The 286,831-nt window shown below is 44.3% G+C and overlaps 3 protein-coding genes across 8 annotated transcripts in view; 1 reads left to right on the forward strand and 2 right to left on the reverse strand.

Moving 5' to 3' along the window:
* Positions 1–10,820: 10,820 nt before the first annotated feature.
* On the reverse strand, positions 10,821–96,318 carry USP46 (ubiquitin specific peptidase 46). 4 transcript variants are annotated; one of them, XM_068113941.2, is made up of 9 exons: positions 96,179–96,318; positions 91,779–91,859; positions 89,363–89,576; positions 67,148–67,374; positions 34,251–34,327; positions 31,668–31,751; positions 26,874–27,071; positions 16,257–16,335; positions 10,821–15,633 (listed from the first exon to the last, which is right to left on the reverse strand). In XM_068113941.2, exons 1-9 carry the CDS (start codon positions 96,212–96,214, stop codon positions 15,532–15,534), a joined length of 1,098 nt encoding a protein of 365 aa, XP_067970042.1. In that variant the 5' UTR covers positions 96,215–96,318; the 3' UTR covers positions 10,821–15,531. The 4 variants fall into 4 exon arrangements, with proteins under 4 accessions (XP_067970042.1, XP_067970044.1, XP_067970043.1 ...); XM_068113943.2 differs by having other exon boundaries at positions 67,148–67,305; positions 96,179–96,263; XM_068113942.2 differs by having other exon boundaries at positions 95,840–96,259.
* Positions 96,319–118,368: 22,050 nt separating this feature from the next.
* Positions 118,369–145,271, forward strand: RPL21 (ribosomal protein L21). Of its 3 annotated transcripts, none has more exons than XM_068113944.2 (6): positions 118,369–118,704; positions 122,769–122,840; positions 132,603–132,664; positions 135,521–135,633; positions 137,642–137,792; positions 145,144–145,271. In XM_068113944.2, the coding sequence occupies exons 2-6, from the start codon at positions 122,774–122,776 to the stop codon at positions 145,231–145,233; spliced, it is 483 nt and encodes a 160-aa protein (XP_067970045.1). In that variant the 5' UTR covers positions 118,369–118,704; positions 122,769–122,773; the 3' UTR covers positions 145,234–145,271. The 3 variants fall into 3 exon arrangements, with proteins under 3 accessions (XP_067970045.1, XP_078632811.1, XP_078632813.1); XM_078776685.1 differs by lacking the exon at positions 118,369–118,704 and adding an exon at positions 122,152–122,513; XM_078776687.1 differs by lacking the exon at positions 118,369–118,704 and adding an exon at positions 122,157–122,233.
* A 6,860-nt stretch (positions 145,272–152,131) lies between these two features.
* SCFD2 (sec1 family domain containing 2) overlaps positions 152,132–286,831 on the reverse strand; it is a 211,041-nt gene continuing 76,341 nt past the window's right edge. The window contains exons 6-10 of the mRNA XM_068113940.2: positions 265,308–265,557; positions 177,229–177,359; positions 160,248–160,382; positions 157,429–157,548; positions 152,132–152,692 (exon numbers count right to left, since the gene is read on the reverse strand). Of these exons, the coding sequence (XP_067970041.1) occupies positions 152,600–152,692; positions 157,429–157,548; positions 160,248–160,382; positions 177,229–177,359; positions 265,308–265,557 (729 nt within the window). The 3' untranslated portion in view covers positions 152,132–152,599. The remainder of the gene's footprint in view (positions 152,693–157,428; positions 157,549–160,247; positions 160,383–177,228; positions 177,360–265,307; positions 265,558–286,831) is intronic.

Here is a 286,831-nt window from a genome sequence, read left to right on the forward strand (position 1 = left end):
AGGCCCTCAGAGATAGCTTCATCGCGGGAGATTCCAATGATTCTGAAAGCTTTGGATTCAACAGCGTGAAGCCGAGCCAGGTGTGAGGCAGGAGCACCAGCCCATAGGGGAGAACAGTATTCCATTGAGCTGCGGATGAAAGCCTTGTATGTGGTGAGGAGCTCAGGTGTGCCTAGGAAGGACTTCGCACGACGGAGGATGCCCAGTCGGCGACTGGCTTTGGAGGCCAGATTTGAAATGTGGTTTTCCCAGGAAAGATCATGGCAGATAGTGAGACCCAAAAGCTTGAGCGACAGAACTTTTTGGAGAGGATTGTTGAGAAAGTAGATGGGAGGGTTGTCCAGTCGATCTTTTCGGAGAGACATAGTAAGAGTGTGAGATTTGTCAGGATTGAAAGACATGTTCCACATGTTTGACCAGTCTGTGATTTTGTCCAGGTCTTCAGAGAGTGAGGAGGCTGCAGACTGCCGATCTGAGGGAAGAGGAATGGAGCGGCAGAGAGTGGAGTCATCAGCAAAGAGATACAGAGGATTTTCCAGAGAGTCGGAGAGATCATTGATAAAGACCAGAAAAAGCACAGGGCCCAGCACACTGCCTTGGGGAACTCCAGCCTGAACGGGAAGGGGAGATGAGAGAAATCCATTCAGGGCCACACGTTGACTACGACCAGAGAGGAAGTCCGCAAGCCATGCATGGAGATTTCCATGGATACCATAGGAGGAGAGTTTGGTGAGCAGAGCTGGGTGCCAGACCGTATCGAAGGCACGTGATATGTCAAGGGAGACAGCTCTGATTTCCTGTTTGGCATTGAGGACCTCCATCCATTGTTGAGACAGCAGAAGCAGCATGTCCAGAGTAGAGTGACCTGGTCTGAAACCAAATTGATGATCAGAGATCAAGCCATTGGAGAAGAGGAAAGATTTCATATCCGAAGCAATGATGGATTCCATGACTTTGCTGATAATTGGGAGCAGGCTGATTGGTCTGTAGTTGCAAGGATCTGTTTTTGCACCTTTTTTGTGTAAAGCGGTAATGTTTGCTGATTTCCAGGATGCTGGCAGATGACCTTGAGCAAATGATAGGGTGAAAAGAACAGAGAGAGGGTGAGATAGAGCAGCAGAGCAGGATTTTAGGACCCGTGGGCTGATGCCATCTGGTCCAGTTGCAGAATCAGAGTCGAGGTTTGACAAAAACTCCTCCACCTTGTCAGGAGAGAAGGTCACAGAGTCCAGGAGCAGTTTGGTTCGACTGGGAAAGGTGGGAACAGAGAGAGATGGGTTTGGGACTAAGGAATTTGAGGCAAACACAGAGTTGAGGCATTCAGCTTTGTCACGTGCGATGTCAACTGTGTGGCCATTTGAGGTAAGGGAGGGGATGGAGGGGGAACAAACACCAGAAACGGATTTGACCAGACGCCACCAGGATTTGGAGGAAGGAGACAGGTTTGAGAGTTCATTCTTGAGTGAGGAGAGATAGTGCTTCCTGGCACTCATGAGGGTAGATACACACTTGTTCTGAGCTTGGTGGAAGGAACTGAGATTTCCTTCAGTTGGATTAGCCTTCCAAGAGGCAAAGGCAAGTTGTTTCAGGGCAACTGCCTCACCACAAGATTCAGTGTACCATGGACGGGAGGAAGGGTAAGACAACTGAAGGCGAGATGGGATAAATCTGTGCATGAGAGAGATCAGTTTGCTTTGGAAGAATTCCCAGGAAGAATTGATGTCAGAGGCAGTGGAGATGGGAGACCAATCCAGACGATTGATGGCTGCTTGAAGACCGTCCCAGTCGGCCTGAGTGAAATGCCAGACTCGTCGACGCTGAGGAGGCTCTCTGAGAATGGCCAGAGAGATGTCCACTTTGACAAGCACATGATCAGAAGAACCGATTGGAGCAGAAGAAGAGCAGCAGACATTAGCAGGGAAGTTAGTCATAACCAAGTCTAGAAGAGAAGATACTCCATTGGCTGAGATCCGGGTCGGGAAATTGACAGATTGTGTCAATCCCAGTGAGTCACAGAAGTCCTTTGCTGAGGTGCCATGACTGGTGAGAGAGGAACCCACACCCAACCAGGTGGCATGATGACAATTGAAGTCACCACATATGAGGAAGAGAGAGTTGGGATGAGTGGATAGAAGTTGGTCCATGTTGTCAGACAGTGAAATGTAGATGGAGTCATCACTGTTTGGGGGACGGTACAGAACACATATGAACAAAAGGTGGGAGCGGAGAGGAAGCCGTAGCCAGAGGTACTCCTGGGGGTGAGGAGGAGAGAGGGCAGTGCAAGGAGAGTGAGGAAGAGAGTTTTTGATAAAGATAGCCACCCCACCACCAGGCCGAGGCTCAGGTCTATCATACCGGAGGAGGGAGTAACCAGGAAGAGATAGTAAGGAATCAGAGACATCTTGAAGGAGGAAAGTCTCTGTTAAGCAGATCAAGTCTGGATTGTCAGAAGCAACCTGTATGGAGAGATCAGTCAGGTTTGAGCGAAGGCCCCGGATGTTTGAGGTCCATACCGTTAATGAAGAGAGAGGGGGAGCATCGGGTACAGGACAGGGGAGGGGAGGAGTAGGGTAAGATGAAGGATGAGAGGGGGAGGTACGGAGAGCAGTTGTTAGTGTGTCAGCGATTGCAGAAGAGTTCCAAGAAAGGGAAGGATGAGGAGGATGAAAGGTTTGAAGGTGAAGGGATGAGGCACAGTGAGGGGTTGTTTGAGGGGGGGCAGAGGAAAGAAGAAGGTTGGGGGGGGGGGGTGGAGGTATGAGATAGAAGGGAGACGAAGTGGGGAGGAGGCAGCTTTGAGGAGGAGGGGGGAGGAGGGAGAATTGGAGAGGAATGGTATGGGGGAAGATTTGAATGGGAGGGGTTGGGGGGGAGTTTTGAAGGGGAGGAGTGAGGGGGGAGTTTAGGAGGGGAAGGGCAAGGGGGGGAGTTCAGGAGTGGAAGGGCAAGGGGGGAGTTCAGGAGTGGAGGGGTAGGGGGGGAGTTTAAGAGTGGCGGGGCAAGGGGGGAGTTTAGGAGTGTAGGTGCAAGGGGAGGGATTTGGATGGGAGGGGCAAGAGGGGAGTTTAGAAATTATATATTGAAGTTGTTGTTTCTCGTATGCAGCCTTCGGCTGCTTGTTGCGTCATTTCTCTGGAAGCACGTTTTTGTGCCGCTGATGCAGTGCCCTAATTACCAGTGAGCTGGTGCTCAATTTGCCGAGGTCGGAAGGATGACAGGCTGAGTCGACCCCCCTTGCGTTCATTCAACGATCGACCTCGATTCAAACTTAGGATCCCAAGGCAGCACCCCAACTGCTAAGTCACCACCAGGCTCGATATTGCAGTGAAATTCCCGTTTACAATGCAGGTGCTCAGCCAGTGGTTCATCGGTGTTTTTGTTGGGCATGTGGTGACGTAGTTACCCTGCGCTCGCGAAGCAAAAAGCGGAGTTAAGCATTAGGGTGCATACGTGTGCTGTATCTACATTTTAAAAATTCATTTTCTCTGCAACCGTTGGTCCGAATGACACGAAATTTTACCGCAGGAGCGCCTCTGCCTGTAGATTTTTTGCTGATAATTATGACGTCATAGGTCACGTGGTACAGGCGCCATCTTGGAAAAACTTCGCACCTCCATATCTCTGAAACCACTCAATGGAAAAAATTGAGACCTGGCTCATTGTCAACTACTCCCCATGGGGAATAAGATATGTTTGATGTCATCGGTGCCTTCGTTATGACATCATAATTCGACAAATACAACACTTATCCATCCGATCATTATTTTAAAAATTTCAGCACCTGTTGGTTTGATGGACACGAAATTTTCACCAAAGGAGTACCTCCTCCTTAAGAATATTTGAATGATAATCATGACGTCATAGGTCATGTGTTACAGGCGCCATCTTGGAAAAACCGAAAAAGGTTGCACTTCTACATCTCCAAAACCACTATGGAAAAAAATTGAAACGTGGCTCATTGTAAATAACTCCATATGGGGAATAGGTGTTGTTAATGATGGCATCGCTGCTGTCTTAATTATGACGTCATAATTCGACAGGGACAACGCTTAGTCTGATCAGTTTGAAATTTATTGAGCATGATCTATGCAACAATTATTTAGAGAATATAACTTTATGATGTCATCGCTCACGTGGTCTGGCAGCCATATTGGATGAAAGAAAAAAAAATCGTTCAAAAACAGAAGACTTGACCCACACCAAGTTGACTGCGCAGGGTAAGTATTCTATAAATACCACCTAGTTCACTATACTTTTCAGCCTTTGAACTTTATTTTGGCCAGAGGTGTTAGGATAACATATTACACAAGTGTCTGCCTTTGTTTTTTTGTCCCCCGTCGCACCGCGGAGCGAAAGGGGGACTATGGTTTTCCCCTCCGTGCGTGTGTGCGTCCGTCCATCCGTCCGTGCGTGTGTGCGTCCGTGCGTACGTAAGCAAAGGACCGAATTCTAATTTGGTGTGTGGGTGCAACCCACGTCAAAATCCAAGATGGCCACCGCCATGTAGGTCTGAACCTTGAGCGGAATATCTTGAAAAATAAGCGAAGTACCAACTTCTAATCTGGTGTGTGGGTGTATCTAGGCATAGGGAAGAACGCTATTGAAAATTGGGTCGCCACGTCAAAATCCAAGATGGCCGCCGCCATGTATGTGTGAACCTTGTGAGATGCATATCTTGAAAAATAAGCGAAGTACCAACTTCTAATCTGGTGTGTGGGTGTATCTCGGCATAAGGAAGAACGCTATTGAAAATTGGGTCGCCACGTCAAAATCCAACATGGCCGCCGCCATGTATGTCTGAACCTTGTGAGATGAATATCTTGAAAAATAAGCGAAGTACCAACTTCTAATCTGGTGTGTGGGTGTATCTAGGCATAAGGAAGAACGCTATTGAAAATTGGGTCGCCACGTCAAAATCCAACATGGCCGCCGCCATGTATGTCTGAACCTTGTGAGATGAATATCTTGAAAAATAAGCGAAGTACCAACTTCTAATCTGGTGTGTGGGTGTATCTCGGCATAAGGGAAAACGCTATTGAAAATTGGGTCGCCACGTCAAAATCCAAGATGGCCGCCACCATATATATGTCTGAACCTTGTGAGATGAATATCTTGAAAAATAAGCGAAGTACCAACTTCTAATCTGGTGTGTGGGTGTATCTCGGCATAAGGACGAACGCTATTGAAAATTGGGTCGCCAAGTCAAAATCCAACATGGCCGCCGCCATGTATGTCTGAACCTTGTGAGATGAATATCTTGAAAAATAAGCGAAGTACCAACTTCTAATCTGGTGTGTGGGTGTATCTCGGCATAAGGGAAAACGCTATTGAAAATTGGGTCGCCACGTCAAAATCCAAGATGGCCGCCACCATATATATGTCTGAACCTTGTGAGATGAATATCTTGAAAAATAAGCGAAGTACCAACTTCTAATCTGGTGTGTGGGTGTATCTCGGCATAAGGGAAAACGCTATTGAAAATTGGGTCGCCACGTCAAAATCCAAGATGGCCGCCTTGCGTCTTCCACTTTGTCAACTCGCATCACTTCACCGACGGGGGACCTCGGAAGGCGTCACGCTTGTTTTTTCTGTGTGGCATGCATCCGCGTCGACACAATATTACCCAAATTGTTCAATTGGTGTTAACGGTGTTTCACATGGGATAAATCAGGATTTTATTACCCTCGCCAGAGGAAAGGGTTGCATTTGGGTCCGTTTGTTTGTTAGTTGCAAAGTCGAAGATTTTTCAAGTATATTGGTTCGTCTTGTACGTTATTCTGTCTGTTTGTCTGTCAATCACCTAAAGGTCACAATTTTAAACCGATCTTCACGACCTCACCAGATGGTACAGTTGATCATAAGGAAGAAGCCTATTTATTTTGAGATCAAAGGTCATCTTGAGGTCACATTTCTAAAATTGTCCATTTTTCATCCAATTGACTTGAAAATTAAACAATTGCATCGTACCTCACTGAATTGGGAAACCAACTATTTTTAATATCAAAGGTCACCTCAAGGTCAAACATCTCATGAATTTTCATCTGAACAATCGCCAATTTTCATCCGGTTAACCTGAAAATTCAAGAGCAATTGCATTGTACATCGCAGAATAGGAAAACCAACTATTTTAGGGCCAAAAGGTCAACCGTAGGTCAAACTTCTAAAATCAATTTTCATCTGAAAAAATCGTCACTTTTCATCCTATTAACTTGAACGTTAAACATCAATTGCATAGTGTATCAGTCAATTGGGAAACCAACTATATCTGAGGTCAAAGGTCACCTCAAGGTCAAACTTCTAATATCAATTTTCATCTGAAAAATCATCAATTTTAATCCGATTGACCCGAGCTTTGATTAAGATCGACAATTTCATGTATCCATGGCAACTTTTTTTATTTTGGAAGGGGTGGATTTTGCAGGTGTCGTGCTCTGCATGACGTCGTCTTGTTTGTCTGTCTTTGTCCGCACAGAACGTGAGTACGCTTTTCTCTGCAACCGTTGGTCCGATTGACAATTTTCATTGGAGGAGCGCCTCCTGTAAAATTTTAAAAATAAGTATAATGTCATCTTGAAAAACCAAAAAACTTCACCTCTCTATCTCTGAAACAACTCCATGGAAAAAATTGAAACATGGCACATTGTCAAGTACTCCCCATGGGGAACAACATGTATGCATGATGTCATCGGTACCTTCTTATGATGTCATGGAACGGATCAGTTTGAAATTTATTGAGCATGATCGACACAGATTGTACAGGAGACTTAAATTGACGATGTCATCGGTCACGTGGTTCGGCAGCCATATTGGATTGAACATAAATCGACATCGTCAATAAACCACACAAACACGTCCTGGCGAGGGTCGGCAATGAAAACTCAAATGTTAGCCGTAGGTTGTAAACATGTTGTCTTCCACCCATTCGTTCCTCTTTTTTCACACCTGTTGAATCAACTTCACCTCTTCTTCAATCGAATTCTTCCCTGCAGGTCTTAAAGACAGCTGCTCACCTCCATCTCAGCTCAACCTCATTCCCAAATCATGATCTTTTCATGATCACACGTCAGAGGTCCATCAGAAGGTGGCAAGGCTTGGTAAGACATAAACACCTGACAACTCGCCAACAGCTGCAGTTGTTGGAACCTTCCATTATGGCTGCTGGGAGATTTTGGCAGTTTCTTGGTTGTGACACCCACCCATCAGTGTTATAACAGCTTTGGTGTCCAACAAGCAACTACCTTCTGTGATGAGCCTCAAGTTTAACACCAACTATCAGCAGCTTGATTTTACAATGTGTCATAGTAGGTTTGAGCAAACAAGGTGGAAGGATTTTCGTTTCCAAAGTCCAAAGTAACATCCTCGGTATCACCACCACCTGTGTCTGTCACTACATCCCCACATCATATTACCTGGGAATCTGTGATATGAACAGCCTGTTATCCCACACCGGAGGGGGCTGTTGTTGACCATCCCAATGCACGTTGTTTTCCATGCCTGTTGTTGTTGTTGTTGTTGTTGTTGTTCTCATCCATTTTTACCCCACATGCGCAAAGTGAAAAGTGGGGTTAACCAATTGGTTAATTTTATCTATCTGCCCACAATCGTCAGTTTATGATCGAGGAACAACTTAATTTAAATTGAATCGCGAAAAAACCTGTAGTTTAGCGGTACTTCCAGATTCGTTCCGATCGCACATGCGCAGAGAGGAGTGACATCATTTTGTCATCTGTCTTCCCATTTCCATTTTGGGAGGACAGATGTCTTCCCATTTTGTCATTCAAACATCATTTTGTCATCTGTCTTCCCGTCTGGCAGTCAAACAAAATTGAAAATCATTCCCAACAGGAAACTTACTGCTTTCAGCCACATCATAAAGGACACAAACAACAAGCACGAAGAACTGATGCAACGTGTTCAATAAGCTGGTGCAAAAGACGCTGCATCAACAGCGGCAAACTTCTGAATTTTTATTCAAAAAACTTTACTATCTATATTTTATTTAAATTTAATTATATACGTTAACACTGAAGAACACAAATCGCCTTTTTGGCACTTTCAAAACTATTCCGTTTAGCAGTACTTGAACAAAATATTAAGGCATTTTGCATCATCTCAACCAATCAAATTTGCCACTCGCAAACCCCGCCCATCAATGTGCTTTTTCTCAAGGCTGCGCTGGGTAAGGTGTTCTGTGACCACTCCATTTTTAGGCCTCCGCCGACGAAGTCGCTCGCGGAATTATGTTTTCAGGTTGTCCGTCCGGCTGTCCGTGCGTCCATGATAGGTTTTCATTACCGCGATAACTTGAACGGCGAAAGGGATCTTCGTCAAACTTGGTGCAGGTATGTATAATGAGGTAAAGATTAACTGATTAGATTTTGGGATCACAAGGTCAGAGGTCATGTTTGATAAAAATCCTGTTACCGCAATAACTTGTGAACCAGTGATGGGATTCAGACTGTTTGTTATTCTAATGAAGAATGATGTAAAGATGAACTGATTCGATTTTGGGGTCAAGAGGTCAAAGTCTCCAATGGTCTATAACTTGAGAACGGCTGAAGTGATCTAATTCAAACTTGGTACAGGTATGTATAATATCAAGATTAATTTATTCGATTTTGGGGTCAAAGGTCAAATCTCTAATCGGTCTATAACTTGAGAACGGCTGAAGTGATCCAATTCAAACTTGGTACAGGTATGTATAATATTGTAAAGATTAAGTGATTAGATTTTGGGGTCATGAGGTCAAAGTCTCCAATGGTCTATAACTTGAGAACGGCTGAAGTGATCCAATTCAAACTTGGTACAGGTATGTATAATATTGTAAAGATTAAGTGATTAGATTTTGGGGTCATGAGGTCAAAGTCTCCAATGGTCTATAACTTGAGAACGGCTGAAGTGATCTAATTCAAACTTGGTACAGGTATGTATAATATTGTAAAGATTAAGTGATTAGATTTTGGGGTCATGAGGTCAAAGTCTCCAATGGTCTATAACTTGAGAACGGCTGAAGTGATCCAATTCAAACTTGGTACAGGTATGTATAATATTGTAAAGATTAAGTGATTAGATTTTGGGGTCATGAGGTCAAAGTCTCCAATGGTCTATAACTTGAGAACGGCTGAAGTGATCTAATTCAAACTTGGTACAGGTATGTATAATATTGTAAAGATTAAGTGATTAGATTTTGGGGTCATGAGGTCAAAGTCTCCAATGGTCTATAACTTGAGAACGGCTGAAGTGATCTAATTCAAACTTGGTACAGCTATGTATAATATCAAGATTAATTTATTAGATTTTGGGGTCAAAGGTGAAATCTCTAATCGGTCTATAACTTGAGAACGGCTGAAGTGATCCAATTCAAACTTGGTACAGGTATGTATAATGATATCAAGATTAATTTATTCGATTTTGGGGTCAAAGGTCAAATCTGTAATAGGTCTAAAACTTGAGAACGGCTGAAGTGATCCAATTCAAACTTGATACAGGTATGTATAATTTTGTAAAGATTAACTGATTAGATTTTGGGTTCAAGAGGTCAAAGGTCAAAGTCTGTAATAGATCTATAACTTGAGAATGGCTAAAGGGATCTAATTCAAACTTGGTACAGATATGTATAATGATGTAAACATTAACTGATTAGATTTTGGGGGTCCCGAGGTTAGGTCAAGTGAATATGTGAGAACTTGTGACCAGCTGAAGGGATTTAAATTAAAACTTGGTACAGGTATGTATAATGATGTAAACATTAACTGATTAAATGTTGAGGTCAATAGGTCAGAGGTTATTTCAGGTAAAAATGTGCTAACGGGTACAGCTGAATGGATTTAAATCAAACTTAGTACAAGTATTATAATTATGTAATAATGTGGGCAGAGGCATATCAGGTGACGTCGAGGAGTGCCGTTCTAGTTTTAGTGAGACTTCCTCGGAACAGGGAGTCAAAGTTGGACTTGCTACTAAATTGCTGTTTTCAAAGGTCAACGAATGACTATCAAACGGGTGCTCAACTCGCCCAGCACAAAAAGGCAACTTCTACCATGTATTGGAAACCACAATGTTTTAGGCCTCATTTATATCGATTACTCAATGAATCAAGACCGTCCTGCATATAAAACTTCAGGTGGATGAACGGAAGAAATTGTTCAAGGTTTACATCCTCCAGTGAGGATGATAGGCCTTACAAACGGATACTGACATGGGATTAGAATGGAAAAGATGAAAAATTATTTGAGATTGGCAGAGAGGGATGTTGCTACAATCTGATTGGCGGAGGGGTGCAGAACTACTCTATACTGGACGGAGTCATGTGCAAAGTGATACGTTCGATTTTCTGTGGTCGATGACAGGTCATTGGTGTATCAAGAACAGGATTGGTTCTAGAAGACTTCCTTGAGAGACACTGGCTTCAATACAGCTGTTCAAACCATGTCAGATCATCCCCCATCCAAAACCATGATCTTTTCTACCCCAGCTAACCCTCCCCAAGCCCACCTCTTTCCAAATTTCCAGTTTTTGCTTCTCGAGTTTGTTATTGTATTGTCCATTTTGTCCACCCATGTGTCCTCCCCTACCACTCATTCTTCTCCAAATCCTTTATTTATCTAAGTCTCACTCTATTTTGTCGCACAACCCTGCTGTTGGCGTGCTTCCTTTTGTTTTATTATGTTCTCATCCATTCCATGTTCTCGCTCCCGCACGAGCTTCGACTTTGTATTAAAAAACAAATGAAAGGTACTTTTCCAACAAAGGTCACTCAGACGCGCTTCCATCAACATTTACGCATTCTCGAATGCAAAGCACACACGCAAAACTGTGCATAGGACGTTTGCCGATTTTATTGAAAAAAGTGCATTTCTTTTTATAATTTACAATATTTGTATACTTCTAAATACCATTTAATCCCAAATCAATCCCCTTTTAAAACAAACAATCAAAAGGTATAAAATTTATTCGGTAAGAGGTCACGTCCGCCAAATTCATCACGCAAGCGCGAAGCATCTTGGACAGAAACATCCTCAACGTAGCTGAGACGCATCCACACCGCCTGGATGTACGTGCAGGCCAACCCTCAGAAAAGACACACAAAGGGACAAATATCGGCTTAGGGGGCACAAGCTGCACTCTCCACCTCTCGGATCTCAAGACGGGGATTTGCGTGAATGCAAGAATGCACTTCAGAAAAGCGCACAAGCGGCCAGATGTTGCTGTTGCGACAAATGGCAAGACTGGAGCAATGTTGTCAAACACCGGCAACCGGAGCAGGCTACGCTGCGATGTTAACCAACCTCCTACACGGGGAAAGCAACGACTCAAAGCACTGCAATCAAAAACATGCCAGATACTTCCAGCGGATTCGAAATAGAACAAAGAACTTACTATTCACAATGAAATATAAAAAAATTAAGGGAAAAACAAAACAAAACCTTTTTGCTTTTCACACGTTCAACAGTTTGGTCCCCCCCCCCCTTGCAAATGCCGTTCTGAAAACCTGACGATACCCTCGAGATTATTTTCAGTCCTTGAAGCCCAAGGTGAAACCGCTATAGGACGTGTACAAGAGATGCACAAACTCTGTGGGTCTGAAAAACACAGCTCAACTGATCAATCAATATTTAAAAAGATTCCAAAAACCCGAGGTGCCAATAAAGGTGCCACCTCTTCCCCTACGCAAATGTTTTTGTCACACCTCAGAATTCTTCAAAACTCGAGGAGGTAACCACCAATAGGATGTAATATCGAACTGGAAATCCAATGGGAATGCTTTTTCTTGTACTTGCATGGTCTATGTTATGGAAAGTCTCGCAAACACCAAATGGTGCGTGATCGCCTAATCAGCTACAAGTGTCCCAGTAAGTAATCTAATAGCATGCACAACACCCAGTGATCAAATATGTATCCGTGCTCGTAATAATAAGCCAACACTAGACCTGGTGGTGTAATAGTTAGAGCGTCCACTCCGAGTCTGGGAGATTGGGAGTGCAGAGTCATATTAAAGATTTAAAAAAAGGGTACGTGCTGCTTCCTTGCTCAATGCTCAGCATTTCAAAGGTTAAGAGCACGTACAATCCCCATAGGTTGGCATCCATTGGGAGGAGGAAATTCCTCCTTAGGAAATGCCCTGCTGAGTGGGATGAGAAAGGCAGCACCATTGTTGTGGTGTCACTGGTACCCAGAGTGCCTCAGGAAGTGACAGCACTTCCTCAAAGCTTAGTGGTCATGTTTGTCTTGTCTGACAGTCCTGTATTTTGTGTTGTGTCCGTGTGTGTGCGGGAGAGGGGGGATTCTGGTGGAGGGGCAGTTCCACTGTGGCCTTAGATCCTATTTGAAAGAAGAAGACATTTCAACGAAGCTCTGCTCGAAATTTCCAAGTGAATGCATAGGCCTATTATATACGAATATTTTGTCTACCATTCTCCAAGATGCGACAACGTGCTCTGTTTCCTTAAGCTTCAACTGCCATCTCCTCCTTTCCACACCTGGCAAAGCCCTTGCAAGATCAAGACCCCACAGGAACATTGATAGCACACAGGTACAGCTGTGAACGACGTGGACTCGGCTACTAAAAGGGCAGCGCCTGTTGCGTCGCATAATCCCTTATTTTGCTGGCCTTTGAATAAAATTTGGCTCAAAGTTTGTTTTTCGACAGATCATGCAGCTCGATTCTGAATCGATTCCTACCATGAATGAACAAGCTATTTTCTATAGCAGTTACAGGAACAATACGTAGGCATCTCGTTCCGTTATCAGATGGATGCAATCTTGTACGTAGTCATCATATGCAAGAAACTCCACATTTGCAGAAACAAGCAGTTCCTGGTTCGGATCATAATGCATCCACCACTTCCTTTGGCTTATGCGTTGCTTCTAGTAAAACAAGAAATTCTAAAATCAGTATCATAGAAGTGGATTCTTCATAAGCATCTAGGGATTTTTTTAAAGTTCGTGTCAGGAGAATTACCATGTCTGTACACGATAGTCAGGGAAAAAAAACAGCCGACTCAATAACGACCTTCACGGAAGAGAAAATCGTCTGATCTTTTACGTGACGCCAATCCACATCTGTGGTCGACTCTTGGTTTCAGGGCAAATAGGGATGGGCACGAATGTAGTGCTGCCCAAAACCCCTCAAAATGGAGAGAGATGTGTCAAAACAACGGTGAGCTCCATCCAATTCAGACGTACAGGTGAACTGGTTTGGCAAGCTACAGTCGCAAAGGTTTACGTTTTGGACATCAGCGGCATGTTGAACTCCGACAGTCACATTTCACCTGCAGCGTTCTCCGAAAATAAGGCCACACATGAATATCATCAATGCTGTTTCTGATAAGTCCTTGCTTAATAAAAAAAAAATAGGAGGTTTCATAAGTTAAACAACACCTTTTCAAGAGTTCTGACAAGGTGACCAAAAAAAACAAGCGTTACGCCTAGGTCCCCCGTCGGTGAAGTGATGCGAGTTGACAAAGTGGAAGACGCAAGGCGGCCATCTTGGATTTTGACGTGGTGACCCAATTTTCTATAGCGTTCTCCCTTATGCATAGATACACCCACACACCAGATTAGAAGTTGGTACTTCGCTTATTTTTCAAGATATTCCGCTCAAGGGTCAGACATACATGGCGGCGGCCATCTTGGATTTTGACGTGGCGACCCAATGTTCAATAGCGTTCTTCCTTATGCCTGGATACATCCACAGACCAGATTAGAAGTTGGTACTTCGCTTATTTTTCAAGATATTCCACTCAAGGGTCAGACATACATGGCGGCGGCCATCTTGGATTTTGACGTGGGTTGCATCCACACACCAAATTAGAATTCGGTGCTTCGCTTACGCATGCACGCACGCACGGACGCACACACGGACGGAGGGGGAAACCATAGTCCCCCTATCGCTCCGCGGTGCGACGGGGGACAAAAAATCCACTTGGTCAAATAGTGCTTGAACATGTAAGATACATGTATGTGATCAAGGGGGTTCGTGCATGTTAGGCAAAGCTAGGCTATTGGATTACTTCCTAGATCAATCGCATCAGGAATTTGAACAATGCAATTCACATTTATATGGAACCAAGAAACGAGGATCTATGAGTATAAGGAAAAGCATTCAAACTCATTGGAAAATTTGATGTTGGAACACAAGTCAATGCTTACTTCCGAATTCCCGACAGGATTGGTTTTTTGCCTCATTGGTCGACAGCCAATTCCCTTTACCACTAATAAAGGGATGTTATTTCCTCCCCCATCGAGAGCACAATTGAGGGAGAGCAGCTCAAGGTGGTGGGGCCTATGCAAAATTTCTGGAAAATCTGAACGTCACCACCGCATCGACGATCTACGAATCCCAATTATTCGCCAGAAACTCCAGGGATATCGAGAACACATTGTTAAAAGAAAGGTTTATAAAGGCGTTTTCAGGCACAGGAATAAACATCCACAATTCTCGCAAACATACACAACGGCTTGCATACGTCAGACATCAGTATATTCACACGCTTTCCTTTTCTCCTCAAATGCAATGTGCGAGGAACCTTGTACGCAGCATTTTATAGACTTTTCCCTCCAACACGAATCGTTTTTCCCTCGGACATGATTTTCTCTTCTAACATGATTGGTTGGTAAAAGGTAAATTGGTAAAAGGTAAATTACCACCTGACAACATATTAGCCATTAGAATTGGAGAATACAGTAGCAGTGGGGACTATCAAAGGTGAAATGATGAGGCCGGAGTATAAATAAACAAGCAAAGGACTGCACCGGTGGCAGGTGCGTCTCCAAGAGAGGTTTTTTGCAGTTCGACAAATTAAAGGAAGGCAATGCAAAAGCCACCTCGGCTCAACCTTCCTGCCATTAACAAGTAAACTATGAGGGGTATCACAGGGAACATGTGTTACCTGATGGGCACCTTTTCAACACAAGGTAGGAAATGACGGTCGGCACGATAGATATTCTCCACATTGTCATCGTGGCAATTTGCAAATACGGAACACGGTTTGGACGAAGAGCCGTTTTTAACAACTGGGCCCGCTTTTTCTTCTTAAAGGAAAGACCGGCCTCACACGAGACCACCTTGCCCTGAAGACCAAAGTGGCTGAAAAATAGGGATATAAACCCTCCCCGCAACCCCCTCCCCCCAAAAAAACCCCTCAAAACAACAACAATAATGACAACACAACAACAGACTGTTAGCAGTTATCATTTTCTTCATTTGTACTTGGCTCCGTGCGGGATCTGTTGTTCTGTATTAACCGCCCTTTAGAAGGGCTTTTTAAACTGCCATTGTTAGTGGCTCGAGCTGCGCAACTCAAACTTGCCAATGCTCCCGAATCGTAAAAACGAAAATACCCCAAAAACTGGAAAATGGGATAAATGTAATAAACGGGGAGACTAAAGGAGCAGGCAGCTTGTAGTCTCGACTGAAGAACATCTTCATTGTGCAACACCCTGCAAAAGCCATTCATGGACACATGGAAGAACGTGTTTATCGACCTTTCTGAGGGATTCGCATGACGATACTTTTTGCTGCGACACTTCTCACTCCCTGGACTGGTAAAAGAGGATGTAGCCAGACTCAGAGTTCTTTGAGACATCCGTTGTCAGGCCATAGAACTCTTCAATAGCTTGAGGGTCTATTTTCTGTCAACAAAGAGGATGAGAGAAAAAGGAAGGAAAATAACTTGTGGCAAAAGAGAATGAAAGGCTAAAATGATCAGCAATAAAGTTCAGCAATGGGGTCGAGAAAAGTTACAGCAACACAAGGAGACATTCGACCACAGAGACATCTGCCATATTGTATGAACTGACAAAATGTATCGCTCCAAGGTGTCAACATTTTGCAGGGAGTTTTGCATTTGGACAAAGCGATGAAAGCAACGCTGTTACGGAATTGTGGATGTGCATGAAAAATCCAAGAAGTACAGTGTGCATGCTCTGCGATGCAGGCAGGAAGTGATGAATGATGTGCGATGCAGGCAGAAAGTGATGAATGATGCGAAGGCGATGTTATAGTTTAGGTTTGTATTGTACACTGTGAGGAAGACTAAATGAGATTTAAAGATCGAAAAGGCTCAAGGAGAACATGGCAGCCTCCTTGTTTCCTTGCCTGCTGTTCGGTGGTTAAACGAGGCCTGCATATGCTGCAAGTTCAGAGTAGATAACACCAGCCGAGCGAAAGTGCATTTTCATGTTAGAGGGTGTGGGTGCATGAAAAAACATATAATTGTGCTGTCATGACGTGCACACATCTCAAAGGTACTCACCTCAACAATGTCATCGTCAAACAGGAGCCAAAACCCATGGCTTTTCACTATTGTGATGTAATGCCCTCTGTTGGGACCACTGTGTGTTTGGAGGAAAATGGGGGAGGGTGTTAGTGAAGGGAAAGAGGGAACAAAAATAGGTTAAATAACCTTTCAGCAAAATTAACTACGGTAAGTAATAAGTGCCTTGATATCTCGAAGAATCTAAAAATGCAAACCCGTCAGTGAATGAATGAATAAATGATCGTTTTAAGGCCATTTTCCCCGCTAGAGCAGGGGTTAGCCTTGCGGGCCCCATGACAATCATGGTTCCCTGTTTGAGGCAATGTTTTTTTATGGCCGGATGCCCTTCCTGGCACCAACCCTTAGTCGCCTCTTACGATGCGCGCAGGGATACGGTGTACCTATTCTAAACCGGGGTACACACCGGGATACACCCGTCGGGGCGCATCCATTTTCTACTCAAACGAAACTTTTTTTTTGGTATTTTTTTTTTTGTATACAGGATCGAGACTCATGTAAAAGCTAACATTAATCACAAAAAAACATAAACAGACACATAAAACATACAATAAAGGGAGCGGGAGACAAGATGGAGAGAGAGAGAGGGAAGCATACAAGTACAACAGTAGAGAACAGGGACATCGGGAGATCTGTGGGAGGGAGAAGGTTTGGGGAGGGGGCAGGAGAAGGGGGTTAGGGGGGGGGGGGGGGATTCGAGGTATAAAACAAATGGACACTGCTAGAACTTCCAGGAAAGAAGTCGGTATTTCAAAAAAGTGGATCTGGGGTGAATTAACAGGGGTAGAAAAGATCAAGGTTTTGGATGGGGTAAGATAACAGATGGTGGTGAACAGCGGTTTTAAAGACCTGGAGGGAGGAGTGGGATTGAAGAGAGTGAGGGAGTTTGTTCCAGAGGTGGGAGAAAAGAGGAATGAAAGCGTGAAGGTGAGCAGAGAGTCTTGATTTTGGCAATTTCACCAGTTCAAGAGGATTGCTGGCAGATCTTGTGCGCCCTGTGGGAATATTTGGCGGACACAGCACAGACAAAACTGGTGTAGCTAGGCCAGAGAGGAGTCGGTAGAAGACAGAAAGACCACCAACCTGCCTGCGGTGAGTGAGTGAGTGAGTGAAAGGCCCTCGGAGTTAGCTTCATCGCGGGAGATTCCAATGATTCTGAAAGCTTTGGTTTCAACAGCGTGAAGCCGAGCTAGGTGTGAGGCAGGAGCACCAGCCCAGAGGGGAGAGCAGTATTCCACTGAGCTGTGGATGAAAGCCTTGTATGTGGTGAGGAGCTCAGGTGTGCAAAGGAAGGACTTCGCACGACGGAGGATGCCCAGTCGGCGACTGGCTTTGGAGGCCAGCTTGGAAATGTGGTTTTCCCAGGAAAGGCCATGGCAGATAGTGAAACCCAAAAGCTTGAACGACAGAACTTCTTCAAGAGGATTATTCAGACAGTAGATGGGAGGGTTGTCCAGTCGGTCTTTTCGGAGAGACACAGTAAGAGTGTGAGATTCGTCAGGATAGAAAGACATGTTCCACTTCTTTGACCAGTCTGTGATTTTGTCCAGGTCTGCAGAGAGTAAGGAGGCTGCTGCCTGCCGATCTGAGGGATGAGGTATGGAGCGGCAGAGAGTGGATTCATCAGCAAAGAGATAGAGAGGATTTTCCAGAGAGTTGGAGAGATCATTGATGAAGACCAGAAAAAGCACAGGGCCCAGAACACTGCCTTGGGGAACTCCAGCCTGAACAGGAAGAGGAGATGAGAGAAATCCATTCAGAGCCACATGTTAACTGCGACCGGTGAGGAAGTCCACAAGCCATGCGTGGAGGGATCCATGCATACCATAAGAGGAGAGTTTGGTGAGCAGGGCAGGGTGCCAGACCGTATCGAAGGCACGCGATATGTCAAGGGAGACAGCAGAAGCAGCATGTCCAGAGTAGAATGACCTCGTCTGAATCCAAAAGACGAAAACAGCAGCTAAAAAATAAATAAATACATTTTATTAATTAGTGTTACTCCATATCCTCACACTAAAGGTTTGTTGGAAATTTGATGACAAAAGTTCAAATGGTAAAAATGTTATGGTCTGGACACATGGGCACAAAAACGATTGCAAAACCCCGTCTCATGCTGCGCGGTTGACAGGCTCGTAAATGTAAGATAAATTAATAAATTTAATGTAATGACAGAGAAAAGGAGACGTTGCCTTTTCACCACAGGGTGAGCTGAATAATTCCAGCAAGAGCATAACATACAGAATATACCAAAAACGTTTTTTATTTATTAGTGTTGTCTTGTGTTTATGTCTGACAGACTCCGACGCGACCGTTAAAGCAAAATCTGATACTATTTAAACAAAACCAAGAAGCTTTTTATTGTGTACAAAATCAAGGCTCATGGAAGAGCAAGGTGACAAAAGGGTTAAAAGGCAATGTACGAACAAGCGTTACGCCTAGGTCCCCCGTCGGTGAAGTGATGTGAGTTGACAAAGTGGAAGATGCAGAAAACATGCTATGATATGATATTTCGCTCACAAGGTTCAGACATACATGGAGGCGGCCATCTTGGATTTTGACGTGGCGACCCAATTTTCAATAGCGTTCTTCCTTATGCCTAGATACACCCACACACCAGATTAGAAGTTGGTACTTGGCTTATTTTTCAAGATATTCCGCTCACAAGGTTCAGACATACATGGCGGCGGCCATCTTGGATTTTGACGTGGCGACCCAATTTTCAATAGCATTCTTCCTTGTGCCTAGATACACCCAAACACCAGATTAGAAGTTGGTACTTTGCTTATTTTCCAAGATATTTCACTCACAAGGTTCAGACATATATATGGTGGCGGCCATCTTGGAGTTTGACGTGGCGACCCAATTTTAAACAGCCTTCTTGCTTGTGGCTAGATACACCCACACACCAGATTAGAAGTTGGTACTTCGCTTATTTTTCAAGGGACACACACACACACACACACACACACACACACACACACACACACACACACACACACACACACACACACACACACACACACACACACACACACACACACACACACACGTCTTTTGGGTGGTGTATAAGAACATCACATAACACCTATCTCTCCCAGGAAAACCAATGTTACTCTTTTCGTTACAGAATACAAAATGATGTTTTTAAAATCAAAGATTTCAACTGATCTTCTTTAAGGTGTACGTGAACCTTTACTTCCGGATAATAATGTTGAATGAAATAAGAACGAAGAAATATATGTCGGCATCATTGTTGACGTTTTTGTGCCGACTGTCATCTAAAGTAAAAGTAACATATCTTAACGGAAAAGAAAAAGGGAATTTTTAATATATGCCGACATTTTCCCAGTCTGTTATTTCAGGTAGTGTATGATACATCGTGGCGCGATTTTTTAAATATATATCTTTGCATTTTCCCATGTGTGCGTGAATGTTTTCAATTATTGCTGACACCGAGTCTAAAACCATCGATACAAATGAAATCAGATGGTGAGTTAGATTGGAGATAAAGTCGTGAGAGAGACTCGATGGCCTTTGAGAATTCATTTCGTTCTATAAACGGAAACTTTCATCGGATTTTATTCCCGCTTTTTTTCCACAGAGTCTAAAACTATGTTAGCGACTGTGAAAAATGAAACGAGATATCGAATTAGAGTTGAAATAAAACTGAGAGAGAGCAAGACAGCACGGGCCAAACTAAACAGGCCTCAAAGCTAGGCGAGTTAATAAAATGGTGGATATTTGTTTATGAAGCCTCTCCCAGAATGGGTGGAGCTTCTCTCTAAACGGAGTAGGCCACACCCCCGGACAGACACAGACAGAATCACCGACGGCAAATATAATATACAGTCACGTGAAAAAGTAAGTACACCCCATGTAAAGTTTTGACTATTTCAACATACAGCTATTTGATCTTCATTTCAACAATATTGATAGATAAAGTTGATATAATATAACAAATATCATGAAACATTTACATTTTGTAGTCCATTGTATAATTTAAATAAACATAAATGCAAATTTCACATGTAGCTGGGTGGCTTAGCTAAAAAATTCGGATCGATTGTGCCTTTTCCCTTAAAAGCATGAAACTTGGCACATGGCTAGAATACCCGAAAAGAAAGATTTTTAGTCCAGGGGGCATCCCCAATTTCACCCCATATGGCGGCCATCTTGAAATCCAAGATGGCCATCATACAAGACCTATTTTGATGAATATCTCCATAATTTTTCTGTCATGAAAATCAATCTTTCCCTCCATCTCTGTCCAAGGATGGGAAGCTTCGACCTGGTACAAAGAGCGACCTTTTGGACTGCTTAGAGGAACTTTCACCATCAAGCACACAGATGCCAGAGGTGACATGTGTCATACTTGACGGGGCAGTAATTGTTCAAAAGCTAAAGCCCGATGTTGGCACAGTCAAAACATTTGGCGAATATGCCGAAAAGGTCTTCATCCCATTTGTTTTCTCACAGTACAAATCTGCAACCCGACTTGATCTGGTGTGGGACCGTTACCTACCCGACAGCCTTAAGAGCATGACCCGTGAAAAGCGTGGCAAGGGGGTTCGCCGACGAGTAGATACCTCAGTTGCAATTCCTGGACAGTGGCAGAACTTTCTTCGAGTTGATGAAAACAAGCGTGAACTCTTCAGCTTCCTTTCCAATGAAACAATTAAATCATTTGAAGACCAGTGCAAGGAGCTAGTTGTCACACTTGATACAGAGGTTCTTACTGCTCCACCACGCATTGATCTAGAATCACTCTCCCCGTGCACTCAGGAAGAGGCAGATGGTCGGATGTTCCTACATGCTGCTGATGCAACACAGAGAGGGCATAGTAAGGTCCTCATACAAACTGTGGACACAGATGTTGTCGTGCTTGCAGTTACAGCATCCCATAAGCTTTCAGTGATGATATGGTTACAATTTGGGACAGGCAAGAACATGCGATTTATCTCTGCACATGATATAGCCACAGCTCTTGGCCCTGAGAAATCTAAAGCCCTCCCCATGTTTCATGAACTAACAGGGTGTGACACTTCTTCAGCGTTTAATGGGCGTGGAAAGGTAACTGCATGGAATGTGTGGGAATCATTCCCTGAGCTCACAGAGGTACTAGCAGAAATTTGCCACCAGAGCACAGAGATAACTGAAACCTGCATGAACGTCATTGAGAGATTTGTTATTCTGTTGTATGATCGCACAAGTACTGCTACTGACATTACCATTGTACGAAAGAAACTGTTTGCAAAGAAGGACAGACCTGTGGAATCAATTCCACCAACACATGATGCCCTTGTGCAGCACGTAAAGCGGGCAGTATACCAAGGCGCACTATGCTGGGGACAAGCATTGCATGTTAAGCCTGATCTACCAAGCCCCACTGAATGGGGTTGGCAAAAAACGTCTGCTGGCCAGTTCAAACCAATATGGACAACACTTCCAGAGGCTGCAAAGATCTGCAATGAACTTGTTAAGTGTGGGTGCAAAAAAGGATGTACTGGTCGTTGCCGGTGTAAGAAAGCTGCACTTCCCTCTGCGCATGTGATGGAGAATGCAGCAAAGACTAGAAAAACCACAAGATGGCACAGTTACAGTCTGCGATGTCATAGACACTTTTAATCACTGAAGAATGCCAACCTGTTAAGAGTATTTATATGCATTCCCAGTATGCATGATACTATGCAAAATTAATATTTTCATATGACTGCTTAATATTTTATGTTACCATCAGTGGCGTGGCTAGGGTTTACGGCGCCCGGGGCAAGGATACAGAATGGCGCCCCTTCCCAAACCCCTAAAATAATTGCGGTCGGAAGGTGCAAAAAGTTGCACAAATATCACTAATTTAGGTCTAGTTATAATGAAGTTGACTTCCGGTCTAGGAACGGTCTTTTGGTCTTGGAACGGTCTTTCAAATGACTATACATGTTTAAATTTTGACTTTCACCGCCTGGAAGAGCACATGCAAAGTCGATATAGCGGGCGATGAAGTGGGCGATTCGGCGCTCCCTATAAGGCGTTGCCCAGGGCACGTGCCCCCCTTGCCCCCCGTAGCCACGCCACTGGTTACCATTGAATTCCTAGACCCTAAAATACAGGAACGGGAACTTTAACCAGTTCGATATACTAGTATGTTGTAGTTTTGGAGATATTCAGCCAAACAGGCCCCGTATGGCGGCCATCTTGGATTTCAAGATACGTTTGAACATTTTATGTTGCTATTGGATTCATAGACCGTAAATATGTAGGTATGGGTACTTCAACCATTTCGATATCTGTTCTAATTATGGAAATATCCATCAAAACAGGTCTTGTATGATGGCCATCTTGAATTTCAAGATGGCCGCCATATGGGGTGAAATTGGAGATGCCCCCTGGACTAAAAATCTTTCTTTTGGGGTATTCTAGCCATGTGCCAAGTTTCATGCTTTTAAGGGAAAAGGCACAATTCATCAGTTAAGCAGCCCCACTAATATGGAAAAAGTAAGTACACCCTTCCATTTATCACTACTTCAAATACCTAAAATTAGAATCAGGTGCACCAGCTCAGGTGCAAATGCTTAGAACATCGTCAGAGAGGATCTTGGAGGAACCAGTCTTATTTAAACCTCAGATATTTAGTTTGGTTTGCTCTTTGTTGTTGAAGTGTGCGGCGTCACCATGCCTAGATCAAAAGAGCTCTCTGCGGCCTTCAGAAAGAAGGTTATAGATGCCTACGAGTCTGGGAAGGGATTTAAAAAGATCTCCAAACAATTTGAAATCAATCATTTGACTGTCCGGAAGATCATCTACAAGTGGAGAAGATTCCAAACAACTGCCAACTTGTTCAGGCCAGGCCACTCCAGCAAGTTCAGCCCGACAGCAGACCGCAATATGCTGAAAGAAGTCTTTAAGAACCCCAGAATGTCATCACGGGACCTACAGGTAGCTCTTGCCACTGTTGATGTCAAAGTGCACGAGTCTACCATTAGAAAGAGGCTGCACACATTTAATCTACATGGGAGGTGTGCCAGGAGGAAGCCTTTGCTGTCCAGAAAGAACATCAGGGCAAGATTAAAGTTTGCCAATGACCACCTAGGCAAAGACCAGCACTTCTGGAACATTGTGCTCTGGACAGATGAGTCAAAGGTAGAGCTATTTGGCCACAGTACCAGAAGACATGTTTGGCGAAAACCAAAGACAGCATTTGACCACAATAACCTGATACCAACTGTAAAGCATGGTGGTGGAAATATTATGGTTTGGGGCAGCTTTGCTGCATCAGAACCAGGGCAGCTCACCATCATAGAATCCACTATGAATTCTTCATTGTACCAGAGGGTGCTTGAGGATAATGTGAGGCCATCTGTCAGAAAGTTGAAGCTCAAACGAAGGTGGACCTTGCAACATGACAATGACCCTAAACATACCAGTGAATCCACCAAGGAATGGCTGAAAAGAAAGAAATGGAGGGTTCTGGAATGGCCAAGTCAAAGCCCGGATCTAAATCCCATCGAGATGTTGTGGGGGGATTTGAAACGAGCTGTGCATGCAAGAAACCCCTCAAACATCACACAGCTGAAAGAATTCTGCATGGAGGAATTGAGCAAAAATTTCTCCCAGTCGATGTCAGAGACTGGTAGACAGTTATAAGAAACACCTACTTCAGGTTGTTTTTGCCAAAGGGGGCAATACCACCTATTCGAGCCAAGGGTGTACTTACTTTTTCCACATGCGAAATTTGCATTTATGTTTATTTAAATTATACAATGGACTACAAAATGTAAATGTTTCATGATATTTGTTATATTATATCACCTTTATCTATCAATATTGTTGAAATGAGGATCAAATAGCTGTATGTTGAAATATGTTGAAAAAGTCAAAACTTTACATGGGGTGTACTTACTTTTTCACGTGACTGTAGATATATAAATGTATATAAATGTATATAAGACTGTATATAAATGGGAAGCGAAGTAGATGATGGGGGAGAAGAAGAACAGCCAGCCAAGAGTTGCTTTGTTGGGTACCATTTGACATCGGCGTTTTGATATTTTGATTTGACTTTGGAATAAGTTCAGAGTTCACACACCTGCAAGTTTCAGATCGACCGAGTGAAGAACCTTACGGTTTTGTGTCATCTAACTCAGAGCTGTAAATTCCACGGAATCTAGGAGAGACATCTATCTATAATTCCAGTAATCTCTGTGTGTATGTGTGTGTGTATGTGTGTATGTGTGTGTGTCGTGTGTCTGTGACCGCTGTTTCTCGACAACCACGGGTCCGATATACTTGAAACTTGCCAGGTATATTGCTGGGGACCCGAGGATGTGCCTTTTCAAGGTTTCATATTAATCGGAGAAGTAGTTACCGAGCTATGGCGATTTATTTACCAAACTCCGCAAGCCGTTCGCTTTGGACCAAACCATTTCATGTAAATAGAGGGGGGGGGATTGTCACCGTACTCGCAAGCCGTTCGCTTTGGCTTTGCGAATGGACCAAACCATTTCATGTAAATAGAGGGGGGGGATTGTCACCGTACTCGCAAGCCGTTCGCTTTGGCTTTGCGAATGGACCAAACCATTTCATGTAAATAGAGGGGGGGGGGATATAATTTTAGATATATATATAGTACGGGCATGCCCTAGTCTATCTATAATTCCAGTAATCTCTGTGTGTATGTGTGTGTGTCGTTTGTCTGTGACCGCTGTTTCTCGACAACCACGGGTCCGATATACTTGAAACTTGCCAGGTATATTGCTGGGGACCCGAGGATGTGCCTTTTCAAGGTTTGAAATTAATCGGACAAGTGGTTCCCAAGGTATGGTCACCGTACTCGCAAGCCGTTCGCTTTGGCTTTGCGAATGGACCAAACCATTTCATGTAAATAGAGGGGGGGGTTCTACCGTACTCGCAAGCCGTTCGCTTTGGCTTTGCAAATGGACCAAACCATTTCATGTAAATAGAGGGGGGGGGGGGGGGTTCTGTGGTCGTTACTGCCACGTGGTTTCAAAGTTTTTTTTTGTTGTTGTTGTTTGCACGCATGTTTTTTTGCACCCACGTACGGGCACGCCCTAGTGTATAAAATGCGGGGACGCTAGCAATATTTGATTCAGCCACGAGTATTTCTGATTTTACAAGGAATGACTTGGAATGACACAGAATGACCAGTCTGCTGCTGGCCTTGGATATCAGTCAGCTTTGCTATGTGGTCAGCCCAGGAAAGTTCATGGCTAATGGTAAGGCCTAGAGATTCAACAGAAAGTCTTAACGGGGCTGACCCTGGAAACATATGTGAGTCAGTTTGACAAGAATCAAAAGGCTGGAAGTGTGGTCCGAGTATGAACCAGAGCTCAAGAGAGAGATGGGTCCCATATCCTCAGAGCACAGAGTGGCAGAGGCCCACATATGAGCATGAGGAGCTAATAATTGTGTGAGAATCCCTGGAGCGCGAAGCAAGTGCAACCATGCACGCAGGCACGTGCACACACACCTTTTGGCCCCATAATCTAATCTGTTCATATTTGCATATTATACATATATGTACCAAGTTTGATTTAGATCCCTTCAGCTGTTCTCAAGGTACCACGGTAACGAAAACCTATCATGGACGGCCGGATGGACAACCCGAAAACATAACGCCTCCGGTGAATTCGTCGGTGGAGGCATTAAAACACTGATTGAAATGATAGCCCCGAGACCCTGCCAAAAGCCCAACCTCCCCAAAAACAAACAAACAAGAAGACGACATGCAGAGCACGATACTTGCAAAATCCATCCCCCCCCACCCCCCTCCCCGGAAAAAAGGTTTGCAATTGATCCAGCAAATTGTCCATTTCATCAAGATCAAAATTGACGATCTTCATCAAAACTCGGGTCAATATGATGAAAAGTGGTTTTGATAAAAATTTATGATTTTGGACGTTTGATGTAGAGTTGACCTTTGACCTTAAAAATAGTTGGTTTCCCAATTTAGTGACTCAATGTGCAAATGCGGTTCAATTGTCAAGTCAATCGAATTTAAAATGGCGATTTTAGAAATTTGACAACCAGATGACCTTTGACCTCAAAATCAATAGGCTTCTCAATTGTGACAACCTCTACAACTTGATGAACTTTCGTGAAGATCGATTGAAAATTGTGACCTGTAGGTGACTGACATACAGACAGACAAAGACAGATAGACAGACTAACACACAAGACCAACCAATACACTTGAAAAATCTTCAATTTTGCAAGTAATAATGGATCAGATGCCCTCTACAAGAACCAACCCAATTTACCTCAGATTATCTTCTGATTTACTGCTGTTTTATAAGTTCTGGAGTATTCCATATGGTTAATGAGTTTTATAAGAAGGTGAATGAAACTAATGCCAATCAATTTTAGTACGCATTGTAAAAAAGAACAACCTCCAAACATTTCATGAATCCAATTTCATCATTCATTTAAAAATCATTGATGTCAAATCTAATCGAACCTGAATACACAGGAGTCATATCTCATGACACAATTGTCAATGGCAATGATTAGTCGTTAATTAAAAGTATTTTGTAACTTAACTGGCGAAGAAACAACACACCAAGTTATGGAGGCAACTGAGCTCACCTGCCGCAGTGTACAACAACCGCGACAAGGTCGTACATCCGGTCGGGATTGGTGGCATCACCAGACGTGTTGAAGAGGCGCAGCTCCAGTGGGAACACAACGCGGTACGACAGCTTGGTGTAACGGTGCAATTGTTCCATGTACTTGAAGCGCTTCAGGTGGAGGGCGAGGATCATTGGCAACTTCTTTACACGCATCCTACAAGAGATACGCACGATTACATCGATTCCACAACATGACACGAGAGATTCACAGACGATATTGTATTCTGTTAGGCGGACATCTTTGAGGGGTTGCAAAATGAAAATCGACACAAGAATATAAACAACGGAAGCAATGCTACTGCAATTTATTGGCTGCCAGTGTTTCTGTTCTTCAGATAGAACATGCAAACACGTGTGCAAATGCAGGCCGACAGACAGACAAACAAACAAGCACACACACCAGCTAGCATTCATTCCTCAAGCAAACAAAAAAGGCACCACCAATCAATAATTCCATCCAGTACTACTTCACCGATTCTGGACCAAACACGATAGAGCAGACCAATTTCAATTCCAGCTGAAGGAAACAGTGGTTAGGATTTGCATTCTCAGCTTCCAGAGACTAAGCTCATCTGAGAAATACCGTGCCACGATTGGATTGTCAGTTATAAAACTAGAGCGACACTCTTCGACGTCACGACGTCGACCGAAATGCCTCCGCCCACATTATTACATCATTATACATACTTGTACCAAAAGTTTGATTTAAATCCATTCAGCTGTTCTCAAGTATCACATTGTTACCTGACATAAGGCCAAAAAATATATATTGGTGGTCTCTGGTCAGACCAAAGTTCCAGAATTGATGCGGCGATGCGGTTTTTTTTTTTGGTTTTTTTTTGAAAAGCATGGATTGCACATATAAAGGTGTTGTTTTTTGTGTCCTCATGCCTTGCGGTCCTCCTCATCTGCCATGGCGCCATCCAGAGAAATTAAAGACAGCCAATGGGACTGGTAGGCCTTTTTGTAAATAATGAACACAAGCTTAATAAGTTATTTTAAAATGTATTTATTCTGAAAATCATTAAGTTCTTCAAGCATATTATAGACTGCCATTTCGTTCTCGAGATTGCCTCGCCGTACCGTCAAACATTCTAATGCGTCGATCGCGTCAACACTGCACATGTGCAAGTGGTCTGAATGACTTCAACACTGAAAAAACCGTACATGCGCAAATGACTATAACCACCTTTAGAGGCCATTTTTCCCCGCAAGCAGGGGTTGGCCTTTTTCGGGAAACGTGGTTGTTGTTGTTTTTTTTGGTCCCCTTTTTGAAGCAATGTTTTACGGCCGGATGCCCTTCCTGACGCCAACCCTTTTTGCCGCCTTTAACGACAAACAGGGAATTACCAGTGAACTGGTACTCAATTAGCCGACCTCGGAAGGATGACAGGCTGAGTCAACCCCCCTGGCGTTAATTCAGCGATCGACCGGGATTCGAACCCAGGATCCTAGGATCCTAAGCTGGCACCCTAGCCGCTAAGCCAACACCAGGGATATGAAATGAAATGACTATACCCGCTGCAAAGCTGTTCGTGCACGGGATGACACGATGCACGTGGTGACGTCATAACGTCATAACGGATCACATTTCTTCATTTATCTCCCAAAACACCAGTCGGATTTTGACGCCGTAAAGGTCTTCGTGTAGTGTGAATAAATACACAAATTTTAAGACCATTCCTGACTTTGTGGGCCTTGTGGTTGTAGAGATATCTTGGACGAACCGCGAGACGATGTTTATTTTCGAAAAAATGGATTCGTATTTACGCAGGACACGTATTTCAGAATCACGTGGTGACGTCACAGCGTAAACGGATCACATTTATTCATTTATCTGCCAAACCGCTGAATCGATTTTGACGCTGTATACGTCATCCTGTAGCCCGCAGCTCTCTAGGCCCTCTGGTTGCTTCACACGAACCCGACAAAGAACGTCTTCGTTTCAATAAATGACAATATCCAGCCGATTGAATTCATGACGGCACGGCACACAAAACTACTCATATCTTTGGAACGGCTAGTTGGATTTGGACAAACTAAACGTAGTTTTGTAGGGAAGAATCGTGCGCGATAGCCACGTCGATACCAATGGCAACCCTCACAGACCCTTTCCCGAGATAGCGCACTGGCCCGGCAACATGCATACATTATATGGCTCCTCACGCTCGAAATCACGTTTTCGGCGAGAACGTGACGTCACGGCTCACTAAATTTGAAAAAAAATAAAAATTGTTGACGCGCAGGGTCAAAATCGATGCGCGCGCTGACCAGAGACCGGAAATATATTTTTCTCGGCCTAACCTCTGACCTCACCAAAATCATAAAATCAACTCAATCCTCAACTTTGATGCTAAAATATAATTAATTCATCTTTAATAATAATAATAATAATTCATTTATTTTGTATAGCGCTTTTCCAGAAGCCCAAAGGCGCTTTGACAGAGTGGCAAACATAATGCATAACAATACATGAAAACAACAATTGCAAAAAGACAAGAATCAATAGGGAAATATTTCAAGCAAAAGGAGGGAGAAGGAGAAGTGATAGTCAGGGGTTAAATGCTGTAGGTTGAATGTTGAATGCAGTGTTGAACAGGTGGGTCTTTAGTGATGTTTTGAATGTGGTGAGTGAGGAGGAGTCTCTGATGGTGTGAGGTAGTGAATTCCAGAGGGTGGGAGCAGCGATGGAGAAGGCCCTGTCCCCCCAGGATCTGAATTTGGTCCGGATGGAGGGGGTCAGGAGGTTGGTACCAGCAGAGCGGAGGTTGCGGGTGGGAGTGTGTCTGGAGAGGAGGTCAGCCAGGTAGGATGGGGCCAGGTTATGGAGGGCTTTGTATGTCAAGAGGAGGATTTTGTACTGGATTCTCTGGGGGATGGGGAGCCAGTGAAGCTTGTAAAGGACGGGGGTGATGTGGTCACGGGTCCGGGAATGGGTGAGTAGACGGGCAGCACATAATATTTACATCATAATATACACTTATACCAAGTTTGGGCAAATCCCATCACTGGTTCACAAATTAGAACAGTAACAGGATTTTTAACGAACATGATCTTTGACCTCTTAACACAAAAATGTAATCAGTTCAATGTTTGCATCATTATACATACTCATACCAAATTTGATTTAATTCCCTTCAGCTGTCCTCAATTTATCACATTTTTACCTGACACGACCTTGTACCTTTGACCTCTTGATGCCATAATCCAATCAGTTCATCTTTGCATCATATATACTCAAACCAAGTTTGTTCAAAATCCCATCACTTTTTTTTTTTACAAGTACGCAGGTAGGCAGTAGGCAGGTTGAGAAGAGTGATAGAAATGAATGTAGAAGTAGAGGATGGGGAAGACCGAGAAAGACTTGGCTAAAGGTGGTCGAAGAAGAAATGTGGGCAAGGGGGTTAACAAGGGGAGATGCAGAAAATAGGGCAAAATGGAGAAGATTGTCATGGGGACCGCAAGGCTAGCCCCCGCTCCTGCAGGGAAAATGGCCTTAAAATGCCTGTTTTTGTATACAGCAGAAATACCGAGAGAAAGACCAACAACATAAAGACATGACAAATCCGGTTCGGAAACCTCAGCTTTAGTGAGGTGGAAATGAGCTAAGATTTTCACCAGCACGTGCAAAAAAAAACCAAGCCGGAAGTTGAATGCTAATGAAATGAATGTTAATCCAATTCATTGACATATGTGGGAAAATTATACGGCCAGACCAGGAATCGAACCCAGGGGTCCTCTGGTGAACTGTGTCAGTACGGGCCAAGTGATTAATTGGTCTGATAAGACCACAGGATGCGGCACGTAACGCTGGTTCGCTCAGCCAATTAATATTCGTTACGCAACCGCCAGCAAGGTTCCCCATTTGCTTCAATCAATCATGTCACAGGTATGGTAAACCGACCCTGGGCATGAAGATCAGGCGTGGCCGGATTGGATTCCAAAGCTGTACAACAAATAATCTCTTGCGAATGGAAAGACACTGTAGTTGACTCATTGTTTTCAGGTAACTTGTGATGGATACCAAAATGGTACTTCTGCCATCCCAAGACCCCCCTAACATGAAAAGGTAGTGGTGGTGGTGGTGGTGGTCGTGGTAGTAATCGCAATAACAGTAGATAATAGTAGTATACCCATACTCTTATAGAGTGTCTGGGTACTCAAGCTGTGAACCGTGCTGGCCAAAAAGAAATGCTGGACGGGTCACTCCATCACAGAGTTCTGTACGTTACAGCAGGAAATTTAAACGTAGCCAAGGTGCCAGCACGCAATGGTATGAACTTGCGAAAGGCGTCGTGACATATTCAGCCTTCACCAAAAAATGCCTGATACACAGGACACCAAGGTTAACAATGCACTGAATGACGGACCATTCACCAACGCAACACCCTGCCTATGGAGCACCAGGATGAGTTTATCAGGTCGGGAATCAAATACAGACTCGATACCTCAAGGGGGGAGAGAGGGTCAAAAGAGAAAAACATAACTACTTCGTAATAATGACTATGATTTCAATAAACACTACCTCCCATAAACTGCCCCATCTTTCTCTCCCATCTTATCATGCATACATAGTATGTCAGTAAATAACCCAGAATTGCTTTCCAGGCAATTATCTCATTGACAGCTCGCATGAAGGAGTTAAATTGGATAAATAAACATTAACTATTGTTTACTACTCGGGCTTGTATGGTTAGGCCTTTCACTTGTCAGCAGCCCCATCCCTGGAAAGGTTTGTGGGTGTGCACACCTTTTCTGGGCCTCCTGCTTGCTACAGCACTGCTCGCAGTAGTACTTGTATTCACTACAAAGCGTCTCGGTGTTACTGAAACCTCTGTGGGGAAGGACGACAGGTTGTAGAAAAGGTCAGGTTACCCAGCTTCAGGAATAAAAAATGGAACTGATCATTTGCACGTCGAGGACAATTCAAGATAGAAGAGCAAAACGATACATGTTTAATCAAATCCACATTTAACATTAAATGTAAGGGAACATACCTGCCCATGGAAAGAACATGAAATAATCATTAAAGAAAATCGCTAATAAAAAAAAAAAGTTTTTTTTTTTTTTTACTTCGACATTTTAAACAAGCTGAAACACACACAGCTTGTTCTTTTGGTGAAACTCGATTGGCAGGTAAATGGGACACGAGAGGTAAATGGGAACCGCAGAGAAAATGCGGTAAAACCGTGGATTTTGGATATTCAGGGAACGATATTCAAATCGGAAAACATGCAATGCTGCAATTCTTGTAACCGGAAGTGAACGTTCCTGTAAATTTGCATGCAAATCACGTCGCTCACAGAACTTGTGTACATGTCAACGCATGACCCATGTCAATACCCTCTATGAATTGGCCACACATGAGGTCCAAGTGAGTTTAGAAACGGCGAGGCATCATTAAACACGAAAAGAGATGGCTCATGCCATTGGAAAGGTTCGAGTTGGGGGTTGACTCAGTCTGCCATGCTTCCCAGTACAACGTTCATCACGTCATTTATACGGCATCGACAACGTACCATAGGACTGGACAGTTCACCGAACAACCTTGTTTAAATCACCCAAAGGAAAAACAATCCGTCAAAAGAATCGTTATCTTGTCACTTTTGCCAAAGGAACTCCATTTTAACAGCACGTTACAACAACAACAACAACAACAACAACAACGACCAGAAACATCTGCAAAGAGCAATCGGCCAATATAATTTCGACCCAGACAGTTCAGAAAAGGCGTTACGTCCGTGGAATGAGGTTCAGAAGACCAGACCACTGCTCCATCAACAGCAGCACACACAATGAGCGACAACACCACGCCTGGAGCGTGAACCGTCAGCACAGTTTGTTTTTCACCGAGGAGTCGAGATTGTGCCTCGACTTCAACAATTGACGTACACCAGCCGGGAAGTGGGGTGGTGAGCGATTTGCTAAATGTACTATTAGGCTGCATGATTAGGTTGGTGTGGGCTGCCCGATGTGATGGCCTAGCATTGAAAATGGCGAAACAACGGATCCTGCCACCATTTGGAAGAGTGCTATAATTGTTGCCAAATACAAGGATGAGATCATAATCCCCGTTATCGTCCATTTGGGCCAAAAGCGAGGTCCCAACTTCTTTATCGGTGTTCATCCACATGTTGTCAACGATGAACTTGGAGACCACGCAATAATTTGCATGGAATAACATGTATGACCTCCAAACAGATTGAGCATGCATGGGACATCCGGGGGAGGAATGTTTGTGGTTGCCAAGTCCACCCTTAGACTCTTGATCAAACTCAAGTGGCCCTGGTCGAATAATTCTGCCAAATCCCACAGCAAGAGCTCGATCATCCGATTTGGTTGATAACATGACATGCACATGATTGGATTGGGGTCAGTGATGGTTTCACACGTTAAAGCCATTTCTGCCAATGTAAACACATCTGGGATCATTTGTGGAGTGCCGTCGTTGCAATTTGTATGCTCATTACAGACAGCCATGTTGTTTTCACAAAACTTAACTTTGGCTACTAGTGACATCACGTTCGTTTATGGATTGTGCAGATCAATTCTGGTGAAACTCCCAAAATCCAGGATCACTGCTCACCTCCACTCATTCGTTCTTCTTTTTCCCCACCTGTGGAACAAACTTCCATGTTCTTTTCAATCACATTCTTCCATCCAAGTTTTCAAGACAGCAGTTGACCATAATCTCAGATCATCCCCTATCCAAAACCATGATCCTTTTTTACTCCCGTTAACCCTGACCCCACCTCCTTCCCCAATTTCCAGTTTTCCCTTCTGACTCCATCTCGTCCACCCCATGCGTCTTCTCGTACCCCACATTCCTCACCACATCCCTCATTTATCCAAGTCTCCCTCTATTTTGTCCTTCAACGCTGCTGTTTGTGTTTTCCCCCTCTCCCTCTCTACTGTTGCTTTTGTTCTGTTGCATCCTGATCCGTTCAGAATGTGAACACTTGGGTTTGAAAAACAATACAAGCCTCAAAATGTTGTTGCATTTCACAAAAATAGACGCAAATTTCCGGGTTGCTCCGTTGTCAGATTGTTCCGAAAATGGAACAGACTGATGTTGTCCTTGTACGTGTCTCACACTTTTCACCCTCCATGATTTTTCACTTTTACCATGGTAGAAACCATGGTGTTCCACAAAGTGTACCTTCTAACAGGTAACTTCCTCTCTCTGGCACATCTGAAGCTACATGAGCTCATTTACCCCCAAAGCAAGGCTTTGGTCAGAAATTTTAAAATAAATTAACTTGTGAGCCAAGTTTAGTTCAGACATTCCCGTTAACTTCAAAATGTGAGTATAAGCAATACTTAGCAGGCACACCTGAGGCAGTGAGTGATGGATGTGTTCTGTTCGACATCAACAGACAGATCCAAAAAGTCTTCATCTTTACTGCTGACCTGTGGAGTGCAAGTAGGAACTCAGTAGGAGGGTCAACAGAGGGAACAGGCCAGAAAGTTATCTCCAAAGAGCAGTTTGACAAGCTATGCGACGGTGAAAGTTGTATAACGGATCAAATCATAGACAAACAAGCACGTTAAAACCAGGGTCAAAGTACTGCTAAACTAAAGCTTCATTTTCCGATAAATGTTCCGATTGGTGTTCAAAATGATCTGGGCCCAGTCCTATTCCTCATCTTCATCAATGATCTACTTGACTGTGAAACATCCTCTATCTATTTGCTGATGGTCCTCTTCGTTCAGTCTATTTGATTTTGACTATTCATAAATTGTCGATTTGTGACCTACATTATTTCAATAGTGTTCTGTATTGTTGGGCCCTGTGCTTTTTCTGGTCTTCATCAATGATGTCTCTGACTCTGGAAAATCCTCTCTATCTCTTGGCTGATGACTCTACTCTCTGCAGACCTGGACAAAATCACAGACTGGTCAAACAAGTGGGACATGTCTTTCAATCCTGACAAATCTCACACTCTTACTATGTCTCTCCGAAAAGACCGACTGGACAACCCTCCCATCTACTTTCTGAACAATCTTCTCCAAGAAGTTCTGTCATTCAAGCTTTTGGTCTCACTATCTGCCATGATCTTTCCTGGGAAAACCACATTTCCAAGCTGGCTTCCAAAGCCAGTCGCCGACTGGGCATCCTCCGTCGTGCGAAGTCCTTCCTTGGCACACCTGAGCTCTTCAACACATACAAGGCTTTCATCTGCAACTCAATGGAATACTGCTCTCCCCTCTGGGCTGGTGCTCCTGCCTCACACCTAGCTCGACTTCACGCTGTTGAAACCAAAGCTTTCAGCTATCCTCATTAACCCCAACCCAATCCCTCCTTCAAAATTTCCAATTTTCCCTCCTTAGAGTTTCCTTCTGTATCCATCTTGTCCACCCCATGCATCCTCTCCTGCCCCTCATTCCTCCACACACCCATTGTTTGTCCAAGTCTGCCTCTATCTTGGCCTTCAACTCTGCTGTTGGCGTTTCCCCCACTCTCTCTATTGTTCATTTTGTCCTGATCTATGCAGTGTACGAGTACTAGCTCTTCCACGGACCTCGACTATGCCTTCAAAATATATCTATATTTAAAACATTAATTTAAATTCAAGTTGTTCCTCAATCATAAACTGTCGGTTGTTGACACACAGAGAAACAGAGAAAGTGAATCAATTGTTTAACCCCACTTTTCCCTTGGTGCGTGTTCGGCAAAAAAAAAAAAAGAAGGTATGTCCATTGGTTGTAGGATATATGCAGAGGGTCCACAGATTCCCATCTGCAGGTTTGTCTTCCAGATGGAAGATAGCTGCTCAATAGACTGCCTCGGCAAACAAAATGACAAAAAATGGAAAAGTTGAAAATGATGGATGGACATGAAGAAATGAAATGGTAAAGATAGCATTTTGTGAAAGAAAGTGCTTTAGGCACTGTTAACTTCCGTATGCTAAACATGCAGCCTCAATGATGTTGAAAAAACAGAAATGTGGTCACACACTGCTTAAATATGATAAAAAGAAGAAGTTTTAAAAAGAACTAGAACTGCCACTTTAAAACTGCTGGCAGTGATGACCGGTTTACTTGCACCCACTTTTGATACAACCCCACTTTCATTGGACATGCTTTGACACAACCCCCTTGGATACACACACACACCCCCTACCCCCACCCCTCCCCCCAAACACACACACACACACACCAACCCCCCCCCCCACCCCTGCCTACACACCAACCCCCCCCCACCCCTGCCTACACACCAACCCCCCCCCACCCCTGCCTACACACCAACCCCCCCCCCCCCCCACCCCTGCCTACACACACACATCCCTACACACACACACACACACACACACACACACACACACACACACACACACACACACACACACACACACACACACACACACACACACACACACACACAATCAATTGTACAGTATCGGTTGTTCCTAAACTTAAATAATTTAAAGGATTGTTGTAAATGATGTTAATTTTACAACATCCCATATTCAACTTTATTTAAATTGTAAACATCAAACATAGTTTCTCCACCTAAAGCAAGAACTTTAACCCGTAAGCAATCGACTAGTTTCCCGACTGCATGGATCATCAGCTGGGCACCGTTCTTCCTCGAGGTTTCGATCCTTTCAGCCCAGGACCTCTCCAAACGGCGGATCCACAACCTCGATCATGGATCCACATCAATTTATGGTAAATCAGTGGATCCACAACCTCAGTTGCGTCCAGGCAGTCAGTCAACCCATCAATGCAACATCACTTATCCCAACTTTACTTGCAATAGGATTTAATGTGTTATCATATATTTATAACTTTCCTTACACACTCTATAATATGATATCATTAAATCATTCACATCTTACCCTGAAACACATCAATCGACCAAACAGCATGACCACACCACCTACCTACCTCTCGATCAAACTCTATTTCGAATGTTAAAACTGTCATTTATAACGATTTTTGGCATGCTGCAGTATCCTAGCAACCACTGATTCCTAGCAACATTAATTTGTAGTACATTTAATTATTATATTGTACTGTATTTACATAAAGATCTCATGAATAATATTATATTGTACACTTAGAATGTTCAAATTGTCATTTATAACGGTTTTTGGCATGCTGCCGTATCCTAGCAACCACTGATTCTTAGCAACATTGATTTGTAGTACATTTAATTATTATATTGTACTGTATTTACATAAAGATCTCATGAATAATATTTTTACTATTCGTATTGTATTTCACTATTACTATTCACTATTACACTATTACATTAATATTACATTACATTAATATTACATATATTACACTATTACATATTACATTATTACACTATTACTATTACATTATATTTATTTTCACTATTACATTACTATTCGTATTGTTGGTGTCCTGTTTTCTGAGGAGTTTGTAGACAGTGTGGTGAGTGTGACTAGAGTGAGTGATAGGTTGATGATAGTGAAAATGATGATTGGAAAGCTCTTGGTGAACGTCATCTTTTGCTCCGCTCTTTTGTTCCGCTTTTGCTCCGCTCCGCTCATCTTTTTGCTATGCTCCGCAGGTTGGTCGGAGCGATGAAGAGAAGGACAAGTTCTGGTGTGCGATAGAGAAGCTGATGGAAAACGTGAAAGATGAGGAAGTTGTTGTGGTAGGAGGAGACCTAAATGGACATGTGGGAAGGAGTATGGATGGTTTTGACGGAGTTCATGGGGTTACGGATATGGTGTGAGAAATGGAGAAGGTGAAAGGATTTTGGAGTTTGCTGATGGAGCTGATTTGTTGATTTGTAATACTCAGTTCCAGAAAGAGGATAATAAGCTTGTTACATACACGTCAGGTGGGTCGACGACAACCGTTGACTACCTGATGGTGCGTAGGCGAGATAGGGGGCACCTCCGAGACACAAAGGTAATCCCGGGGGAGGAGGCTGTTTCACAGCACCACTTGGTTGTCTGCGACGTAAGGGTGAAAGCTGCGAGGAGAGCTCGGCGGGTGAAGTACCAACCGAGAATGAAGGTGTGGAGGTTGAAAGAGGTGACAGTAAGGGAGGCATTAAAAGAGAGGCTGAGTAGGGTCGAGGATGATATGGTTGAGCTTGAAAGCGGTTGGATGTCAATGAAAGCTAGTCTGTTGGGAGCCGTTGGTGAGGTATGTGGATGGTCAAAAGGACCACCGAGGCACTCGGAAACATGGTGGTGGGATGATGAAGTTGGAAAGAGGATTGACGAGAAGAGGAAGAAGTTCAAGGAGTGGCAGAAGGCGAAGGGTACGGGAGCAGAAACAGCAGAGCATGAAAGTTATAAGGCAGCCAGGAAGGCTGCAAATAAAGAGGTAGCAAAGGCGCAGGAGGCATGTAGGAAAATGTTCGGAGAACGCTTGGATTCGGAAGAGGGTCAGAGAGCGGTATTCAGGATTGCAAAGCAGATAGCGAAAGAGAGGTGTGATGTGATGGGGGTGAGCTGCTTGAAGGATGAAGTGGGACAAATCGTTGTCGACCCAGATGGAATTAAAGGAAGATGGAAAAGATATATGGAAATGCTGTTGAATACAGAGAATGAATGGGATGGCAACATAGATAGTAACCCAGTTTTAGGACCGGCAGAGAAGATAACTGAGAAGGAAGTTGAGGAAGCGATAAAAGCAATGAAGGGTAGAAAAGCGGGAGGGCCGACGGGAGTTGTGGGAGATATGTTGAAGGCAGCAGGAAGTTGGGGTGTGAAGAGAATGACAGAGATCTGTAATCTGGTGGTGAAAGAAGGCCGCATTCCAGTGGCTTGGGAACTGAGTACCCTCGTCCCTCTATACAAGGGGAAAGGTGACCCTCTGGAGTGTGGCTCGTACCGAGCGATAAAGTTATTGGAGCATGGAATGAAGGTATTGGAAAGGGTGTTGGAGAGGAGGATAAGGAAGAAAGTGAAGATCGACGAAATGCAGTTTGGATTTATGCCAGGAAGAGGAACGACAGACGCGCTTTTCATTGTGAGGCAGTTGCAGGAGAAGTACATGGAGAAGAGGAAGAAGTTGTTTCTTGGGTTTGTTGATCTGGAGAAAGCATTCGATCGGGTTCCACGCAAAGTATTGACATGGGCATTGAGGAAGTTAGGAGTGGAGGAATGGTTGATCAGAGTAGTGATGGCAATGTACAAAAGAGCGCGCACAGCTGTAAGGACGAAGGACGGGAACAGTGGTGAGTTTGAGGTGAAGGTGGAAGTGCATCAGGGGTCGGTACTAAGTCCACTACTATTTGTAGCTGTGATGGAGGTGCTGGCTCAGAACGTAAAGGAGGGTTTACCGTGGGAGTTGTTGTATGCAGATGATCTGGTGTTGATTGCGGAAAGTATGGATGGACTGAAGGAAAAGATGAACACGTGGAAGGAATGTATGGAGACAAAAGGTCTGAAGGTGAATATCGGAAAGACGAAGGTGATGGCAAGTGGTAAAGCATGTGGTGAGGTGGAAAGAACTGGGAAGTGGCCCTGTGCTGTGTGTAGGAAGGGTGTCGGAGTGAACTCCATTCAGTGTACAATGTGCGCTGAGTGGGTTCATCAAAAATGTAGTGGTCTGAGAGGGTCATTAACCAGTGTGGCAGCTACATTCAAATGTAAGGTGTGCACAGAGGGAGCTGCAGATGGAGGAAATGTTGAGTTGGATCTTGGAGACGGTGTGAAGCTGGAAGGTGTGAAAACATTTTGCTACCTCGGAGACATGCTGAATGGAGAAGGTGGATCAGACTCGGCAACGGTTGCTCGAGTGAGATGTGCATGGAAGAAGTTTCGGGAATTGAGTGGCGTGCTGATGACGAGGGGAGTGTCGTTGAAGCTGAAGGGAAAGGTGTATGCTGCATGTGTGAGAAGTGTTATGATTTATGGGAGCGAGACATGGGTAATGAACGTAGAGCAGCAACGAAGGTTGGAAAGGGTGGAAATGCGAATGGTTCGACGGATGTGCGGAGTATCGTTGAGAGAGAGGAAGACAAATGATGAATTGCGAAAGATGATGGGAATAGAGCCTGTGATTGATGCTGTGAAGAGGAACAGGTTGAGATGGTTTGGTCATGTGTTGAGGAAGGATGAAAGTGACTGGTTGAGAAGAGTGATGGAAATGAATGTAGAAGGAAGTAGAAGACGGGGAAGACCGAGAAAGACTTGGCTAAAGATGGTGGAAGAAGAAATGCGGGCAAGGGGGTTAACAAGGAGAGATGCAGAAAATAGGGCAAAATGGAGAAGATTGTCATGGGGACCGCAAGGGTAACACCCGCTCTAGCAGGGAAAATGGCCTTTAAAATGCATGTTGTTGTTGTTGTTGTTGTATTGTATTTCACTAATTCGATTTGGTGTCGTTTTGTGATTTTAAAGAAAACTTGTTTTAATCGACCGACTGTAGCTCCCTGCGCTAACATACGTCTGACTAGTTGTTGTAATTTATTGACCAGTTCAGAGCTGTGTGTGGTTGCTCTCACAGTCCTAATTATTTCACCTGCAACCGTAGGTGAAACTACCATAAAATAGTTTTTTGGGAATGTTGCTGTCTAAGAAAGGCATTCGGACAATGTGGAATGGAAATGTATCTCGTTTATCAAATAATTTGGTGTGAAATTTATTATTATGGATGTCAATTTGTAATTCTAAAAAGGAAACTGAAGTGGAAGTTTGGTTTTCCTTTTTCAATTCAAGTTCTTTTGGATAACTATCATCATGAAGCTGCTCAAATATAAATCCATCATTAATTGCCAACAAATCATCAATGAATCTGAAGATGTTTCCGCATCTTCGTGCAGTTGTTAATTTATTCCTGCACATGTTCTGGACCCAATCAAACTCGTACATGTGCAGAAACAAATTTGCAAAGAAAGGGGCCGGATCTGAACCCATGGGTATGCCCAATGTCTGCTGGAGTATCTTGTTGCCAAATGTAAAGAAACTGTTGTTTAGCAGAAATCGAATACTTTCTTTGAGTTTACTTTTTGAAAAACTACATGAATATTGATTATCCTTTACAGACCAGTGTGCTCTGTTTTGATATACATTAATGTATACTCTATTACCTCCTGCAAATGCTTTATCTATTGCTCTGTCCAATGCGGTTACTAGCTTGTCATGTGGAATGTTTGTGCACAATGTGGAAAAATCAAAGGTTGAAAGACATTTTGCTTTACCCTTGTTATTAATGTTGTGGACACTGTCGATTACCGGTTTGGAATTGTCTATGATCCAGAATTTCTTAATACCAGAATAAAACTTCACTTTTTCATGGTAGTTTTTTAAGCATTTATAGATTAGTTTCATTGCCGCTGTTACACTGCCCGACAAAGGTTTCAAACTACATTCTCTACTTGCGATGATGAACCTCATCTTACAAGGGTGTTTGTGCATTTTTGGGATCCAGTAAATGAACGGTAATTTATGGTGTTTATCCGGAATTAACAGTCTTCTTACCGTTGAGTGATTTGTATGGTGTTGTATCAAGTCTGTTTTGTTATCGTTACTTATTTTGTAGGTCTTTGAAATTCCCGTGTCTAAGCCCAATTCTTCCAAAAGTGTTTGAATGTAGAATGTTTTACATACAAATGCAATATTATTATTTGCTTTGTCAATTGGAACAATAATATATTGTGTTTGAAGCTGCCTTAAGCAATCACATGTCTCTGGATTGTTTAAAATTGCCTTCGGATTATTGATTCGAACTTTTCTTTTCAAATCAACAACTCTCCTTTTCACATGTTTCTCTACCTCCTCCAACCATAAAGCCATTTGTGTGTTTGGTACTTTATGTTTATCAATTTGTTCTTTCATCCATTCGCCCAGTCTCATCATTGTAAATTCCATTGCTTGATTCCAGTTTATTCTTTTATTTTCTCTATAATTTGGTCCCTTTGTAAGTAATGCACGTAATATTTTATCTTTCACTATTCTGAGATCACCTGTGATGACGTGTTTATGATGTGGATCTTTGAATGCGGAATGTTCACAATTACAATGATGTGTGTTATTTAACCATTCCTCCACATCTATACATTGTACAGTGTCCTTGTAGTTGAAGATCTTTCCCCGAATTGAATTTCCCAAAGTGTACACAACTCTTGGTCGCTCTCTCTGTCGTATTGTTTCTGGAAGTTTACTCCACACTTCCTTATGTTGAAGTATTTTCTCGATATTTATCATTTCCACCCCTTTATCAAACATAATTTTGATGATATCATTGTCTTTTCTACGATTCACCTTTTTAGGTTTCTCTTTGTACATTTTATGATCAATCATGTCCAGAATTGCTTCCATGTGTTGGATTGGGAGTTCCTCTTGATCGTCCTCTTCCATTAATCTGTTCACGATTTGCCAAACTTCTTTCAGTTTTTATTTTTTTAAGGTATTGATCTTAATTCTGCTGCTGTTAAGTAATGTGCAGATATTGGATTTGTTAAGATCTAACCATTCATTTACAATTTGTGGTGGTGTGTCTATAATTGGACATTTACGTCCATAGTTATGTACTCTGTCTCTGAGAGTCTCGTGGTAAGGTGTTAAAAACAGAAGCGATGATGTTTTGTCCATTTTGCTGTGTATATGTGTCATTAATTCTTTCATTTAATCCATAAGGGTAAGCAGTTCGTAATTCTTTAATCCAGAAAAGTTCTCTACGCTTACGCAATTGTGCGATTGTTTTATCTTCCATCCCATTCTTTTTACGGCCATTTCCGCTTATCTTTTCGATAACCTGTACACTGAAGCTCGCATTTTCACAATATCCAGAAGTAAAATGATGGGTAAGTAGTGGACAACCAGTAGTTCTATCTGGGGTTTTCATGCCGCTCCTGTGTGCATTCATTCTCACATTACATCTCTGCATTGTTTCACCAACATATTGCATTGCACATTTCCTACAGGTCAATAGGTAAACTATATTTGAGGTTTTACATGTAATTAATTCTTTAGTTTCTTTTAACTTGTAACATCTAGCCGTTACTGTACAATTAATTATATTGTTTGTGGTAAATATGACAAGTTTTGCAATTGCAAATCCCACATTTACGCACTTTGACTTCGGACAAGTGTTCCCCATTGGCTAACCCAGAATGGCCACCTCCTACAGCCTGGATATCTGAATTAACTACAGCATTACCTTGTCGAGGAACACAAATCCTCTGAGGAGGGTTAGTCCCCAGGGAGGCTAGTTCAGCTGGGGGCTGCCATGCTTTACCTTTCATTTTGTATAATTTCATCATTTTCATGTTTTGAAATGTCGTTGAACAAACATAAAATATCATATAAATGTAGTTTAACAAACACATTAAAATCACATCAACATAGAAGAAACATATAAACATATGAGAAACAGTATAGTGGATTTTCCAAAAAAAGATAATGACAAATCAGCGGGAGAAGCCTCACCAAAAGAAATGTCAATCATCACATGAAATGTCAAATGTCATCGTTTCAATCATCACACACACACACACACACACACACACACACACACACACACACACACACACACACACACACACACACACACACACACACACACACACACACCCAAACCCCCCCTTCTCCACACACACACACACCCCAACCCCCCCGCCCCCCAACATACACACATATCTCCCCCCCCCCCCCCACATCCATACACACGCACATCCCTACACCCACACACAAACACATGCACACATACCCCCAAACCCCACCCCTAACACACACACACATGCACACACCAACCCCCCCCACCCCCACACACACTCCCCCTACCCCCCACCCACATACACACAGATACGCACATCCCCCTAACACACACGCACACACCAACCCACACCCACACCCACACACACACACACATTCCCCCTACCCCACACACACATGCACACATACCCCCAACCCCCACCCCTAACACACACACAAACACATGCACACATCCCCCCTCCCCCCACACACACACACACATCCAACCCCCCCCTCCTCCACACGCACACCCAACCCCCCCCCCCACCCCAACATGCACACATATCCACCCCCCCCCCCACCCCAACATGCACACATATCCACCCCCCCCCCCCCCCCCCACACACACCCACAAACACATCCACACACATGCACATCCCCACACACACAAACACATCCCCACATGCATACACACACAAACACAAACACATCCACACATCCACAGACCCCCCCCCCCCCCCCACACACACACACACCCTCCCCCCAACACACACACACACACACACCAAACCCCCCCCCCCCCCCACACCCACACACATCCACATATGTCAATCCATGCACTGATTGCAGAAAAAGCCATTTTAAAAAGAAAATTAACCTGAAATTGCAGAGACAGAATTATTTATTTTATCCGAGAAGCCAAAAGATTCTTCTTCTTCTTTAGTGGTCCAAAACTTTGTGTGAAATGCGACCGAGTTTAAAAAAAGTCAGAATTTGACCAAATCTGTTTCATTCGTTTGTTAATGTGCCTCACCTATTGACAAATCTGCAATTGGAATTTCATTTGAGGTTGAAATGACCGCGGGAGATCGCGTTATCGTGATCACATTCTGGAAGGACGAAAGGATGTGTTTCTTCTTCTTTCAACAATAAAGACTTACAGCTTCGAGACCGTACATCCAATCATCTTGAAATTTTGCATACTTGTTCCACTTGATGAGAGCTACATTGCATTGAAAATTCAAGTCGATCCATGCAGTGGTTCAAGAGTTACAAGCTTTTTAAAATTTAACTTCCATTGCGGCCAAACCATGTGACTTATCAAAACGTCTCAAGTAACATTGAAACATCCCCCCATGAGGAACATTTGTGTAAGGTTTCCACTCGATATCTCCACAAATTATGGAGGTGATACCATTTCTAGTTTGAGCTTTAAAACGTCATAACTCTGAAACCATGTGTCGGATGACGTCGTGCTCACTGACGTTTTTGTTCGTCATGGGTATGCGAATACGCATGCCAAGTTTGGGCTCGATCCGTTCAGCCGTTGGAGAAAAAGGGGTTTTTGTGTTTTTTTCACGAAGAACAAGATGGCGGCCGAACCATGTGACGTATGACTTCGAAATTTTTTGCAATCTGAGTTTTTTTAACTAAGCATCTGGGGAAAAAATCCCATTTTCAGGGGAGAACATTTTTTGTTTGACGAATTCTAACCTCTTAACGTTAGCATTTTTAATATACTTGATACACATGTCTTTTGTTCCCATTGAAGAGTTCTTTAGAATGAGCCATTCCTCAAATTTTTCCATTGAGCCGTTTCGGAGATACAGATGGGAAAAGTTGAATTTGTTTTACAAGATGGCGCCCATACCACGTGACCTCTGACGTCATACTTAGCATTAAAAAATTCTAGGGGCCGAGGCGATCATTTGTTGAAAATTTCCTGTCAATCCGACCAGCGGTTGCTGAGAACATTAATTATGAAGTTTTCGGGGGTGCAAAATAGGGCGGAAGAATAATAATAAGAAAAACTCCAACAGTAATAATAGGTTACTCTCCATTTCATCTATCTATAATTCCAGTAATCTCTGTGTGTGTGTGTGTCTGTGTGTGTGTGTGTTTGTCTGTGACCGCTGTTTCTCGACAACCACGGGTCCGATATACTTGAAACTTGCCAGATATATATATTGCTGGGGACCTGAGGATGTGCCTTTTCAAGGTTTCATATTAATCGGAGAAGTAGTTACCGAGCTATGTCCAAAAAACGATTCAACCAATCAGAGAGCAGCGAGCTATCACGTGTGCCGAACGTGGCGAACAGACTCTGCCTCGGACGGCACATTTGAGAGCGTATTCATTTATTTCACGTTGGCAAACTATGTTGGCGCTATGTTGGCGTTAAACTATTAAACATGTTTTAAAACTAATTAAAACTAATTTGCGATTCATCGTAACTGCGATATGCGACCTTCCGGACAGTCAAATGAGGACGTCACTTCCGGACTTACGGATAGTCATAGTGACGACGTACTGATGCTGAACGTGGCGAGCAGACGCTGCCTCGGACGGCACATTCGAGAGCGTATTCATTTATTTGACGTTGCAATCTGTGTTGATTGTTGTAAGGTACGATCGATTGTAGTACACGTTTATAATAACTCTGCCGATACAGGCCCGATTAACTGCAGCGCCATCCGAGCTGCGGCGTCGGGACGATACATTCATTGTACGGTCACATCACGCACTTACGGGCACGCCCATGCATGCATGGGCGAAGACATTTTTTTTTTTTTTTTTGGCAAGGAACGGGCACCCACGTACGGGCACGTCCTAGTGGAGAATAAACCTAGTAAAGGAATGGATTGCGAAAAAGGATGGACAAAGGAAAAGGGGTGGGGTGGGGATGATTTTAAGAGCAAACCCTCTTAAAAATAACTAGAGCTTCCAGGGAAGCAGAACTCAACTGAACTGACTGGACAACTTTAAAGTAGGTCAGTTGTCTGTACTTGATTTGACTGAAATGAAAAGCCATGCCGGCCTATGGCGGCCATTTTGTGACAGATCGGGTTGACATGCGATAGCAACCTACCTTGTGTGGTAAGAGTCTCACACACCAAGTTTGATCAAACTCCATAAATATTTGTGGACGTTACAGTCTTAACCTCGTTTCAGAGCTGAAAACAATATGGCGGCCTATTGCGGCCATTTTGTGACGGATCGGGTTGGAATGCAATAGCAACCTACCTTGTGTGGTAAGGGTTACACATTCTAAGTTTGATCAAAATCTGTTAATATTTGTGGACGCTCGAGTGTTAACGTCGTTTTCATGACCAAAAACAACATGGTCGCCTAAGTCCGCCATTTTTCAACGGATCAGGCTGAAATGTAATACCAACCTGGTCTTTGGGGTAAGGATACTGCATGTCAAGTTTGATCAGAATCGGTTGATATTTGTGGACGCTGGAGTGTTAACGTCGAAAAGTTAACGGACAACAGACGACGACGACGACGACGACAGACGCCGGAGGGTTCAGTATGTGATGAACTCGTCCAGTTGAGTTAAAAACAATCAACATAACTCAACATGCTATTAAATCGTGTATTCCGAACAAATTATTTACATAATCGAGTCATTGAGATGAAAGGTTTTTGAATCAAAAACAATATTTATGCCGAGAGTGACGAGCCAGGATGGAGTTGACAAATACAACCTAACTGCACTTTACCCAAGGTTACTCGAGTCAGCCAATAATATGGCGTCACAAGGTTGGGTTGTGCGAAACCTGATGAACCAAAAAAAACCCTGTGGCCCCATACACGTGGGGCACGACCCTGCACATGCAAACGGTAATTGGCCAATTAAAAAGCCGCCCACGGGAAATGCGAGGCCTCACTTTTTCAACGGCTCCATACTGTACTAATTAGCCCATGGCAGAAAGAGGAAACGCCTCTACGCAGCAGATTTAGCATGAATCATTTTAATGATGATAGTTTAAAAAATAAAATGGCACAGGGATGATCACTAGATTAATACACAAATCTATATTTCATGATAAAGGCACAAATCCCACACGAAGCTCTGACAAGACAAACATAAAACAGTTTATTTCAATTTAAACCTCTACTGCCGCAAGCATGGTGACAACAGACGACGGGTAGGGATGTTAGGATTTGCAAATTATGACAGACTCAAACAAGCAGTGATGGACAAAAACAACGGAGTATAATTGAGGGAGTGGTGGCACATCCACCGCAGGTGCAGACATGCTGGCATGGAGGTGCAAGGTGGGCTGGTGCAGAGTGCGGTAAGCACCTCGTCGCTCTGGTGAACCTCCAGCACTTGTTATCTATCTATAATTCCAGCAATCTCTGTGTGTCTGTGTGTCTGTGTGTCTGTGTGTCTGTGTGTCTGTGACCGCTGTTTCTCGACAACCACGGGTCCGATATACTTTAAACTTGCCAGGTATATTGCTGGGGACCCGAGGATGTGCCTTTTCAAGGTTTGTAATTAATCGGACAAGTACTTACCGAGCTATGTCCAAAAAACGCTTCAACCAATCAGAGAGCAGCGAGCTATCACGTGTGCCGAACCGTTAATGCAATGCAAGCGTTAATGCGTTAATGCAAGGCTTTTCTTTTTTTCCCTCTTCTCTTTCTACTTTTCCTTGCGATTAAATTGCAAACAGCCAAAATACGTTGGCGCTAATTGAATAATTGGCCATTAACACTAAAATAATCGTAACTGCGATATGCCAACTTCCGGACAGTGAAGCCTTCCCTGTTGTTGTTGTTTGCAGCAGCTGTTTGCAGCAAGGCAAGGCTTTTCTTTTTTTCCCTCTTCTCTTTCTACTTTGCCTTGCGATTAAATTGCAAAAAGCCAAAATACGTTGGCGCTAATTGAATAATTGGGCATTAACACTAAAATAATCGTAACTGCGATATGCCAACTTCCGGACAGTGAAGCCTTCCCTGTTGTTGTTGTTTGCAGCAGCTGTTTGCAGCAAGGCAAGGCTTTTCTTTTTTTCCCTCTTCTCTTTCTACTTTTCCTTGCGATTAAATTGCAAAAAGCCAAAATACGTTGGCGATAATTGAATAATTGGGCATTAATAGATAGATAGATAGATATGCGATATGCGAACTTCCGGACAGTGTAGACTTCACTTCCGGCCTTACGAAAGTGCTCTATACTTACCGGCTATATACTTATTACTTACTGTCTATCTTATAGATAGATTGTAGATAAAGACAATGCCCCAATCGAGTCGTCGTTTACGAGAACGAAGGAACGAAGCTGCACGTAGTGCACGCGCAATGGAATCTGACGAGGAACGAGCTGCTCGCCTGGCACGCGACGTTACGCGCGTGACACGGCGTCGTGCAGCTGAAAGGGATGAAGAACGGACTGCTCGCTTGGCAGACAACACTGGACGCATGTCAAGGCGTCGTACAGAAGAAACTGCTGAAGAACGCGCTGCTCGCTTGACACGCGACGTTACGCGCGTGACTAGGCGTCGTGCAGAAGAACCGGATGAAGAACGGACTGCTCGCTTGGCAGACAACACTGGACGCATGTCAAGGCGTCGTACAGAAGAAACTGCTGAAGAACGCGCTGCTCGCTTGACACGCGACGTTACGCGCGTGACTAGGCGTCGTGCAGAAGAACCGGATGAAGAACGGACTGCTCGCTTGGCAGACAACACTGGACGCATGTCAAGGCGTCGTACAGAAGAAACTGCTGAAGAACGCGCTGCTCGCTTGACACGCGACGTTACGCGCGTGACTAGGCGTCGTGCAGAAGAACCGGATGAAGAACGGACTGCTCGCTTGGCAGACAACACTGGACGCATGTCAAGGCGTCGTACAGAAGAAACTGCTGAAGAACGCGCTGCTCGCTTGACACGCGACGTTACGCGCGTGACTAGGCGTCGTGCAGAAGAACCGGATGAAGAACGGACTGCTCGCTTGGCAGACAACACTGGCCGCATGTCAAGGCGTCGTACAGAAGAAACTGCTGAAGAACGCGCTGCTCGCTTGACACGCGACGTTACGCGCGTGACAAGGCGTCGTGCAGCTGAAACGGATGAAGAACAGACTGCTCGCTTGGCAGACAACACTGGACGCATGACAAGGCGTCGTACAGAAGAAACTGATGATGAACGCGCTGCTCGCTTGACACGCGACGTTACGCGCGTGACAAGGCTTCGTGCAGCTGAAACGGATGAAGAACAGACTGCTCGCTTGGCAGACAACACTGGACGCATGACAAGGCGTCGTACAGAAGAAACTGATGATGAACGCGCTGCTCGCTTGACACGCGACGTTACGCGCGTGACCAGGCGTCGTGCAGCTGAAACGGATGAAGATCGGACTGCTCGCTTGGCAGACAACACTGGACGCATGACAAGGCGTCGTGCAGAAGAAATCCCTCACCAGCGAGAAGACCGGCAAGTAAGGGATGCCCTGCGCCATGAGGATGTACCGTGTGAGACTGGAGCAGGCTCACCATGACAATCGCAACCTTGCTCGATTCGATGATACCGATTTCTTCCGAGAGGTCCTTCATGGTGAGTACAGGCACGCGTTGAGCAGGACCTCAATATTTCAATGCCCTAAATGCTCGCATTGTGCTGCTTTGGTGTGGCATGAGGAGAGAAGAGGATTTTGCTGCAACCACGGCAAGGTCGTTCTTATGCATGATCCTACGAATCCAAAACCCGGTTCAATTCCATCACAACCTCCAGATGCTATTAAAAACCTTTTCCTTAACCAGGACTTTGTGAAGCACGCGAAACAGTACAACAACGCGCTGGCAATGGCAAGTATCGGTGTCCGAGAGATACATATGCCTGGCTTCAATCCTGGAGTGCGCATACAAGGTAAGGTTTACCATTACATTGGTGCTCCTCTTGCCGATCTGGGTTGTACCCCACGCTTTGCTCAGATCTACTTTCACGATCCAGCCCATGAGCTGGATTATCGTCGTGCCCACACCTCGAACAGTGGCCTGAATGAACAGTTTTTGCTAAGAGCACAACAGGCCATTCATGAGTGCAACCCATACGTCCAGCAATTCAAATCAGCCATTGAGTATGTGGTTCATAATGATAGCGCCAATGAACTGAATATTGTGTTAACAGGTCGCACGCGGCGCCGAGACCTTCATCTTGGTACCGTCAACCTTCCCTCAGCAGACAGCGATGTGGCTGTCATTGCTCCAGGGGCTATGACAACTGAGCAGTTTGGAAGGCTGGCAGTCGCTGTTCACCTCAGGGGAGGAGGTTTACAGACAATAGACGCCATGCATCCAGCGTATGACCCACTATCATACATACTTCTGCTACCCTGCGGCTCTCAGGGGTACCACACTGAGTTGGCAGGGACAACGCCAACAACTTTCTACCGCTACCATCTACAAGTACGTGATCCTACTCATCACTTCAATCTACTGCTTCGTGGTGGAAGGTTGACACAGCAGTACGTATGCGACATGATGGCAAAAATTGAGTCACACCGTCTCACTTGGATTCGCTGCAACCAGAAGTCAATTAAGGCAGAAAAGTATAAGATCATCGTTGATGCGTTAAACAGTGATGCTGAGGTGCTACCTGGACGCCTCACCATTCTGCCACCGTCAATTTATGGGTCGCCACGTTGGTATGCCAAAGAGTTTCAGGATGCAATGGCTTTAGTCCGAGTCAAGGGAAAGCCAGACTTTTTCCTAACTTTCACCTGCAACCCAAAGTGGCCAGAAATTAAAGCATCGGTTTTTGAGGGTCAGCCACCCAATGCAAGACCTGATATCATCGCCCGGGTGTTTCATATGAAGGTGGAAGCACTCCTCGCAGACCTCCTCAAGCATGACATCTTGGGGCATGTGGACGCTTACGTGATGGTGAAGGAAACGCAAAAGCGTCACCTTCCCCATATACACATGCTCCTGACCGTGGTACCTCGCGACAAGCCCAGAACACCTGCAGATGTCGATCGCGTGGTCTCTGCTGAGATTCCTGACAGACTCACAAATCCGGAACTACACCGTATTGTGACATCACACATGATTCACGGCCCCTGTGGGGAATGAAACATCTTGAGCCCTTGCATGGCAGACCGGAAGTGCACAAAGGACTATCCCAAAGCCCTACGTCAAACGACAAGCTTCTCTGATGACTCCTATCCCCTGTACAGAAGACGGGCAGAAGCAGCACCTGGTGATCCCATCATGAAGACAATACGAGGCGGTGCTAACGTATTAGTTAACAATGCATGGGTTGTGCCTTACAATCCATATATTGTCCTCAGGTACGATGCTCACATCAACCTTGAGATCGTCTGTGCTGTCACCTGTGTCAAGTACCTGTACAAATACCTTGAAAAGGGCCCGGACCAGTGCCTGGTCAGACTAGAGCCTCATGAGAGGATGCGAGAGGCATTACGACATGATGAAGTGGCACGCTACGAACTAGGGCGTTACATCACCGCATCTGAGGGATACTGGCGCATATACGATTTCCCCATTCAACGCAAGTACCCACCAGTCGAGATGCTGGCACTCCATCTACAGGATGAGCAGGTGATCACGTTCAATGACGAAGGTGCCGTACAGAACGTGGCAGAGTCAGGACCCCCTGCAACAACCCTCACCGCCTTTTTCGAAGCCATGAATCTCCATCCACACATGCGTCATGTTCTATATCCAGATGTATTCCAGCACTTCACCTACTTGAGGAAAAGGTTTCAATTGCGGAAGAGAAGGCTGAGTTTCCAGGATAACCGTAAGGCTGATACGGTTGGGCGGCTCCCCATTATTCCCGTCAACTCCCATACTGCCGAGTTGTACTATCTCCGCATGCTACTGTACCGCGTGCCTGGCCCCACATGCTTTCTGGATCTCCGTCGTGTTGGTGGTAGGGTCATGGAGACCTATCTGGCAGCCTGCATTGCATATGGCATCGTTGACAATGACCAGGAGGTGGATTCTGTTATGGAAGAGGCTGCAAATATTGCTTTTGGCCCTGCAGTCCGCGAAGTATTTGCCAACATGCTCATATTCGTTCTCAGAGGCAACCACGTGCAGTTCTGGGAAAGGCACAAGTATGTGCTGTGCGAGGACTTCATGCGTGCTGCAGGTGTGAATGATCCAAATGGACGCATTGTGAGTGCAGTGCTACTAGAGCTGAGGAACAAAGTTGAGTGCCACGGCTTTTCGCTCAGTAGGACCTTTGGCCTTCCTGAGCCTGACCCAGTTCATTTCCAGTCTCGCATTCCGCGCGTCATCGAGCACGAAACAGTGCACAATATAGGAGAACTTGAGGCTCACATCGCTCAAACAGAGTGCCTTCTTAATGACGAGCAGCGCGTTGTTGTCGATACAGTGATGCGGAGTGTGGAACACGGACATGGCTGCATGCTTGCAGTTGATGCAAGTGGTGGGACTGGGAAAACATTCACATTGTCTCATATACTCAACAAAGTGCGCACAATGGGCAAAGTGGCTCTTGCAACTGCTGCAAGTGGTATTGCAGCTACGCTGCTGCCTAAAGGGGCCACCTTCCATAGTAGGACCAAGTGTCCTCTCATTCTCACTGATGAGTCCACTTGCAACATCAGTGAAAATGACACCACTGCAGCACTCATACGCATGACTAATCTGATGGTGGTGGATGAGGTTTCAATGATGGATCGTCGCGCATTGGAGGCAGCAGATCGAACATTCCAGTGGCTTCGGGGCTCCGAGGAACCATTTGGCGGCATCGCAATGGTTTTCAGTGGTGACTGGAGGCAGATCCTTACTGTTGTGCCACACGGTAGCCGTATTGACATAGTTGGAAGGTGCTTCAAGAGCTCATACCTGTGGAGAAAAGTGCAGATACTTCGTCTCAGAGTAAACATGAGGATCATGCAGGGTGCTGGAGAACAACAGGACGAATCTGCTTTTGCAAAATTCCTGCTGGATCTGGGTGAAGGGAAGATTCCTGTCAATCCAGAAGAGGGTGAATTTGCTATTGAGCTCAGGGAACCGCTCATTCTTCCTGGTGAAAAACTTCAGGATATTGTCACTTGGGTGTACGAAGACTTGCATAACAACATTAGCAACCCCAAGTGGCTTTGCGAGCGTGTTATACTATGTCCGACCAATTCTGAAGTCGATCAGGTAAATGCCTACATGACGACCATATTTCCAGGGGAGGAACATGTTTGCTGTAGCGTCGATACAGCGGAATCTGAGGGTGATCATTTGTATCCGCCTGAGTTCCTGAACACCCTCTGTCCATCTGGTATGCCGCCACATCGAATCTCTCTCAAGGTGGGTATGGTCATCATGCTGCTGCGAAACTTCGACCAGCAGAGCGGGCACTGCAATGGCTCAAGGTACATCATACTTCAGATCCTTCCAAATCTGTTGGTTGCACAATCTGTGATGGGTGTCAATTCTGGACGCACATTGCTCATTCCACGCATAACCTTGAGTCCATCTGACAACATGTTCCCGTTCACTCTGCGGCGTCGGCAGTTTCCGGTACGACCCTGCTTTGCCATGACTGTGAATAAATCCCAAGGACAGTCGCTACACCATGTTGGGATCTTCTGCTCACGAGACTTCTTCAGCCATGGTCAGTTCTACGTGGCGGCCAGTAGGGTTGGCAGATCCAGCAGCCTCCGCATTCTTGCCCTGGACGAGGAAACAAAGAAGAAGCGCCGTTTCCTCAGCAACGTTGTTTATGAAGAGGTGCTAACGAGATAAAGGTGTGTACAATGGACATGTAGACAATTTTTATTATTATTTATTTATTGAAGAACAATTGTTTCGAAACGAATTCTTCAAAAATAGTGCACAACTTCTTTTGGCAGTCGTACACCATGTTGGGATCTCCTGGAGAGGTGCCGTTTCCTCAGCAATGTTGTTTATGAAGAGCTGCTAACGACATACAGGTGTGTACATGTGGACAATTCTTATTATTTATTTATTGATTGAAGAAAAATTGTTTCGCAAAGAATTCATCAAAATAAGTGCACAACTTCTTTTGGCAGTTGTACACCATGTGAGGATCTCCTGGAGAAGTGCCGTTTCCTCAGCAATGTTGTTTATGAAGAGCTGCTAACGACATACAGGTGTGTACATGTGGACAATTCTTATTATTTATTTATTGCTTGAGGAAAAATTGTTACGAAAAGATTTCATCAAAATAAGTGCACTACTTCTTTTGCCAGTTGTACACCATGTGAGGATCTCCTGGAGAAGTGCCGTTTCCTCAGCAATGTTGTTTATGAAGAGCTGCTAACGACATACAGGTGTGTACATGTGGACAATTCTTATTATTTATTTATTGCTTGAAGAAAAATTGTTACGAAAAGATTTCATCAAAATACATGCACAACTTCTTTTGGCAGTCGCTACACCATGTTGGGATCTTCTGCCCAAGAGCCTTCTTCAGCCATTGCCAGTTCTACGTGGCGACCTCTAGGGTTGGCAGTTCCAGCAGCCTCCGCATTCTTGCCCAGGACGAGGAAACAAAGAAGAAGCCCGTACGTGGTGCCTTATGAAGTGGTGCTAACGACATAAAGGTGTGTACAATGTACATGTAGACAATTTTTATTATTCTTTGTTTGGGAGGGAGATGGGAGGGTGATGGGGCAGGGTGATGGGAGGATGATGGCAGGGTGATGGGAGGGTGATGGCAGGGTGATGGGAGGGTGATGGCAGAGGGTGATGGCAGAGGGTGATGGGAGAGTGATGGGAGGGTGATGGGGGGGAGATGGGAGGGTGATGGGGCAGGGTGCTGGGGCAGGGTGATGGCAGGGTGATGGCAGGGTGATGGGAGGGTGATGGCTGGGTGATGGGACGGTGATGGCAGAGGGTGATAGCAGAGGGTGATTGCAGAGGGTGATGGCAGAGGGTGATGGCAGAGGGTGGTGGCAGAGGGTGGTGGGAGGGAGATGGCAGGGTGATGGGAGGGTGATGGCAGGGTGATGGGAGGGTGATGGCTGGGTGATGGGACGGTGATGGCAGAGGGTGATAGCAGAGGGTGATTGCAGAGGGTGATGGCAGAGGGTGATGGCAGAGGGTGGTGGCAGAGGGTGGTGGGAGGGAGATGGCAGGGTGATGGGAGGGTGATGGGAGGGTGATGGGGGGGAGATGGGAGGGTGATGGGGCAGGGTGATGGGGCAGGGTGATGGGGCTGGGTGATGGCAGGGTGATGGCAGGGTGATGGGAGGGTGATGGAAGGGTGATGGCAGAGGGTGATGGCAGAGGGTGATGGCAGAGGGTGATGGCAGAGGGTGATGGCAGAGGGTGATGGCAGGGAATTAACATTAACGAATAACATTTGTAATGTAATAATTTGTAATAATTTGTAGTAATAGATATAATAATAATAACGAATTCTGCTCTGTTTCAATTCTGTTTCAATTTGCTGATATGCTTTGCAAACCTTTTTTTTTTTTAACTATTTTAAAACTAATACAATTCGAACATGGAATACATACTGACACTGCACTTTCAGGTCTCCTACAAATCCTACCCTGTCGCCTCACCGTGGCGTAGGAGTGGCAATGGTCAATGGCATCGAATGTCATGGCTAGCAAAGACAGGGAGGTACACTTGATTTAAATTTGGAAATTTTTTTTTTTTTTTTTTGGCCACGGAACGGGCACCCACGTACGGGCACGTCCTAGTTCTTTCAAAGTCAATAAAAACCACCTTGCAGTCTGCAAGAAACCCTGAGATGACTCTTTTCTGTCCTTCAACACTTCACATCCCAAATTATCCCTTTACTTCCTCTCAAACATGGACTTTAAGTCTGTCTTTTAACAGTGACCTACAATGCTCGTAGGCATTTTCCTTTATCACCAGCTCATGGGGCAGAGACACATACTCCCTGCACTGGAATGTCCTTGCACATGTGCAAACAATCCCCACCAATCTAGTCCAAGGCAAATGAATCCAAGCGACTTGGTAGGGATGAAGAGCAGGGCTCGAATTTGTGTGTGTGGGGGTTACAGAAGAAATTGCAGCTCTTAAAAATGATTGGCAATCAACTCCACGTGCGTGGTTACAAGGCAAGGCCCCACCCTGCCAACGTGGAGTCGGCAGCATGAAGACGAACAGTAATGATTTGCATTATACTTACAGTCACGTGAAAAAGTAAGTACACCCCATGTAAAGTTTTGACTTTTTCAACATATTTCAACATACAGCTATTTGATCTTCATTTCAACAATATTGATAGATAAAGGTGATATAATATAACAAATATCATGAAACATTTACATTTTGTAGTCCATTGTATAATTTAAATAAACATAAATGCAAATTTCGCATGTGGAAAAAGTAAGTACACCCTTGGCTCTAATAGGTGGTATTGCCCCCTTTGGCAGAAACAACCTCAAGTAGGCGTTTCTTATAACTGTCGAACAGTCTCTGACATCGACTGGGAGAAATTTTTGCCCACTCCTCCATGCAGAATTCTTTCAGCTCTGCGGTTTGAGGGGTTTCTTGCATGCACAGCTCATTTCAAATCCCCCCTCAACATCTCGATGGGATTTAGATCCGGGCTTTGACTTGGCCATTCCAGAACCCTCCATTTCTTTCTTTTCAGCCATTCCTTGGTGGATTTACTAGTATGTTTAGGGTCAATGTCATGTTGCAAGGTCCACCTTCGGTTGAGCTTCAACTTTCCGACAGATGGCATCACATTATCCTCAAGCACCCTCTGGTACAATGAAGAATTCATCGTGGATTCTATGATGGTGAGCTGCCCAGGCCCTGATGCAGCAAAGCTGCCCCAAACCGTAATATTTCCACCACCATGCTTTACAGTTGGTATCAGGTTCTTGTGGTCAAATGCTGTCTTTGGTTTTTGCCAAACATGTCTTCTGGTACTGTGGCCAAATAACTCTACCTTTGACTCATCTGTCCAGAGCACATTGTTCCAGAAGTGCTGGTCTTTGCCTAGGTGTTCATTAGCAAACTTCAGTCTTGCCCTGATGTTCTTTCTGGACAGCAAAGGTTTCCTCCTGGCACACCTCCCATGTCGATCAAATTTGTGCAGCCTCTTTCTAATGGTAGAAGCGTGCACTTTGACATCAACAGTGGCACGAGCTACCTGTAGGTCCCGTGATGACATTCTGGGGTTCTTAGTGACTTCTTTCAGCATCTTGCGGTCTGCTCTCGGGCTGAACTTGCTGGGGCGGCCTGGCCTGAACAAGTTGGCAGATGTTTAGAATCTTCTCCACTTGTAGATGATCTTCCGGACAGTCGAATGATTGATGTCAAATTGTTTGGAGATCTTTTTAAATCCCTTCCCAGACTCCTAGGCATCTATAACCTTCTTTCTGAAGGCCACAGAGAGCTCTTTTGATCTAGGCAAGGTGACGCCGCACACTTCAACAACAAAGAGCAAACCAAACTAAATGTCTGAGGTTTAAATAAGACAGGTTTCTCCAAGATCCTCTCTAACGATGTTCTAATCATTTGCACCTGGTGCACCTGATTCTAATTTTAGGTATTTGAAGTAATGATAAATGTAGGCCTGTAGTGGTGTACTTGGGTTCCTCGGGCGAGTGAGGCGTGCTTCGAGCTCTCCACGGCATCGAAGTTTAAGTGTTTTCCCATTCTTGTCTTTGTCAAATTTCCACTGGTTATTTTGCTGTGTACGTGTTATTGTGTGTTTCTAGTTGGTGTTGGTTTGTGGTTCGTGCAAACTTGTGTGTAGTTAATCGTTTTCTGAGTCGTACCTCGTGCGCGGCCTGGTGACTTGGGGCTTCCCTCCCCCCTTCGGTGTTTTGTCGGTTTGGGTTATTTCCTCCGCTGCATTGCTTGTTTCTTTTATTTTGTTTTCTCCCCCTCACATCACCTCCTGAGACAAAGAATTATATATTGATTCTTTCTCTCCTCCCGGACACGTTGCTTGTTCGCTCTCCTCCTCGTCTCGGCTTGTGCCCCGCCCCCTGTATCTCGTTTTCTTCCACCTCTGCTCCTTCTTTCTCAAATCCACGTTCTCGCTTGGAGACTTTTCCCGGATTGTTTTTTCATGGTTCTGTTTGGAATATGTTTAAACCGCAGCCGTAATGCTGACGCCCCCCCCCCCCCCCCGCCAGAATTTACATGTTTTAAACGTTTCCCAGTGTATACCCTGGTCAGAATAGGTACACCGTATCCCTGCATGTCGTAAGAGACGACCAAGATGGTTGGCGTCAGGAAGGGCATCCGGCCATAAAAACATTGCCTCAAAAAAGAGAACCATGACAATCACAAGTACATATGGGCAGGGTGCAGCCCGAAGTGGAGATCGGTTTCTGAGGTTTGGGACATGGAATGTGGGGACAATGACAGGGAGATCAGGAGAAGTGGTGGAAGTATTGGTCAGAAGAAGAGTGGACATATGTTGTGTGCAAGAGACGAGATGGAAGGGAAGTGGTGTGAGAATGGTGAAGGGTAGGCAGGGACAGAAATACAAGTTTGTGTGGCAAGGGTGCCCGGAGGGCGTGAATGGTGTTGGTGTCCTGTTTTCTGAGGAGTTTGTAGACAGTGTGGTGAGTGTGACTAGAGTGAGTGATAGGTTGATGATGGTAAAAATGATGATTGGAAAGCTCTTGGTGAACGTCATCTCGGGATATGCTCCGCAGGTTGGTCGAAGCGATGAAGAGAAGGACAAGTTCTGGTGTGCGATAGAGAAGCTGATGGAAAACGTGAAAGATGAGGAAGTTGTTGTGGTGGGAGGAGACCTGAATGGACATGTGGGAAGGAGTATGGATGGTTTTGAGGGAGTTCATGGGGGTTACGGATATGGTGTGAGAAATGGAGAAGGTGAAAGGATTTTGGAGTTTGCTGATGGAGCTGATTTGTTGATTTGTAATACTCAGTTCCAGAAAGAGGACAATAAGCTTGTTACATACACGTCAGGTGGGTCGACGACAACCGTTGACTACCTGATGGTGCGTCGGCGAGATAGGGGGCACCTCCGGGACACAAAGGTGATCCCGGGGGAGGAGGCTGTTTCACAGCACCACTTGGTTGTCTGCGACATAAGGGTGAAAGGTGCGAGGAGAGCTCGGCGGGTGAAGTACCAACCGAGAATGAAGGTGTGGAGGTTGAAAGAGGTGACAGTAAGGGAGGCATTAAAAGAGAGGCTGAGTAGGGTAGAGGATGATGTGGTTGAGCTTGAAAGTGGTTGGATGTCAATGAAAGCTAGTCTGTTGGGAGCCGTTGGTGAGGTATGTGGATGGACAAAAGGACCACCGAGGCACTCGGAAACATGGTGGTGGGATGTTGAGGTTGGAAAGAGGATTGACGAGAAGAGGAAGAAGTTCAAAGAGTGGCAGAAGGCGAAGGGTACGGGAGCAGAAACAGCAGAGCATGAAAGTTATAAGGCAGCCAGGAAGGCTGCAAAGAAAGAGGTAGCAAAGGCGCAGGAGGCATGTAGGAAAATGTTCGGAGAACGCTTGGATTCGGAAGAGGGTCAGAAAGCAGTATTCAGGATTGCAAAGCACATAGCGAAAGAGAGGTGTGATGTGATGGGGGTGAGTTGCTTGAAGGATGAAGTGGGACAAATCGTTGTCGACCCAGATGGAATTAAAGGAAGATGGAAAAGATATATGGAAATGCTGTTGAATACAGAGAATGAATGGGATGGCAACATAGAGAGTAACCCAGTTTTAGGACCGGCAGAGAAGCTAACTGAGAAGGAAGTTGAGGAAGCGATAAAAGCAATGAAGAGTGGAAAAGCGGGAGGGCCGACGGGAGTTGTGGGAGATATGTTGAAGGCAGCAGGAAGTTGGGGTGTGAAGAGAATGACAGAGATCTGTAATCTGGTGGTGAAAGAAGGCCGCATTCCAGTGGATTGGGAACTGAGTACCCTCGTCCCTCTATACAAGGGGAAAGGTGACCCTCTGGAGTGTGGCTCGTACCGAGCGATAAAGTTATTGGAGCATGGAATGAAGGTATTGGAAAGGGTGTTGGAGAGGAGGATAAGGAAGAAAGTGAAGATCGACGAAATGCAGTTTGGATTTATGCCAGGAAGAGGAACGACAGATGCGCTTTTCATTGTGAGGCAGTTGCAGGAGAAGTACATGGATAAGAGGAAGAAGTTGTTTTTTGGGTTTGTTGATCTGGAGAAAGCATTCGATAGGGTTCCACGCAAAGTATTGACATGGGCATTGAGGAAGTTAGGAGTGGAGGAATGGTTGATCAGAGTAGTGATGGCAATGTACAAAAGAGCACGCACAGCTGTAAGGACGATGGACGGGAACAGTGGTGAGTTTGAGGTGAAGGTGGGAGTGCATCAGGGGTCGGTACTAAGTCCACTACTATTTGTAGCTGTGATGGAGGTGCTGGCTGAGACCGTAAAGGAGGGTTTACCGTGGGAGTTGTTGTATGCAGATGATCTGGTGTTGATTGCGGAAAGTATGGATGGACTGAAGGAAAAGATGAACAAGTGGAAGGAATGTATGGAGACAAAAGGTCTGAAGGTGAATATCGGAAAGACAAAGGTGATGGCAAGTGGTAAAGCATGTGGTGAGGTGGAAAGAACTGGGAAGTGGCCGTGTGCTGTGTGCAGGAAGGGTGTCGGAGTGAACTCCATTCAATGTACAATGTGTGCTGAGTGGGTTCATCAAAAATGTAGTGGTCTGAGAGGGTCATTAACCAGTGTGGCAGCTACATTCAAATGTAAGGTGTGCACAGAGGGAGCTGCAGATGGAGGAAATGTTGAGTTGGATCTTGGAGACGGCGTGAAGCTGGAAGGTGTGAAAACATTTTGCTACCTCGGAGACATGCTGAATGGAGAAGGTGGATCAGACTCGGCAACGGTTGCTCGAGTGAGATGTGCATGGAAGAAGTTTCGGGAACTGAGTGGCATGCTGATGAGGAGGAGAGTGTCGCTGAAGCTGAAGGGAAAGGTGTATGCTGCATGTGTGAGAAGTGTTATGATTTATGGGAGCGAGACATGGGTAATGAATGTAGAGCAGCAACGAAGGCTGGAAAGGGTGGAAATGCGAATGGTTCGATGGATGTGCGGAGTATCGTTGAGAGAGAGGAAGACAAATGATAAATTGCGAAAGATGATGGGAATATTGCCTGTGATTGATGCTGTGAAGAGGAACAGGTTGAGATGGTTTGGTCATGTATTGAGGAAGGATGAAAGTGACTGGTTGAGAAGAGTGATGGAAGTTAATGTAGAAGGAAGTAGAGGACGGGGAAGACCGAGAAAGACTTGGCTAAAGATGGTGGAAGAAGAAATGCGGGCAAGGGGGTTAACAAGGAGAGATGCAGAAAATAGGGCAAAATGGAGAAGATTGTCATGGGGACCGCAAGGCTAACCCCCGCTCTAGCAGGGAACATGGCCTTAAAATGCATGTTATTGTTGTTGTTGTTGTAGTGGTGTACTTACTTTTTCCACATGCGAAATTTGCATTTATGTTTATTTAAATTATACAATGGACTACAAAATGTAAATGTTTCATGATATTTGTTATATTATATCACCTTTATCTATCAATATTGTTGAAATGAAGATCAAATAGCTGTATGTTGAAATATGTTGAAAAAGTCAAAACTTTACATGGGGTGTACTTACTTTTTCACGTGACTGTGTACACCACCTGCAGCTCCCACCCTCTCCCATGCACATATTATTGTACGAGTAGGTCAAGGATTATGCGGACTTCAAATTATAGAACGAGAACCACACTTTTCGACATTGTGATGTCGACTGATATGCCTCCACCCACATTATCACATCATTATATGCACTTGTAGCAAATTTGATTCAAATCCATTCAGCTGTTCTCAAGTATCCCATTTTTATGTGACATGACCTCTGACGCCAAAATGTAATCGGTTCAACTTTTCATCACAAGTATTATATACTTGTACCAAGTTTGGTCAAAACCTCATCCCTGGTTCACAAGTTAGCGCAGCAAAATAATCTTTACCTAATGGGACTTTTGACCTGAAAATCTAATCAGTTCATCTTTACATCATTATACATACTTGATCTAAATTTGATTTACTTGATGTAATGGTGAGAACGACTACTTAGAACTTCCAAACACATCTCCGCTAAAGTAGCAGTGTCACATTTTCTGGGTGACGGTGACCATTATCATGTGGTAAAGTCACGTCTAAAGACAGTATCCTGGGGTGGTGTCATCTGTGCATTGCTTGCCTCACTTAACTGCGTAATGTCACCGTCTCACTGTGCATTGATGGTTTTCCCATGTTAAAGAAATTCCATATGAATGAGACTGTTAAGATACCCATGTACCATGCTTGCGTCAGATGTTCCTAATCGTCAACATCAGGCATTCCCCTCGACACATCTATAAAGCTAAAAACACACTTTTCATACTGCAGAATACAGATCTATCAGGATTAAGAATACAGAATTTGGCTTAAAACAAAATGGCTAAAACTTCAGTGAGAACATCACCAAATACAGACATGGCATTTAATATGGAATATTTTTTTGTGGGGGTGAACTTACTTTTCAAGATGACTTAGAACCAAAAGTTCATTGGAATTATGTTGAAATTATTCGAGATTTTGTCAATGTGAGCTATAAAAAAACAAAAACCACATTTGACATTTCGAAGCAAATAAATTGATCCTTGAAAGTGATGTAAACTGATATCGAACTCAATTCACGGACAGTACTGTGTTAAACTTCTGTACGTTTTCCAGAAGTATCTCTTTATTTTGCACATTAGCGAAAAAACATTTCAACAAAAACAAAAGCTAAATTATGACTGGGATTACGGACAGTAAAATTACAGTTCAGTACTTCGTCTAACCCGCACGAGCATTCAGGAGAGCACGTACACGTCGAGGCATGCTGTTCACGAGATTTGCCAAGGTTTGGACAGGAATCGCTTGCCATGCAGTGACAATAGCCTGCTGCAATTCACGCACAGATGTCGGCTGCTGTTCCAAGTTGTTTATTTGACGCGTTAATTCTGCCCAAAAGTTCTCTATCGGATTCATATCCGGGGACATGGCAGGCCACTCCATATGCTCTACACCACGGTCAGCAAGAAAGTGTTGGATCATGCGAGCACGATGAGGCCGTGCATTGGCATCTTGGAAGACAAAGTTTCCTCGAAAGGCTGCACGAGCAAATGGAAGCAATGTTTCTTCCAGAATGACCCTGTACTTGAACTGGTTCAGGTTTCCATTCAGAACAACCAGGTCGGTTTTCCCCCCTGCATGAAAAGCAGCCCAAACGGTCACCCCACCACCTCCAGCTTGGACTCTTGGCACTATACAATCATCGTTGTGGGCTTCATGCACTTGGCTGCGCACTCGGACGCGGCCATCTTGACGATAGACCAGAAATCTAGACTCGTCACTGAAGGTCACGTGATTCCAGTGTCCTGGCTGCCATCGACGGTGCTCTCTGGCCCCCTGCAATCGGCGCTGGCTGTGTTGTCTGGTCAGGCGTGGCGCTCTCAGGGGACGCCTGGCACGATAGCCTGCTTGAACCAGTCGTTGGATGACTAGCCTTCTGGATTCAGGCACATTTGTCAGTTGCTGCCACTCAGCCCTAAGCCGATTAGCTGACTTGGTACGGCCATTGCAGACCAGCCGGTGCAGCTGGCGATCATCTCTCCTTGTGGTTCTGCGTGGACATCCTGGCCTTGGTATTGGAGTAGTGACACCCCTCTGAGCATTTCGTTTCAGGATCTTTGACACCTGACCTTGCGTGATGCCATACTGCCGAGCAATAGCACGCTGTTTCATGCCAGAATTTCGTAAAGCCACCACTCCATGACAAACAGCATTGTCAAGTTGCCGGACTATCTCCAGAGGAAGCGGCAATAACTTTTGTAGACGTGCAGCAGTTGTTTTCCACTAATACAGAACGCGACAACCCTTATATACCCGATTGTGAAGCCAATCGTCAAATGTACCTGTCCTTACATTTTGTCACGCCACCTGTGATATAATCCTGTTATTGACTTCTTGCTGCGAAAGACAATCAGTGACATGGTTCTTTCAACAAAGACATCACCGAAGGGTAAAAGAAACTCACCAGATTGATATACTGAGTTCATAAAGTAAACCCAAGTCAAGGAAAAAAAAATATTCCATATTAAATGCCAAGTCTGTAATTGTGTTTCTTCCCAAAGAAGGAAAACCATCGAGTGAAATAGCTCGCTTCACTTGATTTTCAAGGTGTGGCATCCGAAGGTTTGGGGAGCAAGTTGTTGGGAGTAAGTCGCCGATTTATGTCGAGTCTATTCGTGTTGTTTCAATGAAACGTATTTGAGACGTTATCGAACAATAGTCGATTTAAGTCGCGCTAGTCCGATATAACGTCGTTCTAAATTTTTAAGTACAGTGCACTTCCGTTCGTCTGATACCAAGGGTGCGCATCTTTGTGAACAAGCATTACGCCTAGGTCCCCCGTCGGGGAAGTGATGTGAGTTGACAAAGTGGAAGACGCAGAAAACATGCTATGATATGATATTTCGCTCACAAGGTTCAGACATACTTGGAGGCGGCCATCTTGGATTTTGACGTGGCGACCCAATTTTCAATAACGTTCTTCCTTATGCCTAGATACACCCACACATCAGATTAGAAGTCGGTACTTCGCTTATTTTTCAAGATATTAATCTCACAAGGTTCAGACATACATGGCGGCGGCCATCTTGGATGTTGACGTGGCGACCCAATTTTCAATACCCTTCTTCCTTCTGCCTAGATACACCCACACACCAAATTAGAAGTTGGTACTTCGCTTATTTTTCAAGATATTAATCTCACAAGGTTCAGACATACATGGCGGCGGCCATCTTGGATGTTGACGTGGCGACCCAATTTTCAATACCCTTCTTCCTTCTGCCTAGATACACCCGCACACCAAATTAGAAGTTGGTACTTCGCTTATTTTTCAAGATATTCATCTCACAATGTTCAGACATACATGGCGGCGGCCATCTTGGATTTTGACGTGGCGACCCAATTTTCAATGGCCTTCTTCCTTCTGCCTAGATACACCCACACACCAGATTAGAAGTTGGTACTTCGCTTATTTTTCAAGATATTTCGCTCACAAAGTTCAGACATATATATGGTGGCGACCATCTTGGATTTTGACGTGGCGACCCAATTTACAACAGCGTTCTTCCTTATGCCGAGATACACCCACACACCAAATTAGAAGTTGGTACTTCGCTTATTTTTCAAGATATTCATCTCACAAGGTTCAGACATATATGGCGGCGGCCATCTTGGATTTTGACGTGGTGACCCAATTTTCAACAGCGTTCTTCCTTGTGCCCAGATACACACACACACCAAATTAGAAGTTGGTACTTCGCTTATTTTTCAAGATATTCATCTCACAATGTTCAGACATATATGGCGGCGGCCATCCTCGATTTTGACGTGGCGACCCAATTTTCAATAGCGTTCTTCCTTATGCCTAGATACACCCACACACCAGATTAGAAGTTGGTACTTCGCTTATTTTTCAAGATATTCAGCTCACAAGGTTCAGACATATATGGCATCAGACATACATGGCGGCGGCCATCTTGGATTTTGACGTGGGTTGCACCTACACACCAAATTCGAAGGTGGTCCTTCTCTTACGCATGCATGCACGGACGGACGGACACACGGACGGAGGGGAAAACCATAGTCCCCCTTTCGCTCCGTGGTGCGACGGGGGACAATAAACGCTTTTGTATCCTTTGTTCTCCCTCTCTGTATATTTATTAAATGCACACGTGAAGCCACTTGGTCTCCGAGTGATTCGACTTGCCCTGATCGCAAGCGGCTTTAGTTATTAATTGTCTGTTTAAGAGTAGTTTGGGTTCGGGACGATTAGCGTCCACATGGAAGGCACCCCACATCTGCGGAGGTGACCGCTTGAACCACCATTTTGGTGCTTGGTGTAAGGGAGTACCAGCACGTCGCTTAGACAGCTCAGTCGCCACGCCGAAGCGCAGTAGCACCTGCCTCACCCTCCCTGTAGTCCTACCACTCTCAACCAGCACCATTAAATCGTCTATTTGTGTCCATATATTATTTAAATAGTGTTCTGTATTGATTTGTTTAACTTTTACGTTATTTCTCCGAAATAACCTGAGAGTGGGTACCGGTGTCTGGCTGCACGTACATACGTCCGCTAACATTTGACAAAAACATCTTCTCACAAACTACATGACCAATATGGACCAAATTTGGTACGATACATCAGAACATTGAGGTCCCACGGGGTTGCGCTCCCCATCCAGATGCGCCCCTTATAAGAAGCTGAAACTGGGTGTTTCACCTCAAATTCAGGTAATTTGTTTTTAAATCTTCTCAAAAACCACGGGGAAATAGCCACCAATCCCCCACGGGGATATTTTTGTTTCTAATGTGTACTCAAGTGAAGGTTAAGTTAAGTTAAATTATAATGACTTTTATATATATACATACACCCACACATACATACATACATACATACATACATACATACATACATACATACATACATACATAGTATAAATTTCTTAATTTTGCATGTTTGCTCTCAATATTTTACATAAAAATTCCCCATTTACTGCATTATATTTTGAGTTTGTTTTATTTGTACCAGATAGATAGAACATGTGAATGAAAGAGGAACCAAGTCAGTTTTAGTTTGGTGTCGGACGATGTCTAAAACATGCTCAACCCAACAAAAATATTTTTAAAATGCTCACAGGACATGTACGGAAGATTCGTGCGATTTGGCCCGATCTACCAAGTACGGTGATCTGACTGTTTGCTCGTGTTGAGTAATACAAGTTAACGCGAGCAGAAGCAATTACTGCAAAATGTTACCGTTTCACAGTTGAGGCAGCGTGTTTCGTTCGTGAGTGTGCCCTGGAAAATGTCATGCACCCAGGTGGCCTCTGCTTTGCATGGCTCTTCACCCTCCAGAACACCATTCTTTAGTTTGCCATTCTGCCGTTCTTGCTTTTTCTCCTCCTGCAGGATGTCTGCGATGGTATTCAACAGATAGTTGAGGAACTCGTGTGCATCCTGTTGCATGTAGTTATCAAAAAGCTCTGCAAAAAAAAAAAAAAAAAATGCACAACTGCTCTTACCATAATTTAGTATTTTGTCATGTCAAAATAATTAAATGGTGCAAAATAATCTTTATTACAAATGCAAATATGATGAAGTCTATTCCCCTGACACCCATCCCCAAAGAAAAATAATTATATCTAAATAAATATTTTCAAGCGTTTGTGCGTTTGTACATTATTCTTTCACAGCCAAAACATAGCACCGAAAGCCCCCAAATTTTGGATGTATGAACCTCAGAATGTGTGCAAGGCTTTAGGTTACATACCTGCCCCTCCCACCTGTTCCCCCCCCATGCAAAAATCCACTCCCCCAAGGAAATTCTCTATATTTGTGTCGTTCTGAAAATCAGAGAAAGAAAATGGTTGGGTCAATCTCCACCAAATTTACCAAACGTGCTGGCTGCTGGGGTGAGTAAATTAAGCAGCGGTTTTTTGGCACGGGGAAATTAGTGCTGTATACAGTTGTGTAAATACGTGCTTTCTCGCCTTCCATCTTCCCTTCCCCTATTTATTAAATCCTTTTCAGAACTACCATTCTGTAAGCAGGTACACGGTTCGTCATTGGGATATTAACCGCAACCTAGTTAAAAAGCACGGCCATGGGAAGATTGGCGTCAAAAGTGGTAGAGGGCTTATTAAAAAGTGATAGTGCCTTCAGAAAGTATTCACACCCCTTGACTTTTTCCACATTTTATTGTGTTACAGCCTGAATTTAAAATGGATTTAATTGAGATTTTTTGTCACTGATCAACACATAATACCCCATAATGTCAAAGTGGATTTTCTTTTAGACATTTTTTCACAAATCAATGAAGCTTTTTACACAGTGAAAATGATATGTTTAATACAGTGACAGTTTCACTAATACAGTGAAAAATTTAATACAGTGACAGATACAGTGATAATACAGAAATATCTAAATTACATACGTAATCAAGAACCTGAGTCAATACTTAGTATAAGAGCCTTTTGCAGTGATTACCGCTTTGAGTCTTCTTGAGTATGTCTGCATCAGCTTTACACATCTGGATTTGGGGAGTTACTCCCATTATTCCTTGCAGATTTGCTCAAGCTCTGTCAAGTTGGATGGGGAGCGTCAGTGAACAGCAATCTTCAAGTTTTTCCACAGATTCTTGATAGGATTCAAGTCTGGGCTGTGGCTGGGCCGCTCAAGGACTTTCACGTTCTTGTTCTGAAGCCATTCCAGAGTTGCTTTGGCTGTATGCTTGGGGTCATCGTCTTGTTGGAATGTAAATCTTCACCGCAGTCTGAGATCATTTGCACTCTGAAGCAGGTTCTCCTCAAGGATTTGCCTGTATTTGGCTCCATTCATTGTTCCCTCTATCCTTACAAATCGCCCAGTCCCTGTCAATGAAAAGCATCACTATAGCATGATGCTGCCACCACCATACTTCAGGGTAGGGATGGTGTTAAATGGGCGATGATCTGTGCTCAGTTTCCGCCAGACTTAGCGCTTTACATTCAGGCCAAAGAGTTCAATTTTCATCTCATCAGACCTGTTATGGATTCGTCACTTCCGTTGTTGGGGTTTTCCTCCACTTGACATATTTCTGATATTATGTACTATTATTATCTTCAAAAGGTTTAGTATTCACGAACAGTTATCAAAAGTTAAAAAGTGTCCTTTTTCGCTCACTTGGAGCGCAGTGAGTTATCTGACTTTAGTTGATGGTACCATCATAAGATATATAGAGTGCACTCTGGATTGCTATTGGTTGTACCGTTATTCTTGTGTGTGATTTTTAATACAACAATTGTTCGTTTAAAATCATTGGTGTGGTTTCACTGTTGATTTCTAACACAGAATAACATATTTTTCTGCCGTGGCTCCTCTTGGGATTCGGAGGTACACCGTGACCAGGGGGTCGGGGAGGAACACGTAACAGACCATATAATATTTTGCCTCATGCTTTCAGAATCTTTTGCCTCATGCTTTCAGAATCTTTTGCCTCATGCTTTCAGAATCTTTTGCCTCATGCTTTCAGAATCTTTTGCCTCATGCTTTCAGAATCTTTTGCCTCATGCTTTCAGAATCTTTTGCCTCATGCTTTCAGAATATTTTGCCTCATGCTTTCAGAATATTTTGCCTCATGCTTTCAGAATATTTTGCCTCATGCTTTCAGAATATTTTGCCTCATGCTTTCAGAATCTTTTGACACATGCTATCTGAATCTTTTGCCACATGCTTTCAGTCTTTCACATGCCTTTTTGCAAGCTCTAGGCACGCTGTCATGTGCCCTTTTCTTCCATCTGGTTTCTTCCATCTTTTCTTCATGAGTAGCTTCCATCTGGTCACTCTCCCATAAAGCGGAGATTTGTGAAGTGCTGCAGAGACTGTTGTCCTCCCAGCAGGTTCTCCCATCTCAGCCAAGGAACTCTGTAGTTTTGTCAGCGTGGTCATTGGGTTCCTGGTCATCTCTCTGACCAAGGTCCTTCTTTCCCGGTTGCTCAGATTGGTCGGACAGGCAGCTCTAGAAAGAGTCTGGGTAGTTCCATCCTCTATCCATTTCCTAATGATGGAGCTGACTGTGCTTTTGGGAACTTTCAACACGAGAAATTGTTTTATACCCTTCCCCATATATATTCCTCGATCATATGCATATCATATCTATGCCATATCTATCTATGCCTCAAGCCTGGTGTTGGCTTAGCAGTTGGGTTGCTGGCTTGGGATCCTAGGATCCTGCGTTTGAATCCCGGTCGATCGCTGAATCAACACCATGGGGGTTGACTCAGCCCGTCATCCTTCCAAGGTCGGCAAATTGAGTACCAGTTCACTGGTAATTCCCTGCGTGTCGCAAGAGGTGACTAACGAGGTTGGCGACATGAAGGGAATCCGGTCGTAAAACATTGCTTCAAAAAGGGGACCATGGTGAGTAGTGTAATAATGTTGCTTCTGGGACACCTCCGTTTAACATGGGAAATCCCTATCTAATGTCATTTACCCCCTTGTCTTTTTCAAAAATCATAAACACCTCTATTTCTCCCACCCTCATCTTTATGAACCTTTTGTCTGTAGTACCTATCCTTAATGTTGTTCATTAGACCACTCAAACACTACAAATATTTGTTTTCTCTTATAGACCTATCATCCTTCTTCTACATATCATCTGGCAGATTAATCTTTGACCCATTCACTTCCATATTAATTCTTTCCCTCCCTCATTGACCCTAAACACCTATATTTCTCTCACCCTGTTCTTTACGAACCTTCTAACCTTTTGACATGCTATCCTTATTCATTAGACCACTTAAACACCTGTGATCCTTCTGACCTTATGGACCTTTTAACCTTTTACTCTTAATATCATCTGGTGAATATAACCCACTCAAACAACGACCCTACAAATATTTGTTTATGCGTGGGAAATAATTTAATTCTCTTGCCACTCTCTTCACCATCTAATATATTAACAAAAAAGATGATTGAGTTTGGTTCTTTATTAAGATATTTTAACTGAGCTAAGATAAAATGGTAAACCTCCCTCAATGTTCTTGTTTGAGCACCTCCAGTGCCACATACCATTTTTAAATTAAAGTATATATTTTCCTGACAACCATCAAAGTTTTCCGTCCACTCAAAAATATTTCCATCTTTTTTACCCAATTCACCGGTATTTAAATTAATTCTCTTATTTGTTTTGTGAATTTTTTTACCAGTTGCCTTTTCAATTATACCTATTTGATATTTTTCACATTCATTATGTTTTCCATTTATATACCAAGGTTGATTACACCTCCACTCTTTAGTCTGGTTGATACTTGGTTCTATCATTTATATAATAGTAAAAAAGGCGGCGGTAGCCCGTTAAAATCCCCAACCCCCCCTTTTTAACTTATCACTTATATATATCTTATCACTTATGTATATCTTATCACTTATATATATCTTATCACTTATATATATCTTATCACTTATATATATCTTATCACTTATATACTTATATAACCATAAGGGAGACTATCAATTCCATTTTCTAAAATAAACCTCTTATCATCAAAAGCCCCCAATGCTTTCTTATTCACCTCTTCTGAATATAATTGATGTTTATAACTTCTTATTCCATTAATCTTTCTAAACTCTTCTTTCTTTGTTGTTAAACAGTTATAATAATCCTTAAAGTTTATTGTTTCTTTAATGACATTTTTCTTTACACCTTTTAATTTCTTATCAGTTTTTTCAACGTTATTCACAATGTATTTATAAGCATAAGCCTTAGACCTCAATCCCACAAATTCACTCATGACATTTCCTCCTAATTCATCCTTGAACTTTCCAATCACCTTTTTATTTTTAGAAGAGAACAACTCACTCTCTGGACTGTAATTACTCGTGTCATAGATATTAATGTCTCTTTTCATGTCTGAATAAACATCGTTGGTATTAATTTTCAAAATAAAACTATCTGTATCCATATAAAGTAGATTAACATCATTTTGATATTTCTTCCTCAAGTTATTATAAAAGTAATCATACATTAATGACTTTGATAAATCAAGAATTGTTGTCCCAATATAAATAGGTTTGTTCATTTCAATACTCTCTTTAATCAAATGGATCGCACAAAAGTTCTCAGTAAAGACCTCAGCTCGAGTAAAACTCGGTCTATTAATTAATTTTGATGCTTGTTCCCAAGATGTTGATAATCTGATATTTTGTCTTTTCCTCACATTCTCCATAGTCTTACCAAAGACCGCATTATTCATCAATTTATAAAAGTCTTTCTCAAAATCTGTTTTTGACTCTGTTCTTCTTTGTGTATTAAAATCAATGTACCCCTTTAACCAATGACTTTGATTGAACTTTAGAACCCTATGGATCTTCTCTACTCTTAGACCTTTTGATAAATATTGTCGCAAATTTCTTTGGTGTAGAACATAATTTTTCTTGTTATATAATGTAGTAAGTAATTTTTCTGTTGATTCACCTATATCAAACGATCGTTGATAATCACTCAACCATTCTTTCTTTGGACTTTCTTTCTCACAAGCAAATGGGAGATCTTTGTGTAGGTTATGGAGTTCCTCTGGATATTTTAAATCAATTTCAAAATAATAACCAACTTTTTCTTCATCCAATTCTTTTTGTGTAGAGATACATACATCTTGTAAAACGTTTTTGTAGTCTTTTTCCTTTACCCATCTAAGTTTTCCATAAGGAAGAGCCTGAGACATTGCCCAGCCATACAGGTTGTTTGCGTCATAGTACATCAAGTAAGAACTCTCTTTCGTTGGATCATAATTTGGAAGATATTTGTTATTTGCTTTTGCGTATCTACTCGAGCAGACTTGTGAAATTCCACCTCTTTTTGCCTTTTCAATCATCAAAAGCATATCAACATCGGTTATCAAATCCAAATCTTGTTTTGTCATTTTCAACATCGCACTCCAGGCCAATCCAGGTGCTGTGTAGTAGTGAGCAGGATCCAATCCATATCCAGTGCGACAAACAGATCTAAAGGCTTCAAATACATCGGCCAATAAAAGCACATCAGTTTTGAGATACAAATCGTGATACTCGCCAAGATTCCTGATGTTATATTTTTCCCAAACATTTTGTGCGTGTACATAATCTTTATCAGATATATTACTGTTGTTTAATTTGTTATAGAAATTTTCTTTTGAAGGAAGTTGTGTTTCATTGAATCTCTCAAATGAGTCCATATAGTCATAGGGGTAAATTCCCTTTTGTGTTAGAAAATCTTTATCTAAAAAATACTCTGAAAGACATGGAAACTCTTTTAGATTTTGAACCAAGTTAACCAATGGACTTGCCATGAATTTAAATGTATCAAGAAATCTGATATGAGTAATAGGAGATGTGTGAATTGTTTTTGTGAATGAAATGTATTTCTGATCCGTGTTTGGAATTGCTGAGATACTTCCAGAAGTCTTTGAGAGTTCCTTGATAAATAGATGTGTATCATAATGAGCGTTGTTATGAAGAAAGACAGGAATGAAAGAGGGGAGTTGATAATTAATATTACAACTTTGATGAGCCAGACCTCTATATTTACCAGTGAGATGACAATGGTCTCTAACCTTTAGACCTTTACCAATTTTCTCCTCACAAATATGACAGACATTGTTTTTTATAAATTCCCTTTTTTCTTTACTTGTTAAGGACATTGGTTTATTGGTTTCTCTCATTATCTTGGTTAATCGAACACAGTCTTTTTCTAGTCGTTTCACAAACTCCTCTGGGGTATTTGAGCCTCTATACATCTCTAACTTGTTATATTTATCACCAACGGATGATTTGATATAATAACAAAAACCACAAGGAGTATGTTTTTGATATTTATTTGTGTATGATTCTTTTGGATCTGGAGAAGCAGTATCAATTTTTTCTAAAATACTTTCAAAATCAGCATATATAACAAATGGATGTTTGATCTTTTTATTTTCATCTTTGAATGTGATCTTTGAGCCTTCTTTAGGCATATTGATTACCGTTGATTTATGTTCGCCACAATAATTTGAATGTTTATCTAATCTTTCTTGTGAATTGAAGAAGTTAAGACAACGCAAACAAATATATATTTTATTTGTTCTCTTACAGACTTGTGGTTTTATTAATTTAGCAATATCTTTGATGTATGTATAATGTGAATTTTCGTCTGAATTAAAATATAGAAGATTAATATGAGTTTGTTTACAATTGTCAGAAAGCTTTAAAACCTGAATGTTGTTTGTTTCTGTTAGACCATAAACATTAACTGATAAATTATTCATCTTTTCAAATTTAGGAATATCATTTAAAGTCATCGGAAACTTTAGATCTTTCGTATTTAATGTATTCTCATATTTTTTATAATGAGATACTCTTTCATCATGAAAATGTGGAGGATGTAAGTGTGCTAAAATAGACCAGAGAAAACATTTATTGTCTTTATTTTTGATATTGATAACTGCTTTTCTATTTTTGATAACACTGGGTAAATCAATGTAAGAAGAAGCTTTTAGAGGATCTGATTTAAGAATATGAATGTCTATGTAAATAATTTTTCCTATATTGAATCCACTTCCTACGATTGAATTATCCACATCTTGCTCTTGTTTAATAAGTTCATCATAGACTCCTGATGTTTTAAAATCTTGATATGAAGATATAAAGTGTGGCTCAGTTCTCATGTATGGTGCATCTATAACTCCTTCATCCTTTGTCATTTCTAATTTTACTCCCATATAAAATTTAAGTGGTTTCATTTCCTTTAGTGTTTTTTCAATCAACGTTTGAACAGCAGGTTTAACTATTTCTACAGCATCAACTATAGACTCTGGTTCAGGAGGTTTGAAGTTAAAGACTCTTATTTTAATATGTCCTTTGAATGCTCCATCAGAGTTTTTAGTTGTGATAAAATTTGATAAATGTAGATTTGTTTTAAGATGTATTTTGAAGCCTTTCTTGAGGATATTTTTATTACATGTAGAACAGTGTTTTGTTTCAGGTGGAAGAGGGGAAAGTTTGTTTAAAATGTTGTATGTATGTTTTGCGGTGAGAATATGTTGTTTATAATATTTTACTTCCTTCTCGCAAGTATCACAATAAACCATATTTATAGCGTGAGAAAACGTGGTGTTTTATATATATCACTGTGCTTAAAATAAAACACTTTTGAGCTTTACAGCTCCGTTTTATATATATCGCTGTGCTTAAACTAAAACACTTTTTCACTCAGAATCATCTAAGTCATAACTATCACATGAATACTCAGAATCATACTCAGAGTCATCAATAAAGCTACTCTCATAACTATCATTTGAGCACAAACTATTAGTATCATAACTATCATCTGTGTTCAATGAAATACTATCATCACCATCGTCCGAGTTCAATGAAATACTATCATCACTATCGTCCGAGTTCAATGAAATAGTAAAATCTTCACTGCTGTAATGACTCATATTTAATTAGCAGAAAAAACCTTTCCATCTATACCAATATACTTTCTTTCATTAACGGATTCAATCTCTACATTTTTAATATCAAAAGTTATCTTTAAATAATCTCTAACTATCATAGAACGAAATGACATTTCACCAGAAATATTAACATCATTCATTTTACTTAGATCTACACCCTTTGGATTATTAAAGAAAATACAAATGTCTCCTCTAGAATTATTAATGGTCTTATCATTCTTTTTCAAAGTATCGTGGTCAATCACTTTTTCAAGCTTTGAATAAATTGCCAGGAGTAGAGGAGAAACTTTTGTTAGATTTACTTTAATGGATGTCTTTCCAGGTATAGTTAGAGCTCTTCCTTTAAATGAAATAGAGGGGCTCATGTTATTTTCCATAACTGGTTTTACCCAAAAATTTCCATATTTATCTTTGTTCAATTTAACATCTTTGACATATTTTTCTATATCTTCCACCGAAGTAGAGATTGATTGAAATTTGTCTTTTGTGCTTTGAAACATTGTATTTATTAATGAATAAACTTGCGTTTAGTTTAAGTAAAAATTTACTATATAAATATGATAAGTTCTGAAGGATATTTAGAATTTCCAGACTCTCCATATGATAAATTAGAGAATTGTCCAGCTTGTGATAGAATAGGGCTTAATAATGAGGGTTCATATAAACAATGTTTATTCTGTGATTATATTCTAATTAATGATAATAAGAAATATAAAAAAACATATAACTCTTTTAAATTAGAACCAAAAATGAATTACTTTACAAGATTAATAAGAGAGATGAATGTTAAGCATTATGGTGATAATACACCATTTCTTACAAGGAAAGAGACTCTTTGTATTGAGGAAATGTATAAGGGTTTAATGATATTTATTATTCAAAATAATTTTAATGGAAATGTTAATACAAGATACTATATAAATAAAATAATGAATTATTTTGAAATTAAACCCGAACTCAGGATAAAATATAGAGTTTCTAAAATAGCTCAAAAAAAGTTAGATGACTTGTTTTCCAAATATATAAATGAATGATTTTTTACCCGTTTGGGAAAATAAGATAAAGTTTAATAACCATAAAAACATTCCAAATTCATTGAGATGTCTAATAGTTGGTTCAAGCGGATGTGGGAAAACCTGTTTACTTTTAAAGATGCTCCTTGGTCCTAATTTTTTAGATTATGATAATTTAATAATTTTTACAAAGTCAAGTTTTCAACCCGAGTATCAACTACTCTCACAGGGTTTTAATGCAGGTCTTAAAAAGGAAGACATTATCGGTTTATTTAAACTTCAAAACAAACTGAATGATTATAATATTGAAGATATAATACAATTATTTTGTGATACACAGAAATCAAAATCGAAACCCATAACTTGTATTCTCAGTGATAATACGGATGATATACCTTCACCTCAAGATTTAGATAAATCAAAAAAGAACCTCGTCATCTTTGATGATTGTGTTAATGAGAGAAACCAAACAGTAATGGATAGCTACTATACAAGAGGGAGACATTCTTCTTGTAATTGTATATATCTTAGTCAATCATATTTTCAACTCCCTCGACGCTCAATAAGAAACAATGCCAATACTTTTATTTTATTTAAGTTAAATTCAATAGATGTAAATAATTTTTGGAGAGATAATTGCTCTACGTTATGTAGTAAAAAAGAATTTGAAAATTATATGAAACACACGATTGGAAAATATAAATATATTGTTGTGAAACAAGATGAGATACTAAATGATATTTTTCAATAAATAAATACAGAAAATGAATACCGAAGAAAGAGAAAGAAAGTTTAAGGAACATCAACAATTAGTTTCAAAAGTTGTTAAACAACAGGAAGAGATAAAGAAGAAACGGAGACAGAAACTAACTGGTGAAGAAGCCTTTGAAAGAAAACAAGAGAAATTCTTTAAACCACTTTTGAAAACTCAACACTCACCTACAGTTCCCACGGTAGAATTTACTCCGAAAAAACTTCAAATGCTCAAAGATTTTAGTCAGATAACAAAACAAGAACTTGGTGAATTAGAATATGATGACGAGGGATTATTTCGGAAACTTGAGCAGGTAAATCAACCCCCTAATTATGTTGTGGAAGCTCTTCAAAACAATGAATATTCGGCGGGTTCAAAAACCAGAGCAGGTCTAATTCCAACAGAAGAACCAGCAGTGTTTCATCTTGTGGAAGAAAAGGTATTGATATTTAATGATGAATTGATGTTCTTGAGTTCTACTCAACCAAATGTTAAATTAACTCCAAGATTAATGTTTCTTCTAACAAACCCCGGATTCAGCGGTTCAAAATATTTTGAGGAACCACTTGATATGGAAAGAGAGGAAGATAGGGTATATATTGAGTTGTTAAATACACTTGATTATGGAGTTTCTGTTGCTGGTAAAAGTAAGAAGAATGAGAAGGAGAAACATATTATTGATGCTTTAAGTAAGCTTGGTTCGGGTGTTAGTTTTCTTCCAAATGACCCATCACAATTAGTTAATAGGCTATTATTGTTGTTAGGTAGTAAGAAGGCTGGAAACAACAATTGTTTTAATGAATCCTCAGCCATTTTAGATCAGTTGATGAATATGAAAATAATTAATAAATGTCAATACAAAGATATTTTATTAGATATTAAATAAGATGAGAAGCACAATTCTTAGTTTTAATTTCACAACGAGCGATTACACAGCTTCATTCCCTTACCCACTACAACTTGACCCCCTTACCTCATATGAGGCATCTTTATTGTCGATGGAAACTTATAATACCTTGTTTAATATCACAGAGAAAAACAGCAAGTTTAGTTATAATCCAGGAAGTGGATATAAAACTATAACTGTTTCACCTGGAGCTTACGAGATTTCTCAAATATCTTCAGAAGTCTCTCGCCTTATGAAAGAAAAAGGTGATGAACCAAAAAATATTGTAATAGATATTCAAAAACACACTTCAAAATCAACTATTAAACTTAAAAATAATTATAAAGTTGATTTCACGATTGAAAATTCGTTTAGAGAGCTATTGGGTTTCTCTTCAAAAAAGATTGAAAATAACGGGACGTTTTACAGTGATAATGTTATCCAAATATCCTCCGGTATAAATTCAGTATTAATTCATTGTGATTTGATTGATGGTGCTTATAACGATGGAATAAGAACAAATACAATATTTTCATTCAGTGCATACTCAACCCCGATTGGTTATAAATTTAATATGGAACCAAAAAATCTTGTCTATTTACCTGTGTCAGGAAAAACCATATACAGAGTAAATTTTAGGATAACCGACCAAGATAATCGTATGATATCCTTTAATGATGAAATTATATCCATCAGAATTCACCTACGTGAAGTTTTTCAATAAATAAATAATGGTTATTGTGAGAAAACACGAGTTGGGAAAATATAAAATAATTACAGGGGAGGGCATGTTCCTTTCACCAGACTATACAAGGTATGTGGGTAGAGGATACTATAAACCTAAGAGACAACGAGGTGTAGGTCATCAATTTCGAAATAAAGGAGATGGGATAATTGATACTCTAATGGGTATTGGTTCAACCATCCTTAAACATAAAGACCTAATTGGTTCAACTGCTTCTGCCGTGGGCTCCGTTGCGGGTGCTATAAAGAGTATAAAAGATGCTCAAAAGGAGTCTCATAAATTACAAGCAATCAAAGAAATAAAAAAAGGTAAAACTCAACTATCTTCACAAGAACGACAAAAAATCATTAAAATACTTGGGTCAGGGTTTCAACAATTTTAATGCTATATAAATACAAGTATGGAAGCGATTGATAGTATCTATGATTTGGATGATACGATTATCATTTCAAACTCCACTAAAAAGGAAGACTATTTTAAGGTAAATGCTATAACAGGAACAGACTGGAATTCAAACGGAACAAAAAGTTTTGAAATAAATAATCAACAAACTTACTTGAATATAGCTGATAGTTTCTTGCTGTGTAAATTTAAATTCACTAAGGCTGCGAATAATACTAATGCTACACTCGTAAATGATTTCTTCTGGAAAATGTTTGACAGTGTCCGCCTGTATATTGGAACACAAGAGGTTGAAGCGGTTGATTATGTCTCTGCTACATCTGAAATGATGAAATTTACACTATATTCGTTTAGTGATAGAATGGGTAAGGGAGCTGTTGAAGGTTTTATTCCTGATATGTCAACGGGTACAAACGCAGACCCTGGTTATAGTCAAAGGAAGTCAATGTATAATGATGAAACAAAAGCAGTGAATAGTTTTACCGTAGCAGTACCTCTTAAAGGTATATTTGGATTTTGCGATTATGATAAAGTTTTGTATGGTCTTAAAATTAGATTTCAACTACAAAGGAATGATAATGTAAATAGGTTGCTTTTTGGGGATGAAAATGCTTTTGGAGACAACAATAAATTTGTTATTAATGATTTGTGTTGGTATATCAGTGAATATACTCCTAATCTTAAAACGGAAGAGATGTTAAATAGAAGACTTAACTCAAAGAAACCGCTAAATGTATCATACCTTAAAAGAAGATGTCAACACGTTAAACTGGAACACACTACCTACACTTGGAATTTGGGTGTTCTTCAAGGAAAGCCACGATACCTCTGGCTCATTTTTAAAAAACCAGATGGAGAGGACGGTACTAATAAGAATAATGCGCTGAGTGATAATGCTAAGGTGAAACAACTTCGGGTTTCTCTTGATGGCACATTTTATCCGCGAGATAGATTGGAAATTGATTGGGAAAAAAATGATTATGCGGAAGCCTACAAGTCCTACCAAAAGGTGTGTGAAAGTAATGGTAATAATGATCCTATTTTGGATATGGTTGCGTTTCAAAAACTTTATACAATCTACGCAATTGACCTGAGTTCTCAAAAGGAAACTATAAAGTCTAATCGAGTGGATACTTCTCTATACATTGAAAGAGGGGAGAGTGAAGAGGTTAATGCATATTGTTTGCTTTTGGAGGAAACAGAATTACAGATTAATACAGATAATGGTGTTATGATTAATATCACATAGGTTTTTTCTCATAAATAAATGGTTGGGGTATATGTTAATCAAATCAATCTTAATAAATTAACATCTTGTATTCAAAATCAAAAGCCTTGTATTATTAATGTTAATACAATTCAAAGAAAAGGAGCTGTAAGAATTGATGTTTTACTCACACACACACAAGTAAAAACACTAAATGATGTTGGATCACTTAAAATTAAAATGACGAAACCTATGTTAAAGAAATATTCAATAGATGAGTCAAGAGGAGGATTTCTCCCGTTTCTAATTCCTTTATTTGCTGGTTTAAGTGCGGCGGGAGCATTGACTGGTGGTATTTCAGCAGCGGTAAAAACTGCTAACGAAAGGAAGGCACAACTAAAAGCTCAAAAAGAATTGGAAAGACATAACAAGGAGTTGGAGAAACAAATTAGTGGAAGTGGTGTAATTGTAGATTTTGCTCAAAAACTTGAAAGTCTACCTGATAAAGCTAGATTGTTGGTTGGAGATATGCTTTCCTCTATCGCTCAAGCGGGTGTTAAACTAACTAAACGGGGTAATGGATTGTATCTTTCTCATAAATAAATGGATAAATGGTTTAAACAATTTGGAAAGAATACAACGTCAAATATAGAACTAGCTAAGTATTGTAAAACACTAAAAATTGATAATGTGGTTATTTGTATGAGAGATGAATTAACACATATAAATAAGAATACAAAGAATATTATTATGAATTTAGACACACAGAATGGTTCTCATTGGGTTTGTATTCATAATAGTCAGGATAAATATTATTTTGATAGTTATGGTATGCCACCACCTGTTGAAGTAATACAATTCTTACAGAATGGTGTTTATCAAACATTCCAAGTTCAAGAAATTAATTCTAAATGTTGTGGCCAATTATGTTTATATGTATTATTTCAACTCAACAATAATGAAAATTTTTATGATATCATTTTTTATCTAATATAAATGACCTATGTTGGAAAAGATGGTTCTATCTTTGGAAAATCCTCTCAGGATATTGATTTATCAAATTATTATACAAAGGCACAGGCTGAACGACAAAAATATAGTGTAAGTAAAAATATTAATATGAAGAATACTTATAAATTAATCAATTATCCAAACCCTACAGATGCGAATGACTTGATTAGATTCAGTGATTTATCACAATATATATCTTTAAAGAAAACAGCACGTTTTGTGAAACAAGTAAAATTTACAACCACAACACCTGGTTATACTGACCATACACCTTTCCTCATTGAATTTAACTACCTGCTTACAATTAAATTTTATAAAGAAGGACATTTAGTTAATATGCGAATTAATAAATGGGGGTATGATATGCCTGATTTAGGGTATAATTGGTCTTTTTCAATAAACATAGAAGACCTACATGATTTAAATCAGTCTCGTAAAGAAGAATATTATCCACTTGGTGAAGATAAGGATTTATGTGGAAGTACAATTAGTAAACAACAAATACGTGATTTTAAGAAAATAAAAATATATGATAGTATAGCGATGGTTCGCATGACAAAGAAGGAAGGTAATGAGATAAGGATAGAAAGCCGAGGAATACAAACCGATTTGGTAGTGGGAAGATGGGGTGGTATTACCTGTCATAATATTAATCTCACATATATTTCTGATACATAAATGGCAGGAAGAAGACTACAAGAGAATTATAATTTTTGTATTCAAGGATACCTACAAGAAAAGGGTGCTCGGTATTACATACCTTATGATTTGGAGCATATACATGGGAATTTTGTCATAAAAAACTGGCCTTATACTGATATTGTTAAACCCACAAATAGAGACTTGTTTAAAATATTAAATAAAAATGAACTTCTCAAAGTTATGAAATATAAAACTCTTTTAGAAATCGTCAACAAATCTTATTGGTATCCTATTATGAGAAAAATAATTATAGATACAAGAATATCTCAAAATCCAGATGAGTATATGTATAATATTCTTTGGGGTTCAAACTCAAGGGTAGCAAGGGATGAGGAAGGAGTTGAAGAAGAGAAGGAGGAAAGAGAGAAAAAGGAGAAGGAGGAAAGGGAGAGGGAGGAGAAGGAGGAGAGGGAGAAAAAGGAGGAGAAGGAGGAGAGGGAGAAAAAGGAGAAGGAGGAAAGGGAGAAAAGGGAGAAGGAGGAAAGGGAGAAAAGGGAGAAAAAGGAGAAGGAGGAGAGGGAGAAAATGGAGGAGGAGGAGAGGGAGCAAAGAGAGAGGGAGGAAAAATATAAAAAGATGGAAATCACTGAGATTCATAAAAGATTGAGTGTATTAAAGCAAATAAATCAATCTCAACGCACCGAAGAGGAAATTAAAGAATTAACAACTCTTATGAAGATAATGGTTTCAAAAATAAGAACGTCAATGTCTTCAATTTCAGAGATTTAAACGAGAAAGTGGTGAAGAAGAAGAAGAAGAAGAAGGAAAAGATTATGTGATTGATGATGTTGGTGTCATTGACTTTAGTTAGTTTTTATTTGTAAATAAATGGAGGAGAGAGTGAAGGCATTCCTTAGGATTCTTTATGTTTTAAAAATAAAGATTGAAATGTATATGTTGAAAACCAAAAAGGTTTTGATACTCTGTCGGAATTTTTCTGATAAATAAATATGAGTTATTGTCTCAAATGTAAAAAGAAAACTAAATCTAAAAATATCTCTTATGTTAAAGCTAAAAATAATAGAGTTTATCAAAAAGGAATATGTCAAGTATGTGGCTCTAAAAAGTGCCAATTCATCTCTCCTAAAAGAGGAGGAGACATACAAAAGTTTCTGTCAGGAAGTAAATTTACAACAACTGGAATTCCAGGGGAATTACACCTTCCAGGGTATTCTTTCTGTGGTCCAGGAACAAACTTGGATAAAAGATTAGATGAGGCTGACAATCCTAAACCTTGGTCTAAACCTACAAATAGGGTTGACGAAGTGTGTATGAAGCATGATATTGCTTATGGGAAAACCACTACGTTGACTGAAAAACATAAAGCCGACAGCGAAATGTTGTATAATTTGTCTTTGATACAAAATCCAACGTTGAGAGAGAAAGTTGATAGGTTTATTGTGAGAAATTTGATAAATGCTAAATTGAAACTTGGTCTTGGTTATTCCTCAAAAAACTATTAGGCTCTAATGATGCCATCAAGACTGAGGAGCTTTTGGCTGAAGAATTACACAAACCTATAATCACAAAGTTTAAAAGAAGGAAGGTTTATTCTAAATACACTGACCACATATGGTCCGCTGATTTAATTGAATTGAATAATGACAGGGGATACAGGTATGCTTTAACCGTTATTGATTTGAGGAGTAGATTTGCCTGGGTTGTCCCTTTAAAAAATAAAAGGGGTGATACTTTAATGTTAGCCTTTAAGCTAATATTTGATCGGGATAAAAGGAAACCAAAGAAGTTATGGACTGATGAGGGAACAGAGTTCTATAACAAAATATTCATGAAATTTCTTAAGGGGAAGGGTATTAAATTATACAGCACCTTTAATGAAGGAAAGGCAGTTGTTATTGAGCGTTTTAATCGTACTTTAAAAGAGAAATTATATAAAAAATTCACACAACTCGGTTCTCAAAAATGGGTGTATTTAATTCAGGATATTGTAGATAATTACAATAATACAGTTCATTCATCAACACAATCAAAACCATCAGAAACATTTACAAAATTAGAATATGAAAAGGAGATTAATTTGAGAAAGCCCAAGTTTAAAGTTGGTGATATTGTAAGAATATACAAATGGAAAAGTCATTTTGAGAAAGGTTATACACAAAAATGGACTCGTGAATTATTTAAAATCATTGATGTAATGGATACAGTCCCTTGGACCTACAAATTATATGATTTAAATGGAGAAGAAATCTTGGGTTCATTTTACTCACAAGAATTACAAAAAACACAAGTAAGCAGATAATACCCTTGAAAATAATAAATAAATAAATAAAATGTAATGGGGATACGTTTTTAAATCTGTGAACCCCAAACACAGAATCCCACAACTTTTTAGTTGGGGCTTAACTTTTGTGTGTGTATAATGGGGATACGTTTTTAAATCTGTGAACCCCAAACACAGAATCCCACAACTTTTTAGTTGGGGCTTAACTTTTGTGTGTGTATAATGGGGATACGTTTTTAAATCTGTGAACCCCAAACACAGAATCCCACAACTTTTTAGTTGGGGCTTAACTTTTGTGTGTGTATAATGGGGATACGTTTTTAAATCTGTGAACCCCAAACACAGAATCCCACAACTTTTTAGTTGGGGCTTAACTTTTGTGTGTGTATAATGGGGATACGTTTTTAAATCTGTGAACCCCAAACACAGAATCCCACAACTTTTTAGTTGGGGCTTAACTTTTGTGTGTGTATAATGGGGATACGTTTTTAAATCTGTGAACCCCAAACACAGAATCCCACAACTTTTTAGTTGGGGCTTAACTTTTGTGTGTGTGTGTATGTGCGAGTGAGTCATAATAATATACAAACCCTAACCCAACCCCATCCCTAACCCAAACCCATCCCTAACCCAACCCATCCCTAACCCAACCCCATCCCTAACCCAACCCCATCCCCAACCCAACCCCATCCCTAACCCAACCCCATCCCTAACCCAACCCCATCCCTAACCCAACCCCATCCCCAACCCAACCCCATCCCTAACCCAACCCCATCCCTAACCCAACCCCATCCCTAACCCAACCCCATCCCTAACCCAACCCCAACCCTAACCCTCACATTCAAAATCCCAACCCTAACCCAACCCCATCCCTAACCCAATCCCAACCCTAACCCTCACATTCAAAATCCCAACCCTAACCCAACCCCATCCCTAACCCAACTCCATCCCTAACCCAACCTAATCCCTAACCCTCACATTCAAAATCCCACCCTAACCCTAACATAATCTTTTTTTTTCTTCTTTTTTAAAAATACGTATTTCTTTTTTTTTCTTCTTTTTTTAAATACGTATTTCATTTTTATTTTTTTTCCTCTTCCTCCAATTCTGTCTTTCAAGGCTTTCAAGTTTGAAGAAGTAGAAATGGGAAGAAAGAATTTTCCAGCATTTTCTTCCTCGAACTTTCTTGATATTGCTTAAATCAAGCGTCATTAAACAAAGAACATTGTTCATTGCTTTAGAATGCAAAGAGTCTCCAAGATGTACCCCACAGGTAGAGTCTCCAAAATAAAACCAACTTTCCAAGTTCCCAAGGTATAACCACAATCCTGTTGAGTCTCCAAGATAGGTATCACATTCCGAGTTATCAAAACAAAACCCCCATTCAGAGTCTCCAAAACGAAACCAGTTTTCAAAGTCTCCAAGGTAAAACTCTTTTCCTAATTTTATGAAATTTAGTGAGTCTCCAAGGTAGGCTCCACAGTTAGAACCATCTAGGCAGACCTCATAATTAGTTTTTCCCAAATTTAGTGAGTCTCCAAGGTAGGCTCCACAGTTAGAACCATCTAGGCAAACCTCATAATTTGTTTTTCCCAAATTTAGTGAGTCTCCAAGGTAGGCTCCACAGTTAGAACCATCTAGGCAGACCTCATAATTTGTTTTTCCCAAATTTAGTGAGTCTCCAAGGTAGGCTCCACAGTTAGAACCATCTAGGCAAACCTCATAATTTGTTTTTCCCAAATTTAGTGAGTCTCCAAGGTAGGCTCCACAGTTAGAACCATCTAGGCAGACCTCATAATTTGTTTTTCCCAAATTTAGTGAGTCTCCAAGGTAGGCTCCACAGTTAGAACCATCTAGGCAAACCTCATAATTTGTTTTTCCCAAATTTAGTGAGTCTCCAAGGTAGGCTCCACAGTTAGAACCATCTAGGCAGACCTCATAATTTGTTTTTCCCAAATTTAGTGAGTCTCCAAGGTAGGCTCCACAGTTAGAACCATCTAGGCAGACCTCATAATTTGTTTTTCCCAAATTTAGTGAGTCTCCAAGGTAGGCTCCACAGTTAGAACCATCTAGGCAGACCTCATAATTTGTTTTTCCCAAATTTAGTGAGTCTCCAAGGTAGGCTCCACAGTTAGAACCATCTAGGCAGACCTCATAATTAGTTTTTCCCAAATTTAGTGAGTCTCCAAGGTAGGCTCCACAGTTAGAACCATCTAGGCAGACCTCATAATTTGTTTTTCCCAAATTTAGTGAGTCTCCAAGGTAGGCTCCACAGTTAGAACCATCTAGGCAAACCTCATAATTTGTTTTTCCCAAATTTAGTGAGTCTCCAAGGTATAACTCTTTGGCTGGGTCATCAAGGTAGAACTCGTTCAGTGGGTTTTGTTTTGATAACTCACAATAAGTATCATCATGGTAGAACTCTTTTTCAGGATTTTGTGGATCTCCAAGGTATAACTCTTTGGCTGGGTCATCAAGGTAGAACTCGTTCTGTGGGTCTTGGTTGTTCAAAAGATCTTCAAACAAAAAAATAACTTTATCCCAAGTTGTGTTAAAAGTAGAATTTTCATTTCGTAGCTCAGATACAATTTCCTCCATCGACAAGAGGTTCGAGTCCAGTTCATCAATCTGAAGGTTGAGCGCTACACAGGTAGTAGGACTCCATGGAATAGCAAAGTTATCCCATTCCATTTCGGCATAGTAGTCCATTCTCAAGTGAAGCAGAAAGCGTGTTTGAAAAAGCCTGTGTGGTCGGTGCCTTTTATAAGGACTGGGTGTGTCTTCCTGTGGAAATTCCCTGGGCGTGTCTTAACTGGAAATGATGTGATGGAAATTCCCTGAAAATGATGTAATGTATTACCTGGAAATGATACAATGCTGAAGAGTTTATAAAGTGGGTGGGACTTAGCAAAAGTGGGAGGAGCTTAGCAAAAGTGGGCGGGGCTTAGTAAAAAGTGGGCGTGGCTTAACAAAACGTGGGCGGGGCTTAGTAAAAAATGGGCGTGGTTTACCAAAAAGTGGGTGGAGCTTACCAAAAATGGTATGTGGCACTGGAGGCGCTCAAACAAGAACATTGAGGGAGGTTTACCATTTTATCTTAGCTCAGTTAAAATATCTTAATAAAGAACCAAACTCAAACATATTTTTTGTTAATATATTAGATGGTGAAGAGAGTTGTAGGAGAATTAAATTATTTCCCACGCATAAACAAATATTTGTAGGGTCGTTGTTTGAGTGGGTTATATTCACCAGATGATATTAAGAGTAAAAGGTTAAAAGGTCCATGAGGTCAGAAGGATCACAGGTGTTTAAGTGGTCTAATGAATAAGGATAACATGTCAAAAGGTTAGAAGGTTCGTAAAGAACAGGGTGAGAGAAATATAGGTGTTTAGGGGCAATGAGGGAGGGAAAGAATTAATATGGAAGTGAATGGGTCAATGTTTGAGTGGGTCAAAGATTAATCTGCCAGATGATATGTAGAAGAAGGATGATAGGTCTATAAGAGAAAACAAATATTTGTAGTGTTTGAGTGGTCTAATGAACAACATTAAGGATAGGTACTACAGACAAAAGGTTCATAAAGATGAGGGTGGGAGAAATAGAGGTGTTTATGATTTTTGAAAAAGACAAGGGGGTAAATGACATTAGATAGGGATTTCCCATGTTAAACGGAGGTGTCCCAGAAGCAACATTATTACACTACTATGGTGCCCAAAAAAAGGCCAACCCCCACTCTGCGGGGAAAAATGGCCTCTAAAGGCCTTTCTTTCTTTCTTTTCTTTCTTTTTTCCCATATCTATGCCTCCTCACAATTCTATCTCAGAGTTCTACGGACAGTTCCTTGGACTTTGTGGACTTTCTGCTCTGTCATGCACTGTCAACTGTGGGTCCTTACATAGAAAGGTTTGTTTCTTTCTAAATAATGTCTAACCAATTGAATTGGCTGCAGATGGACTCCAATCAAGTTGTAGAGACATCACAAGGATGATCAAAGGAAATTGGATGCACCTGAGTTCAATTTGAAGTGCCAGAGCAAAGGGGTTGAATACTTATTGACTCAAGACATTTGTGCTTTTCATTTTTTAAATCCACTTAAAAAAAAAAATTCCACTTCGACAGGATGGGGTACTACATGTAGATCAATGACAAAAACATCTGTTTAATCCATATCAAATTCAGGCTGTAACACAACAAAATGTGAAAAAAGGCATGGGGTGTGAATACTCTCTGAAGGCACTGTATGATTCCTTGGGCTACTCAGCCTGGATAACGTCTTGCAAGGAACGTATCGTCAGAGCAAAGGGGTTGAATACTGATTGACTCAAGACATTTCAGCTTTAAATTTTAAATTATTTTGTAAAAATTTCTAAAATAAATATTCCACTTTGACATGATGGGGCATTATGTGTTGATCAGCGGCAAAACAAAATCTCAATTTAATCCATTTTTAATTCAGGCTGTAACAAGAAAATGTGAAAAGTCAAGGGGTGTGAATACTTTCTGAAGGAAATGTAAGTGACAAGAACAAGCCGATTAGATTTTGGTTCAGGTCTGGATCCAGTTCTGACCTATCAGTGGAATACAAAACGTAAACTGCAGAACCCGGTGGAGGTATGCACTCTACCGAATGCCGTTCTAGTTGATGTAATGGTTTTATCTCCATTCCATCAAGACAATAGTTCATCGTCACTTCGTTTTGTCCTCCTAGATGCCACCCATGATATTTTATGTAATCCTTGCTAACCCTAATCCATTTTTATCAACCTGCACCTTATGTATATTTGTACATTTCCTCAGTTCACCTGTACTCTCCATCGGTTAATTTTTCAACCAGTCACTTTCTGTCACTAAAGCTCCTCCATTAGCTTTGACTTCTGTAGAAATCTTTTTTTTTATTTTAAATAAGGGTCTGTGGAAATCTACATTAGCCAATGACCAGAAATACAAAAATCAGAATTTGGCTCAAGAAATTGGCAGGGCCGCAAAGTAAAGAAAACCAAGTAGACAAGAGACTGCACATGCAATGCTAGCACAATGACGCAAGTAAAATCGACTCACCATTCTCCTTGCGAAGACGGGAGATAAACTTCTTGGGTGGGATAACGCCAACCTTTTTCTTCTGGGTTGCAATGCTGTGGAAGAGGTCAGCAAGGCACGTAAGCAAGTTCTCTTTCTTTTTGGGCTGTGTCTTGTAATCTAGGACCTTTTCCCGGAATGGCTTGCAGAAGTAAAGCGCTTGCAGTACAGAGTTGCAGTAGCAAGTGTTTCCAAACTAGAGAAGAAAAACAGAGCTCAACATCAGAAAAACATGATGACAGAAAAGCAAAAAAAAAGATTTTAGCAAAAATTCAGAAATATCCTAAAAAATACAAATTCAATGCGGGACAGAAATCAAGAATGGCACACATAAAAGATTGAGTTACAATGAAGGCCTTTAAAATGTACAAATTACACCCTCAAATAATGAATGAGAAGTTTAAGGTCATAAACAAATGGCCAAACATTTATTGACTTTGGAGTTGAATGTGAGCTCTGAGAGAGTAAAGTTTACTCGTGCCAGTGTGCATCAGGGAACAATGGACTTTATCAACCAAATGTTGATAAGAGTGTGTTTATCACATTGGGAAGCAAGGCGACGTCTGCACCGGACATCGAGCGCGAGCTTTTCATCAGAGAAAAAGAGACTCCGTTATAAGGAGAAATGGCATCCCTACCACTTCCTTGTTCCATCACCCTTCCCGCAGACAACCCCCTCTCACAGGTTCCTGCAGGATGCAGAAGGTCTGCGATTTAACCACTTCTGGTGAAACTCCAGAAATCCACGTTCGCTGCTCAGTTCCTCTTTTCTCTTGTCTGTGGATTCAACTTCCTGAGACTGTTCAATGTCTTTCTTCCCTGCAGGGATTAAAGATGGCTGCTCACCCCAGGTCATCCTCTATCTATACTCACAACTTTTTTTTTCTTTTTTTTTTGTATACTGAATCGAGGCTCGTGAAAGAGCTGACAACCGCGAAGGAAAGACAGCACAGGGGGACCACGAGGGAAAGACAGCACAGGGGGACCACGAGGGAAAGACAGCACAGGGGGACCACGAGGGAAAGACAGCACAGGGGGACCACGAGGGAAAGACAGCACAGGGGGACCACGAGGGAAAGACAGCACAGGGGGACCACGAGGGAAAGACAGCACAGGGGGACCACGAGGGAAAGACAGCACAGGGGGACCACGAGGGAAAGACAGCACAGGGGGACCGCGAGGGAAAGACAGCACAGGGGGACCGCGAGGGAAAGACAGCACAGGGGGACCGCGAGGGAAAGACAGCACAGGGGGACCGCGAGGGAAAGACAGCACAGGGGGACCGCGAGGGAAAGACAGCACAGGGGGACCGCGAGGGAAAGACAGCACAGGGGGACCGCGAGGGAAAGACAGCACAGGGGGACCGCGAGGGAAAGACAGCACAGGGGGACCACGAGGGAAAGACAGCACAGGGGGACCGCGAGGGAAAGACAGCACAGGGGGACCGCGAGGGAAAGACAGCACAGGGGGACCGTGAGGGAAAGACAGCACAGGGGGACCACGAGGGAAAGACAGCACAGGGGGACCACGAGGGAAAGACAGTACAGGGGGACCACGAGGGAAAGACAGCACAGGGGGACCGCGAGGGAAAGACAGTACAGGGGGACCGCGAGGGAAAGACAGTACAGGGGGACCGCGAGGGAAAGACAGCACGTCTCTGTCGTGCTGCCCCCTCGTCGTGCTGCCCTTTTCTGCCCTCGTTAACCCTCCTCAAGCTCGCCCCTTACTTTTCAAGTTTGTTGGGTTTTTTCTCTCTCCTTCTATTTCTTTCCCATTTTTTGTTCCACAACTATTTCATCTCCAGTTTTCCCTTCCCATTCTTTTTCACTTCCTTCTTGCTGTTTGACTTTGTATCAAGGCTTCTTCACCCCGTATTCTCGTTCTCCTTACCCTCCCCTCAGCCATTCTTCCTCCAAGGGTCCCTTTGTTGTCCCTCTACTCTGCTCTTGGTGTGTTTCCCCCTTTCCACTATGTTCTTTCAGTTCTGTTCTGTGGTCCAGCTCTTCCATGAGCTTTGACTTTGCATACAAAAAACCCATCAGCCTCACCTTGCTTCTTCTCAAACATATAAGACTATTTAGTTGATAAAATTTCATTCAGATCCTTCTGTGGAGCTTCCTTGTAATATGTATGAAAATAATAATTAATCAAACACCACATTGTGAAGCGTACGAATATCCAGTGAACACAACATGAACAAAGAAAACCTCACAAAGCATGAATCTGATCATGATCCGATTATAGACGCCCTTAAACATTTCACCTGCAACATCATTTTCCAACAAATTTCACCTGTGGATAATTAGCCTGCAATTAAAAGCAATTACTGCATGCATATGACTTCGTCTTTTGTTTTGTTTTTTCCATGAGACGAGGCAGTAGAAAGCAATGTACTTACATTAACCAACCCAAAATAATGTTCATTGATAGGGAATTGCTCAGGACCAATCTCTTTCTCCAAAGCAGAGGCATTGGCGCCCTTGAAAAAGACAAAAAACAACAACGTATTAATGAAGAAAACATCACACAAACCGTGGCAAATATTTTGATTGGATGCTCAGTTTGATACCTAAGGAATTATCCACCTCCTGTCATGGAAGCAAGTGCATTGTTTGTTTTTCAAAAGCTAAATAAATAAATGAAATAGAGGTTAATGAAAAAACCCACAAAAGGCAAAGCAACCGAGTATAGAAGGTTACCGTATTGATAACAACGCAGTGGGAAGCAGGTGGGCAGGAGACACCACATTGTTTAACTACGGCGTCATGCAACGGGACAAAAACTGTCCACAAGAGGAAATAATGAAGATGAAATAACAGGTCATGTGCTACATGAGCATACATCTTCAGAAAGAAGGGGCCTGCGGAGGAGAGCCCCCCCACCCCCAGAATAGATTGGTTATTTTCATGGCATCAATGATATTTAGTCAGCAAGGCAACTTATCTCCATGTGTGACAAAAGGAATGAAAACCTATGGTGTGAATTTCGATGAACGAGGCAATCCTGTTTATGCAGACCACAACGAACCACAAAAACATAGTAGAGGGGCCGCGTCAGCTACCAAGTTCACGACCTGGTTTGCACGTGGTCTTTGTAAATGAACGAGTGGTTTTCGTTGACCGTCGTGATTAAACCGAGTACAACAAAACAGTTGGACGACTGCGATTCGAAGTCTATTAATAATTTTACCAACAATGCAGCACGGCCGCAGCTTTAGCTTTCAGAGCAAGACAATTCCATGACATCCTGACATCGAGCAGATTCACAGTAAAATGACAGAACATTCGACGTTAATGATGTCGTGAATTGGAGTTGGAAAATTCACCAAAATCACGTCCTCCCACTCCTGAAGGAATGACCTTGGAGGCTAAAAGCCGCAAATATCCACGAGAGCACTTGCTCTGACACCGATACTTGCACCTGTATTAGGTATGGTGATAGGGAATTACCACCTCTCCTCCCAGTCCCTCCCCCTCCAATATTTGCGTATTATATTGAGAGTACAGCCACATCAGGTCTTGGACTTAACACGCCCTTAAAGCTCATCTACACCACCAGTCACCACCATCCTAAGTTGACAACAGAGCACAAATCCATAATGCAATACCACTCCAGCTCATTCTCCCTCTGTTGCCTCTCTATGCGGCGGTGGAATCTGAGGCTTAGAGCCATTGGCATCCAAGTGGAAGGCCGAGTCTCAAAGTGTGCTTCTTGTTCATGCAGAAAAGTTTGAAGGCCTCCAGCCGTTCTTTGTTCTACAGCAACCCAAGCCTCGTGGAGGACCACGCACGTATAGTTCAGGGCATGTGCATGTTAACGTGAATATAACAATCTGGACATACTATTATAAATAGAACACAACAAATCATAAGGGATTTGAACCTGAAATCCGCTCATCATGAGCGATGTACTCTGATGGGATGAGCAAAGAAACCAATTATCCGCCAGACTCTTTATGCACATAACAACCTCCACCCACGCCATGCAACTCTGTCACATGCATTCTTCCAGAAATCCAAATCTTGTTACCTTTGCAAAGTCAAAATTCAATGTTCATCTCCGTACTTTCATTTCTCTGTTCACGTTAACCACTTTAAGTGAGACCACATAATACCCTACTCAACGCAACGAGACGGTGCCCCAGTGGGGCTCGATTCACTCCAAGTAGTTAATGATCGAACCTTCTCCCAAAGTCCTGTTCTCCCACATGGTTTCTCCTTACAGTACCTACCCATGAGCTTTTTATACAATTTGCTGACACCAACAACCACCTCTCCTCCACCCCCAACAACCACCCTCCCCCCACCAACTTATTCTGCAGTGCTTCCCCCCTTTAATTTCTGTGCATTCTGGGCCACCTCTTTCACAAACTGAAACGTGTGTGTGTGTGTGTGTGGACACACGCACACGATAATACACACACACACAATACATGCACACACACAAACAATACAAACACGACAATACACACACACACACAGACACGACAATACACACAGACACGACAATACACACACACAATACATACACACACACACACGCCATATACACACACACACACACACACACACACACACACACACACACACACACACACCATACACACACACACACGCCATATACACACACGCCATATACACACACGCCATATACACACACGCCATACACTCACACACGCCATACACACACACATGCCATATACACACACACGCCATACACACACACGCGCCATACACACACACACGCCATACGCACACACACGCCATATACTCACACACACACACACGCCATATACTCACACACACACACACGCCATATACTCACACACACACACGCCATATACTCACACACACACACGCCATATACTCACACACACACACGCCATATACTCACACACACACACACACGCCATATACTCACACACACACACGCCATATACTCACACACACACACGCCATATACTCACACACACACACGCCATATACTCACACACACACACACACCATATACTCATACACACACACACGCCATATACTCACACACACACACACGCCATATACTCACACACACACGCCATATACTCATACACACACACACGCCATATACTCATACACACACACACGCCATATACTCATACACACACACACGCCATATACTCTTACACACCACACACACACACACACGCCATATACTCACACGCCATATACTCACACACACACACACGCCATATACTCACACACACACACACGCCATATACTCACACACACACACACACGCCATATACTCACACACACACACGCCATATACTCACACACACACACACACGCCATATACTCACACACACACACACACGCCATATACTCACACACCACACACACACACGCCATATACTCACACACACACACACGCCATATACTCACACACACACACACGCCATATACTCACACACCACACACACACGCCATATACTCACACACCACACACACACACGCCATATACTCACACACACACACACACGCCATATACTCACACACACACCATATACTCACACACACACGCCATATACTCACACACACACACGCCATATACTCACACACACACACGCCATATACTCACACACACACGCCATATACTCACACACACACGCCATATACTCACACACACACGCCATATACTCACACACCACACACAAACACGCCATATACTCACACACACACACGCCATATACTCACACACGCCATATACTCACACACCACACACACACGCCATATACTCACACACACACACACACACGCCACACACTCACACACGCCATATACACACACACACACGCCATATACTCACACACACACACACACACACACACACACACACACACACACACACACACACACACACACACACACACTCACACACCTGGTGCTGTTCTGCCACTTCGTTTCTCGCACGATTGACAGTTCAATGTTCAATGTAATAATCTTCGCCTGTAGATCGAATATAACTGTCTTTTCCCCCTTAACACACAAACTACACCAATCTGAGCAAACAACGAACTTACGAATCACTATCGATTACAAATCATTCACAACGACCAGCAAACAAAATACGAAGCCGCCAACTTATTGCTTTTCCCCATAAATGATGAAACCAAACACGATTTAACCGGCTGCACCGAAGACTCCATGATGGACTTGAGGAAAACTTCAGTTTAGCTTCGGCGAACCATCTTCGAGAGAGAGAGAGATGGAGCGTATGAGCATCAGCTCAGACCTCAGACGGCGAGTCGGACGGACATCGTGCCCGATGGGTTCGCTACGCTTAGTACAAATCAAGCTCGAGTGGAGGACGGCCTGCTTATTGTTAGAGCACAGCAGCAAACCACGTCGGACAGGCCGTTTATTTATTTTTGATGCGTCAACCGTCAACTTGACCTCGAACGGAACACACTGCTCTCTCTACCTTATGCACAGAAAAACAGGCCGGCACGATGCTCATGGTCTCTCCGGCAGCCGATCCGATCGCCGGAATGGCAAGTTCACCCAGGAGTTGGGGAAGGAGAGGGGAGGAGAGAAAATGGGGTAAAGCTGAGGCCAGGGCGCTTGCGCCCAAAAGCGCTTCCGGAGCCCGCAGAGCCGCTAGTCGAGCCCGTGGTCCCACCGCGGCCTAGTCGCGCCGCCGCGAAGTCAGAGCGGACGTCACACTGTAAGCTGTCCGCCTTGATGGGGATGCGGCCGTGAATGTCGGCGACAGGATTGGGGCTGCTGGAAAGGGCGCGCGTGTGAGACGCGGAAGGCGTACCATTGTACAGATGGAGGCGAGGTTGCGGACGGTCATTTAGCACTTCCGTCTGGTGTCAGCCATCTTGAAACGGCGGGAAGGAGCGGAGCGAGGAGCCGAGGACTCACGTGAGGTGTCCGCGGCGGCGCCGCTCCCGGCTCGTTCCGCTCAGGCAGGCGCTGAACACCCCGTGGAAACGCATGGACCTTGCGCACCACGTTCACAGCACTTTCTCTTTGCCCAATTACGTGACGCCATTGTTTTTAATTTGAGTTTAAATGGCGTTGTCAGAGCCACGAGGATCTATATATGCCACACAGGTAAACACGCTGGCAGGAAAGGGAGCTATCATCTTCCAACAGGCATTAACAGGCTTTAATGGAGTTTAACGGTTAACGTGGCTGGGTTTACCTAGAACGGCACTCGGTTGAGCACATACCTCCAGCCTCCACCAGGTTGAACAGTCTATGTTTTGTATCCCACTGATAGGCAGAATCTGGATTTGGACCTGAACCAAAATCGAATCGGGTTCTTCTTATCACCCACCCAAATCATTCACCAAGTTTTGTAATGCCATCCACAACTTTTTGAAATATCACGCTGTATATCATTTTTGACTTTATCACTCAATGGTGAAGAATCACTTGGATATTCAAAAAATTGTCTGATCCGGATTCGGATCTTCACCAAAATCTAATCAGTTCATTCTTGTCACACACACAACATCTCCACCAAGTTTCGTCCGAATCCGTCCATAACTTTTAGACATATCGTGTTCACAAACAGTCAAACAGGTGTGAAAACATGACCTCTGTTCACCCTCGGTGGTGGAGGTAATAAAGAAGATAATTCAACAACAAAAACCACTTATATGTATTTTCTGGCAAGCAGGACGAGTCGTTTACAAAATTGTTTATTAAAGTCACAAAAAGTATTTTATATAAAAACTAGAGCAATGCGACTGTCACCAATATGCCTCCGCATAGGCCCACAACGGGTGGATGCCCTCGTTCACGGTCCTAAAAATAAACAAGTTTGAATTTCAATCCCTTCAGCTGTTTTCAAGCATCACATTTTCACCAGCCATGACAGGTTTCACATCGATCGGTGAAGCAGTTTCAGAGAAGGGATTTTTTAAAATATCGGCTTTCAAGCTAACATGGCTGCCATACCACGTGACATGTGACCTTAAAAAATGTACACTCTGCATATGTATGGGTAGGGAGGGAATCACATTTGTGAAGTTTTGTGTTGATCGGATAAGGTTCGTTTTTCTATCCAAGATGGCTGCCAAACCACATGACCTACGACATCATCATTTTCAAACTAAATGCAACAATGGTGTTAGATGACATTTGTAAAATTTTGCATCAATAAAGTAAGTGGTTTCAGAGATATAATTATTTAATATTTTAGTTCAATCCAATATGGCTGCCATACCATGTGACCAATGATGTTATTAGTCCCCTACCGGTGTACACCGGAGGGGACTATAGGTTTGCACTCCATCCCCCCGTCTGTATGTCTGTCAGTCTGTCAGTCTGTCCGTCCGTCACGCAAAGAACAGTTTTCCGGACTTTTTTTTTCTAAACTCTTAATGCTTTTGGTCCCCCCCCCCCCCCCCCCAAAAAAAATAATTAATTTTTAATAATTTAATTTTAATAATTAATTTATTAATAATTTTTTGGGGATTTTTGTGTGAAGGTTAACAGGTGTTAGCAGTAGTCACCATGGAGTTTGATGCAGGGAAATTTACAGTGACCCCTAGTGAAGCACGGGTCAGAGCGTTAGTAAAATCGGACCTCTTGAAGTTGCCCAAACATTTTAACATGGAGGTCCGAACTAATATGAAGAAGGCAGAGTTGCAGACAGTGGTGATACAATCTTTGGTGGGATTAGGAACATGGGAAGAGGTAGCCTGGGAGTGGTTACCAGAGGAGCAAGAAAATTGGGAGCTCCGGAAACTGGAGATGCAATTAGAGCCAGGAAAGGGAAAAAGCAGACGAAAGGAAAGCAGAAGAGAGAAGAGAAGAGAAGCAAGCAGAGGAAAGGAGAGTGGAGAGAGAACTCCAAGAAAGGTTAGAAGAGAAAAAAGCAGAGGAAAGGAGATAGGAAAGAGAACTCCAAGAAAGGTTAGAAGACAAAAAAGCAGAGGAAAGGAGAGTGGAAAGAGAACTCCAGGAAAGGTTGGAAGAGAAAAAAGCAGAGGAAAGGAGAGCTGCAAGAGAACTCGAAGCAGAGGAGAGAAGAGCCGAAAGGGATTTAAAGGACCGTGAAGTGGCGCGTCAGCAGGAAATTAAAGTCAAGGAGCTGGAGTTAATGAGAGAACGGGGAGAGGTACCATCCCTGCTGACTGGTTCGACACCCAGTCAGAACACCTGGGATGTTGGCAGACATGTGAGGCTGGTCCCACCCTTCAATGAAAAGGAGGTAGCCAAGTTTTTTCCACACTTTGAGAAAGTGGCTCGACAGTTAAACTGGCCTGAGGAGTATTGGTCCATACTAGTGCAAAGTGTTCTGGTGGGTAAAGCTCAAGAGATTTATTCGGCTTTTCCGATCGACCAATGTGCAGATTACGAGGTATTGAAGAAACACATTCTCAAAGCTTATGAATTGGTCCCGGAAGCTTACCGGCAAAAATTCCAGAATGCCAGGAGGAGGGAGGGTGAGACCCATGTGGAATTTGCCAGAGTGAAGGAAACCATGTTTGATAGTTGGTGTGATTCAAAAGGAGTTGGGAAAGACTTCGAACTATTGCGACAATTTATCCTGGTGGAGGAATTCCAACAGTGTGTCCACGAGGACATTAAAGTTCATCTGGAGGAAAGGAAAGTACCAAAGTTGTATGAGGCAGCCACCATGGCAGATGACTATGCCTTAACACACAGGATGGGGTTCCGCAACCCGAACTTCTCGCCCAGGCCTGGCCAGGGGAGCTATGGTACATCAGGGGCGGAGAATGAGAATCCATGGGGGCGGCCTCGGGATGAAAATGAGGTCCACTTTGACACCCCGACTTCTAGAAATCAGAAGACTGCGGTTCCAAGACAGACCTGTCGTCTGGGGGACTCGAGGCGGACCGCCGCCCCCATGCCTTGGCAGACCACGAGATTCTCCTCCGGGCCGACTTGCACATTTTGCCATAAACCTGGACACTGGAGGTCCAACTGTCATGCTCTGGGAGAGGAAAATCAGGAGTGGAGTTCGACTAGTACGACTCCAAATGCAATGGCCATTGTGAGAAATCGCCCTCAAAAGGGTTACCGACCATTTATTTCCGAGGGGTTTGTGTCACTGGATGGAGCCTCGACTAACCGGAGACCGGTTCGGATATTGAGGGACACAGAAGCACATCAATCTTTAATGCTTGAAGGCATCTTGCCATGGTCCGAGGAGACGGCAACGGGGGATAGTGTTCGTTTACAGGGGATTGGTGGCTGTGTTAGTGCTCCACTTCATGTCATCCATTTGGAGTCCGATTTGGTGTCAGGACCGGTCACCGTCGGTTTAAAAGCCACGCTTCCTGTAGAGGGAGTATCTGTGGTTATCGGGAATGATTTGGCCGGTGGTCAAGTTTATGGTAACCCGAGGGTTGGTAAAGAGCCCAGCAGGGAAAATAACACCACACCAGTTGGGGATGGCGACAAAAGTACCACGTTATTTGTAGGGGGACTGAACTTCAAAACAGAGGAAGAAGTTCTGACCTCTGTCTTCAACAGATATGGGCCGCTTGTGGAAGTGCGGTTGGTAAAAGACAGGGAAACGCAACAGTCAAGAGGGTTCGGCTTTGTCACGTTTGCAAGCACAAAAGACGCCAGAGAGGCAGAGAAGAATTGGAATGGCAAGGATTTGGAGGGTCGGACCATAACAGTAGGGAAGGCATTTCGTCGGCGTCGAGAGGTCTACAGAAGAGGACAACTTGGCGGTAGTTTTGGTGGTGGCCGCAGCCGATATTACTATGGAGGCTCCCAGAGTTACGGCATCTCCCGAAAGAATGTCTATCAGGGTAGCGGCCGAGAAGGAGACCGCTATTCCCGTGACTACTGTGACAAGTGGTCCCACCGTAAGTATTAGGAGTCCGGAGAAGTTGAAGCACGGAATGCGGCGGAGCCGCCGAGCCCAGATTCCTACACGGACTAACCGTGAACGCCACGTTCCTAAAGGCGTCCAGGTAGTGAACTTTCCTGCATGGACGAACCGTGAATTCCACGTTCCTGAAGGCGTCCATGTAGTGAACTTTCCTCCCCGGACTAACCGTGAACTCCACCTTCCTAAAGGCGTCCATGTAGTGAATACTCGGCTTGGCCTCCCAGAAAAAGTGCTATCGAGTTATTTAACTTTGGATTTTTTGATCAACCCCTTAACCTTCATTCAAAAAAAAAAAACAAATGAAAAAAAAAAATCAGAGGTTGAGGAGATGGAGTTTGGCTTTGCAGGGGTCCAACTTGGAAATTGAAAACGCGAAGGTCTGGGACAATGTCATGGCGGACGCGTTGTCCAGAGAGTTAACTTTTGGGAATTCTGTGGGGGGTGTGGTGTCTCCTATTACCTGTTTGTCACTTTATTTTTTGAGAACTATGGATGGTTGTTGCTCACAGGAATTGATGATTTGGGGGTGAGCTTACTCTTGTTGGTGTAAAGAATTTTGCCTACAACGAAAGTTTTCCTCATGTTCAAACGTTCTTTCTTGAGGGGGGGAAGTGTTACGGATACCGGCCCTAATAATGTGGGTTCTTGTTATGATGATGCTGATGTTGATGATGCTTATTGTGGTTAAAAGGGTTAAAAGGCTCCGGGTAAAATGTGGCCGGAAATTGGATCGTGACCCGGAAGAGATAGGGAGAGAGAGGGGAGAAGCGGGGAAGATCGGAAGGAGACATGTTCTGATGGCAGCTCCGGACCGGGCAGTCAAACGTGCAGGACAAGGGAACTTTGCCTCCTTGAAAAGAAGTCCGCGCGATAGGAGATCGCCGGATTGCTGCGGAGCCTGCGTAGTCGGGTATCCTCATTGAGGTTGCCGAGTATCCTCACCTCCAAACCCGGGGCGAGAGAAAGCCGACCGCCATCTTCGCCACGCGCACCACCGGCAGTGACCAGGTTTTTGCGGCACGTCGACCGGGCGTTACTCCCCGGCGGGCTGCCGGGGACGGCTGTACAATACAGTGGCTGTGGGAGGGTTATTGAGGAGACTCGTGGATTGAACTGCAACCGGGTACGTACCCAAAATCGTCTTTGGGGAGGTTTCCCATTCTAACGCCATCGAGCTGGGGATTGGATCACGTGGCCTGTGGGTTGGTTCGATCGACGCCGCTTCCCCTGATTGGAATCGGAAATTGGTTCCACGATCGCTGGAGCGAATCGACGTCGCCTTGGAGGAGTCCAGAGACATTGGGGCAAGGGCCGTGAGTTTGGGGGTTAAGGGGCTCGGTAAGGTGGCGCCACCTGTAGATAAGAATTATATTGTGAAGTGCTGTACTAATTGGGTCGTGATTCCTGTGTGGGATTTATAATATATTGTGGTTTGTTCGTAACCCTTGGTGTGGACTCGTTATTGATTGGCTTGTTTTCAACCAAGGACAACACATTTTTCTGCCGGGGACTTCCTCGGGGTTCGGAGGTTTACCGAGACCAGAGGATAGGGGAGGACCCCGTAACAATATTCAAAAAATTGTCTGATTCGGATCTTCACCAAAATCTAATCAGTTCATTCTTGTCACACACACAACATCTCCACCAAATTTCGTCCGAATCCGTCCATAACTTTTTGACATATCGTGTTCACAAACAGTCAAACAGGTGTGAAAACATGACCTCTGTTCACCCTCGGTGGTGGAGGTAATAAAGAAGACAATTCAACAACAAAAACCACTTATGTGTATTTTCTGGCAAGCAGGACGAGTCGTTTACAAAATTGTTTATTAAAGTCACAAAAAGTATTTTATATAAAAACTAGAGCAATGCGACTGTCAGCAATATGCCTCCGCATAGGCCCACAACGGGTGGATGCCCTCGTTCACTGTCCAAAAAATAAACAAGTTTGAATTTCAATCCCTTCAGCTGTTTTCAAGCATCACATTTTCACCAGCCATGACAGGTTTCACATCGATCGGTGAAGCAGTTTCAGAGAAAGGATTTTTTTAAATATCGGCTTTCAAGCTAACATGGCTGCCATACCACGTGACATGTGACCTTAAAAAATGTACACTCTGCATATGTATGGGTAGGGAGGGAATCAGGTTTGTGAAGTTTTGTGTTGATCGGATAAGGTTCGTTTTTCTATCCAAGATGGCTGCCAAACCACATGACGTACGACATCATCATTTTCAAACTAAATGCAACAATGGTGTTAGATGACATTTGTAAAATTTTGCATCAATAAAGTAAGCGGTTTCAGAGATATAATTATTTAATATTTTCGTTCAATCCAATATCGCTGCCACACCATGTGACCAATGATGTTATTAGTCCCCTACCGGTGTACACCGGAGGGGGCTATAGGTTTGCACTCCATCCCCCCCGTCTGTATGTCTGTTTGTCTGTCAGTCTGTCCGTCCGTCACGCAAAGAACAGTTTTCCGGACTTTTTTTCTAAACTCTTAATGCTAATGATTTCAAACTTGGCACATGGTTTCGTCATGATAAGTTACAGATCAAGTTCGAACTTCACGACGTTTCGATCATTTTTGATAAAGTTATGGCACTTTGAACGTTGGCAATTTCCCCAACAGTTTTCCGGACGACAGAATGCCGGTAGGGGACATGTATTGCAGCACAATACTCAGAATGCTTGTCTTTATCATCTTTTAATCGCCATGCCTAGTCAATGACACACGTAAAGTTTCGAGTCAATTGATTTTGTGGTTTTGTAGAAGGTGTTTTTTTTTTAAAGTTTTGGGTTACATCAAATATGGCTGCCAAACCATGTGACCTATGATGTCATAAATTTAATATTTCAATACAAATGGGTCATAAATCATGTGTATGCATTTCAGATTTTTAGGATAAGGAATTTGATTTTAAAAAAATTGGAGTTTTTATGAAGTGGTATCACTTCACCTATGATGTCATCATTAACATGCTTTTGTTCCCCATTGGGAGTATTTGACAATGTGGCAAGTTTAAAATTTTTCCATTCAGCGGTTTCCAATAAATATATTGTTGCGGTTTTGCCATAAAGGCAAACCCCCTTTAGTTAATTGCATGACATGACAATATGTAGCCTGCAGTAGTTAGTTATTTCTTATTGAATGTAAAGATTAGCCGTTTCCCATTGTGTAGTAATCAAGACCAATATGCATTGAGAGTAGGCAGGATTTCAAACCTTCATGTGGTTGAAAGAAGACATTACTAATGAGCAGGGAGGCATGGCCAAAAGAACAGGTCCACGTGACCAATGACGGGTCGGGGACACATCACCAGAGCAAGCGGGGTGTGAAACCTTCCCAAATGAAAGAGGGAAGGAGGACTGAAACCTTCATTGGGGGAGGAGGGATTGAAGGCCAGCACGTGACCAAGCTCAGCCAATGGGAGGCTGTGGAACATTCGAGAAGCTTTTCGCGTGTGATAAAACCCCCCGCCGATCGCATTTCCAGCCTCTTGCTCTGGACTCTTGCTCTTTGATTTTGCTGTGGCACGACATCCCTCTTGCATTTTGCGAGGACACTCCTCTGGCTTTGTGCGTTGCGGACGCCCTTCATCAGTTCTTGCCCCGATACTCTTGCTCTTGCCGGCGGTTCGTCCTTCGGACCTGACCTCATCCAGGCCGCATGTCCGGATCGAGGATCGAGCTGCGCGCTGCGCACACCAGACCACGTGGCCACCTTCGGAGTCAATCCCAGCACGTACATCGGTACAATAATAACCAGTGTGTTATTCCCTGGGTGTGTGTGTGTGTGTGTGTGAGACGGTGAGAGTCTGAAGGCGCCAGTGGGGTTTATTATTAGGTAAGGATTGAAAAGGTGCATCTTCGTCTCTGTTTCTCTGTGCCTCCAAAATAAAAGGTTGTATATTTTTGTTGTTACTTTCAAACCTGTTCGGGTACGTCTTTTCTCCATTGGCCTAGCATCATCCGAGACCGAATTTGGCTTGAATCAGGTCCGTAAATCACGTGGGGGTAACGCCGCTTTCCACACCGTGCTAATCCATTGTGCTCTGCACGGGCGCGTGCATTTTGAAGGTATCCGTGATTTTTCGGTATTAACCGAGGGGAATCACGCAACAAAATTGTTGTCAAGGAGTGGGATTTTTGAACCCTCGCAAACAAAATTGGTGTCAGGAGTTTGGGATATTTGGACCTGGAGTACGCTTCACGTACTGCGAAATTACGAGCGTGTGGAAATTGTTTCAAACAAATTCAAAAAATAAAAAAATAAATGAAGATTAAATTCGGATGATGGCGGGCCAAAACGAGCAGGTTCCAATGGGTATAGAGAATGTAGAGAATGAGGATGAATTAATGGCCGAGGACACAAACGAACAGATTGACCTTGGAGTTAATCACGGGATGGCAGGGAGTGGAGATAATGGCGGCGCTTCGCACGCAGGGCCGGCGGCGGAGGCTGAACCCATTGTACAAACTCGGTTTAACAGGGATGTTTTCAGGACTCAACTCAGCGCCGCTGTGCAAGCTGGGTTTAACATGAATGTCTTCATGACTGAATTCAAAGCATGTCTGGAGGTAGAAATGAATAAAATGGGTGATCGAATGGCTAATATGGGTGCTAAAATGAGTGATCGGATGGACACCATGGGGGCGGAGATTGGGCGTAAGATGGGCGAGGACGTCGCGGTGGTACGTGACGAGGAAAAGCGGCGTGAGATGTGCGTCCAGCGAGAGCTGAAGAAGAGCACGTCCAAACTGACTGGGGGAATAGAAGGATTGATGCGGGAGGTAGAGGGAGGTAGCGAAACCGACGGTGGGTCAACAGGAATTGCGTGAACGTGTGCAAGAGTGGTGCTCACAGCATGATGACGTACCTGCTGACCAAATAAAAAGATTACAGGTTCTTGAAGAGAGCCTGGAGAAGGTGGGTCCCGAGGTGAGTGGCGATGATTTCGGGAATGGTGCGATCGGGTGTTCCACTAGTTTGGGAGAAAGGATGGCATCTCAGGCATCGACACTGACCGTTATAGGGGTCAGTGGGATGAATAGGGGGCATGAGCCCCAAATAAGTTGTGCACCGTGGGGACCGGAGGGGGTCTGTGCGGCGTCGGTCCCACAAGGACCGGCGTGTGGGAGTCGTACCTCCGGCACCCGCACGGTGTTGCTGGCACCGTACCACGGCAAGAGCGATCGGCGGGATTCGAGGGGAAATTTGGAGTTTCGGAGGCATGCACCTTACCAGGTGAGTTTTTATAACAGTGGCCGGTTGGGTCATCGTGCCTGGGACCGCAGCGCTCCATGCCGAGATGGACCCTGGCACCTGGTACCACCAACTCCGCCCCCCTCGGATCGTCCATGCCGACCGAATAAGACCGTACACAGGCGAGCAGGCACCCTCGTGGATCGCTCTGGCCTTAGAGGCCGAGATGCGACCGATTACCCCCATAGATGGGGGCTCATCGCATAGAGGACTGGGGGAGTATTGTACCCCCCCCCCCCACGTGGGGGTATGGTGGTGTGACCATTCCCCACGATGGGGGGGGGGGGGGGTCCATGAGCACTAGTTTAGGGGGATAGCATTGTTAGGCCCATGGAGGGGCCAGCAATGGTTGCTCCATGGGGGGGCACAGAAGCACCAGCTGAGGGAGGGCTCGGATAATGATTAGGGATCTAGAGAGACCATATGGACAAGATTAAAGTAGTGACCATGAACTATAGTGGGGAGATAGAGAGTTTCGTGGTTGTTAACAAAGGGTGTGCATAGTGTAAATGGACGACGAGGGAAGCACGAGTTATCGGGGAAATCAGTTAGATAAATGATGCTGTGTGTAAGTGTAAATGGAATTGTGTTGTGGTGTGCAAATAAATGGTGTGGAATGCATGGTGCGAAGGATTGAATGGGGGGGGAGTGGAACCCCATTCATGGAGGCCCGGGTGGGTAGTTTAAAGTTAGATAGAGGGTGTAGGTAAATTACCATGGATATTGACACCTGTGGTGCTGATTGCAGAAATGTAGTGTTTTGTGAGGTGCAGGAGGCAGTAGAATGGCTGGGCGTGTGGTTTGTTGGTAGAAAGTTAGCTGAGGCACCCCGCCGGTCATTGGGAGCTTGTCGGCCAGGTAAGGCCATAGGTGGGCTCAGGGAGCCAGTTAGGTTAGTGTATGAGTGGGGCCCGAGGATCCACGGAAAGGACTTGGGCTACCCAAATGCCAAGGTGGGCGTCAGTTGGGAAGAGCCAAGGAGGGCCTTCCCCAGATAGGTTAGAGTGAGGAGTAGGCGAGCTCGGGAGACGGCACCGGTGGACGAGGGGGTGCAGGCCGGTAGACCTGCTGGTGAAGCCACACGGCCCAGCCCCGAAATTGTGCAAGGGCACAAATAGAAAAATCGTGGGGAGAGACCCAAATTCGGAGGGCACCACAGTGTGGACAATGGAAATTCGGGTTCTTAGAACCACATAGTTTACAGAAGGCCAATTGGCAGGGTACAACCCTGGGGAGATTAAATGTGTAATGATGTTAGTGTAGTTAGGATTTTGTGAAGACCCCTTCGCACCATCCACGACCATCCACAAGGGGGATGGATTTCGCACCACGGGACTCAATGTTTGATTAGTGAGATGTATCACAACGTGAGTATAAAACATTGTGTTCATTCAGCCTTTCCTTCCTGGGCGAACCTGGGGGGAGTTGGGGACGAATTTGGCATAAAGAGGGGACGTGGGAGACAAGACGTAGAGACGAATTGTGAATACAAGAGGGGCTAGGGTAGTGTAGTTAACGGTGGGGGTACGTATGGGTAGGGCGAGGCTCGAGTTCACTCTGCCGGCGTTCCTCTCACCCGCTTGTCGTACCTTTGTTTTGCATGTGCCACCGTGGCCTTTCCTTTTGCTCATTGCATTTTCTCCTCCTCCCCGATCCAGGACCATCAAGAAGACTCACCTTGCCATCACAGCATCTTGCTGCCATCCAACACTCACTCTCATCATCCCATCACTCACCCATTATGGACCACAAGCTCTGTGGCCACACCCATTTCCACTGTTTCACCTCTTGGCTGCCCCATCATCTTGCTACATGGACCACCTGTTGGGTGGCATTGGCACCACACATATGGATCACCTGTTGGGTGGCATTGACGCCACACATTTGGACCACTTGTCAAGTGGCCCCGCTCACGAAATAAAAAGTGATCCATGTGCGCAAGTGTGAAGAATTAGATGGCCCTGATCTTGAAATGGCCTGTATACCGGTCAGGGCCAGCCGGTTTTGTTAGCCAGCCGACTAAGGCAAGAAGCCAGAAGATGACGCCAGCAACAAATTCTCCAAGTTTTATTCCTTGAGTGCAGGTCCTGGGTCATAGTTTTTGTAAATAAATTGTGTTTTAGTGTAAAATGTAAAAATGTTGCCCACCGGTTATGTGTTTCGTTTCAAAATTCCGGCAATACGTGAACAGTATAAGGTTGTGGGTGTGAATCTGTTAGGTCGTTTCTCAATGCATTAGGAGGGACATATTTAATTGAAAAATGTAAATTTAAATGATAAAAAAAAAAAAAAATGTCGCACACATTGGGATTAGAGTTAAAAATGTTAGGGGAATCACATATACGTGTCACACTAATAGTAATGTTAAAAGAATGCCAGCTCACCCTAGCCGCTCCATGTGGACGACTTGGGTCGAGTCTCGGTGAGAGGAGGGGGGTAATGTTGCGGTTTTGCCATAAAGGCAAACCCACTTTAATTAATTGCATGACAACATGTAGCCTGCAGTGTGCAGTAGTTAGTTATTTCTTATTGAATGTAAAGATTATCCCTTTCCCATTGTGTAGTAATCAAGACCAATATGCGTTGAGAGTAGGCAGGATTTCAAACCTTCGTGTGGATGAAAGAGGACATTACTAATGAGCAGGAGGGCATGGTCAAAAGAACAGGCCCACGTGACCAATGACGGGTCGGGAACACGTCACCAGCAAGCGACCAATGGGGTGTGAAACCTCCCCGAATGAAAGGGGGAAGGAGGACTGAAACCTTCATTGGGGGAGGAGGGATTGAAGGCCAGCACATGACCAACCTCAGCCAATGGGAGGCTGTGGAACATTCGAGAAGCTTTTCGAGGGTGATAAAAACCCCAGCCGATCGCATTTCCAGCCTCTTGCTCTGGACTCTTGCTCTGGACTCTTGCTCTGGACTCTTGCTCTGGACTCTTGCTCTGGACTCTTGCTCTGGACTCTTGCTCTGGACTCTTGCTCTGGATTCTTGCTCTGGACTCTTGCTCTGGACTCTTGCTCTGGACTGTTGCTCTGGCTCTGGACTCTTGCTCTGGACTCTTGCTCTTGGATTTTGCTGCGCCACTACAACCCTCTTGCATTTTGCGAGGACACTCCTCTGGCTTTGTGCTTCGCCGACGCCCTTCATCAGTTCTTGCCCCGACGCTCTTGCTCTTGCCGGCGGTTCGTCCTTCGGACCTGACCTCGTCCAGGCCGCATGTCCGGATCGAGCTGCGCGCTGCGCACACCAGACCACGTGGCCACCTTCAGAGTCAATCCCAGCACGTACATCGGTACAATAATAACCAGTGTGTTATTCCCTGTGTGTGAGAGTTTGAAGGCGCCAGTGGGGTTTATTATTAGGTAAGGATTGATAAGGTGCATCTTCGTCTGTTTCTCTGTGCCTTCAAAATAAAAGGCTGTACATTTTTGTTGTTACTTTCAAACCTGTTCGGGTACGTCTTTTCTCCATTGGCCTTGCATCATCCGAGACCGCATTTGGCCTGAATCAGGTCCGTAAATCACGTGAGGTAACGCCGCTTTCCACACCGTGCAAATCCGCTCGGCACGCAATAAGGTGTGTGAAAGCGAGGGTTCGATTCCCGGTTTCTTCGGTCGCGTGTCTTGAAGGTATTTGGGATTAATTGACCAGCAAACTCTTCGGCGCGTGGCTGGGAGGTTGGCGATGGGAATTGCTTAGGCAAACCGGTGGGCAACATTTCATCAAAATCACGAGCTTAGTCATGGTCAGCGGCCTCAGTAGACCCGGAGTTTGAGGGGGAACGGGGCATAAACCCCCCTTTTGTACGTCGACGAACCCGGGATCCACAACAATATATTTTAATTATTTGCGTTTAATGCAAGATGGCTGCCATACCATGTGTCCGATGACGTCACAATTATCAAAAAACATTCTGCATGGGTGTCACTCCTACCCTGAAAGTTTCGTCTGGAATGGACATGTGGTTGCTGAAAAAAAACCAGGTTTAACCCGGACGGACGTACGGACAGATGGACAACCAGAAAACATAATGCCTCCGGCCACCTTTGGGGGAGGAGGCGTAAAAAAAACCTTTTGTTAAATAATATTGTTACAGATACGACTTTGATGGTATGGTGGGCCGAGCGGGATGGCCGCCGTATCCGTACAAGTTACCCGATTGTGCCCGAATGTTGACTAATCGCGCTACGCTGGCTCAATAGGAAAGAAAAAGAAGACACCCGGCTGGGTTATAATGACACAATACGACACCAGGGGTTCAGTTCTCAAGTATATTCGTACGGAAAAAGGTTAGATTACAAGGACAAGAGGGAAACATAGGAAGGTGGGCACTTAAACACACTCTTATATTAACCCTAGACAGACCACGGATAAACGGGACAAGGCTCACTCACACGGGGTTTGATGGCCAGGAAAGCGGCAGTCGATGGCTCAGGTGCACCTGGCTCAGGGACAGAATCACGTACGGTGGTGTCCAGCAGATGCGGGGAGGTCGCTCAGCGCTCGTGGGTCGCGACTTTGGTGGAGATGCCGGGGAGGTCGCTCAGCGCTCGGGAGGGTGGCGTCTTGTCCTTCCAAGCTCGGGGCGCATCTTACGTCACGTCCGGCGCGGGGCCGCGTATATCCGGCGGGGAGTCACGCCCTCGCTCGTTAGCTCCGCCCCATATGGCATCGGCCCATGGCTTCTCATTGGGTGCGGGGGTTACCGGCTCCGCCCTTGACGAGGGGCCGACAGGGAGCCCCCTTCTGGGTAACCCCGTCGAGCACATGTTCAATGGCGGCCAACCGAGCCGGAGTGAGGACGCAAAGCCGCTGTTGTTGTGGTTGTTGTTGGAGCTTGAGATGATGGGAAGAGATGCGGGGAGGTATGGGAAGGTCCTAAACTCCTACTGGTGCCATATCATCACATTCTGGTGCAACGAAGAGTCATAATTAATGGAAACAAGTCCTTAACTGACATAGATTAAGAATAACTAGCAAGATGTCCTATAATTGTCTACGTGTGGTGCGGGGGACCTGGGCACGACATTTAATGGGGGAATGAAGGGGAAGATCGGCTCTAATGGGTGTTGTTTACAGACAATGGGACTAGGGAATGGGGTAAGGGGAGAGTTGGGGAGTATCGGAGAAAATAGGGGAATATTTACAAGCGGATATGGAGGCCAAATTCCATATTCGCAACATTGCACCCTTCTCTACCCTCGGGGCGTCCCGACCCGATAAATTTTTACCTACTTTAGTGTGGCACGCAATGTAGTTCCCTCTACTATTAACTCTACCCTGAGTGCGACAGTTTTACAGATATTCACAAATGAGTAAATATGTCCCCCTGCGACGTTGCACCCTTCTCCTCACAGAAACACACCCACAGGATAACCGAATCCGGAAAGAATTCTCAAACTAAACATACAGCCGGTAGGGAGCATTATTTACAAGACTACGCTGATATTTACACTACGATCCAGGACCTGTCTTTGGAGGAACACATGCAGATGTTATGCATAGAGAGAGCGCGCTTGCCAACATCGATACACCAACCCACGAGTGCTCTGTGGCCGACGGCCTTTAATAACGTGCAGAGCACCCTGTCCCAGCATCAAAAGCACCACCCCACCACCAATCGGTGCAGTCACCATTGTTCATTGGAATAAAAATAACTTCAACAACCCCTAACCCTGCAGGTGTCTCTTGCTCTTCTTGTGGTGCACTTGGTGGTTAACTAAAAGTGGTTCACCTGTATGGCATAGGTGCCACGTTGACCCATAGGTCCATCCCCGGGTGGTGCTTGGCCGCAAACGAACTGCGGTCCATTGTGGGTGGCCACAAACATTGCGGTCCATATGGTGTACCGATCCAGGCAGCGAACAGCGAAAGTGCAGGCCCACAACTGCGTCGCCAGCACCTCTCTCTCCTCTCTCTCTACCCCAAAGCCAGATCCTCGGAGGTGGGAGACAAAAACAAGACAAGTGAGCAAGGTGGTAAGGGCGCAAAAGTGCACGCAATGCAAGGTGATGCACACTGGGGGCACATGGGAACCAGGTGAGACAGGTACGTTCCTACCGTACGCCCCCCCCACCAGGTAACCTACATGGCCCCTCCCTTACCCCTTACTGTATCAACAAAACACAACACTACCCATAAACATCTACTTTACAAATCCACAACCATCCCTACTGTCTTCCCCGTTCCTCCCATATACCAAATTCGTCTTCTCTCCCTCCTAACCAATCAAATTTGCCATTTTCAACTCTCATCAAAATTTGCCATCTCCAACTCAACATCATAATTTGCCATCTCCAACTCATCATCAGTCCCTCCTAAGGAGGGAGAGATGGAATCACCCCAATGTCTCATCCACGTCGTGATGCGTCTCACAAATCCACACAGCGATTCATCTCCTGCAACAAAACAAAGAAAACACAGGTGTGGAGTCATCATCATCACCACAGGTAAGTGGCTGCGTATGGTGCGACAGGTTCATCAATCCTAACTATTTCCTAAATGACTTTAACAACTTTACACTACCCGGGGTCTTTCTCCGGCCAACCCATTGGCCCTCTTACACTATGGGTTCTAAAAACCAATTCCCATTGGCCAAACTGTGGTGCTCTTCAATTTGGGGTCTCACTCCCCCGATTCATCTCCCGGTGCCCTCGCACAATTTCTGGGCTGCGGCGTGTACCTCTCCCAGTGGGTCTACCCACCTGCACACCTCCACCACTGCAGTTGCCTCCGAGCTTACCTGCTCCTCACCCTAACCTAACTACCTGGGGAAGGCCCTCTGGCTCTCTCCCCACTCCGTGCCCTCTCTGGCACTGGGCTGCCCGATCCACACCCGGGATCCTCAGGCACCCACTCACAACTACCGGCTCCCAGAGCCCACCTGCGGCCTCACCTGGCCGACATCCTCACAGTGGTGGAGTGCCCAACCAACTACACACACTAACAGGCTACACGCCCAGCCATTTCCACAACACTAATGCACCCATTCACAACACCATTCTGCAACCGCACCACAAATGCCAATATTCAACCACAATTTACCTGCACCCTCTACCTAACACTTACACTACCCGCCCCGGGTGCTCGTGAAAGGGGTCCACTCTTCCCCCCTCCACACCTTCGCACCATGCACACCACTCCGTACCACTCACTCCAACTCTCTCCACACACCTGTACCTGCACACCTGTGCTCTCACACCTGGTGCCACCTGCACCCTTCTCTCCCCAAGCGCATTCGCGCTGATCCACACACTCACTACTCATACACTGCTCCACACACCTGTCCAGTTGCACACCTGTGCAATCACACCTGTTCAATTCTCAACCAGCATCATCTCATCTAACTACCCCTCTCTGAAACTTGCGCTTCCCAGTCGTCCCTTTAAACTATTGCGCTCCCACGTCATTATCATCCCTACTAATCTACCTGCGTCCCCACTACAGGTATCAGTCACTAACTAACCTTAACGTTACCTACTGTCATCTTCGCTAGATCCCTACACACCATATCCTAACCCACCCGGGCTAGTTTTCACTGCCATACACCCCATAAACTATTGCTCCTTTGCCCCCCCATGGGAAGGGTGGCAGGGATGCCATCCCACCACATCGGGGGTCTCTCACTACCAATTTCGCACATCAAATTTCAACAAATTAAAAATTTGCCAATCACTACCCATCATCTGCCAATCACTACTGCCAATCCCTTGCCAATCATCAAATTTTGTTTTTCTCTAATTTGGGGTCCAAAACACTAACCTCATCACCCCGTCTACTCACTAATACCTCTCGGTGCGCCAATCCCTGTCCAAAGCCCGGCTTCGTAAAGCCAAGCAATGGATGCTGGTTGTTTTGTGCCGGCGGCTGGATGCGTCCGGCATTCGGGGCAGGGACGGGGGCTTACCCGTGCCGAGATCCCACGCACCATCTCGGCACGGAGCCATCCAATGTCCCGCTCTCGACCTGCCGGCACGTCTCACCAAAAAGTGGTCGCCATGACGACCCTTTCTATCGGGCTGCCCGCTCCGCCTAGTGGAGCACGGACGCGGCCGTTCAAAGCGAGGCCCAGCACGCACCGAGGGCCTGCTTCGGCTAAAAGTCGCTCTAACCTCTAACCCGGTTAATGTCGATGCTTCACCTGCATGCTTACACCCCGCAGCCCGTTCCTTGCTCACACATCCAGCCGTTTCCATGCCCCTCGTACCTTTCCTTACACACCTCGGTACACCCATTCCACTCACAGCCTTGGTCACACACCTGACCACCGAACACTTTGGCACACACTCGTTGGTAGCACACCTCACCAATACACCTCTTCGCGCCCCCTCCTCAGTCACCTCCTCTGTGACAATCACAGGTGTGCTCTCATTCGCACACCCAACCACGTGCCTCACCACCAACTCCAGCGTGCATTCCCACTCACGCTCTACCATTCCAGGTGTGCATCCTTCCATCCCAGGTGTACATCCTCGCTCACCTGTCACAACTAACTCACGCTCCATGTCACTCTCACTACTTTCACCTCCATTCCTGACAGCGCACTCACCCTTACTCTTGACAGCGCACTCTTTCCTCATGCACCTGTCCGTCACACACCTTTCTCGCGCACACTCTCCCGTTACACCCTCTGTAACACTCACCACAGGTGGACACTCTTCCTTACTTCTGACAGCGCACTCTTTCCCCATGCACCTGTCCGTCACACACCTTTCTCGCGCACACTCTCCCGTTACACCCTCTGTAACACTCACCACAGGTGTGCATTCTTCCTTACTTCTGACAGCGCACTCTTTCCTCATGCACCTGTCCGTTACACACCTCTCTCGCGCACACCCTTGCGCACACTCTCCCGTCACACCCTCTGTAACACTTACCACACCGCGCTTCCATGTGCTCCCTCGCACACTCGCTACGACCGACTCACTCTCGCCAGCACCCTCGCTCCTTGGCGTGCACTTTTTCCTCACACACCCCAGAGTCGGACTTTCTCGCACACCTCCTTTTTCGCACACCAGACCTGTCGCACACTTCACCAGTGGCCTCTCACGAACACCCGGGTCCATCTCGACCCCCAAGCTTATTAAATCCCCTGGCGCATCATACGCACGACCATATTGGTCACCACTTACACCGGGTCCTCTTCCTCTTCGCTTCTCCTCCATCACCTGCGAATCCCTCATCCGGTTAATGAGCACATCATCACGATCCAAACACAGACTTTGGACCAATTCTTTTATCTCCTCTTTTATCTCTTTCTTATCCTCTCTCCGTCGCTTTTTAATTTCGCTCACCCCTTCTTCCACTTCTTCTAATTTTTGCTTCATCTCCTTCATCTCTTCGTGCGCCCCTTTAAGTTCTTCCTCTAACTCCACTTTATTTTTTTCTATTTGCTCCCGCACCTCCCGCTCTTTAACCTCCATTACCTCTACCACCTTGTCCATTTTCCTCGTCAGGTCCTCATGTACCGTCTGACACTCTTTTTTAATTACCCCTACGTCCTTTTTCATCTCCTTCTGTGTCGATTTTAAACCCTCTATTACCGCTGTGTTCTTCTTTACCTGGTCCCCCAACTCCTTTTGTCCCACTGTCAGTTGTTCTACTCCCAGCGTCAACTCCTCTATACCACCTTGCAATTTTACAGTCCCCTTTCTCACCTCTTTCTCCATGCGCTCCTTACAGTGCCTCACCTCCTCGCGCACTCCTCCGACCTCCTCACTCACTCCTCTTCTGATCTCCTCTCCCATCACTTGCATCTCCTGCCCAGATGCCACCCTCATCTGCTCCATTTCCTCCCTGTGAGCATCCAGTTTGGTTTCTACCCCCATTCTGACCCCCTCTATCTGCTGCCCCATTTGGTTAACTTCCCTTTCCGCTTGGTCCCTCATGTCCCTCAATTTGCCTTCCATGGTGTTTTCTAACCCCTCTAACCCTTTTTGCATCCCTTCCATTTGATTCTCTTGAGCGGCCATTCTGTTTTCTACCCCCGTTAACCCCTCCTGTATTTCCCCTAATCTATCGTCTAATTTCCCAAATTTCATGTCTAATCCCTTAAAATTATTGTCTAATCCCTTAAAATTATTGTCTAATCCCTCACTGGTACCCCTCGCTTCGTCCCTCATTACCCCCATTTGCTCACTCTGAGCCCTCGCTTCGTCCCTCATTACCCCCATTTGGTTTCCCATTACCCCCATTTGGCCCTCCAATCGCTCACCCTGAGCATCCATCCGGTTCCCCATTACCCCCAATTGGTTACTCTGCAGTTTGAGGGACGCCTGCATTTGCGCCATAAATTGCTCCATGAGGACCTGCATCTGGGCCATCCCTCCCACTTGTGCAGCGGGTGCGGCCCACGTAGCTATGTGCGAGGCGCCATTTCGCGCGTCTGCTACCCCCGCTGTTTCGCTCTCCTCACGTGTCTCAATTTGGTCCTGGACCGACCCTGCTTCACTCTCCCCTACCGGACCCCAGCCGTCTTGATCCGCCATAGCGCGACTTTCAAAATTCGAGTTTCGTAAAACAAATTCGAAATTTCGCCGTTATACTTTCGTCGAGCGCAGTACCCGCGCTCCGGATCGATTTTGTCGAGCGCCGTACGCGCTCCGGATCGATTTTGTCGAGCGCAGTACGCGCTCCGGATCGATTTTGTCGAGCGCAGTACGCGCTCCGGATCGATTTTCCCTCCCAAAATTTGGGCCTAACTAATTTAGTCCCGGGTCCGAATCTCACTCCTCGACACCAATTGTTACAGATACGACTTTGATGGTATGGTGGGCCGAGCGGGATGGCCGCCGTATCCGTACAAGTTACCCGATTGTGCCCGAATGTTGACTAATCGCGCTACGCTGGCTCAATAGGAAAGAAAAAGAAGACACCCGGCTGGGTTATAATGACACAATACGACACCAGGGGTTCAGTTCTCAAGTATATTCGTACGGAAAAAGGTTAGATTACAAGGACAAGAGGGAAACATAGGAAGGTGGGCACTTAAACACACTCTTATATTAACCCTAGACAGACCACGGATAAACGGGACAAGGCTCACTCACACGGGGTTTGATGGCCAGGAAAGCGGCAGTCGATGGCTCAGGTGCACCTGGCTCAGGGACAGAATCACGTACGGTGGTGTCCAGCAGATGCGGGGAGGTCGCTCAGCGCTCGTGGGTCGCGACTTTGGTGGAGATGCCGGGGAGGTCGCTCAGCGCTCGGGAGGGTGGCGTCTTGTCCTTCCAAGCTCGGGGCGCATCTTACGTCACGTCCGGCGCGGGGCCGCGTATATCCGGCGGGGAGTCACGCCCTCGCTCGTTAGCTCCGCCCCATATGGCATCGGCCCATGGCTTCTCATTGGGTGCGGGGGTTACCGGCTCCGCCCTTGACGAGGGGCCGACAGGGAGCCCCCTTCTGGGTAACCCCGTCGAGCACATGTTCAATGGCGGCCAACCGAGCCGGAGTGAGGACGCAAAGCCGCTGTTGTTGTGGTTGTTGTTGGAGCTTGAGATGATGGGAAGAGATGCGGGGAGGTATGGGAAGGTCCTAAACTCCTACTGGTGCCATATCATCACATTCTGGTGCAACGAAGAGTCATAATTAATGGAAACAAGTCCTTAACTGACATAGATTAAGAATAACTAGCAAGATGTCCTATAATTGTCTACGTGTGGTGCGGGGGACCTGGGCACGACATTTAATGGGGGAATGAAGGGGAAGATCGGCTCTAATGGGTGTTGTTTACAGACAATGGGACTAGGGAATGGGGTAAGGGGAGAGTTGGGGAGTATCGGAGAAAATAGGGGAATATTTACAAGCGGATATGGAGGCCAAATTCCATATTCGCAACAATATTTCCAAATACTTTCAACCTCATATTCCTTTTTAGCAAGTTTTATAATCCCGAGTAATGGATACTAGCAAAAGTACCCGGAGTTGATGGGCAACGCAGAGTCGCTTTGTGTCAGGAATATGAAGAGAGGAGGGGAGGGGAGAGGCAGGAAGGGAGGAGGCAAGTGGGAGGTGGGAGGACGGGGAGGCAAGTACAAAGGAGAATGGAGAGACAGAGGGTGAGAGGGAGAAAGAGAGAGAAAGGGGAGGCGAGGGAGCTGAGGAAGGGGAGGCGAGGGAGGGGAGGAGAGGAAGGGGAGGAGAGGAAGGGGAGGAGAGAAGGGAAAATAAAGGGGAGGAGGGAAAGGTAACGGGGATGAGAGGAAAGAAGGTGAGAGGGGGGATGAGAGGAGTGAGGCTTGGAGAGGAGTGAGGGGTGCAGAGGAGAGTGAGGTTTTTAGCCATTTTGTAAAACTCTTCGTGCAACATCTAACTCAAGATGTCCAAATGCCATACACGTCTATCCCGTGGGTTTCCCGCGTGTCGAATAAATAAAATTCATCAGATGTCTGTCTGTCTGTTCGCGTTTTTTGCAAAGACCGCTGGGGCGACAACCACCAAATTTGGCACACAGGCCAAGTCCGACCCGGGTATTTTCATCAAATATCTCAGTTTTTGAAGACCCCTAATACCCCACCCTCCAACACGCTTGAGAAAAGACTTTTTACATGCTTGGGAGTTTAGACCCCTTAAGACCCCAAATACCCATAACACCATTAAGACCATTGAAGCCCCGAACACCCTTAAGACCCTTTAAAACCCCAAATACCCCACAGATACTTTGGACCCCAAAGATCCCTAAGACCCCTCATTCCATCCCAACTTACCTGTCATGAAAACGGATCAACCTGCACAAGGTAAAAAAATTGAAAAGTCTTTGCAAATTCATTCACATATTACATCCGCAGGAACAAAAAAGGTACGGTGCAGGATGTGCGTCACGCTATGGCATCCTGTTTCACAAGGAGCATTTGTTTTCGGCAGTGTAGTAGGTGTAACGTTGGTGTTTGGTCTCGGCTTTGTAGTAGGTGCAGCGTTGGTGTTTGTTTTCGGCGGTGTAGTAGGTGCAGCGTTGGTGTTTGTTTTCGGCGATGTTGTCGGTGTAACGTTGGTTACCCGGATTATTTTTGGTCTAAAAAATACAGATAGTGTTGAGCGTGAGGTGTTGGATTGAGGTAATGTAAAGGGTTATAATTTGTTTGATTATATAGTTAATTTTATTATCACCGTTGAACCAATAGGAAAACTTATGACGGCAGTAAACTCCGCCCTTCCTTTTGTGAGGTTCTTTCTCCATTTTGTTGAGGTGAGTGTTGTTTGCTGTATTGTTTGCTCTTGTCCTTCAAGTTACGACTGTTTTGCGGTTCCAACAAGAGGCAGTATTTGAATGATTTTTATTTATGTAATTAAAACCGTCGTGGCTTTGGATGTCTCTCCATCTCTAGCGACGACGAGTTCAATGGGGGCCTTCGGCCTACACCCGTAGAACCACGTGTTCGGACTTTGGGAAGTCTTTAACCGCGAATAATAAGGGTCTTCACGCTGTCCCTGAATATTTAACGTGAAAAATATACTTTGATCACATCGGGAGGTCTTTTGGCCCATTAAGCTTGCTATACAGAACAATCTCCAGCTGTCCTGCTTTGCTTACAATTGTATTGACTATTGTATATTATATGTCGATATGACTATGAGGGAAACGTTCACGTACAAGGTACACATAGCAAGCCAGGTAATGGCTTGACAGAATTTGCATCGACATCCCATTATATTATATTATATTATATTGTATCCATGTCTCGATCTGCTGGTGCTGCGAAGTAGGTAAATGGACATCAGGGCGGTTAAAAAAAAATTGGAGGGGTTGGGGGTTGCGTGAGGGTTCACCTTTTGCCGATACCTTCTCCCAGTGGTCACAATTGCAACACGTGTGTCGTGTAGGCCTATACAATCGGCCATCCATCCCTAAACTACTTGCCAGTTCTGACAATGCATATGCACTCCCCTGTCTCCCACACTCCCCTGTCTCCAATGGCTAATTTTGAGTTTAAATCTACGTACTGTTTCTGCTGCCACTACTGCTGCCATAGACTGCTGCCACTACCTTTCCAGGGAGACCATTCAATGCAGTAGCTAGAACGGCACTCAATGGAGAGCATACCTCCACCTGGTTGGCCATATCAATTGTGAAGAATCACTTTTAAAAAATTAAACTAGCTGGATCCGGATCTGGATCTTCACTAAAATCGAATCGATTCTTCCTTCTCACACACACAACTGGTCCACCAAGTTTCGTCAAAATCCATCCATAACCTTTTGAGATATCCTGATATGTTTAGTTTTTGGCCCCGTCTCCCAAGGCCAATGGTGAACAATCACTTAAAAAAAATTAAATAATTCTCCGAATCCATATTCAGATCGTCACCAAAATCGAATCGATTCTTCCTTGTCACACACACAACTGGTCCACCAAGTTTCGTCCAAATCCATCCATAACTTTTTGAGATATCCTGATATGTTTAGTTTTTGGCCCCGTCTTCCAAGGCCAATGGTGAACAATCACTTTTAAAAAATTAAATAATTCTCCGAATCCATATTCAGATCGTCACCAAAATCGAATCGATTCTTCCTTGTCACACACACAACTGGTCCACCAAGTTTCGTCCAAATCCATCCATAACTTTTTGAGATATCCTGATATGTTTAGTTTTTGGCCCCGTCTTCCAAGGCCAATGGTGAACAATCACTTTTAAAAAATTAAATAATTCTCCGAATCCATATTCAGATCGTCACCAAAATCGAATCGATTCTTCCTTGTCTCACACACAACCTGTCGACCAAGTTTCGTCCAAATCCTTCCATAACGTTTTGAGATATCCTGCTTGGTGTAGTTTTTGGCCCGATCTCCCAATGGTGAAGAATCGCTTAAAAAATTCTACCAGCCGGATCCGAATCCGGATCTTTACCAAAATCTAATCATTTCGTCCTGGTCACATACGCTACATCTCTGCCAAATTTCTTCCGAATCCGTCCACAACTTGAGATATTTTGTTCACAAACGGACAGACAGGGGTCAAAACATAAGGCCCCATAAAAAATTTTTTACGAGTTTATCACCCGATCCAGGCTGGAGAAGTGATGAGGGAGGGCGGCTTATTTTTTTTTTTTTTTTTTTTTTTTTGGCCAAAGCCAAATATCACCCGGTGTTGTTTGCTGGCGCGTTGATCAAATACCTAGCAAAGTCAAATAGGCCTACATAACATTAATTAACATAAAAAACCATACACACTAAACTTTTAAAACAACCAGGTTTTTATTTTACACACAGTAAACAGTTTGCATCTAAAACTACAGTATCAACAGTGAGAACCTGGATATGTAGTATCTCTTATAGCACAGAATATTGCATTGATTTGGGACGGCGAACTTTGCTGCAATGAAAGACATGCCATTGGAGAAAAAAATGAAATCATTGACCGTCGCTTTGTGGTCCTCTTTGAGTGGTCCTCTTTGTCGGCCAACACCATCATCTCATGTGTTGGCATCACAAATGCATAACTTTGGTATAGATTATTGCAATACATGTACTTATTTAAGAAAAGTCAATGGCAAGTTGAACAATAATACATACATACTTCTTTACCAAAGATTGGCAAGGTGAACTTTGCTGCATGGAAAGATACTTTTTTAAGACTGGCAATGTGAACTATATTTGAAAGCCATAAACAATTCATTCACAGGAGTATTTCCAGGGAAATTTTTTTAGTGAACCAGTCTTTCAAAACATTCACTCCCCTCGTTATTTGCATGACAATTGGAGGCACTGTGCTGAAGAAGTTCAATATAGTTCACAGGAAAAAGCAAACAATGCAACAAACGGAGCGTCACGTGCCTCGCTGAGCACCTCGCACAAAGGATCAAACAGTCATTGTGGTAACTGCGCATGCGCCTGAAGTAAAAACTATCGATCCGATGACTTCCGGAGCGCGAAAGGAATCGTTCGTTGTTCTTCGGAAGGAATCGTCCGCTTTTCGAGCAAGAAAAGACGATCGAAAAAAATTAATAAAACAAGCGCTACGCCTAGGTCCCCCGTCGGTGAAGTGATGTGAGTTGACAAAGTGGGAGACGCAGGAAACATGGAAGAGTCGATAATATTTGCGAGTGGGTTGGAGACACACCCACACACCAGATTAGAAGTTAGTAGTTCGTTTATTTTTCAAGATATTCCGCTCACACGGTTCAGACATATGGTGGTGGCCATCTTGGATTTTGACGTGGCAACCCAATTTTCAATAGCGTTCTTCCTTATGCCGAGATACACCCACACACCAGATTAGAAGTTGGTACTTCGCTTATTTTTCAAGATATTCCGCTCAAGGTTCAGACATACATGGCGGCGGCCATCTTGGATTTTGACGTGGCGACCCAATTTTCAATAGCGTTCTTCCTTATGCCCAGATACACCCACACACCAGATTAGAAGTTGGTACTTCGCTTATTTTTCAAGATATTCCGCTCACAAGGTTCAGACATACATGGCGGCGGCCATCTTGGATTTTGACGTGGGGACCCAATTTTCAATAGCGTTTCAATAACCCACAACTTCCAAGTGAAAAACAAATTCTACAAATTTCAGAAAATTAATTAAAAATACAAAACTAGATTATCTTAGTTGGTTGACCCCCTCCAGAATTTTATTTGTAATTCATTATTTTGTGAATTAACCCTAAAATCCTATTGGCTTTACCTATAGATGCTATGGGGTCTTCACAGTCATCCTTGCACAACTCCTCCATTTTCCACAAACTCCTGCTGCTTTTGTACAAGTAAATGAAGTACGTGCAGGTCGGTGTAGATACGTCCCATCCCTCTTCCACGTGTTGCACATGACCCGTAACATCCTGGTCTGGGGTCTGGGGTCTGGGGCATTACAACGGAGGGTAAAGCACATCCTTTCAAAACACAGTGAGGATTATTTGACTCCAAGCTGAACCTGTCAAAGGAAACATTGCATTCGGTCAGAGTAATCTCATCGTCCCATGGAGTGTCACGTGAGCACTGTTTGCGTCTGGTTGGTCGTAATTGACGAACGCACGACGCAAACTGTGAGAAAAAGTATTTTGATGACAAACATTTTAATTTATCAAAATGTGATCATAAGGTTATTAAATAAATTTATAACGGCAATATGCAAAATGGTTTGGTGTCCTATCTCAAAAATACTTTCGCTGTATCTTGCAAATCGATGATTATTGTTAATACTTTATTCTTTTGCTTTAACCTTCTGTATTTTTGTTAACATGACGCATGTCTGAGATGGATTTGGTTGATCAATCTGCTTCCCCTCTGTGTTCGTTTTCTCCTGTGCAGTCAAGATGGGTCACACTCATGGAAAGCGTCGTGGGACGCGGTACATGTTTGCGCGACCATTCCGCAAGCGTGGTAAGTCGAGCGATTGACAATTGTAGTTTTCAGGCATACATGAATCGAATGTGCTGGTAATTTTGATGTAGTTCTACCATTAACCTGGTCGGTTAAAGGTCCTGATTACAAGGCCCAGCTGTGGCAAAATAACGCCAGGTGGGTTGACTCAGCCCATCATCTTTCCGAGTTCCGATGTCGGCAAAATGAATACCAGCTTGCTGGGAAAAGGGAGCCAGTCGAGTAACCTGCGCCAGGAGTGGCAACCCATCCGGGATTATGCCCCCGAGCCAATGGAACTGCATCGCCAGCCTTATGTGCGTGACGACACTTGGAGGGTCTTTCACTCATAATTTGGGAATTCTAGTACACACTCCCTACTGGAGCAACAGGAGGGGTCATGTTATTATACTGTCTGGGGTATATAGATTACAGTAGATCTCCGCTAATATCTCGAATCCTCGATAATGTCGGGATTCCTCCTTTTTAGTTTAGTGTTAAACAGCAGTAGCTATTGTTTATTAAAAAGGTAATCGTGTGTGTTTGTGGTTTATAATTTTTGTAACTTCCGGTAGGGTGTCACACGAAATGCCACGATAAGGTATTTATGCACGTTAACATGGTGTTTGTCCACAAAGGAAACCACTTGGGGAAGGGGGCAAATGAAGTCGCTAAAATCTATATTGTGTGACTCAGTTCTCCTGTCACGTATGGTTGTGATTGGATAAGTCCGCCCGTTTAACGTCCGTCCGAGGGACGTCTCTCACTTTGACAATTCACCCTGCCTGTGAGACACCGGTTTATAAATGGGTCTTGATTCAAACCCAGGATAGACATCTTAGGTTGGAGAGATTTGAACCAGGAGGCTCGAGATTATGTAATCATTTCTTTTCACGAAATTACTTCCCATGTGCTGGATTGAATGAAATGAATGAATGATCGTTTTAAGGCCATTTTCCCCACTAGAGTGGGGGTTAGCCTTGCGGGCCCCATGATAATCATGGTTCCCTTTTTGAGGCAATCTTTTTATGGCCGGATGCTCTTCCTGACGCCAACCCTTAGTCGCCTCTTACAATGCGCAGGGAAACGGTGTACCTATTCTAAACCGGGGTACACACCGGGATGGATTACAAAACAAATATTGTCCGATGGTTTTAACGGCTTTAAAAACCATTTATCGTTGTAATTTTGTGCCGTCATTCCGAATCAATGTGATCCATCGTTATTAAAGGGATCTGGTGAGTGAATTGCTTTACCCCGGGTATTTCAATAATGTTCTATTGTGGTGGGTTAAGTATGGAGACTTGGTCATTAGAGGGTTTCACAAAATCAGGATAAAATGGAATAATATTTTAGACAAGCTATCTCACCGTCATTTCCCACCCAACAAATGTGATCCAACAACAATCCAGACACATTTGTGCCACTTGTCAGTTATTAGTCCCCTACCGGTGTACACTGGAAGATAGGTTTGCACACCGTCTGTCAGTCTGTCAGTCCGTCACGCAAAGAACCGTTTTCCGGACTTTTTTTTTCTAAACTCTTAATGCTAATGATTTCAAACTTGGCACATGGTTTCCTCATGATAAATTACAGATCAAGTTCGAACTTCACGACGTTTCGATCATTTTTGACAAAGTTATGGCACTTTGAACTTTGGGAATTCTGATAATTCCGATGATCCTTAACTCGGTGCCATTTTAAGTTTTAATATCTTTTTTAAAAGATTGTCTCTGCAATAATAGGACCGATTGAGATCAAATTTTCACCGTAGGGGGGACTCGGTCTGTAGAATATTTTAATGGTAATTATGACGTCACAGGTCACGTGGTTTGGCCGCCATATTGTTTTTCTTGAAAACACGGAAACCCCTTTTTCTCTGCAACAGCTGAACAGATCGAGGCCAAACTGTGCAGGCAAAATCGCATACCCACGACGAACAAAAAAGTCAGCGAGCATGACATCATGCGTCACATGGTTTCAGAGTTCTGACGTTTTTAAGCATGAACCTTTAAAACCAGCTCCTCCGTCATTTTTGATCCAATCGAGGGGAAACTTCACAGATCTGTTCAGCATGTCAGTCTACTAAAATGTCCTTTTGGAATTTGCGATAGGGCACGTGGTTTGGCAGATATCGTTAATTAACCGAAAATATTTTAAAAATGGATATCTCTTGTTTATTCTAGAGTTCTCAGCTCAGCCTTGTCTCACGAACGTCAAAAGCGCGACACAGCGTGCGTTTTCAGGAGGGGCGGAGCCAAGCCGAGCAACATATATATATATATATATATATATATATATATATATATATATATATATATATATATATATATATATATATATATATATATATATATATATATATATATATATATATATATATATATATATATATGTAACTGTGAGAAATAGTAGAAACTCCACAGTACGAGCAGGGCGTCTCATTTGCATTGAATAAATAATCGGGAGATTGAATAAGACGCGGACGTAGCTTCAGGGCTTCGATCTTTAATTCGACAAGCTTTCGACCAACAAAGGTCTTCTTCTGAGTCTACAAAAACAGCAGGCATGTATATCAGTCAAGTGTGTATGGTGATGTGTGTGAGATGTGTGATGTGAGTAAAAAATTGCATACAGAAGGGAGAGCCACGCCAAAGTTCACTCACCGGCCCCAAGTTCAACGGAAGTGAAGCGCAGCTTACAGTTACGGTTTGCGTTACATTTCCGGTGCACGTGTATATACAAATATAGGGATACATACATACATAAACATACAAGCATATATTCATATGCCATTTATATTCATATAATATATTTATATATTTATATAAATGACATACAAAGGTAGAATGAATGAATGGGTGAATGAATGAATGAATGAATGAATGAATGAATGGGTTACGGTTAACAATTTGATTGGGTTGATGTAGGAACATGCTTTAATCATCAAAATTTATGCCATGAGGGATTTTTGTCCGAAGTTTATGTATCCAAAAGGACTCACGTTTGAGAATCGTGGTGTGTGATCGATTTGTAATTGATTCAATGGCAGAGATCTGAATGTCATTTATAGAGTGGTCCGGTTGATTGAAGTGTATCGTGTAAGGTAGAGATTTGCCCTGACTGGTGTGGAAGTTATTGATTTCTGACCGGGTGTTATTAAATCGTGTGTAGAGTGTATTCTCAGTTTTTCCAACATATTGTTTGTTGCACTTTTGGCAAGTGATTAGGTATATGACCCATGTAGATTTGCAGTTCATATAGGAGGTGATGGGGAATTTTTGTCCAGTGCTAGAACTACAAAATTTGTTTCCTTCTAGTAAATGCTTGTGAATAATACATTTTTTTGCTGTGCATTTATAGAAGCCAGGGATCCTAGTTTCTTTGTTGTGGGGCTGTGGGTGCTTTGCTTTTACCAAGAGGTCCCTGAGTGTCCGACCATGTCAAAATGATGTCAGTGGAGGTTGAGGAAATGTGGTGCCGAGTGTTTCTGATTGATGGAGGAGAGGAAGGGCCTTATTCAGAATACTTGGCAATTGGGATGAGGTAGCAGAGTAGGTGGTTACCAGTGGGACACGGTTAGTTGCAGGTTTGGGTTTGTAAGTCAGAAGGTCTGCTCTCGGTATGCGTTTTGCTCGGGTTATTGCTTCTTTCACAGAGTGAGGGTCATAGTTTCTTGCAATGAAGTGTGTTTCTAATTGGCAGAGAGAAGTTTCTTCTGCCATTTTTGTTGAGCAAATGCGTCTTACTCTGAGTGCTTGACTGTATGGTATGCTTGCAATTGTATGTTTAGGATGAGATGAAGAAGGGAGAAGGTAAGAGTGAGTGTCTGTTGGTTTGGTGTATAGTTCTGTTTCGAGTCTGTTATTTTGAAGCGTGTCTGGAAAGTTCTACTATTTCTCACAGTTATATATATATATTACTGTAGAAACTCAGAATTCCAACAGAACTCCAAGCCCTGTTGGGATCCGTGTAGGGTTGGACGGCTTCAGGATTTCTACATTACCATCACAGCAGACATGTCACGAAATGGCGACCGCGCTAACAACAACAACAACAACAACGATGTATACCTGACCACCACGATCAATGAACTTCAACGATTGATGCAAAAAAGACAAAGACATGAACTACACTTCACTTACCTAAACGAATATAAACAACGAGGGATCGTACCTAAAGGTCTCCTCATTAAAAAACGATCTTGCTTCGCAACGCAAACCAATGATGACGTCATCACTGCACGTTGGAATCTACTGCTATGGAACACTGCTCAACAACTACTGGAGATTGTAATAACACAAGTAAAAATAAAATTAATCAAATTGAATGAGAACATCAGCCAAAAGAAGGAGAAGATGTGGAAGAATGTGAATCCTGAACAATACCACCACATAATGTGCTCATTCAATGATAAGCTAATGGCTGCTAAACACGACATTGTTAAAGTTAAGGAAGGGAAACTTAAACGTGATGAAATGTTATGCAAGCATATAAAACCATCTCAAGAGAATACACCCATTGCAAACAATAACCAGGTAACTCCAACCACCACTCCCAACCACTTCTCTCCAACCACTTCTGACCAACCACTACAACCACTTCCAACCACCTCTCCACCACTTCAACCACTCCATCTCCAACCACTCCAACCACTTCCAACCACTTCTCAAACCACTTCTGACCAACTTCAGCATAAACACAAAAATCGACATTATCGTAAAAAACAATACACAAACCGCAGACATCATTACATTCAGAACCGTTCCTCCATGGAAATGAACACAGCTGAGGTTGAAAATAGTCAAACCAACAACAATATAACTTCTACTGCAACCAAACTTGTAGATCTACCTAAACTCGGGATCATCAATCTTTCCAATCATTCCCTCAGTGAGGCGGAAATAAACCTGCTCTCTAAGGGTTTAAAATTTTGCCCAATCGCTCCACAAATAGACCAATTACAATTGAAAGAAGATTTAAAAGATTTCTGTAGGCGAATGACATTAAAGGCACACTTTGCTAAAGTACACCCAGCACCATCAACGCCACAACAAACACCAACAACCACGCATACAATCACATACACCGATACTAATACACCACAACTCACTTTACCTAAACCAAAAAGCACCTGGACACCACGTGTTGACAATCCATATCTACATGTCTATATGGAACAAGTGAGCAATGAAATTGAAAAGGTGGCACAAAAATATAATTCTTCCAGACATAAGGACAATCTTACAAAGGCAGAGCGACGAGCACTTCACAATCTCCAAAATAATGAAAAGATAGTCATAAAGCCAGCAGATAAAGGTACTGCCATTGTCATTATGTCGACTGCCGATTACGTTGCAGAAGGTAATCGTCAACTACATAGTGATACTTACAAAGGGCTCCCATCCGACCCTACCCTTCTACATCTTGAAGAGGTTAAACAGGTAGTAGATTCTATTCAGGTGGATAAAACCATCAAATCTCGCTTGGTTCCGAAAGATCCTCATTGCCCTAACCTTTATTTTCTCCCTAAAGTACACAAGGTAAACAATCCAGGTAGACCAATCATATCTGGCTGCACATGTCCAACTGTTCTAATATCAAAATTTGTTGACTGTCATTTACGTCCTCTCGTGTTGAAGCTCTCCTCATACCTCAAGGACACAACCAGTTTTCTGACCCACATCCAAGGATTGAACAGAATATACTCACCTTTCAACTCCCAAACCATTTTGGTCACAGCAGATGTTACATCCCTCTACACTAATATTCCACATTCAGAAGGCCTGTCTGCATGCCGCAAAGCCCTCGATACACGACAAGTCCCAATACCACCTACTCAAGACCTTATGCGCCTATTAGAACTGACACTCAAACTGAATAATTTCCAATTCAACGGACAACATTACATTCAAACTCAAGGTACCGCTATGGGTACCCCTGTTGCACCATCGTACGCTAACATCTTCATGGGAATGATAGAGGCCAAGATCAATGCACAACCTCATCATGGAATCTTGGAAAAATCCTGGGTACGTTATATTGATGACATCCAGTTCATCTGGTCAAAATCCCCCCGTAGTCTCACCCAATTCCAAAATGAATTAAATTTGATTCATCCGACCATCAAGTTCACATTCGACAGCTCACAGTCCGAAGTTCACTTTCTAGACACATCACTCACGCTTCAAAATAACAGACTCGAAACAGAACTATACACCAAACCAACAGACACTCACTCTTACCTTCTCCCTTCTTCATCTCATCCTAAACATACAATTGCAAGCATACTATACAGTCAAGCACTCAGAGTAAGACGCATTTGCTCAACAAAAATGGCAGAAGAAACTTCTCTCTGCCAATTAGAAACACACTTCATTGCAAGAAACTATGACCCTCACTCTGTGAAAGAAGCAATAACCCGAGCAAAACGCATACCGAGAGCAGACCTTCTGACTTACAAACCCAAACCTGCAACTAACCGTGTCCCACTGGTAACCACCTACTCTGCTACCTCATCCCAATTGCCAAGTATTCTGAATAAGGCCCTTCCTCTCCTCCATCAATCAGAAACACTCGGCACCACATTTCCTCAACCTCCACTGACATCATTTCGACGTGGTCGGACACTGAGGGACCTCTTGGTAAAAGCAAAGCACCCACAGCCCCACAACAAAGAAACTAGGATCCCTGGCTTCTATAAATGCACAGCAAAAAAATGCATTATTCACAAGCATTTACTAGAAGGAAACAAATTTTGTAGTTCTAGCACTGGACAAAAATTCCCCATCACCTCCTATATGAACTGCAAATCTACATGGGTCATATACCTAATCACTTGCCAAAAGTGCACCAAACAATATGTTGGAAAAACTGAGAATACACTCTACACACGATTTAATAACACCCGGTCAGAAATCAATAACTTCCACACCAGTCAGGGCAAATCTCTACCTTACACGATACACTTCAATCAACCGGATCACTCTATAAATGACATTCAGATCTCTGCCATTGAATCAATTACAAATCGATCACACACCACGATTCTCAAACGTGAGTCCTTTTGGATACATAAACTTCGGACAAAAATCCCTCATGGCATAAATTTTGATGATTAAAGCATGTTCCAACATCAACCCAATCAAATTGTTAACCGTAACCCATTCATTCATTCATTCATTCATTCATTCATTCATTCATTCATTCACCCATTCATTCATTCTACCTTTGTATGTCATTTATATAAATATATAAATATATTATATGAATATAAATGGCATATGAATATATGCTTGTATGTTTATGTATGTATGTATCCCTATATTTGTATATACACGTGCACCGGAAATGTAACGCAAACCGTAACTGTAAGCTGCGCTTCACTTCCGTTGAACTTGGGGCCGGTGAGTGAACTTTGGCGTGGCTCTCCCTTCTGTATGCAATTTTTTACTCACATCACACATCTCACACACATCACCATACACACTTGACTGATATACATGCCTGCTGTTTTTGTAGACTCAGAAGAAGACCTTTGTTGGTCGAAAGCTTGTCGAATTAAAGATCGAAGCCCTGAAGCTACGTCCGCGTCTTATTCAATCTCCCGATTATATATATATACATACATACATACATACATACATACATACATACATACATACATACATACATACATACATACATACATACATACATACATACATACATACATACATACACACACATACATACATACATACACATCGATCATTGATCGTGAACCGGAAAATATAATAAATTGCTGATATTTAGCGACTCGAAAGGTTCTTTATCAACAACTTATTTTCTCGTACTTCTGCTGACCTGTCTGCAAGGTGTATAAATCGAAGTCCCGAGTGCGAATCACAGGTGAGCCCGTCCTGAGGTAATTAGCGATTGGGAACGATTCAGAACCTGTGGGTAAGTAACCCTTGGTAATTTCCCCAACAGTTTTCCGGCCGACAGACTGCCGGTCGGGACATGTATTGCACCGCAATACTCAGAATGCTTGTTCTTTATGCCTCCCACGGCGAAGTTGCCGGAGGCATTATGTTTTCAGGTTGTCTGTCCGGCCATCCGTGATAGGTTTTTGTTGCCACGATAACTTGAGAACGGCTGAAGGGATCTTACCCAAACTTGGTACATGTATGTATAATGAGATAAACATGAACTGATTAAATTTTGTGGTCACGAGGTGAAAGGTCAGAGTCTAATAGGTTTATAACTTGATAATGGCTGAAGGGATCTAATTCAAACTTGGTACAGGTATGCATAATGATGTAAAGATTAACTGATTAGATTTGGGGGTTAAAAGAGGTCAAAGAACAAATGTCAGACGCCCCGTCAGGTAAAATTTTTGTTACTGAGCGAACTTGTGAACCATTCACGGGATTTTCATCAAATTTGGTAGAATTTTGTATTGTGATGCAAAGATAAACAGATTCGATCTTGGGGTGAAGAGGTCAGAGGTCATGTTAAGTAAAATATATCTTGCCGTGCCAACTTGTGAACAAGTGATGGGATTTTGACCAAACTTGGTGTAGGTATATATTATTAGCTAAAGCTGAACTGATTATATTTTGGCATCAAAGGTGAGGAGTGAGGTGATTTTGGTGACGTCAGAGGTCATTTCAGGTAAAAATGTGATACTCGAGAGAACAGCTGAATGGATTTGAATCAAACTTGGTCAAAGTATGTATAATAATGTAATTGGGCAGAGGCATATATGTCAAAGACGTGACGTCGAAGAGTGTCGTTCTTGTTTGGTATTTAATTGCTTGGGTTGGATGGGAAATGGCGAGAGGCTTGCGGGTATGCAATCCTTATCGACGAGTTGGGCAGATCATTATAATTGTATGAACTAAGTCACAGATGGGGCAATGGGATAGGTGAGATATACAGTACATGAGTATATATCTTTTCAGGATGGCCTAGAGTGACACAAACTAACATCTAAGCTCTCCAGCCGAGCTTTGAATCTCGTCCCAGCTATAAACTTATCCTGGATGGACGTTAAATGGGCATCCTATCTTCCGGCATAAGTTGGTAGACTAAACATCCCATGGTGTCCTTCCTGACAAGTAGGAAAGCTATTGCTGACACCCTGAACAAATTCCAAATTCCTGACAACTTCTTAGTCAAACATCAGGCCTGGCCAGCCGGTTCGTGAAAGTCTTGGGCCAAAAACTTACCAAAAAAAAAAAAAAAAAACTTTGTGAAATCCCACCCCACAAAAACGTGGGAATAATCGTGGCCGTTAAAGAAGTCGTGTACATATTTGTTTCAGTGGTTATGTAATTAACTTTTTTTCCGCCACTCTTAGGAACTGCTCAGTATCCTTTTACCATGGTCTGAGCATGTCGACAGAGGGGTAAAGCAATATCCTTTCAAAAACCCAGTGAGGAATGATGTTTTTATCCCGAGCTGGATCCTGTGTGAGGAAACATTTTATCAGAGGTTATTACTTACGTGTTGTATAATCGAACACAAACGCAACTTCGGGGCAGCATTGATGAACGGTGCTTCTTTCGTCTTCGTCTTTGTGACTTGATACGGTAAATTTGGAAATGATCCACCTGTGATGTGCAGTGAAAATTCAAAATTTGTTTCTGAGAGAGAGAGAACTATTTCCGGTGGAGTAATGTGAGTGAAATAACTGATTTGATTAAAAGAAAATAAAGTTTATTAATTTAATCAATCGTTAAATAATCGAGTACGTTTTTAGCGGTGCCTTACGTTGCTCTGTTCACTGTGTTTTTGCAGGATTAATTCCACTTTCGGTGTACATGCGAATTTACAAGAAAGGTGACATCGTGGACATCAAGGTAAACGATTGGTCACGATGCTTGTATTCTGTGCATTGTGTGCGTACGAATGGCTCTGCGGTGTACAGGAGGTCGGGCCTCTGTCCGTGACGGCCCTAATCTTGATGGAGCAGTATAGTTTTTGACGTGTGCGATATACATCTCCAGAAGTTTGGATTTCTTGGTGGTTCCGAGGCCAACTACAACAAAATTTAACGACTCGAGGAGCCATCCGTTCTGCATGGATGGAGTCCGCGTGCATATTTTGCCACATATTTTGCCACATGTCGCTAAATATGCACGCGGACTCCATCCATGCAGAAAGGATGACTCCGAGTCGTTAAGTTTTGTTGTAGTTGGCCTCAGAACCACCAAGGAATCCAAACGCATTACATTATTAGGTCATCTTGTATTGATTCTCAAGATGACATAAAATGGGTCGTGATGTCCAAATATCTGTCTGTCCGTTAACATTTTGCTATTTTTTTCTACTCCTCCCTCATCACCTGGCTGATTGTTGTGAAACTCGACACGTGATTAAAGGACACTAGCCCGCACAATCGCGTGGGCTTCGATTTTTCAATTTAGTATCATGTGGGCCCCCCAAGTAAACTTTGGATCCCTATTCGTCCCTTATTTACAAGCAGATTGCTCTTCGACCAGACACAGCCCTCCCACGCCATGGCCTGCACAATCACTGACTTTGATTTTTCGATTTCAGATCATGGGGTTTCCCCCTGAAACTTCGGATCCCTACTAGTCCATTATTTACCAAACGATTGCTCTGAAATTGCATGGTCTTAGATTTTTGGTGGGGGGATGGGGGAGGGGGGCCATAAATCAATAGATGTCTGAAATACAACTTCAGGAAATGACCGTTAGCCCACACGGGGCTACTTGGTAAATTTTGCACTGGCTGTATGTATGTATGTATGTATGTATGTATGTATGTATGTGTTGTTTCAAAGTGGTTGTTTAACTTTTTTCCGCCCCTCTTAGGAACTACTCAGTTACCTTTTACCATGGTCTGAGCATGTCGACAGAGGGGTAAAGCAATATCCTTTCAAAAACCCAGTGAGGAATGATGTTTTTATCCCGAGCTGGATCCTGTGTGAGGAAACATTTTATCAGTTGTGTGTCGTGTAGGTTGTCATCAGAGGTTGTTGGTTCGTGTTGTACAGGTTGTCATCCGAGGCGGTTACGTGTTGTATAGATTTTCATCCGAGGTGGTTACATGTTGTACAGGTCGTCATCCGAGGTGGTTACATGTTGTATAGATTTTCATCCGAGGTGGTTACATGTTGTATAGATTTTCATCCGAGGTGGTTACATGTTGTATAGATTTTCATCCGAGGTGCTTACATGTTGTATAGATTTTCATCCGAGGCGGTTACGTGTTGTATCGGTTGTCATCCAAGGTTGTGTGTTGCAGCGAATTACCATGCACTTGTAATATGTGCAGACCCCCCCCCCCCCCCCCCCCGGGATATATCCTCATGTAATATGTTTCCCTTCTGCTGGTGATTACCTTCCTCACCTGAGAATAATACGTTGGAGTCTGCATGGAAACATAATCTCGAGATATGGATGGTTTAAAGCTGCATTTTTGTCTGAGACCACTGTCGCTCCACCAGCGTGACAATTTTTAAAGTGATTCTTCACCATTGAGTGATGGGGCCAAAAACGATATGCAGCACAATGTTTCAAAATGTCGTGGATGACTTGTGACTAAACTTGGTGGACGAGTTGGGCAAGTGACAAGAACAAGCCGATTAGATTTCTGGTTCATGTCGGATCCAGGTCTGAGCTCTCGGTGGGATACAAAACGTAAACTCTTCAGCCTGGCGGAGGTTTGCGCTTTATGGAGTGTCGTTCTCGTTGATATATTGTTCATTCACATTTTCATTAAGCATCCCTGTTTAACATCTAGTGCGCACGTCATTCTTTAATTTATAATTGTCCAGAGCTTGTCGATGTGTTGGTTGGCATTGATCACGGGAAGCACATGCACATCATATTGATCACAGGAAGCGCATACACGTCATATTGTTCACCAAAAGTGCGCACACGTCATATTGGTCACCGGAAGCGCGTACATGTCACGTCCATTTGCCAATTGGCAGATTTGTATTTTTCATGTCTGCCTTTTTTTTTTTTTTTTTGGATACACGATCGAGGCTCGTCTAAGAGCTAACATTAATCACACAAAAAGTCAGACGCATAAAACATATAATGAGGGGAGCGGTAGACAAGATGGGGAAGCACACAAACATTTGAGAGCAGGGACATCGGGAGATCTGTGGGAGGGAGAGGGCTTGGGGAGAGGAGGCGTGGGAAGGGGGGGGGGGGGTGGGGGGTGGGAGAAGTATAAAACAAATGGACACTGCAAGCACTTCCATGAAGAAGTCGGTATTAATTGGAGAAGGAATTGGTTTAATTTTGAGCTTTAATTGGAGAAGGAAGCAAAGACTGATGGGGATCCTTTGCTTCGTTACAATTTAATATGAATGATCAATGAACAAACATGACGTTTTATACATTTGAATTGTTTTAATTTCTCTTTGCTGGGTAAACACGTACAAGGAAGGTAATGTTCTCCTTGCTTGTGAAACCATTATTTTGTTTTTTTTATTGTCTTTTATTATTTTTATTTTCTTTAATTCCCACCGTCATTTCTGTTGTGGACTGCAAACTGACAATTGTGAAAATGTACGTTTCGCATGGATTTTGGCACGTTTTGTGGATATGAATCCAAAAAGTGACGTTCCAATCACTATAATCCTTCTTTGGGTTGACATCAAAAGAAAAGGTTGCTCATTTACCTGTGTCAATGTAATCAGGTGTGTAAACAGGCTGAAAATTGTGCATTTCCTGTAGGGTACAGGTACCATACAGAAGGGAATGCCCCACAAGTGCTACCACGGCAAGACTGGTCGCGTGTACAACGTCACGCAGCACGCTGTCGGTGTAATTGTGAACAAGCAGGTGAAGTAAGTGATTCATGCATGTGCAAGTGCTTGTTTCGTTTCACAACGTTGCTCGTGAAGTCGCTACCCCTTTCACTTTGCCATGCAGATATCCGCTGTCCGCAATGGTCATTAAAAGGGGGAAAATTGATTTCCTTTTGAAATGCAGAGTTTGCTTCCATTTGGCAATGCTCTTTTTCTATTTTTATTAATGAGGATACATTTGTATTTGAGGCTTTGGATTCTGAACAATTTCAGAATCTATTCCTATTTTGATTTTCGACCTTTAACTGAGAGATTAATGAATAATTAATGGACTTCCCTTCAGTGGGAAATGTATATTCTGATGTACCATGCTCTGTTGAAGAGCGTTGATGCTGCCGAAGCAGTTTCGTGGAAAGAGTTGCACTGGATGGTTTGTCGTTGCCTTCCCAGCGGTGGTTAGGGCAGGAATTTGTAATTTCTTCAAAGTGCCGGCGATAGCTCACCGACTCTGCAAAGGACACCGTGGGATCTTTAACATCCATTAACTAATGCTGGCAGACTGGGATGCCTGTTTAATGTTCGCCCGAGAGACATCACACACACACATGGATGTATCGCCCTGCCTGTGAAACACCGGGATGACGGTTTATAGCTGGGTCAGGATTCGAGCTGCCAACTTGGGTATGGGTGTGTGGTATGTATGTATATATAAAATATGTTATGGATTCTGGAAATTATGATGTTTACTATTTGTCCATTTCCAGATTTAATTTCTCTGCAAAATGGTTTAATTTTTTTTTGTAATATTTATGGGAAAATAAATTGTACAGGATGGCCTGAAAATCACTTTACCCTGCCAAATTTGTCGCATCTCTTTCCATCCCACACTTGGTGTGCGGCAACACTGACTCACTGATTCAGGAGTCGGTAGGAATTTAGATGGCATGGCCGACAAGTTTAGTTTTGAAGAGTAGTTGGTTGGTTGCTTGTGTTTGTGTGCATGAAAGGGCACACAGGCCAAACAATTGCTCAAGTGCGGACAGCTTTCTCAGAACACTGGAAATTTTTTGTTGGAAGTTGTAAAGGAGAAGCGCAGAAAACAAGAAAAAATATGTACGCTTCTGTGTTTGCATTTATGTTTGTTGGAAGTTGTAAAGGAGAACCAGGTAGAAAACAAGAAAAAATACGTACGCTTCTGTGTTTGCATTTATGTTTGATGGACGAGTAAACGGCGTAGCCGACGAGCGCTGGTACCACAACTTGTTACTGCGGGAATTTCAGGCCATCCTGTACATGTGGCAGACTTTATCTAAGCATCTACAATAGTCCCTTGAAGATGACCCAAATTCAGGATGGTTCGCAGGTGTAACTCATCCACAAACTGTTACCCAGGTTGAGGCATTGTTCTTGAATGATAACCATGTCAAGGTTGTCAAAATGTCTCCAGAATTTGGAATTTTTGCCAATGTCCATGGTCCTACAATGGGCATACCCAAGGTCTCAGCAGCATGAATCTCTTGGAAAAATCCTGAGCTGTGCACAACCACAGATAAAAGTGGCAACAATAGATGGGGGGAGAGGAAGAGCTAAAAATGTGGAATTGGTTCCTTTGGGGTGGAGTAAAATAACAAAATATCTTCTGTGTGCATCAGATGTAGTATGGATGGCACCGTTGATGCTGTGGCCTAAAAAGTGCATGTGTGCTTCCCATTCATGCGGTCCATCCCCTCTCCCATTAGCTTTGGAAGTAGTTGAGCGTCATCCCTGATCAGTACTCATTCTCACTGACACAATTGTCTTTCATGATGGTGGAATACTGCTAAAACCTATGTCCCTGAGGGTAATTTTAACCAATCATAATTTTGTGAAAGCAGAAAATCCTTTAGAGTTCAGTGGAGCCTGCATATCACCAATAATCTTTTCTTGTTGTAGTGATTTTGCTTATGCTCCGGGGATTGTTGCAAAGGAGGAGTTCTCAGTAAAAATTGGAATGTGATAGGACTCGAATTTTCCTCATGCTTCCACTGTCTGTCGGTCCATCATATAGGGGAAGGATCCTGGCAAAGCGCATCAACGTACGCATTGAACACATAAAGCATTCAAAGAGCCGGGACAGCTTCCTGCAACGTGTGAAAATGAACGAGCAGAGGAGGAGTGAGGCAAAGGCCAAAGGCATTCGCGTGAGCCTCAAACGCCAGGTCAGTGGGATTGTTCACATTCACTTTTTATTTATTTGATTGTTCACATTCAATTTGAGATGTATTTTCCAAATTGATTACTGATGTTCAATTTGAGATGATTACAGTAAAATCATGATCCATCTACATGGCAAATTAAATCTAACTAGAAACATCGGGAACTTTGTTGTGTTATACTATCGTATGATATTGTCTGTTACGGTCCGGGCTTTGGGGTCTACGACGAGGGGGAGCCGTGGCTCATCCCAGACTTCCGGATCTGAGGCCACTGAGCACCGATAAGTCCGCGCCCCAGCGGGTTGCCAACCGACCATGAACCCCAATTGGTCTACCAGATCCCACAATATCCGCCGCCATCTGATTACTGGTAACCTGGGGATAACTTGGCTTTCTAACCGGGATTTGCGCCCTCGATGTTAATCATATATGCAGCTGAGAGGAACTGCCAGTGCACCCGGGATATAGACTGGAGCGGACTTGTGGGTACTGAAATGTCCTGGCTAATCACTAATACGAGCTATACTCAACCATTGAAGGACATGATGTGCACAGACAGATCGGAAGCACAAAAGTATGGGGTTTATTTACAAAATGGGGAAGGAGGTTTGATGTGGGGGGGTGGGGGGGGAGTATGTGGACATTCAAAGCAATGGGTTTTATTGAATGTGCAGCAGGAAAGGACATACGACATGCAATAGGGAGGAATCATGTATGCGCAGCAATGTATAAGAGCAAAAGGACACAGTGCAGCGTGAACCCGTCTCGTTATCCCCTCAGTACAATCTTATTAACTAACACAACCTTGCCGCCAATTCAGAATCATACCGTCGGAGTTTGGGGGAGAGAGATGTATCGAGCTTGGTTCGTTCATCCTCTACCTCATCGTGTGAGGACTGTCATGTCCTTTGCTAAATGGGAAAAATAACTGGCTGAGCTCTTGATTATGGTAATTATGGACTCCATTATTGCTGATCCGCTGCTCCTGACTCCCGTTGTCAGCTCGTCCAGAACTCAGCTCTCTACCAGACTTGTGAACCGTCGATCAGACCCAGACTTGTCAGACTTGTGGACTCCAGACCATAGACCAATGGACTAATCACCACCTTTTATTTGTCGAGAGGGGAGGGGCTAGGTGGGGGTTGGAGGTCATGCTCGCCTCTTCTAAGTGTGGCGACCAGGGGGGCAATGTTAATGTGCACCTCCCTGTTTGGCCCTGTCACGATGCATTCATTGGCCCAGGTGGGCCTCTTGCTGACGTCATCCATGCCGCCAGTTTGTTGTGCTCACGTCATCTTCAGTGGTTTTTGGGCTTGGCCACGACTCGGAGCTCCTCACTTAACATGGGGCGGATGTATTTTGCTGGACGTTTGTGGCACGAACGTGCGCTCGGAACCCAAATGGTATGACAGGCAAGCAGAGGGTCGTGGCCGTCTATAGCAAGTTACATAGAAGTTAGCGCACCTTTGCGCTTCCTGGTAGTGGGGTTTGGAGATGGAAGTGCAGTATGCGTCAACATCCGTAACTCCCTCGTACTGTGCAGATGTTGTCAACAGTTTTGAAAATATAGGCAGGGTCTTGGCCATGCACAGTGGTTGTGTGGTGAAGGTCTTGAATCTGTATAATGGTGCAAGGAAGATGCGCTTGGCCATAAGGTTGCATGTGGACGATGCGTTTGGCCATAAGGTTGCATGTGGAAGATGCGTTTGGCCATAAGGTTGCATGTGGAAGATGCGTTTGGCCATAAGGTTGTATGTGGAAGATACGTTTGGCCATAAGGTTGCATGTGGAAGATGCGTTTGGCCATAAGGTTGTATGTGGAAGATGCGTTTGGCCATAAGGTTGTATGTGGAAGATGCGCTTGGCCATAAGGTTGCATGTGGAAGATGCGTTCGGCCATAAGGTTGTATGTGGAAGATGCGTTTGGCCATAAGGTTGCATGTGGAAGATGCGTTTGTCCATAAGGTTGTATGTGGAAGATGCGTTTGGCCATAAGGTTATATGTGGATGATGCGTTTGGCCATAAGGTTGCATGTGGAAGATGCGTTTGGCCATAAGGTTGTATGTGGAAGATGCGTTTGGCCATAAGGTTGTATGTGGATGATGCGTTTGGCCATAAGGTTGCATGTGGAAGATGCGCTTGGCCATAAGGTTGTATGTGGAAGATGCGTTTGGCCATAAGGTTGCATGTGGAAGATGCGTTTGGCCATAAGGTTGCATGAGGAAGATGCGCTTGGCTTGTGGGGCAGCAAAATAATGCTAAATAAGCACCGCGGAGTGAAAGGGGGACTATGGTTTTCCCCTCCGTGCGTGCGTGCGAACGTGCGTGCGTAAGCGAAGGACCGAATTCTAATTTGGTGTGTGGGTGCAACCCACTTCAAAATCCAAGATGGCCACCGCCATGTATGTCTGAACCTTGAGTGGAATATCTTGAAAAATAAGCGAAGTACCAATAGTCTAGTAGGAAGACTAGGTCCCCCTGCACCCCCCGGAGATATACTTCTAATCAGTGTTTCTAGATTGGAAAAAATGTGTAGAAAATGACTAGCTATGGCCCCAAGCTGAAAAAATGTCCCACATACCATTTTTATGCAAATTACTGCTGCCATTATCAAAAAAACGATTTTTGACATATCTCAGCCAATATTGCAGATAATTGAAAAATGAAGGTGTCTAGACCCATGTTTTGAAGGGCATAGATCATGATAGAACTATTCATAACATGATTACATGTGTCTATGGTATACTAGTATGCTAATTAGTGCTTTATTTACAAAATAATCACAGTTTTACGAAATAATAGACTCATATTAAGGTCCGTCTACACAGACGTTAACACAAAGTTTTATTTTTCTAAATATTACAACTGTCAAAATAGTCCTAGCACTCAATGTGACCACTCTTCTCTTGCTTGTTTTAGATAAACATCATTAGCATTAGTGATTCTACACTGAGTCAGTCATCATCATTTTCATCGAAATCGTCAGAGTCAAACTCTTCTTCTCCTTCCTCTTCCTCCTCCTCTTCGTGCTCTCCTGTGTTCAGAAGATCCACCAGTGAGGTTGGTAGGATGGGACCACTGGACCACATTGGTTTCAACAGTCCTTCATCAGTCCTTATCCATCCTTGCTCCTCATAAGGTTTTGGCTTTTCGATGATAGGTTGATCGGCTCTTTTGTACAATGCTACGCGGTGGTTCACACGCTGGATGTGCGGCTTCAGGGCAGACTGGCATGGAGGAAGGCGAGCCAGATCAACCTTGGACTTGGATGTGAGGGTCTTGTCCTCTCCCACCATTTTTCGTAGCAGCTTGGCACGGACAATGTCCACTGATGACTCGCGACTCTGGCCGTACATCACACAGGTGAATTTTTCTAACTGCCTCTCCACCTCAGGGTTGGCATCCCAGTTGTCACCCAGTTCACCGAATGCCCTGTGAAACCTGGGATTCTTCTCCAGCTTTTTCAAGGGCCCGACTTTTCCCTTCCCTTTGAAGGCACTGGTGCAGTCTTCTCCGCTGAACACATGGTACCCCAGGAGAGTGGCACAGTAGTCCTCTCCCAGGGATTCTGCCAGCTCAGAGACGTTGACAAGTTGGCGATGCTTCCCTGACCCTGTATCCAGGTACACCGTCAGCTTGATGTTGTGGGCATGGTGGAGCAGGATCAGGAGGATGTCTGTGTCCGGTGTTCTGACTACAGCGTTCTTGTATCCGATGCCCTCCTTGCCAGTCATTAGCACGCTGAGAAAGCGGACAAGGTCTGGAGGTAGGATGTCTTCAGGATTGAGCTCCATGTCTTCAGCTGTTGGTGGCCATGGTTGGTCTTTACACTCTCTGAAAGCCTGTAGAATACCCTGGCGAAGTTGGAGGGCAACATTTTGGTTCTTGTTTGTGCTTCCGAGTGTGAATGCTCGTGCGAGAGCATTGGAAACTGTTATGTTTGAGCTGTGCACAAGCCAGAAAGAAATGACATCACATTTGTCATGATCAACCTTCGTGAAGTGGATATGCTCCTTGATTGGGTCATTCTGTAGGCGTTTCAGTAGTTTCTCTGACCGATAATTTGAGTTCTCATATCCATTCAGTTTCAGTTCCTCGACATAGAGCAAGCGCAAGGAAGAAAGCTGTAGAACTTTATTCTGCTGGATGACCTGGGTTTGAATGTGTTCCAGTACTGAGTTGAATGCCTTTTCATGGGCGGCTGACATGCAAGCCTGCTCCTTTGGTGCTTCGGCTCTGTGAATCGCACGCTCATAGTTGTAGAATGCTGTGCGGAAAGCTTTAAAACATGACGGATGGTGTTTGGCCTCACATGCAAAGAGGTCTTTGTTTTTCACCTTTCGATGGAGTCGATAGAGACCCATTTTCTCAGCCCGTGTTTCGATTTGCTCCCATGCATTTTCTTTGTTTTTAAAGGATGGGAAGGTTGTAGGCCTCTCAGTATTGCGATGAGCATCTTTGGTCTCAACTTTCTCACAAAATATACACTCTGGCGGGAAGATGGGTTCAGCAGAACCTCCTGGTTTACGAGGAGAGTGATGCCATGATGAGGTTGATGGCCCTGGTTCTGTATCATCTCCCAGACGATGAAAGTGGCGGACAAAGTGCTTATAACACTTGCTGTGATATCCTACTCTTTCTAGGTCATCAGGAAGAGTTGCCGGGATCTGATCACATACTGATTGCATACGACATGGGGAGTCATGCGGTTGGTTGAGACGTCTATCCCGGATCTTTTGAAGCAGTTGCAGTTTTTCTGAAGCAGATCCTTTAATTTTACGGAGGGGCGTGAAATCCCCATGATCAGACATGGATGGTACATGAAGGATGCATGTAGGAGGAGAGCTTTGGGCTGCAGGTTCTACACTCCGTTTTCTTTTGGGCATGCTTGCTGTCGATGTCTACCATCACTGTTAAATGACAAATAAGAAATCACGAATGATGTTAAAAGTGCCTGTGAAAGGAGGCTCTGAGTTTTCAGTGAGGTAACAGAGGTTCTGAGTCATGTTCTACACTAGGGTACTTTTTAGCTGACTAAACCATGTTTAGTGGCATCAAAAGTGCTAATAGCTAAAACATCTAAATTCTTCCACACTAACGTTAGCTATCTAGGCCAATGAAACATTGTGCTAAGTTACTGTAGCTAGCTCAGCTGTCGTGCCTCTTTCTGGTTCAATTCATATACAGAAGTCAACAGATATGTCTCATGTTTGGCATTAACAAAAGTTTAAGTTACACCGACATTAGGAACATACTGTACATAGATGAGGCTAGCTTTAACGTTAGCTAACATGGTGCTAGCTGGCTCAGCTGTTATTCTGCCTGTTTATGATTTCATGCAGAAACTGAAGTCAAGAGTGTGAGTAACATTATAGTTAGCATCTTACCTGGCTAGATTGGAGGATGAATACCAAGAACAACACACAGATGGAATGGAAGACTGAACTTTCAACTGAGGTATTCAATAACATCAACGTTACCAATTGATACGAGCGCGCGACATTACCAATTGATACGAGCGCGCGAGCGCGCATGTTACATGGATGGAAATGTAAAATGGCAGCTATAGCAGCACTAATTTGGATCTCTAGTCTGTCATTTCTGCACTGTGATTGGATAACATAAAAAAATATGTTTGGGAGTTAACAGCAGGAGTTGGTAGATTTTACGTGGGCTGGGTGAGAAACCTTTAAATAAGCAAGTGAAAATCTCTCGCAATACAAAGTCAATGGTGGGAAGAAAAGTTGAGTGGTACCAATGTTACTGCCAATGTCCCGCCCCTATGCAAGACTCAGGAGCATCTTGTTGACATTTAACCTTGAAAATACCTGGGTTTAGACCCCTTATGTACCATGTTAAGTTATCTGCAGTATTAACGTATCCTTATCATTTGTAAAACTGATTATTTTGTAATTACAGCATTAATATGCATACTAGTATACCATAGACACATGTAATCATGTTATGAATAGTTCTATCATGATCTATGCCCTTCAAAACATGGGTCTAGACACCTTCATTTTTCAATTATCTGCAATATTGGCTGAGATATGTCAAAAATCGTTTTTTTGATAATGGCAGCAGTAATTTGCATAAAAATGGTATGTGGGACATTTTCTCAGCTTGGGGCCATAGCTAGTCATTTTCTACACATTTTTTCCAATCTAGAAACACTGATTAGAAGTATATCTCCGGGGGGTGCAGGGGGACCTAGTCTTCCTACTAGACTACAACCTCTAATTTGGTGTGTGGGTGTATCTCGGCATAAGGAAGAACGCTATTGAAAATTGGGTCGCCACGTCAAAATCCAAGATGGCCGCCTTGCGTCTTCCACTTTGTCAACTCAAATCACTTCAACGACGGGGGACCTAGGCGTAACGCTTGTATTCTGCTGGTGTTGAAGGACTACTTGGGAGGAAGCGGCGGGCATTACACATTTGTTCAACCATTCTTCCAACTGCCGCCTCCCTCCTTTCTCTCACGCTGTGTCTCTCTGTCTGTGTCTCTTTGTCTGTGTCTCTTTGTCTGTGTCTCTTTGTCTGTGTCTCTTTGTCTGTGTCTCTTTGTCTGTGTCTCTTTGTCTGTGTCTCTTTGTCTGTGTCTCTTTGTCTGTGTCTCTTTGTCTGTCTCTCTCGGTGTCTGTGGCTGTCTCTCTCGGTGGCTGTCTCTCTCGGTGGCTGTCTCTCTCTCGGTGGCTGTGGCTGTCTCTCTCGGTGGCTGTCTCTCTCTCGGTGGCTGTCTGTCTCTCTCGGTGGCTGTCTGTCTCTCTCGGTGGCTGTCTGTCTCTCTCGGTGGCTGTCTGTCTCTCTCGGTGGCTGTCTGTCTCTCTCGGTGGCTGTCTGTCTCTCTCGGTGGCTGTCTGTCTCTCTCGGTGGCTGTCTGTCTCTCTCGGTGGCTGTCTGTCTCTCTCGGTGGCTGTCTGTCTCTCTCGGTGGCTGTCTGTCTCTCTCGGTGGCTGTCTGTCTCTCTCGGTGGCTGTCTGTCTCTCTCGGTGGCTGTCTGTTTCTCTCGGTGGCTGTCTGTCTCTCTCGGTGGCTGTCTGTCTCTCTCGGTGGCTGTCTGTCTCTCTCGGTGGCGGTCTGTCTCTGTTTGTCGGTCTGTCTCTGTTTGTCTCTTTGTCTGTCTCTGTCTGTGTCTGTGTGTCTGTCTGTCCCTCCTTTTGGTTTTATGAACTTGTGTACGGACCACGCTGTAGTCAAAATATCAGGATTATTAAGCAATTGTCCATGTTGAACATTTGATTGGTTGTGCCATCTGTTTACTTGATAACTTTTCCCAGATTGGTCCAAAGTGCTTTTTCATTCTATAATGCATCACTTGTTTTTTTGTTTTTTTTTGTCCTGTCACTTTCAGCCAGAACAGCCGAGAGCAGGACATTTTGTTTCCACAAAGGACAACAAACCTGAGCTTCTGGAACCCATTCCATACGAGTTCATGGCATGAGCTTCAAATGCGTTTACAATAAAGACCATCAAAATGTTCCGTGTCATTGATCACACATTTATTTGTCCGACAGTCGAATAAGGTATTTTGGATCTAATTATTTTTTTTTATCACCATACGCCAAAGCATCAGGGAAATGCTCATGTTCTTGGGACAGATAGATCTCCAAGCATAAGGAAAGAGGCAAAAATATTCCTTTGGAACCCAAATTGTAACTATTACTGGTTAGGCCCATTCGGTGTTCCCATTTTAAAGCACCTGGCTCTTTATTGTTGGGATCCCACGTTCAAATACCTTGCACATGTTGAGTTATTTATTTGATCTGCTCATACCCTTGGAGTTCCTGTTAAGGTATACCGGTGACTCCTTCGGTATATTCACACTGAAGGATTTGTGAAGTGAATTTGAAGTTTTCAAAGCTGAGGTCTTTGTGAACTTAAGTCGGTTCTTCTAAATTATGGAAGAGTGAATCTGTCCAGGACTGGGTAGTAATCGTACAGAGCGAGTCTGCGAACATGGTGCAAGCATTTCCTTTGGCATATTTTGCCAGGAAGATGATTCACCGAAATTCTCCACAGGTACTGCTACATCACCGAGTTTGCCATTTCCTATTCTCGTGATCCACCGACACCACCTCGTGTCGCCAACTGCATCTTTACCTGCAACCCGGCTCATGTATTCAATATTTTGATGCCAATGACAAAGCTTGACTTTGGAGAAACATTCTATCAATTAGTCGACTCGTTCTGACATTTGCCAAATCTGCTGAGTTTTTAAACGGTAACGAACATCCTGTGCCAAATTCAGTTGACATCTCTTGCAATGTCTGAAGGCCCGTGGAGGGACTCGGGCACAAATTATGTGCAGACAAATGCACGACGCCACACCAGACTTGACTTCAGATAAACATTTGCTGAGTTTGGGGGAAGTGATGTAACTTCCCAGGGAACTCTGGGTACTGGGGACAACATCTTGGTGACGTTGCATCCTCACCCCCTAGCGGGGCAATTTAGGGGTTTCCTCTTCCTGGATGCTAACCCATGGGATTTGTCTATTCTCTATCCTTTAAATGCTGAGCAGCAAGTGAGGAAACAGCACGTATCATTTTGTTGGTCAGAGTCGAACCACTGTCCTGCACGGAGCAGATGCTCTTTGCCATTTTGCCACCCAATTATTGGTCAAGTCCACTTTTCTTTTGATTTAAAAAACTATAACCATCAAAGTTTGTCACACATTGCTGAGCATTATAATTAAATGGTGTAAATTTGACTGCAGGAAATACAAAAACCACAAGTTGGACACGGTGTTTAAGTCAATTTAAAGATCTTGTCCCTGCTTCCAAATCACATCCAATTGGCAGTTCCTGTCAGTTGTGCTTGGGGTTGGTGGCCTTGTTTTGAGTAAAGATCAATTACTGTAGACAGTATTCCTATTGGAAAACCCAGCACTGAATGTTATAATCACCCAATATCTAAATATAACGAATGGATTTTTTTAAACACATCGATGTGAACATTTTTTTTTTTCCCAAATAGTTTTTGGAGCTTCCTTGTTTTTCTTTCTCTTGGTCAGCATGCATGTTGCAAACGTGGAAAGAAGGCCAGACTGTCGGGCAGAGTAGCCAAGGAGCAGGAGACGTTTGGCTGTTTCCAAGAATCAATAATCCAAGACGTAGTCATGCAGTATTTTGCTGTTAGGAAAAGGCCCCATTTGATAGCAGCCTTACCCAGGGATGTTGCTTCACAACTGTCTGGAGCATTGGAATGATGATATTTACCATGTTCTTTGGTGTTGGTGCTGCTGACGTCGGTTCTTGGCAAGGGTTATGCTGGGTGGTTTGCCATTGCCTTCCCAGGAGTCAGTCTGCAGAGGATTTGTGCCTTGCTCAAGCTGCTGATGGTAGTTCGCTTACCTTTTAAAGGATACCATTACTAATGGACGCCAGCAATGGAATAGTGCTGCTGTCACTCATTACTCGGTTCATGCAAAATGGTGCTTCGTTGCATAAAGCAAAATATAGTTGTTGAGTGTTTGGAATTTTGTATACGATACATAGTATCGTATGTATCGGTTCATTCCTGCTTCCATTCCTGTGGGTTGTCAGTGACCGTTTCGGAATCTCCCTTATCGGATCTGCGTCTGAATACTAAGGTTACCGTACAGATTGGGAACCCAAAACGGTCCAGCATCACGTGATTCGAATTGGGCCGAGCAACCCAAGTCATGATGTGCTGCAGAGACCGCAACCAAATCTTCTCTTGTCTTCTAAACCAAATTAAGCAAATACCATAGCCATAACTATCGGGGACGCCTCTTTGGGGTGGTTGCACCCTCCAATGCAAGTCGGGGGCCAAATCTTCCCCATTCTTCCATGCTATCCAGATTCGTCAGGGCAACGCTGTCACGATCAAAGTTCCGATCAGTCCACATGGACCGGTGGCCCTTTCACTCTCGTCTCTCACTCTGTTGTGGCCCTGACTTTGTGAAGTCGGGCGTGCACCATCCTGGATGTGGGGGATCTCGGGGTTGCTCCTGTGAGATCAATTGGCTGTCTCAGTGACACGGGCTTGTTCGAGAGAAATGTCTGGGGCTACAGAACAACAACAGCTACCGCAGCCAGAATTCACAAGAGACCAGGTATATTTAATGAAGTGAAAATGACAATGAAACGCAAAAAACAATAAATAAATAAAAACCACCTTTAGAGGCCATTTCTCCCCGCAAAGCGGGGGCTGGCCTTTTTCGGGGACCGTGGTTGTTGTTTTTTGGTCCCCTTTTTGAAGCAATGTTTTACGGCCGGATGCCCTTCCAGCCGCCAACCCTGCTTGTCGCCTTTTACGACAAGCAGGGAATTACCAGTGAACTGGTACTCAATTTGCCGACCTCGGAAGGATGACAGGCTGAGTCAACCCCCCTGGCGTTAATTCAGCGATCGACCGGGATTCGAACCCAGGATCCTCGGATCCTAAGCTGGCACCCTAGCCGCTAGCCCAACACAACGCAAAAAACAATGCAGAACAATAATGATGCTGACGGAGTTCTTAATTACCTCTGCCACTGAAGGTGGATGGAAGTTATGTTTTCACCCTTGTCTGCTTGTGAATAAGATATCTCAAAGTTGTGCACGTATTCGGAAGAAATTTGGCGGGGAGGTAGTGTTGCGACAAGGACAAAATGATTAGATTTTGGTGAAGATTCGGCTCGTAGAATTTAAGTGATTCTTCACCATTGGGAGATGGGGCCAAAAACGATACATAGGATATCTAAAAACGTTGACGGATTTGGACAAAACTTGGTAGACAGGTTGCGTGTCTGACAAGGACAAATTGATTAGATTTTGGTGAAGATCTGAATATGGATTCGGCTTCAATAATTATTTAATTTTTAAGTGATTCTTCACCATTGAGGGATCGGGTGAAAAGCGGTATATAACATGATATTTAAAAAAAGTTATGGACGGGTTATGAATAAACTTGGTGGACGAGTTGGTTTGGTGACGAGGCGATTAGATTTTGGTTCAGGTCCAGATGCAGATCCAGCCTATCAGTGGGATACAAAATATAAACTGTTCAGCCTGGCGGAGGTTTACGCTCTACCGAGTGCCATTCTCGTTATTTAAGTCGTACCTGGGCCCTCAGACACACCAAGTGAGATAGACAACAGATCGAGGCAGATAAAATTTGCGGGCAAACCCAATGCAGAGTTTGTGTGGAAGGCCGAAGCCAGGTTCGGCTGTCACCACGTCTGGCCACCGTGGGAAGGGGCCCCACATCCCACAGATCATCATGTGGGGAAAGAAGAGGGCGTGCAACTGCTGGTACCACAGCCACTTGTCACCCAGGCAGTTCCTCCCACTCTGGTCTTGAGCTCTCTGAGGCATTGTTTTCCCACCAATATAGCACCTTAAGGCCTAGTAAAGTGCTTTAAAGACACAAAAATGACAGATTCCAAAGGGCAAGACCTCAAATGGGGTCACATGGGTTGATAATAGACAGATATAGGAGTAGGTAGGTATAGATCTAACTCTTACTTAAACAATGCATATCGAGTATCACAATTAATTACTTTATGCCGATGCTAGACATTCACTTTAGGGAAATAGTCCGGCAGCTAAACTAAATATAGCATAACAATTGTGCATTTTGTGAGGAAAGCACCAAATTTGGCACACTAGTAGACTATCATATTATGAAAAGATCTGGATGTTGGGCCATCTCAGATTCAGAGATTTGATTTTTGCAAGATTTACAGATTTGCAAGCTGCGATTGCAACGCCAGGGACGGCCGACTCCTTCCTGCGAGCTGCCCACGTCACCCGCACAAGAAGAGCTCATCAAATCACTGCAGCGGCACTGCACATCCTGCAACACCGTGCGTATGAACGTCACTGTATGACATATGCTGATGATGCAGAAGACCTGCCTGAGTTCGAAGACTGGTGTCACCAGAGAGGAGAAGACATTCCCAACTTTCAGTACTGGGCAACTGTGCTGGAACTAGAGATGTTGGTACTGGTCTACGTGCGTTCTCTGCGGCAGGCTTCATTCACGATGTACCTTGATGCCCTGACGGAACTGGTCCCATGGTTCCATGCCTTAGACCACACACACTATGCCAGGTGGGTCCCTGTTCACCTGAGGGACATGGTTGCACTCCCATTGAAGCACCCAGATGTAGCCAGATAATTCAGGGCTGGCAACTTCACTGTACAGAAGACAAAGAAGGTGTTCTCTTCGATTCCAATCGACCAGGCGCATGAACGGAATAACGCCTGCATCAAAGGAGATGGTGGAGCAGTCGGCCTCACTGACAACCCAAGTGCGCTGCGGCGTTGGATGATTGCCGGGCCAGAAGTTGCCAGGGCCATAGAAGAGTTCCAAGATGGCCATCAACACTGGGGGAGGCGAGAGGACACACGTCATCACGACCAGACACCAAGTGTGCGGACCTCTTTCGCCAAGGATGTCCGCGCCCTTGTCAGCGTCATAGAAGAGCTTAGCAACCCCTTTGAGGAAGAGAGCATGGATCTGGTTGTCCTTGACAAAGGAAATTGCAGGTCCTGCTGCAGTTGAGACTGTCAGGAATGTGAAGAAGATTGGCCAAGAGCAGTTCCAGGCTTTCACCAGAGAATGCCTGGTGGAAAAGACCAAGCCAATTGATGATGCAATTTGTCGGAACAAGCTGAAGGTGTCATTTTGGAAAATGGCTGCCACAGCCATCAGGGGCTGAATTTGAGATGGCCCAATATCCAAATCTGTTCATAATATGATAGTCTACTAGTGTGCCAAATTTGGTGCTTTCCTCACAAAATGCACAATTGTTATGCTAAGTTGCCCCACTGAAACAACTACACTATATTGAGCATCTTGCACACGGAGTAATTTTCCCAACACTACCCCGACCTTCCTACCCCGACCTTCCTCCTTTGGAGTCTCCTGAGTCTGCTCTCATGACCCCATTTAATTTTAAGCAATGTTGGGTATTTACCATTCATTTACCATTCACTACAAAACAACTCCCCACTGGTCTCAAACCCACATATACAACAAAATTCCAAAACGGTGATCACCCTAATCGAATGTGTCGCTCCGCTAATTCTACACATTCATCCACTAATGTAACTTGGCACGAAATCCGGATGCAAAGGTCAACGAAAACGTGGTCGAGGTGAGGGTGGATGTACCAGGAGGGCCTCTTCTTCTTGCTCGGAGAGTTTATGTTTCTGTTCTGCACGTGATGCTCCCCACAGCCCAGATGGCATCTCCACAACTGGAGTTATTTGTGGTCTATGTGGAAAAAATTGTACAAAGGGCCCATGGGGCTTCTCCCACAAATGGTGTCTTCTTGGCCCACAGCGATCAAAAGACACTTGGTCCATTTGGCTTTCACACGGGTGAGTTATTCTGGCTTTTATGGCCCACAATGACACAGCAGATAGCATGGTTGCCAAAACAAAAATGGCAAAGGCTGGCTAGCTATGCTGACTGGCGAACTGGATGGGCAGGTGAGAGGCCAGCAGATGTCATCTCAGCAGGAACGTGTGGTAGCAGCAGGTAAGATGGCCGTCTTTGGCCCTTAATCCCTCATTTCAAATTCCCAGCTCCTGCCCCTCTAAATCCCTCCAATCTAATCTCTCCCTCCCGTGTCCATTAATTCCATCAAACTACACCATTTCCCCAGAAGAGATCAAGGCATGTGCTGACTAATAAAATGAGGTGGCACGGCTCGCTGACGGAGTATCCCCATGGGGGCCTGTCTACCCCTGCACTAACAAATTGGGACCCAATGGGTGCATGAATATGCACCATCTACTGCATCACCCCAGTGACCTCAGACATCCACATTGGTACAACAATCCCTATTCCCTAACTGCCAAAACATTGTGAAAAACGTTTTTCCCTCCATCATTAACCCCCCTCTACAGTGGTTCTATGTAACCAATTTACCTGCCGCTCTGCGTGCTGGTGCATTAACAATTTTGGGCCTTGCCCACAAATCGTCAACCTGTACTGTCGCACAATATTGTGGCTGGTGGTGTGACTCCCTCTGCAGACTCAAATGTGGCACACCTGGGATGCTGGGGCCACTGTCGAGCTTACCAGCTCCATTTCCAAATTCTGGGGAGCCCATCCTGGCTTCCCTTCAATTACCTTTGCTGGCACATGGCACCTTGGCTCCATTCTCAGGGTACCTGGACACACTGCTCCGGGCCAGCGTGCTCCTAGCGCCCAGGATGCCCTTCTCTCAAAAACGTGCTCCTCATGAGCCACACCTCCAGCCCATCAATTGACTTTTGCACCTTTTAAAATGAACTGTACCTCGACCAACACCGGATCCTCATGGGCCCCACGGAGACTCCCACTTGGGCCATGTGCGTTTCACAAAGTCAAGCAAGCAATTGTGGACATCACGATCACGTGCTTGTTTAATGCGTTTCGAGTTACCTGATCCGACACATTGATGGCGGTATGATACACTGTACTCTGATCGCCATCTTGCAGCTTCAATCTTAGACTGGCTTCCTTGCCCATTTACACATGGTTGTTTGTACATTGTATTATATTAATTTACCACCTCGGAGTGGTACAATATCCAATTAACAACAAACTCAAATGTCAGCTTTCAATTGGAAATTAATAATTATTTCAGATATTCTTTCAGAACAACTTAATTTTTCGAGCAACACAAAAGTGCACAACTTGCATAATATACAGAAGTACATTCCCCCCAATTGGATACAAAATAACGTTTTGGAGGGATGTGAAATGTACTTGATGATGAACGTACCAAAAATTGAATTAGGCACAGAAAGGTACAAGTGAGCGATGCCTTGATTGATGATTTGAACGATGATGTCTTGCCAAAGTTAGAAATCAAAGATGGGTTCCAATCTGTCGTCGGAGAATATCAGCGGAGGAACATCTGAGGGCCGTAGAAGTCGTGTTGATAGCAAGATAACCTGCACAACAAGAAAGCAAAGTGGTGGAAAAGTTAAATCTCAAAAGTAGAATAAAACATTTGCAGACGTGTCCTTGAAGTAAAACGAGTCATGTAAAATTAGTCAAAACTGAGTGAAGTGAAAGTAGTTCCAGTCGAACATCAGACCTGGCCCACTGGTTTGTGAAAGATTTGAGCTAAACTTCCCTCTCGTCTTAATCCTACAATGTTCAATTGGGGCCATTGAAGAAGTATCAGTAGTGGTGTGGACCAGCACGAGTCATGTGCCGGTTGCCTTCTCGCGGTGGACCCCAAGACACTCAGTAGCGGTATTGGCAATTTACTGGAATGGGATAAGTATCTGATGGTTCCACTGTCATCCTTCAATAGACTAACGTCTGTCCATTACAGGAGGACGTCAATAAATTACTGGTCCATTACAGGAGGACGTCAATAAATTACTGGTCATTACAGGAGGACGTCAATAAATTACTGGTCCATTACAGGAGGACGTCAATGGTGATGGCCTCTAAACTAAACCTCTAAAAATGGCCTCTAAACGGTGGTTTTTTTTTTTACAGGAGGACGTCAATAAATTACTGGTCATTACAGGAGGACGTCAATAAATTACTGGTCCATTACAGGAGGATGTCAATAAATTACTGGTCATTACAGGAGGATGTCAATAAATTACTGGTCATTACAGGAGGATGTCAATAAATTACTGGTCATTACAGGAGGATGTCAATAAATTACTGGTCCATTACAGGAGGACGTCAATAAATTACTGGTCCATTACAGGAGGATGTCAATAAATAACTGGTCCATTACAGGAGGACGTCAATAAATTACTGGTCCATTACAGGAGCATGTCAATAAATTACTGGTCCATTACAGGAGGATGTCAATAAATTACTGGTCCATTACAGGAGGATGTCAATAAATTACTGGTCCATTACAGGAGGATGTCAATAAATAACTGGTCCATTACAGGAGGACGTCAATAAATTACTGGTCCATTACAGGAGCATATCAATAAATTACTGGTCCATTACAGGAGGATGTCAATAAATTACTGGTCCATTACAGGAGGATGTCAATAAATTACTGGTCCATTACAGGAGGACGTCAATAAATTACTGGTCCATTACAGGAGCATGTCAATAAATTACTGGTCCACTACAGGAGGACGTCAATAAATTACTGGTCATTACAGGAGGACGTCAATAAATTACTGGTTCATTACAGGAGGACGTCAATAAATTACTGGTCCATTACAGGAGGACGTCAATAAATTACTGGTCATTACAGGAGGACGTCAATAAATTACTGGTTCATTACAGGAGGACGTCAATAAATTACTGGTCCATTACAGGAGGACGTCAATAAATTACTGGTCCATTACAGGAGGACGTCAATAAATTACTGGTCATTACAGGAGGACGTCAATCAATTACTGGTCCATTACAGGAGGACGTCAATAAATTACTGGTCCATTACAGGAGGACGTCAATAAATTACTGGTCCATTACAGGAGGACGTCAATAAATTACTGGTCCATTACAGGAGGACGTCAATAAATTACTGGTCCATTACAGGAGGACGTCAATAAATTACTGGTCCATTACAGGAGGACGTCAATAAATTACTGGTCCATTACAGGATGACGTCAATAAATTACTGGTCCATTACAGGAGGACGTCAATAAATTACTGGTCCATTACAGGAGGATGTCAATAAATAACTGGTCCATTACAGGAGGACGTCAATAAATTACTGGTCCATTACAGGAGCATGTCAATAAATTACTGGTCCATTACAGGAGGATGTCAATAAATTACTGGTCCATTACAGGAGGATGTCAATAAATTACTGGTCCATTACAGGAGGACGTCAATAAATTACTGGTCCATTACAGGAGCATGTCAATAAATTACTGGTCCATTACAGGAGGATGTCAATAAATTACTGGTCCATTACAGGAGGATGTCAATAAATTACTGGTCCATTACAGGAGGACGTCAATAAATTACTGGTCCATTACAGGAGCATGTCAATAAATTACTGGTCCACTACAGGAGGACGTCAATAAATTACTGGTCATTACAGGAGGACGTCAATAAATTACTGGTTCATTACAGGAGGACGTCAATAAATTACTGGTCCATTACAGGAGGATGTCAATAAATTACTGGTCCATTACAGGAGGACGTCAATAAATTACTGGTCATTACAGGAGGACGTCAATAAATTACTGGTCATTACAGGAGGACGTCAATAAATTACTGGTCATTACAGGACGTCAATAAATTACTGGTCATTACAGGAGGACGTCAATAAATTACTGGTCCATTACAGGAGGACATCAATAAATTACTGGTCCATTACAGGAGGATGTCATTAAATTACTGGTCATTACAGGAGGATGTCAATAAATTACTGGTCCATTACAGGAGGATGTCAATAAATTACTGGTCCATTACAGGAGGACGTCAATAAATTACTGGTCATTACAGGAGGACGTCAATAAATTACTGGTCATTACAGGAGGACGTCAATAAATTACTGGTCCATTACAGGAGGACGTCAATAAATTACTGGTCCATTACAGGAGGACATCAATAAATTACTGGTCCATTACAGGAGGACATCAATAAATTACTGGTCCATTACAGGAGGACGTCAATAAATTACTGGTCCATTACAGGAGGACGTCAATAAATTACTGGTCCATTACAGGAGGATGACAATAAATTACTGGTCCATTACAGGAGGACGTCAATAAATTACTGGTCCATTACAGGAGGATGACAATAAATTACTGGTCCATTACAGGAGGATGTCAATAAATTACTGGTCCATTACAGGAGGATGTCAATAAATTACTGGTCCATTACAGGAGGATGTCAATAAATTACTGGTCCATTACAGGAGGATGACAATAAATTACTGGTCCATTACAGGAGGATGTCAATAAATTACGCCACTTTGCTCTTTATCGGGCCCATAGGGATGATGATCTGATCATCACTGATGATCATTTTTCAACAATCTCTGAAGAGTGAGATGCATTTGTCCGAAGTGAATATCAGCTTCTTGATGCCTGCTATGTATAACTCAGGGCCGATGTGTAGCCACACTCTCTCGGCCTTCTTGACAGCTTTGTGCTGCACAAATTGTTTGCCATGTAGGGTGTCCTTCAAGGGCCTAAACAGGTGGATGGTATATTTATACCTGGCTACAACCTAGAGATCTTACCAACTGTATAACGAGTACCTAAATAGGATACGTGTGTGACAGGCACCCCCTGATGGTGAAGATGATTGCAGAAATTGCTGGCGTGGCATATATGTTCATTCATAGTCATAAATACAGCTCAGAGGTGCTATTTGTATGTACTCCCTCATAGGACAGCGTGCTAGGTCATCCCCTGGGGGGAATCCACTGTGTGCTATTGACAGTCAGTGGGTCTCAAACAGAAAATGTTGATTGTATGACCATGCATTTTGGCCCTGAGGGCTGTGATACATGTGTTTATTGTATGACTATAAGCCTGATGTTGGCATAATGGTTAGGGTGCTGGCCTGGGATTCTCGGGTCCTGAGTTCAAATCCCAGTCAGTCGTCGAATTAACACCAGGTGGGGTTGACTCGGCCTGTCATCCTTCCAAGGTCGGCCAAATGAATACTAGCTTACTGGGATTCAAGTGTCCTACGTAGAAGTGACGCCCTGACCAGGATTGTGCCCATTAGTCAAGAAACTGTTTCGGCAGCCATGTGCATCTGAAGATGCAGGAGTGGACATCATCGTTATTGTATGACTATGTACCTTGTTCGTGGGGCAAAAGTATGTGCTTCACTTTGTTATATAGTTTGAATGTTTTAAAATCTGATTTTCTTTTTAAATAAAAAGGCATCTCTCAACAGTGATGAGTGATGACAGAGTCAGCCAGTAACGTGTTCGTGGATTGATTCATTTCCCCAGAGGGACAGGCGTGATTTGCCAATAACCTCTAAAAAAGCCTATGTAAGTAGACTGATGCTATGGTTAGCATGTGTTACATGTGACACTATTTTATGCAGCCCTTCTGTTTTTCACAATGCAACTGAGCTGCAGATGTATAAATATATTGTTATGGATGGGACTTAGTTTGGAATAGTTATTGCATCGTGCATATTGGCATAAGTGTGATGTGATTAAAGAGGCAGTGTCAAGTCACGTTTAGCGAGCTCTTGTTTTTCCCACCCTAATGTCTGTTTCTAAGGGCCCAATCTTCCCACACTCCGCTCAAATATGTCCATTTGGATTTTTTCACTCTACCGCACCAGGGACATGGCAAGGTTGGTAGATTCCATCACGTGGCGGAAGCAAAGCCGACACATGATTGGAAAATCACCAGGCCCCCTCGAATCATCGCAGGTGCGCGATCCAGCGCAGATTCATTCTGTGGACCATTTGAAGAAACATATTTGTGCTCACAGAACTCATTCATTACTTTGTCTGCTTGTTCGTTGCCCTTTTTCTCCGTTGCTGGCGTATTGATCTTCCACCCCCTTGATGTTTGGCTCTCTCACGAGCCTTGATTTCTGCAATAATTCAAACTCTTTTCATGATCTGCTCTATTTGAGCAAATGAGCATCTTATGTTTTTGAATATCAAATCAAAACTTCATTGTTGCGATAATCTAAATCGAAAAATCAGGTTTGTATTGAGAGAAAAGGAAAAGTCATGCATTATTGACATCTCTCATTCACTCACCTGGTGTGATGGTTTACGAGTCATTAATGTGTCATGTACAAGCTTAACTTCGCCTGGTGTCACGCCACCAACCACAAAGATGATTATGAGAGGATGATCGCTGGGTTTGGGCCGGGTTACCTGCAAGATTAAAATTTGTCACACACTTGTAGTCATGTTGAGGACAAATACCACAACCAAAATGAGTCATGTGACAAAGCACTAAATACATCGATTTGCATTTAGTAACACCATGATTCTTTCCAGATATATTGCAACGAATGGTATTTCGCATTAGAAACGATGTGTAAGAAATATCCCGTAAAATTTATAACATCAAGTCTATTACATAATCTGTTTTATAATTATCGGCCTGCTGGCCTTCATGCCATGAGCAAGTTGGCCCCAAAAAATTGGTACCATACAAGATTTGCAACAAAATGGCTGTTTGTCGTTATTTATATACAGTTGAGTTGATTTTCCCCTTAGAATGCCTCCACCAATTTTTTAAAAACTAGACCGACGTGAATCTCAGAAATGATTCCAGACATCTTACTATAATTCACCAAATGTCCATCCGTCCGTTCGAACGTACCGCAAAAAGGGCTCAACCGATCGCAACGATATTTTGGGTGTGTATTCCTGGGACCACTGGGAGTAAAATAGGCTATATTGTTTTTCCAATTTTTCCAAGTTTTCCAATTTTCCAGTTTTTCCAAACATGATGGAATAATATTTACCAATATGAACAGTGATGTGGCTTTTGTTGAAATTCTACGTAACAGGAGAGAGTAGATCGACTCCTGACGAACACTTCCTATATAAACGTGCGGCTCCGAAGTAACACGGCAGCGTGTGCAAAGCGACTGAGAAACAGGTGTAGCGGCCGCTTCCGTGTTACAGATTCGGCGCGCACTCTTCACACAAACGTGCGACTGAGAAAGACGTGTAGCGGCCGCTTCCGTTTTGCAGAATTAAATCTTTTTTCAAAATGGGCGCCATGTACTGTTTAGATTTTGATGATTTGCGTGTGATATGATTCAACGGATGTATATATGAATCGTTTAAAATATAAAAGCCTTCAATTTCTGATATTTTGCCTTTTAATTTGGGCCTCCCAATTGAAGCACCGCCCGTAGGGCAGGTACCGTTGCTCGTGTAGAAAATGGAGAAATGCGCAGAAGTGCGGGATTGATCATGCCTGATAGAAGAGCCAAAGTTGCTAAAGGAAGGAAAAAAGAAAAGGTAAAATGAAAAGCAATTGGCAAAAAAGATAATCGATGGGAGGAAATGGTAATAAAGCTAGGCCCGAAAACAGGGGTTCGGAACCTTTTCCTCAGTAACTCAATTTAAAACAGCTGCATATTCTGGCCACCTGAACCATGCACAGACAAGATTCACCTGTTGAAAGCATGGTATTGTATTCAATGCTTAAACCATAAAAATTAAATTTCCTCTGCATTTCCTGACTTGAGTGAGTGTGCCACCTGGGCTTGAGCAATGTGACACAAGCACTGGAAGTTTGGTGGAGATGGCACACGTATCTCAGAAGAAGTTAGCATAATGGTGTTAAGGGATGTGGTCAGTGGAGCACAGGGAAGACTTGAACACCTGTTGAGCAAATTGCCCCCAAAAAATTGGTAACATACAAGACTTGCAACAAAATCTACTCCACATCGGGCAAAATCTGGACCAGACCGTCTTACATAATATCATCAATTTGATGTCTTCACGGGTTCAAGCAAGGGACATGCAACCAGATTCCAGTTTAAATGATTTTTGATTGTCCATTTGATTGTCCAATGTCCATTTGATTGTGTTCATATCACAGCTCGTTGAAATAAAGTTTGTTCACCATCAGGAGTTGTTCATTTTATTCTGGCAGGACAATGTAATCACAATGAGACCAATCTATAAAAGAGTCAAAAAGAGGACTTTTCAAACCATTTGAGCCAAAAAACATGATTACCTCTGCCAGCAAAGGTGTGGTAATGGTGTTTCACCCCTGTTGGTCTGTCTGTGAGCAGGATATCTCAAAACGTTGTGGACGGATTCCGACGAACCTTGGTGAACAGGTTGGGTTTCTGCCAAGGCCGAATTGATTTGATTTTGGTGAAGATCTGGATACTAGGATTTAAAAAGTGATTCTTCACCATTGAGAGATCGGGCCAAAAACGATTTATGGCACAATATCTCAAAACAGTTATGGACAGATTCGGACAAAACTTGGTGGGCAGGTTGGGTGTTTGACAACAACAATCTGATTAGATTTTGGTTGAGGTCCGAATCCAGATCTGGTCTATCAGCAGGATACAAAACGTGAACCGTTTAGCCTGGCGGAGGTATGTGCTCTCCAAAGCGCCGTTGCAGTTTATATTGCGCTCTCCAAAGCGCCGTTGCAGTTTATATTGCGCTCTCCAATGCGCCGTTGCAGTTTATATTGCAAACAGCACCCACTTCTGGGAGAAATGTGTGTGATCTCTTGGAAACTGAACAAAATTCTGAACTAAGTTTCACTGTTACAGCATCATGCCATCATGGTTGGGAAAACGTTATAAAAATCCGCACACCCCACCCGAGTCAATTCCAAGCGATGTGGCTGATAAAGAGTATCACATAGCTCTGATATCTGTTTATTTAACACAGAACTATGGAGAAAAGTACTTTTGTTTCTACAAATTATTGATTTTATATGCGAGATAACATATATGAACATGATGTTTCAATTGATCATGGCACCTCTCAACAACAGCTGACAGCACAACCAATGACAAATACAAATGGTGCAAACACTGCAAGACCAATGAAGCAAGACTCGATATCATCACAGCAGCACTCACCTTCATAAACATCCCGAATCCTGTTTTGAGGAGGTCCGTAAGGCCGCTCGTCATGTGCTCCAGGTCCGATCTTTCTGCCTGCTCTGGACTCAGTGCTTCATTGAGCACTTGTTTGATCAGAGGATGGTATAAAGCCTGGGGGGGGGGGGGGAAGGAAAGCGGCACAAGATGGTGCTGTTCACATGGCTGGGAAATTGAAGAAAAACGAAAACATTTTGCTTACCATCGAAAAAGGAGAAAACAAACTTGCTATTTTGTGTACATGATCGAGGCTCATGGAAGAGCTGGAGAAGAATGTAAGGGAACAAAATGGAAATGGGGAAACATCAATTGCAGAGTGGAAGTGAGAGTGAGATCGAGCGGGTGGGGAGTGAACAAGCAACACACATATGCTGAATGAAACACAGCAAGAAGAGGAAGGGGAAAGTGGGAATGAAACAGAAAGGGAACAAACGAAGCAACGGCTAACAAAAATAATTTGCAATTTGTGGAGGAAACTTTATTATCACACCTGTAAAATGCAGTCTCAGTCAAGGAGTATTTAACATAGAATTAGTGAGTCTCAGGTGGTGGAAGAGGTCTGCTCCCTCACCCGAAAAAACAATTAAAAGTCAAACAGTCCATCAACTGGGGTGTGAAAATTGGCCTCTAGTTTGCAATCAGAGACCGTCTCGAATTGATATAAAAGTTTTCTATAGGTTCCAGGAATCATGGTTTAGTATGATGGATACATGTGCCAGCTTTTAACCTCAACAAGATGGTATAATTACCCCTGTTGGGCAGTAATGGTTGGCATTTCAGGCAGGTTGGCACGCATACAATCAGACACATGTAGAGTCCCTGCAATGTCACACAATAGTCATGTGACGTCATACACATGCTGCCAAACATAGAGGTACAGCAGAGATATGCAGACGAGTTTCTTGGTGTGCAACTTCATCTTACTTGTTTGCTATATTTACCCTGCGCTCGCGAAGCGAAAAGCGGGGTTAAGCATTCAGTTACGTACGTACGTGTGTGTGCCGTGTGCCGTACGCCGTACGTGTCTGCATTTTAAAAATTCATTTTCTCGGCAACCGTTGGCCCGATTGACATGAAATTTTCACCATAGGAGCGCCTCCCCCTTTAGAATATTTTAATGATCATCATGACGTCATATGTCACGTGGGCAGGCGCCATCTTGGAAAAACTTCGCACCTCCATATCTCTGAAACCACTCCATGGAAAAAATGTAGACCTGGCTCATTGTCAAGTACTCCCCATGGGGAATAAGATATGTTAATGATGATGTCATCGGTGCCTTCGTTATGACGTCATTATTCGACAAGTACAATACTTATCCGATCATTATTTTAAAAATTTCAGCAACTGTTGATCTGATGGACACAAAATTGTCACCATAGGAGAGCCTCCTCCTGTAGAATATTTTAATGATAATCATGACGTCATGGGTCATGTGGTACAGGCGCCATCTTGGAAAAACCGAAAAATGTTGCACCTCTGTATCTCCAAAACCGCTGCATGGAAAAAATTGAAACATGGCTCATTGTAAGTAACTATATATGGGGATTAGGTGTTGTTAACGATGACGTCATTGGTGCCATAATTATGACGTCATAATTCGACAGGGGGCAACGCTTCGTCTGATCAGTTTGAAATGTATTGAACGTGATCTATGCAACAATTATATTAGAGAATATAAATTTATGATGTCATCGCTCACGTGGTCCGGCAGCCATATTGGATCAAAGAAAAAAAACGTTCAAAAATAGAAGAGTTGGCTCACAACAAGTTCACTGCACAGGGTAAGTATTCTATGAATACCATCTAGTTTGTGTGTGCTTTCAGATGACTATCAACATTGAAAGGATATGTTTGACAGGAGCATGTATGTATCACATGCTCTAAAGAAGATGACATACCAAATCTCAGTGAGCGGAGGGATGAGTGATCCTGGACCACAGTTCGAAACGTCAAGCCAATACTGGATACAGTGTTCAGCCCTTGAGAGACCAAGCATCTGTACTGCATCACTGCCGTCAGAAGTTTACACCCTCAAAAATGATCTGGAGAAGCTCCAAGATAAACCACCCGACAACGATGACACACCGACATGATGCAGTTCTCACGATGGAAGTGCTGCTACGACAGTTCATCTGATTAATTTTAAAAGGGAAGCCGAACAAGAGAATTGAAAAGACTGTTTGGAGTTGAGGCCCGATGAAAAGGTGAGAAACTGAAAATTGGGCCACACATACAGGAAAGTAGAGAGAAAGCAGAGGTTGCAAGTCGAGTACTTGGTATATGGTCAAAGGATCTTATATACAGTGAGGAAAAGTTCATTGTTCGAACAATGTAGAAAAGTACCAGAAGAAATATGGATCAGGTTCCTGTTATAGCGGCGTGAGGGAAGAGAAAGAACAGAACCAAAGACAGAACGCAGCTTTTGAAATCATTTGGAGAAACGTATCCCTGTGTTGGAAACGTAACCACAGCTCATGCCGGAAGCATATTCGATGGCCTGGCTGTTTGGCAGAAATCCAAGCCTCCAGCAGGTGCAGCAATCTGCGTCCTCGCATTGAATGTCTTTGAAATTGTGAGCAATTCCCGCAAAAAGAGTCGATGTGGGATTTCATGTCCACCAGGAAATATCCATCAAAAACGTGGAAAGAGGGAAGAGATCTCGTAAGCACAAACCCAACATCCGAAACAATGGACAGGAACATCATCCCAGGATATTTGATAAAATAATGGAAGAACTTCCTGCTTCACTCATCCAACACAATCAGTCGTCGTGAAGTATCTTGTGAGCGAATGGCAGATACGGGAATCCCTAAAAAAGCTTGTTGACAAAGTTATTTTCGTAATATCGGGAACCGAATGTTGAAGACTCCACTCAACCAAAGCATAATCCCCTCCAGAGTTTTCATCTACACACGAAGAAGCTGATACCAGAATGATTCTTTACGCAAAGTATTCCTCTGAGCCATAGCCTACCAGCCTTAGCCTCCCAGCCGTATTCTCCCAGCCACAGCCTCCCAGCCACATCCTCCCAGCCACAGCCTCCCAGCCACAGCCTCCCAGCCATAGCCTCCCAGCCATAGCCTCCCAGCCATAGCCTCCCAGCCACAGCCTCCCAGCCATAGCCTCCCAGCCATAGCCTCTGAGCCATAGCGTCCCAGCCATAGCGTCCCAGCCATAGCGTCCCAGCCATAGCCTCCCAGCCATAGCCTCCCAGCCATAGCCTCCGAGCCTCCTAGCCATAGCCTCTGAGCCATAGCCTCCTAGCCATAGCCTCATAGACATAACCTCCTAGCCATAGCCTCCAAGCCATAGCCTCCTAGCCATAGCCTCCAAGCCATAGCCTCCTCACCTCCTAGCCATAGCCTCCTAGCTATAACCTCCGAGCCTCCTAGCCATAGCCTCTGAGCCATAGCCTCCTAGCCATAGCCTCATAGACATAACCTCCTAGCCATAGCCTCCAAGCCATAGCCTCCAAGCCATAGCCTCCTAGCCATAGCCTCCAAGCCATAGCCTCCTCACCTCCTAGCCTTAGCCTCCTAGCCATAGCCTCCGAGCCTCCCAGCCATAGCCTCCGAGCCATAGCCTCCCAGCCATAGCCTCCCAGCCATAGAATAACAATGTCGTTATTCAGGCAGATGACACAGATATGTCTGTCCTATTAAATGGGCCATAATATCAGCATTTAAGGGAAAATGTTCATAAAGGTTGGGAATGGACGAAGAATACACGTTGTCTGACTCGACTCCCGAAGAACATCATGGGATCTTTAACAGCCACCAACTAATGCTGGCAGGCAGGACGCCCAGTTTAACGTCCATCAGGGGGTCGACACACACATTGATGAATCGCCCTGCCTGTGAAACACCAAGATGACAGTTTATAGCTGGTTCGGGATTCAAATCCAGGCGAGACAGCTTCGAGGCGAGTGTGTGTAACTCTAGGCCTTCCTGTATGCCTAAACTTTACATCAGGGCTACAAATACCAAATAAGTAGATAAAGCAAAAACCAACAGTAAATCATTGAAAAACAGTAAAATGTTTTAAAGATTTTTTTATTACGTTTGATGACGTAGTACATACAGACTTGGCATCTAATATGGAATTTTTTTTTTCTTGACTTGGGTTTACTTTCTTAACTCAGTATATCAATCTGGTGAGTTTCTTTTACACTTTGATGATTTATTTGTTAAGAGAACCATGTCACTGATTGTCTGTCGCAGCAAGAAGTCAACAACAGGATTATATCACAGGTGGCGTGGCAAAATGTACGGACAGGTGCATTTGATGATTGGCTTCACAGTCGGGTATACAAGGGTTGTTGCGTTCTGTATTAGTGGAAAACAACTGCTGCATGTCTCCAAAAGTTATTGCCGCTTCCTCTGGAGATGGTCCGTCAACTCGACAATGCTGTTTGTCATGGAGTGGTGGCTTTACGAAATTACGGCATGAAACAGCGTGCTGTTGCTCGGCAGTATGGCATCACTCAAGGTCAGGTGTCAAAGATCCTGAAACGAAATGCTCAGAGGGGTGTCCCTACTCCAATACCGAGGCCAGGACGTCCCCGCAGAACCACAAGGAGGGATGATCGCCAGCTGCACCGGTTAGTCCGCAATGGCCGTACTGAGTCAGCTAATCGGCTTAGGGCTGAGTGGCAGCAACTGACAAATGTGCCTGTATCCAGAAGGCTAGTCAACCAACGACTGGTTCAAGCAGGCTATTGTGCCAGGCATCCCCTGAGAAAGCCACACCTGACCAGACAACACCGCCAGCGCCGATTGCAGTGGGCCAGAGAGCACCGTCAATGGCAGCCAGGACACTGGAATCACGTGATCTTCAGTGACGAGTCTAGATTTCTGGTCTATCGTCAAGATGGCCGCGTCCGAGTGTGCAGACAAGTGCATGAAGCCTACAACAAAGATTGTATAGTGCCAAGAGTCCAAGCTGGAGGTGGTGGGGTGACCGTTTGGGCTGTTTTTCATGCAGGGGGCAAAACTGACCTGGTTGTTCTGAATGGAAACCTGAACCAGTTCAAGTACAGGGCCATTCTGGAAGAAACATTGCTTCCATTTGCTCGTGCAGCCTTTCGAGGAAACTTTGTCTTCCAAGATGACAATGCACGGCCTCATCGTGCTCGCATGATCCAACACTTTCTTGCTGACCGTGGTGTAGAGCATATGGAGTGGCCTGCCATGTCCCCGGATATGAATCCGATAGAGAACTTGTGGGCAGAATTAACGCGTCAAATCGACTACTTGGACCAGCAGCCGACCTCTGTGCGTGAATTGCAGCAGGCTATTGTCACTGCATGGCAAGCGATTCCTGTCCAAACCATGGTAAATCTCGTGAACAGCATGCCTCAACGTGTACGTGCTCTCCTGAATGCTCGTGGGGGTTACACGAAGTACTGAACTGTAATTTTACTGTCCGTAATCCCAGTCGTAATTTAACTTTTGTTTTTGTTGAAATTTTTTTGGGCTAATGTGCAAAATAAAGAGATACTTATGGAAAACGTACAGAAGTTCAACACAGTACTGTCCATGAATTGAGTTCGATATCAGTTTACATCACTTTCAAGGATCAATTTATTTGTTTCGAAATGTCAAATGTGGTTTTTGTTTCTTTTAAAGGTCACATGAACAAAATCTAGAATAATTTCAACATAATTCCAATGAACTTTTGGTTCGAAGACATCTTGAAAAGTAAGTTCACCCCCACAAAAAAAATATTCCATATTAAATGCCAAGTCTGTATATTTCAATTCAACCCTACAAATGGCCTGGACCACTCTAGGTCTAGTATTTCCAGGGTGGGGGTTTGTGGGGGCGTTTATCGGGGGATCGGTCATTCCCATGTTGGTCTTTGGCTTAGACGGCATAAAGGTTTTCACTATATTAGTGGGGGAGGAAAAAAAACTCTCCGTTGACTATTCTCATATATATATATTGTAACGAATTTGAGAAAGTGTAACGAATTATGGTTTTGTTGTGTGTAAATGTCACCCTCCGTAATGTAAAGAAAGGTCGAAGCTCGTCCTCTTAGTTAATTCCATAAACCTACACGCAGGGCACCATATATCCTTTTAAATAGTTATTCCCTTATTCTATGTAGTTTAAGGCTCTGTTTCCCAATAGTTTGACTCTTCATTGCACCGAATTAAATAAGAGTAGGTCCCATCTGCAAAGTGTCAGGTTTGGATGGTTTTCGCCGCAAATGGACTCCATTGAGCACGCAGTCGGTTGGAAGAAGAAAGGCGTGTCTCCACCTCGTCATAGAGGGGAGGAGTGAGCCAGCCCCGAACAACCAACCAAGTATAAGGGGTTTGGCTTGAGAGGGCGGAGAGAGAACAATCTGGGAGGTTCGCAAAGGTTCAAGGGTGGGGGCTTATATAACCCGCAGGAGACGCCCCCCACCTCAGATGCGCTGGAGATGAGCAGATGAGTCCAAGCAGCCATGATACGTGCCGCGCTGCAGGAAATACGGACCGAGGCAACGCAAGGAGCACGTGACGCAGCAGTGCGTAAAGAGGAACTTCGCCCGCACAGTTTGAAACCACGACCGCGGCTCGGCTTTTTGACGGCGGCTGTCCGCTTCCAGCCCGACCGATCCCCGCTGAACCTTCCTTGCCTCTCAAAGCCATCCACCCCAAGCCATTCGTTCCTGCCATCATTTCCCCGTGTAAGTGTGAATGTTCGTCTGTCGTACACGTTGTCCTGGGGTTTATTAATTAAGACTGTTAATAGGTAAGCTAATGATTTCACTGTGTCTTCTGCTCCTTCCATTTCCCTGTATATAACCTTGACTGCTCTTTTTGCTTTGGCTTGTGTAAATAATTAATAAATCCTGTTATTCCTCCGTACTTCTTCTTCTTCTTCACATTCGGTCGCTTTAGAGGTTTCCCAATTGGATGTACGCGGCGCGATTCGGCCAACGAATAAATCGGGTCTAGTCATTGGTAACCGGCTCACGGTGCAGTCCGCTTCGCTCGGCGCAACTAATCCATTAGGCTGCGACCGTGAGCGGGGGAGTATTTCCTCACGTGTTGGGGAGCGCTGGTATTTTAATAGGTAATAGGACGGTTTAGGCCTAATACCCTACCCAGCGTCGACGGGCCGTGGCGACATACCCCCCAGGACCACGTCGGTCAGTCATATAAGCGAGGGGACTAATCCCCCCTTGGTAAGTGGGGAAGGCCGACGTTGGATTCCGCAACAATTGGTGTCTGGGAGTGAGATTCGAGGCCCGAACCAAATTTTTAAACAAACAAAAAAAAATTGGTCAAAATTACGAGCGGCCGAAATTTTGTTTGACATCCCAAATTGAGTCGTGCCATGGACAATCAAGGCGATCGGATGCAGGTGGGTGAGTTAGAAGGGGGGGTAGAATCGACCCAGGACCCCGGGAAAATGTATGTGGGGGAAATGGAGGAGAGCAATGGTGAAGTGGTTGAGGGGGTGTCAGGTACACAAAATGGCGCCCTCGCGCACGTGGTATCAGACGCACAAAATGGCGGCTCGCACGAGTGCGCGGTAGCCGCGCCCGCTGCGCAAATAGGGGGAATTGATGTGCGGGACCTCATGGCGCAGATTAATGCAGCCATAGTAATGGGGAATATAGGATTGGAAAACAGAATGGGGGAGCGACTAGGAAATCAAATCGGGGGGCTAGAAGCTAAATTTGAGGGTTTAGACAATAAATTTGAAGGGTTAGACAACGGGATAAAAGAGGTGAAGGATGGGTTAACGGGGTTGGAAAATAGAATGGCTGCCCAGGAGAACCAGATGGAAGGAATGAAGAATGGGTTAGGGGGGTTAGAAAACACAATGGACGACAAATTGCGGGAAGTAGGGGAGCAATACGCCCGGGAAATCAAACGGATGGGGAACCAGATAGAGGAGGTGAAAATCGGGTTGGAAGGTAAACTGGATGCTCAGAGGGATGAATTGGAACAGATGAGGGCGGCATCTACTAAAGAGATGGGAGAAATGGGGGAGGAGATAAGACGAGGTGTGGGCGAGGATGTCTCGGGGGTACGTGAGGAGGGTAAAGCGAGGTGAGAAGCATATGGAGAAAGAGATGAGAAATAGTACGGCTAGGTTACAGGGGGGCATAGAAGATCTAACAAGGGGAGTAGAACAGCTGACGGTGGGACAAAAGGAACTAGTGGATCAAGTAGAAAAGAACAATGCGGTACTAGGAGGGCTGAAAGCGACACAAAACGAAATCAAAAATGACTTAATAGCGACGAAGAGGGAATGTCAGACGGTACGTGAGGGGTTGACAAAGAGGTTGGACGAGGTGACAGAGGCAGTGGAGACGAAGGACCGGGAGGTGAGGACGCATATAGAAATGGTTAAGGTGGCGTTAGAGGAAGAGATAGAGGGGGCGCACCGGGAAATTAAGGAGGTAAAGGAAAAATTAGAGGAAGTGGAAGAGGGGGTGAGTGAAATTAAGAAGAGACGGAGGGAAACTAAGAAAGAGATAAAGGAGGAGGTGATGGAATATGTACAAGGTCGGTGCTCAAATCGTGATGGTGTGCTTGCTAACCAAATAAAGAGTTTGCAGGTGGCAGAGGAGGTGCGACGATGAGGTACCGAGGTGAGTGGTGATATACTCGGAAATGTATATGGTGTGAGGGGAGATTCAGTTGGTTTGGACCCGGGTGTTCGTGAGAGGCCGCTGGTGAAGTGTGCGACAGGTACGGAGTGCGAAAGAGGAGGTGTGCGAGAATGTCCGACTATGGGGTGTGTGAGGAAAAAGTGCGCGCCGAGGAGTGAGTGTGCTGTCGAGAGTGAGTTGGTCGTAGCGCGCGTGCGGGGGGGCACATGGAAGCGCGGGATGGGGAGTGTTACAGAGGATGTAACGAAAGGGTGCACACCTGTGGTGAGTGTTACGGAGGGTGTAACGGGAGAGTGTGCGCAAGAGGATGCGCGAGAAAGGTGTGTAACGGACGGGTGCATGAGGAAAGAGTGCGCTGTCAAGAGTAAGGGTGAATGTGCGACCGAGTGTGGTGGTGAGAGTAGTGCGAGTGACACGGAGCGTGAGTTGGTAGTGGCAGGTGAGAGAGAATGTACACCTGGAATGGAAGGATGCACACCTGGAATGGTAGAGCGCATATGGGAATGCACGCTGAAGTTAGTTGTAAAGCACGTGATTGGGTGTGCAAGTGAGTGCACACCCGTGGTTGTCACAGAGGAGGTGACCGAGGAGGGGGCGCGAAGAGGTGTGTTGGTGAGGTGTACGAACGACGAGTGTGTGCCAAGGTGTGCGGTGGTCAGGTGCGTGACAAAGTCTGTGAGCGGAATGAGTGTACCTGGGTGTGGAAGAGAAGGTGCAATGACAAAGAGCATGGAGACAGCTGGATGTGTGAGTAAGGAACGGGCTGCGGGGTGTAAGCATGCAAGTGGAGCATCGACGCTAACCGGGTTAGCGGTTAGACCGACGTTTAGCCGAAGCGGGCCCTCGGTGCGTGCCGGGCTTCGCGTGCCGCGAGAACCAGCGGGGATCCGAGCCACGGCGGGTTCGAAAGGACCGCCGTACGCGATCCACGCCGGGCCTCGCTCTGAACGGCCGCGTCCGTGCTCCACTAAGCGGAGCGGGCGGCCCGTTAGGAAGGGTCGTCACGGTAACCCTTTGTGGTTGAGGCGTTCCGGCAGGGCGAGATCGGGCCATTGGACGGCTCCGTGCCGAGATGGTGCGTGGGATCTCGGCCCGGGTAAGCCCCCTTCCCTGCACCGAATGCCGGACGGATCCAACCGCCGGCACCAAACAACCCGCATTCATTGCTCGGCTTTGCGAAGCCGAGCTTTGGAAATGAATTGGCGCACCGAGAGGCTCAAGTGAGTAGACGTGTGATGATGATAGTGTTTTGGACCTGAAATGGAAAAGCAAAATTTGATGATTGGCAGATTGATGATTGGTAGAGTGATTGGCAGATGATTGGCAAATTTTTGATTGGCTGGAATTTGGTGTGCAAAAATTTGTAGTGAGAGATACCCGATGTGGTGGGATGGCAACTCTGCCATCCTTCACAACGGGGGCAAAGGAGCAGTAGGTTTATGGGGTTGGCAGTGAAAACTAGCCCGGGAGGGTTAGGATATCGTGTGTATGGATCTAGAGAAGATGACCATAGGTAACGGTAAGGTTAGGTAGTGACAATGATAACTGTAGTGGGGACGCAGGTAGATTAGTTGGACAATAATGACGAGGGAGCGCAATAGTTTAAAGGGGCGACTGGGAAGCGCAAGTTCCAGAGGGGAGTAGTTAGATCAGATGATGCCGTGTGAGTGAGTGTTGATATCGAGCAAATGAGGAATTGAGGGGCAATGCTCGGGAGAGATGTGTGTGTGAGCGTGGGAAAATCTGGGTGCCTGAGGCAATGGTTTTAAGGATCGAAAGTGTATTGAGCGTGGAAGTGTATGGAGCAGTGAGTAAGGAATGATTGAGATTGCACAGGTGTGCAACTGAACAGGTGTATGGAGCAGTGTATGAGTGAGTGATGGTGATGTGTGCTGTGTTGACCAAATGGTCCAGGAAGGAAGGAGGGTGCAGGTGGCACCAGGTGAGATTGCACAGGTGTGCAACTGCAGGTGTATGGAGAATGGTTGTGTGGCATACATGGAGTGTGGAATATATGAAGTATGGAATGGATGGTCGTGGAGTGAGTATGGTGGAAACTGTGGAGTGGAGTGGATGGTGCGAAGGTGTGGATGGGGGAAAGGAGGATGGACCCCCATCACGAATACCCGGGGAGGGTAGTGTAAGTGTTAGGTAGATGGTACAGGTAAATTGTGGTTGGATATTGGCATCTGTGGTGAGTGGTGGAAGAATGATGGTTGAATGGGTGCATTAGTGTCGTGGAAATGGCTGGGCGTGTAGCCTGTTAGTGCGTGTAGTTGGGTGAGCACTCCGCCACTGTTAGGATGTCGGCCAGGTGAGGCCGCAGGTGGGCTCTGGGAGCCGGTAGAGTTGTTGTGGATGGGGCCCGAGGATCCGGAGGACGGACCCGGGTAGCCCAGTGCCAGAGAGGGCACCGAGTGGGGTAAGCGCCAAGGAGGGCCTTCCCCAGTTAGATAGATTAGGGTGAGGAGCAGGTAAACTCGGAGGCAACTGCAGTGGTGGAGGTGTGCAGGTGGGTAGACCTGCTGGGAGAGCTACACGACTCAGCCCGGAAATTGTGCAAGGGCACCGGGAGATGAATCGGGGGAGTGAGACCCCAAATTGATAAGCACCACGGTTTGGTCAATGGGAATTGGTTTTTAGAACCCATAGTGTAAGTTGGCCAATGGATTGGCAGGGAAAGACCCCGGGTAGTGTAAAGTGTGTTAATGTCAGTTAGAGGATAGTTAGGATGGAAATCTCCTCGCAACATCTGCATCCACTCGCCTGAGATGACGTACCTCCACACCATGCCAGGTTTGATTAATTATTTTTATTGTGCAAATGTTTTGGATTGTGAGACGCATCATGACGTGGGTGTGACATTGTGCTGTTGTTCCATCTCTCCCCCCTTATGAGGATTGATGATGAATTGGTGATGGCACATTTTGGTTAGAGGGATTGTGGTGACGAATTTGGTATAGGGGAAATATGGGGAAGACGCGACAGTAGCGAAGAAATGGTAATGTGTTAGATTTGTTTTTTTTGTGTACATATGGGGTAAGGGCAAGGGTAGAGTAGGTAACGGGGGGTGACGTACGGTAGGGACGAGCTTTCTCACTTCGCTCTCCGTACGCACCTCGTCTTGCATTGCCTTGTTGATGTGTACCCTTGTGACCTTACCCCTCACTCACCTGTCTTCTTCCCCCACCCCCCCCTTGTCTCCCAACCGAGGACTGTGCACGCTGGGCACCGAGGGGAGCGTGCGGGAGTCCGCCTTGTGTGCCAGGACCCTGCCATCTGCTTGGAAATCAGCCAACATCACCGCTTTGCACAAAAAAGGTGCAAAAACAGATCCTAGCAACTACAGACCAATCAGCCTTCTCCCAATTATCAGCAAAGTCATGGAATCCATCATTGCTTCGGATATGAAATCTTTCCTCTTCTCCAATGGCTTGATCTCTGATCATCAATTTGGTTTCAGACCAGGTCACTCTACTCTGGACATGCTGCTTCTGCTGTCTCAACAATGGATGGAGGTCCTCAATGCCAAACAGGAAATTAGAGCTGTCTCCCTCGACATATCACGTGCCTTCGATACGGTCTGGCACCCCGCTCTGCTCACCAAACTCTCCTGCTTTGGTATCCATGGAAATCTCCATGCATGGTTGGCGGACTTCCTCTCTAGTCGTAGTCAACGTGTGGCCCTGAATGGGTTTCTCTCATCTCCTCTTCCTGTTCAGGCTGGAGTTCCCCAAGGCAGTGTTCTGGGTCCTGTGCTTTTTCTGGTGTTCATCAATGATCTCTCTGACTCTCTTGAAAATCTTCTCTATCTCTTTGCTGATGACTCCACTCTCTGCCGCTCCATTCCTCATCCCTCAGATCGGCAGTCTGCAGCCTCCTCACTCTCTGCAGACCTGGACAAAATCACAGACTGGGCAAACAAGTGGAACATGTCTTTCAATCCTGACAAATCTCACACTCTTACGATGTCTCTCCGAAAAGACCGACTGGACAACCCTCCCATCTACTTTCTGAATAATCCTCTCCAAGAAGTTCTGTCACTCAAGCTTTTGGGTCTCACTATCTGCCATGATCTTTCCTGGGAAAACCACATTTCCAAGCTGGCCTCCAAAGCCAGTCGCCGACTGGGCATCCTCCGTCGTGCGAAGTCCTTCCTTGGCACACCTGAGCTCCTCACCACATACAAGGCTTTCATCCGCAGCTCAATGGAGTACTGCTCTCCCCTTTGAGCTGGTGCTCCTGCCTCACACCTAGCTCGTCTTCACGCTGTTGAAACCAAAGCGTTCAGAATCATTGGAATCTCCCGCGATGACGCTATCTCCGAGGGCCTTTCACTTAATCACCGCAGGCAGGTTGGTGGTCTTTCCGTCTTCTACCGACTCCTCTCCGGCCTTGCTCCCCCAGCTCTCTCTGGGCTCTGTCCCCCAAATATTCCTGCAGGTCGCACAAGATCTGCCTGCAACCCTCTTATGGTTAAACTGCCAAAATCAAGACTCTCTGCTCACCTTCACTCCTTCATTCCTCTTTTCTCCCGCCTCTGGAACAAACTCCCTCACTCTCTTCAATCCCACTCCTCCCTCCAGGTCTTTAAAACGGCTGTTCACCACCATCTCTTATCTTCCCCAATCCAAAACCTTGATCTTTTCTACCCCCGCTAATTTCACCCCAAATCCACTTTTTTGAGGTGACTTTTGACTTCTTTCCTGGAAGTCCTTGGTGTCCTTGCGTTTTATACCTATCCTGCCCCCCCCCCCCAGGCCCTCTCCCTCCAAAAACATCTCCCGATGTCCCTGCTCTCAAATGTTGTGTTTGTGTGCTTCCTCCCCTTCTCTCCCCATCTTGTCGTCCGCTCCACCTTTTATATGCTTTGTTTGCTTGTTTGTTTGATAAATGTTAGCTCTTTCACGAGCCTCGGCTCTGTATACCAAAAAAAAAAAAAAAAAAAATTCCTCCTCCACGAAATTTTGCAGTTGGCATTATGCATTCGGGCAGGTAGCGTTCTCCTGGCATCCGCACAAACCCAGATTTGTCCATTGGACTGCCGGATGGTTAAGCGTGATTCATAACTCCAGAGAACGCGTTTCCACTGCTCCAGAGTCCAATGGCGGCGAGCTTTACACCACTCCAGCAGATGCTTGGCATCGCACATGGTGATCTTAGGCTTGTGTGCGGCTGCTCGGCAATGGAAACCATTTCATGAAGCTCCCGATGAACAGTTGTTGTGCTGACGTTGCTTACAGAGGCAGTTTCAAACTCGGTAGTGAGTGTTGCAACTGAGGACAGACGATTTTTACGCGCAAAGTGCTTCAGCACTCGGCAGTCCCGTTCTGTGAGCTTGTGTGGCCTACCACTTCGCGGCTGAGCTGTTGTTGCTCCTCGACATTTCCACTTCACAAGAACAGCACTTACAGTTGACTGGGGCAGCTCTAGCAGGGCAGAAATTTGACTGACTTGTTGGAAAGGTGGCATCCTATGACCGTGCCACTTTGAAAGTCACTGAGCTCTTCAGTACAGCCCATTCCACTGCCAATGTTTGTCCATGGAGATTGCATGGCTGTGTGCTTGATTATATATACCTGTCAGCAATAGGTGTGGTTGGAACAGCCGAATCCACGAATTAGAAGGAGTGTCCGCATTCCGCATACTTTTGGCCATGTAGTATATATACTGTGTGTGTGTGTGTGTGTGTGTGTGTGTGTGTGTGTGTGTGTGTGTGTGTGTGTGTGTGTATATATATATATATATGGATGGAAGACATTTTTTGATATAATTTTTTGCGAAAAATAAATATATATATATATATATATATATATATATATATATATATATATATATATATATATATATATATATGGATGGAAGACATTTTTTGATATAATTTTTTGCGATTTTCTTTGTTTTTTTTCACATTTATTAGCATGAAAGGTGATCAGAATGTTTCATGATTACTGCAGCTCTCTGCATATTTAGGTAACAAAAATGCATAACGTGGGAACAAAAAGAGATTTTTAAGAACCCTGACATGTCCACCATTATAAATTTATCCATAATTCCTTTCTATATAACCATGGAAATTGGAAGTAGAATCCAAATGTACCCCATTTCATAGGCCATAAGGTAGAGAATCTTCAGCTTATTTATTTGTTTAACAAATGTAAAGCATAATACCAACTGCCTTGCAAGGAACTTTGATGCAGGAGGAAGCCATTAGGCCTGTGCTCGTATTGCCACTTATGGTTGTTTGTTGATGCTCTATCCTTTTAAATGATGACCTTTAAGGAAGGAAGCAGTATGTTCCACTTTTAAAACCATAGTGTAGCCGCTCTAACCATTACGCCATAAAGTTTGGTGAACGAGTTATGGCAAATGGATTATGAGGGGATGTCATTTTGACCCATATTGCACTCTGCTATGAAAAATAAAATCAAGATTCAGTAGAAAGCTATTACTTTCTAGTGCCCATCACATATTTTCATGCTGGTACAAGCTATACGAATACTATAAGTGTTTCTAGCCGGTCCCTCGAGATGAGAACTAAATACGAGTCAGTTGATGGGCTAAAAAACAACTTCTACAAGTATACCCTTCACATTGTCTTAATAAATATGCACCAATTGCAAATGTAACCTAAAGTCAATGAGAAGGTCGAATTTTCTCGAAAGATCAGGATAATTTATCACAGCTTTTTTTTTGGACTAGGATGATGAAATGACACTGCTCAACCAATGCATGGCGAGGATCCTCTTCGTGTCATTTGTCAATGCAAGGGCCGGCATAATGGGCTAGGCTAGAGGTACGCACACTCATTTCTGAGCCGTCTAGCCTGGGTTTGAATATACACTACTCACAATAAGTTAGGGATATTGTGGGAGTAATTTTATTTTTTTATAGGGGTGTTTCACTTTACTGATTTTTGGGATAGGCAGACCATTGTATGTGGGTTGTTAGGGTTAGAACCCAACAGGTTAGTTGTTAGGGTTAGAAATACGCAAAATCAACCACACCGAAGAACCTGCCAATATCCCTAACTTATTGTGAGTAGTGTATATTAGCCCAGCTCCAAACTGAAATTCTAGTGTCTCGCAGGCAGGCCCGGGCATCAGTGTGTGTGTGTGTGCCATCCATCACTCAGATGGATGTTAAACTGAGCGTCACGTCTGCCAGAATTAGTTTGGTGGATGTGAAAGATCCCACGTTGTCCTTCATCACGAAGAGCCAGAGACCTATCGCCGCCACACTGGCCAAATTCTAAACTCATGCTCTAACCTACTGGGGGTGTTGCACCAGTGGATATTTGACTTCTTCACTCCATAATGTAATCCATTCATCTTTTCATCATTATACATACTTGTACCAAGTTTGACTTAATTCACTTCAGCCGTTCTTAAGTTATCACGGTTATGAAAACCTATTACAGACTCTGACCTTTGACCTTTTGACCCAAAAATCGAATGAGTTCATATTTACATCATTATACATACCTGTACCAAGTTTCACTTGGATCTCTACAGCTGTTCTCAAGTTATAAACTTATTGCAGACTCTGACCTTTGACCTCTTCACCCCAAAATCTAATCATTTCATCTCCGCATCATTATACATACTTGTTCCAACTTTGGTCAAAATCCCATCACTGGTTCACAAGTTGTCATGGCAACAGAATTATTTTCAACCTTTCTTTTTTTTCACCTTTTTTACCGTCACCCCAAAATCTAATCAGTTAATCTTTACGTCATTATACATACCTGCACCAAGTTTGACTTAGATCCCCACAGCCGTTCTTAAGTTATCGCGGTAACGAAAACCCATCACGGACGGACGGACAGACGGGACAGCAGGACGGACAACTCGCAAACATAATGCCTCCGGCGACTTTGTCGGCAGAGGCATAAAAACACTGTTTGCACAACATCATTAAAAAGAAAGACAAGAAGAACATTCCAAGGTGTTGAATTCATCCTGAAATTACATCTGAATAAAACTGCATCTTTGTGCCATATGCAAGAGCTAGTGGTTGCAGAAAATACTGCAGCCTGGAAAACAAGTCTAACATGTACGAGTACTTCAGGGAAACAGTACAAGATGGCTATCTGGAATGCTATAACTTTCTTGTAGATTGTAAAGGCCACTTTGTGCATTTTACAAACATATGGTGGAGGCACACTGGCCACACTTTCGAATAAGGTGTCCATTTTGCCTTCCTACTCCATAACCATTGAGGCGTCTTTCTCAAGCATCCAAGAATGGAGGGTTTTTAATGGAAATCAAATCAGTTTCGATACATAAAGGCCTGGACGTTCACCTTTTTGCAGCCCGAACCATTTTCGCTCATTTCTTACCTGATGCGTAGAGTCGCCGTGTTCGTAAATGCGAAAGTGGTGCAGGCTAGAGGGGGCCTGTGCTACTCCCCGGAGCTTCACAAATAGTCCACGAAGCCATGTAGCCTTCTCTTCTGCTCCTGGCATCTCACCTACAAAGCACAATCAAAATCAGTTTTAGTATAGAGTTGCATAACTAAAGATGGATGTGAAGCTGCTCTGATGGATGCAAGGACAAAATGTGTCCTAATGTGACATTTCACAGTTAAGTCTGGATTATTAAAGGCTATAGAAGAATACCCGGAGCTGCCCGGCCAGGTGAGCTTTTCCTGCTGATTTGGGGATGTGTTGGACATTGAAAAGCTATATGGGCAATTCCACGGTTACTCACATTACATATACATACAGTCACGTGTAAAAGTAAGTACACCCCATGTAAAGTTTTGACTTTTTCAACATATTTAAACATACAACTATTTGATCTTCATTTCAACAATATTGATAGATAAAGGTGATATAATATAACAAATATCATGAAACATTTACATTTTGTAGTCCATTGTATAATTTTAATAAACATAAATGCAAATTTCGCATGTGGAAAAAGTAAGCACACCCTTGGCTCTAATAGGTGGTATTGCCCCATTTGGCAGAAACAACCTCAAGTAGGCGTTTCTTCTAACTGTCTACCAGTCTCTGACATCGACTGGGAGAATTTTTTGCCCACTCCTCCATGCAGAATTCCTTCAGCTGTGCGATGTTTGAGGGGTTTCTTGCGTGCACAGCTCGTTTCAAATCTCCCCATAACATCTCGATGGGATTTAGATCCGGGCTTTGACTTGGCCATTCCAGAACCCTCCATTTCTTTCTTTTCAGCCATTCCTTGGTGGATTTACTGGTATGTTTAGGGTCATTGTCATGTTGCAAGGTCCACCTTCGGTTGAGCTTCAACTTTCCGACAGATGGCCTCACATTATTCTCAAGCACCCTCTGGTACAATGAAGAATTCATAGAGGATTCTATGATGGTGAGCTGCCCAGGCCCTGATGCAGCAAAGCTGCCCCAAACCATAATATTTCCACCACCATGCTTTACAGTTGGTATCAGGTTATTTTGGTCAAATGCTGTCTTTGGTTTTCACCAAACATGTCTTCTGGTACTGTGGCCAAATAGCTCTACCTTTGACTCATCTGTCCAGAGCACATTGTTCCAGAAGTGCTGGTCTTTGCCTTGGTGCTCATTCGCAAACTTTAGTCTTGCCCTGATGTTCTTTCTGGACAGAAAAGGTTTCCTCCTGGCACACTTCCCATGTAGATCAAATTTGTGCAGCCTCTTTCTAATGGTAGACTCGTGCACTTTGACATCAACAGTGGCAAGAGCTACCTGTAGGTCCCGTTATGACATTCTGGGGTTCTTCGAGACTTCTTCCAGCATCTTGTGGTCTGCTCTCGGGCTGAACTTGCTGGGGCGGCCTGGCCTGAACAAGTTGGCAGTTGTTTGGAATCTTCTCCACTTGTCGATGATCTTCCAGACAGTCGAATGATTGATTTCAAATTGTTTGGAGATCTTTTAAAATCCCTTCCCAGACTCGTAGGCATCTATAACCTTCTTTCTGAAGGTCTCAGAGAGCTCTTTTGATCTAGGCATGGTGACGCCGCACACTTCAACAACAAAGAGCAAACCAAACTAAATGTCTGAGGTTTAAATAAGACAGGTTCCTCCAAGATCCTCTCCAACAATGTTCTAATCATTTGCACCTGAGCTGGTGCACCTGATTCTAATTTTAGGTATTTGAAGTAGTGATAAATGTCGGGGTGTACTTACTTTTTCCACATGCGAAAATTGCATTTATGTTTATTTAAATTATACAATGGACTACAAAATGTAAATGTTTCATGATATTTGTTATATTATATCACCTTTATCTATCAATATTGTTGAAATGAAGATCAAATAGCTGTATGTTGAAATATGTTGAAAAAGTCAAAACTTTACATGGGGTGTACTTACTTTTTCACGTGACTATATAGATGCATTAATGTAATGTATTGTAATGTGAGCAACCGTGGAATTGCCCATATGGAGTTATTGGCCTCATGGTGGTTACCTTTTACCTGTGGCTGCACTGCCAGACCCACATCCCAATATTCACTCAAAATGGCCTTGTTGAATATTCTGAAGATTCTTGTTGTTGATCATTTCTTACCTTGCCCAGATTCTGAAGTACCTACACCCAAAATTGGGGGACTCTAGCTGCTATGTACGGTTCTGCCGTGAAAGAATAACAAATATCGCACAAACACTTGAATCATTGATAAGATGTTTGGAATGAAATTATAACAAATTTCAAGAGTATGGAAAACAGAAGCAGGACGATCTCATGCACAGATGCAAATTAATAGGACAGTGCACACACCTTTACGCAGTCTATCTCTGGGTTTTATTATCGACCCGAATATAAGTGGTCACCTTGGTTTTTGCAGGTGGGGCGTCGTGTCATGGAGCCTTCCCTTGGATGGACACAAATCTGGGGACCCGTCTGCTAGCATTAACTTATGAACGTTAAAGATCCCATGGTGTCAGGAAGAGCAGATGAGTTATCAACGGCACCCTGAACAAATTCCAAATTCCTGGCCCTCCATCAGAGACATAGCTCCGTCCACATTAATTGATGCAACCAGCAGTCAAATAATGGACTTGTATGTAAATGGAATTGTGGAAAGCAACTATGAATGTTAACCCTTTTGATAATATCTCTGATATTGTCTGTCTGTCTGTCTGTCTGTCTTTCTCTTTCTTTCTTTTTTTCTTTCTTTCTTTCTTTCTTTCTCTTTCTCTTTCTCTTTCTCTTTCTCTCTCTCTCTCTCTCTCTCTCTCTGTTATGCTAGCAGAGAGAGACAGCTAGTAGATTTACTTTGTGGTCGCAAGCAATGTGAAACCCTTGATGGTGTTCTAGTATCACCAGCCCTTTATTGTTCAATGAGGAGACAACTACTTTGAATGGGACAAAAATGATTAACCGTGTTGTCCTTTAGTTTTGTAAGAATACATTTAGTCCCAGAACCTTTTACCTTTTGATTCGACCTTGTATGTCCCTACGAATTCTGCTGCCTGTGTGCTCATCCCTTCATCTCTCCTCCTTCCCTTGTATGCTAAGTCTGCTCTGCTCCATTGATGTGTCAGCGTCATGCCTCTGTCATTCAACTATTCTTCAAGCAAAAGCAAAAAAACAAAAAATTATCTATTAAAATGTCTTAATTAAAAATTCCAAAAGAAAATGTAAGATTGGCTTTGTTTGTTGCTTACAATATGATGCAGTTACCAAACGTAGCTATGGCAGGTAAGGTGACAATATACACAAAATATAAACACCTGTATGACTGCTTACATCATCATCATCATTCAACTTGGAGCTTTTGTGACTATCCTCCACACATCTTCGTTCACCCTGCAAGATGAAAAGTCTTCGTTATTCTTCTTTCATAATGCTGCAGGTATAGCTGTGAGTAGCATCATTGGGTGAGGGTGGGGTTGTGCCGCTGATGGAATACGTTAGGGTAGGGATTTGCAATTTTTGTCAGCGTGCTGGCGATAGCTCATCTACTCTTCATGAAGGACACAATGGGATCTTAAACATCATCAGGATGACAGTTTGTAGCTGGGCTGAGATTCAATCCCAGACGAGACAGCTCAGAGGTACGTCAAGGTCATCCTGCCAGCCCTGTAAATATTCGAAGGGAATTTCTGTGTCCCAGACAAGTTGGATGTAATTAATTCTGCACTGACCTCTCTTTTAGTCTCCATGTTTTTGTGCTCAGAATAATAGTTCTGCCACTGGTTTCTCTTTTTCTCTGAGGGAATGACGAGCTTGTCAGACTTCTATGCTGTTACATTTTTGGGAGATGGGGCAATACCTATATTAAGGTCCTTTACTCCATGTGTAAAGTATAATTATTTGGTGGATAAATAGGTATAACAAAAAAAATGTAAAATCGTTTTAAAAAGAACATTTGAGTCTGGTAAATCGACAGTATAACAATTGCTTATTTTTTTTTGATCATCATATTTTAATTTTTTTTTTGTATACAAGATCGAGACTCATGTAAGAGCAAGCACATTCAACACAAAAACATAAACGGACACATAAAACAATAGAGGGAGGGGGAGACAAGATGGGGAGAAAGAGGGAAGCACACAAGCACAAAAGTAGAGAACAGGGAGATCTGTGGAAGGGAGACGGCTGGGGTGGGGGGTGGGGTGGTGGGGGGAGGAAGGGGTACACGGTATAAAACAAATTGACACTGCTAGGACTTCCAGGAAAGAACTCGGTATTTCAAAAAGGTGGATCTGGGGTAAATTAACGGGGGTAGAAAAGATCGAGGTTTTGGATGGGGGAAGATAAGAGATGGTGGTGAACAGCTGTTTTAAAGACCTGGAGGGAGGAGTGGGATTGAAGAGAGTGAGGGAGTTTGTTCCAGAGGCGAGAGAAAAGAGGAATGAAAGAGTTAAGGTGAATAGAGAGTCTTGATTTTGGCAATTTCACCAGAAGAGGGTTGTTGGCAGATCTTGTGCGACCTGAAGGAATATTTGGGGGAAGAGCACAGACAAAGCAGGAGGTGCAAGGCCAGAGAGGAGTCGGTAGAAGACAGAAAGACCACCAACCTGCCTGCGGTGAGTGAGTGAAAGGCCCTCGGAGTTAGCTTCATCGCAGGCGAGTCCAATGATTCTGAAAGCTTTGGTTTTGACAGCGTGTCGCCGAGCTAGGTGTGAGGCAGGAGCACCTGCCCAGAGGGGGGGTGGGGGGGGGGACGGACAGTATTCCATTGAGCTGCGGATGAAAGCCTTGTATGTGGTGAGGAGCTCAGGTGTGCCAAGGAAGGACTTCGCACGACGGAGGATGCCCAGTCGGCAACTGGCTTTGGAGGCCAGCTTGGAAATGTGGTTTTCCCAAGAAAGATCATGGCAGATAGTGAGACCCAAAAGCTTGAGCAACAGAACCTCTTGGAGAGGATTGTTGAGAAAGTAGATGGGAGGGTTTTCCAGTCGGTCTTTTCGGAGAGACATAGTAAGAGTATGGGATTTGTCATGATTTAAAGACATGTTCCACTTGTTTGAACAGTCTGTGATTTTTTTCCAGGTCTGCAGCGAGTGAGGAGGCTGCAGACTGCCGATCTGAGGGATGAATCCCTCAGATCCAGTTGCCGAATCAGAGTCGACCTTGTCAGGAGAGTAGGACACAAGGAGGAGTTGGGTTCGACTGGGTAAGGTGGGTACAGAGACAGATGGGTTTGGGACACAAGATTTTGAGGCAAACACAGAGTTGAGGCATTCAGCTTTTTCATGTGCGGAGTCAGCTGCGTAGCCATTTGAGGTAAGGGAGGGGATTGGAGGGGGAACAAACACCAGAAACGGATTTGACCAGACGCCACCAGGATTTGGAAGAGGGAGACAGGTTTGAGAGTTCAGTCTTGAGAGTAGAGAAATATTGTTTCCTGGCTCTCCTGAGGGTGGACACACACTTGTTCTGGGGTTTGTGAAAGGAAATGAGATTGCCTTCCATTTGATTTGCCTTCCAGGAGGCGAAGGCAAGTTGTTTCAGGGCAACTGCCTCACCACAAGATTCTGTGTACCATGGACAGGAGGAAGGGTATGACAACTGAAGGCGAGATTGGATAAATCTGTGCATGAGAGCAATTTTCTTTGGAAGAATTCCCAGGATGAGTTGATGTCAGAGGCGGAGGTGATGGGAGACCAGTCCAGATGTTTGATGGCTGCTTGAAGACCGTGCAGTCAGCCTGAGTGAAATGCCAGTCTCGTCGACGCTGAGGAGGCTCAATGAGAATGGCCAGAGAGATGCCCACTTTAACAAGGAAATGATCGGATGAACAAATTGGAGCAGAAGAAGAGCAGCAGACATTTGCAGGGAAGTTTGTCATAACCAAGTCTAGAAGAGATGATGTACCGTTGACTGAGATCCGGGTTGGGAAATTGACAGATTGTGTCAGTCCCAATGAGTCGCAGAAGTCCTTTGCTGAGGTGCCATGGCTGGTGAGAGAGGTACCCACACCCAGCAAGCTGGCATGATGACAGTTGAAGTCACCACATATGAGGAAGAGAGAGTTAGGATGAGTGGATATAGCAACAAATGGCAACAATTCCATGCAAAAACAATGAAAAAAACCCTGCTTTGTACGATTGTAAATGACTGATTTCATGGCAATGTTACTTGACAGAAATGGTGACTGCAAAAATCGTTTAACTGTTCAAGAAATACAAGCACAACTAAGTTTGACAAACTTTATGACAAACGAATACAGAGGCATTTAATTGGATAAAAAAACGTTCGTCTTCTTTTTTTCCTTCCAATACCGATGGTGGATGGAGGTTGTTTTCATCCGTCTGTTTGTATGTGAGCAGGATATCTTAAAACGTTATGGACGGATTATGATAAAACTTGGTGGACGAGTTCGTTTGGTGACAACAAGCCTATTAGATTTTGGTTCAGGTCCGGATGTAGTAAATCGTTCAGCATGGAATAGGTATACATTCCACTGAGAGCTGTTCTATGGAATAGGTGGTTGAAAGTGTCAACGATGCTTGAATAAATCAGGTATGAAACGCCTCATGCAGAGTTCTTTATGCCTCATACAGACCTATTCCCCATGCGGTATTCTTTACAATGAGCCACGTTTCAATTTTTTCCATGGAGCGGTTTTGAAGATATATAGGTGCAACACTTTTCGGTTTTTTTCCCAAGATGGCACCTGTACCACGTGACCTATGACATCATAATTAACATTAAAATATTATACAAGAGCAGCCACTCCAATAGTGAAAATTTTGTGTCCCTCAGACCGACATTTGCGGAGAAAAAAAAAATTCATACTGATTGGATGAAGCATTTTACTTGTCGAATTATGACGTCATAAGGAAGGCACCGACGACGTCATCATTAACATATCTTATTCCCCTTGGAGAATACTTGACAATGAGCCATGTTTCAATTTTGTCCATGGAGTGGTTTCAGAGATAGAGGTGTGAAGGTTTTCCATGATGGCGCCTGTACCACGTGACTATGACGTCATATTTATCGTTAAAATATTCTACAGGAGGAGGTGCTTCTATGGTGAAAATTTCATGTCAATCAGATCAAGAATTCCAGAGACAAAAAAAGTCATACTGATCGAATCAAGTGTTGTACTTGTCGAATTATGACATCATAATTAAGGTACCAATGACATCATCATTGAATGAATGAATGAATGATCGTTTTAAGGCCATTTTCCCCGCTAGAGCGGGGGTTAGCCTTGCGGGCCCCATGACAATCATGGTTCCCTGTTTGAGGCAATGTTTTTATGGCCGGATGCCCTTCCTGACGCCAACCCTTGGTCACCTCTTACGATGCGCAGGGAAACGGTGTACCTATTCTAAGCCGGGGTACACACCGTGATCATTCATCCCAGCAAGCTGGTACTCAATTTGCCGACCTCGGAAGGATGGCAGGCTGAGTCAACCACCCTGGCATTAATTCAGCGATCGACCAGGATTCGAACCCAGGATCCTAGGATCCCAAGCCGGCACCCTAACAGTAACCACTAAGCCAACACCAGGCTACATGACATCATCATTAACATATCTTATTCCCGATTTGGAGTACTTGACAACGCACCATGTTTAATTTTTTTTCCATAGAGTGGTTTTGGAGATATAGAGGTGCAACCTTTTTCGATTTTTCCAAGATGGCGCCTGTGCCACGTGACCTATGACCTCATAATTATCATTAAAAATTATACAGGAGGAGGGGCTCCAATTGGGCCAAGAGCTAGGGTACCTTTTGTGCAGCGTCTGAGGCCAAAAGGTTTGATCAACTTTTCTAAACCAAAATTTAATGCAGATTCCAAAAATCCATTTCTTATGTGCCGCAAATGTTGTGGTTTGGGTGAAAAATGCGTTTTTTGTTGTTAGTTTTCGATATTTTGGCAAAATCGGAAAATTATGCTTTAATTCTAGATATCAATTTTACTCTCTGGTATATGGTCATGTGAGGTATCAAAATAAAGCTACTGACCTGGAGATCACTCAAGAACACAAATTATATGAAATTAAAATATAGTTGCCATGGTAACAGCCATTTGAGTGGCTCTGAAGTCCAAAAATATCAATTTCACGCTGTAATACATTGTACATTTCAATGTGGAATCGGAGGCCAAATGGTTTTTAAATCATTTCTAAATCATAATTGTATGTAGAATCTGAATATCAATGTCTTACAAGCTAGACATGAAGCCTTTTGGGTGAAAATCACATTTTTGTTGGTTATGCGTATTACACAGAAAACTCTGAAATTGGGTTTTAATTCTAAATACCATTTTATCATCATTTATATTCGCATGTGAGGTATCCACATGAAAGTATTCACATACAGTGTATATATAATATAATAATAATAATTCATTTATTTTGTATAGCGCTTTTCCAGAAGCCCAAAGGCGCTTTGACAGAGTGGAAAACATAATGCATAACAATACATGAAAACAACAATTGCAAAAAGACAAGAATCAAGAAAACAAACAGCAGCGATATACGGCATATATATAAGACAAGAATCAAAAAGACAAGACAAGAATCAATAGGGAAATATTTAAAGCAAAAGGAGGGAGAAGGAGAAGAGATAGTCAGGGGTTAAATGCTGTGGGTTGAATGTTGAATGCAGCGTTGAACAGGTGGGTCTTTAGTGATGTTTTGAATGTGGTGAGTGAGGAGGAGTCTCTGATGGTGTGAGGTAGTGAGTTCCAGAGGGTGGGAGCAGCGATGGAGAAGGCCCTGTCCCCCCAGGATCTGAATTTGGTCCGGATGGAGGGGGTCAGGAGGTTGGTACCAGCAGAGCGGAGGTTGCGGGTGGGAGTGTGTCTGGAGAGGAGGTCAGCCAGGTAGGATGGGGCCAGGTTATGGAGGGCTTTGTATGTCAAGAGGAGGATTTTGTACTGGATTCTCTGGGGGATGGGGAGAAAATATATACACAAAGAATTAAGTTAAGCACCCCCCCCCGTTCTTTTACAACCTCGCACATTACAAGTTTGTTGTCGTCAAAACAGTGTAATATACCCATGATATTGCTATATTTTCTGGAGAAGTGATATTATGGTCACATAAAAACATAACAATCATGCCGTTTTCAATATTTTATTCTGAATAATTTAAGGTGAAATTTTTTGGGAATTTTAGGCATATTTTCACCTCAATTTAAGTATGGAGCTATAGGTCCATCACGGACAGTGTGGATGACGTTTATGTTTTCTAACGTACAGTCATTGTTCTGAGAAGACCTCTAGCGATCTTTGCGTCAATAACGTGTGTAGGACCCACGTGATCGGATCACTGACTCAACCAATCACTTTTTTTCACTTTGATCACTCAATTTCATCAATGGATAATTGCTAATGTCATACCAATCATTATTTGATCTCACATACCTTAGAATATATGCCAATGTATACATATACACAAAGAATATATATTAGGGGGTGCTTACCTTAATTCGTTGTGTAGGGGTGCTTAACTTAATTCTTTGTGTATACATGTATTTTCCAAGGATAACAGTATTTTTAGAGTGAAGTATAGTTGCTATGGTAAACAACACTAATCCTGAGCTGATTGCTTATAAAGGTTGACGACTAGCACCTACTAATGAGTCTATCATCATATATATCGACCACCCTAGAAACCATTAATATGTTGTTATTAAATATATTGCATCTGATTGGTTGCCATGGTAATGGGATTCATTATCAACAAAGTGCAGATCATTACACAAGAAATAAGCTTCCATTGACATATCTTTTTCATTAGACCTCTCTGACAACTGTTCTCATAATGACATCCTCCTAAATCAGATGCATAAAAAAGGTAAAGTAATACAACAATAATTGATGTAGTTATCCCATCACCAATTGTATCTGGTCTATTTGGCTACAATACCTGTCACCCTCTCATATCTACTGTTCATATAATTATTTACTCTATCAGCTACAATATGCTAAGCTATGCTTATTACTACCACTCTCACCTGGTGTTGGCTTAGCGGTTAGGGTGCCGGCTTGGGATCCGAGGATCCTGGGTTCGAATCCCGGTCGATCGCTGAATTAACACCAGGGGGTTGACTCAGCCTGTCATCTTTCCGAGGTCGGCAAATTGAGTACCAGCTTGCTGGGATGAATGATCCCAGTGTGTACCCCGATTTAGAATAGGTACACCGTATCCCTGCGCATCGTAAGAGGCGACCAAGGGTTGGCGTCAGGAAGGGCATCCGGCCATAAAAACATTGCCTCAAACAGGGAACCATGATTGTCATGGGGCCCGCAAGGCTAACCCCCGCTCTAGCGGGGAAAATGGCCTTAAAACGATCATTCATTCATTTCATATTCTCACCAAACCACAAAATACTAACAGTAGTGTCATAAATATACTACATATGTAAACATTAACTAAAAGTCTGAAACACTTTAAGTCTTAAATGCATCTGACACCAAACAAGAGTGCAAGATATGCACAACATAAACAAAAATCTTCCAGAAACCTTAAACCTTAACTGGATTCTAGCATGAATGTCTTAATAAGTTGAGATAACATATGTGGGCAACAGAGGCAATTCTTATGTCGCTGAACTGAGTACATTTACATAAACAGTTTTACTCTACTAATAAATTATGCACTGATAAAGAATACATCTCAGTTGCCAATTGTTTCTATCACACCCGGAATACTACATGTATGATGTGAGTATTGCCTACTCCAATTCACTGCCTGACTCATCAGAAGAAGAACAGTAATCTTCTATGTTATTCATTTCATCATCTGGTGAATCATTATTATCCATGTGTTGGCAAATGTCGTCAGGCACCTGTTGTCCTTCAAACCACTTCATAGAATATTTTCCATTTTCCATGACCCAACCACTGTCCTCTGGATTCCATTCATATAATTCTGGAACAAGTGCATTTTTCCACACTGATGCATTGATGCAGCCATGTTAGCACGTTCCAGCTTTTCTAGCAGGACAGGTCTACAAGGAGGCAAACTGCTCGGATCTGTTGCTTTGATCTTGTGAAGGGGCTGAGTTTGCTTTTTTGGCTGTGAGGTCTGGAGAAATAACATGTGTCTGGCTGTATTTACTGAAGTCAGTTTTGGTTTGCCATATAGTGCACAAACAAATGATTCTAGGTCATCAACCACCTTTGTTGACAGTTGTTCAGCTTTTCCGAGGGAAGCAAAGGATCTAATGAAACCTATTGTCTTTCTCCATCAAAGTAAGTGGACGGACTTTGCCTTTCCTCTGAAAACTGGCCGTATAATCACAGCTAGTGAAGGCGTGTAGTCCTGGCATTGCTTCACACATTTCAGGTCCCAGGTTTTTAGCCAACAAGGATACATCTATGTAACGTCGTGTGTTGTTGAAGCTTAGACCAATGTCCATCCATATTTGAGCTGGTAAGATCTGTTCATGAGTGAGTAAGATTATGAGAACATCAGTGTCAGAAGACCTCACAATGATGTTACCATTTGGACAAGATTGACATACGTGCTTGACATGCCAAACCAGCCTGATGTCTGCCTCATCATGGGTACACACTAAGCTGGGGACTTCTTTCCTCTGGACACTGTTATCTTCCACCACATACTGATATGCACTTTGATCGAATCTAACAAAAAGGGACTTCCCACGGAGATGCTCAGCATAGGAGTTTCTTTTCCATTAATCAGTAAGAAATTGCAAGAGAGCTATCTTGAATGTGGAAGATTTCAGTGCAGCATTGAAGTCAGGTGGACGCCTCTGGTCAGGGCCTGAGATGACATATTTAATCTGAGTTCCACCAGATCCACGCAGGTCATGCTCAATATCTTTGATGGATGGTGTTTTGTAAGAATCACATACAAAATCAACCCTCTTGGACAATGCAGTTAACCTTGCTGGAATAACTTTTGCAATTTCACCAAATGTAGTGGGTACATTGACAAGAGAGCGGATGAGAAACATTGCATCAACAACACATGCATCCTGACTTGTTGGCTTTCCACGTTGCACTCTTTCCTCCAATTTGTGAAGCAATTTAGATTTGTCAGTTTTGTTTACAGATCCATCGACATGTGCCAGACTTAAGGGCACAGGAGTAAGAGGGTAACTAAATACCAAAGACAGATCCAGGGAATTGCTTGTAGCAAGGCAAAGCAGTCTGCCAAAGAGATCGCGTGTGCCCTTTAATTATTTGATCTTCTGGTCTTTAATAGTAATCTTGACTTTCACTGCATCTGATGAGAAATTCTTCAATTTGTGACGGGGGATGGGTTTCTCAAATCTGTTGGGATTGGCAAAACATTCTTTCTTGAATTTATTGTATTCTCTTCTGCCAGTTTCAACAGAGTGTAGGAGTTCTGTCTTCACCTCATCTGATGTTGCCTTTCCTGTTGATAAATTGTATAAGTGACTATCTTCAACAGACTCATCAAATGGATTTAGTGTGCTCTCAATGCCATTGACAATTTTGGCACCATCTTTGTTGTCGCGCAGAACTCTATAATTTGTAAGCTCCTGTGTTGAATGTTCATTCTTTCTTAGTCCTGCCATGTCAAACAGGTTCCCAAGAATTTCACTCCTCATTGCCCGAGTAATCATCCACCGACTTCTTGCACCGATGTTTTGAGTGAAGGCTGATAAACCAGTCATGCGTGAAGCAGCATCTGCATTAACCGTTTGCTCAAGAGTCAAATCAACTGGGGTTCTTGTGAAGGTTTTGGTGGTGCGTCTGATAGACAAGCCTCTAGACATCAACATCTGACATGCACCAGGATGAGAGGTGTCTATGTTGAGGAGATTCAGGTGGTATCTTGTCATATACCGTGCATAATTGGGATGGTTGGTGACAAAGAAGATTGGACACATCTTTCCAAGGCAGAAGATGAACAAGTCAAGATCATTTGTACATGTGGCACGACTGAATAGATGATGAAGTTCAACTAAATCTAGATACATGATCCAGTATTGAGCTGTTGCACCAACAACTTCCTAATGTTTCTAACTTTCGATTGACATATTTTCGGTCCCGATTACAAAATATACAGGTAGCCTCAAATACTCCTGATGTTGTGGTTTCAGGATGGTTCACTTGGGATCGCAGTGTTACATGGGATAAGGTTATCTCTTCTGTTGCTTTGGATTGGACTGCACTTTCTTTATATTTGGGGATTGCAGTGAAGTTTTTATAACAAGAACTGTGGTACCCCAAGTTGTCGGAAAAATCAGCTGGTAGTTGAACACAAATTGTTGAATATTTGGAGCTACCAGTTGGCATTGCCATTCTTGATTCTTTGGCAGACATCACCTTTTGCCAAGTGTTTGTGTCAAAAGGTTTGATGACATCCTTAGTGGGCCGTCCAACATGCAGAATGCACATCACAGACACTGCTGTAGATATGGTTGCTCTTGTTGCCATTTTGTCTTCAGTTGATGGCTGCTATCTTAGGAAGTCATATCTGAAACAGACAATGAAAGAAATATTGTTAAACCTGCAACAAGATTGTGTCACTCAAGATCTAGTAAAATAATGAACATATTTGTCAAAAATGTGGATTATCTAATATGAGGATACCAGTACCACATTTTAGATCTCTTATAAATCAAATAATGGTTACCATAGCAATATTTTTCTCAATATAAAATTCATGTTATCTTTGGGTGGCCTGTAGGTAAATACTTTCATGTGGATACCTCACATGCGAATATAAATGATGATAAAATGGTATTTAGAATTAACACCCAATTTCAGAGTTTTCTGTGTAATACGCATAACCACAAAAATGTGATTTTCACCCAAAAGGCTTCATGTCTAGCTTTTAAGACATTGATATTCAGATTCTACATAAAATTATGATTTAGAAATGATTTTAAAACCATTTAGCCTCCGATTCCACATTGAAATGTACAATGTATTACAGCGTGAAATTGATATTTTTGGACTTCAGAGCCACTCAAATGGCTGTTACCATGGCAACTCTATTTTAATTTCAAATTATTTGTGTTCTTGAGTGATCTCCAGGTCAGTAGCTTTATTTTGATACCTCACATGACCATATACCAGAGAGTAAAATTGATATCTAGAATTAAAGCATAATTTTCAGATTTCGCCAAAATATCGAAAAATAACAACAAAAAAATGCATTTTTCACTCAAACCGAAACATTTGCGGCACATAAGAAATGTATTTTTGGAATCTGCATTAAATTTTGGTTTAGAAAAGTTGATCAAACCTTTTGGCATCAGATGCTGCACAAAAGGTACCCAAGCTCTTGGACCAATATGGTGAAAGTTTCATGTGACTCAGACCAACGGTTGCCGAGAAAATGAATTTTTAATATGCAGACACGCACGTATGCTACGCGTACACCACACATACGTACGGCACACGCATGTACGGCACACGTACGTATGCAACCGAATGCCTATCCCTGCTTTTCACTTAGCGAGCACAGGGTAATAAGAATCACAATCAAAGGTGAAACAATTAAACTCAGTTGCACATAATCTACAGACTCTTGCAGATTTCTGCCTCATCAAAACTGTATCTGTTTTTATAAGAACAGGCACTAGGTGGCTCCTGCTGCTCACAAGAAAATCTCACATCCTCTCATCGATGTTTCTTCTACACAATTGCTTTAATCCAACAAACAGTGTTTTAATCTTTTTGAGATATTCTGTTCACAGAGAAACAGACAGGCAGACAGGGGTGAAAACATAACCTACGCCCATAAATGTCACGGAGGTAAATACCTTGTGATAATTTTTCATAGAGCGGTACAATCATCGAATTAAGATGCAATAATGGAGTTTTTGAACTGTATTTGTATATGCGGTACAAGTATACATATGGTTACCTAATGAAACATTTGGTGCTGATACTGCTGCGCAAAGGGTCATTATACTTAGGATAGCATTATAACAATATCTGAAACATTTAATTTTCACTTTCCACAAAAAACTCCAAATCATTCATACTTTGGGGAAAAATGGGGTAAGAATGGATAAGAGGTGGGCATTGAGTGACTGTGTGTGTGTATGTGTGTATGTTGGAGTGGCCATTTTTGTCCCATGCCACCACTCCACATGGAGTACTATAGTACAATAGTCCATTATATATATATATATATATATATATATATATATATATACAGCGTCAACAATAGTCAAGTCTCAGGGATAACCTAAATGGCACTGTGTAACAGGTCAACAGAATGGGGTCAGGAATGGGGTCAGGGTCAGGAACAGGCAGATTGAAAGGCAAACATGCATCACAGTCGAGGCCTTTGGAGGGGAGTTGTAAGGGAGGGGGAAGGAGCGAAGACAAAAAAGAAAAAGAAAAAAAAAAGAGGGAGGCATCTGGTACCATTAAGAACTACTACACTTGGCAATTTTACCGGGAAGGCACATTGACCTAGGCTGAATTCCAAAAAACGTTTGCCAAGTCCAACCCAAAATGATTATGCAGACAAGTACTGCTCCAAAATCCCATGCAGCCAGGAACAAACAGGAAACTCTTTAACTAAGTGTCCAAACAAGAGAGCAATCAGATCCAATTATCACACAAACAAGCAGCATATTATAATTTCACGGTGGCAAAAATAGCAAAAACATTCTTCAGCAATAACGGGCAGTAAGTACACCGAGCAAAGCCAACGGGCATTATGCGAAGATGTGCACTTCCTTGCAGATAGCATTGATGCCTGTGGACGCACAATTTGAAAAGCGAAACATTTTCTAGACAGCACAAGGCCTTCGTATCTGCAGAGAGTCAGGAAACGCGCACGTGCCAGCTGCAACAAAGCTCCTGCTCGTGGTTGCGCCCTGCATGACGGACATGATGCCGACTCAAATCTGTTCTACATTTTAGCAAGCGACTACTCTTCTCTTCACATGATTCTCCAACAGCAGCAGAAAGAGAATGAGATGCATCCATGGACAGAAAACTTGTGCACAAGTGGAAGTCTTTCATCATAGGTAATAAACTCCATCTTTCGGTGCTGTCCTGGCCAACAGGTGGGGAAGCATCTTTCTGTATATATTACAGAAAGCCAGCTCTTTGATGAAACCCATCAAACCTGTGTAGTTTGCTTTGTAGGAGGTGTGGGGGTAGGGAGCAGGACATGTTGCTTCGTTCATCTGCCAAAGAAAGCCGGTTTTAAATAGTCCTTGTTTACCCAAAGACACAATTTCCAACTTCATACAAAATGTTTTGCCACATCAACCAAGCGAGCCATCTCATCTGCACCACAGATTTCGATAAAAGGAGGAGACTCCACAAATGGGTCCAAGGTGGATGCCAAGCGCAGACAACCGCATAGAGATGAATCTGCTTTACCTTTCCAGGAGGAAGAGTGGAATAAATGCAGAAAAGGTGATTCACAGACGCTCTCCAAAGAGGCAAAATATGTTCCTGATACCCAGAGGAAATGGTGACCTTGTGCGTTTCATAACCTGCAGATTTACCACATCCGATACCGACAGCCAGTGTCTGCTTTGGTGTACACAATATTTAGTGTCTCGTTACCTGGTGCAGTAGCCTGAATAATGTATGCAATATTTAGTGTCTCGTTACCTGGTGCAGTTTTAGGACCGGCAGAGAAGATAACAGAGAAGGAAGTTGAGGAAGCTTTAAAAGCAATGAAGAGTAGAAAAGAGGGAGGGCCGACGGGAGTTGAGGGACATATGTTGAAGGCAGCAGGAAATTGGGGTGTGAAGAGAATGACAGAGATCTGCATTCTGGTGGTGAAAGAAGGCCGCATTCCAGTGGATTGGGAACTGAGTACCCTCGTTCCTCTATACAAGGGGAAAGGTGACCCTCTGGACTGTGGCTCGTATCGAGTGATAAAGTTATTGGAGCATGGAATGAAGGTATTGGAAAGGGTGTTGGAGAGGAGGATACAGAAGAAAGTGAAGATCGACGAAATGCAGTTTGGATTTATGCCAGGAAGAGGAACAACAGACATGCTTTTTATTGTGAGGCAGTTGCAGGAGAAGTACATGGAGAAGAGGAAGAAGTTGTTTCTTGGGTTTGTTGATCTGGAGAAAGCATTCGATAGGGTTCCACGTGAAGTATTGACATGGGCATTGAGGAAGTTAGGAGTGGAGGAATGGTTGATCAGAGTGGTGATGGCAATGTACAAAAGAGCGCGCACAGCTGTAAGGACGAAGGACGGGAACAGTAGTGAGTTTGAGGTGAAGGTGGGAGTGCATCAGGGGTCGGTACTAAGTCCACTACTATTTGTAGCTGTGATGGAGGTGCTGGCTCAGAACGTAATGGAGGGTTTACCGTGGGAGTTGTTGTATGCAGATGATCTGGTGTTGATTGCAGAAAGTATGGATGGACTGAAGGAGAAGATGAACAAGTGGAAGGAATGTATGTAGACAAAAGGTCTGAAGGTGAATATCGGAAAAACGAAGGTGATGGCAAGTGGTAAAGCATGTGGTGAGGTGGAAAGAACTGGGAAGTGGCCGTGTGCTGTGTGCAGGAAGGGTGTCGGAGTGAATTCCATTCAATGTACAATGTGCGCTGAGTGGGTTCATCAAAAATGTAGTGGCTTGAGAGGGTCATTAACCAGTGTGGCAGCTACATTCAAGTGTAAGGTGTGCACAGAGGGAGCTGCAGATGGAGGAAATGTTGAGTTGGATCTTGGAGACGGCGTGAAGCTGGAAGGTGTGAAAACATTTTGTTACCTAGGAGACATGCTGAATGGAGAAGGTGGATCAGACTCGGCAATGGTTGCTCAAGTGAGATGTGCATGGAAGAGGTTTCGGGAACTGAGTGGCGTGCTGACGAGGAGGGGAGTGTCGTTGAAGCTGAAGGGAAAGGTGTATGCTGCATGTGTGAGAAGTGTTATGATTTATGGGAGCAAGACATGGGTAATGAACGTAGACCAGCAACGAAGGCTGGAAAGGGTGGAAATGCGAATGGTTCGGTGGATGTGTGGAGTATCGTTGAGAGAGAGGAAGACAAATGATGAATTGCGAAAGATGATGGGAATAGAGCCTGTGATGGATGCTGTGAAGAGAAACAGGTTTAGATGGTTTGGTCATGTGTTGAGGAAGGATGAAAGTGACTGGTTGAGAAGAGTGATGGAAATGAATGTAGAAGGAAGTCGAGGACGGGGAAGACCGAGAAAGACTTGGCTAAAGATGGTCGAAGAAGAGATGCGGGCAAGGGGGTTAACAAGGGGAGATGCAGAAAATAGGGCAAAATGAAGAACATTGTCATGGGGACCGCAAGGTTAACCCCCACTCTTGCAGGGAAAATGGCCTTAAAATGCCTGTTGTTGTTGTTGTTTACCTGGTGCAGTAGTCTGAATAATGTATGCAATATTTAGTGTCACATTACCTGGTGCAGTAGTCTGATCATGTATGCAATATTTAGTGTCTCGTTACCTGGTGCAGTAGTCTGAATAATGTATGCAATATTTAGTGTCTCATTACCTGGTGCAGTAGTCTGAATAATGTATGCAATATTTAGTGTCTCATTACCTGGTGCAGTAGTCTGAATCATGTATGCAATATTTAGTGTTTCATTACCTGGTGCGGTAGTCTGAATCATGTATGCAATATTTAGTGTCTCATTACCTGGTGCGGTAGTCTGAATCATGTATGCAATATTTAGTGTCTCATTACCTGGTGCAGTAGCCTGAATAATGTATGCAATATTTAGTGTCTCATTACCTGGTGCAGTAGTCTGAATCATGTAAGCAATATTTAGGGTCTCATTACCTGGTGCAGTAGTCTGAATAATGTATGCAATATTTAGTGTCTCATTACTTGGTGCGGTAGTCTGAATCATGTATGCAATATTTAGTGTCTCATTACTTGGTGCGGTAGTCTGAATAATGTATGCAATATTTAGTGTCTCATTACTTGGTGCGGTAGTCTGAATCATGTATGCAATATTTAGTGTCTCATTACTTGGTGCGGTAGTCTGAATTCTGTATGCAATATTTAGTGTCTCATTACTTGGTGCGGTAGTCTGAATCATGTATGCAATATTTAGTGTCTCATTACTTGGTGCGGTAGTCTGAATTCTGTATGCAATATTGTCGCGTGGACCCTTTGGTTAATACCAGGGCTCGCGGATGGACCAAAAATGGCTTTACTTGGAGGCGGCGACCGAACACAGACTTAACTATGAAACGCGGGAGGAAGAAGGAAAGTGGGAGCTGTGGTAAAAGCGCTTACCTTGTGGAAGGCGAACGACCTCAAACGGACATGGGTTTAACAAGGAATGAAAAATAATGCAAGGGTTTATTCAAATAAAAGGTAGGGACAGGTAAACGCGACGATAAATCTAATTCCTAGTTTGGGATCCCACACACCAGACATCAGATACAGACGAGGGAATGAATGATGAATGAATGAATATGAATATTTAGTGAATGAATTACGAAAATAGAAACGTCAGTTATGTTCGGGGAAATGTAGAATGGTCTTATATGTCTTGTCGTCTTGCGTCTGTCGACCTCCCACGCGGCCCTCTCCGTCCGCCTCCGAGCACCACCAGGCCTCGCTCCAAGCACCACAAGGCCTCGCTCCACGCACCACGCGTTCAACGCAGGCTAGCGGCTCCAGACGAGGTCAATCTCCACACACGATCGGTCTGCCAAGCCCCAGTCAGCTCTCCCAAGGGTTGGACGTGCCAGAGAGACAAAGGAACGTGCAAGAAGCAAGCGAACTCCACTCAACTCAAGAGAACTCTCAGCAGCAAGCCAGCGAACTCGGGCTAGGACTTCGCATAGAGTTTGGTGCGCCCTTTTTATAACCTTGCTGTGGTGACGTCAGCCTCGGCGCGCCACCCAATCAGTGCCCTCCACAGGTCTGGAGCGTGGTCATAGCACGTAGCGAGTAGCGTGGTCATAGCACGTAGCGTGTTGCGTGGTCATAGCACGTAGCGTGTAGTGTGGTCATAGCACGTAGCGTGTAGCGTGGTCATAGCACGTAGCGTGGTCATAGCACGTAGCGTGTAGCGTGGTCATAGCACGTAGCGTGGTCATAACACGTAGCGTGTAGCGTGGTCATAACACGTAGCTACCCGAGGTCTAGCGGAGGTGCAGCTGGCTGCCGTCCATGCGGCGGTGCCCTGGACTGGCCTCTTGCCTGTTTTATTCCAAAGTCTTGTCAGGGAAGGGAATTTAATTAATGCGTGCACTAAAGGGCCTAACTAAGTGTCTACAGGTGTGCATTGCCATGAGGGACAAAGGTTTGATGACCAGGTTGGACACACAGGGGCGTTATTCTTAATCCCTATACTATCTAACACTCGAACATCCTGGTATGTTCACAAGCAGACATCTTAACCCGACAAACCGGACTAACAGAAATTACAGGTAGATTCCCTATCGCAACAGTCGAATACCTACCTACCTACACAGATCTATCTGGCTCTAGATATTGCTTTACCCCCAGACACAACACAGCCCCCCACCTGGAACCGTAGCTCCTGCTAGGTTCACTGCAGGCGCTACCATTCCAGTCTTAACACTTACTGCCACACACTTAATTAACCTATTAAATAAATCAGGAGGGATGTGGGAAGTGAGTCGGACTTCCTACCTATACTCCTTAACATGCTAATCCCTTTAACAATCATGCAGTCAAATATGTACAATGATCTCCTTCGTTGTTCCTGCAGAGGGAGGAAACAAACAACATACAAATCTACTTAATCACAAAATGTAACCTTCCAAAAATTCAAAACTCTAAACATTTGTACAAACCCAGTCTACAGACCGCGTCCCCCGGTGGATGCCACAAGACACAACCTTACCTGTGGGGCCAACCCAATGCACCCCTAAATTTTCCGCGGGCCCTGTCCAGATGTTACAGGTGAGTGACATGGCTCGGTGGTTTTCACCCTCATTCATTCAACACAAACTCCTTATCCACTCATTCTCATTCCGCAAGTCATCACATACAAAATCATTTCAAAGCACATATTGATCACACCCCCCCCTGTAGGACCATGGCACTGATGTCATATTCATGTGGACATCCACTTCTAGAGGCAGCGGGGAGGCACCGCACAACTAAGATGGTGGGAGCGCTTCAGGCTGTGGTGCCCGCAGTCCCAAAACAAGTCAACCGACTTACAAGTTCATTGCCCTCCCCCCCCCCCCCCCCTTTTACCTCTTGGCCCCGTGACAGCCGAACAGCCCTTTCCGCCGTTACCTCACCGGTGAGTGTCTCCACACACCAGACTCTGTTGCCTCCTGCTGCCGCGCAGCTCCACAGGTCGCCGGGGGTCTCCTTTACCCCAGGGCGTCCAACCAGACCCTCCACCGACGAGCTCCAATTTCCAGATACCACTGGCTGCCAGGGGTAATTGCCGCAGAGGGGGGCCGCAGGCATCGCTCCTCAGAGCCTGATCTGTACCCGTGGACACACACATCTTCCCCACCCACAAGATCCCAAAACACACTTCCTCCCCCGCTGCCATTCAATTCTCCACACATTCCCATAAAAGATGTTACAAAAAGATGTGCCATGGCCTGCTACATGTGAAATCCCATTCACAGTTTACCATTACATTTCCAAGAGCACATTTCAAAACTCCATAATCATCACTCACTCTCCATTATCTCCAATCTCACGACCACATCAAAACACATAACCACAACACTAACACAAACGCCACCCACAAGACTCTGTGGAACACATTCCATCCCCCTCACCGACCATGTCATCACTCTCACCCACCCCCAACTCCAAATTACATGTCCCCAAATTTCTATAAGCAAGTCCTGAAGCCTGGGACAGTACACATCAAGGCCCAACCCCTACCTTGATGCACAGGTAACTTCCGGTTGGTCAGGTCCAAAGTGCAATCCACCCATACAAATCCCAAAATTTATCCTTGGGCCTACCAAATTTTCCAAATTTCACTTTTCTCCCCATTATACTGGCAGGCATGTGGATCCGCATCCAATGGTGAACCGTTCTAAACAACTACCTGTGGCCACGACAGCTCCGCACCTCTACCGTGCAAGGGTCATCGGGACAAGCCGAGCAGTCGAAACGCCAACATGGCCCATGAGCGTCCATGAAGGTGCGACCCACCATCCATCCTTCGGCCCACCTGCGAGGAACACAGCTGCCCCAGCCCCAGCTGGCCAATGTGGTGAGCACCTGCTGCCACAAACACTACCGCACGCACAACCTCGGCCCTGGGGGAGACGGTCGCAGTGCGTGGCATTCCCCTCACGTCACCGACGCCGCCCTCATCCCCCAGTCCACAGAACTGCAGCCCCCCAGTGCTCACCCACACTTGACCACACCAAGGTCCAGTCAACAGCCATGCTCCACCAGGAGTTCCACCCAGAACACATGGTCCACACACCTCGGACACGCACAGCACCACGTTGACCCCCAGACCCCCAACTACATCCCCATGATCCCGCGTCTCAAATATTGGCACAGTCGCCCTCGCAACCAGTTGAAAGCTGTGTCCTGCTAATCTATCAATTTTATCACAGCCTCCAACACTTTGGTCGAACTCACCTGGATCAATAATGGCGTCACTGTACAGTGTCCACCATTTCTCGTCACAAAATTCACCCTTAAATTTGCATCTAACCCACAGATTACCCATGCCAAACATTTGTCACATTTCACTAAACTATTAACCAAAGAAAGATGCTTTGCCATACACATGCCAGCCGAGCATGGCCCATATACTCGGCTCTTTACAACTTCCCATTCACATCCCCATGGCTCTCTTCCCAAACCGAGAGTCCATAAATCATAACGAGACATCTGTGGAAGGTCACTCTCGCACCATCACGTTCCACAGATGCCCCAATGGTTGCCCAGTGGGCTATCTCATTCCTGTCCATTTGGTTCGACCCGCATCCATAGACCAGCACGGCATGGCAAGTCACCACATGCCGGCTGTCCCAGAGTCTCAGGGAGAGGGTGTCAGGCCGCATGCCCAGGTGGTCACTACATCAGGCCCAAGTTGGCCGTCCGCAGTGCCACCACCAAGGCGTGACCCACAACACCTCCCCCTAGTGGTCCTCAATATTTGCCATCCCAGGCTTGAGAAACCACCTCGGACCCCCTGTAGGTCTTAACCCCCACCAGGGTCCGGTGACCCTGTCGGCCCGAGCCACACACCCGGCCGGCGCCCCGGCGGACAAGGGACGCCACACTCCACCAGACCCCCCGTGGGGCCCAGGTCGTACCACGACACCCAAGGCTGGACCCCACGTCCAAATCTTGCCAGCACAGCCCCCCAGCTGGCTGGCAGAACAAAATTTCCAAAGGGGCAAATTTTCCCCGAGGCCATCACCAATGACCTCTCCTGGTCCTGGTCCACATTCCATAGCCCGGGGACCAACTCCAACCAAGGCTGCTCCACATCAATTTCCCATTTTAATTTTATTTTCCTTTTAAAAATTTTCACCATCTGTGCCAAACCACAGCTGCAGGTAACAACTCCCTCAGGTTGTTCTGCCCCTCCCTGCAGCTGTTCAACATTCCCTACGGGGACCAAATCGTCGGACGCTCGATCTCCCGATCCCTCTCTGTCCGAATCCAGCCCGGAGCCAACACACTCCCCCAACTGGTTCTGTAATTTTGGAGCCTCTGTTACCAAATCATAGTGTACGGTGAGGGTCCCCTCGGTCATCACAACCTCCTCCTCGGACCGACTCACCTCCTCCCTGAAACTCCTTTGGGCCTGGTCAACCCCTACCTCCATGGGACTGTCCCAGGTCCCCAGCTGCTGGATCACATCATGCTCATCATCATCATCATCACACATCATTTCTGGCCCCGACAGGCCTTTATCAATAAATACATGGTCCGGCTCCATCGCACGGACCCCCAATAGTGTTACCCCCTCTCGCTCTGCACCACCGTCCTGGTGCTGCAAGAATTCAAATTGCTCCCTCGGCTGATGTGTTGGGGCATCCACCCGGCCCCGATAAACCTCCAGGTCATGATGTGGGAAACATCCCACATCATGGGGATACAATTTTGGCACTCCACGTTCACCTGTTGGCATTCCCCATTTCTTTCCATTGCCATTCCCGGTGCGATTCCCAATTTTCCTCCCCCCCGTTCCGATTCAAATTTTGCCACCGTTTGCTTCTCCTGGGCCCCGACGGCACCATTCGTTCGTCCTTCCCTCAATTTACTCATACATTCATCAATTTTATTTCCAATTCCTTCAATGTATCCCTCCAATCGATCACTCATTCCCTTCATTCCTTCCCTACATTCATTCCCCTGGGACTCCATTTTCTTATTCAATCCCTCAATTTTGTTGCTCATTTCTCCCATTTCTCCTTTTAACCCATCCATTTTTCCAATTATTCCCCGAATTTCTGCATTGGTTCGCTCACTGGTACTATTTATTAATTCCGTCATAAATTTCATTAAGACCTGGCTGTCCATGGAGGCCGTCCCTGCGGCGGGGGAAGTTCCACCACTACGCTTCACCCCAGCTACTTCCGACTCACTCCCAATGCTATCCCCATCTTCCATCCTCCTTTCCTCCATGCCGCTTACCTCTTCCATCCGTAAAGAAGGGGTCGCTTTCCTGCGTGGATTTTACAACAGGAATCGAATTAATTTTACTGGCGCGCTGTTCGCGTCCCGCGCACCGATCGACGATGCCAATTTATCGCCTCCGACTAAAAAAATTTTGCACTCAAATGGCGGGCGCGATGTACGCCCGACCGTGTCGATGTCTCGCCGCAGACAAAAATTTTTGTCGACGGGCCCACATCCTCACTATTGACACCAGTTGTCGCGCGGACCCTTTGGTTAATACCAGGGCTTGCGGATGGACCAAAAACGGCTTTACTTGGAGGCGACGACCGAAGACGGATTTAACTATGAAACGCGGGAGGAAGAAGGAAAGTGGGAGCTGCGGTAAAAGCGCTTACCTTGTGGAAGGCGAACGAACTCAAACAGACACGGGTTTAACAAGGAATGAAAAATAATGCAAGGGTTTATTCAAATAAAAGGTAGGGACAGGTAAACGTGACGATAAATCTAATTTCTAGTTTGGGATCCCACACACCAGACTTCAGATAGACGAGGGAATGAATTACGAAAATAGAAACGTCCGTTATGTTCGGGGAAATGTGGAATGGTCTTATCTGTCTTGTTGTCTTGCGTCCATCGACGTCCCACTCCGTCCGCCTCCGAGCACCACCAGGTCTCGCTCCAAGCAACACAAGGCCTCGCTCCAAGCACCACACATCCCATGCAGGCTAGCGGCTCCACACGAGGTCGATCTCCACAAACGATCGGTCTGCCAAGCCCCAGTTAGCTATCCCAAGGGTTGGACGTGCCTGAGAGACAAAGGAACGTGCAAGAAGCAAGCGAACTCCACTCAACTCAAGAGAACTCGCAGCAGCAAGCCAGAAAACTCGGGCTAGGACTTCGCATAGAGTTCAGCGCGCCCTTTTTATAACCTTGCTGCGGTGATGTCAGCCTTGGCGCGCCACCCAATCAGTGCCCTCCACAGGCCTGGAGCGTGGTCATAGCACGTAGCATGTAGCGTGGTCACAGCACGTAGCGTGTAGCGTGGTCATAGCATGTAGCGTGTAGCGTGGTCATAGCACGTAGCGTGTAGCGTGGTCATAGAACGTAGCGTGTAGCGTGGTCATAGCACGTAGCATGTGGCATGGTCATAACACGTAGCGTGTAGTGTGGTCATAACACGTAGCTACCCGAGGCCTAGCGGAGGTGCAGCTGGCTGTGGTCCATGTGGCGGTGCCCTGGACTGGCCTCTTGCCTGTTTTCTTCCAAGGTCTTGTCAGGGAAGGGAATTTAATTAATGCGTGCACTAAAGGGCCTAACTAAGTGTCTACAGGTGTGCATTACCATAAGGGACAAAGGTTTGATGACCAGGTTGGACACAAAGGGGCGTTATTCTTAATCCCTATACTATCTAACACTCGAACATCCTGGTATGTTCACAAGCAGACATCTTAACCCGACAAACCGGACTAACAGAAATTACAGGTAGATTCCCTATCGCGACAGTCGAATACCTACCTACACAGATCTATCTGGCTCTAGATATTGCCTTACCCCCAGACATAACAATATTTACTGTCTCCTTACCTGGTGCAGTAGTCTGAATCATGCATGCAATATTTAGTGTCTCATTACCTGGTGCAGTAGTCTGATCATGTATGCAATATTTTGTGTCTTGTTACCTGGTGCAGTAGTCTGATCATGTATGCAATATTTAGTGTCTCGTTACCTGGTGCAGTAGTCTGATCATGTCTGCAATATTTAGTGTCTCATTACTTGGTGCGGTAGTCTGAATCATGTATGCAATATTTAGTGTCTCATTACTTGGTGCGGTAGTCGGAATCACCCAATTACAAAACAATCGTTATCTTGTACTCTTTATCTAGTTAAAATGCGCCCTTACAAATCGAAATTTCAAAAAGAAAGGAAACGAGATGATATTCATAGAATACTTACACTACGCAGTCAACTTGGTGCGAGTCAACTCTTCTGTTTTTCAAGGTTTTTTTTTCTTTGATCCAATATTGCTGCCAGACCACGTGAGTGATGACATCATAAATTTATATTCTCTAATATAATTGTTGTGTAGATCATGCTCAAGAAATTTCAAATTGATCAGATTAAGCATTTTCCCTGTCAATTAACGACGTCATAATCAAGGCACCAATGACGTCATTGTTAACAACACTTATTCCCCATGCAGAGTTCTTGACAATATCACGTTTCAATTTTTGACATGGAACGTTTTTGGAGATATAGAGGTGCAACGTTTTTTTTTCAAGATGGTGCCTGTACCACGTGACCTATGATGTCATAATTATAATTAAAATATTCTACAGGAGGAGATGCTCCTATGGTGACAATGTAGTGTCCATCACACCAACAGTTGCAGAGAAATAAAATTAACACTGATCAGATGAAGCGTTATACTTGTCAAATTATGATGTCATAATGAAGGAACTGATGACATCATCATTAACATATCTTATTCCCCATAGGGAGTGCTCGACAACGCACCATGTTTCAATTTTTTCTACGGAGCATTTTCAGAGATATAGAGGTGCAACATTTTTCGATTTTTCCAAGATGGCGCCTGTACCACATGACATGACATCATAATTATCATTAAAAAATTCCACAGGCGGAGGCGCTCCTTTGGTGAAAAATTTGTGTCCATCGGACCAACAGTTGCCGAGAAAATGAATTTTAAAAATTCAGACACGCACGCTACACATACGCATGCATGCCACACGTAGGCACACACCCACGCCACACGTACACACGCATGCCACACGTACGTACGGACGCAACGAAATGCCTGACCCTGCTTTTCGCTTCGCGAGCACAGGTTAAAAACAAAGTTAGGCTTACTGACTCGGTTTTGTATTTTTTATCGACTTAGTTCTAAAACAATGATGCTCATTGCCCACTAATTTCCATCCAAATTTTCCACTAATTGGCCACCCAAAGTTTGGTTCATGGAAAAAAAAAACCAGATCAACCTTCAAAGAGAGAAATCTTGCCCCCCCCCCCCCCACTCTCCTTGTCTTTTTAATATTTTTCAAAAAAACCCCTGAGATTCGAAGGATTTAGATGTATCTCTAGCAGCCATTACGAGAGTTTTTGCCATACTCCCCTTAGCTGCAAATACGTGGAGCTCAACGTTTTGATCAGTGGATTTGAAAACCTTCAAATTGGTTTATCTTTTTTTAGGTTGAAAAAAAACCATCTAAAAACACCGGAAATCGAGAGATCTCACAGAGCTGTTCATGTTAACCTATACAAGTATACCCTACTCAATGCAAGTCCAGTCAATGAGAGGGTGCCGCAGGGAGGTTCGATGCACTTTAAGTAGTTAAGGGGTTCCAACAAATTCTGACAATTTTCTTTAAAAGAGAAGAACCTTCTTCATCACAGCCCATTCCAAAATTTAAACCTTGAATTTGCTCGGTCTCCAAAGACTCAATAACATTGGAAACTTTATTCTGGTAATGACTATTGCTCTTTGGAGAGTTAAACTATCTAACCCCATTTTCCCCTTTGTGCAATGCAAGCTCTTGACATGAAATTTCAAATCAAGTACAGTGCTCCCATGATAGTACTTTTGAGAAAACATGTGAAGCTGTTAAAAAAAAGAAAAAGAAAAAAAGCAGCGGGTGATCTGCACAACAACATAACCTTTTTGGACCGTTTTTACACGAGCCAAGGCAGAGTAGTAGTATCAACCGCCACCCAAAAGGGGCAAAAAGGGAATGCAGTGGTCAGAGGGATTTGTAAAAGTTGTCATCAACAGCAGTCTTGTTGTATTGCTGCTTCACATCCTGTGAAACATTAGCTTGCTTAAAATTAAATCTAATTCAATAGAGTCAAGTTCGTAGGAATTCCTGTGATAACAACTTGATAACCGAATGACACAATTTTTACATGCACAAAATCAAGGCTGGTGGAAGAATGAAGTGATAGAGGGTAGAAAGTTAATGCACTGGCAGTGAAGCGGTGGCACAACAGGTGGATGCAAGTAGTGATGGGCGAAAATGAAAATGACAAAAGAGAGGGAAGGAACATGGTGATTGCAAACTAGGAGGTGTGGTTGTGGGGGTAGGAGGGGAGAGGGATAATCATCATCATGCACCATGCCCTTTACAGAGTGGTGGTGCTGTCGAAACAGTTTCTTGGTGAGGGTTACAATATTGGATGGGCCACCACTCTGACGCAGAATACTGAACCGTGTATGCAGGAGTTTGAAATTTGTTCAGGGTGCTGGCGACAGCTCGCCTACTCTTCGCAAAGGACTCTATGGGATCATTAATGTACACCGACTAATTGATGCTCTCAGTCAGGATGCCTAGTTTAATGTCTATCTGAGGGAAGGCATACACATTGATGAATTGCCTGCATGTGAAACACCAGGATGACAGTTTATAGCAGGGCCGATATTCAAACCCAGGCTGGACAGCTCAGAGGCCAATATGCGTACCTGTACAATATCCTGGCAGTTGCGGGGGTGTGGGAGGATAATGGGGGTCGAAAAGATTATGGGTAAGAATGGAGGATGATTTGAAGTGGTGGTGCACTGTCAACTTGACATCCAGAAGGGAAGAGCAGGATTTAACTGACTTGGGAAGGTGATTCCACAAGTGGAAAAAGAGAGGAACAAAGAAATGCAGAGAGCACCAAGTCGGGATTTCATGAGTTTCACAAGGAAGGGAACCCTGGAAAAATGCGTGAATCCTGGAGGAACTGCTGAAAGTTGGAGACATGAAAGAGCAATGGAAGCAAAACTAGAAAAGAGGTGGTAAAAAAGAAATACAAAAACCTTGTGCATCTGCCTGTTTGTGGGAGATGACAATGAAGTTGAGACCTTTGGACTCTACATCATCCAGGAGAAACAGATGTAAAGTGGAGGAACCAGCCCAGAAGGGAGAACAAGACTCCATTAAGCTATGGCCAAATGTTTTGGAAGTTGTGAAAAGTTCAGAAGGAAGGACTTTGCGTGATGAGGATATTCTGCCCATAACTGTCTTTAGAGGCCAGCATGATCTGCTCAGGAGATGTTGTAGCTAATGAGACACACAAGAGTTTGAAAGACAACCTCTTTCAGTGGTTGATCAAGGAAATAAATAGTGTAAAAGTGGACATTTTCACGTAACATTAATTTTCGCGCTACAACAGATAACCGCAAGTTTAACAAGCGAATATATTTACCTTTTTTAGAGAGACTAGCGGGCACTCCCACCCTCAGGGCAGGAATACCCTTTTCACCCCAACTACGGTGGGCAATGTCTTGGAAATGCACTTTATAATTTTTGTCATTTTGAAATAAATTTTATTGATCACAAATATACTTATGACTTATGACAAATATGATAACGAGTTTCCGAAGCAGTTTCTTGGCTATTGGGCACAATCCTGGATGGGTCGCCACTCCGATACAGGATACTCAAATGGCTCATCATCCCAGGAAGCTGGAACTCATTTTGCCGACCTCAGAAGGATGACAACCTGAGTCAACTGACCTGGTGTTAATTCAACAGCACGACAGGGGCTTGAACTCAGGACCTTGCGATCTTAAGCCAGCCACCACGACCGTTAAGCCAACACCAGGCTCAACATATCATACTCCATATCATAAGATGAAGGAAGAAAATACTTGTAATACCGGCTACCACCAAAGGTGGTGATATTTCCAACATATGTGAATTTTGGAGTTTTTTTTTTTTTTTTTTTGTATACAGAATCGAGGCTCGTGAAAAGAGCTAACATTTATTTCACAAACAAATCAAACAGACAAACAAAATATATAAAAAGAGGGAGCGGTAGACAAGATGGGGAGAGAAGGGGAAGCACACAAACACAACATGTGAGAGCAGGGACATTGGGAGATGTGTGGGATGGAGAGAGCTTGGGGGGAGGAGGCGTGGGAAGGGGGGGAGGGGGTGGGAGAAGTATAAAACACAAGGACACCAAGGACTTCCAGGACAGAAGTTGGTATTTCAAAAAAGTGGATTTGGGGTGAAATTAGCGGGGGTAGAAAAGATCAAGGTTTTGGATGGGGGTGCAGACAGAGCACCATCTACTCCACCCGATCTACTCCACCATAAGAGATGGTGGTGAACAGCTGTTTTAAAGACCTGGAGGGAGGAGTGGGATTGAAGAGAGTGGGGGAGTTTGTTCTCGAGGCGGGAGAAAAGAGGAATGAAGGAGGGAAGGTGAGCAGAGAGTCTTGATTTTGGCAGTTTAACCATAAGAGGGTTGCAGGCAGATCTTGGTGAGTTGGTGAGTTTTGGTGACATTCACATTTGCTTCATTACAGTAACTAGCAACGGTACCCGCCCTACGGGCGCGGCTTTAATTGGGAGGCCCAAATTAAAAGGCAAAATATCAGAAATTGAAGGCTTTTTTTTATTTTAAACGATTTATATAAACATCCGTTAAATCATATCACACGCAAATAATCAAAATCTAAACAGTATTTGTGGAATTTCAATTAAAGCCACATCACTGTTCATATCGGTAAATATTATTCCATCGTGTTTGGACAAACTGGAAAATTGGAAAAATAGGGGAAAAATTGGAAAAACAATATGGCCTATTTTACTCCAAGGGGTCCCAGGATTACCCACCCAAAATTTCGTTGCGATCGGTTCAGCCGTTTTTGCGGTACCTGGGAACAGACGGACAGACATACAGACATTTGGTGAATTATAGTAAGATGAAGTGATGAAGAATTACAGAACCATGTCTTACAAAAATGCGCATACGCATACAGTTGCCAGACTTTTAAAGTGATTCTTCACCATTGAGGGATTGGGCGAAAAACGATATATAACATGATATTTTAAAAAGTTATGGATGACTTATGACAAAACTAGGTGAATGAGTTGGTTAGGTGACAAGAACAAGCCGATTAGATTTTGGTTCAGGTCCGAATCCAGATCCGGCCTATCAGTGGGATACAAAACAAACTGTTCAGCCTGGCGGAGGTATGCGCTCTACCGAGTGCCGTTCTAGTAATAAAGTATGTTTTGATGCTCGGTTGTCTTCAGTTCTGGTTACACTACAAGTTATTTTCTCCCAATGTAAATGTTCGCTGGTGTTTCTTATGGTTAACATCGTTGAGATTGTAATGTGTCTTGTGTCTGCTCTGCGAAATAAAAAACACGCGAAAAACAAATTTCCACTTCTACACTACGTGGGTTTACTTGATCCTTCACTTGATGATCCTTCCAAAAAGGCAGGATAAGAATGTGAGATTTGCCTGCATTGAATGACATGCTCCAAGCAGATGACTAGCATCTGATTCTTTCCATTTATTTTCGAGGGAGAGATTGGGTTCTGTTACAGCGAAAGGGCAGAGCAGATGTGGAATTTCCCCGATCTAGTCCAGCATTATTTTTATCCAGTTTGTAGATAAATCCCACAAGGAGGAGCGTCGTGTTAGATCTCTTTTTAAGTAATGATCTGAATATGGTGTTGAAGGTGGAGGTGGGAGACCATTTTTGGACAAGTGACTATAACATAGTATGTGCAAGGATTCTGTTAAGAATTTGTTTGTAATAGTAGAATAAAGCTCTTAAATTTCAGGAAGGCAAACTTTGAGGGTATAAGGAGTTAGGTGCGATAGATTAGGACAAGTAAACAGGAGAGCAATCAGCAGAGAGAAAAGGGAAACTTTCAAGGAGCGAACGTACAGTGTACAGAGTATGTTACAGTGAGGTGTAAGGCGAATTTTAAAAAATGATAATTATGACGTCATAGGTCACGTGGTTCGGCCGCCATCTTGGAAAAACCGAAAAACGTTGCACCTCTATATCTCCGAAAGCGCTGAATGGAAAACATTGAGACGTGGCTCATTGTAAAGAACTCTCCATGGGGAATAAAATACGTTAATGATGATGTCATAGGTCCCTCCATTATGACGTCATAATTCGACAAGTACAAAACTTCATCCTATCAAGATGAAATTTCTTGCGTCATGTAGGCATAAATTGGTGGAGATTTTTTTTTTAACGATGACGTTATCGGTCACGTGGTTCGGCCGCCATATTTGTTTTAACACAAAAGCCTTAAAAACCACTGAAAATACATCCTGGCGAGGGTTTGCAATCTCTGATTGCTCTTTCTTGTTTGTTGATGTAATGTATTTGCACACCTGTTGAGTGCCTTTGCATGTGCTTTTGTGCTGGGCTCATGTGTCCTCGGCTGGAACGCAAGCTCTTGCAGTGGGCCTCATTTGGGTCTGTCCCTGTGTTTCCTCCCCTTCCTCTCTTCCTGTTCGATCATATCCGTTTGTTGGCCTGCTGCCCCAGTAGGTGCATTGCCTTTTTCCCTCTCTGCCACCTCGCTCTTCAATGCACCTCAACGTTGTAGAAAAAAAGAAAAAAACCTTTTACTTTTCCTAATGGTCACTCAATTACTCATTCACTGTAAAGGTCTACTCCATGACTTATTTAATTGCTCCAGTTATCCCCATCTTTTTGGAAGGTTAGCCAGGGAAGGTTTTTGGCCAAAGTCTTTCACGAACCCAGCTCTCCAGGCCTGACGTTCTGCTAAAGGTGGTAGGAATTTGGAATTGTTCAGGGTCCCAGTGATAACTCACTTATTTTTTGTGAGACTCCATGGGATCTTTAACATCCACAATCTAATGCTAGCAGGTGGGACACCCAAGTTAATGTCTATCCGAGGGACAGAGCACTTATCGATGCAACACCCTGCCTAGAAAGCATGAATCCAACAGTTTATAGTTGGGTTGGTAAATGAACCCAGACGAGATAGCTCAAAGGTAAATGTCTTACAATCTGCACCATCCTGTCAGACCATTATACAAAGAGGTGAACAATTTAAAGTTCTGCAAAGTAACCGGAAAGGGTTTAACACAATTTTTGCTAGAGGTATAATAACCGAAATTTGCTGAACCAGATCACCTATTTCTGCACTTTTATGTGACCACATAAACATGTGGCCCTATAATTAAGGCTTTGATAACATGGTAACATCCGATAATGTTCACTTGTGCATATACCTTTTGCATCCATGGCTTGTTTGGCCAAACAGAAATTAGAGTGTTGCATGCAAAAGGACTTGCAATATTGAAACATATTGCAAGGCCGATGATATCAAGCCAAAAGCCATAGTTCAACTGATCAACATAGTAACACAATTGACGTTCTGCATAAGCAAGGGATGGCACATCAGCAAAAGAACTACCATCTCCAAGCAGCTAGTTTTGAAGGTTTGTCAGAGATGGAATGGGATTACAGCAACCTCTGTTCCATATGCCAATCAAACATAGTGCATGGGTTCATTGGGTACAATCAATCAAGGTCTGTCTGCACCTACAGTTTACCAGCCATAAGAGAGCAGTACCGAGTGAAAAATATCATTATAATCATAGTCAGAGTAAAACACATTTAGTGCACCTTGGTGAAGGAGTATTATGTCGGTTGTATTCTGTAAAGCCACAACCATTTGTTTTGGCTTGGTTTGCTCATTTGAAACGTATTTAATGTTACAATTGCCAGACGGCCTCGGCCCCGATGGTTTATTTCACCCATGACCTAGCAGCCGCCTGCTGCCATGAGGGTACGCAGAGGGCTGAGTTCAATAACTCACCCCAAAGCTGCCTTGTACACAACTTTTGAAGGGTGAAAAGGGTTGTCCGGAGGTGGCGGTGGGGTGGAGAGTGGGTTGAGGGTGAAGGATTCATGGAGAGAAGAGAGTAGGTGCAGAGCACAACTTGAAGTTTTAGGGCTTTGGGAGGTGTTTTGGGAAGAGCTGGGGTATGGTAAAGAGAAGATGTTGAAAAATGGGAAAGGAAGGAAGGGGGGGAGAAAGGAGGAAAGACCAAGCTACAAAGTCCTAAGGGTGCACACATTTCATGTTCTCGAACTAAATGTCTGACACTGCCTTTCAGTACGCATCCATCTTGGCACACATGATACCCTTTTCCCCCTTAGGAAGTTACCAGGTGCAAATCTTACTGAGACCTACTCAAGAATTGGTTCAGGGTTACGTTTACCAAACATCCGACGAACAGTGACATTAGCTGAAGACAGAATGTGTATGTCTGAGGGAAGAAACATTGCTCTCAATATGATGTGCAGGTGGAAATGCTGCAATGCTGCATAATTTTGAAAATGATCATCTTAATGACCACAACATATCAAACGAGAACGGCACTCAGTAGAGAGCAAACCTCCGCCAAGGCTGAACAGTTTGTTTTGTATCCCAATGATAGGCAGGATTTGGATTCGGACCTGAACCAAAATCTAATTGTTATCGTCACCGAACCAACTTATCCACCTAGTTTAGTCATAAGTCATCCATAACTTTTTAAAATATCATGTTATATATATAGTTTTTCGCCCAATCCCTCAATGGTGAAGAATCACTTACAAATTAAACAATCATTGTATCGGAATCCATATTCAGATCTTCACCAAAATCTAACCGATTCGTCCTCGTGACACACACAACCTGTCAACAAGTTTCGTCCAAATCCGTCCAGAACTTTTTAAGATATGCATGCATATCACCGACCGTAAGTCGGTGTACTTACTTTTTCACGTGATACAGTCACGTGAAAAAGTAAGTACACCCCAAGTAAAGTTGTGACTTTTTCAACATATTTCAACATACAGCTATTTGATCTTCATTTCAACAATATTGATAGATAAAGGTGATATTGTAGCGACCCATGGGTCCCCCAAAGCTCGAGACCAGCAACATAATCTCCTTGCCCAAGCCGGTGACGTAACCGGCGGACAAACCGCGCGCCGAGGTTATAATTGCTTGCACCTGTCGGTCACATGACCACCAAAGCGTGCCTCGCCTGAGAGGCGTGGCTTTGGTTCTGACGTATGCCTTTTGGTTTGGATTATATGTATGCGAACCCGATAAACGGGTTTTCAGAGTTCCCGAGTTGATTATACAATAAACATCTTCTCGGACGAGTTCGTGTCTTGTCCGTCACTGCGTCCGTCTCAAGCAGGAGCGCTGCTCCTTCAATATAATATAACAAATATCATGAAACAATTACATTTTGTAGTCCATTGTATAATTTAAATAAACATAAATGCAAATTTCGCATGTGGAAAAAGTAAGTACACCCTTGTCTCTAATAGGTGGTATTGCCCCCTTTGGCAGAAACAACCTCAAGTAGGCGTTTCTTATAACTGTCTATCAGTCTCTGACATCGACTGGGAAAAATTTTTGCCCACTCCTCCATGCAGAATTCTTTCAGCTGTGCGATGTTTGAGGAGTTTCTTGCATGCACAGCTCGTTTCAAATCCCCCCACAACATCTCGATGGGATTTAGATCCGGGCTTTGACTTGGCCATTCCAGAACCCTCCATTTATTTCTTTTCAGCCATTCCTTGGTGGATTTACTGGTATGTTTAGGGTCATTGTCATGTTGCAAGGTCCACCTTCGGTTGAGCTTCAACTCTCCGACGGATGGCCTCACATTATCCTCAAGCACCCTCTGGTACAATGAAGAATTCATAGTGGATTATATGATGGTGAGCTGCCCAGGCCCTGATGCAGCAAAGCTGCCCCAAACCATAATATTTCCACCACCATGCTTTACAGTTGGTATCAGGTTCTTGTGGTCAAATGCTTTCTTTGGTTTTCGCCAAACATGTCTTCTGGTACTGTGGCCAAATAGCTCTACCGTTGACGCATCTGTCCAGAGCACATTGTTCCAGAAGTGCTGGTCTTTGCCAAGGTGTTCATTGGCAAACTTTACTCTTGCCCTGATGTTCTTTCTGGACAGCAAAAGTTTCCTCCTGGCACACCTCCCATGTAGATCAAATTTGTGCAGCCTCTTTCAAATGGTAGACTCGTGCACTTTGACATCAACAGTGGCAAGAGCTACCTGTAGGTCCCGTGATGACATTCTGGGGTTCTTAGAGACTTCTTTCAGCATCTTGCGGTCTGCTCTCGGACTGAACTTGCTGGGGCGGCCTGGCCTGAACAAGTTGGCAGTTGTTTGGAATCTTCTCCACTTGTAGATGATCTTCCGGACAGTCGAATGATTGATTTCAAATTGTTTGGAGATCTTTTTAAATCCCTTCCCAGACTCGTAGGCATCTATAACCTTCTTTCTGAAGGCATCAGAGAGCTCTTTTGATCTAAGCATGGTGACGCCGCACACTTCAACAACAAAGAGCAAACCAAATCAAATGTCTGAGGTTTAAATAAGACAGGTTCCTCCAAGATCCTCTCTAACGATGTTCTAATCAGTTGCACCCGAGCTGGTGCACCCGATTCTAATTTTAGGTATTTGAAGTAGTGATAAATGTAGGGGTGTACTTACTTTTTCCACATGTGAAATTTGCATTTATGTTTATTTAAATTATACAATGGACTACAAAATGTAAATGTTTCATGATATTTGTTATATTATATCACCATTATCTATCAATATTGTTGAAATGAAGATCAAATAGCTGTATGTTGAAATATGTTGAAAAAGTCAAAACTTTACATGGGGTGCACTTACTTTTTCACGTGACTGTATATATATATATATATATATACAGTATATACAGTGTTACATATTTAGAGGAATGTATGTAAATTACCATGCAGGTCTTTGCTTCCGTGTGTAGTATATTAAGTTGTTGTGTAGTTGTTGTGGTTGGAGGGTCAGGAGCCCTTCTGAAAGAGGGGCAGGAAACGGAAGTGGCCGGAAGCGGAAGTGACGGAAAAGGGAGGAAAAAGACACGAGAAAAAGAAAGGCTTCTTCTTCCTCGCCCCGCGACGACGAGAAGGTGGAATCGACCTTACGCTGCGCGGAAAACGCGCCGTTGCGAAACGTCTGGCGAGAGGAGTTACCTGGGCGGTAAATACCTTTGGACACGTCCAGTCACTGTGAGTTCGTGCACGAAACCAAGCGTCCGGGACAGTTTGCCCCGTCTACAAAGACGCGTACGGGTCCGCACTTGGGGCCTCGCGCACGTTGGACGCCGCGCTGGGTTTGCCCCGTGGCTTGGCAAGGAGGTGCGCTGCAGCCGCGGCCCCAGTCCGAGACGGCACGTTTAGAGCACGTCCGCCCGGGGCTCGTTCAACCGCCCGTGTGCGGAGAGGAGAGACATTGACCACGGAGGGAGTCAGGAGTGGGGCTCACGTGAGGAATGTATAAGATTAAGATGGCCATCTTAGAGTTTGTGTAGATGAGTTCACATGGTTGTAATATTGATTGTGCATTGTTGATGGTTGTTGATGGCTCAGTGAATATATTATTGATTATTCCGGATCCTTGGTGTGGGGTTTCTTCTTGACCGGAATTCATATTGATTGCGTTACGAAAGCGTATAAACCATATATCTTTCTGGCGGGGTCCCTCCCACGGTCCGGGGGTCACCAAGACCAGGTAGTTACCGGGAGGACCACGTAACAGAATTGGGGGCTCGTCCAAATTACGATTTGCGGTTTCGCAATTGGGTCTACGTCCGGGATCTAAAAGTGTATAAAATAATAAAATAATAATATTTTTGGTAATTAAAATTTATTAATTAATTATTAATTGGTAATATTTTTTTTGAGAAATTGGGGAAAGTCTTGGGGTGAAGGTTAACAGGTGTTAACGATAGGCACCATGGCGTTTGTGGCACAGAACTTTGGGGTAACCCCGAGTGAGGCACAGTTCCGAGCGTTGCTAAAGTCGGATCTCTTGAAATTGGCCAAACATTTTAACTTGGAGGTCCGAACTAATTTGAGGAAGGCAGAGTTGCAGGCCACGGTGATACAATCTATGGTGGGATTAGGAACATGGGACGAGTTAGCCTGGGAGTGGCTACCCGAAGAACCAGAAGACGTGGAGCTCCGGAAACTGGAGTTGCAATTACGGAGCCAGGAACGGATCAAAGAAGAAGAAAGGAAAGCAGAAGAGAGAAGAGAAGAGAAGCAAGCAGAGGAAAGGAGAGTGGAACGAGAACTCCAGGAAAGGTTAAAAGAAGAAGAAAGGAAAGCAGAAGAGAGGAGAGAAGAGAAACAAGCAGAGGAAAGGAGAGGGGAACGAGAACTCCAGGAAAGGTTAAAAGAAGAAGAAAGGAAAGCAGAAGAGAGGAGAGAAGAGAAACAAGCAGAGGAAAGGAGAGGGGAACGAGAACTCCAGGAAAGGTTAGCAGAAGAAGAAAGGAAAGCAGAAAAGGAAAGAGCAGAAGAAGAAAGGAAAGCAGAAAAGGAAAGAGCAGAAGAAGAAAGGAAAGCAGAGGAGAGGAGAGAAGAGAAACAAGCAGAGGAAAGGAGAGTGGAAAGAGAACTCCAGGAAAGAAGAGAAAAGGAACAAGCAGAGGAAAGGAGAGCTGCAAGGGACCTCGAAGCAGAGGAGAGAAAAGCGGAAAGGGAATTAAAGGAACGTGACATGCAGCTTCAGCAAGAAATCAAATTCAAGGAGCTGGAGTTAATGAGAGAACGGGGAGAGGCACCACCCTTGCTGACGGGGTCGACACCTAACCAGAAAACCTGGGATGTGGGCAGACATGTGAGGCTGGTTCCACCGTTCAGTGAAAAGGAAGTCGCGAAATTCTTCCCACACTTTGAGAAAGTGGCTCGACAATTAAACTGGCCGGAGGAGGCCTGGACCATACTCGTACAAAGTGTGCTGGTGGGGAAAGCTCAGGAAATTTATTCGGCGCTACCAATGGACCAATGTGCAGATTATGAGGTACTGAAGAAGCACATCCTCAAGGCCTATGAGTTGGTTCCGGAAGCTTACAGGCAAAAATTCAGGAATGCCAGGAAGAGGGAGAGTGAGACCCATGTGGAGTTTGCCAGAGTGAAAGAAAACATGTTTGATCGGTGGTGTGAGTCAAAAGGAGTCGGGAAAGACTTCGAGACATTGCGGGACTTGATCCTGGTGGAGGAATTCCAGCAGTGTGTCCACGAGGACATCAAAGTGTACCTGCAGGAAAAGAAGGTACCAAAGTTGTGGGACGCAGCCACCATGGCAGATGATTATGCCTTAACCCACCGAATAGGGGTCCACGAACCTAACTCCTCGCCTAGATCTCCGCAGGGGAGGTGGGGAACAGCAGGTGCGGAGAACGACCATACATGGCGGCGGCCTCGAGATGATTATGGGGACAACTATGATACCCCACCGGTTCGAAATCAGAGGGATGCGGGCCCAAGACAAACTTATAGTTCGGGGGGCCCGAGGCAGACCCCGAGTTTTTCCTCCGGGCCTACTTGCGCGTTTTGCAAAAAACCTGGACACTTGATGTCCAGTTGTTACCTCATGAAAAGGGACAACCCAGAGCGGAGTCCGACTATTACAACTCCGAATGCGATGGCTAGCGTAAGAAATCGCCATCAAGAGGGTTACCAACCATTTGTTTCCGAGGGGTTTGTGTCACTGGATGGAGCCTCGACTAACCGGAGACCGGTTAGGATATTGAGAGACACAGGGGCCCATCAATCTTTAATGCTTGAAGGCATTTTGCCATGGTCCGAGGAGACGGCAACGGGGGATAGTGTTCGTTTACAGGGGATCGGGGGCGGTGTTAGTGCTCCCCTTCAGGTCATCCAGTTGGAGTCCGATTTGGTGTCAGGACCGGTCACCGTCGGTTTACAAGCCACGTTGCCTGTAGAGGGTGTATCTGTGGTTCTCGGGAATGATTTGGCCGGGGGTCAAGTTTATGGTAACCTGAGGGTTGAGAAAGAGCCCAGCAGGGAAAATAACACCACACCAGCTCGGGATGGTGACAAAAGTGCCAAGTTATTTGTAGGGGGACTGAACTTCAAAACAGAGGAAGAAGTTCTGACCTCTGTCTTCAACAGATATGGGCCGCTGGTGGAAGTGCGGTTGGTAAGAGACTGGGAAACGCAACAGTCAAGAGGGTTCGGCTTTGTCACGTTTGCCAGCACAAAAGACGCCAGAGAGGCAGAGAAGAATTGGAATGGCAAGGATTTGGAGGGTCGGACCATAACAGTAGGGAAGGCATTTCGTAGGCGTCGAGAGGTCTACAGGAGAGGACAACTGGGCGGTAGTTTTGGTGGTGGCCGCAGTCAATATTATTATGGAGGCTCCCTGAGTTACGGCCGCTCCCGAAGGAAGAATTGGCAAAGTAGTGGCCGAGAAGAAGACCGGTATTCAGGGGACTACAGGGACCAGTGGTCCCACCCTAATTATTAGGGACGTTCTGAGAAGTTGAAGCACTGAAGGCGGCGGAGCCGCCGAGCCAAGATTCCTACACGAATTAACCGTGAACGCCGTTCCTAAAGGCGCCCATGTAGAGAACTTTCCTGCACGGACTAACCGTGAACTCCACGTTCCTCAAGGCGCCCATGTAGAGAACTTTCCTGCACGGACTAACCGTGAACTCCGCGTTCCTAAAGGCATCCATGTAGTGAATACTCGGCTTGGCCTCCCGGAAAAGTGCTATCGAGTGGCTTAACTGGCTTTATTTTTAAGTGATAACTGTGCCCGGGGGGAACTGATAATGTGGGGGGGTTGAGTTATCTGGTTTGTTTCTCCAAATTGGCCGGCAAAGAAAGTTTTCGCTGGGTTCAAACTTTCTTTCTTGAAGGGGGGGAGTGTTACATATTTAGAGGAATGTATGTAAATTACCATGCAGGTCTTTGCTTCCGTGTGTAGTATATTAAGTTGTTGTGTAGTTGTTGTGGTTGGAGGGTCAGGAGCCCTTCTGAAAGAGGGGCAGGAAACGGAAGTGGCCGGAAGCGGAAGTGACGGAAAAGGGAGGAAAAAGACACGAGAAAAAGAAAGGCTTCTTCTTCCTCGCCCCGCGACGACGAGAAGGTGGAATCGACCTTACGCTGCGCGGAAAACGCGCCGTTGCGAAACGTCTGGCGAGAGGAGTTACCTGGGCGGTAAATACCTTTGGACACGTCCAGTCACTGTGAGTTCGTGCACGAAACCAAGCGTCCGGGACAGTTTGCCCCGTCTACAAAGACGCGTACGGGTCCGCACTTGGGGCCTCGCGCACGTTGGACGCCGCGCTGGGTTTGCCCCGTGGCTTGGCAAGGAGGTGCGCTGCAGCCGCGGCCCCAGTCCGAGACGGCACGTTTAGAGCACGTCCGCCCGGGGCTCGTTCAACCGCCCGTGTGCGGAGAGGAGAGACATTGACCACGGAGGGAGTCAGGAGTGGGGCTCACGTGAGGAATGTATAAGATTAAGATGGCCATCTTAGAGTTTGTGTAGATGAGTTCACATGGTTGTAATATTGATTGTGCATTGTTGATGGTTGTTGATGGCTCAGTGAATATATTATTGATTATTCCGGATCCTTGGTGTGGGGTTTCTTCTTGACCGGAATTCATATTGATTGCGTTACGAAAGCGTATAAACCATATATCTTTCTGGCGGGGTCCCTCCCACGGTCCGGGGGTCACCAAGACCAGGTAGTTACCGGGAGGACCACGTAACAACAGTATATACAATATATACAGTATATACAGTATATACAGTATATATAGTATATATACAGTATATATAGTATATATACAGTATATATATATATATATATATCGTGATGTCATAATTATTAAAAAACGAATGAGGGGATAACATCTTCACTATTTTTTAAATCGGATAATAACTGAATATCGTTGGGATGGACTCATGATTGAAAGAGGGAGAGAGACAAAATGGTGAAAACCACATGACTTTGAGAACAGAGGCTCTGTGATCCCACCTTTCAAATACAAAGTGGCCTGAACGTGAGACACATTCAATGATAACAGTCATTAAACACCACATGATGTCACACCTGATAGTTTGCAGGAGGGTTGTCACCCCACCATGGGAAATGCCATCTCATGGAAGGGGGTAGGAATATTTTGACAGAGATAGAGTTGGATTAAACACAGTTATCCATGTCTCATGTGCCTTCATTGTTGAATAAGCAATATGGTCGCTCTCAGATTTTTGCAGACATTTGCCTTAGCCAAAGCCATGTTCCCTTCTGCCTTCCGCCCCTCATTCCCTTTTCCATTTTCCTCTCTATTCTTGCCAAACTTCCTCTCCATGTTTTCCATACCCCTTGCTCCTTGGCTCCACCCTCGAAGGGTGTGTTAACATTTGACAAATATGTCCTGCATCATGCCACGTTGAAGATGGTGGGTGTCAAATGTGTCACGTTGAAGACCACGACATGGTCTAAGGAATGCACCTACGTGGGGTATACAAAATGTTATATGAATAGGATGCTCACAACAAACAGTCCAATACATGCCAGAACAAGTATAACAAGGCCTATGCAAAAATAAAACAATTATATATTTTATTATAAATTAGATGTCCTGTACTGAATATGTAATAAAAACCCTTGGCCTGTCTTGAACAGGTGCTCAGAGAACATTTTGAAGCTCATAATATAGTTGTGCAGTTGGGAATATATCCTAAGCCAAAGACTATAGTTGTGCAGTTGGGAATCAATATGATTAGACTGCAATCAGCTCTCCAACCGACAACAACACCGACGTCACCGTCACTGTGTGCTATACTGCAAACCCTCGGGGGCATTTCACAGTGAATCAAGCCTTGAAGGCAAAGGTTCCATACGCCAAAAGCAGACAAAATAGCATAGCTGCAGACGTATTTTGCCCTTATGCGAGCTAAGCACTGCAGCATAATTCCAAAAATCATTTGTTTGGGCTTTTCTTTATACAAATTCAAGGCTTATGGAAGTGCTAGAACACATAATGCATCAGGATGCAACATAACAAAAAGGAACAGTAGAAAAAGAGGGCGAGGGTCACCAACAGCAGTGTTGAGGGCCAAAATAGAGGGAGACGGCCGAATAAAGGATTTGGGGAACAATGAGGGGTTGGGGAGGATGCACAGGGTGGACAAGATGGACAGAGAAGCAAAGTCTCAGAGAGGAAAAACTGCTAATTTGGAAAGAGGTGGGCTTTGGGTGTGTGGGAGACCTTGAGGGGGGTAGAAAAGACCATAGTTTTGGATGGGGGATCGATCTGAGACGGTGGTGAACAGACGTCTCAAAGACCTGGAGGAAAGTATGAGATTGAAGAGGATGCGAAAGTTGGTTCCACATGCGGGGAAAAAAAAAGGAACAAATGAGTGGAGGTGAACAGTCATTCTGTATTTTGGGAGTTTCACCAGAAGGGGGATGCTGATGGACCATATGCACCGTGCAGAAACATTGGAGGGACCAAGCATAGCAAGAGAAAAAGGTGTAAGACACCAGAAAGGAGGTGGTAGGAGACAGAGAAACCACCAATCTGTCTGCTATGCAAAGGTGAGAGGGCCATAGACTCAGCTTCATTGCTGGAGATTCCAAAGGTCTTGAAGGTCTCGGCTTCCATGGCATCAAACTGAGTAAGGTGTGAGGCAGGAGTGAGAGCCCAGAGGGGATAGCAGCAGTGCATCAAGCTGCGGATGAAAGCCTCGTTGGTGGATATGACTTCAGTTGTGTCAAGGTAGGACTTTGCACCGACAGAGGATGACCAGCCGGCAGATGGCTTTGGAGGCCAATTTTGAAATGTGGTTACCCAAGAAAGATCATGACTGATAGTGACACCAAAGAGTTTGAGTGACCAAATTTCTTTAAGAGGATTGTTAATAAAGTAGATGGGAGTGTTTGCCAGGCAGTCCTTTCAGAGAAAGAGGGAGAGGGAGAGTGTGAGACTTCTCAGCAATCAAAAACATATTACAAGTATTTGACCAGCTTGTGATTCTGTCGATGTTTGATTGTGATTCTATCAAGGTTTGACCAGCTTGTGACCAGCTCAAGAGGGAAGACGTTGCAGCCTGCCTATCTGGAGGATGAGGGTCATCGTGGCATAAGGTGGAGACATCAGCAAATAGATAAAGAGGATTTCCAGAGAGTCATAGATATCGTTGATGACGATTAAGAATAGGATGGGGCCTAGAACATTGCCTTGGAGCACTCCAGCCCTGACAGAGAGGAGTTGAAAGGATTCAGTTGAGAGCCAGATGTTGGCTATGAGAGTAGAGGAAATCAGTAAGCCATGTGTGGAGTTCACCTTGCATGCCATAGGAAGAGAGCTTGGAGAGCACATGTCATAAAAACGTGCTCCGCTGCTCTGTCATAGATAAGAATCAGGGTGGGGCGTCGACTGCATGGTTCCTTATCTGGGGCAATTAAATGCGGAAGGTAACGCGATATTTGGGTGCAGGGATCCCACCCAATGTAGTCGCTCCAGTTGGTACTGTAAGCAACCCGTCATACCGCAGAGTTATCTGTGGCTTGTCACCATCAGGGTCAAAGATCGGCTTCAGGGTCAAAGGTCAGGTAAAAGGTCGGGAAGCCGGTCCGAGAGAGGTCAATCATAACCCGGCCCGTAACAATATTGTGGTTGAAATGTATGAAAGACATACAGTGTCAGTTGGCACACTGTTTGCTGGTGATGTTAGGAACCTCAGAGTTTATAACACATGAAATCAATATAGTGGCAATGAAGTATGTATAGGCCTTTTATATATATGTAGCTTCTTTATAGCATATTTGAATTATGCTGTTTTCTATTAAACATAATTTTTGCTTTCTTCAGTCTTTCTTGTGTGCATCAGAATATCAATACAAAGAAACCTTAGACTCAGAGAAAGGCAATTGCCATAAATTTAAGACTATGCGTGAGCAGCACATTTACCCATATTTAGCACAAGAGATGGACAATGATAATAGAAAGAAAACAATTTATAGGGTTTTACCAAAAGATTAAAACTGTGGCACTTTTGAAGATTTGGACCACTGGGTATGGGGTTATGAAGTTTGCATAAACACATTTTCAGCAACAAAAGCCAAACAAGTAATTAGACTGGAAAAAAAAAAGTTAGTGGATTTATCCCAGTTTGTGATTTTTTTTTCAGTAACTGGCAATTTAAAAAAAACTCAGACATTTATCAGACCAAATACTTCCTGTTATAGTGTTATCCACATTCCGCCTTTCCTTATCCCTCACTCCCTCCACCCCATGTTTTCCACAGCCTGTTTACAGCAATAAAATATCTCATCAGTTCAAACTGTACGACAGGAACAGGACGTCTAACAGACTGCAATATCATCCATAAAAGGGTGTATGTATTATGAATCACTGGAACAATAACTATGCAACAAATGGCAATTCTATTGTCAGTGTATACACTGAACAGATGTATATCTCAATGCTGTCCATATGCTTGAGAATGGTGAGTACCACCAAGAGAAATGGTAAGAAATTCAAGGTGCATAATGAAGATAAATTTGTTGCGTGCACATCTCCATGGAACGATCTTGGTTCGTGGTGGCAGTAACTTTGGCGAGTAACTCAAATAATTTTCAGGATATATATTAAGCCTGGTGTTGGCTTAGCGGTTAGGGTGCTGGATTGGGATCCTAGGATCCTGGGTTTGAATCCCGGTCGATCGCTAAATTAACGCCAGGGGGGTTGACTCAGCCTGTCATCCTTCCGAGGTCGGCAAATTGAGTACCAGCTTGCTGGGATGAATGATCCCAATGTACCCGTGTTTAGAATAGGTACACCGTATCCCTGCGCATCATAAGAGCGTGACCAAGGGTTGGCGTCAGGAAGGGCATCCGGCCATAAAAACATTGCCTCAAACAGGGAACCATGATTGTCATGGGGCCCGCAAGGCTAACCCCCTCTCTAGCGGGGAAAATGGCCTTAAAACGATCATTCTATATTCTATATAGAAAGATCAGAAGTTGGGCTGGCCGGATGGCCTGGAGGTATGCACAATCGCCTCTAAGATGTCGAGTCTGGGTTTCGAATACCGACCCAGCTATAAACTGTCATCCCGGTGTTTCACGGGCAGGGTGATTCATCAATGTGTACCCTGTCCCCTTGATGGACGTTAAGCTGCGTCCCGTCCGTGGCCGTTACAGATCCCACGGTGTCCTTCTCAAAAAGTAGGCAAGCTATTGCAGGTACTATGAACAAATTCCAAATTCATGCCATAACCTTAGTCGACCGTTAGGCCTGCCCAGCCGGTCAGTGAAATACTTGGGCCAACCTTCCTCTGGCTAACCCCACAATAACGTGGGAATAATTGTGGCAATTAAAGAAGAAGAAGAGGATCAGAAGTTACAAAATCACTGCAAGTAACATTTACACTCCAAAGGATGAAAATAGTAGTCCATTTGTTTAGTGGAAAGACGACACTTGAAATACTAATGTGTTGAGCAGGTGAGCCAACAAATAGAGTTAACACCAACGTTCTGTTTGTCTGTCAGTCAGCCGTGCTAATAGGCATTCCTAGTTCGTCCCACAGATGTGTGCAATACTTCCCTTGGGCTAAATCAACAAGCTGGCATCAACATCAACAAGAAAGGCAAGTGAACATATATGGAAATACACCACCTTACAGTACCAACCGAGAGTCACTTTCAAAAAGGTAATGATGTTCCAAGGTGTACACCAGAAAGAGGTTCTAGTGGCATCTTGGTAGTCTTAGTCTACATGCAGTTTAGACATTTTGTCAGGAAAGTTCGGTTGTTACTCAGATATTTCTTCCATAACAGCACATAATGAGACGGGCACAGAAGATTCCTTGTGGCACCACTGGATGCATGCGATGAGCTTTATGGCTGAGAATTCGTACAAAAAAGCTGATGTTCGGAGTACGCAAGAAGCAAAAAGCTGCAAATACAGGAGTGTGTTGTAGAGTTCATGGAGCCAGTGGAAAGCGCACACACACACTCCTCACATGTGCAGGCCTCTGATGATGGAGCTTATGCACTGTTTTGTCTCAGGCAATGCATACCAAATCCTTTGGCGGCACAGTACGATATCGGCCTTGGTTGAGAAACCTCAATAAACAAGGCCCGCTCAACCCCTTCCGGAGCCTTTCTACACAGTGCAATACGAGTGTCCCACCAGCACCACACTCCTCCCTGTTTCTTAATGAATCAGCACTACAAATCATGAATCACCCGTGAGATTAAGAGGTTACGTCCTTTTGGTCAGGGCCACGTTTATACACTAAGTTTGAAACTGTGCTAGTAAGAAACATGAGAGCAAAGAAGATTTTTTTTTCTTTTTGGAAAGCAGCACGATAAAGGAAAATGAGGGGCTTACAATCCCGGGATGTTCTGTGGTCAACGGTGGAGAAATCAGTACTCCCCTTTGGAGAAGAAAAAATGGGGAGAAAAAAGATGAGCTTTCTCTCGACATCTGGGCTTCGTTTTCTGGCTCGCTCCGAGAGAGCTGCGACAGAACCAAAGAAAACAGATCGCAGTGTGTTGAGGCAAGCAAGCCATTCTCAGCAGGGAAGCAAAAGGAGTAAAAGGAGATGCTTCACTCCAAGGCAACACCTTTCAGCAAGGTCTTCTGAGATTGCAAAACACTGCTGTGCACAAACAAATGGCTCTCCGTAAAGAAGTTTTCATTCGGACGCGTGATTAATATCAGGATATGATCAAAACGAAACTGATCTTTTTTCTCTCTCTCGTTCCACCAGATGCACCATCTGTCGAAAGAGTTTTCATTACACCGACTGTTTATAGCAATGTATGCCTTCCAAAAAAAAATAAAAAATGAAGTCGTCAAACTTGCAGGATTTGCAGTCAAAAAGCAAAAGGACACCACGCGTTGGAGGAGCACACACGTCGACGAGGCAATAAACAGAGGTGAATTTTATGGCATCATTGTGCCTCAGCTCAGAGGTCAGACCTGTACAGTGCCCCCTCAGCTCAAAGAAAGACTTGCTTTATAACCATCAATCTGGCTGCTTTGATGGAAAGCAGCAGTCAGGTCAGCCCCTTGCAATTCGCTAATTTGAGCCAGGCACACCACATGCTAACACATGCGGCATGGCAGTTGATGGCTAATTGCTGAGAAAATGCCACATTTCCTGATAAAAGGATATAAAATGCTTTCCTCATCCTATTGCGTTCTTGTACAAACCTCAGGGTACATTTTTACGAAGTCTTGGATTTTAAAATCAACGGCCAAATGAGACAAAGTGGTGAATCATCAGGAACTATGTGCTGTCGTTATCGTACAGGATAAGTGTGCAACTCTGGGAATGAAAACACTGCAGTGTAGACTGTGTTGAGAAAAACATACTGTATGTGCGCGCACACTCGCACACCATCTACACACACACACGCACCATCTACACACACACATACACACACACACACACACACACACACACACACACACACACACACACACACACACACACACACACACACACACACACACACACGCGTTGTCCGTCATTTCCGAAAAAAGGCAATTCGAAGCATGCCACGACGCGGTCAATTTTGTTTATAGTGCAGAAGCTGCTGCCACGACAGCTAAGAAACTCCAAAGTAAATTGTACTCCGATGTCAAGGAGCCTCCATACAGATGGGCCAACTCACTACTCAGTCTAGGCAAGAATTAGGAAACTAGCCAGGGTGCCGGAAATAACTTGCCCACTCTTTGCGAAGGACACTGTTGGATATTAAATGTCCTTGAACGACCAGTTGGCAGAGGGGTCGTCCAGATTAACGTCCCATCGAAGCACAGCGCACACGCCAACGCAAGCCTTTGCCGACTTTTCCGCTTCATTATTTTTCTCTTTAGCGAAGGTTTCGTGTGGCTGGACATCCATGAAGACCACTTTGCGCTAACGTGTACTTTACTGTTCTTCAAGAAAGGTTAACACAAACTTTCAGCAAGGTCATTCTGAACTGGAAAATTGTGTATCACATGGAGAACATAACCTGAGATAATGAACATCCCTTTTTGCAGAGTGTGGACTTTCTTCTTCCACTGCGTCTCTTGTCAGCACTGCCAGTTTTTTTTTTTCTGTATACAAGATCGAGGCTTGTGTAAGAGCTAACATTGATCACAAAAAGACAAACTGACACATAAAACATAAAACATATGATAAAGGGAGCGGGAGAACAAGATGTCGAGCAGGGACATCGGGAGATCTGTGGGAGGGAGAGGGCTTGGGGGGAGGAGGCATGAGAAGGGGGAATCATATCAAAGTTAAAGTTAAAGTAAAGTTCAAAATAATCATATTAAAAAAGGGTGTTATAACACCTAAACCTCCCCAGCTTTATGACTAATTAATTAATTATGAGCCCTCGCAAAGTGGCTGAAGCACTGCAGCAAGCACTCCAACAAAATGGTTGATAAGGAACGGCTGGCTTGGCAAGCTGATTGCTTCTGGTTGAAATGGCCGAAGCATTTTAAAAACAGATCGCAGGTACAATGGAGTGACACCCTATCCCATGGAAGTATAAATAAAGTTAAAATTCTTATTTTGTTAAGTAAAAAAAAAATCTAACCCCAGAATCAGAATGACAGCCTCGCTTAAATAAATGCATATATACACTTAGTTATAAAAACCGCTAGAAATGGTAAATTTAGTCAGATTTCACTCCAGATTTGGACATTTATTTAGTCTATGGCATCCAATCCTCATATCCGAATCCAAATTTTAATGATATGCTTCAATTATGCAGTGATAATTAATCGATCGTGTTTCCAAGGCAAGGCACGTTGGAGTAGGCCAAAACAAAATGGCAGCTTAAGAACCAAGCGAGGTACAGTGGGCTGACCAAAATGGCAGGCCACCATATTGGTAAGCCTTTTTCTGGTTTTTTTCCTCACCTTGTTAATAATCTTCAAAAAGGGTGTAATAACACACCCAAACACCCAGTTTTCTTCATTGAAATCTGTTGGAGGTCGAGGTGTATGCATGCAAAGTTTGGAGCACTATGTTTCATGGTTTTGGAGTTATGGAGGAGACGGACGGACGGACACTGCCTTTTATTATATATACTAGCAGGATTACCCGGCGTTGCCGGGCGGGGGGGGGGGGGGGGGGGGGTCGGGGGCGGGAGTGGGGGGCGGGGGGTCGGGGGCGGGTCCGGAGGTGGGGGGCGGGTTCATCACCTTTTCATTGCATATATGCTGGTGAATGTGGCGTTCATCACCTTTTTGAGTTAAGTGTGATGCCGATCAGGAAGAATAAGAAGCCTTACGACCAACTTCGTACACTTCCGGAATTGTTTGATGTATTTGTGTTCAAATGTCTGGTGTATGTTTTGTATTTATTTATGCGAATGTGTACTTGTATATAACTGTCATTAATTTAAAAAAGGCTTAGGCACTATTGAGCGATGTTTTTTTAATCCAAAAAAACCGACCTTTTTCTTTTTCAGTTTTTTTTTTTTTTAACCTAAAACACTCCCAGGCACTCATGGATGAACCTCTGAAAGTTTGACGAAGATCCGTTAAGCCACAACTGAGAAAAATGGCGACACAGACAAACCAATAGCTCTCTCTTGTAAAGTATATATCTATATATATAGACTTGGCATTTAATATGGAATATTTTTTTTGTGGGGGTGAACTTACTTTTCAAGATGACTTAGAACCAAAAGTTCATTGGAATTATGTTGAAATTATTCTAGATTTTGTTAATGTGACCTTTAAAAGAAACAAAAACCACATTTGACATTTCGAAGCAAATAAATTGATCCTTGAAAGTGATGCAAACTGATATTGAACTCAATTCACGGACAGTACTGTGTTAAACTTCTGTGCGTTTTCCAGAAGTATCTCTTTATTTTTCACATTAGCCAAAAATTTTTTTTTTTTTTTAAACAAAAGTTAAATTACGACTGGGATTACGGACAGTAAAATTACAGTTCAGTACTTCGTGTAACCCCCACGAGCATTCAGGAGAGCACGTACACGTTGAGGCATGCTGTTCACGAGATTTGCCAAGGTCTGGACAGGAATCGCTTGCCATGCAGTTACAATAGTCTGCTGCAATTCACGCACAGAGGCAGGCTGCTGGTCCAAGTTGTCGATTTGACGCGTTAATTCTGCCCACAAGTTCTCTATCGGATTCATATCCGGGGACATGGCAGGTCACTCCATATGCTCTACACTACGGTCAGCAAGAAAGTGTTGGATCATGCGAGCACGATGAGGCCGTGCATTGTCATCTTGGAAGACAAAGTTTCCTCGAAAGGCTGCACAAACAAATGGAAGCAATGTTTCTTCCAGAATGGCCCTGTGCTTGAACTGGTTCAGGTTTCCATTCAGAACAACCAGGTCAGTTTTGCCCCCTGCATGAAAAGCAGCCCAAACGGTCACCCCACCACCTCCAGCTTGGACTCTTGGCACTATACAATCTTCGTTGTAGGCTTCATGCACTTGTCTGCGCACTCGGACGCGGCCATATTGACGATAGACCAGAAATCTAGACTCGTCACTGAAGATCACGTGATTCCAGTGTCCTGGCTGCCATTGACGGTGTTCTCTGGCCCACTGCAATCAGCGCTGGCGGTGTTGTCTGGTCAGGCGTGGCTTTCTCAGGGGACGCCTGGCACGATAGCCTGCTTGAACCAGTCGTTGGTTGACTAGCCTTCTGGATACAGGCACATTTGTCAGTTGCTGCCACTCAGCCCTAAGCCGATTAGCTGACTTGTTAGTCCGTAATGGCCGTACCCGGTGCAGCTGGCGATCATCCCTCCTTGTGGTTCTGCGGGGACGTTCTGACCTCGGTATTGGAGTAGGGACACCCCTCTGATCATTTCGTTTCAGGCTCTTTGACACCTGACCTTGAGTGATGCAATACTGCCGAGCAATAGCACGCTGTTTCATGCCGGAATTTCGTAAAGCCACCACTAAATGACAAACAGCATTGTTGAGTTGTCGGACCATCTCCAGGGGAAGCGGCAATAACTTTTGCAGACGTGCAGCAGTTGTTTTCCACCAATACAGAACGCAACAACCCTTATATACCCGATTGTGAAGCCAATCGTCAAATGTACCTGTCCGTACATTTTGTCACGCCACCTGTGATATAATCCTGTTATTGACTTCTTGCTGCGACAGACAATCAGTGACATGGTTCTTTTGACAAAGAAATCACCGAAGCGTAAAAGAAACTCACCAGATTGATATACAGAGTTCAGAAAGTAAACCCAAGTCAAGAAAAAAAAAAAATTCCATATTAAATGCCAAGTCTGTGTGTGTGTGTATATATATATATATATATATATATATATATATATATATATATATATATATATATATATATATATATATCTATCTATATATATATATATCTATATATATATATATATCTATATATATATATATATATATATATATATATATATATATATATATATATATATATATATATATATAGAAGCAGGAGGAGAGATGTTATTTATGTGGAGGTGTGGGAACGGTGCAGCATGCACTTAGTGCATGTTCAGTAGCATTGGCAGCAGGACAATACAGGTGGCAACATGATCAGGTGCTGGCAGTGGTGGTGCAGATGGTGCAACAAGAGGTGGTGAGGTCGAGAGAAAGAAAAGTGGAGAAGGAGACTGATGGGGGAGAGGTGTGGTTTGTCAAAGAGGGCCAAGTGGTAAGAGGTGGAAAGAGGAGGAGGTGGAAAGCAAGAGGGCTGGCAGATGCTTGTGATTGGCAGGTGGTGGCAGACCTAAAGCCACAATTGGTATTCCCAGAGGAGATCTGTGTGACAAGGTTGCGGCCTGACATTGTCATTTGGTCAGGTGCAACAAGACAGGTCATCTTAGGGGAATTGTCAGTACGTTGGGAAGAGAACATGGAGGAGGTGCATGAGAGGAAGAGAGGAAAGAACAGTGAGCTGGAGGCAGAGTGCCGGGAGAAGGGTTGGCGAGTTTCGTGTCAGCCATTTGAGGTGGGGTGTAGAGGGTATATTGGCAATTCCTTTTCTGCATTTCTTGCTTGGCTGGGAGTGTGTGGGACAGAAAGAAGGAGGATGTGTGACAAGGTGGCCCAGGTTGCCTTGAAAGGCTCATTTTGGATATGGAGGAAGTTTATGGAGGAAGTTTATGGAAGCACGTTGAACGGTGTAGGTTTGTTGTGTGTTGTTTTTTTTTTGTTACTATTATTATTTCTTATTTTGTGTGTATGAGTGAGTGGGTGAGGGTGTGTGTTTTTGCATGAATGAATTTTTGCATGAGTGTGTTTTTGTATGTTGAGTGGTGTATGTTGTAAGGGTAGGTGGTTGGTTGGTTGGTGTTGTGTGTGTGTGTGTATGTGTGTGCATGGGTGTGTATGAATGATCTGGTGTGTTTTGTTGGTGAGTGGTGAAGTGTATAAAGGTGGGTGTTTGAGTGTTCCACCATGTTTGTTTGGTGCTGTGGATTCTGGATGCGGAGGTGTTGTTGTTGTTGTAGTCTGCGTTTGCACTGGCTGGGGGTGGGGGTGGGGGTATGTACGCATCCAGGTGTAGTTGCTGCATGTCGATGTGTATGTGCCCCTGCTGGCCCACCTTAGCTGACCATATCGAGGTTGAAGGGCCGAAACGGGATGATGCTGAGGACCTCGACTGAGGACCCGGTCAGTGCGGCACACTTGTGACCAGGTGTGTTTTGAACTTGTGTGTGTATATATATATATATATATATATATATATATATATATATATATATATATATATATATATATATATATATATACTAGCTAGACGCCGCACAATTCAACAACAAAGAGCAAACCAAACTAAATGTCTGAGGTTTAAATAGGACAGGTTCCTCCAAGATCCTCTCTAAGGATGTTCTAATCATTTGCACCTGAGCTGGTGCACCTGATTCTAATTTTAGGTATTCTTCCTTGACACACAACCAACCTGCCCAACAAGTTTCGGCCGAATCCGTTCATAACTTCTGGAGATATCTTGCAATATATCCTTTTTGCCATATCTCTAAATGGTGAAGAATCACTTAAAAAATTATCAGATCCAAAACTGGATCTTCACCAAAATCAAATCATTTTGTCCTTGTCACATACTCAACATCTCCACCAAATTTCATCTGAATCCGTCCACAACATTTTGAGAAATCCTGTTCACAAGGAAACAGACAAACAGACAGACAGACAGGGGTGACAACATAACCTACATCTACCTTCAGTAGCGGAGATAAAAATTAACCTGAGAGCGCGCTATGGCAATGATGGGCCAAACGGCCTCATTACCTTGTTTGTGATCAGTTTTTCGATGTTCAGGTATACGAACACGAACGAACACACACACACACACACACACACACACACACACACACACACACACACACACACACACACACACACACACACACACACACACACACACACACACACACACACAATTTGGTACTGGTTGACCCAGCCATTTTTTCCTCCATGAATTTACAAAAGTACACACACACATACATATGTATGTACATACATAGATACATACATACATATATAGAGAATTTCCTTGTGGGGAGGGGGTGTGGTTGGGGGGGATTTTTTTGTGCCCATGAACTGAATCTGGGTACCCCCAAGCCCCAGCACATACATTTATTTGGTAGAGAGCATTTGGTGGATTTGTTGGTCTCGGCCTGCAGCTGTGGCAGCTTCGATGAGCCCGAGGGCCACACACATAGCTCCCGGTGTCGCGCTGATTGACATGCATTTGGGACACGTGCATCCTAGAGGTCTTTATCGGCTCCATCCCGTTAATGGAGGGACCGAACTTCAGTGGGGTTGAGGAGCGCGATAACTTCGGTGAAGCCGAGGTGTTTGGGATTAGTTTTTGATTGTGGTTAATTGATTAAATTTAATTTTTTGCCACTGATCTACACCTAATACTCCATAATGTCAAAGAATAATTTTTTTTTTAGAATAATTCTTTTTTAAAATGAAATATAGAAATATCTGATTTACACATGTATTCAACCCCCGAGTCTATACTTCGTAGAAGTGCCTTTGACAGCGATTACAGCTTCGAGTATTCTTGGGTATGTATCAGCTTTGCACATATGGATTTGGGGAGTTTTCCCCATTCTTCCTTGCAGATTTGCTCAAGCTTTGTCAAGTTGGATGGGGAGTGTCAGTGAACAGCAATTGTCAAGTCTTTCACACAGATTCTCTCTCAATGGAATTCAAGTCTGGGCTTTGGCTGGGCCACTCAATATTGCTTTGGCTGTATGCTTGGGGTCATTGTCCTGTTAGAACGTAAATCTTCACCGTAATCCAAGGTCTTTTACACTCTGAAGCAGGTTCTACACAAGGATTTGTCTCTTTTTGGCTCCATTCATGGTTACCTCTAGCATTATAAGTCTCCCAGTCTCTGCCACTGAAAAGCATTCCCATAGCATGATGCTGCCACCACCATTCTTCACCTTAGGGATGATGCGAGATTGGTGATGAGCTGTGCTCTGTTCCTGCCAGATGTAGCTCTTTAAATTCAGGTCAAAGAGTTCAATTTTTATCTCACCACACCACATCAACTTTTGCCTCATGCTCTCAGTCTTTGCAGTGCTTTTTTCAAACTCCAGGTGAGCTGTCATGTGCCTTTTTCTCAGAAGTGGCTTCCTTCTGGCCACTCTCCCGTAAAGCCTAGATCTGTGAAGGGCTGCAGAGACTGTTATCCTTTGGGCAGGTTCTCCCATCTCACCAAGGAACTCTGTAGTTCTGTCAGAGTGATCATTGGGTTCTTGGTCACCTCCCTGACCAAGGTCCTTCTTGTCCGGTTGCTTAGGTTGTCGGACAGCCAGTTCTCGGAAGAGTCTGTGTTGTTCCATATTTTTTCCATTTCCGAATGATGGAGTTCACTGTGCTCTTGGGAACTTTCACTCTATAAATTGTTTTTATACCCTTCCCCAGATCTATGCCTTCTCACTGAAATGTCTATGCCTATGATCTATGCTTATCTCTGAGGTCTATGAACAGTTCCTTGGTCTTCAACGTAGAGTTTCTGCTCTGACATGCATTGTCAATTGTGAGACCTTATATAGAAAGGTGTGTTTCTTTCTAAATCATATCCAATGAATTGAATTGCCACAGGTGGACTCCAATCAAGTTGTATAGACTTCTCAAGGATGATCAAAGAAAATTGGATGCACCTGAGCTCAATTTGGAGTGCCATGGCAAAGGGGTTGAATACTTGTTGACTCAAGACATTTCAGCTTTTCATCTTTAATTATTTTGTAAAAATTTCTAAAAATCATTCCACTGACATTATGGAGATATTGTGTGTAGATCAGTGCCAAGAAAAAACATCTCAATTTAATCCATTTCAAATTCAGGCTGTAACACAACAAAAAGTGAAAAATGTCAAGGGGTGTGAAAACTCTCTGAAGGCACTGTAAATGAATTGTGATTTACACGTAGACATGTACAATTGTGATTTATTCACATATTATGTGGGACTTATTATACTGTATATTATATACACACATATTGTACACAGGGGGGTCCATTATACTGTATATTACATACATACATACACATTGTACGTCACACATATTGTACATAACATATTGTCGTGTCCCCGGGGTTAAGACCCCTGGGTGATGGATGGCCAACCGAGCTTTAACTCCGAGGCGTTTACCCAAAACTCTGGCGGTGTTATCTCTTCATGGCGAGTGAGGGAAACGAAGGTTCCTGGTCTTATTTGAACGGACGGCCGCGACGAGGGTTTTCTGAACCCACGAACAAATAAACGTACAAGGCAAATCAACAATACAACAAATGACATGCAACAAATGATGGTTTAATGAAAATTAATGCAATACAATAAAAAGATTGTTGAGGTAAAATAAATCCTACAGTGAGACGTCTCCACTCAGACACATGAAACAGACACGGGGAAAAATTAAAGAAATAAAATAATGTTTCTGCCGGCCGGCACTTAACTCTGGTCTCATGGAGTCGTCTCGAACGACTGTGTGCAAAACGCACAAGATGGCACAGAGCCACGCCAGTAGCCAGCCGCCGGCGTGAGGCAAGCAGACAAGATAGCCTCCTTATGATGGGAGTTGTCCACAAAAACTCCCCACAGCACCGATGTTTCTCTCAGGAGCACATGGCATGAAGCACAGCCGTCACGAAGCCAGTTCAAGGAAAAGCCAAAAATGCGCCTGCTCGCCACGCAGTCAGCACCAGAGAGAGCCAAAAATGGCGGACGCTTCACCTTTTCTTTCCCCGTCCTAGAAAGTTCCCTCTGACATCATGCGCGCTCCAATCGCCAAGCGCGACTCGATCGCCCCATCGTTCCTCAACCAATCGTCCTTCGGGGCGTGGCCTCACGGCCATTCTTGACGCCAATCGAGAAGGTTCGGCTGGGAGGGGTAGTAGTGTCTGGGTACTGTCGGCGATCGGGTTGTTGGAATTATGTGCCGAGTGCATGGCTGGCCGAGTAAGTTTTATCAGAACAAAGGGAAAAATCACAAGGGCAATTACACACTGGGAATTTATCCTTATGCCCTACCTAATTAGCATAGCTCCACCCCTCGCATGGAGACAAATAACCGCTTACACGGACATTCGGCCCTAACTTAGATACATGAAGGTACTTCTTCGTGACATTCGGGGCACGCTAATCTAAACAATTCTATCTGGACTGAGGTATTTCATTACCTACCCCCATACACGTAACAATACTATACTGTATATTATATACACATTACCTACCCCTGGTGTTGGGCTAGCGGCTAGGGTGCCAGCTTAGGATCCAAGGATCCTGGGTTCGAATCCCGGTCGATCGCTGGATTAACGCCAGGGGGGTTGACTCAGCCTGTCATCCTTCTGAGGTCGGCAAATTGAGTACCAGTACACTGGTAATTCCCTGTTTATCGTAAAAAGGCGACAAACAGGGTTGGCGGCAGGAAGGGCATCCGGCCGTAAAACATTGCTTCAAAAAGGGGACCAAAAAACAACAACAACCACGGTCCCCGAAAAGGCCAACCCCCGCTTTGCGGGGAAAAATGGCCTCTAAACGGTGGTTATATACACACATATTGTACATCACACATATTGTACGTAACATATTATATACACACATATTGTACTGTATATTCTATACACACATATTGTACGTGACATATTATATACACTCATATTGTACGTGACATATTATGCTGTATATTAAATACACACATACTATACATGACATATTTAATACATTTAATACATATAACACACACACACACACACACACACACACACACACACACACACACACACACACACACTAGCTAGTTGTGAAACGTATGTGCTCTCAATCCTGATAAACCTGGAGACATATACACATACATCTTTGATGAATGCAAGGTTTCATAACCTCGCATGCTGGCTGATCTGGCATCAACGCCCCAGAGAGCAGAAATCCTGTTGCAGTTCCCACCCTGCCTGCATCATGATAATTTAACCATCTGTGACTAGCATAGTGATGATGCAACCAATAAAAAGCTGACTATTGTTTTGCATTCTACTCATCTGATGAAGATGTACAATCTCCATCAATGGAATTTGCACGCTGCCAACAGCATGAACGAGCATGTTGTCTTGACTAAAATGCTGCACTTGCCAAATAATTTCAATTGGTATTTTGCTTAAAGCATCCGTGAAAAGGCAATTTCTTGTTTTGCACGACCTTTCCCGAACAACTGCATGTGTTCGCGAATTCAGGGACTGGCTTATGTAATGGAGTGCAACATCTGGCATTCCTTCATCTACCTCTGGGTCCTTTGTTCATTAACAGCAAATCACTTTGTTTATGCTGAAGAAGTGTGAGAATACTGATATATCTAACAATACATTCAAAAGGCTCAATTCACATCTTCACATCAATAACTAGAACGACATTCGGTAGAGCGCATACCTCCACCAGGCTGAGCAGTTTACATTTTGTATCCCACTGATAGGTCGGATCTGGAACCAGACTTGAACCAAAATCTAATACAATTCGTCCTTGTTTTACACCCAACCTGTCAACCAAGTTCCATCCGAATCTGTCGATAACTTTTTGAGATATCCTGCTCACAGACAGACAGACAGATATAATCAGAGACAGACAGACAGGAGTGAAAACAACACCTTTGGTGACAGGAAACTAATGACCAACATGTTTTAGTGACCAGTCACTGTCACCTTGTATAGCTGACCAAACTTAATGAAAATGAGAGTAAAATCTTCCTAAAGAGGAGTTGAAGTTGCATCCTTTAATCTGTAAGTGTTTATTTAGCACAAATGTAGAGAACTGCAAGCCTCTTGAAATGCAAGTTGTGATACTCTCAGCATTTTGAAACTTGCTCAGTATTGCAGTGTATCTGGCTTTCTAGTTACCACCACCATTAACTCTCTAGTTCTATGAACTCTCGAGTTACCTCTGCCGTGAATGGAGGTTATGTGTTACAGTACTTTGCCTCTGAATTTGTCCCGATTGTACATGCGCAGAGAATAGTGTAGGCTGTTATGTCATTAAAATAACTTTCGCGTATATTGTTTGTTAAAAGCAAATTATCACTTGATTCTGTATTAAGGTATTATAGAGGTCTAAAAAAAGTAGGGTGGCATTTTTTCCAAATCCAAGTTGGCCACCAAAACCAAGATGGCAACCACTATAAAAAGTGGCACAATTTTAGAATTGTTTTCTATAATAATGTTATTTTGAATAATGTCTTGAATGTTTAGAATGGTGCCTGGAGCCCATGCAATTCACAATACCCAGTTTTATTATTTATTTATTTTTCAGAGTGGCAGTAGAGGGCAAAAATAGAGGATTAACCCTCTCCAGGCCTACATTGCAGATCTGACCCAACATTTAAATTATCTCAAATTAATTCAGTTTCTTATTTGAACGAAGGGTTCAGGGAGGTGTCAACGTCAGGAAGTGGTTATTGTGTCATTTTCCTGAATATTGTTTCTAAATACCCCTAATCTTTATCTTTACAGTCACTGTGTCGTACCGAGCTGTTGAGGTCTGTTTAGCTGGTTGGTGACAAGTTACAAGTTGACCGCAAGATGGAAGACCTGTCGTCCAACAAGAAGTCGAAATCTGTGGATTTTGAACTTTGTTTCATTTGCCAGATCAATAGTGGACCGACTGACTACACAAGTTATGTTGTGAACTCATCACTTGCATCAATCGAAAAAGTAATTACAATTTCTGGGGTACGATGTACTTGCATCACTGAACAGTCGCGTACAAGGCTCGTCTGCAGATGAGTTGCTGAAGAAAGGTGTTTCCTATCATAAACGTTGTTACAAGGTTCTGACCCATAAACGTGCAGTTGAGAGTGCAAAGACTAGGTTTGAAAAGGGAGCAACAGCGGGCTGTGTTACTGGCATACGACAGAAGAAAAGAGGACGACCATCTTCCTGTGATGCGACCGAATCTACTTCAACTTTCCAAATACGTACGTCGTACAAGAGAACAATACTTTGACAAACACAAGTGTGTCCTCTGCCAGGAGGACAAACGTGATAAACTTCATGATGTGTCGACTGAAAACATGGGGGCTCAGCTCAGATTAATTGGACAAGAAACAAGTAACGGATGTCTAAAAGTCAGGTTAAGCATCGTCGTATGTTCGTCTGACCCTTTAACAGCAGTAGCTGAGGTCAAGAAGGATCATTTACCATGTTTAGTTCAGGTTAAGAGAGACATTGAGAAAGCAAAACAACCGCAAATAACAAATGTTAAATTTGGTCAGCTATTATCCGACCTTGAAATAATAGAAATTGTAGAAGCTGAACTGAATGATACTACTGTTGATTATGTATTGGATATGAATGATATTCACCAAGCGTACGTAGTGTGTTCAAAAAGTATCTGACCTTTATTTTTCGTGCGTAAAAAAAGAAGAAGCTAGGGAGGCGTTGATTGGTGCACGTATGTAGGCGATCCTAATGCGCACGCGTGAATTTTTTCCCACCTGCAGAAGCTGTCATTTGACGGCAGACCGCCGATGAGTGAGGACATGTAAGTGAGCGCCGTCGGATTTTCGTTTTTGACAAAATGACGGAAAAACTTGAACAACGCTACTGCATCAAATTTTGTGTTTCATAAAACTTGCATCAAAATTGCAACTTGGTTTCTGGGTCGTACCCATAAACCCAGGACTCATCGCCAGTGATCACTGTGTTGAGGAAGCTGGGATCGCTGTTCACAGTCTCCAGCATGTCCTGTGCGATCTCCAAACGGAGTTGCTTCAGCTCAATCGTTAGCAGCTTTGGTACGAACTTCGCTGAGATTCTCCTGAAGCCCAAATCCTCCTTCATAATGGAATGAACGGTGTTGAATCTTGCGGATCGTTTCCACTTGGGAATCGCCAAGCTTTACACAAAATTTGATGCAGTAGCGTTGTTCAAGTTTTTCCGTCATTTTGTCAAAAACGAAAATCCGACGGCGCTCGCTTACATGTCCTCACTCATCGGCGGTCTGCCGTCGAATGACAGCTTCTGCAGGTGGGAAAAAATTCACGCGTGCGCATTAGGATCGCCTACATACGTGCACCAATCAACACCTCCATAGCTTCTTTTTTTTTTTACGCACGAAAAATAAAGGTCGGATACTTTTTGAACACAGTAGTATATAAATTTACTTGCAGAAAATGAGTTCTCTGTATCTGCAAATCTTCGGTACAAGTCATATCTAAAACAATTAATCCTAGATAACATCCATGATGTTCACTTCAGTAGACCCCTAGACAAGACTAAACCGGACCAGGTGTTTTCGACAAAGAGTAAAGAAACTTTGTTAGCGAGAGCACTGATGTCAGAAGATATGAAGGATGACCTGAAAGTACTTTTGAGAGCAGTGAAAATATTGAGGAGAGATATCGCTAATTCCTCCCCATGTAAATTCCATGGAACATTTGCCGATTACAAGGCACCTGTATTGCTCAAGTCGTTTTGTAGGCATGCCATCCAGGGCACAGGACAGGTAAAAACTACCAAGAGAGAAGAATCTATGTCTTAGCGCATCCATTCTGGCACAGCACTTTGTGGGGGCTTACAAATCCGATCGACAGGTGCCATACAAAACGAAGAATGAGGACGGTGCTTTCAGAAATCAATGTGAAACCCCTCTTAGTGTTGGCTTAGCTTTAGACGTATACAAGAATACAAGATCCAAGTCACTTGTGGAAAAATTAGGAGAACTAGACCTCGCCACCTACCAAAAGGTCATGGAAATAGAAACTGGCATTGCAAATGCTGTTCTGAAGCAAATGGACTCCTTCGGAGGTGTATGTCAACCTCCATGGTTGGTTCAAGACCTGATCGTTTGGTTTGCATTGCACAACATAGATTTTCTGGAATTCACCCCATCCGGTATGAACACACTCCATGGTACGGCCATAGCTATATATCAGTCTGTATCTCCTGACAAATCGCCAATGATGTTACCAATTGAAATTGACCGTTCATCAAAAGCTCAAACATTAGATGGTGTAGTTGGCTGTGAAATCTTAACATGTAAAAAGCCAGAGCCCAAGAAAAGAAAGAGTGTATGCAAGCTGAGCACATCGAAGCCTATCACAGACCTGAATAAGAAGGCAGATATGGCATGGAAGCTTTCTCACCAGCTAACCTACTTTCTAACTAACTTTCTAACTTAACTAACTTTCCTCTTTCTACTAACCTACTAAGTAGATAACCAGCTTTCTCACAGGGAAGGGATATATCGCAGTGCAACCTATTGTTACGCAACCGTGATTAACACCACAGTTACGGATGGCCGATTTGCGAGACTTTAACTCCCGAGGCGAAAACTCAATGGCGGATTCAAGCTCAACACAAAGTTAAACGCGCGGAATGGCGGACACGGCGAAGCTCCCCCCCCCCGCCGCCTTATCTATTAAAATGAAACACCCAGGAAACTGCGTTCAGATATATACAGAAAATAATACAAGGATTTATTATGGAAAAGTAAAGCCAGTGAAAAAGCCCGCCGGTAAATCTAATATCCTAGATCGGGACGTCCCCACACGACTGACAGCAAACACAAAACGAGGGAGATGAATTACGAAAAGAATACGTCACGTCGTTCAAAATGTACGCGGATGCGGGCTTATCTTGTCTGTCTTTCGTCGTCTTTGTGGCGGCCGTCCAACACCGCTCCTTTCGGCCCGATCGCACACCACGAGGTCCCTCGCTCCAAGTCCCACAAGGCCGAGCACCACGCACCAAAAAGCACCATGTGTCGACGACCTCCAACGCGGGCACAAACTCCACTTGACCAGGGACAGGAAGGACTCCTTTGATAGCCACTCGACTCGACTCTCTGCGGGAGTGCTGGCAGCCAAGTGCCAACTGTTCAGTGCCAACTGTTCAACGAACTGCTCCCACGAAATGCTGCCTCTGCTGAGTCCTGTGTGCCCTGTGTGCCCTGTGTGCCACTGTTCAACGAACTGCCTCAACTCCCAACGAACTCCTCCCACGAACTCCCTGAAATGGCGTTCGACCGTCGCTAATATCTCTGGCCGATGACGTCACATTGGCGCACTCCTCAGCCAATCATAGCCTCCCAACTCGCCGGCTCGCCCAGGTCACGCCCTCTGCGGCATGCTACTCCTGACATCTCCCGTCCGCGACCCCGCGGTCCTTGTGTAACACGTGCCAGGCGAGGTTTGTAGGCCTTGGAGGTGTAAACGGTGGCGGTGTATTGTGGCGGTGTTTTTGGCCTGGTTTCCTATCCACTTGTTCCGAAGTCATTGTCAGGGAAAGGAATTATTTAATGTTGCGCTAAGGACCTAACTAATGTTTATGTGGTTTGCAGTGCCATAATGGACAAAGGTTTGACTACCAGGTGAGACTCACAGGGGCGTTACCTTTAATCCCTCACTATTTAACACTCGGACCTCCAGGTAGATCCACAATCATACATCTTACCTCGACAAACGCCTAAACATCAAGAACTTATTACATGTAGAGTCCCTGTCACGACAGCCGAATACCTACCTATTCAGATCTACCTAGCTCTAGATGTTGCTCTACCAAATTCATAACACAGCCCCCCCCCTGGAACCGTAGCTCCTGCAAGGTTCACCGCAGGCGCTACCATTCCAGCCTTAACACTTACTGTCACACACTTAATTAACCTATGAAATAAATCAGGAAGGGCTGTGGGAAGTGAGTCGGACTACCTACCTACACTTCCTTAACATGCTGAACCCCTTAACCATCATGCAAGTATGTACATTTTCTTCATTGTTCCTGTGGAGGGAGGAAACAAACAACACACCACACTAACTTAACCACAAAACTTAACCATCTTTCCAAACTCAAAACTCTAACCTTTGTACATACCCCGGTCTACAGACCGCGTCCCCCGGTGGATGCCACAAGACTCGACCTTACCTGCGGGGCCATCCCCAATGCATCCCCCTAAATTTCCACGGGCCCTGTCCAGATGTTACAGGTGAGTGACACGGCTCGGTGGATTTCGCCCACATTCATGCAACACAGACCCCTTAACCACTCATTCTCATTCCATAGGTCATCAAGGCATTTCAAAAATCAACAAAGCACTTATTTCAATACACCCCCTGCAGGACCATGGCATTGATGTCATTCACGTGTGTGTGCATTCCTCAACTAGGCAGCGGGGAGGTACCGCACAAAAAGATGGTGGGGGCGCATCAGGCTGTGGTGCCCGCAGTCCCAAAAACAAGTCAACCGACTTACAAGTTCATTGCCCCCCCCCCTTTACCTCTTGGCCCCGTGACAGCCCAACAGCCCCTTTCCGCCGTTACCTCGCCGGTGAGGGTCTCCACACACACCAGGCTCCTTTGCCTCCTGCTTTTGCGCAGCAACACGGGTCACCGGGGGACTTCCTCACCCCGCGGCGCCCAACCAGACCCTCCACCGACGAGCTCCAATTTCCAGTTACCACCGGCTGCCAGGGGTAATTGCCGCAGAGGGGGGCCCGCAGGCATCGCTCCTCAGAGCTTGCTCTGTACCTGCGGACACACACACCTTCCCCACCCACAAGACCCCAAAACACACTTCCTCCCCCGCTGCCATTCAATTCTCCACACAACTCAGCACAATTCTTGGTGTAAAAGGTGTTACAAGGCTTGCCATGGCCTGCCACATGTGAAATCCCCAAGTTCACATTTAAACCATCACACATTTCCAAAAGCACATTTCCAAAAGCACAAGTATCGCCCCTCATTATCTCCAATAATCGTCACTCACTCTCCAGGTTCCACTCTCACGACCACATCAAAACACCTAACCACAATACAAAAACATACGCCACCCACAAGACACTGTGGCTCCCATTCCATCCCCTCACCGGCCATGTCATCACTCTCACCCGCCTCCCAACTCCAATTTACATGTCCCCAATTTCCAAAGCAAGTCCTGAAGCCTGGGACAGTACTCCTCAAAACACTCACCTCAAGTGCAGGTAGTTGCAGGTTGGTCGGGTCCAAGAGCGTCATCCACCCTTCACAAGCCCAAAATTTCACATTGGGCCTACCAAATACTTCCAAATTTCTCTTTTGTCCCCACTACACTGGCAGGTATGTGGATCCGCATCCAACGGTGATCATCACTACACAACTACCTGTGGCCACGACAGCTCTGCACCTCTACCGTGCAAGGGTCACCGGGACAAGGTGAGTAGTCAAAACGCCAACATGGCCCATGAGTGTCCATAAGGGGGCGACCCACCATCCATCCTTCGGCCCCCCTGCGAGGAACACAGCTGCAGCAGCCCCAGCTGGCCAATGTGGTGAGCACTTGCTGCCACAACACACACTACCGCACACACAACCTCGGCCCTGGGGGGCACGGTCGCAGTGCGTGGCATCCCTACAGCCACGTCCCCTGCACCTCCCCATCATCCCCCAGTCCGACTACAGAACTGCAGCCCCCCCAGTGCTCACCCACACTTGACCACACCAAGGTCCAGTCAACAGCCATGCTCCACCAGGAGACCCACCCAGAAGACATGGTCCACACACCTCGGACACGCACAGCACCACGTTGACCCTCAGGCTACACAACTACATCCCCATCATCCCGCGTCCCAAATATCAGCACAGTTGCCCCCGCAACCAGTTGAAACTGTGTCCTGCTACCTTATTAATTTTATCACAGCCTCCAACACTTTGGTCTACACACCTGGATCAATAATGGCGTCACTGTACAGTGTCCACCATGACATTTCAAAATCCACCCTTAAATTTGCATCTAACCCACAGATTACCCATGCCAACCATTTGTCACATTTCACTAACCTCACCAAAGAAGGATGCTTTGCCATACACATGCCAGCCGAGCATGGCCCATATGCTCGGCTCGTTACACATCTCCCGATTCACATCCCCATGGCTCTCTTCCCAACCCGAGAGTCCATAAAGCATAACGGAGCATCTGTGGAAGGTCACTCACACCATCACGTTCCACAGATGCCCCAATGGTTGTCCGGCAGGCTATCTCCATCCCTGTCCATTCGGTTTGACCCGCGTCCATAGACCAACCACCATGCCAGGTCACCACATGCTAGTTGTCCCAAAGTCTCAGGGAGAGGGTGTCAGGTCGCATGCCCGGGTGATCACTACATCAGGCCCAAAGCTGGCCATCTGCGGTGCCACCACCAAAGCGCGACCCACAACACCTCCCCCTAGTGGTCCTCAATATTTGCCATCCCAGGCTTGAGAAACCACCTCGGACCTCCCTGGAGGTCTTAACCCCCACCAGGGTCCGGTGACCCCGCTGGCCCGAGCCACCAGCTCGGACGGCGCCCCGACGGACAAGGGACGCCACACCCCACCAGACCCCCCTTGGGACCCAGGTCGTACCTCGACACCCAAGGCTGGACCCCACGTCCAAATCTCGCCATCACAGCCCCCCAGCTGGCCGGCATACCCAAATTTTGAAAGGGGCAACTTTTGCCCGAGGCCATCACCCATGACCTCTCCATGTCCAAATCCCGCAGCCCGGGGACCAATCCCCACCATGGCTGCTCCAAATCAATTTCCCATTGTAATTTTATTTTAAATTTTCTTTTACAAATTTTCATTCCCACTGCCAAACCGCAGCTGCAGGGAACAACCTCTACCACCGGTTGTTCTGCCCCTCCCTGCAGTTGATCCAAATTCCCTACAGGGACCAAATCTCCAGAAGCTCTATCTCCCGATCCTCCAAGATCCAAATCCAGCCCGGAGCCAACACACTCCCCCAACTGGTTGTCCAATTTTGGAGCCTCTGTTTCCAAATAGCAGTGTACAGTGAGCGTCCCCTCGGTCATTCCAACCACCTCCTCGGACCAACTCACCTCATCACCCAGGCTCCTTTGGGCCTGAACAAGCTCTACCTCCATGGGACTGTCACAGGTCTCCAGCCGCTGGATCAAATCATCCTCATCCTCATCATTACAAATCATTCCTGGCCCCGCCAGGCTTTGATCAATATCCCCAATAAATACCTGGTCCGGCTCCATTGCACGGACCCCCCAAATCTCTACCCCCTCTTGCTCCGCACCACCGCCCTGGTGCTGCACAATTCCAAATTCATCCCCTGGTTGGGGTGTTGTGACATCCACACGGTCCCGATAAACAACCAGGCCAGAATGTGGGAAACATTCCCCATTACAACTCTCACATTCCAAATTTCCTTCCCCGCTCACCTGTGGACACTCCACGTTTACCTGCAGGCATTCCCCATCTACCTGTACACATTCCCCATCGAACTGTGGACATTCTCCGCTCACCTGTACACTTACCACAATTGCCATTTCCCTTTTTAATCCATTAATTTGGTCACTCATATCCTTCATTCCTTCCCTCCATTCCTTCCCCTGCGACTCCATTTTATTTTTCATCCCTTCAATTTTATTTTCCAACCCATCAATTTGTTCCTCCAATCGATCACTCATTCCCTTCATTCCTTCCCCTGCGACTCCATTTTTTTTTTAATGTTATTTTCCATCCCTTCCATTTTTCGAAGCAATTGACCCAACATCTGGTCGGTTGTCGGGGCCGTTCCCACTGCTCCCGACTCCCCGGTGGGGGAGGGGGATAAGTTGGTGCTCGGGACGAGGGAGGTTCCAAGGCTCACCTCTACATCAAATTCCCCTATTTCCGGCTCACTCCCAACGCTGACGGAGGCCTCGCTACGCACCTCCATTTCGTCGACCTCCGACATCCGCTTTTCGGAAGGTCGTTCCCCGCGCGCGTATTTATTTCAATTCCAAAAACACAATTTAAATTTGACGAAGACGCGATATCGCGCTCCGTTTGCCCGATTGATTATTAAATTTCTCCGCCTCGACTATAAAAATCTTGCGTTCGAACGTCGGGCGCAATGTACGCCCGACCGTGTCGATGTCTCGCCGCGGACAAAAAAAATTTGTCCGACGGGTTCAAATCCCACACTCCTGACACCACTTGTTACGCAACCGTGATTAACACCACAGTTACGGATGGCCGATTTGCGAGACTTTAACTCCCGAGGCGAAAACTCAATGGCGGATTCAAGCTCAACACAAAGTTAAACGCGCGGAATGGCGGACACGGCGAAGCTCCCCCCCCGCCGCCTTATCTATTAAAATGAAACACCCAGGAAACTGCGTTCAGATATATACAGAAAATAATACAAGGATTTATTATGGAAAAGTAAAGCCAGTGAAAAAGCCCGCCGGTAAATCTAATATCCTAGATCGGGACGTCCCCACACGACTGACAGCAAACACAAAACGAGGGAGATGAATTACGAAAAGAATACGTCACGTCGTTCAAAATGTACGCGGATGCGGGCTTATCTTGTCTGTCTTTCGTCGTCTTTGTGGCGGCCGTCCAACACCGCTCCTTTCGGCCCGATCGCACACCACGAGGTCCCTCGCTCCAAGTCCCACAAGGCCGAGCACCACGCACCAAAAAGCACCATGCGTCGACGACCTCCAACGCGGGCACAAACTCCACTTGACCAGGGACAGGAAGGACTCCTTTGATAGCCACTCGACTCGACTCTCTGCGGGAGTGCTGGCAGCCAAGTGCCAACTGTTCAGTGCCAACTGTTCAGTGCCAACTGTTCAACGAACTGCTCCCACGAAATGCTGCCTCTGCTGAGTCCTGTGTGCCCTGTGTGCCCTGTGTGCCACTGTTCAACGAACTGCCTCAACTCCCAACGAACTCCTCCCACGAACTCCCTGAACCTGAAATGGCGTTCGACCGTCGCTAATATCTCTGGCCGATGACGTCACATTGGCGCACTCCTCAGCCAATCATAGCCTCCCAACTCGCCGGCTCGCCCAGGTCACGCCCTCTGTGGCATGCTACTCCTGACATCTCCCGTCCGCGACCCCGCGGTCCTTGTGTAACACGTGCCAGGCGAGGTTTATAGGCCTTGGAGGTGTAAACGGTGGCGGTGTATTGTGGCGGTGTTTTTGGCCTGGTTTCCTATCCACTTGTTCCGAAGTCATTGTCAGGGAAAGGAATTATTTAATGTTGCGCTAAGGACCTAACTAATGTTTATGTGGTTTGCAGTGCCATAATGGACAAAGGTTTGACTACCAGGTGAGACTCACAGGGGCGTTACCTTTAATCCCTCACTATTTAACACTCGGACCTCCAGGTAGATCCACAATCATACATCTTACCCCGACAAACGCCTAAACATCAAGAACTTATTACATGTAGAGTCCCTGTCACGACAGCCGAATACCTACCTATTCAGATCTACCTAGCTCTAGATGTTGCTCTACCAAATTCATAACACTATTTACCAAAAGTTAGGACAAAAACGTGCATCAGCAATATTAGGTTTCCACGCTTTTACAGGGTCTGATACATCTGGCAGATTTGCTGGCAGAACCAAGGACTGGAGCTTCAAGGTGTTCATGTCTTGTGATGATGAGATCCTGGAAGCATTGGCATCACTAGGGAAAGACGATCCATCTCCAGAAATATGCTCCCACTTGGAACGACGTGTCTGCAAGCTATACAGGAACAACGTGTACACCAAAGTAAATGAGCTTCGTTGGTTTTTATACTCAAACCGTGTGGCTGAGGGAGAAAGTCTTCCTCCAACTACTGGCTCGTTAACATCACATATTGCACGAGCTCATTACATAGCAATGATTTGGAGAAAAGCTGACGAAAGTCACCCATGTCTCCAGTCTCCAACTGAGTGCGGTTGGAACTTCGATGAAGCTACATGCCGTTTTACTCCAGTTCGATGTTTGAATCCACCAGCACCTGATGCAATAATGAACTTGGTGAAGTGTGGGTGCAAATCTGGCTGCAAGGGGAAATGCAGTTGTCGGAATAATAACATTCCATGCACAGAGTTATGTGGCTGCTTCGGTTATAGTTGCAGCAACAAAGCCAGAGATGAACAATTAGTAAGAGATGATGATGAGTAGGCCACTTTGGATGATGATGATGATGGAGGTTCAAATAGTGTTTGCATATGAGACAGTAATGAACAGTGATATATATATATATATATATATATATATATATACATACACATGTACACAAAAGATACGGTTTGTCTGTTTATAAGGTCTAGATGTGCCACCCTAATATTCTTTCCTCATTAATACAACTGTGGTAGGTCATCCCATTAGGGGTGGCTGATGAGGGTGAGATGGAACCTTCAGTGCAGAAAATCTTATGATTGGCCTGATCTTACAGTAAGCCTATACTGGTAACCACCGTTTTAAATCACCGTTTAGAGGCCATTTTTCCCCGCAAAGCGGGGGTTGGCCTTTTCGGGGACCATGGTAGTTGTTGTTTTTTTGGTCCCCTTTTTGAAGCAATGTTTTACGGCCGGACGCCCTTCCTGACGCCAACCCTTTTGCCGCCTTCAACGACAAACAGGGAATTACCAGTGAACTGGTACTCAATTAGCCGACCTCGGAAGGATGACAGGCTGAGTCAACCCCCCTGGCATTAATTCGGCGATCGACTGAGATTCGAACCCAGGATCCTAGGATCCTAAGCCGGCACCCTAGCCGCTAGCCCAACACCAGGGAAGCCTATACTGGTAAGAATGGGATATATTCAACACAGACCTTATAAACAGGGATGTACACTCTATTCTGTTTTGCTACAATGCTTGTTCATTTGGAATGTTTATTGTGAATAAATCATGCGAATTGTTCACATTTTCCTCTCCAAATGTACGATTATGCATGTACATGTATTTGCTTTGACATACCATCGATATGCTACCTCTATACTTCACGGCAGCCATTTTGAAATCCAAAATGGCCATCATATAGTATTTCTTATCCATAATATAATTTGTTTAGGTATCTGTCATCATAAATATGGTATTGTAGCGACCCATGGGTCCCCCAAGCAAGACCAGCATCAGAATCTCCTTGCTCCAGCCGGTGACGTCACCGGCGGGGATCCGCGGCGCCAGAGTGGCTGGTCACGTGACCACCAAAGCGTGCCGCGCGTGCGGGTTTAATCAGCTACACCTGTTGATCACGTGACCACCGAAGCACGCCTCGCTTGAGAGGCGTGGCTTTCGGTTTCGGTTTCTGGTTGTGCTTTATGATGCAGCCCGATAAACGGGCTTTTCAGTGTTCCCGAGTTGGTTTTACGAATAAATATCTTCTCGGACGAGTTTGTGCCTGGCCATCCTTTTGTCCGTATTCTGCTGGAGCCCGGACTCCTTCACTGGTGACCCCGAATTTGAACACGCAACCCCGACTGCCCCCGCACGGATGCGGGGGCTGCGAACGGACACGGCGAGCACGCCCTAGCCAGGGAAGCCACCTAGGCTGGTGACGCTGGCTTCTCCCGCACGGCTTCGGGGCAGTTTCGAACGCGGTTTCGAAATGCCGGAGTTTCGGAAACGACGACGGCCATGACTATGAGGTTCGCGCACCGCACTCGGCTCCTCCTCTACGACCGGAGGGGCGAAGCTATTCCAAGACCCTCTGAAGGCACGGCTGCTTCGTCACCTTCGCGCGCACTGACGTTCGCGGCACGGCCGCTTCGTCACCCTCGCGCACCTACAACTACAACCGCAACTACTTCGCCGACCCTGCAACCTCGGGAGGCCCGCGAGGAACCTCGGTAGCCTCCCCCGAGGCCTGGATCAGCCCCTCGGTTGGCTCACCCGCTTTTTGCGTGCGCCGCTCGAGCCTTCTCGGCACTGCACCCGCGCACTGCAACCTCGGGAGGCCCGCAAGGAACCTCGGCAGCCTCCCCCGAGGCCTTGCCCGGCCCCTCGGCCGCCCCCCGTCCACTGCATCCCCCGAGGCCTTGACCAGCCCCGCATCCTCGGGAGGCCCGCGAGGAACCTCGGCAGCCTCCCCCGAGGCCTTGACCAGCCCCTCGGTTGGCTCACCCGCTTTTCGCGTGCACCGCTCGAGCCTTCTCGGCACTGCACCCGCGAACTGCAACCTCGGGAGGCCCGCGAGGAACCTCGGCAGCCTCCCCCGAGGACTTGCCCGGCCCCTCGGCCGCCCCCCCGTCCGACCACCCGCCACCACACCGGACCCCCCCCCTGCCTGCACCCCCCGTCCGACCACCCACCACCACACCGGACACCCCCCCCCCCCCCCCCCGCGACTGGCCAGGGTCGTTTCGGTCGGGTCATTCGGACCCCCCTCAGGTTGACCTCCCTGGACCAAGTCCATTCTGGGGGGGCGTGTGTAGCGACCCATGGGTCCCCCAAGCAAGACCAGCATCAGAATCTCCTTGCTCCAGCCGGTGACGTCACCGGCGGGGATCTGCGGCGCCAGAGTGGCTGGTCACGTGACCACCAAAGCGTGCCGCGCGTACGGGTATAATCAGCTACACCTGTTGATCACGTGACCACCGAAGCACGCCTCGCTTGAGAGGCGTGGCTTTCGGTTTCGGTTTCGGTTTCTGGTTGTGCTTTTATAATGCAGCCTGATAAACGGGCTTTACAGTGTTCCCGAGTTGGTTTTACGAATAAACATCTTCTCGGACGAGTTTGTGCCTGGCCATCCTTTTGTCCGTATTCTGCTGGAGCCCGGACTCCTTCAGTATCAACATAATAACTGAATTCACACCAGCAACTACAACTAATGTTTAATGCCAATTATCCCATAATGTGTCTATTTTCATTGCAGGCGGTCATATTGGATTTGGGACCTTTATCATGTTCGAAAAAAATGCCACCCTATTATTTAAAAATCTTTACAACCTAAATATACAAAATCAAGTAAAAGTTTGCTTTTAACAAACATTTGACACGAAATTACATAACAGCTTACATTAGAAGAGCAAGATCATTTTAAAGCGGTGAAGCCGCTTCAATATTTGGCTATGTCCTTCCTTACGTTTGTGAAATATGAAGAAGAAGAACCTTTCTAAACTACCGTGTTTCATTCCAAATGATTCTAAAGTGTAATTCTAGAGGGTTACAAAGACTAATTCTAAACGGTTCTAAAAGGTATTTCTAAAAGGTATTTCTAAAGGGTAATTCGAAAGCGTTCTAAAGTGTAATTCTAGAGGGTTACAAAGACTAATTCTAAACGGTTCTAAAAGGTATTTCTAAAAGGTATTTCTAAAGGGTAAATCCAAAGGATAATTCTAAAGGGTTCTAAAAGGTATTTCTAAAGGGTAATTCCAAAGGGTAATTCCAAAGGGTAATTCTAAAGGGTAATTCTAAAGGGTTCTAAAACGTATTTCTAAAGGGTAATTTGAAAGGGTAATTCCAAAGGATAATTCTAAAGGGTAATTCTAAAGGGTTCTAAAAGGTATTTCTAAAGGGTAATTCCAAAGGATAATTCTAAAGGGTAATTCTAAAGGATTCTAAAAGGTATTTCTAAAGGGTAATTCCAAAGGGTAATTCCAAAGGGTAATTCCAAAGGATAATTCTAAAGGGTAATTCTAAAGGATTCTAAAAGGTATTTCTAAAGGGTAATTCCAAAGGGTAATTCCAAAGGATAATTCTAAAGGGTAATTCTAAAGGGTTCTAAAAGGTATTTCTAAAAGGTAATTCTAAAGGGTAATTCTAAAAGGTTCTAAAAGGTATTTCTAAAGGGTAATTCCAAAGGGTAATCCTAAAGGGTAATTCTAAAGGATTCTAAAAGGTATTTCTAAAGGGTAATTCCAAAGGGTAATTCCAAAGGATAATTCTAAAGGGTAATTCTAAAGGATTCTAAAAGGTATTTCTAAAGGGTAATTCTAAAGGGTAATTCCAAAGGGTAATTCCAAAGGGTAATTCCAAAGGATAATTCTAAAGGGTAATCCTAAAGGGTAATCCTAAAGGGTAATCCTAAAGGGTAATCCGAAAGGTTAATTCTAGAGGGGTTTAAAGGGTATTTCTAAAGGGTAATTCTAAAGGGTTTTGTTCGTTTCTAGGCTTTGCCTATTTCATATTAAAAATGTCAAACTGAACCGCTTCCTTTGGACATGGGTGCTTTAAAAAAATCCTGTTTGCCTGCCTGACTGTAAAACAAAATTGAAAATCAAACCAAAAAAGAAACTTACTATTTTTCAGCATGTTATAAAAGACACAAACAACAAACATGAATAACTAAGGTAATATGTTAGATAGGGTAGTTTAATAAGCACTGTGTCAACGGCTGTAAATTCCGGAATTAATTTATTTATACGACTTTCACAATCTTTATTGAAATTGAATTATACACTAGCTTGAGCATTGTAGAACATAAATCGCCTTCTTTGCACTTCCAAGAACCTTCAGAGTTGCAGTAGTTCGACATGTTAAACAGGGTGGTCTGTAAGGGTGATGTACAGGGCGTTCCAAAAAGACCCGGACAACTTTGGTTGTTAATATATTTAGATCCACAAATTATACAATGATATCCTTTGGTTTATATAACACAAACTCAGTTATGTGCACACCATCAATACACCTCAATGTGAGCTCCATTTGTCGTGCACAGGACATCAGGGTGGTGCACGAGTTCTTGCCATGTTTGGCTCAGCATGTTTGCGTCCACCAGTGCACATGCAGCTGTGATCCGATAACGAGGCTCTTGCATGTTGGCACCTTGGTGTTGTAGACAACATCTTTGACAAACCCCCACAGAAAAAAATTAAGGGGAGTTACAGTCACGTGAAAAAGTAAGTACACCCCATGTAAAGTTTTGACTTTTTCAACATATTTCAACATACAGCTATTTGATCTTCATTTCCACAATATTGATGGATAAAGGTGATATAATATAACAAATATCATGCAACATTTACATTTTGTAGTCCATTGTATAATTTAAATAAACATAAATGCAAATTTCGCATGTGGAAAAAGTAAGTACACCCCTACATTTATCACTACTTCAAATACCTAAAATTAGAATCAGGTGCACCAGCTCAGGTGCAAATGATTAGAACATCGTTAGAAAGGATCTTGGAGGAACCAGTCTTATTTAAACCTCAAACATTTAGTTTGGTTTGCTCTTTGTTGTTGAAGTGTGCGGCGTCACCATGCCTAGATCAAAAGAGCTCTCTGAGGCCTTCAGATAGAAGGTTATAGATGCCTATGAGTCTGGGAAGGGATTTAAAAAGATCTCCAAACAATTTGAAATCAATCATTCAACTGTCCGGAAGATCATCTGCAAGTGGAGAAGATTCCAAACAACTGCCAACTTGTTCAGGCCAGGCCACCCCAGGAAAGTTCAGCCCGAGAGCAGACCGCAAGATGCTGAAAGAAGTCTCGAAGAATCCCAGAATGTCATCACGGGACCTACAGGTAGCTCTTGCCACTGTTGATGTCAAAGTGCACGTGTCTACCATTAGAAAGAGGCTGCACAAATTTGATCTACATGGGAAGTGTGCCAGGAGGAAACCTTTGCTGTCCAGAAAGAACATCAGGGCAAGACTAATGTTTGCCAATGAACACCAAGGCAAATACCAGCACTTCTGGAACAATGTGCTCTGGACAGATGAGTCAAAGGTAGAGCTATTTGGCCACAGTACCAGAAGACATGTTTGGCGAAAACCAAAGACAGCATTTGACCACAAGAACCTGATACCAACTGTAAAGCATGGTGGTGGAAATATTATGGTTTGGGGCAGCTTTGCTGCATCAGGGCCTGGGCAGCTCACAATCATAGAATCCACTCTGAATTCTTAATTGTACCAGAGGGTGCTTGAGGATAATGTGAGGCTATCTGTCGGAAAGTTGAAGCTCAACTGAAGGTGGACCTTGCAACATGACAATGACCCTAAACATACCAGGAAATCCACCAAGGAATGGCTGAAAAGAAAGAAATGAAGGGTTCTGGGATTTACAAGTCAAAGCCCGGATCTAAATCCCATCGAGATGTTGTGGGGGGATTTGAAACGAGCTGTGCATGCAATTGTGCATGCTGTGCAACAATTCTTTGTTGAATAAATTATTGCGAAGTCAATTCTTCATTGTTTTTTGTTCAATTAGATCACTTTTATCTATAGACGCTGTTTAAATGAAGATCAAATATTGATATGTCCACATATGTTAAAAAGGTAAAAATAAATAATTTCATGGGGTGTACTTACTTTTTCCACATGCAAAATTTGCATTTATGTTTATTTAAATTATACAATGGACTACAAAATGTAAATGTTTCATGATATTTGTTATATTATATCACCTTTATCTATCAATATTGTTGAAATGAAGATCAAATAGCTGTATGTTGAAATATGTTGAAAAAGTCAAAACTTTACATGGGGTGTACTTACTTTTTCACGTGACTGTATATCTGGTGATCGTGGGGCCGGGCAGTTGGTCCGTCCCGGCCAATCCAGCAACTTGGAATTTTTTCATTCGGGCCGGCTCAAAACGACTTAGGCTCAATGAGGGGGATCACCATGTTGTTGAAAAATGATATCAGGTTGCAGGTCTTCAATCAGTGGGAAGACAAATCCTTCCAACACATTCATGTAAATTGTTCAGGTCACTGTATCCTCCGCAATGAGCGGCCTTGGATGCTCACACCCTCACACACACAGAACACACACACACATACACACACACACACATACACACACATACACACACATACATGGTAGGGAACACAGGCACAGAACACCAGGCTAGCCCTGGTGTTGGGCTAGCGGCTAGGGTGCCGGCTTAGGATCCTAGGATCCTGGGTTCGAATCCCGGTCGATCGCTGAATTAACGCCAGGGGGGTTGACTCAGCCTGTCATCCTTCCGAGGTCGGCTAATTGAGTACCAGCTCACTGGTAATTCCCCGTTTGTCGTTAAAGGCGGCAAAAAGGGTTGGCGTCAGGAAGGGCATCCGGCCGTAAAACATTGCTTCAAAAAGGGGACCGAAAAACAACAACAACCACGGTTCCCGAAAAAGGCCAACCCCCGCTTTGCGGGGAAAAATGGCCTCTAAAGGTGGTTATTTTTATTTTTATATACTGTATCCTCCGCAAAGAACAACCGACCCACCAAGCCATCATGGAGAAGGCCACACCACACATTGACATTTGGACTGTCACACATGTATTCAATGACCACGTGCGGGTTTTCAGAGCCCCAGATCCTCACATTGTGCCAGTTGACCTTCCCCGATACATGAAAGCAAGATTCGTCTGTGAACACGACCTTTTTCAGGTAATCTTCATCATCCTCGATGCGACTGAGCATTTCCAAAGCAAACGCCTTGTGTTTGGGTCTGTCATTTGGTATGCGTTCCTGCAGAATCTACACCTTTATAGGCATAAAGCTTCAGTCTTTTATGCAAAATCATGTGTACAGTTGGTGGTTGGTAGTCCCAGTTCTCTGGATGCTCGCTCGTCTGATTGATTTTCTGGAACTTTGTTGAAATGATTGACGCACTCGTTCAACGTCTGCTGCACTTGTGCTTGGTCGACCAGCACTTTTGTGTTTCTGACAACGACCAGTCCCCTTAAACCTCCTGTACCACTCTGATACTAATCCGCGATGGCGGATTCCTTCCATACCTTGTACGAAAATTATGCTGAACTTGCGTGTTGGATCTCGTCTCGATACATCATTCGACGCACTGAGCTTTCTCCTGTGTAGTCAGGTTCACTGTCAATAAATTATATTTCGTTCAAAATCATGGTAGATTAGCAAACCTATACATTTTTGGAAAGGTTATAGCATAAGGAAACTAAAAATCAATGTTTACATTTGGAGAGATACCTGTATGGCGGCCATTTTGGATTTTCAAAATGGCCACTGTAAAATACATATTTTGTTCTATTTCTGCCTCTAATTACCCTAAAAACTTTTAAAAATATACTAAACCTATATTTTCAGGGACAAAGAATCCAATGAAAGTATCAAATTAGTGCTATGGGGAATGGTAAGACACGAATCAAAGGTTTTGAATTGCAAAATACTGTCTTTATATTCGCGATAAGTTGCATAATCAAATACATGTTATCATTTTGTACAGGCAGTTAATAACATCAAAATGTGTCACAATAATTCATATCACCAAACATACACAGGCAGTCAGCAAAATCATATATACACATGCAGTCAGTATAACTTCACATCTACACAGGCAGTCAATGACAAAATATACACAGGCAGTCAATGGCATCAAACATACACGATTACAGAATATGCCATTTAGAGTTCGTCATCACTGTCCTGTGTGTCGTATCCGACAATATAGTCCGCATCGTTTTCACAGTCCGTTCCACACAAGCAAAGGTCGGTCAAATTGATTGGCAAATCGAATTGGTCGAATGGTCGATCGAATCGAATTCGATGAATCGAATCGAATCAAATCGATCGAATTGGTCGAATGGTCGATCGAAGCGATTGGTCGAATGGTCGAATTGAATTGGTCGAATCGAATTGGTCGGAATTGGCAAATGTAAACATTGATTTTCAGATTTTCCATGTAATAACGTTTCCAAAAATGTATAGGTTTGCTAATCTACCATGATTTTGAACGAAAAAACATAGTGAACCTGACTAGTGGAGTCGCCATTTTATTTTACATTAAACCACCAGACCTGAAAATAAAGAAAACTTGATGAGTTTCTGTATCATACAAAACAAAGGGTATCATTGTATCATTTGTGTTAATTAACAACCAAAGTTGTCCAGGTCTCTTTGGAACAAGCTGAATAAGACTGCTTCAATAGCGCTAAACTTCCGGAATTTTTAAAAAAGATCTTTAAATCATTTTATTTAAATTGAAGTGCATACTTGAACACTCACTACATGAGGTGTCGTGTTCTATGAACTCTAGTTACAGAACGTGGTGGGCAAACATTATGATTAATTAATCAGCTGCTCTTAGGAGAATGTACACCTTAGAGATGCCAAATGGGTCAAATTCCATGTAACAGGCAAGTGAATGTTTTAATATAGGTCAGCAATTAATCACACTCATGTTGCCTGTCTGATGCAAATGCAAAATAATATGAATAATAATTATAATAATATTATTACCAGTAGTGACGATTATGACGATGACAACATATATTGTGCTCCACATGCAAATTCATGAACAGCACTTCACAAATTAAAAAAGAGAAGATAAAGTCATTTCTTTTGAAAGCAGGGCTTAAAAGGTGAGCTTAAGTGTACATTTCAAAATAGATAGGGGATGAAGAGAAGGGATACATGTCAAAATGTGTTGCATTCGGCGGGCCCGGTGGTGAGGTGTGAAGGGGGGGTGGAAGTGATCATTTGCAGATTTACGTATTGTTCAAGGGACAGTTAAAAGATGCAGGTCAGCTGACACACATGGGCACAGTGCTATGTACAATGAAAGCAACCAATATAGACTAGAACAAGACCACGAACGGGTTTGAAGGTAAGAAGAACAATCTTGAATCAAATGTATATTTCTGAATTAGCAAGAGAAAACAACATTACATGAGGTTAAAAAGGTCATCTGGTACACCCAAAACACCGTGTTCATTAAATTTCAAATAACATAACTAATTTTAAACATTTAATATCGTAAAGTAGTCTATTTCAGTCCATTGCAGGATGAAAACATTCCTCAAACCATGTCGACGAGTGTTTGGCATACTCACTATGCTGGCCAAGTTGGTGACAGCGAGGAGCCGTGGGAATCAAACCCACACCAGTCAATGGGAAATAAACAAGTTTTTAACCACTCGTTCAAACAGCCTGCTCTTGTACTAACCCCACCAATACTTTCTATCTTAATTATTTTAATTAACAGTTTTACAAACTCCATCAAACTGTTCAAACAGACATACACTACATGGCCAAAAGTATGCGGACACCCCTTCTAATTAGTGGATTTGGCTGTTTCAGCCACACCCATTGCTGACAGGTATATATAATCAAGCACACAGCCATGCAAACTCCATAGACAACCATTGACAATAGAATGGGCCATACTGAAGAGCTCAGTGACTTTCAAAGTGGCACCGTCATAGGATGCCACCTTTCCGTCAGTTCGTCAAATTTCTACCCTGCTAGAGCTGCTCCGGACAACTGTAAGTGCTGTTATGGTGAAGTGGAAACGTCTAGGAGCAACAACAGCTCAGCTGTGAAGTGGTAGGCCACACAAGCTCATAGAACGGGACCGCCGAGTGCTGAAGCGCGTAAAAATAGTCTGTCCTCAGTTGCAACACTAACTACTGAGTTCGAAACAACCTCTGGAAGCAACGTCAGCACAACAACTGTTCGGCGGGAGCTTCATGAAATGGAGTTCCATGGCCGAGCAGCCGCACACAAGCCTAAGATCACCATGCGCAATGCCAAGTGTCAGCTAGAGTGGTGTAAAGCTCACCGCCATTGGACTCTTGAGCAGTGGAAATGCGTTCGCTGGAATGATGAATCACGCTTCACCATCCGGCAGTCCAACGGACAAATCTGTGTTTGGCATTTCAATGACACAATGACATTCTAGATGGTTGTGTGCTTCCAACTTTATGGCAACAGTTTGGGGAAGGCCCTTTCCTGTTTCAGCATGACAATGCCCCTCTGCACAAAGCGAAGTCCATACAGAAATGGTTTGTTGAGATTGGTGTGGAAGAACTTGACTGGCCTGCACCAAAGCCCTGACCTCAATCCCATCGAACACCTTTGAGATGAATTGGAACGCCCACTGCGAGCCAGGCCTAATCGCCCAACATCAATGCCCAACCTCACTAATGTTCTTGTGGCTGAATGGGGGCAAATCCCCACAGCAATGTTCCAACATCTAGTGGAAAGCCTTCCCAGAAGAGTGGAGGCTGTTATAACAGCAAAAGAGGGACCAACTCAATATTAATGCCCATGATTTTGGAATGAGATGTTCTTCGAGCACATACGGGTATCCACATACTCTTGGCCATGTAGTTTATTATGAATGGCTATTTTTAAGCTGCACACCACTTTGACAAAGCACATTATGGATAAACAACGTTTTTCACTCTATGTTGAATGAATCTACTTGATATGAGTGTAAGACGAAAGAATAAGCAAAATAAGAGAGCAGATCACTCTCTCTCTCTCATCCAGGGTGGTCTTACCTATAGGGCAGCCTGGGCAATTGCCCAGGGCCCGCACCGGAGGGGCACCAATGGATGGTGGGGGTGATATACGAGATGACCTACTGAAGAATCCATCAATTACATCCCCAATGTTTGGAATAAAAAATTGATAGTGTTTTCATCTACTGTATTTCAATTTTCTTTGACAGCAAAAAATTCCAAAAACACCTAGTTCCAGATGTCTACCTTCCCTTCGCAAATGAGCGATTCTACTCACATTTGTAAGTTGTATGTTTTTTAATGACGCCCACACGTCGAAACGTGATTGATGTAGCTAGCTAGCGCTATTCGTCTGTCATACTCTTTTTTTTTTTTATGACGCGCACACACGTCATCAATCGAGCTGTCGTTATTTTATGGCCTACCTCAGCAAAGTTAACCACAAGCAATGAAACGAAATTATCGAAGTGGGGCAAAAAAAAAAGAAAAAGAAAAAAAAAAGCAGATTAGAAATTACAGAAAAGTTCACAAAAAGTAACTAATTTCTTCAAAAGTAAAACTGAGAATGAAGCAGCAGCACCAGCAGCAGCAGCGGTAATGTTAGGGCTAACAGGTAAAAACATTTCTACTTTGCTAACCTCATTTTCCCCAAGTTATAACTACAGTATGCTGTTTTGTTTAGCCCAATGCAATGCATTCACACTGGGATGCCAAATTAATCTCGTCATTACATTCTCATTATAATATTAATTTTCTTTTTTATAGTAATAGCTCTACTTTTTCTGTATTGTTTTGGTGAATATTGGAGAATAGAGTAAAGTCAAATCACAAACTGCAGTGCATTATAATGCTAAGGTACCACTTACCACTTTACTTCAATAATTATTGAAGGGACATGCATTGTGAAAATTGGGTGCTTTATTATTGTTCAGAGTGAGTTGGGTGGGAATAAAAGGTGTGGAGGGCCCCCCATCCTTGACTTTTTCCCAGGGCCCCACAATCACTAAAACCACCCCTGCTCTCATCATCACCTTGGACACCCTTATCTGATGAAGCCGAACAATTATGAGGGTTTATCAGTCTCGTGATCTTTCTTGCAGACACGTCTCAGTGAAACTGCCATCTTCTCATTCCTCCTCCAATTTATTTATTTTGTTCCTCCTCCCTCCCATTTTCTTCTCCAACCACATTCTCCTGGATTCTCCCTGCACATCTCTTCATTTTCTACACCATCCCTTACCCTGAAAACCACCTTCCACCCTTTTGAAATGAACACTTAAAATGTGTCCTGATTAGTGGCTCTATCTATCATATGTGCAGTATACATTAAAGTGTTACACATGATGACAGCACCACCCGAGTGTTTCTCAGCCGCTCATTGGCCTTTGCCTCAACAACGGTGTACATATCCTGCTGGGTTGGCTGCTCACAAGTGTTTAAACATTAAAACACATCTAAATGCTTGTGAGCAGTATACCGATAAGGAAAAGATTGGCCATCTCAATCTTGAAATTCAGAAAAAAGTTAAGAAACCAATTTAGTGGAAGAACAAGTATTTCAACAAATATTATCCACACAATGCAACAAAATTCATCTAAAGCTCCAGAAAAAAAGTAGATGCTTATTAAAAACTATTTTGATCCTATGTATTTGAAATAAAGTAGTACATTAATGCTGTGTTACGTTGAGCAATTACAAGAAATAGGCAATTTGGTAACAATCGCAACACTATTGCCTGCAACACGATTGACTGCATTGGGTAGTTAGTGTGGACAGAGCTTCTTTCTTTCTTTTTTTTCCTTTTTTTTGTATGCACAGTCAAGGCTCGTGGAAGAGCTGGTATTAGTACAAAAGGAACAGTTGAGAGAGGGAGGGGGAGGGGGGGCACCAACAGCAGGGTTGAAGACCAAGATAGAGGCAGACTTGGACAAACAATGGGTGTGGGAAGGAATGAGGGGCAGGAGAGGATGCATGGGGTGGACAAGATGGATACAGAAGGAATTCTCAGGAGGAAAAACTGGAAATTTGGAAGGAGGGAATGAGGTGGGGTGAGGGAAGGGTTAACAAGGGTAGAAAATAAAAGACCATGGTTTTCATTTGGGGACGATCTGAAATGGTGAGGAACAGCTGGCTTGAAGACCTGGAGTCTGTTCTAAAATAAAAACCTTGGGATGTGCTCCTGCGATTGTCATCATCTGGTGATCTCTGCATTATGTAATGTCATTTGTCTCAACTACACTCAGTTCTACACACACTCACTCTCTCTGTATATAGGAGTGTATGCCCATATATTAAGGCAGAAATGAAAGAGCTCACCCTCTACCTCTCCTCATATTTGTTTTTCCATTTGCTTGTTACAATGTTACATGCATGTGTTGTCCCACTGCCTATCAGTGTGTAGCCTTCTGCAGCAACCTTGCTCTTCCATGGGCCTCAATTTAGTATAATCTAAAACAAAAAGAGAAGGTGGGTGCTTTAGAAGAGACAGCCTGAGCTTATAAGAAATGCCAAAGATGTGTGAGATAGCCTGTCATTCTCCATCTTCAGGTAACTTTTAAAAAGCATGGAAAGGGGGCGAGAGGAAAAAAAAAACCACAGGGCCAATGTATGATTAAGAGAGTAGGGATGGGGGTTGAATACATTAAATCCAGCCATTTTTTATTTCACATAAAAGTAGCTGCTGAGCAGTGTTCATAAAAATAAACAATGGGATTTAAAAAATACATTACTAAATCTACAGATACATATTTTGGTAAATATAGAAATTTAGGATCACAGAGGAGCCAGTTTAAAATTATTACAAGAGATCCACTATCCACTAGAGACTCAATTTTTCAGAGAGTAGAGAGTGTGAGTTAAAAAAAAACAAGAGAAAAATGAACACAGTGTGGTCACCAGCTGCGACGTGTAGAATCATGAGGATATCCGTTGCAATATGCGCTACCAACCATTAAACCAAATCGACCAGTCATTAAATTATATGCATGCACTAGCGTCTTTTTGTCTTTCAGCTAAATTTATTCTGGTTTCTTCAAACAAATCGCGATTTTAATCCGCGATGTTCTTACCTCATACCAACGCACGTCCAAGTGTATGTGCATGCGCTATTCAATAATTACACGTAATTTGTGTCAAGTTCTGTGAAACGAGATTGATATGAAAACATTCATGTTGTCTTTGTTGCTAAATTTATTCTGGTTTCTTCAAACAAATCACGATTTTAGTCCGCGATGTTCTTACCTCATACCAACGCAGGTCCGAGTGTATGCGCATGCGCTATTCAAAAAGGCACCCCAACAACAAGAACAACAACGCGGTCCTCTCATAGAGCTGCTCGTCGCAGCTAAAAACTGGATATCGTGGAGTACAATGGATTCTCAAATGTAGAAAAGAGGAACCAAAGGAAATAGCATGAGAAGAGAGGAATTTATGGAATGTCTTTTGCTCCATCATTACCTCCACCACCAAAGTTAGACGGAGGTTATGTTTTCACCCCTGTCTGTCTGTCTGTCTGTCTGTCTGTTTGCATGTGAGCAGGATAATGGAATACAGAAATATCCAATTTACATAAGTATTCAACCTCCTGAGTCAATACTTCATAGAAGTGCCTTTGGCACCGATTACAGCTTCTTGGGTATGTCTGTATCAGCTTTGAACATCTGGATTTGGGGAGTTTTTTCCGATTCTTCCTAGCAGATTTGCTCAAGCTCTGTCAAGATGGATGGGGAGTGTCGGTGAATAGCAATCTTCAAGTCTTTCCACAGATTCTCAATGGAATTCAAGTCTGCACTTTGGCTGGACCACTCAAGGATTTTCACATTCTTGTTCTGAAGCCATTCCATTGTTGCTTTGGCTGTATGCTTAGGATCATTGTCCTGTTGGAAAGTAAATCTTCACCGCAGTCCAAGGTCTTTTGCACCCTGAAGCAGGTTCTCCTCATGTATTTGGCTCCATTAATTGTTCTCTCTATCCTTACAAGTCTCCCAATCCCTGCTGCGGAAAAGCATACTCATAGCATTATGCTGCCCCCACCATGTTTCACGGTAGGGAGGGTGTTAGATGTGTGATGAGCTGTGCTCGGTTTCCACCAGACGTAGTGTTTTGCATTCAGGCCAAAGAGTTCAATTTTGGCCTCATCACACCACAGAATATTTTGCCTCATTTTCTCAGTCTTTCATGTGCCTTTTTGCACACTCAAGTTGTACCATCATGTGCCTTTTTCTCAGGAGTGGCTTCCATCTGGCCACTCTCCCATAAAGCCTAGATTTGTGAAGTGCTGCAAAGACTGGTGTCCTTCTGGGAGGTTCTCCCATCTCAGCCAAGGAATTCTGTAGTTGTGTCAGCGTGGTCATTGGGTTCTTGGTCACCTCCCTGACCAAGGTTCTTCTTGCCCGGCTGCTCAATTTGGTCGGATATCCAGCTCGAAGAATTTGTGTAATTCCATTTATCTTTCCATTTCCTATTGATCCCTGGTGTTGGGCTAGCGGCTAGGGTGCCGGCTTAGGATCCTAGGATCCTGGGTTCGAATCTCGGTCGATCGCCGAATTAATGCCAGGGGGGTTGACTCAGCCTGTCATCCTTCCGAGGTCGGCTAATTGAGTACCAGTTCACTGGTAATTCCCTGTTTGTCGTTGAAGGCGGCAAAAAGGGTTGGCGTCAGGAAGGGCATCCGGCCGTAAAACATTGCTTCAAAAAGGGGACCAAAAAACAACAACTACCACGGTCCCCGAAAAGGCCAACCCCCGCCTTGCGGGGAAAAATGGCCTCTAAACGGTGGGTTTTTTTTCCATTTCCTAATGATGGAGCTCACTGTGCTCTTGGGAACTTTCAACACTCTAGAAATTGATTTATACCCTTCCCCAGATATATTCCTCCTCACAATTCTATCTCAGAGTTCTACGGACAGTTCCTTGGACTTCATGGTAGAGTTTCTGCTCTGACATGTACTGTCCACTGTGGGACCTTATATAGAAAGGTGTATTTCTGACTAAATCATATCCAGTGAATTGAATTAGCCACATAGTCAGGTTCACTATGTTTTTTCGTTCAAAATCATGGTAGATTAGCAAACCTATACATTTTTGGAAACGTTATTACATGGAAAATCTGAAAATCAATGTTTACATTTGCCAATTCCAACCAATTCGATTCGACCAATTCGACCAATCGACCAATTCCATTCGACCAATTCGACCAATCGCTTCGATCGACCATTCGACCAATTCGATCGATTCGATTCGATTCGATTCATCGAATTCGATTCGATCGACCATTCGACCAATTCGATTTGCCAATCAATTTGACCGACCTTTGCTTGTGTGGAACGGACTGTGAAAACGATGCGGACTATATTGTCGGATACGACACACAGGACAGTGATGACGAACTCTAAATGGCATATTCTGTAATCGTGTATGTTTGATGCCATTGACTGCCTGTGTATATTTTGTCATTGACTGCCTGTGTAGATGTGAAGTTATACTGACTGCATGTGTATATATGATTTTGCTGACTGCCTGTGTATGTTTGGTGATATGAATTATTGTGACACATTTTGATGTTATTAACTGCCTGTACAAAATGATAACATGTATTTGATTATGCAACTTATCACGAATATAAAGACAGTATTTTGCAATTCAAAACCTTTGATTCGTGTCTTACCATTCCCCATAGCACTAATTTGATACTTTCATTGGATTCCTTCTCCCTGAAAATATAGGTTTAGTATATTTTAAAAAGTTTTTAGGGTAATTAGAGGCAGAAATAGAACAAAATATGTATTTTACAGTGGCCATTTTGAAAATCCAAAATGGCCGCCATACAGGTATCTCTCCAAATGTAAACATTGATTTTTAGTTTCCTTATGCTAAAACCCATCCAAAAATGTATAAGTTTGCTAATCTACCATGATTTTGAACGAAATATAATTTATTGACATAGTGAACCTGACTAACAGGTGGACTCCAATCAAGTTGTATAGACATCTCAAGGACGATCAAAGGAAATTGGATGCACCTGAGCTCAATTTGGAGTGCCATGGCAAAGGGGTTGAATACTTAATGACTCAAGGCATTTCCACTTTTCATTTTTAATTAATTCATAAAAGTTTCTGGAAAAAAAAAAATCCACTTTGACATTATGGGGTATTCTGTGAAGATCAGTGACAAAAAGATTAAATTAAAGCAATCTTAAATTCAGACTGTAACAAAATAAAATGTGAAAAAAGTCCAAGGGGTTTGAGTGAATACTTTGTGAAGGCATTGTGGGTTTATGTGGTGTAAAATTTGTTGCTGAGTAACAATATCTGGTCTCAACTGCAATCTCATTGACAAATGGTTAAAGGCTATTAATGCACCTGGAATTGTATGGGGAAAGAGATGGGTGAGGTTTTTATAACACCTGACAGGGTTGAAATTATACTGCAGCTCAGGATCCCTGTGTCTTACCTGTACCATCTTCCAAAGAACCCCACAAACGGCACGAGTCCCCAAGAGCATGGAAAAGAGCCTTGCAAAGTTCTGCTTCAGCCAACTCCTGCTCTTCTCCTCCATTCAAGGCCTCAGCACCGGACAAGGAGTACACATAGGTCAGCAGCAAAATGATGTCCAATGGAGAGAAGTCACCATGGCCACCAGAGTGCTGAAGCCTGGAGCCAAGCTGAAGCAGAACCTTGGGAATATCACCATTCCGGAGACTCTGCAAACAGCACCAGAAAATGCACTTTGTATACCTTCACTTTACTCATGAAAAATAATAATAATAAAATGCAGCAAACAGCAATTAACAGTCATGTTCAATTATTGGAAAGCAAAAATGACATTAAAAACATTGAGGAATTGTCTGGCACTGATGTGTTCATGCATGTTTACTGGCAAACACAGATGTCAGGAAGCCAAGTTTGACTTTTTCCCACTAGACGCGGCTCTTGTGCCCAGAATATAAAAACTAAGAATAGAAACTTTGAATTGTATTCCACTTTATGGGAAGAAGCAGTGGGAGGTTGACCTGCAATACATCTTCAAGCATTTTTCCCACAACCAATTCTACAAAAAAAAGCTATGTATCTCATCCAAATGCTCCTGTAAATTTTCCATGGAATCATTTGCTTCAGTGCCAACATTGTGGTGTCTCTTTCGCTGTCTTGTTCAAGTTTATTGTATTGTTCAGCTACCATTTGTGAAATTAGATGCTTGTCATTGCCGAAGAGGTTTTATACTGATGTCAGTCTCAGTTTATATCAAGTACACCTTGGTATCACCGAACACGAAAGTATACATACATATTCTGGAATTAGACCACAAATGCAATGAAAATAGCAATTCACCATTTTTAAGTGGTACCTTAGCTTAAATTTGCTTAATAGCCTGGATGTTAGCATAAACATTAGTGGGTGTTGGTAGGAAGCCATGGCAAGCATAGGCGGTGGCAGTTTTGGTCACATGGCATCATAACTTTGTACTTGAAAAGGGATCCTATAGGGGCCGGGGGACATGGTAAGTGCAAATCGCAGAGCCAATAGGGAAGACACGGCAAGTCTTTTCCCACGTTTCTTTGACATAATTTAATTCATAAAGGGGGCACTTTTCATTTTGAGCTTTTTCTTGGTGCCAAAGTGTATTATTGCGCTCAAAAAACAGATATAAGAATAAACCAAACAAAACAAATCAATTCTTCAACAGCCTTTTTTTCTCATGACTCTTGAACTCATAGGTCAGCAGTGCAAAAATAAAAAAAAGCAAAAAGCAAAAAAAACAAAAAACGCGAGTGACACAAAAAATACTCCACAATAAACTAACCTTAAAATTTCCTGAAAATATGACCACGCATGTCTGCCGATCCATTCAAAATTTCCTGAGCATATGGCTTGGGGGTCAAGTGCTGCCAGTCGATCTCAGTGCATATTACATATCACTAGCAACGGTACCCACCCTATGGGCGGGGCTTCAATTGGGAAGCCCAAATGAAAAAGCAAAATATCAGAAATTGAAGGCTTTTTTTTATTTTAAATGATTAATATCAACATCCGTTGAATCATATCACACACAAATCATCAAAATCTAAACAGTACATGGCGCCCATTTTGAAAAAAGATTGAATTCTGCAAAACGGAAGCGGCCACTACACGTCTTTCTCAGTCGCACGTTTATGTGTGAAGAGTGCGCGCCGAATCTGTAACAGGGAAGCGGCCGCTACACCTGTTTCTCAGTCACTTTGCACACAGTGCCATGTTACTTCGGATCCACACGTTTATATAGGAAGAGTTCGTCAGGAGTCGATCTACTCTCTCCTGGTACGTAGAATAAACAGTATTTGTAGAATTTCAACAAAAGCCACATCACTGTTCATATCGGTAAATATTATTCCATAGTGTTTGGAAAAACTGGAAAATTGGAAAACTTGGAAAAACAATATAGCCTATTTTACTCCCAGGGGTCCCAGGAATACCCACCCAAAATATCGTTGCGATCGGTTGAGCCGTTTTTGCGGTACCTTCGAACGGACGGACTGACATTTGGTGAATTATAGTAAGATGAGATGGTTCAGGCATTGCTGGGTCATTGTATTACGCAGCCATGTCTTCACATGCCTTAGTGCACCGAATGACTGTTCAGCTTCATATAAACGTCCTGGGGAGACCAAGAGAAGCCCGAACAAGCCTTCTACTTGCGGGAACATTCGGCAGACTTCCAGCACCATGGCTACAAATATCTTCAGGTAATCCTCAACTGATGAACCTTAGTGAGGCTCCATTTGGAATATTGTGTGCAGTTTTGGTCACCACAACTCAGGAACGACAGAGCTGCCACAGAAAGGATTCAGTGTAGGGCGACTCGATTGATTCTAAGCAGAGATAGACCAAGCTATGAAGTGTTGGTATAGCGCAAGCATGACAGGCCGAATAGCCTCATGCGTCTAATTTCCTTGCCAAATAGATATAAATCTAAGTGTTAATCATCTCCTCCATTAATCCCTTCCGAGGTTTATCATTTGTTAAGTTTGTCTGAATGGATAAACACCAGACACCTTTTCATGGGGGATTCAGATTAGCTCAGGCCTCGGGGTCCTCGGGGTTTCATGGACTCAGATGCCTGCACTGCAGGCCAGATGTGGACCGCGGTCCGCCTTTGAGGACCCTTGGCACTCTAATAACACATTCATCTCTGATGCAACAATGACTTAATAAACCTTTCTTTCCAGAAAATTCTGCTATGGGTGAGCAAAGAGGCTCCATTAGAGTTGAAGTTTTAAATTAAAGCAACCAACACAGAACTGCAGTGGAAATTAAAACGTCTATTTGTATCAGTACTCACGCACAAGTGATATATTTTCAGCGCATGCACACCATGCAGTATGTGCTTACTCAGACCAATGAAATCCATCACATGCACAAGCTGATATCGGTTTCTTTCATTAAATACAGTCGGACCCCGACATTCATGGAGTATACGTTCCTGGAAAATCCCGCGAATGTCAAATCTGTGAATGTGGGAGCATTGCTTCATTGAGAAAAGGGGGATAGGTTCCCGGTGGATCCAACAAATGTTGAGGAAAAATCCCACGAATGTCGAGGAAAATCCCACGAATGTCGAGGAAAATCCCACGAATGTCGAGGAAAATCACGTGAATATCGAGGAATATCCGCAGAAAGTTGAGGAAAAAAGAACCGTGAATATGCCCGCGAAAAATCGTGAATACACCCCAAAAAGAGTGTTGAATCGCGTGGTAGCACACTGTACAGCTGCTTTATGCGTGATGCTTGGAAGATGCTTTTAGAACTAATTTGCACACACCCCCACCTTTTAGAGGCCATTTTTCCCCACAGAGCAGGGGTTGGCCTTTTTCGGGCACCGTGGTCCCCTTTTTGAAGCAATGTTTTATGGCCGGATGCCCTTCCTGCCGCCAACCTTGTTGGTCGCCTTTTGCGACACAGGGAATTACCAGTGAACTGGTACTTAATTTGCCGACCTCAGAAGGATGACAGGCTGAGTCAACCCCCCTGGCGTAATGGGGATGGCACTCCCATTAGCAAGGGGGGGGGGGGGGGGGTTAATCCCCCTTCTATTTGCACTGGCCGTCTCCGATCCTGAAGCTACCCCGCTCCCCTGTGGGGTGGGATTGGCCGAGGTGATTGGTCAAGGGATTCCCGTACACCCCCGCCAATCCCTCCACAAGGCAGGTGGGTAACTCCGCTCGAAACCACGGACAAGATGGTATTTGCCGAGCGGGTTAGCAGTCCGAAGTTCGAGCCGTTCGAAGTTTGAGCCGAAGTCACCCAAGACTAACCCGATCCTGAGCATTGGCCAAATCGTGCCACGTATATCAATGGGGGACAGGACGAAAGCGATCGGAGGAGAAAGAAGAACCCAAAGGTACGAAACAACAGGGATTTATTACTACTATACAAAGCCAAAGAAGAAGAGAAGAAATAAAAGTAATATACAGGAAATGGAAGGAGCAGAAGGACACAGAGCAATTCCTTAAACAAGCTTAACTTATACCCAGCCAACACAAAGGACAGACGACGGGCAGACTCACACGAACAGGGAATTGTAGCAGGAATGACGGGGAGAAGGTTCAGGTTCGTGCAGAACGGCAGCAGGGAAGTCCGAGGATCGCGGCACACGTCGAGGTTTGCGTGCACGCCCTTGTTCGTTGGAGGTTGGTTCCGGCAGTTGCCGTCGGTGTTGGTTGGTACGGCGAGCATGCTCCGGATCCTCTGCGCGTCTCCGCCTCCTGCATCTTTGAAGCTCCTTCAACACCCACGGAACTCTTGTACGGTTTCTCTCCCGTGTGAATTAGTCTGTGTCTATTTAAAGTTGAAGAACAACGAAGACCTTCAAACACACGGAACACTTGTGCGGCTTCTCTCCCTCGGGACTCTCCTCACTCGTCTTGTCCAGCGCACCTCCCTCAAAACCCTCTTGCAGAACTGCTTGCCACGGAACTCAACTGTGAACAGCTGTGCTCAACTGTGCACAGCTACAGCTGTGCACAGCTGGTGGTAAATAGTTTGTGCTGGCTTGAAGTGGTTTTATACATGACACAGAGTGGTAGAGCTGGTGGTAAATGGTTTATGCATGGCTGGAAGTGGTGGTTTTATGTGTGACACGTGGAAGATGATTTTAAGAAGTGTCATGTGCACGGCTGGTGGGAGATTGATTTTTTTGCGCTCGTGAAAAACCCGAATATGTGGCACACAGACTGCGAATATAGGAGCAGGTTACATTTAACAACCGCGAATATGCGGGGCCCACAAATGTTGGGCCCGTGAATGTCGGGGTCCAACTGTAATGTCCACCAGTGCAGTAATGATTTAAGAGATAACAACCTATTTGCCGACAGTTGACATTGATTTTACAATTTTTTTTGATGCATTTGGGGAACATCCCACATTTGGGCCTGTGTGGATTGTACAAAGCGATGCATTTATGTTATATTCAATCATAAAGTGGGATTTGGGGGGGGGGGGGGAGGGGGGTGGTTGGGACAGTTCTCCTTCGTCAAAAAAGTGGGAGGTGGGGTGGGACATGCGGGACATCCCATCAACGCCCATGCTCACAGCAGTGGATGCTCACACTTGCGTATATACAACTACAGAGTTCATAGAACACCTCACTCACATAGTTATCAGTATATAATTCAATTTAAAAAAAAAAAGAAGATTTTAAAAGTCGTATGAAAAATTCCGGAAGGTTACCACCGTTGTTGCAGTGTTTTATACACCACCTTATTTAACATGTACAAGTACGGCAACACTGGAGGTTTTTGGAAGCAATATAGATGGCGTTTGTGTTCTAGTGTTCAAGTATGAAATTAAATTGAAATAAAATAAGGATTTTACAGGTTGTATAAAAAATACAGAAGTTTACCTCCGTTGACGCAGTGTCTTTTACACCATCTTATTTAACACATTACATGAGTTATTCGTGCCTGTTGTTACGTCCACCACCAAAGGAGGATGGAGGTTATGTTTTCACTCCTGTCTGTTTGTCTGTCCGTTGTTTGTTTGTTTGTGAACAAAATATCTCAAAAAGTTGTGGTCGGATTCGGACGAAATTTGGCAGAGATAAGGACGAAATGATTACATTTTGGTAAAGATTCGGATTCGGCTACGAGAATTTTTAAAGTGATTCTTCACCATTGGGAGATAGGGCCAAAAACAACACATAGCAGGATATCTCGAAAAGTTATGGATGGATTTGGACAAAACCTTTTGGACAGGTTGTGTGTGTGACAAGGAAGATTCGATTCAATTTTGGTGAAGATCCGGATCCGGATCCAGCTAGTATAATTTTTAAGTGATTCTTCACCATTGAGTGATATTCCCAACCAGGCAGAGGTATGCTCTCCACTGAGTGCCGTTCTAGTTTGCATCTGTTATGACGTCCTAAATAAGAGTTTCCTGTATGGAATAATTTTCAATTTTGTTCGACTGCCAGTCGCCAGACAGACTGAAAAATGTATCTCGCTCCTCTCCACACATGGGCAATTGGGTCAAATTCAGAGCGAGTGCACTGCTAAACTGCAGGTTTGTGTTCCGATTCATGTTCAAGTCATGCATGTCTGCCAAAATCATGCATGCCTGCCACAATTTCAGGTCTTGGAACAGCATTTCTCATCAAATATAATCATCACACAAACTTTTAAAATCGAATCTGCCATGGCTATTACTCTGTAGATATTAACCATGATGCATGGTGTTATAAAGGGCATTCAAAACGTTTTTGAAATGTGATACTGACAACTTTTTTATTCCTCAATACGGTGTCCCTTGACTTCAGTGCATTTGCCCATTTGCAATTGAAACTGTTTGTGCTCATAAATTGAAAGTTTTGAGATTGTGCCTTCAGCCACATTTTGGTTGCTTCAGTAAATTCCTTGTCAATAGCAAGACTTCACATGAAAAGACAGATAATAATCACTAGAGACCAGATCCTGGCTGTGGGGGAGGTGTGGTGGGTGGTCGTGGGAGTAAGGGGTGGGGCTACGCTTCATCAACGTCGTTTAATTAAAGATGTTGAATACAACTATGTCTCATCATCTGTAGATTGGAGTCAAGTGATGATCCACCCCACCCCTTGGAGGCTAGGTAACATCTGGTGCAAGATGTGCTAGATTGAGACCATGGTTGAAACTCAACTAGACCTAAGCTTTGCTTTTCTGGGCAGCTGTGAAAGTTGGTGGGGCTTTCAGTTTTGAATATGGATCATTCCAAATACAAACATCTTTTTCAGGATGGATGTAGTGCTGCCAATGGGAATATCCTGAGTGAATCTAAGAAGAGTCACAGTGCCTCAGCTATTAAAATGTTTTGTTGTCTTTTACAAACACCGTGTCTTGTAGAAAAAATAAGTCACAGAGCAGTTTGGCATTTTTATCAGGAAAGTAGAGCCATGCTGGCTGGAATTACAAGTAGGGAGCAGAACATTAAATTAAATCGAGTCGTTTGGGATTGTGGGGCAAAATGGCATATGGAGTAAATCAAGAAATGTTACAGGACATGCAACAAGAACAAAGCCAGCTGAAAATTTGAGGTGAAACCAAGAGGGGATAAAATGATCGAAGCAAGCAGACAATGGAGGCATAAAACAAACAATAAAGAGAGATTAACACAATGGTGGCAGAGAAGCAAAAGGAAGAAGTCATGGATTGCGAGAAAAATGATCATTTTCCCAGTCTAGACAAAAACTTAGTGCCACTTCTGAGTATCCGAAAGAGCATGGTTACAAAATGAATCTTCAATATTTTTTAAATGACGAGTATGCCAAATACTTCTGGGACTGCACACATTTACACACAAATACGTATTCCAATCAAGGGACAGTAAATCAGTTTGATTTGGCCGTCCTTTCAAGAAAAGGCTGAGCTCATGCACGCCTGCAACGCTTCTTGATCTTCCAGCAGATGTGAATCAGGGGCCGCTTTGCCATTCCCAATTTTGCCTAACAATTCCATCATCCAGTACAATGTTTGCAAACTAGAAATACCCGCTCCCTCTGGAACCATTGGCAAGCGAGAGGGAGAGGGACGGGGGTGGGGGGAGGGGGAGGGTTCCCAACACTTATACAAATTTTGGTGATCAGGCGAAAATCGTAAGCCACCCCCTTGCAGGGGAAGCAAGGGGGTTCTGCCTATCACCTGACCCTGGGTACTACCAGCACATACGCAAAATTTAGTGGCGATCGGGCTTCTTTTATTTTCCTACGATTTTCAAAAGTACGTACATACAATTGACTTATTTAATATAGTAGGATGGCTTATTCGGCGAGACAATGCCTCCCATAAATGTTCAAATTGGGACATGGCCCGGAAACGACAACAGTTAAAGGAAATGTTTGTGCGTCTGTTTTAAAGCTTTCTGGACTAAGGTTTGGCAAATATCTGAAGGCCGTGTTTTCATATCGTGAAAAAAGTCTAAACATGGACAATCTTGGACACAGCAAAACCAAATAAGTAATTTCCAGTATCCATAATCCATCTTCACTGAAATGTGAAAACAAACAAAAAAAAAATCACCAGAAAGTTCCGCAAACTTAAGAAACACGTTTGCTTCTCTAGGTGAGTCAGTTATGACTAACCACCAATTGCAGGCCGAGGCAAAAAGAGCAGCCGCTAGAGGTCTAGCAAAACAAGCGCCTATCCCAAGCCATCCTTCCATCCTTATGCATTACGTGGCACTATAGTACGCCTGGATTCAATTTCCCCTGAACCAAGCAGATGTGCTAGTTTCCACGCCCATACGAGAAGTGCAGTCAAAAAGGCCAGTTGGCTGTCCATCTCACAGTACATCCATCGTCTCAAGCCCCCTCAATGCCAGTTTTGTGTTTCAGAGTTTCTGTGACCTTGTAAAACCAAAAAAAATAAAAAAATAAAGACCATTGTCGCCAATGTCAAGCAAATGCACTGGAACAGGACAATAACTCCGGAGCTTTTCTTTTTCCTAACTTGTGCTTGAAATTAGGCGACCATCAGTTATCTCCGTATTGGTTTTGAGCCCAAAATATTCCTTATTGCTCTGTTTCTCAAAAATCGAAAGAAGTGTTGAAGGAAGCATACTTAGTAATACAATAGGCAGCTAGTCTGTTGATTGATGGATCTTAATTGTAGTGGGATTTGCAGCAAAAAAAAAATTCTGGCCTGTTCATCCACAATGTGGGCAGTTGGATGTAAGCAGCAAGCAGGAACACAGTGCTCCAGATGGATGTGTTGCGTGCAGCGTCCAGATGTATGCTGGCGTATGCGTCAGCTTACTCCCACGTGGATGTACTGCACGGAGCACCGGTCCAAACATATCCATTTTAAAACTTCCTATTTGTATCCTTTGAAAGGGAAGCAGGAAGTCCCAATATTATTCAAAGTACCAAATTATCATATCATATTTAAGGCAGAGATAATTTTTTTCTGCATTATAATATTTACATAATTATATATATAGTCAAACATGAGTGTGCTTAGACCTCAATATATTTTTACGTGTCTACAGGGAATGCAAATAGTTTTCCTGCTCAGATTTGCCTCCATGTTAGAGAAATGTGCAGCCATGTTAGAGAAACGACACTTTTAGCATTGGTCATTAAAAAGTTGTTCTGTTCAAAATAAAGTTTGCAGCAATGAGTAATTTTGCTACAATAACACAACCAACTACAATAACAAGACTGCAGATGTACAACATGTTGATCAAACTTTAACAGTGAAATTTCACTTGGCCTTTTGAATTCGGTTTGTTTGTACACAAATTGAGGCTCATCCAAGAGCTAGAACACAGAGCAGAAAAAAAGAAAACCAGCTAAAGGGAACAACAAGGGAACAGATGTAAGAGTAGGGAATTGTTAAAATTTTTCAGCAATTCCACATGAGTAAACACTCTGGATTTGGTTCCAGGATTAAATCCTGCAAGTGATAAGGTAATACTTAGGAGGATGTTAATGAGAAGCAAAAAGATCACAGGGAGGCTTGGAGTATGCCTTGAGATTGTGTTGCACCGCCTGATTGAAGCATGAGCGATTGAACCACCTCCAGCATGTAGTTCCACAAACAACTAGAACGGCACTCAGTAGAGAGCATACCTTTTGCCAGGTGACTTTACGTTTTGTATCTTAGAGTAGAGCAGAAAATCACAACACGGAATCACATTCAATCAAAATCATCCGTTCACAACTTTTTGAGATATCCTGCTTTGTATCGTTTTTGTCCCTATCTCCCAATGGTGAAGAATCAATTAAAAAATTATACTAGCCGGATTCGAATCCGGATCTTCACCAAAATCGAATCCTTTCGTACTTGTCAAATACACTACATCTCGGCAAAATTTCGTCCGAATCAGTCCACAACGTTTTGAGATATCTTGTTCACAGACAAACAAACAAACAGACAGACAGATAGACAGGGGTGAAAACATAACCTCCATTCACCTTTGGTGGCGGAGGTAATAAAAATGGTACACGAGTTGAGGTGTACAGTTGTAAGTCTGAATTTTGGGAGTTTAATCTGGAGGAAGGTGTGCACCCTGGAGGAGGTGAGGAGGGTTGGAGGATGGAGAAATCAGAGGTAGCTAAGACTGGAGGGGAGGTGGCTAAAAACAACACCAACACCAACAATAACAATAACAACAAAATGGCCACTGGCCTGCCTGGAAGGTTGGAGCAGTAGACCTTGTGCTTTTTGGTCTCATCGCAGTATGGACAAAGGATTTATAGGTTGAGTAGTTTCGATTTTTCATGGAATATTACTTGGATTGGGGGAGGATGCTCAGTCTGCAGTTGGCTTTGGAAGTCAGTGTTGACTGATGGTGAGGCATAGATGTTCAAAATACTGAATCTCTTTCATTAGCTGACCATGAAAATAGATAGGTGGATTCATACGACGATCCTAACAGACCAATAGGGTAAGGCTGAGATTTGCCACGGTGGAAAGACATGTCCCATGTGTCAGCCAACACATGTAATCAATTCCAGATCAACAGAGGGTGATGCAGCTGCTGTTTGCCTGTTAGTGCGATGGGTTACTATATGACACAAGGTGGAGTCATCTGTAAAATAGAAGAGTTTTCAAAACATTGGAGAGATTGTTTCTGTAAATGACTCAAGACTGGGCTCAAAATACTGCATTTGAGCTCTTCAACTTCCCCTGGGAGAGGATAGGAGAGAGTTCCAATGATAGCAATGCGTTGAATGCATGAATTGAGGAATGCACAAGAACGGCCTTGTATGCCGCAAGTATGACCATGCTTGGCAAGCAGAGCAGGATGCCAGACTGTGTCGCATGCCCGAGATATGTCCAGGGAGACGTTCCTTACCTCTTAACTGAGGATTTCTAGAATATGTACAAATGGCAGGACCTGCAATAAGTCAAGGGAATAAAAGAGTGTTTGGCAGAATGAGCGATGAAGAAAGGCAGTGAGAAATAAAATAATGAAAGGTTACCAACTTACCATCAGTGAGTAAGAAACAGATTGTGGGAGTCAGCCTCCTGCTGAGAGATGTTAATACCTTGGAGGGCCTTGGATCAAACCGCCACAGTAGAGCAACATGCAAAGCAAGCAGTCATGAAAGACCAGAGTTGGGACGCACAGTCAACTTTCTATGGATAAAGGCCCTGTAAACTGCAATGAGTCGTGGATGGCTCAGAAAGGGCTAGGCTTTATATTTTAATGCAGGGCCAAGGCTCGTGGAGGAGATAAACATAGAACAAATCAGGATGCAACAGAACAAAATGAACAGCAGGACAGGGGGAAAACACACAACAGCAGGGTTGAGGGACAAAATAAAGAGAGGCATTGAAGATGAGGGATGTGAGGAAGAATGAAGTCAGAATGGATACAGAAGCAAACATTCAGGAAGGAAAGCAGGAAAATTTGAAAGAGGTGTGCTTGGAAAGAGTCAACATGGGTAGAAATATCATGTTTTTGGATGGGGGACGATCCGAGCTGGTGGTGAACATCTGTCTTAAAAACCTGGAGGGAAGGATGAGATTGAAGAGAATGTGGAAGTTGATTCCATAAGTAGGAGAAAAGAGGAACGAATGAGTGGAGGTGAGCAGTGATTATAGATTTTGGGAGTTTCACAAGAAGGGAGTTGTTGGCAGACCTTGTGTGCCCTACAGAAACCTGGAGGGTGGGGGCGGGGAGGAGGACAGAGCACGAAAAGACCAGAGGGTACAAGAACAGAAAGGAGGTGGTAGAAGACAGAGAGACTATCGACCTGTCTGTCATGTGACAGCGATAGACCCATAGACTCAGTTTCATCATAGGAGATTGCAATGACCTTGAAAGGCCTTGGTTTCCACAGCATCATGTTGAGCAAAGTGTGAGGCAGAGGCACCAGCCCACATATCCAAGAGAAAGGGTACACAGTACGATCCATCAAGCTACGGATGAAGGTCCCGTAGCTGGAAAGTATTGGCGAGGCCTTTGCATAGAATACCAAGTATTGGCAAGCCTTATGTGACAGCTAGGAGATAGTCTGTCCCAGACAGTTTATATTGATGAATCCTCAGGGTTTGAGAGAGTGTACCTTATGGTCCACCACAGAAGTAGACTGGGAGATTTTCCAGCTAATCATGAAAGAGAGAGAGATGGAGAGCATGGAAATTTTTCTGCAGTAAAAGACGTGTTCGAGTTACTATAGTGCTCATTCCAGATCAGTGAGATTTTTTCCCAGACTTGCAGAAAGCGATACCATTGCAACCCACATATCCAATGTGAAGGGTACATGTTTGTTCTTCGATGAGTAGAGTCATATAAGCATGTGGGTCGATGGAATCTTCACAGGGAAGCAGAAGGGTTTGTTGATGCTGACAAAGAACAATAATGGTCCCAAATATGCCATCTTTCAGTATGTCAGCCTCAAAAGGTAGAGTGGGAGGGAATATCTCCAGAATGACCCGTTATTTGCACAAACGGAGTAAAATAATAATCAGATAATCATTTGAGGAAGAGACCGAATACCAATATGGTTTTAACTTAAACTTCAACATGAGAAAGGTAACAGATGTACAACATTCAGTCCTTTCCAGGAATCACCAGAATTTTTTATTTATTTATACAAAAGGTCAACAATACAAACAGTTTGAATATATTGAGAATAAAAAGTGAAAGTTAACATCCTAATAGCAAAAATAAAAAGATGAGGAAAGGTTCATAACAAAAACTTTGCACTTTAAAATGGCAGCTTCGATAGGTACATAAAGAAGTGTAAAAATGTGGATCAAAGGAGGCACAATTTTAGATCCAAATACAAAATGATCACGATGATCACAATAATGATGCATATTGATTCAGTCTTTAGTGGAGTCAAAAAGGTAATGACAAGGTAATAATTGTGGGAAGAGCAGACAGCAACCAAGATAAATATTTTGTGCTCATTCCAGATTTTTCTTTTTCCTTTTGTGCACTACACGCTGAAGATTTCTGGACGGAAGTTCCTGCCATCTGAGCTTACTATCATCTTTAAAAAAAAAACATGCCACTAGGCATTGCTTGCATCAGATATTTGCTCCAAGTTCCATCTGAAATACAGTTTACAAAGCAATTTTCTGCAAATGCTCAAAAACGAACATCGAAGTGTTTGCTTCCTGTCAACAAAAGGTGACCCAAAACATTCTGCGAATATACCCAACTTTGGAAAACTTCAAAGAATTCTCTTTGGTCTCAGCAAATGTCTGGCAGGAGTTTGTCAGAGGCCTGTTGGTTAGCACAACAGATTAATCTCAACATAGCTAAGCACACTGCACTCCATATGGGAATTGCAGCTGCAAAAAGCATTTCAAAAGAATAATCAAGGACAATTCTGATGTCAAAAACCCCCAAAAAATATGTCGTCACCTTCTCATGCAAGACAATTAGAAAGTACTTAAATGAGACTCAAATAATGATGACAGGCTATCAATGATATTAATATTACAAACCATTTTTCTTTCAGAGCAGCATTTTCAATAAGCTCAAAGAACATGCAAAACATACGAGGGCCAGTCAATAAGTAAACATAAAATGGCGAAATAAATTCGAGCATGTAATGTGTGTAGTTGTAGACGACATATGTTGTATCTATGGGTAAGAGTCATGTTTTGCCTGTTTCAGATCTGGCAACATTGAGCGTATGACATCAGTAGAGCAGTTCCAAGATGGCGGCTTCCTGAGAAGCATGCACCAGGGAGGAGCAACGTTCTGTCATCCGTTTCGTGGGAAGTGAGGGTGTGAATCCCAGTGAAATACATCACAGAATGAAGATGCAATATGGTGATGCATGTTTATCGCTGCAGCAGCTGTATGACTGGGACAGGAAGTTTAAAAGTGGAGTGTCCAGTGTGGCAGACTTGGTCATCATCATCATCTGCCATCTGCTTGGAAATCAGCAAACATGACTGCTTTACACAAAAAATGTGCAAAAATAGATCCTTGCAACTACAGACCAATCAGCCAGTTCCCAAAAATCAGCAACGTCAAGGAATCAATCATTGCTTCTGACATCAAATCCTTCCTCTTCTCCAATGGCTTGATCTCAGATCATCAATTTCGATTTAGACCAGGTTATTCTACTCTGGACATGCTGATTCTGCTGTCTCAACAATGAATGGAGGTCCTCAATGCCAAACAGGAAATCAGAGCTGTCTCTCCTGACATATCTCGTGCCTTTGATACGGTCTGGCACCCCGCCCTGCTCACCAACGTCTCCTCTTATGGTATCCATGGATCCCTCCACGCATGTCTTGCAGACTTCCTTTCTGGTCGCAGTCAACATGTGGCCCTGAATGGAATTCTCTCATCTCCCTTTCCTGTTCAGGCTGGAGTTCCTCAAAGCAGTGTTCTGGGCCCTGTGCTTTTTCTGGTCTTCATTAATGATCTCTCCGACTCTATGGAAAATCCTCTCTATATCTTTGCTGATGACTCCACTCTCTGCCGCTCCATATCTCAACCCTCAGATTGGCAGGCAGCAGCCTCTTCACTCTCTGCAGACCTGGACAATATCACAAACTGGTCAAACAAGTGGAACATGTCTTTCAATCCTGACAAATCTCAGACTCTCACTTTGTCTCTCCGAAAATACCGTCTGGACAACCTTCCCATCTAGTCTGAACAATTCTCTTGAAGAAGTTCTGTCGCTAAAGCTTTTGGGTCTCACTATCTGCCATGATATTTCCTGGGAAAACCACCTTTCCAAGCTGGCCTTCAAAGCCAGTCGCCGACTGGGCATCCTCCGTCGTGCAAAGTCCTTTCTGGGCAATTCTGAGCTCCTCACCACATACAAAGCTTTCATCCACAGCTCAATGGAATACTGCTCTCCGCTCTGGGCTGGTGATCCTTCCACACACCGAGCTCGGCTTCACGCTGTTGAAACCAAAGCATGCAGAATCACTGGAATCTCCCACGATGAAGTTGATTCTGAGGGAAATTTTCTCTCTCACCGCAGGCAGGTAGGTAGTCTTTCTGTCTTCTACCGACTCCTCTCCGGCCTTGCTCCCCCTGCTCTGTCTGTGCTCTGTCCCCCAAATATTCCTGCAGGTCTGCCAGCAACCCTCTTCTGGTGAAACTGCCAAAATCAAGACTCTCTGCTCACCTTCACTCTTTCATTCCTCTTTTCACTCACCTCTGGAATAATCTCCCACACTCTTCAATCCCTCTCCTCTCTCCAGGTCTTCAAAACAGCTGTTCACCACCATCTCTTATCTTCCACCATCCAAAACCTTGATACTTTCTACCCCCATTAAGACACCGCAAATCCGCCTCTTTCAATCCCCAACTCCTTTCCTGAAATTATTGGTAGTGAAATTCCTAGTAGTGTTCATTTGCTTTATACAGTGTACCCCTCCCTCCTCCCCAGCCCTCCCCCTTCCACAGATCTACCGACATCCCTGTTCTCTAATGCTGTTGTGCTTGTGTGCTTCCCTGTCTCTCCCCCTCTTGTATCCCGCTCCCTTCATTGAAATGTTTCATGTGTCTGTGCATGTTTTCATGTTCAATGTGTTAGCTCTTACACGAGCCTCGATTCTGTTTCCAAAAAAAAGAAAGAAAAAAAAAGACGCTGCTCGCTCGGGCCAGCCTCACACAGCCGACACACCATCAATGGTTGCAGGAGTTGAGCGCCTGCTAAGGGAAAACCGTCGCATTACGCTGGATGAAGTTGTCTCCGATTTGAACATTAGCCATGGTTCAGCACACCATATCATTCACAATGTGCTGGGGTTCCGCAAAGTGTCTGCAAGGTGAGTGCCGAGACGAATCACACCCGAACTGAAAGAACGGCGAGAGGACACATGTGAAGAACTTCTGCGACGTTACGAAACACACACACACACACACACACACACACACACACACACACACACACACACACACACACAACAACAACAACAACAACAGGAATTTTAAGGCCATTTTCCCTGCTAGAGTGACGTTACGAAACAGAAGGTGACAATTTCTTACAGCGCGTAGTGACTGGGGATGAAAGCTGGGTCCACTACTTTCAACCAGAAACGAGGAGGGCAAGCAAAGAGTAGCGCCATTCAACTTCACCGAAGCCCAAAAAAATCCGCATGGAGCCGTCCACTGGAAAAGTGATGCTGACACTTTTCTGGGATAGCCGAGGCCCACTTTTAGAGCATTACATGCCCAGAGGAACCACAGTCAACAATGCATCATTCTGTGACCTCCTTAACAATCATCTGAAGCCAGCAATCAGATCAAAACGTCGTGGACTACTCACTATCGGTGTTTTTGTGCAGCATGACAATGCTCGGCCCCATACTGCCCACGCTACAGCTGCAACAATCGCAGACCTGTGGCGGACACAAAAGCCCACTGGCGTGGTGACATCATTCCGCGCACCAAGTGGGCGGTGGCCACGCACCAGGGGTAGGCGTGGCCCCATGATATACACCGGGCGCCCAGCCCGGGACAGTACAGTGTTACAGTGTAGTCTTACAATAAAGACGTTTATATGTTACCGCTTGTCCGCTTCCTCCTTGCTCACAAGCAGCGCGCGTAACGCCGCGCTTTACTGGTGACCCTCGACGTTGGATCTGCTGGAGCGATCCTTCCACACGCGACGCCATCGCCATGGCCGACTTCGTCAAACTTCCGGAATTTTGGGAGGCTCAGGCCGAAGTCTGGTTCGTCCAGGCCGAAGCCCAATTTCAGCTTCGGCGCCTCACCGGCGATGACACGCGCTATTGCCACGTCGTCGCCTCCCTCGGGCCCGGCACGGCCGCTCGAGTTGTGTCCGTCCTTCGCCACCCACCGAACGGCCACAAGTACGAGGCACTCAAGCGGCTACTCCTAGCCACGTTCGGCCTTACGGACGACGCACGGGCCGACCGCCTCCTGGATCTCCCCGAGCTCGGTGAGACGCGCCCGTCGGTCCGAATGGACCATATGCTGTCACTGTTGGGCGACGAAGCCCCCGGTTCGCTATTCCGGGCGCTTTTCCGGCGCCAACTTCCAGCGCAGGTCCGCCTCGCGTTAGCCGGGACCGAGCTAACGGAACCCCGAGCATTGGCGGCCGAGGCGGACAGGTACTTCGCCGCTTCGGACATGCGGGCGAGCGTCGGCGTGGCCGTCACGGCCCTCGACGCTGATGTTCAGCAGCATGTTCCACAGCATCAGCTTCTACAGCACGCTGATGTTCAGCAGCATGCTGATATGCACCTCGTGAACACCGCCACGCCCCGCCCACCGCCGCGGCGAAAACCGCCACCGCGGGGAAACCCGCCAACTCCACCGGCCTGGTGGAGCCAGCCGCGCTCCTCCAGCTCCACCACCTGGTGCTGGTTCCACGCCAAGTTCGGCCACGAAGCTCGGCGGTGTCATCCGCCGTGCTCCTTCAACGGGTCGGGAAACGCCCGGGCCGGCGCTCAATAGTGGCGATGAGCGCCGGCCATTCGAACAGCCTGCTGTTCATAACGGACACCTTCTCCAGGCGCCGTTACCTGTGCGACACGGGAGCGCAGGTGAGTGTCATTCCCGCCGGCACGTCAGACAAGCACGCCGCGGGTGGGGGCCCCGCGCTGCTTGCCGCGAACGGGACGCCCATCCGTACGTACGGAAAACGCTGCCTCTCTCTGCGGTTTGGAGGGCAGGTTTTCCGATGGACGTTCGTCACCGCCGACGTGCCCATGGCACTGCTTGGCGCGGACTTCCTGTGCGCTAATGGGCTCCTGGTCGACGTCAAGCGCAGACGGCTTGTCCAGGCCGAGACGTTCAGCTCGCTCGCTTGTGCGTTGCCCAGCTCAACGAGCGGCTTGCCAAGCGGCTTGCCGAACGATTCGGTTCCGGCCACGTTGGTCTGTACGCTTCCGGCAGCGGACGCATTCACCCGCCTCCTCGCCGGCTTCCCGGCCCTCACGCGGCCCACCTTCTCGGCGGGGGCCGTCAAGCACGGGGTGGCCCATCACATCCCCACCGTCGGGCCACCGGTCTACGCCCGGGCACGCCGCCTCGAGCCGACGAAGCTGGCGGTGGCAAAAGCGGAGTTCGCTACCCTGGAGCGACTCGGCATCGTTCGGCGCTCAGAGAGCGCTTGGGCGTCGCCGCTGCACATCGTGCCGAAGCCCGGCGGGGGATGGCGACCGTGCGGGGACTATCGCCGTCTCAATGACGCCACGACTCCCGACCGCTACCCCGTCCCCCACATTCAGGACTTTTCCGCCCGTTTGGCGGGCAGGTCCTTCTTCTCGAAGGTGGACCTCATACGCGGCTACCATCAGGTCCCCGTCAGGCCGGAGGACGTCCCGAAGACGGCGGTCATCACGCCATTCGGACTCTTCGAGTTCTTGCGCATGCCCTTCGGTCTGAAGAATGCGGCTCAGGCGTTCCAGCGACTGATGGACAGCGTCCTGCGCGACTTGGATTTTGTCTACGTTTACCTGGACGATATCCTCGTCGCCAGCGCGTCCCGCGAAGAGCACCTACGCCACCTCCGCACGCTCTTCGAACGCCTGGGCCAGCATGGCCTGATTGTGAACCCCGCAAAGTGCCGGTTCGGCGCCGCCACAATCGATTTTCTGGGGCACCGTGTCACCAGGCACGGAGCCGTCCCCCTACCGGCCAAGGTGGAGGCGGTGAAGGGGTTTCCGCGCCCCCGCACGATCAGAGGGCTGCAGGAGTTCCTGGGCATGGTGAACTTTTACCATCGGTTCCTGCCCCGTATCGCCCAGCTCCTGCGCCCCCTGCACGAAGCTCTCCGAGGTAAGCCGGGCAAAGGCGACGTTACCTGGACCGAGCAGATGGACACGGCGTTCACGGGCGCGAAGCTCGCCTTGGCTAACGCCACCATGCTCGCGCACCCGGCGCCCGATGCACCGATCGCCCTCACCACCGATGCCTCGGACTACGCGGTGGGCGCAGTGCATGAGCAATGGGTGCGTGGAGCTTGGCAACCGCTGGCGTTCTTTAGCCGGCAGCTTCGCCCGCCCGAACGCCGTTACAGTACCTTCGACCGCGAGTTGCTCGGACTTCACTTGGCGGTCAGGCACTTCCGCCATCTGCTCGAGGGCCGGGCGTTCACTGCCTTCGTCGACCACAAGCCGCTGATCTTTGCGATGGGCAAAGTCACCGAGCCGTGGTCGGCCCGGCAGCAGCGTCACCTCTCGGCCGTGTCCGAGTACACGACGGACATCCAGCACGTCGCGGGGAAGGACAACCCGGTGGCGGATTGCCTTTCCCGGGCCGTCGCCCACGCAGTCCACCTCGGCATCGACTATGCCCGGATGGCAGCGGACCAGGCCGCTGACCCCGACGTCCAGGCCTTGCGGACCGCCGTCACGGGCCTCCGCATCACCGAGGTGCCGTTTGACGGCGTGGGCGCGGCCCTCTTGTGCGACGTCTCCCTCGGGCGTCCTCGCCCCATCGTGCCCGCGGGCTGGCAGCGCCAGGTGTTTGACGCCATCCACGGCCTGTCCCACCCGGGCGCGAGGGCCTCCCAAAGGCTGATCGCCGACAAGTTCGTCTGGCATGGCCTCCGGAAGGCCGTCCGCGGCTGGGCCAGGACGTGCCTCGCGTGCCAGCGCGCCAAGGTGCACCGGCACACCCAGGCCCCGTTGGCCCCGTTCACGGTGCCGGAACGCCGGTTTGACCACGTCCACGTGGACCTGGTGGGACCTCTGCCCCCCTCGCGGGGTTTCACCTACGTCCTCACCATGGTGGACCGCACCACCCGGTGGCCGGAGGCCGTGCCCTTGGCGTCGACAACGGCGGCCGATGTCGCGCAGGCTTTCATCGCCACCTGGGTCGCCCGGTTCGGCGCCCCCTCAGACATCTCATCCGACCGCGGCCCCCAGTTCACCTCGGAGCTCTGGGGGGCGGTTGCGCAGGGGCTCGGGGTCCGGCTGCACCGAACCACGGCCTACCATCCCCAGGCTAACGGCCTGTGTGAGCGATTTCACCGCTCATTGAAGGCCGCGCTCCGGGCCACCCTCCGCGACGGCGGCTGGGTCGACAGGCTCCCCTGGGTCCTGCTGGGCCTCCGGACGGCGCCCAAGGAGGACCTGCGCGCATCCGCGGCGGAATTGGTCTTCGGGCAACCGCTGCGGGTGCCGGGCGAGTTCCTCCCCGACTCCACGGCACCATGGTCCGCGGCACAGCAGCGCTCCGCTCTACAAGAGACCGCCCAGAGGTTCGCCCCGGTGCCAACGGCATGCCACGGGCACCCACCGACGCACGTCGCCCCGGAGCTTCGCACGGCGGAGTATGTCTTCGTCCGCCACGATGCCCATCGGACACCACTGCGGCCCCCGTACGACGGGCCTTTCCGCGTGCTGGAGACCGGGGCGAAGCACTTCACCCTGGACATCGGCGGTACTCCTGACCGCGTTTCGGTAGACCGCCTCAAGCCGGCCCACCTCGATGTGGACCATCCACCGCCAGTGGCCCGACCCCCACGTCGGGGCCGCCCTCCTGCGGGCGGACCCCCGGCACCGCCCAGCCCCGCCGCCACGCCGCCCCCCGGTCCTGCACCCATCCCAGGGGCAGCCAGGGGCATCCCACCTGGCATCCCTGCACCCCGGACGCCGCCGATCGCCAGGGGGCGCTTCGGCCGGGTCATTCGTCTGCCCCGCAAACTGGCCCTCCAGGTGCGCGGGAATTCTGGGGGGGCGCGTGTGGCGGACACAAAAGCCCACTGGCGTGGTGACATCATTCCGCGCACCAAGTGGGCGGTGGCCACGCACCAGGGGTAGGCGTGGCCTCATGATATACACCGGGCGCCCAGCCCGGGACAGTACAGTGTTACAGTGTAGTCTTACAATAAAGACGTTTATATGTTACCGCTTGTCCGCTTCCTCCTTGCTCACAAGCAGCGCGCGTAACGCCGCGCTTTAGACCTACATTTTGAGTGTCGACCTCATCCACCCGACTCGCTCGACTTCGCCCCTTCGGATTACCGCATCTTTGGGCCACTTAAACAGGCACTTGTTGGAACCATTTTCCGATCAGACGAAGAGGTCCAATAGGAGGTGCACAAATGGCTACACAAATAGCCAAGATAAAAAATTTTCTAGAGGAATCCAGGCCTTAGTAAAGCGCTAGAAAAAATGCATTGAACGCAATGGAGATTATGTTGAAAAATAACAGTTGTTACACACGTACACGCAATAAACAAGTTGTGAAAAATATTTTAAGGTTACTTATTGTCTTCCCCTCGTATAAACAAACACGAAAGAGCAATCAGATTACAGACCCTCACCAAGACAGGTTTGTATGGTCTATGTTGTGTGGTGTTTATTAGGTGCTGTGTTTTTGTCGTTTATTGGCGTACATTTATGTTCAATCCAACATGGCTGCTGAACCACATGACCGATGATATCGATGTAATTCTCCCATACAATTTTTGTGTAGATCATGCTCAATAAATTTCAAATCGATTGGATCAAACATTCTACTTGTCTAATTAAGACATCATAATGAAGACACAGATGACATCATAATGAACATATAGGGTGTTCCCCAGTACTTGACAATGAGCAATGTTTCAATTTTTTT

This window comes from Myxine glutinosa, chromosome 4 (genome assembly GCF_964187855.1).
Source record: "Myxine glutinosa chromosome 4, kmMyxGlut1.1, whole genome shotgun sequence".
Lineage (NCBI taxonomy): Eukaryota > Metazoa > Chordata > Myxini > Myxiniformes > Myxinidae > Myxine > Myxine glutinosa.

What these genes read in the sequence shown, in the direction of transcription:
- USP46 (XM_068113941.2), bottom strand. Translation starts at nt 96,214, where the DNA reads ATGACCGTCCGCAACCTCGCCTCCATCTGTACAATG. An exon ending in GTTGTTGTACACTGCGGCAG is followed by an intron (nt 16,336 to 26,873) that starts GTGAGCTCAGTT and finishes CCAAACACACAG; the next exon opens with TGGTCCCAACAGAGGGCATT. An exon ending in TTGACGATGACATTGTTGAG is followed by an intron (nt 15,634 to 16,256) that starts GTGAGTACCTTT and finishes CTTTGTTGACAG; the next exon opens with AAAATAGACCCTCAAGCTAT.
- RPL21 (XM_078776685.1), top strand. Translation starts at nt 122,438, where the DNA reads ATGGAGTGTCACGTGAGCACTGTTTGCGTCTGGTTGGTCGTAATTGAC. An exon ending in GACGCAAACTGTGAGAAAAA is followed by an intron (nt 122,514 to 122,768) that starts GTATTTTGATGA and finishes TCTCCTGTGCAG; the next exon opens with TCAAGATGGGTCACACTCAT. An exon ending in GCGTGAGCCTCAAACGCCAG is followed by an intron (nt 137,793 to 145,143) that starts GTCAGTGGGATT and finishes TGTCACTTTCAG; the next exon opens with CCAGAACAGCCGAGAGCAGG.